The sequence below is a fragment of the Polyodon spathula genome, chromosome 10, assembly GCF_017654505.1.
Source record: "Polyodon spathula isolate WHYD16114869_AA chromosome 10, ASM1765450v1, whole genome shotgun sequence".
In the NCBI taxonomy this organism is placed as follows: Eukaryota; Metazoa; Chordata; class Actinopteri; order Acipenseriformes; family Polyodontidae; genus Polyodon; species Polyodon spathula.
This window is the reverse complement of record NC_054543.1, coordinates 29,299,205-29,537,784: the sequence shown is the minus strand read 5'-3', so window position 1 is coordinate 29,537,784 and position 238,580 is coordinate 29,299,205. Positions and strand designations below refer to the sequence as shown.

Below are 238,580 nucleotides of genomic sequence, written 5' to 3'. Positions count from 1 at the left end.
ACAAAAAATAATAAATAAAATAAAAAAAAAAAATGTTAGTGGTCCTGAAGAGAGAAATAGTAAACAATATGAGAATCATTTAACCTCTGTTAAGAACAATCTTCTCGTTATTACTCGGTTCATTCTGCTTCTGAGGCAACTGAAGGACCTCAATATTTTACGGCAGTGCTGGTTTAACTTGCAAGATATTGAAATGCCATTTTCACGCAACTCACACTTTTAGGCCCACTTTTGGCACACTGGGACCAAAATATTGAGATCTCACAAAAACAGAAAACAAACAAAAGGCATTTGTTGTGTTTTTAACATCAGGAGAAAAAAAAACAGACACATACAAACAAACTGGACCATGTGTAGAAAAATAAATGTCCACATCACATAACTTGTTACTTTCGATATTAAATCAGTAACGCTTGTTAACTGCTGAATTCCTAAAATATGACTGAAATAAATTTCTATACAATAAACGTCGGTAAAACCACTTGCTATTTTTTCTTACCAAAAATAATCATTTAGAAATCTGTTCTAGTTTGTGTAGTTTTTATATCTGCTGTCTATCCCGTCTCTATTCTGCTGTGAATGGCTGGGGGTCGCTGTCAGTCATCTCAGTGGTCCATCAGTAATGTAATTTCACCCTAACAGATCTCGCTGATTGAAGCAGTGCTAGAATGCTCTCATTTGCCAGCTACAGCGTGTCATTCAAAGCGCCTTTAGATATACGATGGCAGTTACTAGTTTGATTTGAAAATGGGGATGAAGAGAAAAACACTTTGAATATTGTGTACCCTTATCGACGGCTGAAATCTCCATGGCAGGACGAAGCAGGCCTGTCTGCCTTGTCTTCCAGTGACTGTCCCGCTGTGCTGAAGCAGGAGAGGGGGAGCTCAGACTCTGAATAACAAGTGCGAGTTAGTTCTGTTCAGCTATCTAATGTTTTGTTCTGTGTATATTATTTTTACTTGTACATGTATGCTATAAAGGTCTGTGTAATACACTTTTATATGCTGCATTTACAACGGTTTATTTAAGACCATTTTTAAATGTATAGCTCAGCTGTGACCAAACATTATTTCAGTTAGAATGTTGGTAACCATGGTTTTGTTGCATGTTAAATATGATAAAGGGGTTTCGCAGGCTAAAGGTCGGATAGTCATGGTTCCTGAATGTCCCCCCCCCCCCCCCCCCCCCCCCCGGGCCAAGGTTGAGGCACATTGCAAGGGCAACTATACCACAGCTCATTGCACAAGACTTACACTCATCAGTACTTTTTATTTTTTCAAGACATTTAATGATGAAAAAAAAAAAAAATCAGATCAGTGGGCTTGAGCAATTCAAACAAACCTGAAAAACCAAAGTTGTTAAGGCAAAAAGGTGTTTTATAAAATATGTTACAAAAGGACACGAATAGACTCCCAATTCTAATACTTTTTAGTCCATTCCAGGCCTGCAGTGTCCAAAAATATGTGTTAAAGAAACAATCTAAGTAATATGTCCATCACCAAGTATGGTTATTTGATGCACCAAAATCAATGCAGAATACATGCTGAGCTAATTTATTTTATTCTGTATGATCTCAATAAATACGCTCATTTAGCAGCAGGATCAACTGATGGGCAATGAATATGATATTCAAAACCTAATTATTTAAACCATTTTAAGTCAGGTTATATGTTAAATGATACGTTCAGTACAAATTAGGTAAACCATTTTAAGTCAGGTTATATCAATATACGACAACAGGTCATTTTTATATATATATATATATATATAATATATATATATATATATTATATTATATATATATATATAATATTCTATAATATATATATTATATTATATATATATAGATATATATATATATAATATATATATATTATATATTATATATATTATATGTTATATTATATATATATATATATATGATATACATATATCATCTATTAATATATATATATCTAGATATATATATATAAAAAAAATTTAAAATTATTTTTTTTAAATTGGCTGTGAAGATTTGGTCACGTTTCTTACAGTATATTTTTCCTTTAATACGACAGAACCATCCCCCAACCCTCATCTCTTAAAATAATAATAAAAACTGAAAATAGTGAATAACACGTACTCAAGTGTTAAAAATGTTCTATACATTTTTTTTTCCTGAAGTGCTTCACCACCCCCATTTTCCAAACTTGCATCAGCTCAGCTTTTCTGCCACGTTTTTCTGTGAATGGAATTCTGTGTAGGTCATGAAGAAAAGGGTAGTTCTGATTTCTTCGTTAGAAGAAGAAAGGGTGGAGCCTGTGCCCACCAGCCCCTCCCCATCCAGACAGCCCTGCCGTTCTGCTAACTTATAGTCCGCTGCTGTTTGAGTACTGTGTAGACGTCATCCACTTTACTCAGTCTTTCAAAGAAAGGGATGAGATCGAGCAGCTCTGTGTCGGACATGTCATCAAACCAGGAAACTACAGGCACCTACAGGGAACAAGGAAATTGCAAGAATGTAGTTTTTCTTTTTTTTTTATAGGAACAGTATAGGCAGAATACATGTTGCAGGAAAGTTTTTATAGATACAGATCACATGAAAGGTCTATATACTCATCTACACTGATGGAGGAAAATTTCGATTAATTGCTTATTAGTTTTATAAAAAAAAATTAATCATTACTTGATTCTCTTAATTGTGAAAGATCGGTAATTGTTGCATTACTGTACACGGAAGCACATCAGTCTCAAGCTGCTGTGTGCTGTCCATCGTGACAGTTACTGACAGCTATATAAAAGACACTGGCAAACATTCCTCACTGAAAGAGTAGGTTTCCTTTTTAATACTACTGAATATCTTTTAATTCAGTAGTTTTAAGTATCTTTTATGTATGCGTTTGTACAGATATTCAGATAAGCAACAGTCCAGTCACTCAAAAGTAATTTTCCGGTAGGTTTGTAAACGATGACACATCCCCATCCATTCCCCAGATTCTGGAACTTTAAATAATAGTTTCTATAGTACAGCAGAGCCAATCGTATCTGATCCATAATAATACCCGATATTAACCAATGGACTTCTGGCATGTGTTATTTACCAACTGAATGGAACAGATGGAAACTGATCAATGCACGTTTTTTTTTATGGGTCTAAAACAGAAAATTCAGCTCTTAGCTGAACAGAATGGATGAATTCTAGATTAGGAAAAAAAAAAAAAAAAATGCTGGTGCGTTTCAGAATTGAGTTTCCCGTCACATAAAAACTAACTTCCCTAACTAGAAAATTAATAACTATTGTACCATTAAAAAGCTGAAACAATACTTTTTTCTGACCTCTGAAGCTAGTTTCTGTGCACGTTTATTTAAACTCCATTTCCGTCTCAGGTTGTTTTGTAAAATTGCCATATGACTCATTACAATGCTTTGTTTTAGCACTTTGTTTGCAGTAAGTGTCACTGATTCTTTGTACAGTATATGTGCATTACCATACTGTGGAGTTTTAGACACGCTGCTGTTCCTGACATTGTTCATTTGTAATGCCCAGATGTTAATAAAGCTACTACAATGTAGTATAACAATTCCCTCCGAGATACAACCTTTTCACAAACCGATGGACCCCCGAGTGTGTCCTTACAAGTAGTGTTGCCGAGAAATTGCAGAATTTTTTTTATTTATTTATTTATTTTTTTTTAAATGGATGTCGTTTTTTTACTGATTTATACCCAATTTATGTCTTATCTTAGTCAATGTTTTCCTGTTACTATTTTCTAGGAAATACACTATTTCGATTAAAATGCTGTTTTATTTTGACTGCCATTGTAATAAGCAGCCCTACTCTGTGACAACGTATTTGCCCCGTCTGATTTTCTGTTTTTTTGCATATTTCAGACACTGAATGTTATCAGATTTTCAACCAAAATCTAATATTAGATAAAAAAGGACCCTGAGAGAACAAATAACACAACATTTTGATACTTATTTCATTTATTTATTAAAGAAAGTTATGCAACACCCAATGCCCCTGTGTGAAAAAGTAATCACCCCCTTAGACTCAATAACTGGTTACGCCACCTTTAGCAGCAATAACTGCAACCAAACACTTCCTCTAGTTATTGATCAGTCTCTCACAGCGCCGTGAAGGAATTTTGGCCAACTCCATGCAGAACTGCTTCAACTCAGTGACACTTGTGGCTTTTCAAGCATAAACTGCTAGTTTCAGGTCCTGCCACAATATCTCAATGGGGTTTAGGTCTGGACTTTGACTAGGCCATTCCAAAACTTTAAATTTCTTGTTCTTCAACCATTCTGATGTAGACTTGCTTGTGTGTTTCGGATCCTTGTCTTGCTGCATGACCCAGCTGCGCTTCAGCTTCAGCTCACGGATGAATAGTCTGACATTCTCCTGTCTCTTTGATACAGAGCAGAATTCATAGTTCCTTCAATGATGACAAGTCGTCCAGGTCCTGATGTAGCAAAGCATCCCCAAATGATGACACTACCACCACCATGCCTGACCGTTGGTATGAGATTCTTACTGTGGAACGCAGCGTTTGGTTTTCGCCAGACATAACGAGGCCCATGCTGGCCAAAAAGTTCCACTTTTGACTCATCTGTCCATTGTTCCAGAACTCTTGAGGATCATGTTGTTCTTAGTGAGCAGTGGTTTCTGCCTTGCTACTCTGCCATGAATCCCACTTTTGACCAGTGTCTTTCTGATAGTGGAGTCATGAACACTGACCTTAGCCAAGGCAAGAGAGGCCTGCTGATCCCTGGATGTTGTTCTAGGGTTCTTTTTGACTTCCTAGTTGATTTTACACCTTGCTCTTGGAGAGATTTTGGCAGGACGGCCACTCCTGGGAAGATTCACTACTGTCCCAAACTTTCTCCATTTGGACAATATGGCTCTGACTGTGGTTTGGTGGGGCCCCAGAGCCTTAGAAATGGCTTTGTAACCCTTTCCAGACTGATAGGCATCAACAGCTTTTTTTCCAGCGGTCTTCAGGAATTTTTTTTGATCGTGACATGATGTGCTTCTAAAACCTGTGTGCTGACAACTTCACTCTGATGGTAAGGGCCAAAGTTAGTCAAAGTTACACTGGGCAGGGCTGGCCCAAATCAGCCCTGCTTGTTAACCAAAGTATTCAAACAGCTGACCCTAATTATCCCTTTAATTGGATTGAGTTAACTAGGGTGGCAATAACTTTTTCACACCTGAAGATTGCATGTTTGATTACCTTGCAAACCAAACAAATGAAAGAAGCACTAAAGTGTGGTGTCATTTCTCTCAGACTCCCTCTATATACTACTACAACCCACAAAAAGATCTGATCAAATTCAATGTGAAAAATGTGCAAAAATGCAGAAAATCAGACAGGGGGCAAATACTTTTTCACAGCACTGTAGGTAGTGTTCTGCATTTCCGTTTTATTCTGAATTTTGTCGAAAAATGTAAGGATTTTTTTTTTTAACTGGATGTCTGTTTTTACTGATTTATACCAGATTTTTGTCTATTCGACATTTCCCCAGTACTATTTTCTAGGAAATATACAATATTTTGATAAAATACTGTTTTATTTTGACTCTGATGTTGCAGTAAGTAACTGCAGACTTTCAGACGTCAGAGGATTAAATAACGTTCAAACATGGTACTCTGTCACTTCATTATCACCTGATTATGTTGGCCAATCAAAGTCCGATTACTGTGGCAATTGCTGGACATAGTAACTACTGCTTTGATCAAAAAATAAACTGAAAAACTTAATTGCACAGCGTTGCAAATACTGTTGCATTGGAGGTACACATTCACACTTGACAATAAAAGAACATACTGAAAAATAAGCGACACATTAAAACTAAAACAATAATGTGAACTGAGAGACAAGCAATCCGTTTATGCGGCTTTTACACTTTAATAAGAGAGCACAGAATGACTGTGTTAATGAAATTGTCAGAGCGCTGTGCTTTGCTGGACAGCCACTGTTTATTGCAGAGAAGTATGTATTGGTGACTTTGCGCAACCATACTGTCCATCAGCTAAAACACTGCATAAGGCTGTCAATCTTAATCATAATATTTGATAACAGTGGTGATGCTTTAGTTGGTAAACTTATGGAACGCATTAATGGAAATGTCCAGTGTGATTTTTGACGCGTCTCCCGATGGCTTCCACTGCCCAGTTCTGTGAATTTTAATTTTAATTTTTTATTTTATATGATTACAAGTCGAATAAACCTGGCTTGGTTTGTGCTGATGTCATGTTCATACCTTCTGTAGATACTATTTCCGCCAGCACAGTGTTTGCGCAAATGTTTGCAAACTACCAGCTAGCTTGGGAAAATGTGGCTTCATCATATATACCAGGGACATTAAATTTAATGAGAAACCAGATTTTTCCCCCCCGATTTTTTAAAAACTGTGCTTTACCGATTTTATCCCTATTTTAATATATGTAAATAAACTATATATAAAAAAACTGAAATGCTGAACACTACTTATAAGGTATCATCACAATTAGATAAACAGTTTACATATGTAACAATGTGAGATACCAGACAGACTCCTCCATGCTTCTCCAGATGTAATGCTTTCAATAACCTGTGCAAAATATCGTTACCAAATATCAAGTGCTAAACTCGGTAAATAATAGTATGTATCATACATTAAATTAAGCAATTAGACACAAGTCACCAAGCTGTGGAGTAAGTTCTCAACACCAGTAACCCTGAAGTATTATAAAATCTCCCATTCTAAAAGACTTAATTGACCTGGGTTAAAAAAAAATGAAAAGAAAAATTAAATTAATGATGAGGCTAGAGTTCCAACCTGTGTGCTGTTGTCTAAAACAGCACTGCTTGGAATCTTGTTCAACCAATCAGGGTTCACCCAAGCCACTTTATGTCACTGGGTATACACAGCCTTGGTATGGTGTAGGGAAAGCCAGAGAAGAGAGAGAGTGATAGAGAGAGAGAATGAATAAAGAAAGTTACGCACGGCGTTGTCAGGGTGGAAGACATAAGAGGCTGGGGAATTGTCTATGATGATGCTCTTCTTGAGATCACGCCCCAGGCGGCTCAGGTCCTTGACGTAGTTGCCGCGGTGGAACACACATGACTCCCGGAACAACCGGCTACGGAATGCACCCCACTTATCCAGCAAATCAGATACCGGATCTGCATACTGTAGAGAGCAAGGGGAGAGAATGAGGGTTACAGGAACGGAAACTACAGTATCAAAGTACTGCACTTGCACCCAGCACAGGGACTTGTTTACTTGAAAGATTCATCTAATATTTATATTTGACTCCACTGTATATTTATTGTAGGGTGTAAAGTATGACAGCTGAAAGATATTCTTATTCTGGAATTCATTAAATTAAATCAAAAACTGAAAGGAGTGTTTGGACGCTGGTAAGTGGGGTCGGCGCTTGGACGCTGGTAAGCGGGGTCGGTGTTTTCAATGTTTTGGGGGAACACATTATTACAACTATGATATGAAATAGTAAAAGTAACTTGATTTCAATTACAAACACTTCGATTCGAAGAACATTGACAGTATTCCAAAATACTAGTAATAGTGTTTGTCACTGAAGTGTATTTTAGTATTTGTAAATGTAGTACTGTTGAGTGGTAGTTATGGTTATGGATGAACTATGATAGGAGGAACATTACAACTGTTCCCCAACCATACATACCATAACATGCAAAAACAGCATCTGTAATGCAAGCTAACGCATATAATTAACACCATACCATAACAAAGTTACCATGATCTACAGCATTTTAGTAACAAGTACCCATGTATACTGTTAAGTTTCATCTAAGCTGGACAGTTGATCCCAAACATGTAGGACTCAATAGCTCAACCAATCAGGGATGAGTACCAAGTCTCCATGACAACACCACATAACAGGTAGCAGAACTTGACTAATAAACAATATCAAGGTTTCATGACACTTGGCCTAATAGTTAGAAACATACAAGTAATTATTTGGGTACCTAATGCCAGTTTTCTGAGAAAAACAAGTAATTTTAATGGCATAAAACAAGCAAGAAACTATTCATCACAGTAACTGAACTGCTCATGCAGTTACTTGCTCATTTTAAACCACAAAATGTGTGTACATTTTAGCAACCGTTTACCTTCATAAATTTCGGTCAAGAAGCTATTAATTTAACACCACCTCCTAATATAAAATGTCATAGAAAATGTATGAAGTTTCTTACACAGTAATAATATTTAACGTAGAAATATTTTGGGAAAAACATTTAATCAATGTACTTTGTTGCACAAAACTAAAACTTACCTTGGCTAAACTGGCAGTGAACAGCACACACTCGAAGAGCTCACCCATGCGCTGTAAAAATTCATCCACATGGGGGCGCTTTAATACGTACACCTGAATTTGGAAAAAAAAATGAATTAATAAACAAACAAATAAATAAATAAAAATAAAACAGAGCAGAACTATGTTGATGCAAGGAGAATGTTAATTCCATTGTCACTGCCCCATGACAATCAGCTGTAGTTAACGGCCTGTAGACTTCATCTTCAAGCTACTAACTCTTCAAGGACGGTCATTAATCCCCAGGAAATGCCCGTGGCATTGAAAGTTCTTGCTTAAATCAGTCATATCCCAAATATGACCTATTTACTACCAATAAGGAACAAATAGGTAAGAAAGAAAATCTGGTCATATAAATTGGAGTATCAATGCACTTTTGTCACAAAAACATCTACATGATAGGACATTAATCCCTTCAGATGCCAAGATATTTGGCATGCAAAGTATGGGGGAAAACGGGAAAGAATTGCCTCAACTCCAGCTGTTCTCCTCTTATTCATCTGTCTCAACACATATTTTGCAAATGATTCCTACAAATATACAGATTCTTCAATAACTATGATAGATTAAGAGGGATATAATAATGACAAGTTTATTTTTGGTTGAGGGACAATGGTATACAACAGCACATAAAACAGTATAGAGGGATACAATTTGAACAGTACTGAAACTGAAAGACACTCACTGAATATAAAAATATCATGCACATTTACTCCACCCTGCTGAGCCTGTAGTTATCGGCCTGGTTCCTGTACCAAGTCGTCCAGAATAGGCTTTGCTGGATAGGACCAGCCTATCCTGGATTACTTGAAACAGGCACCAGCCTGAAACGCCAATAGGTCCTCAAGTTGCATGGGAAACAATGATGGTGGTTTCCATAAACATGAAAACAGTGAAAGGGTCCTTCAATTAAAATGAAGCCTCTGAAAGAGTAAAGCAGTTTGTAGTGCAGTGTTGCCCACCTGTAGCTCATTGTATAGTCCATGTCCAATGTTGTTGTTTTTTTTTCTTGTGGTACGATGTTCTTTTAGAAGTGGTAATAAAGATCTATTACCGTCACCCCCTTATAAAAAGGTACCAACTATTGCCACTTCGGCTACTTCTGTAGCAGTAAAGCCAGAAATCAGTGCTTAGTAGTACAGTTTATCAATGCTATTGCATTTGCTACTTGAGGCTCTTCAACAGTTAAACTATTTAAAGGTGTCACAGTGAGTAGTGCAGCAGTATTGGCCATTTAGTAAGATCCAAGTACTTAAGCCACAGTCTGCAGGAGCCAAGCTGCGAGTCAGGCCAATTTATTATTTCTCATGGCATTCACCTCTGGAGGCCTCTGGAGTTCAAAGCAGGTGAAGAAAAATACTACTGCCATTGTGGTCACAGCTTAGCTCCCAGTGGACATCAGTCCTCATTACAAAACTAACAAACATATTGGCAGAATTCAAGGGGGGGGGGGGTTGAGGTTGGCTATGAGGTGAAGCTCCCTTTGTACCTGTTAGTGCCACTGCTTGACTGCAGATGCTTCTGTTTAAAATAAATACAGCACTATCTAGCTAAAGTAAATCTTAAAAGAAGCAAGCAGGATAAACCTGGCTAGTATACACTGACCTGGACAGCAGAGCTAGTTTTCACATGCGTCTCAGAAAGGAAAGAGATTAATGCTTGGGCTGGACAGAGACTTGCAGGACAAATATGGTATATATGGTATACATCATCTCTACACAGCTCCATTTTGCACTTACCTGATGAACTGTTCCATCAATTTCAACAGGAATGATAAAATCAGCATTATTCACTGGCTGTCAAAGGTAAAAACAAAGCTGATTTAATATTTCAGGCCAAGGGGATTGTCTGTACCTAACTTTGATTAAATGGAGAGAACCAAACACAATTTTTCAAAAGTTCAATTTACTTGACAAAAGTCCTCAATGTGTTCTATGCCAAAAGTAAATCAGAACATATATGTCAGTAACATAAAATTAGAGCAACCAGTACCATGTAAAGTCATTCAAATGACTTACATCCACAGTTTATATGATATGAAGTACAACATACATAGGCATTGATGGACAGAGAGAGAGGCGCCTCCATGTATTCACACATTTGGTTACTCAAAAACCTGTGCTATACAATGTCCTTACCAAAGTACATTACAACTGCATATGCAGTTTTCCAGATATATGTAAAAGTGTATGTGTGTCACAAGGTCACCACCTCCACTAAATCATATGGGGATATGCATTCACTGCAAAGGATACCAACCTTGTGTGAGAAGTCATTACATCTATAGCAGCATGGAATTCACTTAGTGATATCATTTGAAATTCCCAATGTAGGTACTCACCTTAAATGAACTGTGGACTAGCGTTTCATCGAGGTCAATGAGCACACAGATCTTCCCCACATCTTGACTTTTTATTTGGGGAAGGAGGGGTTTCACTGCCTGCAGGTTAAACAAAAAAGTATGTCAGGAACATGCAAATCCCCCCCCCCCCCCCCCCCCCCCCAAGTACAAAACAGACAGAGTTTGAAATGCCACTTGCCTTACCTGCCACTAGAATCCCGTCCCTTTGGGTACTAGCTGGTGACCTTTGGACTCACTGTACTTAGTTGCATTGGCACTTTGGTTCTAAAACTCATGCAAAAGAAGGATTTTCTCCTTCGCTTTAAGTTAATAATCCAAACCAGATGGGACTGCACACTGTTCAGATTACCGATTTGTTCAGAGAATTTATCTTAATATGTACCATACTAACAATAATTGGTCAAGAGCCTAATGTTTTTTAAATTTCTCTTTTTCCTGAGATCGGTTCTGAATGTTGAATACCTTTTAAAAACGGTTATACCCATGTTTACCACAAGATGGCAGAAAGAACAGCAATCCAGTGCATCATTGCCAAGAATGGGCTGCGATTAGACCCACTTTCACTGAAGGCCCCATCCCCTCAACACAGTACTAAGGTCTACTTTCAACCCTAAAATTGAACCTGATGTCTCATATCAGATGACATTTGAAAAGATCAGTTTGTGTCTAAATGCAGGAAGACTACATTCTACTCAATAAACAGATTTGTTTTCATTCTACAGCTGAAAATGTATGCTCTGTTTTGCTCAATTACATTTCATGATGCACAGCAGACTTCAACGTAACATTAAAGCTTTAATGCAACTACAAAATGGAACACAGGAACAGTATTGATTAGAGTAAGCAGCTTCAAATGCCATTTATATTGGGGTTTTATTTTTTATTTTTATTTTTTTCATTTCCCCAGCTTATGTGATTTTGAGTGGTTCTGGTTTCCATCCAAATCCAAGGTTTTGAGCTTGTCTGGAGAATCCTAAGTGCCAGGACTCAACAGCCTTCCTCATTTCATTCAAATCATGTGACTGACGTTTCAACAAAACCAGCCCTAGCTTCTTATATCTATAAAGTAGGTGGGGCTGACAGAGCACTTAGAGGTCTGAAAATGACAGTAACAGAACAGTGGAGCAATAGAACCCAGAACTACTCTGAATTATTGCAAACACCAGAAGATTCCAAAAAGTGCTTGAACAAATTGACAGCATACAAACACTTTCAGAATTATCTTTAAAACTGAAAAACAAAAAGGAGGATTTCTCACCACACAATGTGTCTTAAAAGGGTCACGTGATCAGTAGGAGTCTACTTTAATAACACTTTGACCGCTAGTGATACAACAATGTGCAAACATTCAGCAATTCCCAGGGCTGCAATCTTTCACACAGCACACAAACAGCCATCACTAAGCCTACTTTTGAGACATTTCCATTTTCCTCCACCAGAAGGGGTGGTTTGCTGTTGGCTGGTATGTGCTCCGACTCATCAGGGCAGAAACAGCAGAAAAGGCTGTGGAAAAGACCTCTGCTTTGAGGCTTATTCTTCCTCTTCTTCAAGGAGGAAGAGGAGGCTGGACTCTGGGCATCTGTAAAGTAAAGACAACATTAATTTGTTTGGTTCAGTTTCTTAACTTACCAATGTAGTGCCAGCAACGATTCGCAAAGATATTTCCAGTAAATATTTGACTAGAATAAAAACATCATTTGTTTACATTTTTGTTTTGCGTGCTGCAGCAGGAAGTTGAGATCATAGTTTTGGTTCAGTGTGACAAAGTGGGATGTGTATCTGCACGCTGAAAACTTCCATCAACAAACTGGAATGCCAACAAGATTTAATGTAATGAAGCAGTGAAAAACTGAAGCTAGAAGAACGTACTGTACACAGTAAGATGTTTGTGGGATCCTGTAGCTTGCAAACCCAGGTGCAGCAAAGCAGAGAGGTGCAAAAGCATGTTTGAAGGATACAGTTAAAACAGCAGGAGTGGACATCAATATATGTCACTCATCTGATATTTCTTGATTGGGATCTACAGTACAGTTCCTCATCTATGTTAAATTATGCACCAATAGTTCCTAAGCATACATTTGTATCCATATCTTCAAACACTTAAAATCTTATGCAAATGGTTAACCCACAGGGAAATGCCACACTAACTAGAACCCCATATATTATATATACCTGTGCTACACAAAATGCAAAGACACATTTCCTGAGAGGAATGAAATAATTTTAGCAATATGAAAACTAGCATAACTAAATTCAATCCTTCCTGAAATAACAGGTCTTACTGGTTTTACACAGCTTAAAATGCATTTTTTTACAAATTATTTTAAGGAGGTCTGGGAACAACAGAATGTCATTGTGGTGGGGTGCCCCACCCCTGTGTGTATTTTGTGTTTTATGTTGTATGTGGTGTGTTATTATTGGTGTATATATACTGGTGCACAGAGTATAAATTGGGCTATGACTTATGGGTGATTTAAAATGTACATTTGTATTTAGGCATGGGGATTGCACAATCTCTTTACATGCAGATAAAATGTGTATTAGAATATGGGCACGGGGATTGCACAAATTAGTTCAAGTGTCGGGCTTCAAGTGAATGAGTAATTAGCAATTGAGTCCAGGCACAGCTGCATATATAGAGGCACGGATCACTCACTCTGCGTTGGCCTGTTCAGGGCGAAAGAATGGGAGAGAGGAGGAAGAAACATAAAATGAACAACAGTCGCTACTTGTACTAAAAATAGCTCAGCGTGGTACTACTTGTGGGTTAGTGTTTTGTTGGTCAGGTAGTTTTGGCCAACGTGTTGTTTTGTTTGTTCTGTGTTTTGTTTTGTATTTAAATCTTTTATTTATAAGAAAGCGGTTCAACAGCGCATTAACAAAACTGTTGTCTGTCTACTTCCTGGCCTGACGTCACCACGAACCTTTCTGTTCACATATGGTGTCAAAAAGTGCCTTCAATTAGCAGGCCAGGACCAGTACTGCGGGTGAATTATTTTTTTATTTTTATTTGTATTTATTTTTTTAATTGTTGTGTGTTTTTGGAAGTGGAGAAGATGGAGATAAAGAAAAGCGGGCCGGACAAGGGCATGGAAGAGCAACAGCGCCGGTTGGAAGCATTCAGAGTGTGGGGACTTGGGGTACATTTATGGAGAGTGCCCATGGGCAGACCCCTTCTTCAAAAAAGCCTATTTTGGCCAAGAGGTGGCCATGTGCAGAATGGCTACGCCTCATTGCTCTCCGGCCAACAACGGTGGATTCCCCCACCTTCGCACTGTTTCCTTCTCCCTCCCACCACAGCGAGACTGAGGCCTCAAGCTAGTGCATCATCTGTGGGGAGCAGGGGCACTTCCCTGACAACTGCCCCCTCCCACAGGTAAAGGAGGAAGAGGACCACCGGCCGGCCCCGAGGAAGAAGGGGAGGAACGTCCGTCCCCGGAAGGTGAAGAACTCACTGCAAGCTCCAGCGCCCATGAGGGAGGAGTCCGAGCGTCCAGTGTCTTCGAGGGAGATCTTGGACTGGCTGACGGACCCTAAGGGGAACTTTGAGGAGGCTCTCTCGATGGCGGTCGACCTGCTGTGGGCCAGAGATGGGGAGCAATGGGAAGCCTGGGAACAGTAGCACCACCCAGCATCCCTCTCAGACATCACAGCCATGGTAATCAACTACTTGGCCGCAGATATGGGAATGCCCCGACAGGTTCGATTTCCACCGGGAGGAGACACGCCTACTCCACCTCCACAGGTAGCAGGCACGTCCACACCAGTCTCCAGTGACTGAGGGAGAGCCGCACAAGCAACCAGTGACCGAGGATGCCAGCACAACGCCGCCCAGGGATGTTTGCCAGCAAAAATTGTCTTTCCGCTGCCAGCTGTACCATGAGAGGAGGACCTCGCTCCGCTGTCAGCATTTCCACTGGCAGCATTGCCGCTGCCAGGATCACCCCAGCTGGAGGAGCCAGCCTTGGCGTTGTCAGGAGTGCTACTGAGGACTCGGACTCTACGCCAGAAGACAATCACACAGTGGCCTCTGTGGTGTTAACTTTGTCAAGTTGTTGGTGAAGAAGTATATTGTGTTGTACTTGGACAGTACTGTATATATATATATATATATATATATATATATATATATATATATATAAAATTATAAATGGACATGTCATTAGGTGTTATGTTCTTATGTTCTGAACAGCAACTGTCATTTGAATTGCTTTTCTACATTGTCACATGACAAGCCAGGTACAGGCAGATTTAGAGAAAATGTACCTTAAACCCAGAACCACTCAAAATGATTGCAAATACCATAAATAGCAATATAAAAATAAAACAATTTAAATGACACAAAGTTACTTATTCTTAAAAGGGATCTATTCCTACTAAATATAATCAAATGACTATCTGAAAAGCTACAACGATGGCGTGTACATGCACAAGTCATGACAGTTTTCCTCACCACCTGTCTGCCGTACTTTTCTGGAAATGCTTTGCTATGCAGTTCTGAATTAGGAAAAAAAAAATAAAAAAATCATCGTACCAATGCAGATTACTCAATTCATAGCCATTTAGGGGAGGGGATATTGAAATGTCCGTGCCTGCTTACTAAGTAGGAAGAGAACGACTCCGAATATCATTAAAACAAGAGAAATTTATTCATGCGTTGTCATGCACATTCTCAATTACGCCGTGCATTAGCTAGTTGTTTGTCTGGTTACCTTTCCAACACAAGCACACACAATTAAATAAAATATAATTTCCACAAGTTGTACTACTTAGTATTTATATTTGTATGTGCGTGTTTGTGGAACATTTACATTTCATTAACACTAGAACCACCTTTTACAATACATGTTTTTATTTTATATATATATATATATATATATTGTAAACGATCCTTTCACTTTTCACGTTCGTTGCCCCTTTCAAAGTAGACCCAGGACACAGAAATGGAATTGATTTAAGTGCTGACGCGCACTTTTAATAAAGTGCAATCAAATAAATTAAACAAAACAAACAAACACCTAGCTCCTTCTTGGAGCACTAACGATACAGTCTGGAACCTAACTCAACCAGGACAGCTAAGATGTTTACCTGTAACCCAAACACACCTCACAAGGTTTAACACAGCACTTTACCTTGACTGCTTGGAAGCAGACCACACCTTCTGCCTCCCTACGCACAGCAGCCTGGAACAGACTGGCTGCCTCTCTTAAATACCCTGCACCTGGCTCCAATTTACAACTACCATCAGGTGCAGGGGATTACTAAACAATTAAACCATTACACAATTAAACCCCATAATACCCAAATGTGCATTCTCACAAGGTTTTTAGTAGGGAAGGATTTTAACCCCCTCCCTGGTACCTTACATATATATATATATATATATATATATATATATATATATATATATATTTATTTTTTTTTTTTTTTTTTTTTTTTTTTTTTTTTTTTTTTTACACACAAGCCTGTTAGCTCTGCTGACTTGAAGCCCATCAATAGTTAATTGTTGTAAAACATGTTCCATCCAGATCTCATTTTGAAGCTAGCCACAGCGCTTCAGCAGAAACATTTCAATCACAAAACTGCAAAGCTGAAGGGTGCAGCTCAACCTGGATTCTGTGCTGCGAGAGACACACATGCAAGAAATCATGTTACTTTCGTTTTAGATTTAAAACTACTTTTGTTTTTACAGTTATGTATGTGCATGTAACTGTTTACACACTAATTTCTTTTAAAATGTTTATTTTATTATAGCTTTTCATTTTCTTTTTTAAAGTAGTGCTTTATATGTTTTAGAAGTTAGAAAACACACAGGTATGAGTATAACAGTGGCAGTTCTAGTGTTGATGTGTAAATGTACAGGTGTGTGTGTGCACGCGAGTGTTGTTTGTATGGTCTTTCTGCTGGAGATTATATGAAATTAAGTCAGAAAAACTGGATCTGGACCGCTGAACCCTCGTGAGCCACAAACTCGATTCCTGCTCCAGTTTACATGGGTTTTTAATGTTATTTTTATAGTGAGAAAGCGATTGACCTGCCCTTAAAGTCGCCCTGCCAAAAGGACGCTCTTTTGCTGTTTCATGATGTATTCACGTGACAACATCACACAGTAATGACTGTAAAGTCTATTTTCAAAGTGCATGTAAACCAAGCCAATAAGAGATCAGCAGTAGCTAGGTGCAGCACTCAAAAGGGGTCTCTTCCTTTCATTTCTAATCTCTTTCATGAGAAGGTTGGGTAAAGAACCAAAAATTCAAGGAACACTTTCATCTTTGATCCGTCACTAAGATGACAATTAAGTTTTAAAATACCTCTGCATGAAACAAACATACTGGACATTATGCAGGGCATAATAAACTCCAGATCTTGTATGTAATGCACTAGGAATAGAAGCTTTAAATCACTGAAGTTCCAACATGCTTTCTTATCTGGAGTAAGAACTCCACTTGATGTTGTATTGAAACTGTATGAAAGGCTTAATAATCTCTCTGAAACTGAACATCCTGTTCAACAAAGAGCACCGAGGGACTGCAATGCATACAAACCAACATGGAGGCTGCTCTACAGTGTTGCACCTACAGGAAAAAAATGGACAAAACAGGCAGTAAAATATGGCATTGGCTTCAACTGAAATGGAATTAGTTACTTACACCTCTAATCTCATCCGAATGAGAAAATGGGCCCGGAAACTGAAGCACCCACGCAAAAAAATGTCGTTTGACCTAAAGTTAAGGACTCATGTTGTAAAAGAGTGAGACATAAACAAGAAAAAAGAAAAGCCAGTCTCAACATTTTCTGCCAAACTTCCCTTAACCAAAGAAACAGAGGCCCCTCTCCTCTCGCTCTCTCTGTTGGAACACTGCCATGTCACAGCCCCATAAGCCCTTGCAGCACAGCACCTTGCCAAACCAAAATAAGAACAGGAAATGCAAGGCAGTGAAGAAATGGCAGAGCAGAGATGATGGAGACCTACAGGCTCAATGAACCCTGATAGGGTGAGGCTTTTAAAGTGCAATACTGTAACTAGGGTTTCAAATCCCTCAATTATCTGCTGACTGCTTTCACTTACCCCCAACTTTAGCTTGCTTTCCTTGAGTTTTTTTTAAACTTGAGTATATACACTGTAAAGAGCAACCCTCTCTACTGTTGTTGCATAAGACTGTAGGATAGATTGTACAGGAAATACACAAACTCTGCTTGTGTCAAGTGGCTTTCAAACTGGAATAGATCTCCACAAATGAATTTCTGCAACTTTGACTGCCAAGACAGCATTAAATGTGATCTCTCTGGGCAGTCACCATTGCAGAATCTTTTCTATAAAATGCAGAACAAATATCTCCCCCAGTAATTCTTCATTGGTAGTAAATGGGTAACATTTGGGTTGCAGGTACACTTGAGGAACGTGTATCTTATTAAAATCTTGCGTAGTGAAGAGGAGAATTATCTATTTAGCAATAGGTGTAAACTGTGTAAACACAGTAGCGTACATGTTGCAGACAGGACATTCACAAGTGTTTGTGATGTTACTGCTATGGTACCTCTACTGTATTTCTGCAATAAACGTTTATGCCTGGCTCTGCATATTTTCAGAGAACTTATTTAGAACAGCTTTAACTGCAAACAATAAGAAAAACAATTAAAAAATAACGAAAAAGTGACAGCAATGTAAAAAGCAATGAAAAAAAAAAAAGTGTTTAAAGCCAGCGTGACTGTGGTGCAGTAGTGACTGTGCAGACCACAGAATGTGGATGCCTCGAGGTGTTCTGTAACACAAGCCTTAGTGCAGAACTGTCATTGCAAATTACGTACAAAAAGGCAGCAAGTAGAAATTATATTTAACCAAATGTATCAACAAACATGTAAACAGATCCTGGACATGCTTTGCTTGTGTAAAATGTTGATTTTGTGGCACTTTAGATGCAAGACTTCTGCCAGTGTGTGGGGTTTGTGGTCTGCAATCTAAACAGTATAGATGTCTTTAAGCAAAATTCATCTTTGACAAAACTTATGATTCTCAAAACTACACATGCAATTTGTAAACAAAGGTTGTCACTACTATACTATATGAGCAATATTTAAAATAAATAAATAATCTGAGAGCCATATTTGATCATAGGGATCAGAGGGAAGGTAACTATCCATTGGGCTCCTGACACTGGTCAGAAATAAAGATACTGTACACATTTCCAGCACATCAGCACAGTGCATTAACCGAGACAAGTTAGGCGTGTGTATATAGTGGAAAGCCATGGTTTTGAAAGTATCCTGTCCATATTGCGTTGTGGTTTTTTTGCTGTTTGTATATTTCAGATAAGCATCTAATTCATCAGCAACAGAAATGAGATGTTGTTTTGATGATAAATGCTAAATTTGCTTTAAATAAGACTAGTAAAGTATGAAAAGGGAAACACAACTACAATAAAGATAAATAATTACACAGTAACATTTGTCCTGTCAAATAAATGCCTTGCTACTTTGTGTTTTTTACCCAACGTTTTTGAATGGTAAAATGTACTGTACTCTATTTTTTAATATTATAAATTAAATGCACACCAATCATGGGTGTGTGTGTGGGAGGGGGGGGGGGGGTTTGCATATTTCATACTTAACTGAACTTCCTTGCAACTCCCCGCTATTCCTTAGGGTGATCAACTTGGGGGGAAGTTAGTACTGTGAAGTCTGAGGTGAGAAGATTCAGTCCTCTGCTGCAGGGAAGTTACCTTGATCATCATGCCCCTGTCAGCCTCAGTTTCCATGTGAGCATACTAGAGGGGTGGATCTTAAAGTACTTAAAACAAAACAGCACACAAATCCTGGGCAGATCAACGTATCCTGTCCGCACACTGTTTAGGTATTCTCTGACCAAGGTGGGCATTTTAAAAAATGTATAGATTCAAAATCTACAGATTTTTTCCATACAATATACAAAATGTCACGGTTGAGTATTTTCATTTTTGAAATCTAATACCGAGTAAACAAGGTTCAGAACTGGGGTTAAAAAGGGTAATAAACACCCTACCCCTGTTTGGTCATTATTTCTAGAATGAAGTACAGTACCATTGCTATTGCTCATTAAAATCATTAGCATATATCTGCAGATGACCTTCAATACGGTGACGAAGCTTATACTGGTCTTTCAGACTAAACCAAAGCACACTGTCATAACAAAGTGCATTCCCTCACTGCCCAACTGGGAGATGCACATCACCTTCATAAGTAAAGGCCATGAGCAAGATAAAACTGCAGTGTACGAAACTGAAGACATATGAAAGAAAAGGTTTAAAAGATTAAAAAATAATTTATTTTCAGTACTATTCAGGCAAAGGCCCTTCTTCAGCTGTTTAATTATTTATTTTTTTTTTTTTTGTTTTCTTTTTAAACAGCTGAAGGGCTTTTGCCCTAAATGTCCTACAAAATAAGATTTTTTTAAATCTTTTAAACCTTGTGTACATTTTTAAAAAACCTTTATTTTCATATGACAGATCTATCTATCGCTCTGTCTATCTATCTATCCATCCACACACACACACACACACACACACACATTTTATCTGAGCTGTTCATTTATATCTGATTCTGGATATTGTCTGGTAAACCAGCAGATTAAATTGATCTAAATTTAATACCAGGTCAGAACAACAACAACCTTAGACCACATTTTCAACTTCCTGTTGCATAATCTTATCTCATTTTTTTCTTTTTTTTTTTTAATTCACTTCTCATCTACTTTAGTGAGGAGAGGGGTGGGCCACCCCCAGTGGGGAACGGTTGTGTTTCTGTAATGGACACATTTAATTAATTAAATCAGTTAAACAAAAAGTGTTTAATGAGTTTCAGAATTAGCATTAATGAAGAAAAGTTGTACAATATAAGACTACTTATTGCAGAATGCTTCTGCTTGAGAAAGAGAACTTCAGTAAAATATGAATCTATCAATTCTTGGTATTTTGCTCTAATTACAAACCATTCTGCATTTAAATTATGACAGTTTGTGTTATCTGACATGCTTAAAGGCATCTTAAAAAAAAAAAAAAAAAACAACACTATTGGGAAAGTTCTTCATAAATTAGGATACAGTACATAAACTGCAGTTTGCGTATAAGCCTCAGAGGACTGTTTATTTCAAACACTAAGACATTCGGATAAAAATATTAAACTCTCATAATATTGTCCATAGGATGTAGGGCCACAAAGAGAAAGGTGTGGCCAATATGTGGATCATACTGTAAAAGATTTTCGGTGTATCTTGGGGTATATGTGAACAAGTACAAAACACAAGTATAAAACAGTTTTGGAGAGGGCTGATTGGATGTAACAAAAAATCCCTGAATAAGAACGCATAAATTCCGTTTCAAGTCCAGGCTGTTCCACTGCCGGACGTGGAGGGGAGTTCCCAAGGAACAGAGCGCACTTGGCCGAGCACCGCCCGGTGTGGGGAGGCCTTAGGTCGGCCAGGGTGTCCTCAGCTCACCTCGCATAGCGAACCCTGTAGACTGGCCGGACGCCTGCCAGAAAGAAAAGCGGATGACTGATGGCACACATTTCGGAGGACGTGTGTGATCATCTTCGTCTCTCCGATTCAGCGCAGGGGTTGCAGCAGTGTGCCAGGCTTAAAATTGGGCATTTCAAACTGGGGAGAAAATGGTGTAAAAAACAACTGCCAATTCCAAATTTAAAAAATTGAATGTATAAATTAAAACAAACAGTTAAATTAAATCCAAATCAGGGTTGTAGAATGCTCACCAAAGGATTTGGTTGGGAGCCGAAGATTACCCCCCAATCCCCCCCCCCCCGCGCAACCCGGCACAATATTTTCAATTTTCACTGGCATCAAAAGGAGACATTCTGCTACCCTGCTCCAAACAGCTGAGGACTCTAATACTTTATGTATCCTTAGTGTTCCGCATTTTTGTTTTTTTATCTTCAATTTTTTTTTAGAGTTTATTTTACATATATTAAAATAGAGATAAAATCAGTAAAAAATAGTTTAATTGAAACATCAGTAAAAATCAGGGGAAACAAATCTCAGTATACACACTGTACCTGTGGAATATGATGCGTAGCAGTTCTGGTTTTTGATTAATAAATGTCCCTGGCATGTATGATGAGCAGAATCTGTGCAAGTCGAAGCCACATTTTCCCCCCAAGTTAGCTGGTACTTTGCGAACGTTTGGGCAATCGCTGTGCTGACAAAAACAGTATCTACAGAAGGTATGAACATAACATCAGCACAAAACTAGCCATGTTTATTTACTTTGAAATCATAAAAATAAAAGAAAATTGACAAAACTGGGTGGTGCAAGCCATCGGGAGACGTGTCAGAAATCAAATTGGACATTTCCATCAGTGAGTTCCATTTTATTTTCTTAATTTTTTATTTAAACAAAGGCATCTTAGTAAACACTCCTACAGATCACTGAATCACCTTTTCAATAAAGGTGTTGCTATTTACAAAAATCCTGGCTGGTTTGTGCAGTTGGGGGTTACAGCCTGCAAGTGATTAAATAACTAAAAATGACTACCTACAATACTTCATGTCCTCACGTACACATGGTCTTCACTGAAGTTCCAATTTAAAGACAGTACATTTCACTGTAGCCCACGGGATGAAATTGTTAGCTAGGTGGCTATTTTAATTTTTTTTTTCAATTAGCAGTGGGAGAAAACCGTTTCAGCATGTACAGTTGAATCTGCCAGAGCTGATGGACGTTGAATTTACCAGGTGAAATCTGTAAGTCTACTAGTGCGGCATGTTCGACCAGAAACACAGGACAGGTGTAAGCTCACAGCCTCCGTTTTTAAGCAAAGGCTCTGCTACTGTATTTTTAAGCCTGACAATATCCTGCAATACAACCAAACCATGGTGAATGAAAAGCCAAGCTCTACGCTCTCATTCCTTACATGATTAAGCATGTCCCACGCGTATAACCAGCTCTATATTGTAGACATTGTGTAAAAAACTCTACTACTACTACTACTAATAATAATAATAATAATAACCCCTATCGTAGACTCTGATTAGAACTAAACTTTTGTGAACACTTAATGACACTGACTTCTGACACCACCAATGCAATCCCTCAGTCAGAAGTCCAAAAGAACCAGAACCTGCTGATCAAACTAAAGGCGAGGCACTCTTATTGCTAACTCTGTAATTTTACCTTTTTTGTTTTTGTCATGGGTGGAGGCGGTTAGAGGAATGCATTGTTAGTATTTGGGCTACTGTACAGTACAGCTGTTTTCATACAGCACCTGGAAGTGCTATCTTATATCAGGAAATCACAAAATAAAGGCTGTAGTTTAGTTTATTCCCTTTGTGCCCAAAGGGCAAGCACAGGTACATCTCTACCTGTTAAAAACTGTTATGTGCTATTGAATTTGTAATCAAGATTTATTTTGCGTATATTTTTTATTGTTTTTGTTTTTTTTGAGTGACCCAGTACAGTACTTCATGGTAGTATTTTGTGCTCCAACACATTTAAAAATCGTCTACCACTTTCACACACAAATGCAGCTACTGATCTGCCTCAGAGACGTTAAAAAAATTCTTTAAAATACCCATTCACACAGCACAAAATTGCACAGTCTATGCCGTTATAATACCGTCATAACCCTGTGAGTACAACTTTCAAACCTGTAAAATCAACAGATCATTTTCATGGTAACGGCAATGGAAACAAAACAAATAAATACGCAGAATAACGTGGATAAGCTACTTTAAAAAACAAAAAAGGAATGGTATATATATATATATATATCAATTTCTTATCTTTTAATGAATGCCGCTGGAGAACTGTACTATTAATAATATATATGCATGTGGAAAATTGAATTAAAATATATGTGGGGACGCATTATTAATATTATTTTCATTCAGCCGTCTGACACCAACAGCAATGTATTAAGTTCTAGCTGCTGCATATACTGTCAACAGCTACAAAAAATTGCAGATGCATTGTTTTTATATATCAGATTTTTTATATATATATATATATATATATATATATATATATATATATATATATATATATATATAATATAAAGCCTGTTGCTCGATTTGAGTTTCCTCTGAATTCGAGAAGTCGCCCGATCACATTAACTGGATTTGCGCTGGGCCTGTGCCCCAGATTCTGCTGCACAGTTCAAAGTGCTGCATGTGTTTGGTAGCTGTCACTATTGTAAAGCTAACAATTTCTTAACTTCTTCCAGTCTCCAATGACTTTCTCGTTCTTGATCAGCCACTGTGTATATGTAACACAGACGACACAAATACCCAACAAGCCCGATATACAGTCATATGGGATGTTGACTTTCAATCCACGCCCACTCTAGCGCTTGTAATCAAGATTTATTTTGATTATTTCAGAGTTAATACGCTTCAGTACCATCTCTGAACCACCTCTCAAGGTGGTTCAGAGACGGCATAAAAAGACGGCTCTGTGATGGTATAGGCAATTCACCAAAATGCAGCATCAGTGCCGGTTCTGAGCCGTTATAACTCATCTGTGTGAAAGGGGCTCATATAGCAAGTTCTTATCAGTCAATTTCTATTGGCGATTTCAAATTGGATGTAAAGTCTTTTGTTGTGGCTTTAGGTGTCATGGGCTAGTCGACGAAACACTGAGGATGGAAGGTGCCCACTTGAAGACCCCAGAGATGTACCCTACTTAGCTCAATCCAGACGGTTGTCATGCTGATGCGCTGGGGAGGCCACACTGTGGTTGATCCCCGGAGCCAGCATCGCAGCCGTTGTGTGTGCTGATGCGCCAGGGAGGCAAATAAGCTGATCCCTGGAGCCAGCATTACACTTCAGCCATTAACACCAGACAGAAGGATATCTACATCATTATATGGAAGGAAATGCACATGGATGGAGACACATATGGATCACATTAGTTTACTGTAAAGCTATGTCTTAGTTGGTGCTTATCTTGGCGAGAGCAGAGTTCAAATCAGCATGAAGTTTTAACATCTACTCTCGTGTAATGGAAATCATTACAACTGCTCCAAACCAGTCTCACTGTTTTCAATAGAGCTGCATGAAATAATGATCAATCTTGTAGCTGTATCGATTGAATACTGCATTAATACCTGTAAAAATAACAATATGCCACTCAAAGGCAAGTGTATGTATTTTTTATGATATTTATCTAAGTTAGGATAAGTATTAGTATTCTAGAACAACAGTGAGAACAATTTCTGAAATACCCAAGAGATAAAATACTAAACAATGCAGAACCTCCAGCTTGTGTTAAGTAACCCTCGGGTGGGGGGTGGGAACTGAATTGAAATATTTAAGCTAACAGTACGATGAATCATTGATGACCTCAATATGAATCTAGTAATTTTTGCAGCACTATTTTTAACTACACCATGCTTGCTTTGATTGTATTAGTTATGTGATCTTCATAATATTTTATAAAATAAAAAAAGCCTCTTAACTTTAAGTGAATTAAAGTGGCACACAGGAAGAAGCAAGGAAGCTAATTAATAAAATGAAAAGCACCACTAAAGGTAAAACAGTACAGCTGTGCCTGTAGGAAAACAACCCCAGACCACAATCTGACTGATAAAAAAATAAAATAAATAAATGCTTATGATGTTGTGTGGTCCCTACACCATACTGAGTGTCAAAATTTGTGTAACAATATTGTTTTATGCGACCAAAAAATGGTGGTTTAGTTAAACAGCCAAGAACAGCCTCTTTAATTGAATACCATGCTCCGTCGAACAAAACTAAACTCTTGAAAGACTACAGCCTCTTTACCTTTTACAGTTTGTTTTTTCAGAGACTGAGGCACTGTGATCTGCATTCCAAAAAAATTCTAAAACCTTTCTAAAAGTCTCTTGGTATTACATGCACCTGTAAATGCAATACGGTATTTTACTGTGTGGTAGGCAATATTCTGCACCAGTTATTCTGAAAAACCGACTCTGTTGGGTATGTCGCATACCGTCATCAGCAGATCTTACGAAGCATTGCAAAACACACTGTTCTTTTAGATTACTTAATATCTTTTAACCCCAGCTAAGTATGGAACAGTTCTTAGAGTATATGGTTGTATTTGCTTCTATTTACATCAATACAGGTGAAAGATTATGTAGAAGAAATACAGTACAGAATCTTTTTTGAGAAGAATGAAATTTGAATATAACGGTGTTTAAGAAAATCCTTCTCCGTCAGTGCCCTCAATTATGAAACTGACTGCCCCATTTACTTTTACAAGGACTCCTACTATATACCTACTCAGTACAGAATCCATATACCCTGCAACAAATCTAAAGTTAAGGGATTGTTGCTTAAAGAATAATTTCATAAATTGCATGTATAGTGCATTCATTATTTATGTCTCAAATGTGTAGTTTTAATTTACAATACTGCATTATTATATATCAGGGCCTACATTAAGGAAATTGCTTATTTGTTTGTTGGCCTTCTTTCCTGCCAGTAACCAATCAGCTGCCAGTAAGAGGCTTGACCTCAAATACATTGCTGATGTGACGCAAAGCAAGTCAAGCAAACCAAGAACCACATGTTTTAAAATGAAAATACGAAACAGGCTTGCAATGGCAGGTGTTTCTTTCAAAACTGCCCATTTGTGGCCTGCAGTACATACTAGGTAAATTATTGTGTTAACTGCAACCACTTTATAGATTTTACTCTTCAAACCCTGAGACAGCTCTGCTCCCTTCACTGACAAACACTTCAATGAAACTGACACAGCCCTGCATTTTCTTAATATCCAACCTCAATTTCGAAATAAAAAAAAATGAGAAAACATTTGTACCCGACTGTATCCGGAAACTTGAACTGTACATTTATCTACGATTTATTTATTTAAATTACTTCGCCTTTCTTTTAAAGTCAATATTTCAAACCATTAACAACCATGTTTCAGAATATTCCAACGATTAATGCATGAGGGAAAATGAATTTTCTGAATATTCTGAATAATGATGGCATACTAGTCTACATGTAAACATAAGCAGGAACTGTCAACTGTAGGGCAGAAATGTGAAACACTTATTAATGCTCTACAAGGATAGCTGACTAGCTTTACACACAATCTGCAAAAAAGTGTAATAAGAGTCACCACTATTAAGATTCCTTGTGAAACAAATACACTGTTGTATACAGAATAGCCTTTACCGGAGTGCCTATTACTACTGTAGTCTTTAAAGCCAGTAGAACTGCTCTTACCCATGTGACTTAAACTGATTTGTGAAAGGGAGATGCAGCATGACTAAACACATTTATTTTTTATATATATATCTACGTATATATACTATTATATATATAAATATATATATATATATATATATATATATATATATATATATATATATATATATATATATATATATGTATATCAGGGATGCTATTTGCCTAACAAATAAATCAATCATTGTAGGGACCACCCATTTGAACATTTGCAGTGTACATATTGCTGGTGTTTTCCACGGATCTGTACAGCCCCTGTGCAGCAGATTTCCTTTTTCTTAAGGAAGTAATATAGCATAAGCATATCAGTTAATAATTAACAAGTCTGTTTCACAGAGGGAGTTGCTTTGAGTGCCTGCTGTTGGTGAGTTTAAGAAAAGTAAATAAACTGGAAAGCCAACACAAAGGGAGCATCAGCCCTCCAAGTACTTCAATAAGGAACAATTTCAACACAACTCCTGTTCCCAATTTCTAAGACAGGCAGTACTAACACAATGTAGCAAAGGTGATGACACCATGACTGGGTCCTAGAGACTGTGAAACAACCCTAACATACAGACACATTAACCAGCTCATATTTACAATGACATTTAGGGCAGCAACAACATTATGCTCAACCCTTGCCGGGTTACAGTACATAAACAAAAGGGAAAGCATGTTACAATACTCGGTTTCCAACAATATTGTTCAGTTGTACACTAAAATTGTACTTCTTCCTGTCTGTTACAGCAACTACATTCTTCCATACTTAGAGAATTAGTTTCTGAAGGAAACCTTATTAACAAGTCATTAAAGATGTAGGAACCAAGCTTCCTCCCTCTAATACTGTATGTCACTTTCTTTAGCCAAATAGGTATGTTTTGCTATTACATGCAGCAGTAAAGGCCCCTTCACACCAGACACGATGGGACAAGCGAACGTGTCCTACCGCACCATGACAAAAAAAAAAAAATAATACTACATAATTCCAGCTATGACACAATCAGAGGAGAGTTGCCACTAGTGCAAAAGATAGTGTCGCAGCAAAGGTACCATTTTATCACAGGACAAACTGGATTGTGTCTGGTGTGTGGAAACCTTTAAGAAGGCAACCCACCAGAAACGATGTGATAAAATGAACTGAAGCTATACTTTTGATAAGTATCCTTCACACCAGGGTGACAGTGGAGTGACGCAAAACAAACAGGACTGAATCCTATTTTTTCTGCGATTTGTTGTGTGACAACTAGGGAATGAGCCAATCAGAGAACAGCTGCAATGCACGTGGTCCAGCAGGGTCAGCAGTATGCAGAAATTGATGGAGGAAAAAATAATACTTGCCGTTGAAATGATACCCAGAGCTTTATGACAAAGATCATCACAATTATAGAGATAAAAATTTAAAATATATGGGAACTGGATAAGTCTGGTATGTATGATTTATGGCCTACATGTTGAAATACCAAAGTCAGAGAAGACAATTTCCACATCATATTCATGAATATGTAAGTCTTAATCAGTTTTGTCAACAGCATTTTTTAATAGTTGTATAGATCTTTCAGTTTTCAAATCTGTCGCATAGCTTCCGTGTCGCTTCTGGCATGTATGTTCATGTTGCTCTAAACGTATCTTGTCGTCCAATGAAAACTCACATTGTGCCTGGTGTGTGGCATCCTCAACAGTAAGAGGATTTGTCTGAGTTACAAAGCTCTGTTAAACTCAGGAAACAGAACTGAAAGTATAAAATGGCTCTAGCATTTTTTTTTTTCTTGAGAACATCTGACAAAGTCAAAGCAGATATTTTCAACATGACATATAAATGAACCTTCTTTGAGCTATGGTGTGTCAGTTTTGTTTGATTTTACAAGATACAATCCCCAGGGGTCTTTTTTCAACAATCTCCCCTTAAGCGTGGCCCCGTCGCGGCTGGGCTGTATGGTGGAAAAAAGAGGTAATTCTGTAGGCCTGTTGCTTTATTTGTTGCTTGTAGTTAAATACGGAAAAGTGCAATATATTGGACAATCCTTACAGACAACAAACTTGAAGTCAAATGGAAACGTGAAAAATATTTTATCATTGACACATCCAGTGTTTAAAAGCATTGTGTCACTGGAATGAGAAATGCTTACTAGACACCACCTGTAATGGAACTTTGAGAAGATCATAGAATATAGCTGTGTACCAAATATACAGACAACCTATGTCAAAGCATGTGGTCTGTACCAGGGTTTAAAGCAATACTGCAGTTAAAGGGGTTATTGCTGCACAACACTGGTAAAGGAACCGAAGTATGAAAATCAAATACAACAACTGTGTGCCAGCACAAAACAGCAAGAAGGGTTTTTATAACCCTGCAAATATGAAGTCACCACCTCAAATGGTTTCTGAGATACAATGCTTTGACACTATGGCCTTAATTATAATGTGTCCTTGATAGTCCTACTGAGGTAGAGAATTAAAGAGATTGCTTAATAGATTACAAAATCAGAACTACAGTACCAGCTCAAGCAGCAAAGGGGGTACAAAAATATGCAAGGCATGCATCACACATGAAATATTTCCAAAAATTGGCACACTGTAAATGTAACAGTCAATACACCCTGTTTACAAATGTCTCTTTATACTGCAATTACCACCAGACAATATATTAATGGAGTTTCTTCTTTCTTGTACTCTAATACTGTATAATAAACCACGAGAATTACCGGTTGTGGTTCCTGTATTGTCTCTGATGCTATTCTACGCAAATGTAGAGTAAGTTACTGTATAATACTAATAACAATAACAAACTGTATGCTCGTCCGTGATACAAATAGTTAATAAAACCGTTTTATACATGCACTCTACTAAAAGCGCGCACATATATAAAACATGTAAATAATTATAAAATCAAAAAACAAAAACACTTTAAAATTAAAAGGCCTTAGGAAAAATACTGTAATGCACAGACCCCGCCCCTAGTTTACTTCCAAAGAAGGGAATTCAATTGCACTAGTACAAAAATTAAAAAGAAAAACTTTTACATTTGTATCAGCTTGTTTTGAACGAGAAACCACTGATCGATTATATGAATACGTTTAAAAGTGAAAACGCGGTTCACTAGCACCAAACTAACATAAGCAAGTGAAAGCGCGGGTCCGCTGCGCAACGTACGTGCAGAAGTGTCAAACATGCCTGCAACTTTTATAGCTTTTCTAAACTAAGAGCTTTGCACCATGAAAATATAACTAAAAAATAAATAAAATAAACATAGCATGAGTTGTGCACGATCGGCAGTAGCTTTTAGAAACACAGTCCACAAAAAAAAAAAAAATTAAAAAAAATTACAAGTGCAATTAAAAAACTCAGTTTTATCAGGTTAAAAAAAAAACCTTGTAAATCTTACCTTTTTCTTGCAATGGGGTATTGACCTCTTCATCTCTGCTAACCTGGGTGATTATGGACGTGAGGTGATTGTCCATTAGTTCAGAAATTCCTGTATAGCCTGTTGCTTCAAATATATATTACTGTACTGTAATTACCCCCCGACCTTTAACTCTGTAAATCCACTGTATGCATAAATGGTTTTTAGAAAATGACAACAAAAAATCTAAAAAGGAACAAAAAATGAAATAAAACTAAAACGGGGGAGTATCTTGTTAATAACTTTGTTACAACATGGAGTTCTCTCTGCTCTCAATTTCAAGATACAAACATGGAACTTGACGGTTTCAAGGCACCCCCTCTGTCTTAAAGCGGCGATGACATAATAACGACTTCCTAAAACTAAAGCGGCGACATTTTGGTCTGTATTGCGGGATAGTTTCAGGGCAGTATGCAATAACTTACAATATTGTCGTTTTTTTTAATACACTCGCGAACAACAATAAATGAAACACATGTGCGTGTGCGTGTGCGTGTGTGTGTATATATTGTAGCGGCGGGCTATAGAAACGGGGGCTAAACACAGTTTGACACCTTGCATTGAGTAGTATAGTGGGCATAGTGCTAACTGTGTACAGCTGGGATTGGGGGGTTAGCATGCTAATTAGGAATAACTTTAGCTGGCCAATGATCAAGCCTGGTTGGGCTATATTACGGCGCTCAGGGTCTATTCTGTTCTGTTTTGTTTGACTTGGGGATTGAACTGATAAAAGAGCAATAAACGGCACGTTTGGGTGTGTTTCAACCTCAATAAACAGTGCCTGCGTGCTTATTTCGCCGCCGTCGCTGCTGAATTAACCTCACGCTTGGAACCCACAGCACTCTCGATGTTACAAATATATATACACATACACACACATAAAACTAGATAAACATAGCATTAAAGAGTGTGACGCTATTAAGATCTGAAACTGTTTAGATAATTAAAATATACCCCTTTGTGTTGATGAGCAGGCCTAATCTCAGGTAAACCAACTAAATTGAAAGATGTATTGAAAAATATACTGAGAGGCAGTCAAGATGACCTGCAATGTATAATAATACACATAAAACCATTGCTTATTGTTGGCAAATGTATATGGGGTTTGAAGTCCCTATGTTCACTTGAGTTTCTCCCTAAGAGGTCATGTGCAATTATTATTATTATTATTATTATTAGTTTATTAGCAGACATCCTTATCTAGGGTGACTTACAGTTACAAAATATCATATTCCACATTCACATCAAGTATCGCAATCCATAGTTCACCTGTACAGCTCTGCCTACTCATGAAAAAAACAAGATTTATCACACATTTAATTTCTTCCCACTTTGAGGGCCTAGGTCTCTTATCTCTAAGGGGCCTTTCAACCCTAGTTCGTTTGGAGAGGATAACTCGCACTAGAGTTCAGTTAACACATAAATTCGGTTAATTTGTGCAAGTGTGAAACGCCAAAAATACTAGTTTCGTCCCAAAGAAGACGACTAGGGTTCACCTGAAAGGGTGGTCTCCGCTCGATTGAGCGGGACTGTAATGCGTTTCCTCCTCAAAGTTAGCAACTGTTAAAGCAAACGGTCATGAGTTTGTTTGTTTGTTTTTTTGATATACTGTTGTGCGCTTCAACTGATAAAAAAAACTCACTGACATTCAAACCGAAGCATGTGTCCCAAAATCAAAATCTGACATGTGTTATGCAGATTAGAATTGATAATCCCCACATGATTCCTTGCCTGTGCATATGCAGTTTTTCAAAGATCGGTGGACATGCAAGCGCAATATTTCTGTGGACTGCTCTTGTGTTGTGCTGCAGCTTGCAAGAAATACTGTTATTAACAATTAACGCCGCCATCGAATTAATGCCTCACTCAATACTAGCTTTTTAATAGACGCCACCCTCGAATGAATGCCGCTCTCAATAAATAAACGTACAGGTATTTTTTTCTACTCTGCTCAAAAAATAAAAAAATTAACGCGCAACTCTGGCTATGTAGATGTGATGCCCCTAAAGAGACTGCTGCCTCAGTCAACCGTGTAATACAAACTAATGTACACTCACCTGAGTAAGCACATTTTATTTGATAGTACAGTCCCGACAGACAACCCTAGATAAACTACTTACAGCACCCAGCAGTCCTTCGCGTCCCTTTTTCCCCCAGTAGAGTTCAGTGCCAACACAGCAATGGATAAAACAATGGCAAGAAAATATTTTAGTTTTAACAGAAATCAAACCTATATTTAGAGGTAATGATTGTCATTAAAAAAAACTGCATCACACTCAACTACCGTTCTCTCCCTCTCTCCCTCTCTCTCTCTCCTCTTCTTCTTGTGTCCCGCCCCATAGCAACCAATACACACTTCTGATTCGCTGGTACATTCCTCCCTAACCTCCCGACTCCGCTCTCGTTAACGGACAGTAAATGCACTGTACTCAAGACCCAAAAACACACGAGTATGTATAGTGCTGTAGATCAGAGACTCTCACGGCACCGCTTCTAAAATGCATTAAAATAAAATATTGCAGCGTTTGTAAAGCATAGTATTATTAATAAAGGCCACCCCCGTTTAAGGGCCGCAGTCATTTTGATCAATTTAAAACAAACACCGCGGCGCCAGATTGCAGTAATACGGTATTTAAATGTAACCCCACCGTCGCCACTCTGCCTGCACAGTACAGTAAAACAACAGCTAGCATTTATGCCTGGGCCTGATGTAAGAAATGTGGAATTAACACTTCTGATAGAACAAACTGGCTCTCTAAGGTGCGTAGAGATCCTGGGTGTAGCACCGAGATGGTGAAACCCGTTAAACCTCCTAATGGTAATCCCATAAACAACATAAATTGAGTAATAAAAGCAAGTGTCGAGCCCCTATCAAGTAATGCAAAAAAAACCAATTAAGAGGTAAATTAGTACAATTACCTAGAGAAACCTGGTCAACCTCCAATTCAACAACTTAAGCCCAAAATATTTAAATACTTTGATTGCAAATTACCTACAAGTGTAGAATAGTAAACGCACTATAGTAATTAAATTAAATAACCAGTTCACTTGCAGGTTTTTCACTATGCAATAATATCGTACATGGTACAGTTAATGAAGTTAAGCAGCTACTAAATGTAAAAGTAACCTTTCTCTCTAAAAGATTATATTCGCAAAGATTTGAATGGCGATTCAGAAAGCAAGGTTATCCAAATTATACCTTTAAAGATGTTATCTTAAAAAAGTTAAGCAGGCAACACAAAATACAGTTCACAACATTTTAAATGCAAAAACAGATAAACTATTTATTTAGATTTTCTTTCTTTTATTCTTTAATTATTTCTATTAACATGAATCAAATATCTAGCAAAGCAATTCAATACACATTAAACAAAATCACACAAATAATAATAAAAGCAATAATAATAAAAGAACAATGTCTTGTATCGGGCGGCGCGCATTGGCGCTCTGTTGGTACTGTAGCGAGGCAAACCCCACCAGATCAATAAAAAAAACAAGGAAACATTATTGACGATTTTGCATGCAGTAAATTGTAACGTATTTGATTACACAACAATGTACAGGTACAGCAGTGAAAAAGTATTTGCCCCGTATCTGATTTTCTGCATTTTTGCATCTTTTTGACACTGAATGTTATCAGATCTTCAACCAAAATCTAATATTAGACAAAAAGGGACCCTGAGTGAACAAATAACACAACATTGATACTGATTTCATTTATTTATTAAAGAAAGTTATGCAACACCCAATGCCCCTGTCTGAAAAAGTAATTGCCACCTTTAGCAGCAATAACTGCAACCAAACGCTCCCTGTAGTTATTGATCAGTCTCTCACAGCACCGTGTAGGAATTTTGGCCCACTCCTTCATGCAGCTCGGTGACATTTGTGGGTTTTCGAGCATAAACTGCTCGTTTCAGGTCCTGCCACAGCATCTCAATGGGGTTTAGGTCTGGACTTTGACTAGGCCATTCCAAAACTTTAAATTTCTTGTTCTTCAACCATTCTGATGTAGACTTGCTTGTGTGTTTCGAATCATTGTCTTGCTGCATGACCCAGCTGCACTTTAACTTCAGCACAGATGGCCTGACATTCTCCTGTAGAATTCTTTGATACAGAGCAGAATTCATGGTTCCTTCAATGATGGCAAGTCATCCAGATCCTGATGCAGCAAAGCATCCCCAAATCATGACACTATCACCACCATGCTTGATCTTTGATATGAGGTTCTTACTGTGGAATGCAGTGTTTGGTTTTCGCCAGACATAACGGGGCCCACTTTGGCCAAAAAGTTCCACTTCTGACTCATCTGTCCATAGAACATTTTTCCAGAACTATTGAGGATCATCCACGTGCTTTTTGGCAAACTTGAGATGAGCATTCATGTTCTTCTTAGTCAGCAGTGGTTTCCACCTTGCTACACTGCCATGAATTTCAATTTTGCCCAGTGTCTATCTGAGGATCCCCAGATCCTTAGAAATGGCTTTGTAACCCTTTCCAGACTGATAGACATCAACAACTTTTTTTTTTTTTTTTTTTTTTTTCCAGAGGTCTTCAGGAATTTCTTTTGATAATGGCACAATGTGCCTCTAGAACCTGTGTGCTGAAAACTTCACTCTGATGGTAAAGTTAGTCAGATTTATATTGGGCAGGGCTGGCCCAAATCAGGCCTGATTGTTAACCAAAGTATTCAAACAGCTGACCCTAATTATCCCTTTAATTGGGTTGAGTTAACTGGGGGGGGGGGGGGGGCAATAACTTTTTCACACCTGAAGATTGCATGTTTGATTACCTTGCACACCAAACAAATGAAAGAAGCACCAAACTTTTGTGTCATTTTTTCTCTCAGACTACCTCTATATACTATTACAACCCATGAAATGATCAGACCAAATCAATGTGAAAAATGTGCAAAAATGCAGAAAATCAGACAGGGGGCAAATACTTTTTCACGCACTGTACGTTTGTTCTTTACTATTAATTTCCACCACCGTGGAATGTTGTGGAGTTACCATTAGTGAATAAAAGTTTGAGCATCTTTCTACATATTACCTTTTTTCAACTTCATATGACGTTCCTTGTTTGTTTGAACTGTTTGCCTTTTTATTCAGTAAATCAGGAAAAGTCATTGTCAAGCTGAGCTACAAGATTTAAATAGGCTTCAGTTTTTTCCGTTTTTATTCTGAAATTTATTTAACACATCCCCTACAGTTAATTTTTTTGTCAGATCGATCAGTCATTCATAATAACTTAAAACTGAGAATTAAAGCTGTTGTAAAAGGGTGGAGGTCTAGTTATAAAGGCTGTAATGTATATCGAGGTGTATGCATATGTATATGCATGTACTGTAGTGTGCACGGGGGAAGGCAGCAGCAAGGCTGGTATGTGACGTAATCACACACAAAGACATAAGCCCGATATACACTCCTTGCAAAAAAGCCAGCTCTTTTTGTACAGCATTATTGCTGTTATGCTTTAATGCCAGAGGTCCCGGGTTCATGCCCGCCTTTCATCTATGTGTGGATTCCCTCGCCCTGTGTGATGCACCTGCCTGCGTTAACCGAGATCACTACATTGGTGTTTTACAAGGGATGACGTGGATGATTAAGAAGGAAGAGTCCATCTTCTCTCCCTGGCAGGCTGGGGTTCGTCGGCAGATCCAGAGGCTGACTGGGAGTCTCAAAATGAGGAGGAGGAGGCAGAGGCGATGGCAGAGGGGGCTAGCCCGAGGCATCGAGACGGCAGGAGTGGCGGCGTAAAGAGTCCACCGTTCGTTTGGCAGAGTGGACCGTGGGAAAAGGCTCTTCAACTCGCTGGGTGGTTAGCAGAGGATACCCTAGCCCTGAAGCACCAGTCAAACTGAAAAGAAGCAGAAGCTGTGGGCACGACTGGAATGCGACTTGTTAGAGAAATAAAAATTAATTTAGCTCTTGAAAACTTGCCTTGTGTTTTCCTTCTTGGCACCGCTACATTGGTGTCAGAAGTGAACGCAGGTACCCCGGCACACACAATGCAGACTGTAGCCTGGTGAGCAAGTCCGGGCAGACTTCAGGCTGGCAGGGGAGACTGTAGTGTGCACGGATGAAGGCAGCAGCAGGGCTTGTAGGTGACGTAATCACACACAAAGACATAAGCCTGATATATGCTCCTTGCAAAAGAGCTGGCTCTTCTGTGAATAAACAAAATAGTACTAATATCGCAAGCCTTGCATGGGCAGAACCCTGCATGTTTAGTAATGAACATCTGTCCGGGGTTCAGGCCAAAATAATAAAAGGTTCCTACTCCCTCACTTCTCAGTCATTCTCTCACTCTCACTCATTCCTGCTATCCTTTCTATCATATGCAGTCTCCTTTCTTTTCATGCAATTTAATTCTTTGCTCTTCAGTCTCGCTCTGGGTTTTTGCACTGCTTCACGCCTAAAGGCCTTCTGTTATGCCTCCCTCACTGTCCCTCAACACCAACCACTCGCTTTAAAGTCTGCATGTGTTCTCTATGAGAGGTTAAAGTAACAAAAAGTAAATAAAATGCAAACTCACCTGTTAACAAAAAAATTAATCTATTAACAACAAAACAGCATACCTTAAATCGAAATTCAATTTATGCAAGGGGGCGCAAGATTTGTATTTGAGCTGTGTGCTTTTGTTTCACAGTTTATTTAAATACATTTTATTTGAACTGTGCAAGCACAAAGTGTTAGTCATTCCCCTCAGCCTCACCCACTTCCATCGAGGAATTCAAGGCTTGCTCTTGCTGTCTGCCCACACGTTCACTCAATCACAGCTAACTTTAGTTGGAACCCAAAACTGACACTCAACAGATGACAAGTTCTGGGTGGGGGCTCCGAGCTTTATAGAAGGAATGGGCTGAAGTCAGTTACTTATTCCTGATTTAAGGGTTGAAGTTAGTTACTTATTCCCGATTTGAGGGCTGAAGTTAGTTACTTATTCTCACAGTTACGTATTGAATTTTAGCTCACATTCTAGGGGGGAAATCACATAGATAGTCTGGGTGTGCCATCTCAAGTGGGGTATAATTTCTCATCAACATAAAGTAGATTGCAGAGTGGCACAAGCAGGCATTCACATGCTATGCCATGAAATATACACACACCCTTTTTTCCTGTATATTAGTGCACATTGTGAGGGCTTTGCCACCTCAGTATAGTATAGTGCGAGGTGGCATGTACAGCACTGTTACCTGCTATTTTGTATGAAACATGTCTGCATATACTGTGCTTTGACTTTTAATATGCTGTGAATGTAGAAGCCTTTAGATGACATTTCATGCGATTAGATTGGCTCTTGTAATGCTGAAATTTGCATATTTCCTGATTACCTATTGTTCTCTATTCATTGCTTTTATTCCCCTTAACTCGAAAGCTACTTGTTTTTATGTACAGTGCTCCCTCGCTATAACGCGGGTATCGAGGGACACACAATATGAGCGTTATAACCAAAGAGCTTTATAAACAGGGGACGGGTGGGTGGCGCCGAGGGACACACAACAACACACATTTGACTAAAATACAAAATAACTCCCTGTCTTTAAAATATAACCTTCAGTGAATTACCCATGCATAAAGCACCATGTAATCAACGCTATATTTTTAACAAAAAAGGGAACATTCCCGCTCATGTATTATTTTAATTAGCAGTTTTTAAACTATAAATAGCCTGGCTAAATTGCGGTTGGCAGTTCAGTTCGAAGCGACAGACAAGCAAACCAAGTGAGAGAAGAAGAGCGGGTCGGGCAACAGAACGTTTGACCATTGTTCCTAGTCCAATTTCTGTGTTCTTGTGTATATTTTAGCCTTTTAGTCTTGTTCCCCTTTCTTATCAGGTTTTCTTACTGCAACACAACCTTTTAAGTCTTGATTTCAAGAGTGACCTTCGTACTGTTGATGGGTGGACAACGATACCTGAGCGTTCAGCCAGTTCTGTTGTCAACAGCACATATAACCCTGAACAAGACATGATAAACCAACAAACGTCGTTAAAATATAAAACAGTGCTTTTATAGCGTTACGATCTGTTCAGAAACTTATAAATAATGGCATTCTAACATTCTGAATCAGTTATTTTTTCTTCACACTTCATTCTGACTTGGTTTGTGTTGCTACTGTGCTTTTCAAAATGATTTTATTGGCATGTTATTTTTACTGTCTGTTGACTCTTGACCCAGAGTAAAGGCCGTTGCACACTGGATCTGATAACACATCTAAATTTAACGTGCGTCTAAACAGAAAAAAAAAAAAAAAAAAAAAAAAAAAAACTATCATGTGCATTCCTTACTGCACCTTGCACACTGAGTCCGTAATTGTCGTACGACGATGAAGTGTCAATTTTAGAATCGAAACAAGTTCAATTTGATCCGATATGATGTGCATTAAATAATACATTGACCAATGAAAAACAATTGAGAAGACACATGGATTCTTGCAGTTCCCTGAACAAAATGGAAAATCTAATTGTGTGTGTGTGTCACCAAACAAAATTACTTTATGATAAATCCAACAAAGATGACAAAGACTTTGAAAAAAAAGAAAACCTATGGAAGACATTGCCGCGGACTTGGGCATGAATGATATGTATTATAAAACATGAAATTATGAACTGATATAGGTTATTACAAGCATATACTTTTAATTTTAATTGTAGTCAAGGAAGTAAAGAAACAATGGCCTAACCTGGAGACACATATCAGAGAAAGAAGCGCCACAGGGCAACCAAGAGCAGTCAGTTCTTAACAGTCAGAAAAGAGGGGCAGACATGAACTTGGTAGCATTTCTGGCTCCATACACAGAGAGTAGTAGAAGGTCATTGTTGTAAGGTATTTTCGAAAGTTCATTGCTAGCTTCCCAACTTTTTATATATATATATTTATTATAGGAGCCAGTGTTTGAAAAATTAAATATTGGTCATATGGTTTCTGATGCTATGACAACTGTGTTGTGTAAGTAATATCATGTTTTTTTTTTTTTTGTTTTGTTTTGTTTTGTTTTGTTTTTTTTTTTTTTTAATTTATTTTATTTTTTTTATGCATTGCGTAACCATGTTATTGCAAATCTAGTAGAAGCATAATAATTAGAAAATGTTTTAACGTCCATCAACGTTTGTTGACCATAAGGTTTATACTACATTTAACATTTTTTTGTGTGTTCAGTTATGTACAGCGGAATTGTATACATTTTTTAATTAAAATACTGAAACTATGGTTATTTACTACAAAGCCTCCCACTGCACACCAGCTCTCTGAAGTACGACATTAACACGTCTAGTGTGCAATGGACTCACGACTTTTTTCGGATGACAGATGCTGCATGACGGAACGGGTACCGCGTGCAATGGCCTTAAGACGGTGTATACCTCTGTTGGGGACAGGTGGTACTGCAAGTGATTCCAGACGCATTACGCAGTAACAAACACATAACGTATGTTATTAAAAAATAATAATAATAATCAAAATACGGTCTCTTTTATTATCCAAAATCACTCGTAAATACATGATAAATATTGACGGAGATGGTATATTGTGATAACATAGCAATGATAAAACGTAATATTGTTTTTGTGTAATTTGTATCTGAGGGGACTTTTGCTAGCAAACAAAAGACATGGAAACAAAATAATCCACATTTAAGTTCCTAATATAACACAAAGACATAAACAACAAATTATTCCAATAGGGCAATACTGAACACATTATGATCACACACAGCGACATAAGCCCGTTATACGCTCATTGCAAAGAAACCGGGTCTTTTGTACAGCGGTATTGGCGCTATGCTTTAATGCGAGAGGGCCCAGGTTCACACTCGCTCTCCGCCTGTGTGTGGAGTGCCCCGCCCTGTGTGATGCTCCTGGCTGCGTTAACCGAGATAGCTACAATACATATAATACATGCATTTCTGTATCTAGAGAAGGGGTTCTCAACCTTTCTTGAATAACGCCCCCCTTAGCAAAGTTTTTCCAAAAAAATAGAGTGGTTAGAATCAGCAGCAAAAAATACTTTAAATTGTAAGGTACTAACTGTACCGCTGAAAAGTGTTTCAGTGTTGTCAAACACTTTCCCCACCTCTGTGCTACTCTCTGGGGTAATTGGCCTGTCTTTCACCCCTTACAGAACACTGCAGACAACCGGTTCAGGTCAGGACAGTGGGTCTTTGTAGGAATTCCCCTGCTACTACTGCTTATGCTGAACCACAGGACTCCACAGTCACCAGTGCTGTCAATCTGCCATCGTTCAAAGCAAGTGACGGACTGCAGAGCCTGCCAGAGTCTGCTTTTGACAGGATTGAAAATAAAGCACAAAAAAGCAGACACAGTTGCTTTCCCCCTTGTGCCACAGTGAACTGAATCCATACAGAAATCGAGCACAGACTGAATCAGACCAAGACAGGAAGTTCCAGACAATAATGGCACTCAAAGAGTCTAGACCCAGTGACAGTGACGTAGTGGCCCATTAAAAAAAAACTAGCACCTCCAAGCCAAACACTTTCCCAGAGACTTGCTAAAACCAATTCCTTTAACTTAAAACCCTGCCAAATGTTTTACAGCATTGCTAAGCCTCACTCTTTCTTCTTCAGAAACTGGGTTTGCCTGTGGTATTTAAACATGGTTTTATGTGTGGAAAAATAATCAGTAATTTTTCAAGGAAGATTACTTTTACTAAAGGTTTCACAGACTACGATTAGCATGAATCTTGACCTACCTCACTTATGCCTCGTTTCACAGACCTTGATTAGCAGTAGTCTTGGACTACCTGATGTTATTCTAGGTAATGTAAATCGAGATTACTGTTAATCTGGGTCTGTGAAACCAGCCAATAAAGGTAACATTATGTAGTCCAAGATTAGAGCCAATTGGGTCTAGGAAGCCATCAGTATAAGCCTAATACTTATCTACACTTGAATTTATTTTGAGTTATCATCAGTGACACAGAATTAAAGCCTAAAAAGGTTCTATTGAAGGTCAATGGGGGGGGGGGGGGGGGGGGGATTAAATTGCAGTCATTACAACAAAATACAGGAGTTTGAAAAAAAAAACTTTTTTCAGTTTAGGGTGTGCATATGGTAAACCAAAATATCATATCTCAAATTAGATTTCAAGATATCTTTAAATATTTCAGGATATCTTAATTATGTACGTGTTTTTTAAATTAATTGAAGTTATCTTTAAATGATTTGCAGATAACTAATTATGGTGCTTTTGAAGATATACATTAGAAAATAGATTTAGAGATATCGGCAAATCAATTTAAAATACCAATCTATTTAGTCTTGAACAAAGAAGACTATGTGGCGATCTAATTCAAGCATTCAAAACACTAAAAGGTATTGACAATGTTGACCCAAGGGACTTTATCGACCTGAAAAAAGAAACAAGGACCAGGGGTCACAAATAGAGATTAGATAAAGGGGCATTCAGAAGAGAAAATAGGAGGCACTTTTTTATACAAGGGTCTGGAACCAATTCCCTTGTAATGTTGTTAAAGCTGACACCCTGGGATCCTTCAAGAAGATATGAGATTGATGAGATTCTGGGATCAATAAGCTACTAACAACCAAACGAGCAAGATGGGCTGAATGGCCTTCTATTGTCTGTAAACATTCTTATGTTCTTTACATATATATGATCACATGATATGGATATGGCATATATGGCACCATGCACAGCCACAACAATGATTCAATTAATATCTATTAAATAAATATCTATTTCTTTCACTATGACTGCCTTATAACTTTAATATTATAGAAGACATTTCAGGGATTCAATTTAGAAGACAAATTCATCGGTCAGCCCATGTATACAAAATTATGTGCTATGCATGGCATGTTCCATTTTCGTATGTGTGCATGCTGTTATTATTATTATTATTATTATTATTATTATTATTATTATTATTATTATTTCTCTGGGGTACATAGTAGCACATCACACTGCACCAGTTAGAACATTAACAAACAAACCAATGTTAAAAACCAAAGCTACCAGGACTGGGGCACTAGGACTGCCTATTGAGATTATCACACATGGCTGAGGACGAGTAAATTGGCTCAGTGCATTTAATTTAATAAGTTTTCAATCTGCCAACACACGGACGAGGCAATTATTCAATGTAATAATGGACAGACAGACAGGCAAATAGTAACGTTGTTCTCGTTCACTATAATGTAGAGTCAATTATCCAAACTAACTGGGACCGATACTAGTTCACATAATCGGTTTGTATGGATAATCGAACAGGTATCAATAGCAATTACTGTACCTTTAACAATGTACAGCATACGGATAACCTACTGCAAGGTTTCTGCCAGTGTAACAGTGTAAGAATGAGTCCTTAAGTGAATATACACAAGTCCAGTCTTTCGGAAAGGCCTCAGTTTATTTTCCATCACATACTTTGTTACTTCCTCCTCACAATCGAGTACACAAACCACAGATAGCCAATGTATGCATAGTATTGTAGCAGTTCCCATATCCCTGTACAACTATTAACCCGCCATGCTGTACTTGCTCAACTCTCTTCTCATACACATGCACACATACTGCATCTCCTCCTTTGGGAAGTGGAGTTTGACCTCAGTCTCTCAAGCGCTCCAAACCTTAAAGGTGCAGAGCTTATATATATATATATATATATATATATATATATATATATATATATATATATATATATATATAATTGGCAATATACAAGTACTTAGTACACAAATACTTACTGATGATATATAGCTAGTAACGTATTCTATCACTGTAATTAAACGTACCATATACCAAACTTTGAAAATCAAAGAATACAGTTCAGTACAACTTTTAGCACATTGCATAACTTAGGTAACGTATTGAATCCTTAGCAATTTCTATATAACGTTGGTGTTTACTTAGTACACAAGTACTTACTGATGATATATAGCTAGTAACGTATTCTATCAAAGAATACCCCCCCCCCCCCCCCCCATTAAACTTACAACCCCCCCCCCCCCCCCCCCCCCAAAAAAAAAAAACAGTAAAATGTTTCTATACTTTGAACTTGTTGTTAAGGAACTAAAATGCGGTCTCGGACAGATGTAAATGTTTTGGCATTTACAAAAATAGCGTTGTTTAAATCTGTCCCCTTATTAACACCTGCACTTACGTTTGTTTTGTTAGGAACCATCACACAACGAGAGAATTGTTAAGTAGGCAGCGTGAAACTTGAGAATTTTTATTTTTTTTAAATGATGATGTTTAATCGGTAAGCTGCACAAATACAGGCAAATGAACAAAAAATAACAACAGAAAACGATGCGTCCTTCATGCAGTTTTCATAAAAAAAAAAAAAAAAAAAAAACACACATTCCACTTAATTGTAGAACTAAAGGTATACTGGATGTCTCCTCATGTGTCTTCTTTTCTCCTCTGTCATGTTGAGCAGTGTAAGCTGAAAGGTGTTATTATAATTGTATCATTAAAGCGAATTTCAAATCTCGTAGATTTAATTGTAGCGGCAGGGGTTGGTTGCGTAGTTATTAAGTGCAGCAGAGAAGCACATATAAGGAAACAAGGAAACATCATGAATACAAACAGAACCAGTTTCCTATACAATCCCAAAATCGGGATTAGGCAGCTACACCGCACGTAATTCGTCACGTGATTACAGGTGAGTTCGTTTGATTAGACAATACGGTTGATCAAAGATGGATAATTGACTCTCTATTGTATTTTCAATTTCTATTCTTGTTAAATTTACCCTTTCCCTTATATTATTAAATACATAAGGATTAACTCACATTGTACCGTTTTGTTTTCTTTTGAACTTGTATGAAGACAAAACATGTAGCATTTTTAATGTCTGTAAAATTCAATAAATTACGCCAGTGACTTAAAGGCCGATGTTTTTCGGAGTTTGTTTTTTTTAGTCTTAGTTTTTATGCCGATTTCAAAAATGTATTTTTCCAAGCGAGTTAAACTGGAAAATTCATTTCGGGATTTTTTTCATAGTTTTGTTTAGTTTCCCGTTGATGTAAAAGTATCCTACAAAAGTTTCTCACTAACTTTTTTTGGCAGTTATCTGCAAAGGGAAGCCTTGAAACAGCAGGGAAGAAAAATAAATGTAGGGAGTGTCTACAAAGTGCACGCTGTGAGAGATAAAGCAGGGACCATGTAAAAGTTCAATGTATTTACAAATATGTACGCAAGTCAATGGTATTACACAGCAAAATAATCAAGATATATATATATATTATATTAATATATATATATATATTATATATATATTATAAAATAAAATTTGTATTCTAATGCTGTAGTTTACGACTTCAGAAAAATGAAGTCTGAAGATTTTTTTTTTTTTTTTTTTTTTTTTTTAAACAGCCTTAAGTTTTGTAAACAAATGTAACAAGCAGGCTTAGACACGCTTAAAGGCGTTGTCCCAAAGGGACTTTTACTTTTGCTACATTTTTTAACTTCAGTACCATTTTAACAGCTCCCCTCACCATTGTACAGTTTAACTTTTCACATATAATATGTTTCTTCAGGTGACTGGAGAGCTGCCCTTGCTTCTATGTTGTTCCTCCCCTTATAGAGTCCCCTATAATTCCTTTGCGCCTCATAAAACATTCTCTGATTTTGAAAGTGATTTTAATACCTGCAGACCAATGGAGGATGTGGCCAAGTGGTCCCAGTTTTCCTGGATGGTTTCTATCTGGGATATCTAGGACTAGTATAGCACTCACTGCTGTGACCCCTTTGAAACACTGATAAATCTGTGAACCCCCTAGTAAAGTGCCCTGGTACCCCAGAAAAAAAAGTCCCCAGTCACTCATGGTCCAGCAAGTCAGATTCTACTGTGGTAAAGCAGTGCTTTTAGGAATTTGATGTTGGATAAAAACCATTGTTCATTGACAAAATAATGTATGCAGTACTGTTTTTTTCTTCCAAATTTTGTTCTAAAATGTTATTTTTCAAAAACATTCCAGCTTGTATTAAATGTTATTTAAATGGCATTTAATTCTTTATTTAAGTTGTTCATGGTAAAATGTGAAGATATGACTAAAACAAAAAAAAAGCATTTATCATGACAAATATTTTATTGTTATTATTAGTTTATTTGGCAGATACCTTTATCCAATGCGATTTACAGATGTTACTGGACAATACAAGGTTACAGTGCAAAAACAATATTTAAATACTGTGTAGTTTACAGTAAGTGCAAATACAACTAGAAGTATTCTGATTTAAAGACAATTTATTTTGGCCTAAATCCTATTTTGGTGAGGCAGCTGTCCCAAATATCTAGCCAGGGCAATGACAATTTGGGTGGGATTGGAGGGTCTGTTTTTAGCACTGCCATGCACATTTGAATGCGTTACCACGACTGGCCAGAAGGGGAAGTATTGGCTGCATCCAGTGTCCCATTATAAATGCACTTCCCTTCTGTGTACAGTATATCCAGCACTGAAGAAGGGAAAGGGCAGGAGTTGAAAAATATTGATATTATAATGTCCACCACTATTGTTAGCCTAATAGTAAATTACTCCTCTGTGGTAATTCATGGTAACAAATGTAAAATCCAACCATAATACTCCCTTGGTAGTGAGGAATGTTGGGATTTAATATAGGAACCTACAGCAGTACATGTTTCAGCTCTGTAGCACCAAAGAAGCAATATATTGGAAGGTTCCTATAGGTTATCAAAAAACAGCTTTGTCAAGGAACAGCTCTGGAAACAGTACAACACCATCTCACTGAGTCCCAGGCTTACATTACAGTTAAATTACAGTTTACAGCACTGCCATAGTGTGACATAATCTCCCTACCAACATGTAAGGGCACTGTATAACAGGAACAGTGTGCCCCGGACTGGATGGTTTGACAATTCGTTTCAGGGTCAGTCGGAAGTCGGCCATCCAAAAAGGGGGCGAAGCCACAATACTAGAAGTCGGCGCCTTACTGCAGTAGGTGATGTGTCATTCATGGATTGGAGAAGGCGTGATGGCACTCTCTATCGAAGGGGGCATGGCTGTAAGTATATCAGGGTGTGTGGCCAAGCTAAGCAAACCGGGAGCTGTCGCTGTTAAACCAGCATTCAACCCGGATTACAAACACTGCACCAGTCACACTTAACTGTGTATTCACCACCAGCGTGGGAGCACTGCATCCAACCTGGATTACAAACACTGCACCAGTCACACTTAAGTGTGTATTCACCACCAGAGCGGGAGCATCACATCCAACACAGATTACAAACACTGCACCAGTCACACTTAACTGTGTATTCACCACCAGCGTGGGAGCACTGCATCCAACCTGGATTACAAACACTGCACCAGTCACACTTAAGTGTGTATTCACCACCAGCACGGGAGCATCACATCCAACCCAGATTACAAACACTGCACAAAAAGACGCAGAGCCGGGCCTGGACATTGCCTTTGTGTGTTATTATTTCAGGACTGAAACCCTGTATTGTTTGGCTGTGCAATTACACATTGCTGTGTAGTTGCCAGCATTATTATTTAACTGTGCCAAACTGTGAAAATAAATTAAAGAAACTGTTTGGACCGTGGACACTGCCTCACCTCTACACCTGCTCACTGCAAGCCACTTTGCAACACATAGCTATACCATACTTTATTAAATAAGCATGTGCTATGCAATACCCCCCCACTCTCCACACACCACACACACACACACACACAACCTGCCTCTTGTGTCAAATCACCAGCCACCACTGTATCCTTTGTATAGGCCGGTTCTAAAAACTAAACTGTATGGTTTGTTGGAATCCTTTTCCGACAATTGGAGTGATCTGTTTGTCTGATGCTTCAAATCCAAACAAGCCTAGAACTGAAGCAAACTTAAGCAACACTACTGTTTATCACCCTGGTCGTGGCCTGTGCCCCCTGTATGAAGCCTGGATTCAGACTGGCTGCCTCTTGGGTCTGGGGGTCATTGATGTCAAGAGTACATCCTGGGTGAGGAGGGCCTGCCTTCTTGCACATCCAGGATATACACAGAGATATGAATTCAATGAAATACAGGTCTAGCCTGCTGGAATCCAGCAAAGCAAATATAAAGGGTAAGTCAAATTGAACTTTAGGTAATAATATAAAGCAACTGTATATATGACCAACATTTTAACACAGGCTGAAGGTTAAATGCCTGGTGACATTATAGCTCTTGTTCTTGTATTAAAATGCCAACTTGTTTTTATTAACTTTAATTGGCCTACAAGGACGTTTTGTGCATTTACTTACAGTACTCGAAATATGATGTCAAAACCGTGGAACGTCACATTTAGATTACTGTATCCAGCAGAAGGGAAAATTCATATTTTTTTATATGCTAATCAGTGCACAAAACAAGAAATCATACAGCCCATTAATGACTGGTACATTACTTTCTACACAGAGAAACCACGTTCACACTGTAATTTAGTACTCAGCCAAACTAACTAATAGTGGACCACTTGCTGCTCAAAACAGATGTAATCATTTCTGGATAGAAGAAGAAGTGACAGAAATAGATTAGAATCGCACACAGCACTGAAACCGCTATGGTTAGAATTGTAAATGATCTCCTTTTGAATGCTGATGATGGTGCTCTTTCAGTATTGTTTTTTTTTTTTAGATCTTACTGCCGCCTTTGATACTATTGACCACCGGATTATGCTGAAGTGTCTCGAAAATCTGGTGAATGTAAGGGGGCGGGTGGGGCTCTTGATTGGTTCTGCTCATATCTATCAGATTCTTATCAATACGTGTCCTATGCTGGTCATAATTCTATACATACTCACCTTATTCATGGAGTCCCACGGGGATCTGTCCTTGGTCCTCTTCTTTTTAACATTTATCTTCGAAAGAATGTGGTTCAGTTCCATTGTTATACAGATGATACACAGATCTATTTAAAAATGAATTTTAACACTGATACAGTCCTATCCATTTGTTTGGCAGATATTCAAACCTGGATGTCATTTATTTATTTATTTATTTATTGAATGCTAGTAAAACTGAGCTATTGGTTATTGGATCTAATACCCAGCATTACTGGGTTTTCATGCTCTTTTGGCATTTGCCTATTTTATTGTATTTTATTTATGTATCTACAGAATTTTTTAACTGATTGATGTTCATTGTGTTTTTGTAATGTTGATTTGTGTTTGATTGTTTTGTTATGTACAGCACCTTGAGACACCTAGGTGCTATAATAAATTAAAGTTCTTCTTCTTCTTCTTCTTCTTCTTCTTCTTCTTCTTCTTCCTTCTTATTATTATTATTATTATTATTATTATTATAGCAGTACCACAACAAAATCAGCAATAGCAACAAAGTGTATTCAGCTACTTCTAAGTCTGTAGGGCTCCACCAAAACACCAGTCAGAGCCATATTATCCAAATGGAGAAAATTTGGGACAGTAGTGAATCTTCCCAGGAGTGGCCGTCCTGCCAAAATCTCTCCAAGAGCAAGGGGTAAAATCGTCCAGGAAGTCACAAAGAATCCTAGAACAACATTCCAGGATCTGCAGGCCTCTCTCACCTTGGGTAAGATCAGTGTTCATGACTCCACCATCAGAAACACAATGGGCAAAAATGGGATTCATGGCAGAGTAGCAAGGCGGAAACCACTGCTCACTAAGAAGAACAGGAATGCTTGTCTCAAGTTTGCCAAAAAACACCTGGATGATCCTGAAGAGGTCTGGAACAATGTTCTATGGACAGATGAGTCAAAAGTGGAACTTTTTGGCCAACATGGGCCCTGTTATGTCTGGTGAAAACCAAACACTGCATTACACAGTAAGAACCTCATACCAACGGTCAAGCATGGTGGTGGTAGTGTCATGATTTGGGGATGCTTTGCTGCATCAGGACCTGGACAACTTGCCATCATTGAAGGAACCATGAATTCTGCTCTATATCAGAGAATTCTACAGGAGAATGTCAGGCCATCCGTCTGTGAGCTGAAGCTGAAGCGCAGCTGGGTCATGCAGCAAGACAATGATCCAAAACACACAAGCAAGTCTACATCAGAATGGTTGAAGAACAAGAAATTTAAAGTTTTGGAATGGCCTAGTCAAAGTTCAGACCTTTACCCCATTGAGATGTTGTGGGTGGACCTGAAACAAGCAGTTTATGCTCGAAAAGCCACAAATGTCACTGAGTTGAAGCAGTTCTGCATGAAGGAGAGGGCCAAAATTCCTCCACGGTGCTGTAAGAGAAGTACAGGAAGTGTTTGGTTGCAGTTATTGCTGCTAAAGGTGGCATAACCAATTATTGAGTCCAAAGGGGTGATTACTTTTTCACACAAGGGCATTGGGTGTTGAATAACTTTCTTTAATAAATACTTGAAATAAGTTTCAACATTTTGTGTTATTTGTTCACTCGGGTCCCTTTTATCTAATATTAGATTTTGGTTGAAGATTTGATAACATTAAGTGTCAAAAATATGCAAAAACGCAGAAAATCAGATGGGGCAAGTACTTTTTCACGGCACTGTATATCTCAATATTAAAGTACAACCATTAAAATAACAAGGACAACTTAAACATTAGCATTCCACCTCATTTCACTTTTTATTTTTATATTTGAACCTAGAAAATTAGAAAAACAAAACACAAAGGGATTTATTTGTATTCCTATTTCTTATGATTCAGATCAAGTTTGCTAGGCTCATGGTTATTTAATAAAAGGATGCACGTAATCTCGTCAGACATCAATGGTAATGGCCACCCGATTATTGTTGACAGTTGTTTAGCACAGTTTCCCCATGAGTGTTCATGTGAAAAACTGTCTTCTCCCTGCCTCGCCTCTTACAAATGCTTTCTCCAATTAGAATCTGTGAAACTGCTTCCATGCAAATGTAATTAAATATATTTAAAAAAACACTGCTAACTTTCTGAAATACAGCTGTTTATTCATTGTTGATGGTAAAGTAGCAAACAATTCAGGCTTGAAATCAAATTATTGTTAATGAATTCACTTTTAGCTCCAGGCAATGGATTGTTTCCATTAAATGATGATCCAATCTTCAGTTATCCTAGATGCATCCAAGCCTGGCAGACCTCCCTGCAGCAAAGAAAACTATACTGCAGTCATGGTGACCATGTACCTCGTCCCTGATTCACTCCTGGCTGATAAAGTAGAGATATGGTTGCTTTGGAGATGACTACGGCAAGGGTTAATGGTGCTCCACTAGCTGTGGTGGAGATTTGGAATTTGGCCTCCATTACATGGGCTGTGCTTTTTTTACTCCAACTGGGTTTGACCACTGGGACTTTCATATTTGAAAATATTTATTTATTATTTTTTTCTATATCAATTTCATCTCTATCTTATAAGAGTATGATCTCTGACTTGTATATATTTATTGCTATTGATAAAATAACAATAAGTTTTCTTGTATAATGTGTTTGCTCTGCTTTGGGAGTTACTTACTGGGACATATTTACTAAGGTTTTGGTGTAGTGCAAACTGGAACAGTCACTGTTAATGTTTCAAAACTGGTAAGAAAGCACTTGTATAATGCACGATTTTTTTTCAAGGTTGCAAACATTTTTAAATAGTTGAAAAGAATAGTGGTAAAAAAACCTGGAGTTCAAGGCATGATTAGTAAAACAGATACATAATAACAATCAATAATATATATATAAAAAAAAAAAAACATATAGAATGGAATAGACTAGATACTGTTGTTCCTTAAAACAATAAGAGAAGGTGGCACTGTATAAAGTTGCATGCATCTTAAATGTATTTTTGTGCCAAATTTGGTTTGAATGGTGGCAGCATTTAGATTGGCTATCATTTATCAATTAAATTGACACTCTAACCTTCCATCTAGGGTGACCAGATAGCAAGAGTGAAAAATCAGGACACACAGTGAGGCAAGGAAAGAAACCTTGTGAACTATTATTGCACAACGCAAGTGACACACCTTTCTTCTGTAGATAGGATTTTTTTATTCCTTCGCCTTCCATGTGCATTGCACTTAGGCAGAAACAAAAGCTTACGGAAATGTAATTTAAAAAATAAATAAATAAAATACTCCAAAGCTGTTAACTTTCCTGTTTACTGTGCAGATGACAATAATGTCAGTGCTGGCTTTTCTGTGACCTGCTGTACTGTGTGTAGCAGGTAGGACAAAGTCAGTGCTGCACTGTTTTGATTTAGGTTGCAAAAATCTAGTTTTCAGCATTAGATGTAAAATAATGAACAGCAAAGCAAAACAAGCCAAGTATATTTCGGCTGAGGATCGTGTCAACACATTTCCCAAATAAAATGTACTGTAATGTTTAAACGGGTTAGTGAAATGTCAGTGAAATCCTAATTATAATCCTAATCATAATTGGACGACTTGACCATTTTCCTTTTTTGCTTTTTAGTGACAGGCTCGTCAACAACACCAGCCATCATGACACTTCTCCAGTAAAACCAGACTCACAAATAACGCATACCGAATCATATGACTGCAGGTTAACGTAATTGGCTAGCCGCAATGCAAACAACTCACTCAAACAACACGCCCTAGAGTATGCTGTTGCACAGCAGTCACGCATATGAAATTTCCTAACAAGAAAATAAAAAGTTAACGTTTTATATCTGGGTTTTCAAGGTTTACTCAAAAAATTGGGACAAATGGCGTCCCGACAGTATCTCGATTGAGACGCGGGTCAAAGCCCCTAATATCGGGACGATCCTGATTTTATCAGGACATCTGGTCACCCTGCTTTCATAATATAATTTTGTTGTACAAATTTTGTTTGTATAAAGTATTTTGAAGTATAACCATAAAATGTAGTCATGAATTAAAGGATTAGTACACCAGGTGCTTTTTGCAGTTTGCTTAGTTTTTTTTTTCTTTATTCTGTTTCTCAGCTTTCATGCCGTGGATTCACACCAGAATTAGATGAACAATTCCACAAAATTGTAAAGATTCCAGATTCCTACAGAGTCAGATAAATTAATAAATAAACAAACCACTAAAAACAACATCTACAAACTACATTATATAGATTGTCGCTGCTGTCAATTTACAACAGAAATACTCTCATTCCACTTAAAATGATCATCAATAAAGTGAGGCCCATTCCCGGGTACAGTGCAAAGGTGCAACCGGCTTCTCCCTTTGCTGTTTCTCAATATTTACAGGTGTTTTGTATTTCCAGGGGAAGTAAAAACTACAGATTTGTAATAGATATCTCTAATCTTTGGAATATAGTGGACATTATTTTACAGCAGATGAATTAGCACAGAGTTGTCCTGCCTTCTTAACATGACCAGTGTGACAGAAAATAGAAAACATGAACTGTAAACATTTTCATAAAAAATTTGACGTATAAAATGAATGTTTTACCAAACTAAACATCAGTATTTATGTGCTTATTAAACATTTCACATGTTTAATTTGGTTGTATTTTGACCATATACTGACTCAAAGACTACCAATCGTCCTTGCAGTCTTTACAAACCTGTGAACAGTCTTGTATGGGATACTTCACCTGTAAATCAAGAGAGACGTTTTGAAGCTGAAAAAGCTGTAAATGAGTCATAGTTGGACAGCCCTTTCAAAATCATGAAAAGCTCACTGTAACAGCACTTAGCTTATTGCAGCCAAATACGATCATGTACAAATTCTTAAAAAGACTAGTATTGTCCGAATGCTTGCTCAGTGACTGTGCTCTTTAGCTCAAACATGAAGATTCCATGTCTTCTTTAGCCTTAGGGTCCTAGTTCCATGTTCTATTTTCTGGGAACGGGCCAGCAATTCCACGTTGTCCCGATCCATTCAGACTTCCATTACGTGTCCTTGTTTGTCCCCAATGTAATGTTTGGCACACTTAAGTTATTTAACTTGATGCATAATTACTATAAAATATCCAATGTTAAGAAAATGAAAAAGAAATAAAAAAATGTTGCAACACAAATAACTAACTTACAAAACGCATCAGTGATACTGCAGTATAAACATATTAGTAAAATTACTGTTACTACTTTTTTCTTCTTTTTTTTTTTTAACTTAAATGCTAATTTAAGTAATTCATGTATATCGAACATCTCCCTAAGCAACCTCATGAATGTATTTCACCTAAATTAGTAAATCAAACAATATGGCATTACTACAGCATTTTTTTAGAGTGCAAATTTAATTACTTTTGCATTTAACGTTCATTTTTGCACTTTCAGGGAGTCCAATGTTTTGCTTTTTTCAAGTTATAAAGATTTTCAGGGTCCTGTCTTTCACAGGATGGACTTTAAAATATATGTGTATCTGTACAATAGTGTTTATCTTGTACAAATTGGAATAAACACCAAATAAACTATAACTGGCATCCTTGGTATTCTTGTGTTTTACAAATATTTACACAATCATATCCTCTTTTTTTCTTACATAAAAACAGCAAAACTCAGTCTTTAAACTCTATGCTTCTCTCACTATGGGTAGCAGCCAAGCACTGGATCTTGGTCAGTATATATTTCATATCTCCATATATAAATATGAATTGTATCAATTATTTTCATTAATTCACAGTTACAGAAATGTATCATTAAAAATGAAGATTTGTTTAGAATTAGGTAACAATTGATAGGACTAACGTCACATTGTGGCGTCTCATTGTGACACAGCACAGAAATGGACAAGAGGATTAGCATAGAACTATATGAAGGAAACTGGCCAGGAAATAACAGGACAGGCCTCAGTCCCAGTCATTGTATACAGTGGTAGGAGATGGTTAAAAACAGTGTCTTATTGTCTTATTGTCACTGGTGAACAGAACTGGTCAATGCGATTGATTTTATAGCATGTGGGGCATTTGAAATGCTTAAGACAAATAATACAATAATGAAAATCTCATAATTTGTTGGCAGACAGGTACCCCATATATAGTCCCATGTAGATGTGATAGCACTTAAAGGGTACAAGAGGACCTTATTTTATTATGTTACACGTTCCCATGTGTTGCTACCACTGTTTATGTAAGGGATGTGTAGTTAAGGTAAAAAAGTGGTCAAAATGTAAAAAAAAAAAAAAATAATAATTAAAACAACACACACACCGTAAGTAAGCAGTTGTAGCATCACATGGGAATATGTAATACAATAAAATAAAAAGGTCCTTATGTACCCTTTAAAAGTAAACACAGCTTTAAAAACTATGCTGTCGATTTTAAATAATTAATGTAAACTGTGCAAAAAAGGAGGCCAGATTTCTGCTGAGCAAAGTCAGGTTGTAATAATGGATCACCACAGATTTTACTAGTGTCAAATACATATGTATCCTCTTATCCTCTTACTCTGGGAAGAATCATCAGTTTTAGCCCTGGCAACAGGTTTTTGGCCTGTTCCTTTCATTGGCTCTTCTTACGGTAGGGTAGATAACCCAAACCCTAAACCTAAATGAGAATACACAGAACATGATGGTGACTTATGACTATGTGAACCTTAAGTATTAACAATTTTGTTGTCCCATTACATGTACAGAAACAGAAAAAAAACACACTATCTGGCCACTCAGTACTTGTTTTTAACAAATAACCAATAGAGCTGAAAATAAATATATTGGCAGTTTCCATTGATTTAGTAGAGCTAAATTCACGTTCCTAAATTACACTTTACAATAAGTGGCAGGAATTCAAATGTTATTACATATAAAGTAAAATATTAATTCCTTTTGAATCCCAATAAAGTAATTACTGATTTATGGTGCCTTTCACTTATGAACATTACAAACTGCCAACTCGTATTTAAATGAATTGCCACTTACTTATTGTAAGGTGTGATCACCTTTAAGTTCAGCTACTACAAGCGATAATTTGTATTACTACTGCTTGAAAACAAATGAACTATTAGTAACACAATAAACAGCAATGTCACTAATAAAATGAAAACAAGCAGTAACAGATCCGTTAGTTCTCCTCTTTACATTGGGAATCCCAATTTCAGACTCATGGAAAGCTACTAATATATAAATTCACAGTTTGTGGTTTAGCACATGGTGTTAAAATGCCTTCTGCTCTTCAAAAGGTAGAAAAGAAAAAGTACATAAAGGGGCCTAGCTTTCGATCACACCGCCTTTATTACAAGGCAACCAATCAGTACAGCTAACTCGAAGTTATAACTCCAATGAAAAATGCAGGAAATAAATTGAAACGGGGTTTAGATAGGGATGAATCTATAACCCACACCTAACCACTGCACACTCCCTTCCCAACAGTTCATGAGGTGTACAGTTTGAATTCCATTTTTCTTTTCTTGCTTGTTTTCTGACGATGTGGCTGGTTTCGCTCGGCCAAAGATGGACACACAAACACACACACACACACTTCTGTTCCAGCCTGAGGGGACAGGCTGGTTGCGTCGGTCAGAGAGTCCTGGCCAATCGAGATGGAGAGTCCCGTTCATTCCTCTTGGAGAACCCCATAGTGCCTGCGTGGCATGGATGTTGTCACTGGGTCACGGGCGCAGCGGGCTGTGGGACACTATGATATGAACGCAGGAGGACTTTGTGCTTGGTGGCCACCTCTGATCTCCTGCGCTGGTGCTCCACCAGGAACTCCTTGAGTCTTGTGGTGGTGAAGGTGAGGGTCTGCCGGCGCAGTTTCATCAGGTAGGCATCTTGCAACCAGGAGTTGGCGAAGCAGTCTTTGATGGTCGGACGGGTCCTGGAACACAGGAGATTTTATTATATATGACATTGATGCACCATATGAAGTGCATGACATATCCTTCCTTGTATTCTTATATTATACACCATCATAGCCAGTGAGATCGCTCAGCTGCAGTAAATCATTTTTTTTACCACTATTTTCTAGAAAGTAATGGTTTACAGTATGCTTTATTTTAACTTCTTTATACAGCTATTATCAAAAGTTTTGCATCACCTAGAATTTTAGGAGTTAGATAATTTAAAAAGAAATAAAAAACAATTTAGATACCGGTATTTCATTTAAAATCATGTAATCAAAGAAACTGCAAAATTATATCAAAAAAGTCTACTGTAAGGCATAATAGTAGTACAGTATTTCATGTTACATTTTGAAATGTCACATTTTTCAAGTTTTTCATTAAGTATATAGAAAACTACAAAGCAATATGTAATTCAATATGTTAACGTAACATTATTTAGCAGGTTTCATTCGACTTTATGAATCAAAATATATTAATTCTGTAGGGTGATGCAAAACTTTTGGCCATAGCTGTACATTAAAATGTACAGTACATAATAAGCTACAGCTCAAGTGATGTATTAGTGTCACCAGAACCCTAAACATTGTCGGCTCATATTCATAAGTTTAAGTTATTTCTTGTTGATTCATTTATTGCTCTTTGACAAATTTAATTCTCTTGCTCAGCTCAAACTTGAAATCTGGAGGCCTGGTAGTAATGTTTTAATTTGATTGTTTTGTAGGTGTGTGGTCCAGTGGTTAAATAAACAGGCTTGTAACCAGCAGGTCCCCGGTTCAAATCCCAGCTCAGTCACTGACTCATTGTGTGACCCTGAGCAAGTCACTTAACCTCCTTGTGCTCAGTCTTTGGGGTGAGATGTTGTTGTAAGTGACTCTGTAGCTGATGCGTAGTTCACACACCCTAGTCTTGTATCTTGTAAAGCACTTTGTGATGGTGGTCCACTATGAAAGGTGGAAAATAATAAAAATTATTATTTAATATCTGATGTCAGACAGCTGAAAGTTTGACATCTTATTACCTATTGAGAAGATGCATGTTCAATGTTGTTAATGGCAAGTGGTGATGGGGGATTCCCCACAAACACTTTTCAATCCAGCCCTGCTGGTACCATCATTTAGAGAGTGAAGGAGCAATTCAGACTCCATGTTTATTCAATCATAATGTGGTCCACTGCGACACTTAGACGAAGAGCATTCTGTTAAGAATCCCCCGCCATTCGAGATGTCCCACTCACCAGGGGTAGGTACATAGGATCTTCTTGAGAAACTGAGAGGCACCTTGGGACACGTTAGGGTACAGCTTGGTGAGGTCAAACTTCCCTGCTTGGATTTTGTTCTCCATCTCCACAGGATCCGCTTCACTAAATGGAGACCTCCCACTCAGCCTGAAAAAGAAGATGCCTTTAGACAGTATACTCACAAACAGTTCCCCTACAATCAGACATAATGCAATAACTGAAATCGTCCACATGTCCACACTGACAAAAGATAATAAAACTTAGGATCAGCCCTCCATCGCACCATAGAGAACATTTTCTAAACAAGTTAACAGCCAATGATATATAAAACTATCAGTTCCCATTCAATTTGAAGATGGGCACCAAAACATCATTATGGGATTGTGGCAATGTTGCCCACCCCTATGTTGCCCATTTCTGTGTTGTATGTTGCGTGTTGTGTGTTAATGTTGGTGTATAGTCATTGGTACATAGGATGTAACATGGGTTACGAGCACGAGAGTTTAAAATGTATATTTGTATTTAGACTCAAGGATTGCACAGCACTTCACGTGCAGGTAAAATGTAATAATATGTGAGCATGGGGAATTGCACTTTTATTAATTTGCGTGTAGTTGTACCGGGACTCCAACTGAATGATTGGTTAGCAATCGAGTCTCGGTACAGCTGCATAAAAGCAACATGTTTTCACTCACTCGGGGTTGTGTGTTTGGTGAGTGGAGAATGGGAAAGGAAATGGAGGTAACAGTATAATAATAGTTAAATTAAATCATAATATCAGCTCACCCTGTTTGTCTGTATAGTCCATTTTGTTCGTATATTTATTTTGGCTAAAGTGCCGTGTCCTTATTTGTCTTGCAACCTTTTATTTTCTGCTCTGTTTAATTATTAAATGCTGCGTGCAACCAAGGGCTCAGATTCACCAAACTCCACATCTCTCTGTTTATTCTGTGTTGGTTCCTGGTTCTGGTCTGACATCACTCACTACAGCTGTCTTTGTGACATGTGGTGTCATCGTGGGATTACCAGCGCCTCTTAGACGCAGACCAGAGCGGGAACTGTACAGTGTTTGAGAGAGGAAAAAAAAATGAAAGGCTGGAGAGACTGCTGCACTAAGCTAGAGGAGCTCCTCAATGGTCTGGAGGACCAAGGCTGGTGCCTTGCCTGCGGGGTGTACGGGCACGTGGTGGCTGTCTGCCCCTTCCAAGCGGAGGAGGAGAACAAACTGGCCCAGGAGAAGGTGAGGAGAAGGAGCGGGAGAAGAAAGCTGCAGCAGCAACCGCAGTAACAGCAGGAGGAGGTTGGGGATGGCGGTTGGGAGGTTTTTTTTAAAGAACCTTGCGGTGGAGTTGTGCCCCTGCTATGGGGCGTATGAGCACATGTTGGCCATCTGCCCCATGCAATAGGAAGAGGAGGTACTAGCACCCAGATGGAGGAACCGCGAGAGTCCAGCGCCAGACGGGGGGGACGGCGAAAGTCCAGCGCCCAACAGGGGGACCACGAGAGTTCAGCGCCCACACGGGGGGACCGCGAGAGTCCAGTGTCCAGATGGTGGAATCACATGAATATAAAGCTTGGGAGGCAGATGGTCCCCTATCTGCCAGCAGAGGAAGAATGCCTGCTGGTTTTACCTCCACAGCCTGAGTGTGAGGAGCCCTAACGTCCTGCGCCTGAGTGGGAGGAGCCCGAACGTCCACCTCCGTCGCCGGGAGGCTACACGCCGCTCCCACCTCCGTCGCCAGGAGGCTACACGCCGCTCCCACCTCTGTTGCCAGGAAGCTACACGCTGCTCCCACCTCCGTCGCCTGGAGGCTACACGATATTCCCACCTCCACCGCTGTCACCGCCAGGAACAGAGCAGCAGGAGCTTTCTCTAACGCCACTGGCAGGAGCAGAGCAGCAGGAGCTGCCTCTGCCTCCACCGTCAGGAGCAGAGCAACAGGAGCTGCCTCTGCCTCCACCGCCAGGAGGAGCAGAACAGCAGGAGCTGCCACCTCCACCAGCAGAGGGTGAATGCCTGCTGGTTCCCCGTCCACCAGCAGAGGGTGAATGCTTGCTGGGTCCCTATCCACCAGCAGAGGGTGAATGTCTGCTGGGTCCCTTTCCATCAGCAGAGGGTGTATGCCTGCTGGGACCCTTTCCATCATGAGGAGAGCAGAGCTGCCTCTCCCTTCACCAGAAGGACCAGGACTGGATGCTGGTGGTCCTCAGCAGCCCTTGCACAGGCTGCAGAGGGAAGCACGGGAAAGAACCGCCTGGCCGCAGAGGCCGCTAATAGGGCCAAAGCCTGCACCCCAGCTTGTCCGCCCAAGGATGCCCGCCTCACTTCACCCAAGGATGCCTGCCTCGCTTCGCCCAAGGATGCCTGCCTGGCATCGCCTGGGGTTGCCTGCTGCTCCGCATCACCTGCGATTGCCTGCTGCTCCGCATCGCCTGCGGTTGCCTGCTGCTCCGCATTACCTGTGGAGCCACCGGTGGCAGGGTGCGAGGGAGAAGCGGAGCTCCCACTACCGCCTCTATGGCCAGGGGTTCCCCTCCCGAGTTCACGTTCCAAGGGTCCGCTGCTGCCTTCACCAGGGGCTGCCGGCTCTGCTTCGTCTAGGGTCACCGGAACTGCTTCGCCAGGGGTTGCCGTCATCTCTGCTTGGCCACAGGGGTCAGTGTGGCCAAAGCCCCACCAGAGGGATCTGCCGGCTATGAGGACGGGGGGTGGGGGGGTGGGGGGTTACATTATACCCGGTGTTGCACAGGATGCGGTGCTCGGTGAAAGTGGTGCTCGGTGCATGTGGTGCACATTACACCAGTGCTACACGGCGCATGCAGTGCCTGGTGCAAGCGGTGCACACCGTGCTCAGTGCACGTGGTGTGCACAGTATCTATTGCTGCACGGTAATTGGAGCACATGGTGCACGCAGTACTCGGTGCGCCTTAGACCCAGTGCTACACAACACTCGATGGACATGGGTTTCCCCCTGTGGACTCCACCATCGCAGCCTTGGTTAAGGCTCCACCGCTAAGAGATATGCCCAGGAAACCTGTGTGCCCGAACCTGCAGTGCAGGGTGACGGAGACACACGTCCGGAGGGCTTACGTGGTGGGAGCCCAGAGTACCCACTTGGCAAACACATCCAGTATACTTGTTGCGTACTTGGATGGGATTTTATGTGACGCCCCGCTCCCAGAGCCGGTGGCCACGGAGTTGCGATTATTATTGCATACGTTGATCCAGATCTCCGGCCTGCAGGGGAAGACCCTGGGCCACAGTCTGGCGGTCACGCACAGAGAGCTGTGGCTGTCGCAGACGCAGGTGCCTCCACTACAATGCATGCATACCTATCGGACGAAAGTGTAGCAGCTCTCCAGCACCACCTCTCCCTGTTTCGACAGGGATCGAGGGTGCCCCTTGTTTTGTGCCAGCAACTACTGGGTCTGATGGCAGCGGTATCAGCCATCGAGCTGGGTTTTTTGTACATGCGTCCGCTACAGGTGTGGCTCAATGCGTTCCGATTACATCCCAAATGTGACAGGCACCGTCAGCTGACAGTGTGTGTCGCGTGTACGGCGGCCCTGCGGTGGTGGAGGATTCTCTCTCACCTGCGCCAAGGAGTCGAAATGGAAGTGGTGTACAACCGCAAGGTGGTGACAGCGGACACCTCCAACTCAGGTTGGAGCGTGGTCTGCAAAGGCAGAAGAGTCAGCGGGCCTGGTCGGGCCATTAGACGTCCCTGCATGTCAATATGCTGGAGCTGCAGGTGGTGTTTCTTGCCCTCCAGCACTTCCTAACCGTGGTGTGGAACAAACATGTGCTGATCCGCACAGACAACACATTAGTGGAGGCGTATATGAACCACCAGGGTGGCCTTCCGTCCCCGGGGTTGCATCGCCTAGCCTTCAGGCTTCTGATTTGGGCACAACGGAACCTACTGTCCCTTCAATCGATGCATGTTCTGGGAGTGGAGAATTGGGCATCAAACCTCCTCTTGAGGGAGGGACTGCATTTGTCGGAGTGATGGCTCCACCCTCAGGTGGTGGAGCGCATTTGGGAATGGTTCGGGAATGTGGAGGTCAATCTCTTCGTCTCGGTAGAGACGACACACTGCGTCCCTCATATGCTGCTGTTCTTTTCTGCCTCACGACGGCTCTGGTACACGTTTCCCATAACGTTTCTCTTTCAGCGAACCAGGTTGACGGTAGGTAAACTAACGTTTGGTTTGATTCGTCGCACAGAGACCTAGGTTGAATTTCCTTGATACTATAAAAACTCATAATGGAATTCAAACTTAAAGGTATGCATCCTCTATATTTTTTTGAGATACTACATTTTTACTTGAAATTACCAGTCATTTAGCAAAATTAGTGATTGGTTCCATATAGGCTACCTTTGCCAAAAATCTGGAACCTAGTAGCTGTCATCGAGTAAGAATCAGTAACTGATATCTGTTTATGGAATCGGAGACTTGCTAATGACCCATGAGGCTCTAACTAACACAATACTGTAGTGGTGTTAGAATATATCATTATGTGTCTCATAGAGACAAAGCAAACGCATAAGAATGCCAGCAAATGTAAGCAAACACCGGAGTGATTACATCCCAAAAAATGAACGAAATAAAGCGATTTCTTTAACAACACTTTCTCCCGCTCAGCCAACTCCCACCAAAACACCAAAAATGTAAATCAAAAGAAATGCACACACAATTTTATGTACTCGCTGATGTATCACAAATCCTGTAATGAATATTATCTACCAATGCAGAAGAGTAAAATTAAATTATACAGTCAAGTACAGGAGCTGTATTCACTAGAAGCACTGACCTGCAGTCCATTCCCTCTGCTCTACTGAGGAAGCCATATGGTTGTAGCTCTTTAAATACTTACATGACAAACGTCAGGACACCTAGACCCCAGATATCCGCTGGTGGGCCAATCACATCCCCTTTTACCATTTCAGGAGCTTGGAGAGGAATAGGTATAAAGAGAGGTAGAGGGAGAAAGAGAAGGAGTGATGTGTGGAAAGACAGAGACAGAAGGGAAGATGTTAGAAGAGATAAGGAGGGGAGAGAGAAAAGGAGAAGAGATGAATCCTTAGAAATATATACACAGAGAAGGGTTAGTTATAAAGTGCCACACAAACTATCCTCTTTTCTAAAACAATACAATGGTAAGACAATTAAAATGCATTGGTTCCATACTCAGGGTCAATAATAACACAAGGGTACTATATCTGCAATGGTATGAGTCATTGGCAAATAACCCAATGACAACAGGACTAATACAGAACAAACTTGGGTTGAAGTTTGTATTTACTGTAAACAGCAGCAGTGGGACTGATACTGGTAAATTGTATTTTGTAGGTATGTGGACAAAGTTGAATCCTGAATGCTGAACCATACCGCATTTGAGGAATTTGGCCCTTAAGTCAAGTTTTTCAAGGCCAGATAAAAAATGTTTAATTGGATATAAACTTAAAATTGTGTTTAAAATTGTACAACAGCCTTGTGTTAGATAGTGTTAATACATAATTTTTATGCTAGAGTGTAAAGCAGCCTTGAACGCAGGGAGACAACGATACATTGCATTTAGAGACAGCGTGACAGCAGATCACCCTAGATTGCAAGTGGGGCAACAGTACAGCTCTTCAAAATGAAAAAAAGATTTGGTTATGTTCCTAAATTCACAGCTGAATATCAGGAGTTCAATAGGGCTGAAGTTACTGTTTGGCCTGCACTAACCATCGTTAAGAAGAGGACTACTGAGTTTCAAAGAGGGGAATTATATAGCTGTAATAACAGGGCACTAACTCTTTTTGTCACCGTTGACATCCATCATCTTTTAAAAGCACCATTAGCTCAGTGCTGAAATCCAACAGTAGTAAAGGAACAGTTTGTTGGATTCCATTATTGAGTTTACGATTAATTTAACGATTTAACAAATGTTCTGGTGACATTTAATGCCGCATTTAGGAACACAGATGACCATTGTAAGCATGTACACAATTGGCTGGAAACTAAAAAGTACTAATTCAACATTTGTTGATTGTGCCAAGTCCAGGAACCAACACTGAAAGTAAAACTATCAGTCAGAAAACCTTTGACATTGATAAATCATTTAATAAAGAAATACATAATATACTCAAATAAGCTTTGCTGGTAATCATAAATAAGGCTACGATTTTGGCACTGATTTTTAGTACATTTCACTGGCGAGTTAAGGAAAAAAAACAATAATTCACTGAAAGGTCATGGAAAGGTCACCAAATAATGTAGCTTTAGCTACACCAGCATAAACAAGAGCTTTTAAATAGCACACCAAAACCAATAATATAGAGACTGTTGCTTTCGACCGCTGACAAGTTTAAATGTTACTTTAGAGTACAACATTTAGTTAAAGGTCCCTTCACACCAATGTAACATTCCTTTTTTGTTTGTTTGTTTTTCAAATACTGTACGATGCAGCTTTCACACTGTCTGCGTAGCAAAACAGACAAGGTCTGAAATAAACTGTGTTCCTATTTCTGTGTGCGCGTCCGGCGGTTTTTATTACTGTGTTTAAAATTAAATGGTATATTTTTTTTCTTCAATAATGAAAATGACACGTTTAAATTGGTTGTTTTTGAGTATTCTACAGAGCACTGCCCTTTAAAAATAAAAGCAAACAAAAAAACAGAGTTGAAAAGTCAAATCACACAGGCAAGCACTGTGTCCAAGAAACAGGGCATCACAAAGATCAGAAAAAAGAATACAAAACAGATAAACCTCTTGTTTTATCTACAGTTTGCAGGAAATAAAAACAAAGCTGTCCAACAGCAGTCTGAAGTATTTTGTTTAGCAATGTTTAGTTTTACAGAAAGTGAGGATTTATTTTCAACAGACTACTTGGGGACACTACATTGTATGAAACAAAGTTTCAAGAAATAAAATATTTTTTGAAGATGCAAGCCCACTTTTTGTTTAAAAAAAATAAACTAACAAGAGCTGCAGGCTGTGTATGTGAAGATCACAACGAGAGTTTACAGTAAGATATGATCTGTGTTTATTTACATGCTTGCTCACTCAGTTACAAAATACAAATCTCATTCGCTGAGCTACATAGCTACATGTAAATGCTGCATGCATACACAAGCAAACAATTTGCAGATACTCACAGGCTTGTATTTTCAGTGCATGACATACTCCATTTTTAAAGGAAATAAATGAAGTGCCTAACAAATGTGTTTTACATCCATTTCATCCAAGATTTCACTTTTGTTGAAATTCACAATTTTCATGATTTCCATGACAAAATCGTAGACTTAATCATAAATCAAATAAAAAAACAAACAAACATAATAAATTAGGTAGCTGGTGTCTCTGAGTTAAGGTGAAACTAGTTGGCAGCTTATATATCATTTGTAAACGTTTAATTATTATTACTCACACATGTACTCAAGGGTCCCAGTGCGGCAGCCCAGCTGCTTCAGGAACAGGGGGTTGAAGGTCTGGGAGCTGCCAAAGTCAATGATCTTCACCACGTTCATGTAGGTGACAATGATGTTGTCTGGCTTAATATCCAGGTGCAGGATGCGTCGGCCGTGGAGGTATTCCAAACCCTGCAGGATCTGCACGATGTAACCCACCACGTCATCCTCAGAGTATCGGAATCTGACAGACCAGAGAAGGATTGCAGTAATACCAACAGACACTTCAATTCTAAGAGACCACAGACTACGAGAATGTGAACCAGTGGCGGCTCGTCATAAGTAAAATTTGTAAAAGTAAAAAAAAAAAGCTTACCAAGGTCTTGCTTACCAAGTCATGCTTTCCAAGGTCTACTGTATTGCTATTGACTAGTGACTAGTGACTAGTGTAGCCTCAAAATGGGTGGGATTCTGTGTGTCTTCAACCTGCAATCACCCTCTGTCTGTCAAGTGTTAATGTACTTGTATTGGCTACATGATGCAAGTTTGCGGCTAGGCTCTGCCACTCATAATTAGATTTCATTTTGACGTATCTGTTGCCAGGTAGGCTACGGTTCACGAGTGGTTACTTGCTTAACTTTTGATTTCTCACTTTTAATTAAGGAAAAAATAAAAATAAAAAATAACAATAAAGGTCCAAAGCCCAACAGGCAGGACCAAAACTGCGAGTATTCTCTGTTTGGTTTTTCAAACTGGCTCTTCATTTTCCCACTGTGGGCTACAGTGATTTACAAAATCTTCCACAGGCTGTAAAAATATTTTTTCTACAAATTATATCACTCAAGATTCATCAATCAAGTAAGTCCACAATGTTTTTGTTATGTTCTGTTGCTTGCCTTATGTGCTGCTTATACTATATTACTGTACATTTCTTATTAAATTACAAAGTACCTTTTGAAATCTGCAATGTTTTATTGAGTTTTCATTGAGAATTAAAAAATATATACACACACTGCTGTGCAAAAGTCTTAGACATTTTTCTACTGTTATGTATTATGAGCATCAACAATTTACTCAGTCTCCACTATTACAACAACCTTGACTTGCATAAAGAAGGAAAAACATTGAGTGAAATAGCTCTCATCACCCAATTTTCAAAGTGTGGTATCTGAAGCACAATCAACAAGTACAGAGAAACATCATCTGTAATTGACAAACCCAGGACAGGAAGACCCAAAAATTAGATTTTACAACAGAACTGTATATTGTTGAGGATAAAACATAATTTAGCTATTTTACTATTACCCTAGTTATGAAGGTGTTTTTATTTTAATATGCAGTCTCCAGCAGTGGAGGCTCCTTAGAGGAGGCAAGGGAGGCACAGCCTCCTCAACTTTTCAAAGGAATATACATATACAGATAGATAGATACATAGATATATTCAACATTCCTAAATTAACAGCAATGCGCTGCTGAGAAACATGTGCTTACAGTACGAGCAGTGGCAGATGGTGTTCTGGTCCTGGAGGCACTTTTTTTTTTTTTTTTTTTTTAACAAAGGGAGGTTAGCCTCCCTTCTCCCATTAAACACAGTGTTAGCAGTGGCAGATCGTGTGATATGAGCACAAGTTTTAATTGGAGGACACCAGAGTTTTTTTTTGTTTGTTTTTTTTTTACCAGAGGAGGCTTTGCCTCCGATGACAAATTCATGTCTGTCTGACACACTCCCACAGCACTCCCACTAGTAGATCAAGTGATCTGAGCACTGGTTTTAATTGCTGTAAATAGTTGTATCATCTGCAGTTAATGTAGGAGTGATTGAAATTGCTTAGTTTAGTTTTGCATTGCATCAGTGGTAAGAAACAAACTATATGCTGTTATTGCTTTATTTTGGTGCTTGTCTTGTGAAGGGGTCAAAGGTCAAATGCAGGATAACACAGTTGATTGGCTGATTAAGACTCCATTTGCCAGGCTAGATTATATTGAAAAACTCAAGCTAAAATCTGAATGGAAGCCATAACCAAAAATTAAAATAGCTAATAACAGGCAACTTTATTTGGCAGTAGAGCATTACATTTGAGATTACATATTTGAAGGGGAGATGTGAAACTTTGATTGTCACACATTCTAAAGTATAGGGCAGGGATTCTTTTTAAAAACGATACTAAAAAATACTTTTACAACTGGAAGATCCTCAGCTAAAAGGCGTAGAAATGAAAAATTAGTTGCAAGTAAGTCAGTTAGTTCCCTGTTGTAGGTATTTTTTTGTTTTACCGTAATGACTGAATACAATTCAATAAAAAAGCACTCTTACTCCAATGCACACGAACTCAAACCAAATTTAAAAAATAGACACCTGCGCTAGATTTACACTTTTGTGCTGTTTGCTGCGCCTGTGGTGCACATAAATTCATTTAAATAAACCTAATTCCATTTTTTAAAACGGTAAAAACTGAAATCACAGAATTCTGACAGTGCCCTAACTGTTATTTATGAACCTGTTTTTGCTTGAATTCACTGTCAATGTTAATTTGTGATGTTAATGCTGAAAATCATGTTAGAAATCATGTTAAAAATCCCCATTTCTGTAATGCTAACAATATTGAATACTAAAAAAAACAACTTTGTTTAAATGTTCAATATTATTGCAAATGTTATCCCTTTACAAGAGATTACTGATTACCTTAGAATGCAATGGGTAAAGCAAAAAAAATGAGATACTATATCCCTCCCCGTGACATGCTTAACTGTATTAGAATTAGTATGTTAAATACACTACATATCCTTTTATTACAAGTGTTTCCTGCATAATGCTATATGCATAATGCTATTTCGTATTGCTTCCATGACCTGAAAACTGAACTTTGAGATGGCAATAGTAACAGAAGCCCCCAGCCTGCCTCACCTGTCTATGAGACTGTAGAGCAGCTCCTTGCCGGTGCAGGACTCTGAGATGAGGACCAGGTATCGTGGGGTGACGTAGGCCTCGTGCAGAGCCATGACCTTGTCGTGGTGGAGGGACTTGAGGATCTCGTACTCCTGTAGCACGGCCTGCTTGCTCTCTGGCTCGTAGGGGATGATTTTAGCCACAAACTGCTTGCCAGTGGCGTTCTCTTTGCACTCTCTGATCACGCCGAACCTCCCCCTGACGTGAACAATAAAATTAATAAAAATATATCAATATTTTTATAAGTCTATTGGAAGAACCGTGATACTGAAGATTGTACAGTTTGTACTAATCTGAAAGCTCAATTGTTTTTATTATTGTGTTAACAGTGAAATAAACAAGTCGTATTAAAACGTTTAAAGTTTTTGACTTGCAGGTAAGCAAGTATTGTAATATTTTAAATCCTAACAAAGGAACACTGAAATTGTTAAGAAATAAGTTCCTACTGTAATCTCCAATTGGCTGTATGCTACACAAGCCATCCAACCTTTTTGGCTAAAAGAGATGTACCGATTACCTGGAAGTTCTCATAGAGCCTTTAAAAAAAACAATATCACTAATCGAAAAGTTTAGTTTATTAAAAACCTGACTAAATAACTGCGGACACTGCTTCAGCAGTTTTTTTTTTTTTTTTTTTTTTTACTCATTAAACAACTTGCATGTTTAAATATAAAAATCAATATTGCTGCATTTTGATTGTACTGGCTCATGCCAGAAGATTGCACTTGCAGTCTTCCCAAACTATAAATCTTAAATGGGATACCCAAAAGAAGCTATACTGTCGAGTTCAAAAGCCATCAGTTGGACAGTCATGCTATACATTAAAAATAAGGGTGGGCAGAATTTAGTGGCTAGTGACAAACCATTCGATTAAACAACTTCCACTTTGATGTGACCAAGTAAAAGTCTGTTTTTTTACATACATACTCTGGAGAACACCCTTCCCCTGGTGCCATATACAAAGTTTTCAGAGAGCATGCCTGTATCCTTGCTGCTTACCTGGCTCTCTCATCCATAAAGGTGTAGGGTTTTTGTGGCACGCCTTGGCGTAATGCGGTAGTGCCACTCTCCAGCAATTTGGTAGATGGCGTCACTCTTCCTGTGGGGGTCAAACGTGTCGGAGAGGAGACCCCCTCTCCCACCGGGCTCAGGCTTGTCACCAGCTCCACAGATGGGGTGAGAAACGACAACGGTGAAGGGGTTACTCGAGTCTGGGTCTTTGGCGCATACATGGGCACGGAAGAGATTGGTTTGCCAGTGACAAGGGTAGAGGGGACCAATGGAGATGGGGAGATGGGAGGGAATGGAGAGATGGAAGTGACCAGGTTGACTGGCGTGGGTGGTTTGGGAAAGATAGCAGGTCGGGGAGCTTGGGTTGTGGGTAGGGTTTCATTTTCTGTGGATGACCGAGAGGGACGTGCGACATAAGATGATGTAGTGGCAGTGGTGGTGAGGGTGGTCTTGGTAGGGATGGGTGTTGGGGTGGTAGAGGGGGTGATTTGGACAACTGCTGGTTTGGATAGCGATGTGGAATTTGTGAGTGTTTTGGAAGAAGGGGCTTGAAATGGTGGTATTGTTACAGATGTAGTCACAACTGGAGGAGAGGTGGAGAGGATGGCTTTAGGAGCAGCAGGAGGAAGAGCTTTGGAGGTTTCTGTAAAGCAAGTCAAGCAATTTGTTTAGTTGAGAATTGGCTGGACTTTTTGTTCCTTTAGGCTCTGTAACATCCCTACAGTATTCTGTTCTCAAAGTAGAGGTTGCAAAAGAAACACACAAATCAAAAGTATAAAGAGTGTAATGATATTTTTGTATAATGACTTATAGGTCTGAAATTTGCTCAATCAAACAAAGTAGTTACAAGCAAGGATGTGCATCAATAATTTCTGCTCAGTCATGTGGGTCAATAATATGTGCTTGCTAATTAAGACACATAATTACAATATGGAGTTTTGTAGCAGATTTGGTAGAGTGACATTAAACTCTGTTATACTGTTTTACAAAAAAAAAATTGCTCCTGTTTATAATGTAGCATGGCATTCAAAAACTTAATAAACTATGGTACGCTGTGGTAAATGCATAGTATAGCCATGGGAAAACCATGGGGAAACATGCATACTCACAGTAGAAAAGGGCAGTTAAAACCAATGGAAAACCATGTATATTTTAATGTAGACAGGGTTGCAAAGTGGACAGAGTAGTACAAAGAAATGGGAGTGAAATTGAAAGGATGCATATACTAAAACTCCCTTTGTTGCTAGAACTCAAAATATGGCTACCCACAAAATAATACATTTAACAAATGTCTGTTTTTATGATTATTATTAAACAGCTCAAGGGACTTTACAGTCAGAATATGGGGATCTCTTCTTATTGCTGTTCTTACAATGCTGTAGACTGCGAAAGGGAAGGTACCTGGCGATTCGAGGGTCACACTCTCTGAAGAGTTGCTGTAGGATCCCTGTCCTGCCTTGTTGACGCATGCCACTCGGAACTTATAGGTGCCGTCCATCGGTAAATCTGTGACATTGTAGTAACAGTCTGTCACTCCTGTAGCCACTATGAGCCAGTTGGGGTCGCCTTGGCAAAAATAAAAATAGTTAAAGCAGGAGACTGTATTTATGTTTGTAACTTGAAAGTACAGGCAGTCATGTGTTTAACATTTGATACTACACATGTAGATGTTTCAATGGCCAACTGGTACAGTGACTTCACAATAACAGAATTCAGAGCAGGTGACAGAAACAGGAATGCGTTTAATCCATAAAACAAAAACAGATGACTTAATTAACCTAGCATCATAAGTACTTGGTTAATTACGTGTGAGATAAACAGAAACATTGTTCATCGTGGGTAACTCAAAAATAATCAATGTGTGAGTACTTTGTCTTTTAATCTTTATGTCTTCACTCACTCACTGATTATTTTTGTGTTCCTCATTTAGAACCATTGTATATTCTTTCTATATTTGTAGTGCAGGCACAAGTTGTGCGTATCTGGAATACACAATTTCAGAAAGCTTGAAAAGAAGATGATTATCTATTAACCCCTTTCCTGACCGACATCAAAAAGACGTCAAGCACAAGATTCTAGCTATTTTTTCTCTGGAAAAAGCAGAGAAAACCTTTCAATGCCCAAGTGAGACCGATAGCAGCCGAGAGAAGCCGAAAAAAAAAAAAGTGTTGGATGTGAGCAATACACATAGAAGCTTCACCACAGACATAACACCGACATTAACAAACAAGATAGCTGCTTCCGTATCCAGCGCTCAAAGAATATCAAGGCCATTTGCAGAGCTTTTTGAGATGTTATAGTAATAAAATATTGACTTGGATCGCATTATTGAGGAGTTTAGTGATAAAATGAGTGATCAGGAGAGGATTTATCAGTATGTATGACTATGAAGAGGTATTTGATAAATACAGCAAACAAGGGGTGGGGCAGGGCTGGAGATGCAGTACTGAGTGTCATGTTGATATGCAGTGCCTTTTAAACCTGTTTTACTTTGAATAAAATTACTTTTAAACAGTGTGTGTAAAATAAACAACGTGTGTGAAAATAAATTGGATATGACGCGCCTGACAGGCGCTGAATAAATGGAGTTAAAGGAACCAGATATATAGAATATTGTATAGGGTTCTATACAAGGCTGCTCTGGCCTTAAATTGGTGAAAATCAGCAGGTAGCCTACACTTAAACAGTACAACTAATTCTACTGTCATTTCCATCTCATATAATCCATCTGATACAAACTATGGGAAACAAAGCAATTTTAGATAATTGTGTCAAATCAATATCTGGATCTACTACATATGATAATTATCTAAGAAGCAGGCCCCCCTGAGTGCTTTCAAATGGTCTCCAGTAGCATATACAGCAAATAATAAAGGGAAGTTTGAAACATTTTAGTTGACAGTTACCCTCTGTTTTCCTCTCCAGCGAATAGGTACATGGTGCCTGGGTATCGGATGGCTTCCACAACACCAGGGCTGTGTTCTTGTACCTCTGGGGTATCTCAGGTGTTCCTGGGCGACCTGGGACTTCTGAGAAAAATAATACACATAAAAAAAATGTTAAAAATCACAGAGGACTGACTCATAACCATTTTTTAGACACTTTCGTGGGTCCACTCACTAGCCAGGGAGAGAGTGCAAGAGCTGGTGGCAGATGCCAGTGGATTGGTAGCCACGCACTCATATAGCCCAGCGTCCTTTTTGTATGCCTTCAGGATCATGAGGAGCTGCCGTCCATCGGCACACGAGACAATGTTTATCCTCGAGTCAATCTCCACCTGCTTCTTGTCTGGGAACAAAACAAAGAGACACTCAGCAGTGAGCAACAGCTCCAAGAAACCAAGAATAATGTCTCATTGTTTGTCACATTTTAAAGCTTTTAATGAGGATTATCTCAACCTTCTCCTCCTCATTCCTTTTATTTTTTTATACTTACTCACTTACTAATATTAATATAGAGTGGCACAGTATATTTCAGTTAATAGGTGGCACTGATGTGCTGCAAATAATTGCGATACCCATTACTCAGACAAAAAAATTCAAGACCACAGTCACTCTACCCAGGAGCGGTCGTCCTACCAAAATCTCCAAGAACAAACCGGAAAATCATTATATTCCTGTATGAATCTCTAATACATCCATCAGATAAGTCAATTTAGTCCTTATTTCACACGCTGAATTTCTTGAAATGCCACCTTTATACGCACTTACACTGCAGAATTATATAGGTCTTGGAAAGATACTGCAGCAGCAATCTAGCAGCCTAAAGAAATGATCAACAAACTAGTTGTCTCCTATACAGGGTTCTCCTTAGGAATTCTGTATAGCTGGGTGGCAGAGCATTATAGCCGGGGCGCACAACACCAAAATAAAATTGCCTTACCATAAATAAATAATAAGGCAAAGAATTTGAATTAATAATAAGACACTGAATAATGAATAATAACCCACCCTAATTCATACCCAGGCTGCACTGCTCCATTTCCCCCCTGATCCTTTGCAATCTTTTTTGTGTTTCTGGCAGAGTTTGCATATCTTGCTGTAAAGAAACATTTCCATTTTCTTCCCCCATATAACACCATACCCACTTATTTTCTACAATTTACTTTTTTTTCATCATCCATTTTCGGTTTGGCAATTTCTAATTCAGTCACTATTTTTGCTTAAAAAATAAATCAGTTATTTTTTTAGCAGTCACTTTAATGTTTCGGCCACTCGAAGTGCTTAAAATGGAAAACCCACCCCTTCAGCTCTCTGATTGGTTACATGTAGTGACAAGACATAACACAGCAACACAGCTGTCATGTGGTTTCAAGGTTTTTTTTTCACCCAGCGCGTGCAAGTGATCTAGTCTGCTAGCAGCGCAATCAATCCTTATCGTTAAAGGCACGGTAGCATTTGCAAGACTGGAGGTTCTGGGTTTTTCAGCAGGACAGCCACTTGGCCTATTGTCCCCCCCAGCTGAAGACGTCTGGAGAGAACCCTGCTGTAACTGTGGCCCCTTAGCTTTCAGTATCAAAGTGAGGTGGCATTTACTGGTAGACATTACCTTTCATCCATACGATGTTAGGGTTAGGGCTGCCAGCCGGTAGACAGCACAGTGTGACAGGATCTCCCTCCAGCAACACATGGTCATGCAGCTTGATGTGGAACACAGGAGGGAAGTCTAGAAAGGTGGAGAAAGAATTGTGTGTGTGTGAGAGAGGTAATAGGTCAAGGGAAGGAGGAGGGACACAAGTTATAGCCATATAACTACAGTGCCGAGAAAAAGTTTGTGAACCCCAATGATAATTATGGAAATTCCATAGTTTTTTCTTACATTTTCAATAGGGTTTATATTAACTAATTCCATGTCTTTTGAAACAAAATGCATAAATTAGACAAACAATGAGTAATTAAGATTCAGGGTATGTGAAAAAGTAAGTGAACCCTGGTTTTATCAGCTCAATTAAGGGGATAATTAGAATCAGGTGTTTAGATAATTAGGTAGATCTTCAGGGGTGAGTTTGGGAGGCCCCACCCTATACAAAGATCAGAAACTTTGTGAGTTTGGTTTGGTGTGGACACCTTTGTGCAGTACGGTGCTAGTTTTCATTAACTACGAATTTATTGATGCTCATCAGTCTAGAAAGGGTTACAAAACCATTTCTAAGGATTTGGGGCTCCACCAATCCACAGTCAGACAGAAAGTCTACAAATGGAAAAAGTTCAAGACCACAGTCACTCTACCCAGGAGCGGTCGTCCTACCAAAATCTCTTCAAGGACAAACTGTAAAATCATCAAGGAAGTCATAAAGAACCTCAGAGTAACATCCAAGGATCTGCAGGCCACTCTCGCCATGGCTAATGTGAGTGTTCAAGAATGGTGTTCATGGAAGGATAGCCAGGAGGAAAACACTGCTCTCTAAAAAGAACACTGCTGCCCGTCTGAAGTTCACCAAAGAGCACATAGGTGATCCACAAGACTTCTGGAACAATGTTCTCTGGACAGACGAGTCAAAGGTAGAACTTTTTGGCCTCAACAAGAAACGTTATGTTTGGCGAAAACCAAACACTGTGTTCGAACAGAAGAACCTCATCCCAACCGTCAAGCATGGTGGTGGGAGTGTGATGGTTTGGGGCTGTTTTACTGCCTCAGGACCTGGACGGCTTGCCATCATTGACACAACCATGAATTCTGCATTGTATCAGAAGATTTTAGAGGAGAATGTCAGGCCATCCGTCTGTGAGCTAAAGCTGAACTGAAAGTGGGTCATGCAGCAAGACAATGATCCTAAACATACAAGCGGATCTACAAAAGAATGGCTGCAGAAGAAGAAATTCCATGTTTTAGAATGGCCTAGTCAAAGTCCGGACCTAAACCCCATCGAAACGTTGTGGACCTGAAGCGAGCTGTTCATGCAAGGAAGCCATCAAATGTCACCGAGTTGAAGCAGTTTTGTAAGGAGGAATGGGACAAAATTCCTCAAAACCGATGTGAGACACTGACCAACAGTTACAGGAAACTCTTAGTTGAAGTCATTGCTGCTCAAGGGGTTGCCACCAGTAACTGAATCAACAGGTTCACCTATTTTTTTACATATGGATATTGAATGTTGAATCATTTGTGGATAAATAAATGTTGAAAAAGTCGTCATCATGTGTTTGTGTCATGCTTAATCAGGTTATCTTTATCTATTATTAGGACTTAGATTAAGATCTAATAACATTTTAGGTTTGAAATATGTGAAATATGTGAAAATTCTAAGGGGTTCACAAACATTTTCTCTGCACTGTATATAGTATATGCCCATTAACATGTATTTTTCAGAACAAAACTTTTCACTTCAAATTGTGCGGTTCTGCTGGTTCAAGTTGGTCCTGCTTGAAAGTGTAATGGCGGGAGGTTCTAATATATTGGCCATTTCTGTATTATTACAAAAAAAACTAAAAAAAGGTGACCAGGTACCTGATGTAAGGCGAGAATACTGCCTTCTTTCCAAGATGCCGTTCTCTTTGGTTATGGCAGAAGGGATGTTGGGTTGGGACACACCCTTATCCCTCTTGCCTCTGGATAGACCCCATCGGTCCCACCTGGATCTGCGCTCACTCTCGGACGAGGCTGGGAAGAAACAGATCATCACCATCATTTTATTTACTCTTTGTAATAATAAGGCTAGAACAGAAGGAGCAATCTCACTGGCTAACATGTGTTTCAACCTGTGCAGATATGTGACTATACAAGCATATCTTGAAACTTTTAGAATATTTCTGCCTGATTTACATGACAATCATTTCACTTTGGAGAGAGTGGGGTAAGGTAGGGGGGAACCATTCTATAAGCAAAATAACAACAATAACATGGTCCAAAATCGGCAGGCCTAGGCTATTTAACAACACCCCAAGGAGAGTGGATATTAGATAATATTTGAACACCATGTTGTGTGTTATTGCTTTCTGAAACTACTGGTTCAGTAGTCCTCAACACTGTGCCCAAGTTTTCCCTGGACCAGATCATTGGAGACCAGATAACTGGAATTACAATCTGCACTACTTTCCAGTGCTTTAAATCTAATACATTGTGAGATGTATTAGCAGAAAGGGACATCCATAACTTCCTTACTTTTGATGGCCGTCTCAGACTGGACACTGGATTCCGACTGCAGGGACTCTGAGGAGGGGGCAGAAGAAATTTGGCTAGCAAGCTGGTTTTGTGGGACCCCCATCCTTTTGAGATTGGTTCCCTCAGAGCTGGACCTATGGAGCAAAGAAATCAAGGGTGTCCTCTTCTCCAACTTTGCCTCCTTAGCCTCTGCCTTCCTCTCCTCAGAGTGACTGCGGATCCTCATGGAAATCCCAGCCACCGTGGACTCAATCTTCTTGCGCATTGCCAGAACAGGAGACTCATTTGGCTTCTTGGCTTCTCTGATCTCTGGCTCTTGTTTCAGAGCCCCAGGTTCCATCCTCACCATCTCCACCTCCTTTTCCTTCTCCTTGGTGCTGCTACGACCTAGCGTCCATGAAAGCCTTCTCCTCGGAGCTGGACTTTCTTCTTGAGGATTCACTTCCTTCCTTTCTGCTGAGGGGGTCCTCTTCAAACGGAGAGAGAGCCTCCTCATGAAGCTAGTATCCTTCCCTGCTTCCCTTAGGTCCTGCACCGATCTGGCCCTCTCTTCCATCTTCTTGGGTTCCTCAGGCTTGAACATTTCCAATGGAGCACCTACGGGTCCTGGGCGATAGATTTCCTCCCCTGATGTGGGAGGAAGAACAAGAGACTTCTCTTCAGACTTGGACCTGGTGAGGAGCTTGAGCCCACGAGTAAGGGAGGACTCCCGCTTTTTGAACTTCGCCTCAAAGACTTCTTCAGATGCGATGTCCTCGATGATAGGGGGTGTTTTTTTATCTGGGGTTGGCTGTCGTAAACTTTTAGGTGGACTGGGTTCTTTGTCAGTAGATGCTACTCGGGCAAAAACAGCAGGGTGAGCAATTGCTCTGGACTCAGGCTTGGCATTGTGGGCCTCTTGAGTTGGAGCTAAAATGGTTTGCATGGTTTCAGAATAGGCAGAGGACCGGGGGCCAGGCAGTGAAAATGAAACATGAGTGGTTGGTGAGGGTGATGCTCGTGCAGAGACGTCATATTGTGGAGCTTTTGCTGGCACGGATAAAGGTGTCACCGTGTCAGAGTTTATGATTATTATCTCTGGTGGTTTCTTTACTGTCAGCGATTTCACTTTTTTTGGCTCTGCTTTAACTGAAACAACAGCTTCTTGTTCTTTTTTCTCTTCCACTATGTTGGTGGCTTCCAATTTAAGTACAGGTTTCCTTTCAGGCACCTTTTCAGGTTCTGTAACCACAGTGACTTTCTCTGACATACCTTTTGCCTCATCTGTGTAACCTGCCACTTTCTCAGCCTTGCCAACCTTCTCCTCTGCTGACACACTCACTGGTTTTTCCAATACTACTTTCACCTCCTCAGGCTTGCTTATATTCTCTGTTGCGTTTGCTTTATCTTCAAAGGACCCATCTGCTTTCTTCAAATTGCTTACCTTCTCTGTTCCCCTCTGTACCTCCTGTTTTTCAAAATCTGGGGTAGGAGGTTTTGAAGAGATTTCCCTGGGGGTGGCTGGCCGAGACTCCAGCTTTGTCTGTTCAGTGAGTGCTGACATCGATTTGCACTCCTGTAGCCTGCGTCCCTCTATTTGAGCCAATGGGATCTCTAAGGGAGCACCAGAGCGCCGGTGGAGAGGGATAGGTTCACTGTCTCCCTGGCTAAAGGAGGCACACTTGATTAGTACCTTGGTGTTTGAACACTCTTCTTTGGGGGTGTCACTAGAAGCTGCCCTAGCAAGAGGAGGGTTTGGGCCTAATCGGGGTGGGCGGGTATAGCGCTCCAGAGAAGCAGTGCGTTTTTTGGGATCCTCCCCTGCAATGCCAAGGGTCTCCAGTAGTGGTCCTCGTAGGCCACTCATTTTGCTGTCCACAGATCCTCCCCTCAGTAGTCTCTGTCTCATCAGTTGTAGTTTCAGGGCATAATCTTCCTGGCTCAATTTACGACGTTCATCTAGAGCTCCTGGGCTTGGACTCCTCCTAGGGAGCTCCATCGAGACAGCTTTTTTTAGGCCATTCTTTGGCTCCTCCATTTGACCCTCTGCAGCCCCCTCTTCTTGGGTAATATGGAGTAGCAGGGCACTGTCAGCAGAGCTCCCTCTCCTAAATTCCCCTCTCTTCGAGCCTCCACCTGCTTTATCTGACTCCACACTTGAACCCTTGTGGAGGGCTCTCTTTGGCTTCTCTGGCCTCTTTCGTGCCTCAGTGCTTTCTTCATCTGAAGATAGGTTGTCATCTTCTTGTGTTGACCTCTTTCTGGACCTGCCTCTCCCTGTCAATTCGCCACTCTCTTTCCCAGAGGGGGTTGGTTCACATTCCATAGGTACTGCCCCCTCTGCTTCAAGCCCCACCCCTTCCAGAGTTCCATTGGGCCTTCCCATCATCTCATCATCAGTTGGAATCTCATTGAGAGACATTCTGGAGCCCGAAAACTCCATGGTCAGAGGCATGGGGATAAATGGAAGCTCATCAATGTCTTCAGAGTCTGAAGACGACGAGGGCGGAGGGGAACCTTCCTTAAGGTGCCTGGGGACAGCGATGGAGAGGTGGATGGAAGAATCATCCAAGAGCTCAGGAATGGACCTCATCACCATCTTGGATTTGTAGTTAATAAGCGAGCGCTAGAAAATATATCAGGAGCAATACTTATTAATATAGTAAAGGTAGACAGGATAAACAAGTCTTTCAGGTTGATGGCATCGACCAACTGGTTTGTTTTACAGAAATAATTTCTAAAAAACACATAACAAATACATGAAACATAAATCTGGGATACAGCTTGCTGGTGAAAAGAAAGATAGTGTAAGATGGAAAATACATTATGTTCCATTGTGTTTAAGTAAATGTGTATGTCGTACTGTAGTACATTAAAAGACAAAACTTTATATGGAAAGTCTTTATCAATTTGTGTATGTACAGTATGTATACATGTATGTTATATTTCTACTACATGTGCCACTGCAATGCACAGTAGGCAAACTGTGGACAGTTGAACCTTGTACATTTCTTACTGTTTTAAATAAAGATATATACATGTTAATATCCTCAAAGTTCCTTACCTGCCACTTTCTGCGAGACAGGAACAGTTTCAGGGGTTCTGTGCTGATATTCTTGCCCTTTGCCAAAGTCTAGGAGACAAAATGTTATTCAAACTACAAAATAAACCACAGCCTTAAGAGTAAGTAGATTCAGGTTATTATTATTATTATTATTATTATTATTATTATTATTATTATTATTATTATTATTATTATTATTATTTTTTTTTTTTATTTTTTTTTACTGTTCCATTAGCTTTTACGCTTGCTATTATTCTCGATGGTTGTAATTGAAATTCACTGAATAATGTGTTTTTTTATTTATTGATAAGTGCTTTAAGCTGATATCAGGAGCTCGTTTTTAGCTCCAGTTCCTTTCATAAATATACAACTTAAGCTAAATCAGCCAGCACTTCTTTATAGAAGTAAAAGCTAGTCAGCTAGTGCTTTTGCCACTTTGCAAACAAGTCCATTTAGTTTGCTGGTAACACACTGATATGCACTAGAATGTTCTGGAGCTGCTTAATTAATATAAAGGCACTTTATACCTACATTACGTATGTCTATGGCAGTCTATCAGAACTAAAACTGCCTGTTGAACGCTCCTGGGGTGTGTTCAACAGGCAGAACGCTCCAGAGCTTTATGTGGTGCTTTCTATTCAACGACCTGCACGCCGTGAGCGCTTTGTAATGTTAGCTAGCATTCTGAGGAGCTTACTTGGTGGGAGTTTCAAAATGGCGGAAGTACAATACCAGTGCAGAAATTGTGGTGCAATTTCCCCACATACTGGACTTTTTGATCAACATAGCTGCGTGCATTCTTTTTTGTAAAATATATATATATATATATATATATATATATATATATATATATATATATATATATATATATATATATATATAATATATATAAGTATATTCCTTATATATTCTTAACTGCATTTAAAAAGAAAAATAAAGGATGAATAGTGTTGTGTTAAAAGTGCACTGTATGCAACACTGTTTTTTTATTTTTATACTTTTGCTGTTTCTGCAAGATCAGGTTTCACAGTGTGTCCCGGCTGAAAAAGCACAGCAGTATAGGCTACACCGAAAACTTTAAACGTTTTTTTCGTGGCAGAAAGGAAACGCTAGAATAAGACAACTTTACTAAAATTAGGTACTTTTGCAGTGTTACATTTCTATCTAACCTAGCACACATTAGAAACAAAATGATATATGTACTAAAAGACATAAGGAGAGAAAAAAACAAACAGTAAATTGTAAGACTTTGTAGAGGTAGGGAGAAGACAGATGTAGGAGCTCATGGAAATGCAAAGGGTTGCAAAACAAAGAAACTAACTGCTAAAGTCATTCACAGATGTATTCAAAGAATCATTAAAGAAATCATTTCTTTGGAAAGTTTTTATTTCTTTAATTTGTTGTATAAAAATGTTTCTGGGTTGAATAATTGTTGAAAAAATTAATTGTTCTATTTTTTATTTTGCTGTACAACAACACTTACATACAACAGAATCATCTTAATGGCAAGTGTAACCTGCACTGTAACTACCTGTAAATAAAACATGCGATACAAAAATCTCAGTACTGAGAAACAATGCTCTGAATGTAGTTTTCAATCCGTTCAGGTCTTTTGCATGTGTTTCAATTCACTGCTGCTAAAGCCATGGTGTTGGATCTCGATGCAAGTACAAAAGAGCCATTAAACAGCACATTTTCTGCACAATATATCATAAATTCAGCCAAAAACAATGGTAGTGCTGTATTTTCCGCCATCTTGAAAGTTCTCTCCCCATAGCACAACTTTCAATAAGAGCTAACTTATGTTACGTAGCGCCAATGAGAGTGCTCTGCCTATTGAGCACAGCCTTGGACTCCATATCAAAGCACCTTAATACTCAAGACTCAATATTACAACAACAGTATCACAAGGTGCTGTACTAGGGTGATAAGGTCAAATGAAATGGATTTAAAGTTTTAAATTATGCACACAGAATTCACTTTACACAGAATCAATGAGCGCTTCCCCTCACTGCTCTCTGAACACACATCAACACACACCAAGGCCTAAATATCCATTGCAGTTTATCCAGTTTATCTAAACCCAAGGCTCTAGACACCTCCACTGTGATTTAAAGTTAACTGGGACTAGAGTGAGTTGTACTGTTAAATGAATGCTGAGCTGTGTTACATTAAACATGTAGTATTACTGTTAGAAAACAATACAAAATATGGGTATCGAAACCAGCTACATTAAAAAAAAAGAACTCAGTACCTCAGTATGGAGTTTTAGTTGATCCTTCACATTTTAAGAATAAAATTGGTAGGGCTTGTTCTATGATTCACATAATTAACAAAGTGGAGAAATAAACCTGTGCTAATGTTCTCTGACTTACCTTAAACCAAGGGTGACGAAGACATTCATTCGCATCTGGTCTCCTGCAAATATGAAGATCACAGTTATAAGAATCTATTTTTGACCTGGAAAGAGTGCCTTTGTTTTTAATAGCTTTCTTTACTAAAAAAAATTGCATTGTGACCCATTTTCAACCTTTTATATTGCAATCATATGGAATGTTGTGTGTTACCTTTGATTTAGTAGCTATGCATCTTTAAAATAACAAATCTATCATCTTCTATAATTTCACCATCCATCCCTTAAGAACTTGTTCAAACTACATTCTAAATGCCACACTAGTCCAGCTCGAACACTAGTTTACAAGACCCTAAAAATCTTCCTTCTGAAGATAGCTGTGGGCAGCGCCTTTAGGGCTAAAAAACCGTTAAGAAAAATAACAACAGTACATCCAAACTCCCCCACCCCCCAGACACACAACAATTTATAATTCCTAATATTTTAACAACCACTGAAGTTGTATCCTAAAATATGTTAAATAAACAATGACAGTGGAGAACAAGCTCTCTAGAAATAAACTTACAGTCTGTCAGCAACCAGGACCTTAATGACAAATCCCCTGGCTTCACGGCTGAGATCAGCAAACATCTTCTCCTCGAACGCCACATTGTAGTTCCTGATATTCAACACAGTGGTCCTGTCATTTTCCCCCACAAACGGAGAAACCCCAGTGAGGCTGTCAGGGGGTGAGCAGAGAGAATTGTGTAAGACAAGTTCACTTTCACACTCATAATGGATTCTTCACAGTGAGAAGATATTTCCCCAGTCTTTTGCTGGCAAGTGTACTGATCTTCAGTCCAAGTGAGGAATTTGTCTGCTCTCTTTAAAGCTTTCTTCCAAACTGTTTTTGACAGTCCCAGGCGCTCTGATCTAACACTGTCTCAATGTTTTCTTTGAAATATACTTAAAAAGATATAAAGCTAACAAAATTATTCCAGTAGATCTTACCTATTTCCTATATTAAAGACACACATATTATACGGTAAACCTGTATTTTATATTTTTATGTTATATTTTGGAGGAATTATTGAATAAAAAATTAGACAACCCTCATACATTGAAGACTGAAAGGAATGCCATATGTCCTAATAAACTTGCTATGACTCACCAACAGTTCTTTATAAAAAGAGTAGACTGCACCTCAGGTCATAATAGCTTAGATATTTACAACAGACACAGCCCAGCTAGTAGCAAATATCTCCATAGATTGGCAATAGACTTACCATAGGTATGTTATAACTCCAACAGGCCTGGAGGGAAGCGAATAGAGAAAAAAAAAAATCTGAGATTGTCTTATTTATTATCAACTAAAAACAAAATAAAAAATTAGGAGTGGATGCAATGAAACAATACAAGAGTTGGAAAATAATGGTGCAATACGATATGGACAATAACATAGATATAGAAGGAATACCTATGGCTGACTTTAACAAGTTAAATGTTTCATAAGGAAAACATGGAAAAATTAAAAGCTAGGTAGTTTGGTACCAGATGTCAGTAGCCTTGGAGATTGGGGTTTGGTTTACAATCTCCGGGGCAATGAATTCCGGAGTTCCGTATTTGCAGTACTGTGCCTCATCAGGAGTAAGCTCAGCTGAATTCCCAAAATCACACAGTCGGATCTGCTCATTGCTGGAGTCTGCCATCAGGATGTTTTCAGGCTTTGGAAACACAAACAATAATTTAGTATGTTAGCTAGTAATACTGTATTAACATTGTCCCATAGCTATTCAAGTAGTTAACATCATAGCTGTTCAGAAACTAGACAATACAAGTTAAACCATGAGCATACTATTCATACTGAACATGTTCATGTTTTTATCTGTCATCTGGACTAATCTGAAAGTGTTTTTACTGTGGTATGGTAAAATCATAGCAAAGTGTCGAAAAGCATAGTTAAAGTATTGGAGAAGCAGATAAGCATGGTAAATCATTGTAAAAACTATAGTTAATCACATAGTAAAGCACAATAAATGCATAGAATATAATCGATTCTATTAGAAGTAAAACAAAATCAAGGAGATTTTGAATATGGACTCTATTAGCCCTGTTAAGGACTGTGGATCGTTCTCAGAAATCAATCCACAATCAATGAGTGTCCACATCACTAGGTTGCAGTCTATATTTGTTTGCCTACCTTAATATCCAGGTGAATAATATTATTCAGGTGTAGATAGCTGATTCCCTCAAAGAGCTGTCTCATGTATGATCGGATCTGGAAGAATACCATTTGCAGTTAGAGGTAACATATGTTCTATGCATGTACGTTCTTTACGGTATACCCTGAAGTTTCATGATCTCTTGAAATCTGCAGCCATACCATCTCGGAAGCTGTTCTCTGTTGATTTCAGAAGTTAAGCAAGGTTGGGCTTGGCCAGTCCTTGGATGATGGTCCTCCAATCAAAATCAGGCACTCTTTCTACTAAGCCAGCATTCAACCAGTGCTGCATCAAGGTGCTAAAGGGGCACTGTGCTATCTTTCAAATGAAGACATTAAAGTCCCTCAACCACACCACAGAGATGTATTTAACAAACTACAGAACATATAACACAACAAGAAAAACTCCCTAAAACAGAATTTAAAGTGATCTTTCCTGCAGCTAAATTGGTTCTTGCTTATTTTATACAATTAATATTGTTGTATTCCTATCAGAAAATTGTTCTTGGCACTTTTTTGAAGAAGAGCAAGGTTTGCAAGCCCCAAGTTCTGCCTAAAGCAGGTAAATACAATGCTGTCCTTCTTTGATTACAGTAATACAGTATGAGTCTCAAGTTGTTCTCCCATGTTCCCCATTAAATGAGAACCTGGTTCCAGTCAGTCTTACTGGGTTAAACAAATACTCCAGTTCAAGTGACCTTACCTCAGACTCCAATACTGAAGATTTCTTGGTGGCTCTCTCCAGAAGTTCCTCCTGACAGCTATACATCACAGTTAAGGAAGATTTCACTGAAACAAAACACCCTCAACACATACTAATAACAAAATTAACATTCTAATTTCTCACATATCTTAAACCTCACACATTGGCTGCGTCCTGATTTGCAGCAAGGTTGTTCATACCTGTAGTTACAGAAGTGCATTCTGTGTGAGAATGCATGCGTGTGTGTTTGTTTTTGTAAGCGTATTAATAATATACTCTGGTTTACAAAAAAAAATAAATAAATTTGAAGCCTCTGATGGTTTGTGGTTCCTGAATCCTGACCTTTTTTTTTTTTTTTTTTTACTAAATATCTTTGAACAGATAATTATCCCCTCTTCTAAATAAATAACTATTTTTTGAGCAATAGTACTGTATTCTCATTTACTACCATTGAAGAATAAGAAGTGCCTCTAGATATATTTACTGTATATAAATGGGCATTCCTCCACTATATTCTAGTCACCAGGACATGCATTGCCAACTGGGTTTAATAATATGCAACTACAGCCCTGGAGCATTTACTCATGTGCACCAATACTTGCTTGAGGATAATGTGGTATAAGAACAGAAGATGTGTGGTAAACTGACCATTTACTGAGCAAACTTTAATTAGGATCTATTAATTTTTGCCTCTAGTTCAAAAAGGACACAGCTCAGTGATGATGATCACTCCATTCTTCTTCTCGAAGGCATCGTGGAAATACAAGATCCTCTCGTGGTCCAGCTGGGACACGATGTTCAGCTCCCTGAGGGCTGAGGCCTTGCTCTTCGCTCGCCGCGAGATGAACTTCGCTGCATACTCTATCTTCCCGCTTTTCTCAGTCACACGCTTCACGTATGAGAAGGCACCCCTGAAAAACGAGTCACCAGGTGAAAAGGCAGCAAGAGGGTTTTGAATCATGTCTGACGTTATAGACAAATTATCCATTGCATTTTATAAGTAAAAAATGGCATCCCTTATACAAGGTCATCATACAACAAAGGTAACACACTATTTCCTAGCCTCGTATGAGGCCATCATGCATTTGTGTCTTCCATGTATCCCCACATAAAGACCAGAAGAGAGTTTTTGTTTATGTCCTCATATAAGGTCGTCATGCATGAAATGGTTAAACAAGTAGACTCCAATTGCATCATACTTATTTAGCACTATTTAACTGAATTTATCTAGCAGTTGTTTTTCATACAGTCATTGGCATGTAGAGTAAAAATGTATGATGCTCTACAATGGGCAAAACGTATCCAAAACACAACCGGCAACATTTTTTGTGAAAAACTAACAAAACTAGTAAAAAGTAAAGCTGAATAAAAATTTAGGACTCAGGTGTCTGCTTGTTTGTTACAATAGAAAGTGTTAGATTTACTTTTTCACCAAAAGTTGTGCAAACGAGATTGGTTTAAAAATACCCTGACAAATCTGTACCAGATGTTTAAGCAGCTACATCTAAACCGTGATTTGAACATCAAGATGGAACTTGAATGGTCATTATTCCACACAGTTTGAAGAGCGAGGAGCCGGGAAATTAAAATATATGCTTATTTATTCAGTCCACATTCTCATGACTGTGACATTTCACTGTAATAAAACTTTAAAGTTTGTCTCAAGACAAGGAGTGTTTCTACCTGAGAGTTAAAATGGAGGAATGGTAATCTACACAGCAAGAAGCAGATAAGGCAACAGTAGAACTAAACAGACCATTTTCAATAACACTGGCAATAGACCATATGATATTGTCCTTGAGGAAAAAATACAGGTACAGTTTTAAGTTTTAAACAAAGCTGATTGCTAGCAGTATCCTTATCCAGACTCCTTACCCCAGGGCCAAAACAATGTGAGAATGGGTCAATGGTGTAAAAAAGGCATCACACTTAATTTTTTCAATAAATTAATTTTTACTCAGCAAAAATGAATAAGGAACAATTTATGACTATTTGGAAGCCTCTGAATTAAGATTAACATTTGTTCCTCAGGCTATAATAACAATTTGTTGTAAAGAACTTTGAGAGGAAGTACTGAAGCTTCAAAGGCCATTTCAATAGTTTTCTCTTACATTCCCCCGAATGTTTTTTGACGTTTGCGATCATTCTGGGATGTTCTGCTGCTCTTACTCTAAATCTCCCTTCATCTGGCTTGCAGCACGGCAGGGCTGGTCATATCGTCACATAATTTGAATGAAGTGAGGTGCAGGTACTTGGGATATCTAGCTCAAAGCAAGCTCCAAGACAGGACAAGGGAGATTTAGAGAAAGACCATGATAAGTCAATATTGGAGCAACAGAACCCAAAACTAAAACTAAAAACATCATAAAATAACAATGGAATTATAAAAATAAATCAATAAATAAACAAACCAAACGTAAACCAATACATGGACAGAGAAGGTTTTAATGAATAATAAAAAGCATTGTTCTTTTGTTTTATAAAAGAGCATGAGAAATGGCTAGGATTGTTGCATTTACATTATTACAGCCTGCTGGGTCATTACAAGTAAAAACACTCTGTCTCATTCTATTCTGCAGTGACTCACCTTCCAATCTCCTTGTGCACATCATAGTAATCAGTCAGTCTGCGCATCTTTCGAAGCATAGTCTCTTCATCTTCCATCGGCTCCTCTTTTTCCATTTTAACTGCAGTGGCAACAGATGAAAGATTAGGAAATTCTTACTTTCTCAAGATATATACACTGCATGGCCACTTTCATAGATGTGGCCTCCTGGTATGCCCTTGATCATTTGATTATTCTGGAAAGTCAAACTTGATCATTCTGTAAAGGCTGTAGCTTCCTTAAGCATCTTTAGATAAAGTCTACCCATCAGTGCTGTACTTGCACCCTAACGGTGATGGCTACTTTCAAGATAATACACCCATCCATCCACTGTTCAGTGGTTTGAGGAACATGACAGAGACTTCAGGCATCTTCAATGACCAGCCCAATCCTCATATTTCAATCCAATTGATCTTGTTTTGGTTAAAAGACGCATTTGTCATCATGTGTCTACCTTTCTGCACCAATTGCATGAAATATTAACTGAATGAGTGAATATCATTCAAGACACCTTCCAACACCTTGTGGAATCCAGGCCACATCATGGCTGCCATATTAGGTCAGAGGTCACTGGCGAATGTCATGTTAGGTGTTTATATAATTCAACAGAGAATGCCAAATTACAAAAATGTTCTAAATACAACAACTAATCCAAACTGCCAGTGCTGTTACTTCTTTATAGGGACACCATCTACTTTTTTATGTGCTGAGAGAAGCAAGATTTTTCAATATATTGTAAGGTCAACCAAAGCTCAGCATACCTGTAGTTGTGTACAAGATTTCAATGGTATTGGTTGCAATTTCATTCACCTTGGTTTGTCATCAGAAACATCAAAGAACTATTGACTAGCCAAAAAAGGCTAATCCACTATTTCATTCAGTGTTTGAATTATGCAGATGGAATTCTAGACTGATTAACCTACCACTTACTGTATAGTACATGTTACAAGCTAATGTGGATTATCAAAGTAAAATGCTCCCAATGCACAGTGTAACAAGGGAATGAGTGTATCACACAAGGCTGCCTGTTACACTCTTCCCTCTTAAATCTGCGAGATCCGGGCTGCCGCACCAATGTAACGAAGCAGAACCTGGGTGCAACAGGCAACCGCGCACACAGCAAAAGAGCCAGGCTCACCTGCATTCATGGTTAGAGCTTTAACCCTCATCTTATCTCACCAACACGAGTCAAGACAGTGTATTACACAACACTGCAATAGCAGTTTAGGCACAACTTATACAACCAGGTATGGCTAAAAGGAAAACCATGCAATAGTGCTGCCAAAAACAGACAAAGGCTCCAGTCATGCGTGGTTCTGACAGGCACCTTGAGAGCTTCCCCTCACAGCTACTGGTTTGACCATAACACTCCTACTGGGCCTCTCCCAGGCCGAAATTTCAAATTGTGTTGAATTGTGCGCTTGTTTTGTGATTTACACAAATGCTCACTTGTGGCTCATTTGAACCCGGGCGTCAAGATGTGAAAGGCGAGAAAGGTTATCTAAAGGCTTAACTTCCTAACTTCTTTAACCCATAACACAATAAGCATTGGCTAATTCAAGCCCATCAAATAACACTAAGGACCTGTTACCATGGTGACTGCTTGGAAAAGGGGAGTAAATAAAGACACTTACTCTGGTGTACAGTGAGCTCTGCCTTGCAGGACACAGACCCCACCAGGTTCTTGGCAGTGCAGGTGTACACTCCCGAGTCTTCCTCCAGAGGGCTGAGAATCACCAGGGAGCATTCATTGTCATCATACACAAAGGTGAAGTGGCTGCTCTCAGACAGGAGGATGTCATTCTGAATGCAAAGGCACACATAGCAGGGAGTAAATACATCGTCCATATAAAAGTGAGTATACTATACACTTTCTGTACCCTACTTTACTAACATTTGCAATGTTTTTATTGTGACATGTCACAGCACACTTTTATAAATGTTATATGTATGTTTTTTTTTTTTTTTTTTTTTATAAAACTGATACCAAACTCTGTATGAGTTAATTAGGCATTGATTTAAAAATTGTATATCGCTATCGTGCACGTATTTTGATATCGATAATATTGAAGTCTTCCAAAGCACAGAAATATATAATAACACAATTGCAATATGAAACATATATACGATAACAGATATTTACATAAGAAAAGCAATAACTTACTTTAACTTAGCTTTGCTTCACAATACACATGGAGAAAAAACAAGGTCTTGTTATATTGTTTTACTATTCCATGTCATCATCAGCCACCTCAAGTAATTTAATCTTCTCTACATATAAATGCATAACACATCTAAAAGTATTAAGTATGGTGTCACGCTGAATGTTACATTATTTTGAGATGTGTTTTTATGTTTTAAAAGTACATATCATGTATAATACCAAAAGCTTACATTTTAAAAATACAAATAAGTATAAGAAATCACATGGAAAAATTGCAATGAACCATTGACGCATGCACATATCTCAAAATAATCCCAATCATGCTTAATGCAGCATGCAAATAGCATTTGGAACATTGTACGCACATTCTGAATAGAAGAAATATATAACAAACAAACATAATAAACAAGAAAATTGGCTTATATATATATATATATATATATATATATATATATATATATATATATATATATATATATATATATATATATATATATAAAAGCCAATTTTCTTGTTTATTATGTTTGTTTGTGTTAAGTTTGTTTTTAGGTATGTATCTCTTTAAGAAAAAGACAAGCCTGCTTTATCACATTTTGAACACAGGATAGTTTCTGGTAAGGGATTGGCCAGTGAGAGGAAACAGGTGAAGAAGTGGGAGAAGAGCATACAAAAGAGGGTACACAGGTTATGGATTTGTTGTTTTTTTTTATTTGTAGCTATTGAATGTGTGAAATACATTTGTTAATCGGGTTCTTAGAAAAAGAAAAGCGCCAGTCAATGGAATAAAATGGTTAAATAACACTATGTGTGACGTTTGCCTACGAGACAAACAAGGATTGGTATGCATAGGCCAGGGTTTGTTGTATCTTAATATAAAATAAACCTGCTTATACTGTGTTTGTATTTTTAGCAGTATTAGCAATAAAAAGTATGAATCTGTGAGTGTTTGTGAATTTTTTTAAACCCCACGTATCGCGATATGGAAATTATTATCAATATCGAATTATTGGTATCGTATCAAAATATCAATATTGTTGCCCACCGCTACGTCATACTATTGTGATGTCAGAGGTAAACAGTTAAGAAGTAAAAACAAGTAGTTTCAAGACTCAGGATTCCATGATTATTGACGTATTTTCTGCTCGGCCTGAATTAATTCAGGCCAGCCTGCATACACCTAGTTTCCATAGTCAAGCCAACTCGAGTGCACTCAAGTGCTCCCAGGTTAGCCTGAATTCTGTACTCTGATTTAAATTTTCCCAATATCATAATACAGTCTGCAGTGAATTTTCTGGAATAGTATCCATTGTCGTGTGTGGTGATAACAATGTTACAATGTCAATAAAGATGATACAGTAATCTGGTTACCTGGTTACTATCTGGCCACCTCTCACAATAACATGAGTGACACTTGTCCAGCTCACATAATAATTAGAGAAACTCAGGAAACCATGGAATCCCTCAAGATTCACGCTAACCTGGGGGCACTTGAGTGATATTAAGTGGTAAAACGAGGTATTAGTAGTGCTCACTGCTGCTGCTACTGACTTTGTTCAAGTAGTTTCATATTTATTTCACATTTTAATAGTGTTGCTTTCCCTTACATTTGTATGATATTTATAATTATTCTAAGTAGTGCTCACTGCTTCTACCATTGATTTTTTTCATATGACCTGGGAGAATGATTTGAGTTTTTTTTTTTTTTTTTTTTTTTTATCATTTGAAGCTACTTGTTAGCGTGAACTTTGTTTTGGTTATTCTGAAAAAAGGGAAAACTTTGCACTTGTATAAACAGAACTAACATTAGGAGACTAATATAATACCAGACAGGACCAACAGTAAAATACAGCAATACAGGCACAAGTGGAACAAATCGTACAAGTCGTAGCCCTGGATTCGGTAGCACATTGACACTTATATGGTGCCACGGAAATGTGATGGATTAGCAGTCTATATTGGTTCCCTTGTGATACAACTGATATACTAGCAACTTTTGTGCCTTTGTACAGAGCAATTGCCATTGCAATACCACTGCATTGCTATTAAAGATCATTTGTTAAAGGGTAAATGTGTGGGTGCATTAGCAGTAGAATTAGATATTTACTTTATTCACAGGGTCTGAAACAGACCACACAGCTGGAAACTACAGCAAGTCAGCAATTCTAATTCAGTTAAAAGAAAATCCAGGTGGGTTAAAAAGAATGAAACAAACGTCAGAGCAGCGGAAACACAGGGTTTGGATGGAACTCAGAGGCTGTCAAGAAGGAGTAATAACTGGCGGGATCTGCAGGATGAAAAGACTCCTAATGAAATTGTAAAACAAATTAGCAGAGACAGATTGAACAGTGGGAGCACTGCACTGAAAAGACGGATGGTTACAATCAGCAATCGACGCTGCTAGAGGAGAAGAGTGAAAGAGGACAAGAACCAGAAAGGGTTAGAGTCTGAATGTGAGATAGGTGACAACTTGCTGTTAGCAAGATAGAATTGATAACCCAATACCCGGGGGTCTGCCTTTAGCCTTTTTGACACTTACATCAATATATTAATTTAAGAAGAAGACCCAATAAGATGGGATACAGCTTTGAAAGAAGGATGCTATGCAATTTATATTCCTGTAATGATTATTAAGACATTCTGATATTCACAGAGTATTATGTAAGAATTCCATAATTATTAATAATTAATAATATATAGCTATTGAATATAATAGCATGCGTTTTCATAAAAAATTCATAAAAGATTTTCTATAGACATATATATATATATATATATATATATATATATATATATATATATATATATATATATATATATATATATATATTTTATATTTTGGGATAATTAACCACTAACAAATGCTTTACTGACATGGTTATTGACATACTACCATTTGCAATTTTTTTCAAGTATTGCAAGTATTCAGTAACTTTTGTTAAAAGAGGTCCAAAAGAGGTATTTACTAATGCCTTTAACACTCCTTAATAACCCTTTAAGATATGATTTGCATTTGCACCAAGGAGAGGCAACCTTTAATGATAAGTTAAGAGAACATGTTTTTAATATTTAAAGACATAAAAAAAAGCTATTAAACTGCCATCACTGAGTCATATGGGTTCCCATAGAAAATTCTGCTATTTTGTCCTGTTAAGGTTAATTTGCTTCAGAAATTAAAGCTCACAGCAGTGTTTGCTTGTTTCAGTCATACAAGATGCATGTGGCTCATTTTGCTACACAGTACACTCCTTGGTTAATGTATACCATTTGCCATTATTATTATTATTATTATTATTATTATTATTATTATTATTATTATTATTATTATTATTATTATTATTATTTTTCAACAGCACACAAAACACATTAAACATACCCCATATCCTTCTTCCAAAAAATAGGAAACAATCACATCTTTAAAACTTTTAACCATTAACTACTGAGATGAAAAGACATCAGCATTAAGAATTACTTTTTGTTAGGCCTAGATTTTAAAGCAGACTATTTGTCATAACAAGACGTTTGAGAAAATTGATAAATAAAACATTTTTGAGACTGTAATACTTTGAATTGCGTCTCCTTAAATATTTCAAATTTAACAGTATTCAAAATAGTTTTTTTAAAGCTGTTTCCTAAAATTAAAGGTCTTTGTAATTGACTGACTTTGACTGACTGAATTGAAAACATTCAATTATTAGAAATAGCTTGCATATAAGGGCTGTCAACTGTTTGTTTTTGTTGTAAAAATGGTTTAAAAAGTTTAAACAGACAAACACACGTAACACATAACATACCTTGTACCACATGATGTCTGGAACGGGTTTCCCATTAACCACCACAGCAAAACGAGACGTCTCTCCTGTGTTCACATCTATATCCTCCATGATGGATTCAAAAGTAGGGGCCGCTGGAATGAGATTGGAATGCATGCTTTGAGCTTGCATCATCCTCAGGGCAAAGTTACATCAGGCTTATTAAAAAACAAGGTGGGTCTGTGTAGCAATGTTGCCCCGCCCCTGTGTATTTCTGTGTTGTATGTTACGTGTTCTGTGTTAATGTTGGTGTATAGTCATTGGTACACGGGATATAAATGGGTCTGTGTAACACAAGTGTTTAAAATGTATATTTATATTTAGGCACAAGGATTTCACAGCACTTCACGTGCAGGTAAAATATAATATGTGAGCATGGGGAATTGCACTTTTTATTAATTCACGTGCAGTTGTACCGAGACTCCAATTGAATGATTGATTAGCAGTCGAGTCTCGGTACAGCTGCATAAAAGCAGCATGTTTTCACTCACTCGGGGTTGTGTGTTCCGTGAGTGTAGAACGTGTGTGCAGAGGCGAAAGTAAAATAATAGTTTTTTAGTTTATATAATATTTATAAAAGTAAATAATAATATCAGCTCAAAGTGTTTGTCTGTGTAGTCCGTTTTGTTTGTACATTTATTTTGGCTAAAGTGCCGTGTCCTGTGTTTTGTTTGTCTTTCAACCTTTTATTTTCTGTTTGTTCATTTATTAAAGACACAACCAAGTGCTCAACTTCCCCAAACTCCATTACATGGTGCCTCGCCTGCCTGAAGTAAGGGCTCTTCCCTGACATATGCTCCTATGAAGACCCTCTTTTTGTCCAGGCCTTTGATCAGGAGTGAGTGAATCCACCTAAAGGCTGTAACTTCATCATAGGCAGACCAGGATACCTGCCAAAGAAGGGAAGGGTGGTGCTTCGCCTGGGCCGAGCCCGGGCACTCCACCATGTGTAGCATCGTGCACGGGTCCCATCTACTACCGGGCCGAAGAGGAAAAACTGGAGGAGTGGCTGTCGCAGGAAAAAGGGGAAGAAGGAGGGCCAAGTTCCAGTGCCCACAAAGGGGAAGCCCCGCTAGCTCCAGAGCCACTGTTTCTAATATCCTTGAGGGAGATATGAGACAGGCTGGTGGACCCTGACGGAAGCATAAGGAAGGACCTCCCGTGGGCGATTTACCTGCTGTGGGGCTGAGATGAGGAGCTGTGGGAAGCCTGGCAACAGTAACACCACCCAGTGTCCCTCCCAGTCATTGCAGACATGGTAGTGTAACAAAGTGCCCGCCCCTGTGTATATTATCTGTTATGTGTTGCATGTGGTGTGTTTAAATGTTGGTGTATAGACATTGGTACACGGGATATAAACGGGTCTGTGTAACACAAATGTTTAAAAAATGTATATGTGTATTTAGGCACAAGGATTGCACAGCACTTCACATGCAAGTAAAATGTAGTAATATGTGAGCACGGGGAATTGCACTTTTTAATTCACGTGCTGGGATTCAAGTGAATAATTAATTGGTAATTGAATCCCAGCACAACAGTATATATAGATGCACGTTGTCACATACTCGCGTTTGGGTGTTCGGGAGTGGAGAATGGGAGATAGAGATAGAGATAGAGATAGAGATAGAGATAGAGATAGAGAAGTGTAAATATAGATTTCAATTGTTTGTGTAGCGTTCGTCCACTCTGTGTTTTGTCCGTGTCTATTCGTTTTGTTTGTCTGTTTATTTTGGCGCGAAGTGCCGTGTCCTGTCTTTTGTTTGTTAAACCCTTTTATTTTACAATAAACCGGCGCCAGCCAGCGCCATCATCATTTCATTTCATCCGTCCTGTGTTTTGTGTATTTCATTCCTTTTCCTGGTTCTGACGCCGCCCACTTCGGCCGTCTCTGTGACAGGTAGACACGGGGATGCCGCTACCAGCGTTGCCAAGAGCAGCATTTCCACTGCAAGGATTGCCCAGGCTGGAGAAGCCAGCTTGTGCACTGTCTGCATTTCCGCTGACAGCATTGCCACTGGCAACATTGCCGCCCATGGGTCCATTGATGTCTCCACTTCTGGCCCAGGATCATGACCAAGACTGTTGGTTTTTTAAGGGGGTAGGTTGCCTTTAAGGCCATATTTGCTACACAAAAGGAGGGAGAAATGTGACGGGGTAAATCCTGCCTCTGTGTGTATATTATGTTTGTACTATTATTATTATTTGAATGTATTGTTTATGTGTGTAAAAACACGTTATTTTATTGTTATTTCGTTTTCAGCATGAATGGGGTTAAACTTCTCCATCCATGCTAAACTCGTGCATAATGTGAGAGACTCCAGATTTGATCAATATTACTAATTTGGAGACAGTCACATGTATAAAAACATGCAGCTTTGGCTGATCGAGGTTGGTGTGTTCAGGAGCGGAATGGGAGTCGTGAGTAGGCAAGAAACTTAAAGTGAACCCTAATATAAACAATTTCTACACATGCTGGGTATAAACCAGCGAGATGCTTGTTTGTTCCGTGTCTGATTTGTCAGTTTATTTTGGCAACTGTGCTGTTTTGTTTTGTAAAGTGTTTTGTTTTGTTTAAACCTTTTATTTATTATTAAACAAGCAAAAGTGCTTTCATACCCTGCAGTACTGACTGTATGTCCATTCTCTTCCGGGTCAGACATTACCACCAGCCATCCTGGTCACAGGCACTCATACATGTTTCCTCTCTAATTTAGCTTGTCCCCATGTAACTCTTCTGTGTCTTACTTCTTACTAATGTATTTCAAACATCCACTAGGGACAGACAGTTGCAGGGGGACAGGTTAATCGTTACAATCTGGTCTACCAGATGCAGAAAATACATGTTTGAGAGCCTGTTTGAAGCCATAGGGATGATGTTAGCTTCTAAGTTTTAAAAAGTCACCAGAAAATGATATATCATTACTCAAAATAAGTAGAAGAATTGTTGAGATACCTTACCAAGTTGCTCTTTAAGGAAAGCACTCCAACGTATAGTAAATGTATGAGGATTGGAAATTGCCCACATTAGACTGGCCAAACTGTACATGCCTAGGAAAGATCCTCACCTGCAATTTCAAGTGAAAATGCACAGCTATCGCTGCCGTAGTGGTTACTGGCAGTGCAGGTGAGCTCTCCCACATCACTGCTCCTAATCCGCATTATCCTCAATGAGTGCTGGTCATCATCAGGCATGCTCATCTCAAACAGACCTGGCGTGTTTACCAAGATACTGTCATTCCTACAACAACAGGGTGTTACTGTTAAAAATACAGGTTTTAAGTCAATTGGCTATTTTATACTGCTGTTATGCAGAAAATATTCACCGCACCAACTTATCTTGTTTTAGTACTTGCATTATTTTGATCAACAGGGAATTTTTATGTCAGAGAACATTTACAAGTTAACAACAATAATAATAATAATAATAATAATAATAATAATAATAATAATATATAATAATAATAATAATATACGAGGGAAGATGATTCTAAGTAAAATACAACTGCATTTTCCACTTTCCCTTAAGATGAAAATGGCAGAAAATGATTATATGTCATAAGCTATCATAGTATGTCCACAATAAACTAGAACACTACCAAGCACCTAAAAACTAGCCTATTATATTTTACTGTAATAACTAGCGTAATATATCATTTAAAGAGATAGACACATGAGTGTAAGAAACAATGGCTTCCATTTCTGGCCCCCTAGTGTTAATCCAGCACTGAGTATCACCATCATAATTAATGGATTAAGTACTTAGTCACAGGTTCAGCTGGTTCAATAATGAAGGCCGTGGTTGCAATAAAGGCCTGGTCTGGAGGGTGCCTGCCCCTAGTATGTGGAGGTAATTGAAGGAGAGCTACCTCCTCCATGTAATCCCTGCGAGCACATGATTCAGGCTGATGGTAATGCAGACTGGCTGGTTCTCTATTAGATAAACCACGTCCGGTTTGTCTAGGATAACTGGTGCCTCCTCCAGGTAGGGGCCTGCAGGTACAGAGCAGAAGGTCAGTTCAGGGAAGTTATCACATAATTAAACCTTTAGACAAAATCAAATATGACTGTTTAAATAGCTACAGAATTCTCTGTTTTAACTGGTTCAAGTCATTTTCAACATTTTCTTCTGTAAAATGAACTATATAATTTAAAATTAGAGATGTATCTTTAAGGTCACCTCAGCAATAAATAAATAAATAAATTTTAAAAACCTGCTCACAACTAAGGCAACTTTTCTAGCATCCTCATTTGCTCCCACTGATGGCAATTTAAAGTCACCTTCAATATGAAGCCATAACAAAGGCCGCCATTAGTTGTTGCTTAATTACCTCTAAAAAGACCAACTCATTGTAAACTAGCAAACCCTCTGAAAACATGGAAAGAAACATGATATGAATTACTTGCACATTCAATTTAGAAGACACAGTAAATTAGAACAGCTTGCATATGTCTATGACAAATGTTTTTAATATGCACCGTCAGTGGAAAGGCCTCTCCCTTTATTAAGGCCACATTTTGTTAGTCCCTTGGTCGCCCTAATAGTAAGGTTTCATAGTAATGCTATATCTTGAGCCCATTTTGGGCAATCAAAAGGTAAAACTAACAGTCAGCAAGAATTGTGTGATTAAACTGTGCATTGCTGTGCAGTGCTCCAAATTTCTTTTAGTACATAATTTTGTAAAAAAAATAAAATAAAATGTAAAAAGTAAAGCCAGACAGATAAATAACTTTCTTAATATAATAAGTTCCTAGTGTTGCTGGATTTAAAACATTATGTGTATGCATAGAAATGTTAAGCAACCCAACCACTTGTGGACCATGGAATTCACAAAGAACACACAAACATCTGCTGTGGTCAATAGAAAAACGGCAGAGGCAACTGGTCCAGAAAAATGTGTAAGAAATACTATGAATGAGGCAGAGCTCAAGCATGAGGTCTGTATGCAATTTCAACTGTGAAGTAATGTGTGTCTGTTGACCAGAGTTGCCACTGGCAGCTTCATTAAAATGGCATGGGCCTTGGATACAGTAACCCTGACTTGTCATGATTGCAAGTGATGAAGAGGCTTGTGGTTGCACACAGAATGCTCACCTCTATCGACCAGCTGTACTAGTTCTGTAGCTGGAGAAGGTTTGCTGTGGGCCTTGGGGGTAGATGACAGCACCCTGAAGGCATAAAGAACCCCCTTGGAGAGACTGTGAACTGTGTATGAAGTTTTCTTCAAGTTGGAGACTATTGTGCTCCACTGGTTCGTCCCTACCGCTTGCTGTTGGATGGTGTACGTCAGTGAGCTGGCATCTGAGACAATGAAAGCAAATACCGTTAGAGCAAAAAAGTGCTACTGTAGTTCCAGGGATAGGACTAAGTCTTTACAGCAATTGAGCTCAGTCATGTGGTACTGCAGTTAAAGCAATCTGTACTGGGATTAGCTACACCTTTAAATAATCTTGAATTAATACATGAAAGCCCACAGACTGGTACCTATGCTGGCATCCAGTTTCTTTGGTTTCTTCCACCGCAGGGTGACAGTTTTGCCTGTTATTGCTTCCACTACAGGTGGCCCATCTGGGGGGTCTGGCAGGACATCTGGAAACAACACAGAGCAGCTCAGATAATGCACTGGGGTCTCCTATACAAACGCTCATATAAGTTCTCAAGCACATGCTCTCATTCTGTCTTTGTTAATTGTTTTAACTTGCATAAAGCAGCACTGAAGTACCATTGTCATTTATTGGAATAAATGAGCCGGCTTTCTTGTTCAACTTGGAGGGAATCCAAATTCATTCACACTGGTTTCATGAACAGCTTCCTGAATATCTGAATAAATGTATACATTCTTATTCTTTGATATACATAACATTTGCAATTGCATTTTTTTTAAAACAAAGATAACAATAAGAATATCAATTATTATCTGCAGTTGCAGTAACAGTAGTACTAGTTGCAGTAATAGGAATTATTAATAGTAGTATTAGTGGTAGTAATAGGAGTGACAGTAGTAGTATTAGTTGTAGTAATTGGAGTGACAGTAGTAGTATTAGTTGTAGTAATTGGAGTGACAGTAGTAGTATTAGTTGTAGTAATTGGAGTGACAGTAGTAGTATTAGTTGTAGTAATTGGAGTGACAGTAGTAGTATTAGTTGTAGTAATAGGAGTGACAGTAGTAGTATTAGTGGTAGTAATAGGAGTGACAGTAGTAGTATTAGTGGTATTAATGGGAGTGACAGTAGTAGTATTAGTGGTAGTAATTGGAGTGACAGTAGTAGTATTAGTTGTAGTAATAGGAGTGACAGTAGTAGTATTAGTTGTAGTAATTGGAGTGACAGTAGTAGTATTAGTGGTATTAATGGGAGTGACAGTAGTAGTATTAGTGGTAGTAATTGGAGTGACAGTAGTAGTATTAGTGGTAGTAATATGAGTGACAGTAGTAGTATTAGTTGTAGTAATTGGAGTGACAGTAGTAGTATTAGTTGTAGTAATAGGAGTGACAGTAGTAGTATTAGTTGTAGTAATAGGAGTGACAGTAGTAGTATTAGTTGTAGTAATTGGAGTGACAGTAGTAGTATTAGTTGTAGTAATATGAGTGACAGTAGTAGTATTAGTTGTAGTAATAGGAGTGACAGTAGTAGTATTAGTTGTAGTAATAGTCAAATTCATAGTTGTAGTAATAGTAATTGCAGTAGTCAAAGTAGTCATAGTATTAACAGTTTAGTTTAGGGGTATATTATAAATACTCAATACTACACATTAAATGTGTAATACATGTGTAATAAATTACCAATATTAGACAGGTATTAATTATAATAACAAGATGTAACAACAGTTGAAAAAATAAGGCATTTATAAGAACCATTACAACCCTTTTAATTATTAATACAGTCTGTAGACTAGTGAAGTATCAATGCATGTTATTGTAATAAACTGGTATCCCTGGTTCATCATCATAATAAACCATTGACAGTTATAGCTGCTTTATGAAAGCACTTAATAACCTTGTATTTAATAACCCTGAAATTAATAATAATCAATTTAAATGATACATTCTGGCATATGCAGCCTGCATATAGATTCAGTGAAAACCAGGCTGAAATCATTGAGACGCAATTGTCAGGATTTTCAAAAGATAAATGATAACTCCAGTGTTAATCAAGAGATCGGTATGTACCATTGATTTTGGCGTTTTCAAACAGCCATTGTGTTTATTTCGTTATTAAATAATCGTCCTAATGTGATTTCCAAAATTCTGTTGATATAAGAAATAATGTTAATATCTTAATCTTGCGACTATTTCTTTTGTTTGCATGGGAATTTAAAAGCAAATCTGTGTTGTCATTATTTATCAGGAGTTAATATGCACTTGGAAAAAGTGGATTTTAATTAATGAAAGAGTATATAACTCACCTTGAAACATCATTTAACAGACGACGTCTGTGATGCCAACGATACAGAGAGAGAGTGTACAGGACCAAGCAATTTACAGACAACCTCGATAATTCAATATTTGTAGTTACGAAAGTATTTTTTCGGTTTTCTATACTTGTGGTTATGAATGAGATTTATTAACTTTTATGTTAACCATTTGTAACCTCACGGAATGTTTTTTATATTGCTAAAGTGATTACCGTTGTTTGCAATCAGCGTAATGTTGCTACCAATAAATTATCAATGCAACTGTAGCCTATTTGAATTCTGCATACGTACTTTATATGGCAGCTGATATTTGTATATTCTGAATTATACAACTGGAATCTTGGTATAGAAAACGTCATATTAAATATTAAAATAAAGTTTTCTTAGGTGATTGCAGATTTGCAATGCGTCCTTGGCTTTTAATAGCTGTGTCTTATCCACACAAGAGCGAAGAACAGATGTCAAGGACACATAGCGATGCACTAGGAATGTGATCGAGATCGTTGACATGGATTTTGCCTAAACATATTTGATAATGTTATCAGACTCCCCATACACTTTATGTACAATGTACACATTCTCTGTCACAAGTTTCTACACATACAAAATGTTCTCATAATACTGGAAGTGTTCAGTGGCTACTTCTAATCATGTTGAGTTTACTTATTGCATTGGCAGGCTAAGAGTAATAGAGAAAATTCATGATTATAAGAATTCAGCAAACAATTAAATATAAAGAAATTGTGTACTGGGTTAGGGAGTTTTATCGTAATTTTAAAAGCTTAATAAATATATAATGAAGTGTTACAGTACATGCATGGTATACATGTATAATAACTAAGAACAAATACCAATGGCACTTGAAACGTATGTATTTATAGCCTACAATAACTCATACTAAAATACATACAAAAGTAGATGTCATCATAACAAAAAAAATTCCAACTAATATACAAAGATGGCTTAAGTTTTTTTTTTTCTTTTTCTTTTAATTGCAAAATGCACATTAAGAGTTACCAAAAATAGCAAAAAATATAGCAAATTGTGGCAAAATCTCCGCCCTCATGAGGGTAAATTACTAATGGGTTTTAATTATTATTATTATTTGTTATTAATCTGTGCCATCAGATCATTGTAAATCATCATTTTATATGTGAAGTGTTCTAAATAAATGTACATTCTGCATGACAAATTGTACAATTTTATATGAAGTTTACAAATTATTTTTTATTTCATGTATACTGGTAGTTTCCGTAACAGCGAATTATGCTTCCATTCATTTTTTTTTTTATCTTGTTAACAGATATTTTGAATTCCCCTTATCTAGTAATTGAGACAGGAAGTGATGTAAGTGATCTGCGAAAATTAAGCTTTTTAACGAGAAATGGGTTCATTAACAACCTCATCGACTCAATTTCAAAGCATTAATGGATTGATTTAATTAACACGTTTCTTTTGAAAATCACTTGCTACTAAAGCACTCGTTACTATACCACAATTTTGATATAATAACACTTTGGTTTTTGAAAATCCTGTCTAATATTTCTAAGAACAACAAATGTACAATAACCTTGTACGAGAACAGACTCGTTATCCAAAGGGCTAGGTTAACAATGAATGCACTTACCTGTCACGTACAAATGAGCATAGCATGTGGCCTTCCCGACCTTGTTTGAAATGACACTTTTATAGACGCCTCTGTGAGCATGTGTGACTGAGCGGATAACCAAGCTATGAATGTCTCTATCTGCATGGGAAAAAAGCGTTGGAGACGGAGAGTGTTAGTGCCGGGAGAGGGGCAGTTTACCCACATTAACAGCAATGACAGGAGGGGAACGGTACACTATAGTAGCACCCATTTAAACACTTGCTTTTCATATTAGCTGTCACTAGCTTACTCAGGTGGAAGAGAATCATAGGTACCCTATCCTCTAAAAGAAAGTACTGGTACAGAATTGATAAAGAGATGCCATTTTACGTTAAGACACAACAATCATTAGTATAAATCTATCAAAATATTTTATAAATCTTAAATATAAGCTATGGTGCTGTATTAAACTATTCATAATATTTGAGATTAATAAAAAAAATAGGATCCTTTCTAATGTTTTAGACATTTTTATTTACTTAATTACGTTAAAGGTACTGGCACTGTTATATTTTTGATTTGCACATATATCATTTTTGCTTTTAGGTACATGAAAAATATTCATACATTGACAGAAAGTTAGATAGAAAATCTAAACATTCCGCTCACACTGAGTCATCTTCCTGTCATCAGCGCTGTCAATCTTCTGGCCGTTGTGGAACCAGGTGATGGTGGGGTAGGGCAGGCCCGCCACCTTGCACTTGAGAACAGCCTCCTTGCCCTCAACCACGTCCATGTCGTGGAGTGGTTTAACAAAGTCCGGCATGGTGAACCGCTCCACCTCGCTCTCGGGAACCTCCGGCTCCTCAGGGATCGAAGGCATCTTCTCCAGCTTTGCACTGCCAGTAAAAGTTAACACAGCAAGACTGCAGTTACAGGATATGCTAAAAGCACTTTTATTTGCATCCATTGGGAAACACTTGTTGTATTTGTGTAATTAATCACTTTCACACACTTTGATAAATTAATTTAATGATACGACCCCTTTGTATTTTGTGAAGAAAAACTATTTTTCAATGAAATGGATATAACTCATTGTAATGCACAACTGGCTTTAGGAAACATTTCAATAGATGCCTATAGTGCCCATGTGGCAGGGGTCTGGGTTGAAGAAGCCATGGCGTAATTACTGCAGCCACACCATCGGAAATCTAAATCAAGTGGAGATTACGGTTTTGTTCTGCGATGTATCAACTAAATTAACAACTGAACAAGTGTGTGGTTGTGACAGAGATCGAATGACGCTTGATGTTAGATCTCCTTCCCAACCGGTGAGGGCACTAGAAAGAAGGAACAGAGTAACCTTAAACAAATGGCAAGACAATTTATTCCGAAGGGTAAGTGGAAGTCGGCCGTTTAGGAAAGGGGCGGAGCTACGGCACCCAAGCTCACTGACCCGGACGGTAAACGGCGTGGCATCTGAGGATTGGAGGAGCAGATGCATTCGTTAACCTAGGGGTCATGGGCAAGGGTATGAATAGGGGGGGCGTGGGTTTGTGATCTGTTCCTTTGCATAAGGTTAAGCCAAATAACCAAGAAGGAGCCTGTCTTGTGTATACAAAAAACCGTGAGTGTTCTGCTTGTCTGTGTATTAACACTGTTTGTCTTGTGTGTCGTTTCTCACCAAGAATACTGAGCACGATCCGGAGCTGCAGCCGCAGGCCAGCATAAAACCCGGATATCACCACTCACCTTTTACACTACAGGAACTGTCTTTTGCACCACGAGCACAAAATTATACACTGTCGGAACTGTGACTGTGTTTTGTGTTTTGTGTGGGTGAAAGAACTGGACTTTGAGTTATGGGTCAAACCCGTGGGATTATAATCAGAAGTGATACACGCCGCTGTACCACTTCCAACATTATTATTATTTGCAGGTTTGCTATAAGGCTCTGGACATTGAATTAATTTAATAAACACCCTTGCACCTGTATATCATCGTCTGTGTCATTTATCCACTCTGCACTGCACTCACCTGCACGTATTCACCACTTTGCCACAGTGGTTCACTGGTTTTATCCCTTAATAACTGAAAATACAAGATCCTCTCCAGGGTTTGCTGGTGAATTAATGTCCATTTTTTGACATCCCCTGCCTAGTGGGGTTTGTTTGTCTTTTTTTACAGCAATAATATCGAGATCAACTATTTTACAAAACTCATCTCTCCAACTTGACTGGAGCTTTCTTGGTCCCCACACATTAGTTTCCATGACCGTTTATTTAAACCAGAATTCTAAAATGGGTAAGAAACAGTATTATAGCCAGGGTGTCAGGGACTTTCTTCTCAGCTTTGTCTCACTGCATTGACCAATAATAGGGCAGAAAGACAGTAGTATCTGAAGTTCATACTAACCCTTATGGATATGAGAGATTTCTTACATTTGTAAGGAGATAGCTGGGCGAGGCTCCTGCACATATAGCTCAGCTGAGCACTCAGTCTCTCCATGGCTGTTCTTGGCTATAACGGTGTAGAAGCCTTCATTCTCATTGCTGACATGGGAGATAATTAAATAGTGGAGCCCCTTGTCCTTCAGGATATGGATATTCTCACTTTCTTCAACCACTTGATCTGTGAGAGAAAGCAGAAACACAGGAGTATACTTCATGCTATAGCCGTATTGCACTTTTCTGTGTGGCAGTTCAAATGTTTTGTGTTTTATCAACACTTTGGTGTTTTAATGCTCATTTTTGTTTTATTGTTGAACTCCTGGACAAAGATACAGCTTTATTGGAGTACTATCTTCTCTACTGATTTTCGGTAAACTTTAATAAAATACATTTCCTACTTAAACGCAGTTGCTCTTCAAGGGGGGGGGGGTGGAAAGAGGAGGGGAGGATGCAAAGCCTGCTCACCGAAGTGACTCCAGGTGACCTGTGGAGGAGGTGTCCCGCTGACTTTGCAGCCGAATCGAGCTGTGCGACCCTCGATCACCTCCAGGACATCCAACTTCCTGGTGAAGAGAGGCTCGATTGAGGGAATGACTTTGAGATTGGCGCTGGAGGTCAACTCCTCTGTGAGGGCGAGAGAACTGGGATCAGATACTACAGTACAGTATGGCCCTGCTTTAGTTAGTTCAAAAATCTATTCACAATTTATAAGAAAGGTATAATACAAGTAATAAAAAAGTATAATATAATATGACCTGATCTAATTTGCTACACATTACTAAAGTAACATCTTTAACCCAATTTCAATAATGTGATCCTTGGAGTTGATAACAATAATGGTGTTTGCTGAACACTTAGTTGGCCTATTTAATTAGTTCATAAATAGGGTACTGCAGTATACTGCCTAACCATTAACACAAAAATCAAAATATGTATTAATACTTTAGTAAGCTAACTACAAAAGAGTTCCTTATAAAATCAAAACTATTTTATGATACAGCATGTATAATCCTATGCCAAATATATTCATAATGTATTCTTTGCTATATGTCTTAAACACATTAGAACATAAAAAAGTTTGGGAATGAGAAACGACCATTTGGTCCAACAAGGCTCATCCCTTTTAGCACACCATGCTCCCAGACTAGGGCAATCTGATTTAATAGGACCGAATCAAGTCGTTTTCCTAAATGTGCCCAATGTTTTAGATTCTATTGTGCCACCTGGTAGAATATACAGTGCTCCCCCTTTATAAAGTGTCCCTTTATACTGTGAAACAGGTTAAAAGGCAATACGGTCATGGCTCCCGTTTGCCCCATAATGCCATTACTCTAACACTAGTATTCTCGTTATAAGGCAGAACACAAATAGCAGCGTCTCTTAACTATGGCTCCCGACTACAGCGTTATAAAGGGGGAGCACTGTACCTTGATTTATGTCTTGGTGGTTTTTATTTTAGTTTGGACAATGGCTAATTTATTTTTGGATTAATTATTTGTATCTTTTATAAATGTATTACAAATGCATTCACCAGTACAAGTAATACACAATCTGAAATTAATCCTGAAAATTATACACACTGCGTGACACCAAGTCTAGTGATTTGTGCCTGGGATTCTTGTGCTTCTGTATTTCATTAGTTGTTAACTGTGGTTCATTTGCTGTGTTTTTTTTTATGGGTTATAAACATCACAGATCAACTGTGCCAATCAGATTCAGAGTAGAGCAGTCATTATCCTACAGAATATGCCTGCTAAAGCTAACAGAACTTAAGAGTCTTGAAATTCGCTTTATAGATCAACATAAACTTGAAACATCATAAGCGATACAGGCCAAGTGGTAATGTTAATCAGGGTTTTATTTCCTCTCTGCCATCCACTTTAAGAGAATTCCAAACCTCATTATACTGCAATAACAGCACAATTCAGTTTGGATAAAGAAAATGTCAAAACGTCTCCCATTCCCTGCACAGCCTGAATGGTTGATTCTGTTGAAGTCCAAAGCACTTATCAGATAATAACTAATGCTACAGGATACATCAAGGTTACATGGAGACAACTCTTTCCCTTACTAGTATAAAAACCTAAATATCAAGCCACATATGCGCCCTCTAGCCCCCTCACACCTTGCTTCCACAGCGAAAGCATGTTGGGGAGTTTTACTCACCTTTGGCAGTGCTCAGTTTGCAGGTGTACGTGCCGCTGTCATCTTCATGCACCGAGTTCAGAAGCAGTTTGCATCTCCTGCCGTCGAAATGCATCTTGCAGTTGAGCAGGGCTGGCTGAACCAGTTTGTCATTGGAAAGCCAGTCTACGTCGACATCCAGGGGCCCAGAGATAAAGCACTCAAAGACCGCCATCTCACCTGCCTTCACCGTCACATCTCGCATCTGCCTCAATATCACCAGGCTTGGCTCCATGGGAGGGGCTGAGGGGAGGGGTTGCACAAAGTCACAGATTGCTAAGGAAGGCGCTGGCCTTTTTGTTTGGTTTAAAAAGATGATTCACCAGGTTAGCCTGAACTGAGAGGCCCCAGGACATCACCTATGCTGGAGATGGCCTGTTATACACTGGAACTGGAAGGAATCATTTCAACAGTGACATTGTTGGGATGTTCATATGTGGAATCTCAAGAGAATAATCCCTCTTTTATTTAACTTAAAGAGACGTATTTTAGGACATGGGAGTGCATGAGAGACAAGAATGATTTCACTAGCTATAACCCCTTTATTGTATTTTTGTGAACATATTTGGTTATTATAGCCGCCATGTAACAGCTGTCTTCTCAATAAGCTGAACAGTCATTTGTTATTTTGTTAATCGGCCCATATGCATAGTTCTAATGCTGTAGTTAAACAGCTTAGCAGTACTACATGGAAAAGTAGTGGTCCACATGAGGTGCTTCTCATTGTTCTCAATTGGTCTGTGGTTTCAAACCCTGTCGGCTGTGTTTATGAGGGGTAATGTTCTCTTCTGAGGTGTCGAAGCACCCAAAACTGTCTGGCTTTCATTGTGCAAGATGCTGCTGGCATCAAATGAATCATTCAGCAGTGGAGGAAGATAAGACATTTAGTTTATGACTCTTTTTAAAGGCATTCTTTGTCAGTGGGGAAGTTTGTGAGTAGAAACCAAGTAAATGCATAGACAGAATGATATTATGATTCACTCTGACGCTACACAGATGTCAATAGGGTAAATTGCTTCAACTGTACTCGCCACCTTCACACCAGACAGATTCCTCAAGTTAAAAAGCTGCTAACCAAATCCTTCAGATTGATTTCTTACTCTTTATGTACTTGTGACAGAGATTGAATGATTCTTGGTGTTAGATCTCCTTCACGACCTATGATTGGGGCGCTGTGTAAAGGGAACAGAGTACCCTGGACTAAATGGCATGACAATTAATTCCTGGAGTTAGGTGGAAGTCAGCCATCTAGAAAAGGGGCGGAGCTACGGTACCCAAACTCAATGACCCGGTAGGGAAATGGCGTGGCCCTCGTTGCCCTCGTTAATCTAAGGGTCATGAGGGAGGATATATAAGTATAAGGGGTCGTAGTGTAAGTGATCTGTTCCTTGGTAAATGGTTAGATACAACCTACAAGGAGCCTATGTTATTTGCTGTGAACCGTGAGTTTTGTCTTGTGTGTTTAGTGTACGTTGTAAATGTTTGTCAGTCTGTCTTTAAACTAGACTGCCAGAAACACGATCCTGAGCTGTAGCACAAGCCAGCATCAACTCGGACATCACTTTCACCCCTGCATTCGCAAAGAATTGTATTGCAGCACTGGCACTTATTCACTGTCACTAAAAACTGTGTTTGTGTTCTGTGTTTAGTGTTGGTGTACGACAACTGGACTTTTTGGCTGCGGGTCAAACCCAGGGATTACAAATACCGAGAGATACACACCGCTGTATCACTCCAACATTATTATTTACAGGTGTTCGCCATAAAAGGCTCTGGACATTGCTAATCAAATCAATAAACACCCTTGCACCTGGAAATCATTGCCTGTCTATTTTGTATCCACTCTGCACTGCACTCACCTGTATTCACTTTCCACTTTGCCACAGTACTGTGTTAGCAAAATTATCAGTGAACCATCTTTTCTTGTGCTTGATTATTTAACTTTATTAATCTTGTTTACATAAATTAAATGTTAAATTAAATGTTTCTTCCTGGTAACCCAGAACATCATGTGCTGTGTGGCAGATTTACTCCAGGGATCTAGTTACTACAATCAGATCAAGAGATTGTACAGTAAGAATGATTCTGATGGTCCCATCCTGAGTAAAACTGTGTTATTTTAAGTGTCCATCAGATAATATTATATTACTTCACATTTTGTTTCTACAAGTAGAGTTTTGGGGTTTGGTAAATTTGTTAAAAAATATAAAAAATAAAAAGGTGCCAATGACAACCTCCACTAAAGAGCGTTAAGAATCTAGTCCTACATCATACATTAAGCAGAAATTAACCTAAATTGGACAACTGTTTTGATGAAACGCTTTTGTCAATGACCACTAACTGGCACTCTAATTATATAAATTGTTCCTTTTTATTACTAATGGAGATTTGTATACAGCTCAACAAATTTGAAAAGATATGACATTGACACTCACACACAGACACCAGGTTTTATACACTGATGTAATAGAGCTAGCTGAGACATTTGAGTCTTCTTTAGTATTATGTACAGCAAGCTGTGATATTGCTGACCTACCGATTATTATAAGAACGGCATTTTTATGAATAATGGACAACACTTTGCTTGTTCCAAAAGGCACAAGCCATAAAACAGAAGACAGCATTTAAACCATTTAAACAAGCAGGTGGACATCATAATTAAAGTAGGTTTGTAAGTGTGTGCAAATCAATTCATGCAAGCCCTAATGATGAGTTTCCAAATGCAATTAAGAGAGGGTGAACATTTCAATTGCTTACTCAGCCACATTGCAGAAGAAATGTGCTGCAAGGTTAATGAAATTTCCTTCCCTATTTAAATACATCTCTTTCACACAAATAGGTTTCACTGTAGTTGTACCAGCCTGACACTGCACTAGAACAGTTAATTGTGGTTAGAAACAGGTGCAACACAGTCAAGTACAATATTACATTAGTCACAGCTTTGTTAACCCTCTTGTTTTGTACCCAAGACTGAGCAGTTCATTTTGAGGTAACTATTTGTTGGTCTGTCTGTTTCAAAATCAGTACAAATCGTTTTGCTATAAATCTACTAAGGATTTCTATCTGTACCCTGAAATTAGCCTGTAAGAGTAGATCTTCCTATATCTGGTAACAGTTTGCTATACTATTTGTGCTTGTTTTGTTTGAGGTCGCTTTCTCTTCAGGACAGGGCAGGGTCAATGTGCTGCCAGCCTCGTTCTCTGGGGTCAAGCCACCAACCCTTCCTACAGCTGTGGAGCCCAACAAACCATGTCACACATCGTCGATGACTGCCCACTGACTACCCCAAGTTCCCTGGTGGACTGCCGGCTTTGCACCTTGCTGATGATGATGCCGTTCAATGGCATGGCACGACATGCATACGATAGAAGAAGAATGCTGGGGTTGTCCAATCTTTTGGTTTGAAATCTTTAGCAGACCATCTTCCTTTTCAGAAACCATATATATGGAAATACTAGTAGGCATGGGGCCTTGACAGTTGTGTTTCAAGATCCATAATTCTGAACAATCCACTGCACAGCCATATTCTGTCATCCTCTGGTGCAACAGCCCCACTTTCTTATTGACAGATACTTAATTTTGGTAACTGTGCAAAGCAGGCAATAGTCTATTGCAAATAGGTCTAAGTGTAAACGGATAATAATGTGAGGAATGTTAAAGTCATGGTGGCTATATAACATCCTGGAGTTCAATTTATTGTGTTCGAAATAAAGTCAGAAAGAAAAACAAGCTAAGTCTTCTCAGGACTCTCAAAAGAATGTCAAGAATGAGAGTCAGGCAGAGAGAGCTCTGTGTGTGTGTGTGTGTGGGGGGGGGGGGGGGGGGGGGCTGGCGAGGGGGCATTGCTTACTTCCCCTGTATACAGAAAACAGAAAACGCAGTCAGCAAGCTCAAGGTTATACTGCAGCACACAAACACACACAGGCACACGCACAATGGGAGATTGATGTTGATTTGTACAATTCCTTCCAAATACACCTGTGAGCACAAGTTACAAACAGTTACAAATCTGGAATGAAATAATTTCTGTATGTATATCAAGTGACAGTAAATTGGTCATAAGCAGCCATGGGAAAATAAGGTAGACTAGAACAATCAAGGTAAGCCACTGAATGTTAATGACTTGCTGGATTGATTTGAACATTTTTGTTTGCCTTCATAATAGTGGTGGAACTAAGCATGCACTATGACAGATTATTTTATCAAAGCATTACCCCCAAATACTGAAAACAACTGCCCAACCGGCAAATAACAGATCTATGAGCTAAATAAGGTGTAAGCACACATTTGTGTGATTTGCCATGTTAGGCAAACACTCTTAAAGTTTTGTCTTTAAACAGTATTTCCTCTGTTGTTTTCTACTTTTTTGGGGATCTCGACTATTTATAGTGATCCAATGTGCTTCGTTATGCAAATAACGAAATGCAGTGAGCATTAAATCCCAGACTGCTGTGTATGGAGGCAGTGCAGAAGAATGTCAAATAATTGTACTATTAGGGATTTTAAAATGGAAGTCTGGTTGTATCTGATACTTTTATTAAATACTGCATACGCATTCATACACACATACAGCTCATATGAAAAACATGCACAAGCCAATATAAACATTTTTGGTCGATGCCAAGCTTTAAGGGTCAAGCCATGTGTCCAGCGTGTGTCCGAATACAAGAGTGACCCCCGACAACAGCTGCAGGGGAGGCTCAACACAGTTCCCCAAGCAAAATGTACAGTGCATGGTCAGTCATTTTGTCAGACGTAGGATTACAAGACTTACTAGAAACTAGTTTTGAAATAAATGACCTGAGCATATGTTTAGGTTAAGGTCGCTTCCAAACAAAATTTGTAGTGACCGGCTAAGTCCAGTGCAACACATTTCCAGTGAAACCTGTGTGCTGGGTAGTTTCTATAAATAATAATATCACAGCCACCTGCTTTGCTTGACATGAGTGGAGTGGACATTTAAATGTGGATTTTTTTCCACTCATCTACACACCATATTCCACACTGTTAAGGGAAAAAAAAAGTTTTTATTGAGAAAAAAATTATGTAATAAAAATAAAAAACTGAAAGATCATAATTGGATAAGTCTCCACCCCCCTGAGTTAATATTTGGTCGAAGCAGCTTTGGCAGCAATTACAGCTGTGAGTCTGTTGGGATAGGTCTCTACCAACTTTGCACACCCAGATTTGAAAATATTTGACCATTCTTCAAGTTCCTTGGGTAGCGTTGATGGACGGCAATCTTCAAGTCATGCCACAAATTTTCGATTGTATTTAGGATAGGGGCTCTGACTGGGCCACAGACATTTACCTTTTTGTTCCTTAGCCACTCCAATGTAGCTTTGGCTGTGTGCTTTGGGTCGTTGTCATGCTGAAAGGTGAACTTCCATCTCAGTTTCAGCTTTCTTGCAGAGGGCAAGTTTTCCTCAAGGACTTCTCTGTACTTTGCTCTATTCATTTTTCATTCTATCCTGGCAAGTGCTCACTCCCTGTCAATGAGAAACATCCCCATAACATGATGTTGTCACCACCATTCTTCACAGTAGGGATGGTGTTCTTTGGGTGATGCGCGGTGTTGGGTTTGCACCAAACATAAAGCTTTGCATTTAGGCCAAAAAGTTCCAGTTTAGTTTTGTCAGACCACAAAACTTTTTGCTACAGAATCCCCTGAGTGTTTTTTTCTATGCTTCAAACAGGATTCAAGGTGGGCTTTCTTGAGTAATGTTTTCCTTTTTGCCACACTAACATACAGGCCAGATTTGTGGAGTACTTGGGATATTGTTCTCACATGCACACTTTGACCAGTCTTGGCCATACAAGTCTGTAGCTGTTGCAAAGTTGTCATTGGCCTCTTGGTAGCCTCTCTGATCAGTCTCTGTCTTGCTTGGTCATCCAGTTTGGAAGCACTGCCTGATCTAGGCAGGGTCTTGGTGGTGCCATACACCTTCTACTTCTTAATAATCATCTTGACCATGCTGTAAGGGATATTCAAGGCCTTTGATATTTTTTTATACCCATCCCCTGATCTGTGTCTTTCAACAACTTTGTCCCAGAGTTCTTTTGAAAGTGCCTTGGAGCTCATGGTTGAGTCTTTGCTTTGAAATGCACTACCCAGCAGAGGGAACCTACAGGAACTGCTGCATTTATCCTGAAATCAGGTGAATCACTACAATGTAACACAGGTGGAGGCCACTTAACTTGGTGTGTGATTTTGAAGGCAATTGGTTACACCTGAGCTAATTTAGGATTGCTATTACAAGGGGGGTAGACACCTATCTAACCAAGCTATTTCAGTTTTTATTTTTAATTAATTTTCTACACATTTCTAGAATATTTTTTTTCAGTTGGAAGTTGTGGGGTAGGATATGCAGATAAATGGAAACTGTAGAAAAAAAAACTATTTTAATGCATTTTAATTCCAGGCTATAAGGCAACAAAAGGTGAATATTTTGAAAGGGGATATAGACTTTCTATAGGCACTGTATGTAGAGCCAGTATTTATTTTACAGTTTAAGGCAGGTGGTTTCAAAATGATGACCAAAAACCTTCTTAAACCTATAAACATTGTCCTGATTCTGGTGAAAAAAAGTAAGAAAAGGGCAAACTAGGGATTTTAAGGACATAACTCGCATCATTTAATTTTATGAAACACAACAGATCATATATTCTATGTATCATGTACTCAAGTCTAACACAAAATATGCATTTATTTTTAAATGAATTTTGTTCATTGAAATATCGTTCAAACTTGTTAATTTTGCAATGGGCTGCAGAGTAACTCAAGTTGATAACTTTCCATTTATTTCATGAAGGTAATAAATACTGAGATGTCAATCACATCCAGCACTTGCCTTGTTTGACTTTTAGCTAATAAGAAAGACCCGTAGGTCCTTGTTGAAATGAAAGCTTACTATATATATATATATATATTTTTTTTTTTTTTTTTTTACAAAAGTTATGGGTTTTTTTTTTTTGGGGGGGGGGGGTTACATTTTATAGGATATGATAGTACTATCATACAAAAGTTAGTTTTTAATTATAGATAAAGAATGTGTTAAACTTAAATTCAAGGGTGGAAGAGTTAAATATTTTAACTTTTTTATAATATTTTAATATAAAGTTAATATTTTAACTTTTTCATAACTAACAATTCCTATGATGATTCAACGAAGAGACTGTACAAAAAGAATGCCCCAAAGGCTAAGTGAATTATTCAGAATTTTATGCAATTCTCAAAGTAAAACACACTGACTGTACTGTGTGTATTTACTGAAGTGAAAATGAATGTTGAGTGTTTGACTCACTATTTCATCTAATAAGGGCTTTGCTATACACTGTGTGGTCTAGTTTGCATCTATGTATAATGCCCAACGTCATTACAATAATAAATAATACTCCCATTGCAGTGCAGTCCATTCCAGATTCTACTGACCCTCATTAACACAAGTTTAACAAGTAGTTATTAACATACTGTGGCAGGGCAAAAGCCCTAAATGTAAAGTGTGTGTGTGTGTGTGTGTATATATATATATATATATATATATATATATATATATATATATATATATATATATATATATATAATATATATATATATAATATATGGGTGGTTAAAATCCTTCCTGACATAATACATGCGAGAATGTGGCTGAAGCCTTAATTGAATGATTAATGGTTAATTAGGCTCCAACCACATGGTATTTAAGGAACTGAGAATCCTTTATTTGGGGAGGGGTGTTTGAGAGGTGTGCTGGTGAGTGTGCTTATACAGTGTTTTGGAGAACTTAATCAGTGAAGGCAATTGCCTAGCCTAACAGCCCGATTGTCTTGTTTAACCTTTTATTTTGGCCACCATGCCTCTGTTTGTTTGTTCCAGTGTTTTGTTTGATTCTATTAAGCGCAAGCAGACGCACTTTAACTGCAGTTTGTAGCCTCAGTCACATTTTTGACGCTATACTGTTACACATACATTGCCTGCCACGGCTGTGAATGCAGAATGCTATGATGAAAAGTAGATCCCTGTGACCTATATACAGACAACGTATGTCCCTGTACAAATATATCTGTGATGTACTGATGGACAGATGAATAGGCTTATATCCCGAGATTCATATACTGTACTTTCAATAGCTTGTAGTAAAGAATGAGGTAATCCTGTTTCAGAATAACAGCATTATCAGTTCTCTATGTATTCAGCTTTGTCTAAATGTCTTAAAGTGCAGCAATGACATGTAATGATTTCATTCCATGGTATTTTCAGTATATCTGGGATCACATTGTACTGGAATTTAAGGGCAAGAGCAAAAGCAAAGGAACATTTTCTTCTGGGAATAACAACACCCTAATACAGTGCACCCTCTATTTTGATATCTGACTTAGTGAAGGACCCTACCTACTGTATACCTTTTTAATGCCTATTTTTGCAATGTCAAATATATTGGACACTGGGCAGCAAATGGTTAAACTGTAAAGTAGAGTACATGACAATTAACATGGCCTAATGAGGGTGCACTATAATAGCAGGAAACAATTTAGGTGCCGGAATGAGTCGTTAATTTTGTTCCAGGTATTTCCTTGCTAGTTCTCATAAAACTACTTTATCCCTCTTTGATAATTTACTTTAAAATAGGACCTTAAAATGTTAACATGAGATAGAAAAATGAAGCAATGCTGAGTTTACAGAGGTGTAATGAGGGACAGTTGCAAATGATGATGTGGGACTGAGGCCTGCCAACAAAACGTGAAATACATATTCATATAATAAAATAAAATAAACGACTGAGGTAACACTGAATAGAATGGAGGGATGCCCCTTTCAAACATATTTCAAACAATGGGAATGCCCTTACCTTTGAGCTCCAATTTTCCCTCACATTGCTTCATTCCATGTTCGTTAATTGCTTTGCAGGTATAAACTCCAGCATCCGACTTTTCGGCTGCAGTGATTTTCAGCTCAAAGGAGCCGCCCTCTGATTCAGTCACACAGTGACGACTGTCAGTCTTTATTGTCTGTCTGTTCTTAAGCCTGGAGGCAGAGAAATACTGGTATAGATATTATTTTGGCCACCTATATTGTTCTGAACCCCACCTTACTTTATACGTAGAGCTTCCTTGTTATAAGGCCGCCTTTTATGCTGTGGAATTTGTTATAAAGTATTATGACCCCCTAAATAGCAGTCTCTTAAATTAGTATTAAATTAGTATTAGAATATCAGTCATGGCACAAAATGTAAAGGCTAGCCTGAATCTGGCGAGTGAGACTTTAAGGTGGTATATAGTTTGGGATCAGCGTAATGGTGTGTGGGTAGCTGAAACCTGGACTGGCTGGGGGCATGTCTCACAGGTGTATCAAGGCTAATAATAAATAAATCCCCAGTTTGTTTAAGCTTGCATGGCCATGTTGCCCCATGTCTCCTCAATCCCAATGCTACACTTATCTTTAATTTCCAAATACACAGGGACCCTATTTTGAAGCAAGTACGCAAAGCCTTTGTGATAGACATCAGAAACATCAGAAAAACTGAAGGAAGCCCTACCAGTAAATCATGGGTTTGGGTTCTCCTTGAATTCGAACTGACAGGCTGACATCCTGACCTTCTATCACTGCTTGATCACTCAGGGATACCTGTCAAAAGTAACAAACATGTTAGTTCAATAAACATCTATCCAAGATTGTACTCTAGAGGCCCTGCTGTCTAGTTTCCTTATGAGTAGGGTTCTTAGTTTCAGTGTTTATTTCTGACATACGGAAGCATTCACTTTTTAAAGTTAAGCATTTATTTTGAGTCAATTAGGGTTCTTTGTTGAAAATCACATTAAATACCTGTTAATTGTGCAAGATAGTGGTAGAGACGAATGAATGTGAAAACAACACACAGTTACTTAATCTTATTGTAATATTCTCAGAAAATCCTCAACAAATATAAGGACCCCTTCCTTGACAACATCTATTGTATTAAAACTGTGAATTGTAATAAAGCTGTGTCTGCGTGATATTGCTGCACTTGTGGGACACACTGCTCAAGAAAAAATAGCATCTTCTTCTATTAGGGACAGCAAGATATTTATTGGTCAAGAGGTCTGGGTTAGGTAAATCACCTCAAAAGAGGGTGGCTCTTTGAAGCGTGTTTCAATGATACTCTTAGGTTCTGAGGCGTCTGGAATCCTCATGGTGTCGGGCTCCCGGAACGATGGAACTCTAAACTCAGCTTCCTCCAGCGGGCTGAGGTACTCCTCGTCAGAAGTGATGGGGCTACTGAAGTCCAGGGGGACACTCAGGGTGGTCCGCTGCTCCTGGGAAGGATCTGATGGTGGACAAAGCGAGACGTTAAGTAAGGGGCGTCCAACCGAGGGGCTGCAGGCCAAGCATTCACCAAAACAGTTCTTGATTTGCCCCGGAAACTCTTCAGAATAATTCACTTGGTTTCGATTTGCAGTACTGTTAACGTCCACACCATAATACAGGGCTACATTTGGAAAGCTATTTACTCTAAATGATCATTAGCATGATATTTGTCTGAAAGAAAAAAAAAAAACACAATTTACAATTCTAAAATGAATAAGAAACAACTTCAGCATGCTCACAAGCACCACAATAAAATAGCTGAGATGACATTTTGGAGTAAATAGCATTGAGAATCTAGAAGAGGGTCACCAGATCACATTAAATGTTTATAGCAAACTCTTGTTAGTTAGTCTAATCTGATCTGGTTTGTAATCCAAGCCTTGCTTTCATGATAAGGTGTATGCTTAAAGCAGTTGTAGAAACCAAACTTAAATATCGCAATTCACTACTACGACTACTGTGGTATTATGCCTTTTTTTCCCCGAATGGCTCAGGATGCAAATATAGCCTTCATCCATATATATATATATATATATATATTATATAATATATATATACAGGTATAATATATATATATATATATATATATATATATATGTATGTGTGTGTGTGTGTGTGTGTGTGTGTGTCTGTATGTATATACACAGCTCTGGAAAAAATTAAGAGACCACTGCAAAATTATCAGTTTCGCTGTGTGGAAGGGTGGTGGGTAATTCACTGACACAGGAGACAGACAGGTGAATTTGGCAACACCGCACAGGTGCCCAGTTTTATTTCGGGCTGCTATTTTTTCTTTTGTCCCGCAGATGATGCTGTGGGTCCATGGTCTGATTTACCGAGAGATGGTACACAATACCGGCACCCTTGCAGGTGCTTTGAAACAATAATTCAAAACAGAAGGCACAAAGAAACAGGGAAAATAAAACAGTAACAAAACTACAAAGAAAAGGTGCTGCCCTTGACAGCTATATCCCAGTCGCTGCTACCCGTGCGACCTGGATCGCCGTCCTACACTGCCGGCTAACTAGCCTGCTCTTTTACAATGCTTCGAGGTCTGCCCAAGGGTTCCCCGCTCTCATTGTCTCGCTGTGAGACTCTTTCTTTTTCTCCCAGCTGATTCCCGGTCCTGGACCAGCGCTTCCGCACTCTCGGCGCGTTTTAACAGGGCAGACCTGAGGAAACAGCGGAGCATTATTTTATAGGGCCAAAAATCTCCCAAGACTCGCCTCTCAGCCATTCAGAGAGGGGGAAAGTCCACACACCCACTTTCCCACCTCCCCATGTCACTGCCATGACTCACAGGTGGTTGTTGGACGACTGCCGCCCTCTTCCTGCAGCCCTGTGAACACGCCAGCAGAGTCAGCACAGATCTCCTCCTGCTACACTCTGGTTTTACTATTTATAGGTATGTGTTTGGGTAAAATGAACATTTTTGTTTTATTCTATAAACTACTGACAACATTTCTCCCAAATTCCAAATAAAAATATTGTCATTTAGAGCATTTATTTGCAGAAAATGACAACTGGTCAAAATAACAAAAAAGATGCAGTGTTGTCAGATCTCGAATAATGCAAAGAGAATAAGTTCAGATTCATTTTTAAATACTAATGTTTGAACTTAAGAAGAGTTCAGAAATCAATATTTGGTGGAATAACCCTGATTTTCAAGCACAGCTTTCATGCGTCTTGGCAAGCTCTCCACCAGTCTTTCACATTGATGTTGGGTGACTTTATGCCACTCCTGGCGCAAAAATTCAAGCAGCTCAGCTTTGTTTGATGGCTTGTGACCATCCATCTTCCTCTTGATCACATTCCAGAGGTTTTCAATGGGGTTCAGGTCTGGAGATTGGGCTGGCCATGACAGGGTCTTGATCTGGTGGTCCTCCATCCACACCTTGATTGACCTGGCTGTGTGGCATGGAGCATTGTCCTGCTGGAAAAACCAATCCTCAGAGTTGGGGAACATTGTCAGAGCAGAAGGAAGCAAGTTTTCTTCCAGGACAACCTTGTACTTGGCTTGATTCATGCGCCCTTCACAAAGACAAATCTGCCCGATTCCAGCCTTGCTGAAGCACCCCCAGATGAGTCCAATTTTCAGCTTTGCCCAACACCTGGTCATCTAATGGTTAGACAGAGACCTGGAGAGACCTACAAGCCACAGTGTCTCATACCCACTGTGAAATGTGGTGGAGGATCAGTGATGATCTGGGGGTGCTTCAGCAAGGCTGGAATCGGGCAGCTTTGGCATGAATCAAGCCAAGTCAGTGTTATTCCACCAAATACTGATTTCTGAACTAAGTCAAACATTAGTATTGTGTTGTTTAAAAATGAATCTGAACTTATTTTCTTTTCATTATTCGAGATCTGACAACACTGCATCTTTTTTGTTATTTTGACCAGTTGTCATTTTCTGCAAATAAATGCTCTAAATGACAATATTTTTATTTGGAATTTGGGAGAAATGTTGTCAGTAGTTTATAGAATAAAACAAAAATGTTCATTTTACCCAAACACATACCTATAAATAGTAAAACCAGAAAAACTGATAATTTTGCAGGGGTCTCTTAATTTTTTCCAGAGCTGTATATATATGGATGAAGGCTATATTTGCATCCTGAGCCAATGAAAAAAAGGCATAATACCACAGTAGTGACGTCAAAAAGGGACAATTCCTCTAAAGGAAAATATACTTGAACTTTGACCCATTCGACTCATCGAGACCATTGTGTCATTTTGAATCACTTGACAACACCCACAGTACATTAGTGTTGATTAATGATCAGCAAAATGTGAATATATTAAAATAAATAAATAAATAAATGTAATGCTGGTACATTCATATCTCAGAGAAACTGAAGAGGAACAGGAAATTAAAACAAGGTAAAGGCAATCATCCAAATAAAACTGAAGCACTAATGGATAACGACATAGACAGTCTGTACAGCACTGAAACACTATGTTTTTTGTTTTTTGTTTTTTTTAAATATATATATATATATATATATATATATATATATATATATATATATATATATATATATATATATATATATATATGTGTGTGTGTGTGTGTGTATATATATATATATATATATATATATATATATATATATATATATATATATATATATATATATATACTAACAAGTAACACAAAATAAACACAATTAACAAGTTAATAAGCTAGTTGTTAATTTTAAACTAAAAAAGTACCCTTTAAATTGTGACCAAATGGATAAACCACAAGTATTTCAGATTTATGAATTCTCCTGCAAGATCGGTTGTAATGACCACTGATATTCAGTCACAGGGAAGCTACAATACTTTCCAATAAACCGCAGATTTACAGGCTCCAAATTAATAAAGCACTTATTTCAGTGGCACCAAATATTCAGATAAAAGAAACAATTCAATGTTTATACATTTGAAGAAGCGAGGCATTGGCATGAGGCAAAAACAAAAATACAAAATTAAATGTAAATGAAATACATTATATATATATATGTGTGTGTGTGTGTGTGTGTGTGTTAATCAAATCAAATCTTTGATCTGTTGATCTCCCTTCATCCTGAAGGTAAAATGTTTTTTTTTTTTTCTGTTCTACTTATTATGTACATATAAATAATAACACATTTATATAATACAATTTTACAAAAATAATAAAAATTAGGAGCAATTACTACATGACATTGTCCCATGATAACATATAATCTCTTCTTTTATTAGCTCAGAAGATCTTTGGTGCTATTCCTAAAACACACAGCTGTCAAAACATCAGCAGAACTCAATTTGCATCCATTAGCCTTTAGCCAACTCACAGTATCTAACAGAATCCCAAATCATAATAACAGTTTCGTTTGCCCAGAGCAAACAGAAATCTTGCAGTATTCCCTGTTTAAAATCCAGTAAAAAAAAAATCAAATAAATAAAAAAGCTAAAAACTCATCAAAGATCTTTTGATAAGAGTTTGTGCTTTCCAGTGCCTACAACCAACCCCATATCTCAGCTTTTTATCAAGCAGGTCAAACTAAAGCAACATGTTGGCAGTAAAGAATTCTATTGGACAATAAAACTTACTCAGTCTTTGTCGGTCAGAACCACAGGTTGGTACCAGTAGCAGGCTGATTTTATGAGGGGAATCACAGCAGCACTTATATTTACTTGTCTGTTTTCATATCGGTATCCCTCCAAGATCCTGCTAAGAGATTACAGTCCGGAGACTCCCTCTCCTTCACCCTCCAACTGCAGACACACAGACATTTTCTGTTCTAGACTATTTTTAAACAAGTAACTGTGTCTACAACAATGCACTCCATTCCTTCTTTGTTCTCGCTCTCTCAACTCCTTTATTGCTCTTCTCTCCCTCCCACTTATGAACTAATCTCTGCTTTAAAGGTGCAGTCTCTAAGGTTTAAAATATATTTTCCAGCACTGTACCATTTCCACTGCTCCCTTATTGTGCAGTGTTAAAGGTACTATGTAAATGTATCGTTATGGGTTTTGATTTCAGGATTCAAAAAGAAACTCTATTGTAGGATATGTATTAATATTAAAACAAACATTTTGACTAGAAGTTGCACAATAGAATAAGCCATGCTGGTCCATATATGAGGAGTATAACAAAGGTTTTCTTTTTGTAGGAGTCTGATGTGACCTTTCCTTAAATTCAGTTTTCACGTCTCATCTGAAGACACCTTTGCAATGTATTTGATATACTGTATATATTCTGCAGATCCAATAAAACGGCCTCACCTTGTACTTGAAGATCCTGAGAAAGACATCAAGAAAGTATTTTATATCTACAATGTCGTAATGTTTAAATGTGTGCCTGTTCAACTCACAGCAGACCTCTAGTAATAATAACCCCACTCAACACAACAGACCTGTTAACTGGCCCTCGTCTCGGCTATCCCTCATTATAATTTCAGCAGGAATTACTCACATGCACTATACATTTAGTTGATTATGGTAGGGTTGTTATTTTGCAAAGGTACAGTTAGTATCCTATCATGTGCATTCTGTGTAATTCCCCATTGTGATTTCTACTTATACCACCATTTGCCATGCTTAATAACTATTTAAAAAAAAAATCAGAAAAGGCTCCTCAAAGCTGATTAGTGCACAATTAAATGCTTATATGCTTCCTAGATAAAATCTGTGAGTCTGTAATTAAGTACTATTTACCATTTTTGTGTATAGCACAAAAAAGAAATACTGTCAGAACCGAAAAAATACAAAACAAACATTGCCATTCTGTAAAACAATTCTGCCTACACTGTGGAAGTGAAAAGTGGTTTGTGTAGTCAACCTGGCTATTGTAAAAGTTAAAAACACAGATAAATGTTTCAGTTGTAGTCATTTAAACTTTTTAATTTTATTTTCGAAGCATACAATTACAAGTTGTTACTACTGTAGAATTTAGAAAGAAAAAAAAAAACTATACCAAAATGACCAAAAAATAAACACTGAAAAAAATAGGAACCCTGCATTACAGTATTTAAATGTTTCAGAATCAGAACTGACAATAATGTAGGACTGCAATGTCAGGTCATAAAAACGAATACGCTTTCATACATGAAAAACAAATATAAGGCCTGAGTGCCAAGTCATGGATCACCTCCCTCGGATATAAAACAGACTCTAATAATTGCAGAGAACAAAGGCTGCTATAAATATGCTGAGCCTCCAGTGCCCTTATAAGGTAAAGCATCCTTTCTCTCTGGCTGTGTCCACAAGTATAAAATCCCAAGGAATATTTGAGAAACTTTCAAAATACTTATATTACTTTCGTTCTTAGATATTGAGATTTCTCGAATCTAAACACAAAATCCCCAAAATTAAGTTATACCCCCTTAAGCAATTAATATACTTTCCTAAAATGAAAGAACACCATTATCCTACTTCAGTATTAACCACAGACCTAGCGATGACACAGTCCTTGGCGGTGTTCTAATACTCTATTATTTAAGAACACCCCTTACAAACAAGTTGTGGAAATACCACTGAACTACCTATATATTGCTCTGGAGAAATGCAGGATGAACCATTATCAAACATCATTACCAGCAATAGTTTGGAAACCAATTTCGCACAGTGGTCCTGATACTGTAGCCCACAGGTACAGTTGTGTTGCACTGGATGGCCACCGCTTATTGGTTCAAGCTATCGGAATGTAAAAATAGGAAATATCACCACTGCCATTTAAACAATGGATTATACATTATAGCTGCCTGTAATTGTGCTGGCTATTGAGAGCATGCAGGATCCTGTGGGGGGTTGGGGGTTGATGGAAACCCTGTTTGGATCTGCCTGTCAATCATGGTGTTGACAAAGAGGGTGTGTTACTTAGCCCCCTTTGATTGGTTGAGGGACGGGTCTTTGGTTATCCCTTGTAGGATACAACCTAGCAGAGGCTCTAGCAGATGGATAAGAATACCCCAGAGACTGAACGTACACAGAGAAAGAAATGAGGCTGCATGTTTCTGACGCAGCAGCAGGAGGCAGTCGACAGCCGAAATATAGTTACTACTGGCCCCAAACTGGTAACATACATACAGTGCTTTGCAAAATTATTCAGACCCTCTCAGAGTTTTCACATTGTGTTGCTGGAACAGGGAGAGATCTGTGCTGACTCTGCTGGCGTGTTCACGGGCTGCAGGAAGAGGGCGGCAGTCGTCCAACAACCGCCTGTGAGTCATGGCAGTGACACGGGGAGGTGGGAAAGTGGGTGTGTAGACTTTCCCCCTCTCTGAATGGCTGAGAGGCGCGTCTTGGGAGATTGTTAGCCCTATAAATTAACGCTCCGTTGTTTCCTCAGGTCTGCCCCACTTAGACGCACCGAGAGTGCGGAAGCTCTGATCCAGGACCGGGAATCAGGCGAAACAAAGAGAGTTTCATAGCGAGACAGAGAGAATGGGGAACCCTTGGGCAGACCCCGGCGTATTGTGACAGAACAGGCTAGTTAGCCTACAGAGTAGGACGGTGATCCGGGTCGTGCGGGTAGCGACGACCGGGATAATGCTGCCGAGTGCAGCACCTTTTATTTGTAGTTTTATTACTGTTTTATTTTCCATTGTTCTTTTCGCCTTCTGTTTTCATTATTATTTCTTTGAACACCTGCGAGTGCACTTGCTGTTCACGTACCAGCTGTGGTATTTCCGTGGTGCTGTCTATCATCGTTGATAGGCAGCCCACGGTCAACAGTGCCCTCTGCCGGAAAAGCAAGAACTGTTTGAAAATAAAACTGGGCACCTGTGTGGTGTTTTCAAGTACACCTGTCTGTCTCCTAGTCAGTGAATTACCCACACCCCTTCCACAGTTGCTTTAAAGCTTGCAGTCATGACACTTTGAAGTAGGAATTAATGTGTTATATCACACACCCCAAGCAAAAACAAAAAAAAAAAGAAGTAAATAGATAATAAATATTAATGGAAAAGTCATGACTGCATAAGTATTCAAACCCTTTGCTGTGGCAAACCTAAATTAATTCAGGTGCAAAATTACCTTAACAAGTCACACAATTAGTTGAATGGCCTCTGTCTGTGTGAAATATTAGTGGTTCTCATGATTTCATTATAAAACACCTGTCTCTGTGAGGTTCCTTGGTCAGGTAGTGAATTTCAAGCAAAGACTCGACCATTAAGACCAATATGCTTTCAAAGCAAGTCAGGGATAAAGTCATTGAAAAGCACAGATCAGGAGAAGGGTACAAAAATATATAGAAGTCTCAATATTCCTGTGAGCACAATCTACTCAATCATCAAGAAATGGAAGGTGCCACCCAGACACAGCCTAGATCAGGCCGTCCCTCCAAACTGAGCAGCTGGGCAAGGAGGAAACTGGTGAGGGATGCCACTGTGAGGCCAACGACAACTTTGAAAGAGCTACAGAGTTCAATGGCTGATGGGAGTGTATGTGTATCAATCAACAATATCCAGAACAATAAGCCATCTCAAAGCTCCATGGAGTTTGCAACAAAGCACCTGAGTGATCCTACAAAAATGTGGCAAAAGGTGTTATGGTCAGAGGAGACCAAATTAGAACTTTTTGGTCTACATGCCAAGCGTTACGTTCAACACCATCCCTACAGTCATGCATGGTGGTGGCAGCATCGTGCTATGGAAGTGCTTCTCCTCAGCAGGGACTGGAAAGCTTGTTAGGATTGAAGGTAAAATGGATGGAGCAAAGTACAGGCAAATACTAGGGGAAAACCTGTTCCAGTGTGACTTGAAAATGGGGCAAAAATTCACCTTTCAGCAGGACAATGATCCAAAGAACAAGGCTAGTTACACTGGAGTGGTTTAAGAATAAGAAAGTGAATGTCCTTGAGTGGCACAGTCAAAGTCCTGACTTGAATCATATTGAGAATCTGTGGAAAGACTGAAAAACTGCTGTCCATAAGCAATCCTCAAGCAACTTGAGAGAGCTTGAGAAAATCAGTCAAGAAGAATGGGCACAAATTGCACCAGTCAGTGTGCTAAGTTGGTAGAGACTTACCCAAAAAGACTTGTGGCTCTAATTGCTGCCAAAGGTGCTTCCACCAAATAGTTGACAGGTCTGCATACTTATGAAATCAACATATTTCAGTTTTTTCTCTTTGGTTTTTGCTGACATACACTGTAACTTATCTTACCCTTAGAAGTATTCAGTTTGAGCATTCAAGTTTTGAATAAAATATTAAGTTTAAAAAAAAATGTGTATGCATCTGTGACAGGTTGACAAGTGGTGATGTCAGGCCAGAATGCAGGAAGCAAAACAAAGGCAACGTACTGCAGGGCAAAAAGACGCTTGTGCCATAGTGGGAGGTCCTTCACCCCCCATTCCCTTCATGGCTGGCAGCTCCCTCTTCGGGGTCACCTGCCACCGTTTCTCCTGCCGCGAAAGTGCGGCTGGGGGAGCTGGTTTCTTGACCTCCCCCCTTCTTCATGGCGGGCAGATCCCCTCTATGGGGCTCCAGCCACAGTATTTCCTGCTGCCAGGTAGGACTGGCAGCGACCCCAGGCGAAGCGGAGCATGCAGCGACCACAGGAGAAGCAGAGCCCTCAGCGACTCTAGACAAAGCAGAGCCCTCAGCAACTCCAGGCGAAGCAGAGCCCTCAGTGACCCCAGGCGAAGCAGGACCAGCAGGAACCCTAGGAGAAGCAAAGGAGACACAGGCAGCCCCAGGCAATGCGGGACCTTCAGTGCCCCAAGCCGAAGCGGGAACCTCAGTAACCCCAGGCCAAGCGGTACCTTCAGCAACCCAAGGCCAAGCGGGACCTTCAGCAACCCCAGGCCAAGCGGGACCTTCAGCAACTCCAGGCGAAGCGGGACCTTCAGCAACTCCAGGCGAAGCAGGACCTTCAGCAAATCCAGGTGAAGAGGGACCTTCAGCAACTCCAGGCGAAGTGGGACCTTCAGCAACTCCAGGCAAAGTGGGACCTTCAGCAATTCCAGGTGAAGCGGCACCTTCAGCAACCCTAGAGGATAAAAAGGAGACACAGGCAGCCCCAGGCGGTGCGGAGCAGCAGGCAGCCCCAGGCGATCCAGATGTGGCATCCCTTAGTGGAGTGGGTGTCGCATCCCTGAGCGAAGCGAGCGTGGCATCCTTGGGTGGTGCAAGGCAGGCATTCCCAGGCGATGGTGAACTGGAATCTCCAGGCGATGGCGAACTTGCATCCCCAGGCAATGGCGAACTGGCATCCCCAGGCGATGCACGACAGGGCAGCAGCGGTCTCTCGAGAGGCAAAGGTGGCAGTGGACCCTCGGGAGGTGATGGCGGGAGGGGAGCCCCTGGCCACGAAGGCGGCAGCCGGAGCCCCACTCCTCCCAATGGTGGTGATGGAGGTAGCTCCTGCTCCTCTCCTCTTGATGGCAAAGGTGGCAGGGGCTCCTCCCCTTCTGGTTGCGAGGGCAGCAGGGGCTCCTCTCCTTCTGGCTGCGAAGGCGGCAGGGGCTCTTCCCCTTCTGGCTGTGACAGCGGCAGGGGTTCCTCCCCTTTTGGCTGTGACAGTGGTGGAGGCGGGACTAGCAGGTACTCTTCCCCTGCATGTGCCGGCTGTGGCTGTGCCTCAACCCTCTTGGGTGTTGGCTGGTCTCAGAACCACTCTGGCCACATCCCCAACCAGGCCCCGGTTCCAGGCCTCCTTATACTGGGGGTCTCCACAGGGGCAGTCCTCCCTGACATGCCCAAACTCGCCACAGGAGCCGCAGATAGGAGCCCCTCCTTCCTTCACTGATCCTGCTTAGCTGCCCAGTCCTGGGGTCCAAATGGTGTTGGATCCCGGGACCACCACCTCTCGGGCTGCTGCTGTTGCCTCTGCTGCTACTGCCGCTTCTGTTGCTTTTGCATCTCTACCTCCCCATCATCGTCTTCCTCACTCTACAAGTAAAAAATAAATTAAAAAAAGAAAAAAAACTGTAGTACCTGCACACCTCTCAAAGAGAGGGTTTCTACTCGAGGTACTTCTTGATGCCAAAAAAGGACAGCGGCCATTGCCCCATCCTAGACCTAAGACACCTCAACGTTCTTGAGGGAGAGGAGGTTCCAGAAGGTCACACACCACCACATCCTCCAGGCTGTCCGGCCGGGAACTAAAGGACGTGTATTTTTATGTTCCTATCTGTCCAGCGCACAGGAAATATCTCTACTCAGGGTGATGAATTACCTGGACGACTGGGTTGATTTGTTCCCAGTCCAAGGAGGGGACCATCGCCCACACAGCGATTGTGACAGAGCATCTGTTGAGGCTGGGTCATCCTCAACGATGCGAAAAGCCAATTAATACCGGTGCAGAGTATGGACTACTTGGGTCTCCGGCTGGATTTCATCATGATGCAAGCCTACATGTTGGATGACAGAGTAGCTGCCATTTTCAATTGTCTGGCCCTGTTTGAACTAGGGTCCTCAGTGCAATTGGTGTTGTGCCAAAAATTACTGGGTCTGATGGCTGCAGCTTCGTCATCCATCCAACTGGGGTTGCTTCACGTGTGCCCACTCCAAGCATGGCTCAATGCCTTTCAGCTACACCCCAAGCACGACAGACACTGTTGGCTGCAGTGTCTCGCCTATGTTGGAAAGAGCTATGCCGGTGGAGGCAAGCCCCTCACCTTAGCGAAGGCGTAAGAATGGGAGTGATATTCAATCGTCAAGTGGTTACGACAGACGCATCCATCTCTGGTTTTGGGGGGGGGGGGGGGGGGGGGGCGTTCTTGGAAGGCAGAGGAGTCTGCAGATCCTGGTTGGGTTGCTGGACATCCCTGCACATAGACGCGCTAGAGCTGAAAGTGGTTCATTTCGCACTGCAGCACTTCCTCCCTGTGCTTCACAACCTTGTCTGCATGGACAATCAGTAGCTGCATATAGTGTCAGTAGCTGCATATGTGAAACACCAGGGAGGGCTTTGGTCCCTTGGGTTACACCGCATAGCTTTTCGGCTACTGATCTGGGTACAGAGATATAGTATATTTAGATATAGCAGTTTTTTCTCTAGTAATTTAGACTCACGCCTCGCCTCTGACACTCCTGGAGCGCAGAAAGCTTTTGGTTTTAATACAGGTGACCATCTTCCGGTTAGCAACAATTAATCAATTAATTAACTCGGGAGATGGTCACCTTCTGCACAAGGTTTTTAAATAAATAAACAAAACAGAAACACACAACTTTTCGCTGTCCGCACAAACACAATATATAATAATAATAATAATAATAATAATAATAAATAATAATAATAATAATAATAATAAATAAATAATACATACATAAATTAATACATACATAAATATTAAAAACACACAAGGGGTGGGCACCCCGTCACAGTACCATTAGGTTGCTGCATTGTCTTTGACTATCATTTTGTAATGGATGCTCTTCTTCCCAATTTCTGCTTACCTAATATTATGGTTTATTATGGTTTAACCTAATTTAGGAAGCCACAAGACATGCCAATGTGTTGTTGTGAATGTAAGCTGCATTGCTAGGTGGTTTGACATTCATAAGGCAAAGCTGAGTGCCGGAATCCCTTTAAATGTGGTATATAATAACAGCGCACACCTTGAAGTTTTAAGAAGAAAAACCTGAACAGCCCGAGAAACTAATAGTTTAGTAATGAGGCAAAAACAGACCAAATCAGTACACTGTTATCTAACATGATTAGTTAGAATCAAAGACAACTGTTCATCATTTCTAATGAGTTTAATCGCAACTAGGTGAGAGTTTGAGATGCTGTTACAATGTCAGAAAGCATGCACATATACCATACTCCCATCTGGGACTGTCGTCCCAGAAGGGATAATAAAGCACATGATAGCTAATCAAAGTTGCTGGTACAGCTCATTTAGTTTAATTAAAATCTTCATAGAGACTGTGGGAGATTAAATCAGACTAGGATATATTTAATTGCTTGCATTATTAATGTCTTTGAGTGTTCAGATAATTATATTTTATTCCAAGTCGTTATTATACCTTAATTATTTTTATTGCAATTCTTGCAAGTTTAAAGCTATTTTTTGTTCTTGTTATTCCTAAGTTAGTAAATTAAGAAAAATTGAACAGAGGAATATACATTTATTAAACATGAATAATAAATTGCTTTTTGTCCCATACTGAAAAGCAGCTCAATCTGTCAAAAATAAGACATCCACAAAAAAGGCTCCAAGAGCCAAATAATCCCAAATTTTAAACCCCATTTAAAAAAAAAAAAAAAAATTAAAAAGTGTGTGAAGTTCTTTCTCTGAGCCCCCTTTCTTTAAAGGTATTTTCTTGTATTTAATATTTCAATTTGGAATATGACAATATTTCAAAAACTATAAAGTAAATGTTAATGCGAATTCCTGGTATGACTTAACTTCCTGTACTGTAGCTGTTTTTTGTTTTTTTTTGGGGAGGGGTTTCATCTACGCAAGCAAAGAGCCAACACAAAACAGAGGGACCAGTGTTAATGCTGCTAATGCCAATAGAAGGCAATACAATTGACTTTTGACATAAACAATAACTTACCTTACATTAAGATCCCTTGTTTGCCAGAGGCAATTGTAAATTAGTAATACTGAATGAAATTAACAGTGAAAATATTGTCTATATAGCTGTGTGTGTGTGTGTGTGTGTGTGTGTGTGTGTGTGTGTCTATATATATATATATATATATATATATATATATATATATAATATATTTGTTATATTACCTTATTTTGGAAACTTTGTTGCTAATTAAATGAAAATCCTTTATGTTGAAATATTAAGGATTCTCCCAGTCTCAGCAGGAATGAGCTTGTGTGTGAGAGAGACCAGGGCTGACAGGAAAATGCTGTTTATATAAAAAATTGTCCGGAGAGAGGCTTACTATGATAAAAGGCTCATAAAAACAAATTGCGTGGAGATAAATCATAACCAACAAGGGCACTCACTACTAAGAATTTCAAAAATCTAAAATCTGTTAGGCTGTGCGATGAATAGAATACCAATGGATAGCTGTCTCATAGAAGATGTCCCTATGTTTCATCATAAGAGATCTGCTCCTTCTAAAACCAAACTCCTTAATCGTATTTAAATGTCACCCTTTCTTTATTCATGCTAGCATCCACTTAACTGTCTTTATTATCCTACTCCTGGCTGCACACCAATCCTTTGACATGCTCACCCACCTGATTTAACTGTCAAAGTGGCGCTACAGGAAGCCTTGCCCACTTCGTTGACAGCGCTAACACAGTACTGTCCGGCATCGCCAGCTTTCACCCACTTTATCAGCAGGGTGTGCCTCTCTCCTTCCACTTTAACCAGATGGGTAGGACTGCTCCTTACAGGGATGTTGCCATGTTTCCAAGTTGCTGGGGGAAAAAAGTGATAGTGGGTTTGAGATGATCAGTGGTTAAGGGAACTGCACCACATGAAGTTGTTGGTTGTGGGTGGTGGGAAACCTAACCAAGGCTTTTGTCAGATGCCTGTTTTTATTTTTCCCAGCTATGAATGGCTAATGCACAATATGGCTTGACATTCACATAAACACGAAATGTGTTTGTTTTTTTAAGCCCTATATTGAACCCAGCCCATACGCAATCAGCAAAAATAATTGAATAATTACAACCAAGAACTTTGATAACTTTGAGAAGACATCCTAGTAGGATACTGTGAACAGGTTGGCTTGTGTGGTGAAGTCAGGCCAGCAAGTAGTAGTACACCCAGACAGCAATGAGATAAATGAATGCGCTGATGCACAAGTTTAATTATAAATAAAACATTTAAACAAAACAAAACACTTCACAAAACAAAAGGCACAATGGACAAAATAAACAGACAAGCAAATCACTAACAACGAACCCCAAAACAAACATCCTGCTGGTAGTTGCAACACTAGCAGCAATCGTTTTTACTTTTAGTTTAGTTTTCCCAACTCTCTCCCATTCTCTCCACACTGAACACCCAACCCTGTGTGCGTGAAACACTGACTCTTTTAAGCAGCTATGCCGAGACTCAATTTGCTAATCAATCATTCAATTAAATCTCGGCACAGTCTGCACATGAACTACTTTGCGACATACCCGTGCCCAAATACTAATACACATTTTATCTGCATGTGGAGTGATTGTGCAATCCCTGTGTCTAAACACAAATATACATTTTAAATCACCCATGCTGGGCACCCCACCACAGATATCAACAACAGGAAGGAAAGGCTAGAGACTCTGATAGTTATTACATTTTTAATTGTTTTACTGTTAACATTTAACCTATTTATTTTAGCAAAACTCATGCTAAATATTATAAAAATGCATCTAAAAATTGTGCATCGGTGTGTTTGGGTGATTTAATCATGAATCACTTGTGTATCACTTGTGAATTTATAACATCAGCAGCACCTCATTACAAACAGTAACCTTGTAATTCACTGCAGCCCATTTATTGATATACACAATATATAATATATTGACAAACACTAAAACTGAGCCAATATGGGGAAAAAAGTCATAAGCAATGCTGGGTCATGAAGTCATAACATATTTGAGTCATCCTAGAAGTTTCCATAGGAATTATTAGAGTAATTGAGCAGCTGTGTGGAAAAGGAAAGTGAGAAGCACACAGGAGTAACTTGCCTTCTGGGAGTGGATTGCCAGTGATGACACATTTGAGCAGCGCCTCTGTGCCAGCCTGTGCAACTATGTCCTGTAGAGGAACCTCAAACACAGGGGACTCCAATGGATCTTCTCCTGCTGACATGTACGAATCATCCGAGGACTCTGCCAAGTAGAAAAATAAAAATTCTGGTTATAGAGTGCATTTTACGGGCTGTGCGGAAATCATGAAATTAGCCCACTACCACGATTTTTTCAATATTCTTAAGAAATAAAAATAAATTTCAGAATTATTATTTGTATTTCATACAAAAAAATATCACATTAAATAAACTTACGGCTCTGCTGTGTGACTGCGTGCACTACTCTCCATGCACATAGTGCTGTGCAGTGTTTATGTCATGTGACTATATGCAATCTAGGTGAGAAATTTAAATACTGCACACTGTAAACAAGAAAATTGATGTCTCTGAAAAGGCTAAAAATGTGTCTGCAGCAGATCGCATAAAGCAGTATCCAGCAGGAGTTTTACACAGCGATGGGTAAGCTCTTCAGTACATCCTGCAACATTACTGTAGATCAGTACTGAAAATCATCTGTTTCAAGATTCAAGTATTCACTGAAGATTCAAGTATTCAACGAACGAGAAAGGCATAAAACCAGAGCAGTTCCACACTTGCTTTACTTGCAAAGAAACAACAAACAGTGACTTCCATGTTCCAAAAGTCCAGGGAAAACTGGGAAGCACGAAACACATTAAATTTTGACTTGACAGAATCGCTTGTTTGAGAAAATATCTCTCTTGAAAAACTGGACGTCCAAAAGTTACATAAATTCTTCAGACTGAATGTAGCAAATGGTGGAGTGATCCCTTCATCACCCAGCTGAGACATGAATACTTACCTAAAGCTGCTGAGTATCACAAACAGGAGATTATGGAATTGATAAAACAGTCTGGTTGCTTGTCAGTGGTCACTGACGAGTCGACTGATGCCCAAGATCAGTATGGGTGTTATACATTTTATTTGCCTTACAAGATCTAAATGTTGAACATGCATCTGATGTAGAACTAAAAGCTGTCCTTGCAGATATACTTTACCTACAAGCTGTTAATTACAACACCGTTTCAAAAGTTATTGTAAAGTGCTTGAATAGCAATTTTCATAGGGCCTTAAGTATAATATAAGTAATGAAGAAATAACTTGCTGTTTACCACGTAAATAAGGGGTAGCATGGTTAGCTTTCACTTGTAGGACATATACATTATCAGGTAGCCAATAGACTTCATATTTTCAATGTAATGAAAACAGTAACCCTCATTTTTGACCTATTGCCTAATATGGCTGCAATATAGTGATCATGCGACATCTTGGTGAAATTTCAGCACTGTCAAAGCCTCATATCTAAGAGACCATTTGAGATTATGACGTCATGTCTGCAGGGTTATGTAAACATAACACACTGTCTGCTAAAGTAGTCAGTGACATTGAAAATGACCACTGACCCAATACGGCTGACATATTGGTACTTTCTTGGTTTCTTCATTATAACTAACATACTTTCACATATTAGTAGTACATAGCTATATTCTATGATTCTAACAGTGAAAATCCATTAGCAGTGTTAACATTTGGCTTTGTTAAAATTCCTGCTGAAATGGAGTTGATACAAAATGAATGAAAGGTCCCATTTTTATTTTTGTTCTATACATCCCTTTCACCAAAAGGCAATTTAGTCTTTCACTAAAATAATATAAAGACAAGACTTACCTAACTCCATATCTGGAGATATTGGACGAGTTTTACAACCCTTCCCTCTTCTCTTCTGGGTCTTTCCTTCCTTCGCCACACTGGATTTCTTCTTCGTGTCAGCCTCCAGACCAACGCTTCCACCACCTGCCTCCGCCTCTACCACAATCCGGGGTAGCATGGCTGGCCTTGGAGCTGGCTGTGAAAGGCTCTCCTCAACTTCCATCTTCTCCTTCATTTTCTCTGGCAAGGGGCCGGGGGAGGGGAATTGTGTTAACCTGGAAACCATTGGAGGAGCTTGTGTTGGTAGTTCTTGAATCTGGGCAGCTTCTTTGGGGGCTTGTGTAGGTTTGGAAACCATTGCAGGAGCTTGTGTGGGCACCTGCGGGAGCCGTACGGCTTCTTTCTGAACCAATGGACTAGAAGGTTTTTGCACAATCCGCTGTACTGGAAGCTGTGTTGTCTTGGTCTCCTCTACTTCCACTCGAAGGTGCTGTGGTACTGTTCGCTCTTCCCTCTTCTTCTGCACTGCTTTCACTGGGACCAATCCCTTGGGTAACTCTTTGCGGGGAGTGATTCCACTTGGCTCTCTAGTCACAGAGGGACGATTGGTTAAATCAGAATGTGACTTTTTTTCGAACATATCCCCTTCTTGCGATTGGTTGACTGTTGCTAGGCCCCTCACTAAAGGTTTCATAGAGCTCAGCTGTTGCTGCTGCTGTTGAAGCTGTTGTTGTTGTAGTTGTTCCTGTTTCTGTAGTTGCTGTTGCTGCTGCTGCTGGATCCTCTCTCTGTCTTGCAGCTTCTGAAGAACCTCAGGTGGAATTGGCTCCAACTTTTTTATAGGTGATCTCCCGCTCCTATGTGAGATCTGCTCTGTGGAGAAGGATTTGCTTAAATTGGGCTTGCCTACCACTTTCTTGATGCGCTGGAGCTCTTCGGTGAACTTGTTCTCAATGTCTTGGATCTTGTGACTGTAGCAAGGTTTTTCATCAAAAGAAGAAGCCTTCTTCTTAAATATTGACCTCCGCTGAGCTGCTTCAGCCCTGAGTGCCTCCCTCAGATCTTCCCTGGAGCTCTCTCGGGAGATTTCCGTCCTGCTCTTCTCATCGTCTGACTGATCAAAGGAGCGCGTCCGGTGGAACCCGGCCCAAGAGCATCCCGAGATGGAACCCTCATGCTGGTCAATACTGCGCCGCCTTTCCTCAAAGTAGCGCACCTTCTCAAAGATCTTAGAGCTCGCCCGGGCCAGCTTGGGGGAGGGCCGGAGTGTTAAGTCCTTCCGGGAGTATTCGCTCAGTGGTGTCTGTGGACGGGAATCCTGGGTGCCGGTTTGGGACAGTGCGGAGGATTTAGGCTGCTTGATCTTGTCCTCAAATTCTGAAGGCACTATATCCAGGTACTCAACAGGGGTCACGATTTTCTTGCGGGGGGTCAAGGGGGTGGCTGGGGCTGACCCAGAGCGGCTGGGTATGGGATTGGAGCTAGATAATTTGCCAATTTTGGGAGAGGGAAGTGGAAGAACTTGGGATTGGGAAGAGGGGTATCTTAGGGACCCAAGGTCCCATTTCTGCTCCAGCTCAGTGGCTTGGCAGCCATAGTCTTCCCTCAAAACGTCTCCACAAAGGCTCCTGAAAGAAGGTGATTAAGGGAAACTTTCTGTTAGCTCTGAGGTCTGGGTGGTGGTGGAGCCCAGTTGTTGGGAAGAGGACAGGAAGCCAGTGGTTAAGAAGCACAAGCTTGGTGCTGAAAGTAGGTTGGCCTACTAATTAAAGACCATGCTGGCTGAACAAGTAAAGCCAGAGGAAGGGAAATTACCTTTTGTGAGAAATGAGGGCTGGGGGGCAGACTATTATAATTGTCAGAGTAGGGCTGGGAGTTAGTGTCCGAGTTTTATGAGGGTGGGGCTGTTTGTTAGTTAGGACTGGGAGTTGGTTCTTTTAAGTTGGTTGGGAGGAAGTGGTGCAAATTGATTAAAAGCGTTAAGGGTTGAACCATGAGAACTGAAGGCTAAAATGCTGGCTGGTCTAGCATTTAAAGCTGTAGGCACATCAGTTAAAATTGTTAGACAGGAGGCTGTGCAGCAAGTGGTCTGGTAGGCTGGCTTTTAGTTGAGAGGCATGGTATGTTACTATCCTTTTTTACAAGGAACTAACATTTAAAACTGTTTTTAGGACATTTGCCATACTGTGGGAATATCTGCAGTTCTGTTTACAACCACAAAGATAACTCACTGCCACACAGCTAAAATTATCCAATATCTACCGTGTAGGTTGGCAGAGGGAGATCTGAGGCCTGATATTTGGTATTGTGCTTGATTAAAAAAAATAATTATCCTAATCCTTCCAACATAACTGGACTGGTCCTGAATTAGGCCAGGATTCCACCAGAAAGCTAGCTCATTACTAGTTTACTGTATGAACAGTACAATCAAGGCAGTGCTGAAACACAAAAGGCATGCAAGAACCTACAGGCATGCTGTATTAACAAGCTTTCTGAGGGGCAAATCAAAATTGTCTAAAAAAAAGGCCTTGAGAACATGATATAAAATTGTGTCTTTGAATATTTTTTTAGGTATTGTTTGAATTAAGAAGATTCTTGTCTTTCTTTCTTTCACTCCAAGTAACAATTATTTAGATCTAAGGACTTTTATCTCTCAGTAGTGCTTTCCACTGATTCTCAGTATGTTTACCAAAATTGAACAAACAAACAAACAAAAAAAATTGTTGCACTACAACATATTACTTATTTTCATAGAATCATAGATAGCTGGATAAAACACAAAGCTTCTATATTAAAACATAAATGGCAATAATACTTAGCTGGATGCACTCTTAGGGGAATTCACTTTGAGAGAGACAATGCCCCCTAGAGTCTACGCATTTTCATTGTTGTAAAAGTCCCTCATCTTTAACTTGTGCTAAACACATCCCTGTGCTATGCCTGACTTGATAAATATCCCTGTTTTAATGGTTGCAAAACCCTTTCTTTTCACAGACATTATATTCTCTATCTATCCTTTTTCAGGGTGTTTTAATTCATAATCCTGAGCTGTCCTTGAACCTGTGAAATGACAGATGGGGGGGGGGCTTTATTCTATTCCAGACCTTCATCTTTCACTGGCATTAAAATAACCTGTTTCTGCCTTTGCTAGGCCTGTCTCATAAACAGACATATGTTTTTGGTTATGAGTCACATTTAACACAAACATTTTAATACATAAATAAATAAATAAATAAAAACACCATGCAAAAAGAAACTTACATAGTTCAACATGCAGAAAAGTTTACCACCCTCAGTCTACAGCATGCAGAACAATCAATGGTAAACCAAAGGGGTCGATGACACCACACACACCAATTGAAAATACAAAATGGTATTGAATAAATGGTTATGTGGAAAAACTGATTTCTTATCTTTTTATGAGGACAGGGTCTTATTCAAAAAGCATTAGCATGTGGTCTAAATGCATCAGAGTCCTATTTATTTCCAGACATGCTATCCCTTTATGAATAATTTACATGTACACTTTACAATATGTGGCAGATACCATATGAAAAAGGGATGGAATAAACCTATTCTTATGATTAAGCAGGGATTGCTTGGAATTCAAAGGAAAATATTGTTGTTTAAACAGTATGTCCTCGAATTTGAATTCCCACCACTTATTATAAAGGGTATGGAGTATATGACAAGATACCAATCCAATAAATACTATGCCTTCACCGGCCCTAATGATTTTACTTTAGAATAAAACCTTTTTAGTCCAACAGACAAACACATTCTCACTTTATTTTTCTATTCCATCTATGCTATATTGAGTATGTGTTCAAAACCCTGGAGCAACATAGAGCAATAAGAGCCAATGGTGTCATTAAGGGACCATTGAAACCTGGCCAGCAGGGGAAGCAGACCTCTCTTCTCATGAACAACAGAAAACACAATTATAAAAAGCACTACTACGCTGTAGACAGAGAAACGTTTGTCTAGTGGACTTTGGCAACATTTTGGTATGTTTTATTCCAAGTTATGGATGAATGTGTGACATTCAGTTTGTATTTCCTTGTGTCTGGTCTTAATAAGGTATACAGTAGCTCAATACCTTTTGTTTTTCCTTACACTGGTGTGTGTGCCAGAACTGAAATTATCAGGGAATGAACGGTAAAGAAAGGAGGTCAAAGGAAAGTGTGAACTCAAAATAACAGGAAGAGAAATAACTGAAAAACCGGGAGGATGATCAATTTCTATACTAAAACGACACCCTTCAGTCTGTTGGCTCGATTTAAATAAATGCTAAAAACACTGAACCGGAAGATCGTATGCATAATAATTCAGAAGGCGGCTGATTAAATTTCACATTTTGTCATTAAAGAAAAAACAATTAACTATTAATCTTTTTCCAGCATGATGAACAATATTAATTTCCAAGAGCCTTTCTGTCACCAACTGAGATTTCAACCCTTAAATTACTGTGAAGAATAAGACTTGCATACATATTCTAATGGTAACCACTGAACCTTAATATATGAGTAACTTCTTTTTTTCAATGGTAAAATGGTACTGATAAATGGTATTATAGAGAAAAAAAATAATATTGGCAATACCTAGGCTTGCTACTTTTCGATTTTAAATGGGTAAAGCTCGTTAAACTGTGAATTCCCCAAAAATATGAGTTTGACTGAAATAAATTTACATAGGACAAACATCAGTAAAACCACTCGCTATCAGTCATCTCAGTGGTCCCTTAGTAGGTTACTGTAGTTTCACTGTAAATCATTTCACGCTGTTGTGACAGATCTCGTTGGCTGAAGCAGTGCTGAATTCTCTCACTCGTTTAAATGACTGTCAATCATCAAGACCTGTACCGACTGTGCACTTTCATTTGCCAGCTACAGCGCCTGTCATTCAAAGCACCTACTTTGAAATTAGCGGGTTAAGGTGTAGGTTAGCTGTTGCTATAAGTATATATTCACAGGCTAGTTTGATTTGAAAATAGGGCGCAAGAGAAAAAAACATTTAATGAGTATTGTGCACAATACCCTGACCGACGGCTGAAGTCTCAATATGAAGCAGGCCTGTCTGCCTTGTCTTCCAGTGACTCTGAGTCTGGCTGTGCTGAAGCAGGAGAGGGGGAGCTCAGATTGATTAATAAGTGCAAGTTAGTTCTTATTTAATGTTTTGTTAAACAATCTCGTAACAATCAGATGGTTTTGTTGCATGGTGAACATGATAAAGGAGTTTTGCTAAATGAGACGTTTCTCAATTGCATAAAAAGTCTGTTTTAGTATAAACGTCAATTTTACCTGTTCTCTTCTTAAATTGAAAAATAAAGATAGAAAAAAGGTAAATTCTTTCTAAAAAAAACATTGATGTTACGCGTCGATTTCGCTAAAAAATAAAATTTGAATAGAAGCAAGCCTAGTAATACCATTAACTACCATACAGAGTAGTCTTTTGAAACAATGGTATAATGGTATATTAAATGGTAAGCAGATATGGTACTGAATGGAATGGGTTCCTATACCACTGTGCTACTGCCATACTGCTGTTTGAAACTGTTTTAATCCTTTATTAAATCAGCATTGCAAAAGTGATATAATTATTTGTGATGGGTGGATTATTGTAGATTCCAATATTTTAACAGTTTTGTTCTGCCCTGTGGAATAACATTCTATTAGATATGGCACATGTTGTGCTAGCAAACAACTTCTCATCCTCAGAAATTTTAAATGTTCTTATTTAAAACACGTATACCTTTCAGTTTACCACTACCAATCATTAAGCTATTCACTAAACATTTAAACCAAACAGTAGCTAATTAAGTACATGTGCTTCCTTATACTTAAACAGTTTTAGTTTATTGTTTCTAAATGTACAGTTTAAATGAAATGTTAGTGTATGATTTTTATTGTGTGACTTGGCCCCTGGAATGGAACACTGAGAATTTGGCACAGCAAAGCTGAAACTGTACAATTCAGTAGACATGCTTACAGATAATTCTAAATGTGGACCACTTACTACAGTTGGTAATAGATTCAATGAAATATATTTGCTTCACACAGAACCGTCACTGTACTTCACTGTACTAACCAAAGTGGGGACGTTACTTCATTGACAACAAAGATTGGCACGTTCCAAGTACACTGTAAGCACTGTGTACTGACATTTAGCTAGAGTGTAAATAGTATCCACATATTAAATGGCATTGCCATCTTCCCCATGAGGCTTTAAGTTAATAGTCGAATAAAGTTAAATGAAATTGTGCTTCTGTAAAATGTAAGCCGGTTTAGAGATTTTTAAGCTTTAAAAAAATTATAAATAGAAAGTGAGTTTTAACAAAACAAAGAAGTGATTTTACAGTTTAGCGTTTGTAGGGAGAAAGGCAAAATGAAGGATGGGAGGATAAGGATTCAATATAGACGTGCACAGTGGACCCTGGCTATAGCACTGGAGTGTAGATTCTGTTATTTTGTGCTTTACAGTTGAGGTACAGAGAGAGAGAGAGAGAGAAGGATTGAAACAGGAGGTACAGAGAGAGGGAATTGCCCAGTCGCCCATCAATCAAAGGGATCATTACCCCTGTATAAGCATTTTCTTTTTTTGATTGGTATAGTCCATAAATGAAATGTCTCTCTCTGCCTAACACAAATGGACATGGAAGTCTAGGTAGATAGCCATTTCTAACTAGGAATCCGGAAGATATCATTACTGCAGTTTCAAATGGATCATATTCACTGTACCTTCTGTTCAATAGTCATGTTATTATTTCACTTTTCTATCCCTCTCCACCGGCCCCTGATGGCCAGACCCATTTCAAAAGGTGAAAATCATAAATATATTAAACAAATGAATGTATTACAAGGGAGTGTTATAGCAAGGGTGCACTGTAGCTTAGCGTTCGGCTTTTTTAAATGTTATTTTACTTACAGGGGTATAGAAAAAGTCCTCCCTCTATAGAGACTGAAAGTGCTACCGTAGTAATCACTAGCTAAAGACAGACTTTCCTCGGACCCCCAGACTGGCCGGGACAGATTGGAGCGGGACGCCCGAATCAGAGGCTCGACCCCTAGGTGCCTGATCTGGATGTCGGGCGGCTCCTGCCCGTTAGCTTGCCTGGAAGGCTTGGAGAAAGCATCCTTCTGCGTGGAAACAGTGACTCCCGAACCCATGCCAGACAGATCCTTCTCCACCACAGTGTTCTGGCTTCCTGCCCAGCTACCCGCCCTCGACCCAGTCCAACCTGAAGTGGCCGTTGTTTCAGGGGTGGCATCCTTTATCCAGTCCGAATTGCCTACAAACAAGAATACATGTTTGTGATTAAGTAGATAGAAAATGTCCATTATACATATCATTAAAACAAATATATGCTATCGTAGCATAGAGGTTCCCACCTATCCCCATTTATTCACACCCAAAACACACAGGAAGGAGCTTCAATTACCTTTTAAAACAGTTTTTGTTCCCTGACCGTTTTATCATTCTGAGTGTCGTAGCTTGAATATAAAGCTTTACTGTTTTTTCTCTGTGCAAGCTGGGTAAAGTAGTTTGTAATGTTTTGAATTACACAGGGTCAACATCAATGGAACTTTCAGAATCTTTTCAGTCCTAGTTCTGTACGGAGGGAAGACGTCTACATGGCTAACACTAGCGTCTCTTTGGTTTATCGTACACTTTCATTTCAGAATTTGACTCCCTCAGTGACATTATTTTGTTCTTTGCATGTTGAGCTTCTGCATTTTTTGTTTCAGATTTTTTTTTTTTTTAACTTAGTCACATCAATTGAATTAGTGTTATTGTAGTTTTCATTGTACTAGTCAGAACAAACCTTGATGACACAATGCCTGTCCAAAGCGCTTTATGCGGTTTCATACGCCATACAGTGCATAATGTAAAAGAAGACCAAAAATCATAACAACTGCAAATTGCAATTGCAAATATCATAAAATGTATTGCTTTTTTTAAAATAACAGATATTTATTTAAAACAAGTATTTTCATTTTAAAACATGACCTGTTTACAAGCCACGTACTTCCTGAGTCATTTTACCTGGAGAGTGAAATTGCCCCCCCACCCCCTCACTGTCTTCTTTCCTGTTAATAACCAATCAGCTGCTTTCCCTATTGACTGACATGCTTTCAGCCAGTTCCATGCTTTGACCCAGAAGACACTGCAGAGGAAGTGCAAGTGCAAACAGAAAACCCAAGAACAATAAGACCTTCATTTAACTTAATACACGTCCGCTAAATGTGTTTCTTTCAAGACTGCACATTTCAGATCTACTGTATATAGCTAATGGAAATCTCTGAGCAGTTACAATTGTGAGTACTGTGTGTTTTTTGTTTTATGCCAGGTAAACAGAGTAGCTATCCTCCAAGCCAATCAGGGCCCTTCATAAATGTGTATTTAGAGCTGCTTTTGAAAAAAAGTTCCTGTGTCCTAGGTCTACTTTTAATGGGGCAACGAGCCGTGGAGAATGAGCCGGTTTACAATATAGACACACACACACACACACACACACACACACACACACACACACACACACACACACACACACACACACACACACACACACACACACACACACACACACACACACACACACACACACACACACACACACACACACACACACACACACACACACACTCAACCTTGGTTAACTCGACTGGTGGATAACGCGACACCTTGGTCCCGAATTTGTTTTTTGAATGATGAGCTTCTGCAATTTTTATATATATTAGATGTTGTACCAAGTTTGTACTGTATACTGTAAGTGATTCATTCAATGCATTTCTTTCAACAGTTTTCATAAGGACATTTAGCTTGTAAGTGGCTCAAGTGCACCTGTGGTTAATGCGACACCTTGGATGTCAACATTGAATGGCATTCTTGCGGGGTGCTGAGTTAACCAAGGTTTACTGTATATGTAGGATGCATGGGAGGCAGTGTGGTCCAGTGGTTAAAGTCCAGGGCTTGGAACCAGAAGGTCACTGGTTCAGATCTCACCTCTACCACTGACTGATTCACTGTGTTATCCTGAGCAAGTTACTTATCCTCCTTGTGCTCCATACTGCGGATGAGATGTTAAATCAGTGTCTTACTGTAAGTGACTTTGCATATAATGCCCAGTTCAGAGCCTACCTCTGTGAAGCGCTTTGTGATGGCGGTCCACTATGAAAGGGCTATATAAAAATAAAGATATTATTATAGGAATATCCTTGACCAAGAATGTCTGTCGAGTTAAGCAAAGATGTCAAGTTATCGACCAGTCAAGTTAACTGAGGTTGACTGTATATACAGTAATCCGTTGTGTATCCACCCGTCACATATCCACCCTAACCATTTATTCGTCATGATCAACCTCTTCAGCAACGTCAGTTTATTATTGAACTGAGAAGATTAGTTTAGCGATTGTAGATCTTACCAAAGTTTTTGTACATTGTGTTGAATGTGCTCCGTGCACTACCACTGCTGGTAGTGTCACTTGAGCTGTTCAGTGTGTTGATATGTAGATAAATCCTGATCGCCTGCGGGGTGTATCAACTTCAACCTCCATCTCGATCTCCTGGCTGTAACTCAGCAACAAATGCACGCCTCGACTTGGCAGACAGCTACTCTGTCAAAAGCATCAATACCCTGTATCTTTCGAAACAAGGGATTTAGGGGACAATAATTGTGTGAATATAGTATCGTTACAGTTGTGTATAATGGTATCTAAAACAGGATTCATTTATCTGACTTTTTACATATCCACCCTTTCTCTGGTCCCACTGCAGTCAGGTATATATATATATATATATTTTTTTTCCTCAGACAGATTTATATAAGTTAATATATCGTGTGTAGGGTAACTCTTATTATATAAGAGATGTCACCTTGAGGACCTTGAAGAAAAGCTTTGAGCAAATAATGGCTCTTCTATTATGAGACACCCTTCATATGATATAAACTTATTATAAATCCAAAACTCATTATTTCTATCGTGATTTATAATTCACAGTATAGAAATGATTACACCGTGTAACAATTATTATTTTTTTTGTTCCTGGGTAGTAAGTGTTATTTCCTAATTGCTTATGCCTCAAAAGTATAGAAAATGGCAATTATTCCCCACAAACTTTGTTTTTGTGACCAGGACAGTGATATTTCAAAATATCACTATTTCCAATGGGAAAACGGGCAAATGTGTGTCTTTTCATTTTACTGTAAATACAGTATAATCGTAAATCTCGAAAAACTACTCACTTCTAAATCCTTTGTAGTCATTTTTGTATTACTTTAGTATAAACACATGTTAATTTGGATTCATATGTTGTTTTTTTCAGACTTTATGTGAACGAAAAGACACACATTTTCTTGTTTTCCCATTGGAAATAGTGATATTTTGAAATATCACTGTCCTGGTCACAAAAGCAAAGTTTGTGGGGAATAATTGCCATTTTCTATACTTTTGAGGCATAAGCAATTAGGAAATAACACTTACTACCCAGGAACAAAAATTGTGTTACATAGCGTTACCTTTTCAACACTGTTCTCAGAAAGATGCAGTACACGACCCACTCGATATATCACGTGTGTCGAGGTCCAATATCAATCTGCTATATATCAAGGGCTGTGATATAGCGAGAGACCCATAGAAAAACAAATAGGCTAACAAATACTGTACAACCACTCCCTTGTTTTATCGGGGGCGCCAGAGTCCAGTATAAATCCTCTACGCAACCAGTTTTTTCTAATTTTTTTGTATAAAATGCAGCACATTGTTTTAATTCGTACTGCGGAGGGTAATTGCTTCTCATCAACTTAAGTCTCCAATTAACTTCATGAGTCTTCTCAAATGCACTAACCCGCCGCACTGAAAGAATCCATTCCCAACAAGCTTGTTGCTAGGGAGCTAACGTCACATCCCTGTGGCTTTTGCTAGTGCATTGCTGCCACAAGTGAACACCTCGCTGGCTAAAATAAAAACCACTTCAGCAAGTAGATATTTAATTTGCTTTGTGTTATTGTGCAATGCGTTTGGTAATATTATAACAGTATAATATTAATGCTTTGTTTTGTTTTGTACATTTTATAGCATAACCTATGGAAACTATGTTAATGAATTCCTAAAGAAATGGTTGCAGTTGTCCTTGTAGTTATATGTAGGAACTACAAGAAACTACATCAAGTTAAAAGCTGATGGCTCATGTACAAAAAGTGCTTGAGAGCAGCTGTGTATGGGTAGCAAATACTATAGTTATCATACCACAGCATAGGGTTTACTTTTTTTTTATGTCAGCACTGTGCTATTATCTCATTTATATGATTAATATGGAAACGTGTCAACTACATATTTAATAAACTTTGATGTAAATTGGTTTTGATGAAATTGCAACAGAAAAATTCATTCCAATTACCTGTAGGCTCTCTGTGAACAGCCTGGTCCTGAGGAGCACGGGGTCCTTCTTTTGTTGCCATGCGTATCTGATGCTCAGCTGTCTCGTCTTCTGTGGTCTCTGAGTCTGAGGAAAGGAAAAGGCAGTTTTAATAAATGTGAGGAAACGTAATATAAAATTCTATTGATAGTGAATGGATAGGATAGATTACAGGACATTCTTTGACTGTTTAAAGCTACCTTTTTTAGGTAAACTGTAGTCCATAATGATGCTCTGAAGCTATATATACTGTAATATATATATATATATATATATATATATATATATATATGAGTTGAGCACATATATCTCAATAATGCCATTTCAATAGCATTTGCATTCTTGTTAGCTTAACACACATACCACATACTATGGCTATAACATTACAATGTGCAAGCAGTTTATGGTATACTCATTTCAAATGACCTTAAAAATAATGTCCATAGTTCAAATTCAAAGTGAATTGGACAGTATTGTACTCTTCTTATTCTGCATTTCTTTGGCCACGAACTAGAAAGGTATGGAGACTTACTGCTCCCTTACCTCATAAGTGCAACATTCTTTTATGGTGACAGAGTAGCTAAGGCATGTTTAAGTGGCAATGAGGCTCACATTTCCTGTGCTTGTATTGCTATCCTTGCACTGTGGATTAACAGAAAGGCCTATGTGTAATCTTCCAAATCTGGCACCTTTTTGGAGAACCAAAATTAATCTCCAAAATGATAAATGAAATACAAAATGTGTTAAAAGAGAATCAGGAAAACAAAGAAATGAGAAAGTACTGTGAGCTACAAAGGGAAAGAAAGAGGAGGGCAAAGTTTTGGAGGAACAAGTGAATGTCGATTAGAGTAGACCATTTCATTACCATAACTGTGCTTCCTGCAGGAGCGGAAAACTTCGCTTCCATAGTGGCAGCAAGAAAAAGCAAACAAGAGAGCACCGTTACTATAGTATCCAGAGTTCATGACAAACATGGTAAATCAGACTCACGCCGACCCTCATTATGGAACTGCTGCCCTGGCATCTTGGATAAAGGATTGCTGTATTGCACTTTACACCATTAAAGCCTGCTCTAACACTGCTCTAATTACAATTCTCTCATTAAAAGCCTGTGTAAAAATGATGTTGTCTTTTGATAGATACCAAAGACTTAATCTATATGATTCTGTATAGGTTTATTAAACCTCAGCTTTCATATACATGTAATACAAGAATGAAGACTGATTCCTGACCCTGTATCATGAGATATTGACTGTAGGCTAAGAAAGACAGAGAGGCAGCAAGGTACTGAGGTACATTATGTCATGAATCAGCTACAGGCAGAAGGCTAGATTCCAGTTATATATTGGTACAGAATTTTTTTGTTAGTAAGTGCCTATACATATTTGAGGTGCATTTTCAGGCTGGTAGTTGCTGTTCACTAATAATTTTAAACTGACAGGCTTAACATTCGGGCCTTCCTGATGGTGAACAACTAAACAGTTCACAAGGAAGCAAAACTACATAATTGTGGGTGCATTATACACTAATTCTTGCCTCCAGAGTTACAGCAATTCAGTCTGCATTGAGAGCTTAAATGAGTGTCCACATACACGTATTCAGTATGAGGCCTTACAAACAAATACAACCTAGAGTGCCAATGTGTATCATTCTTTAAAATACTATCCCAAGCAAATACTAGTAACTATTATGTAAACACTTAGGCCCAGATTTATAAAAAGACTGCACATGTTTTACTACTGTATAACAGGCGCTGAGGGTTCGAATTCTTGGATGGGATTTATAAAACACACACAATGGCATAAACATGCAATTAATACGTGATTTGCAGGGGCAATGTCTCTGTGCACTTTAGCCCTTGATGCATATGTAATTCTGGGGTGTTTCTGAATGAAACCGCTAAAATTGGGAGGGGATTTTGCAAATAAGATCTATTAAATATTCTGTCTAATTTATTAAATCTGCCGATAATTGCTGGCCTTGTATTTGCGGGATTACTTTAGGAACTCTGAAAAGCAGGCGTTACTTTGCCGTAGTAAGACAGTAGATTATATAAAAGGCAAGGTGATGTGGGAGATTTGAAAGCAGCAAGGAGACATCATTTTCAAGGACAAAGAAACATTTAATAACATTTTGCAAAGACCTCATTTTTTAACCCTTCTGATCAAGTCAGTTTATAAATTACGGTTTATAATACTGGTACTGTATTGTTTTGCAAACTCCAATTTTCAATAGATGTTTCATAGCTTACAAGAGAAAAAAGAAAGTCTGCAAATAGAGGATATAGAATCCATGTAAAAAAAGGTTCTTAGAAGCACCTAAAAAGGTCTCCTCACAGAGGCAAAGCAAGGTTCTAATGAAAGCCTTTACTTCTTAGAGTATAGGCAATAGAACGGTTGAGGAGGTTAAGAAGGAAAGATATTCCAAGGTGCACGAAAGAAAAAGTCTCATATACAATGAGGGCTCATCCTCCACTGTTATTTTAGTAATGCCAACAGAGTTTATTTTTTTGTAATATGGCATTCTGGTATTTCACAGTACTGGTAGTATTGTTAGATTCGAGTGGGACAAATGACGCAGTTAGTTTGTAGCTAGAGCAAATACAGTTTTTCGACCATATGTACCATATAGATATGGTTTAAAATCATACATAGAGTAAGACATACAGACAAACATAAGAAATAGGAGAGTTGTAACTGCATAAGTCTTTAAGAAGATATAACTCATAATTAAACTGAAGACTGTTCGTATGCAGCTGTATTGTTGTTGAAGATACTGCTGTACAACAATGGAAAGATTACACCGTGTAACAATTTATTTTTTTTTGTTCCTGGGTAGTAAGTGTTATTTGCTAATTGCTTATGCCTCAAAAGTATAGAAAATGGCTATTATTCCCCACAAACTTTGCTTTTGTGACCAGGACAGTGATATTTCAAAATATCACTATTTCCAGTGGGAAAACAGGCAAATGTGTGTCTTTTCATTTTACTGTAAATACAGTATAATCGTAAATCTCAAAAAACTACTCACTTCTAAATCTTTTGTAGTCATTTTTGTATTACTTTAGTATAAATACATGTTAATTTGGATTCATATGTTGTTTTTTTCGGACTTTATGTGAACGAAAAGACACACATTTGCCCGTTTTCCCATTGGAAATAATGATATTTTGAAATATCACTGTCCTGGTCACAAAAGCAAAGTTTGTGGGGAATAATAGCCATTTTCTATACTTTTGAGGCATAAGCAATTAGCAAATAACATTTACTACCCAGGAAAACAAATTGTGTTACATAGTGTTATCTACCCATTTGACTTCCATGGATGTATGTAAATAAAACTTATTGTTTCTGAAGTTTGAAAAGTCTATATGCCTGGAATTATTCTATACAAAATAAGAAGCTAAACTAATATGCAAAGCACAGTAACTATAAGTATAAGTAATGTATAAGTAACCTAGACTACAAACTCTGAAGTGGTACATTTGTTTATTAAGAAGCCACCGCACATTCAATATTTTATTCATTTGTCCTGGTGATGTATTTTGAGTTTGTAACACATCTTTAGGTGTTACAAGTACTGCTTGTACCAAAATCTCCAATTCCATGTTGGTAAGTTTCAGTTTTCGCTTCTGAGCATCCTCTCACCATGGCTAGTACCAGGCTGAGGTCTTTGTGTGCCATTCATTTTCTTTTGTAATGTGTAGCCTACACAAGCAGGGTTGACCCAAACCCGTTATTTATTGTGAGATGTGTGTAATTCTCCATTGCTAATTACAGTGATGGGTATTTAAATTGGTTGATTGCGGAATTGCCTGCTTTACCTAATTAGTCTTATAAAATAGGTCATTATTTTGACGATGAGTGCGGCCGTACTGAACACGCACATTACATTGCTTTTTGGGGTCGATTTTCCCCTTTATAAATTTGGGCCTTATTAAATAAATGTCATGTGTAAATATTACAAGGTACACTACAAGAGTGATAATTTTTTTGCAAATGATTGTTTACATTACTAAAACAAAAAATGCAATATCTTTTTTTCACACAAAATAAAATGCTCACAAACAGATTCAATAAAAGTCTCTGTAGCAACAGAAGATGAAGTGATCAATCAACATTGTTTTTAATCAATTAACTTATGCCATGAATTAAACAAAAAATAAATCAAAGACCAGCCATAGCCCTGTAAACCCTCATCTAGCAGACAAAAACTTTTTCATTACGACTCCTCCAGAGCTAGCTGTACCTTATCTAGCAAAGCCTTTTCCCATCACCTTGTGCCCCTCTGTGTGAGATCGACATTCTTTGATGAGATGACACAGACTAAGAAATGTCTTTCTATTGATTTCAGCCTCATTCTTTTTTAAGCTAACATGACACTCTTATATCAGAGCTTCTTTGCTGGCTCTCTGAAAGCTACGTGTACTTATGCATTGCATATACAGCTCTGGCCAAAAGTGTTGCATCACCTACAATTTTAGGACTGAAACATAAACACAATCTACATGAACATAATTTAGATATTTGATTTAACATCATGTAATCAAATAAACTGCAAAATGATATTGCAAAAGCCATAACAGTAGTACAGTATTTCATGTTAGATTTTTCAATTTTTGTCATTTTTATGTTAAGTATATGGAAAACTACAAAGTGGTATGTAATTCACTATGTTAGTGTAACATTATTCAGCAGGTTTCATTCGACTTTATGAAACAAAATTTGTTAATTCTCTAGGGTAATGCAAAACTTTTGGCCATAGCTACATGACTAGAATATTCATTACCCTCCAAGTCTCTGTATCCATTTAAATGAATGTTGTGGGTTTTATTATAACTCATGCATGGTAAGTGTTTTGGACAAGAATGCATTTAAAGTGAAAAATCCCTTCTGCTATACTGTAGTCTCACTTCGCAGTTTGTTTGACTTTAGTCACAAAACATTATAGGACTGTTTTTGAAGCATGCTTATAAACATTCTCTTAGGTGAAACACTGCTTTGAAAAAGAAGACTAAGACAAGATAAACTCAGCCTAAAAGGTTTTGTGAACTGCAGGCTTGATCAAATTAAACTAGGCTTTAAAAAAACATGATATGAAACAGTCCTTAAAGTTTGTGGAATAGTTTCCTTTGCACAGAGTAGTGGCTTGACTACAGTAATTCCTTTTCTGTCAAAAGCCTTATTCTTAATATTACTGTTTCAAAGAACAAGCAGGTTTCCTCATTTGCATAACAACTTGCCTTTCTGACCCTTGATTATTATTTTATCATTATAAAAGTGAACAGGTAGACACCACAGTATTTCTTACAGCATGCAGTGGTGCCAGCAAATAACACCCTGTGGTTTCAGGGACTCAGTAACTACTGTACCGGTTTTCACATACTTTTACAAGCTGTTAATTGCTTCTCATTCAATGACAACACATTTTATTTTACCCTAAGTCAAAAGTAAAAATAAACAATACTTGAATGCTGTCTACTTCTGACCAACCTCAAAAATGCTTAATTGTATTTAGAACTACATACCATCTAGACTAAGAACTTTATGTCCTCTGCAGTGTTTGAACATTTTATCAAAATCAAGCTGTACTTCATGCAACTCAGTGCAATAATACTGAAATTAGTAAATGGTGTCAACCACTGTAAACATAATTTCTTTAACTGGGTACTTGCCAATGGTTTCTGCACCTACACAATACCTATTATACAAGTAAATGACCTTTCCTGATGTTTTTACATTGTACCACCATAGCATAGGACATTTCTGTGTAATTACACACGTATTCCACCAGTTGTTACTGTGTCAGAGTAGTTACAGTTATTACCATGTTATTGCATTGTTTCATAGCCCTCTAATCTAAAGTGCTACCGGATTTAGTTGAGTGTTTTTAAGTAATTTATAAGGCTGCTCAACATTAATGCATATGCATTATGTGCTAACACCAATCAATAAAGCTGTTTGTATTTAAGTCTCAGCATCCATTCAAATGAATACAAAGATTCAGGAGGAAAGACCCTGACACTTCACCATTTCAAAAGGTATAACTGAGTTCCACATGCAATACAAACATTTAAACAAATAGCATATAGCAAGTTTTTTTTTTTTTTTCTCAAAGACATGAAAAATTAGTAAATAGAATTAAAATAAAATAAAACACAACTACATACATATCTTTTCAAAGAATAGCCACCATTTATTGCAAAGCAAAAGATACAGAATTAATAAAAATGAAAAGAAGCTACCACTTTGAAGGAGAGTGAACCAATGCTTTACTCTTAGCATGTTCTTATCTTCTATTATCTTTATTAACATTAATATCAGCCCTCTTATTGTGCTGATAATCTTTAGTAGCATGTTAGATGGCAGGGTATGAACATTCATGCAAATATATTGTAATAACTGTGTAACAACCAATGGTTCCAGATGTAACTGCATGCTAACACCATGGCATTGACGGTTACATAGGCCAAGTAATTACACACTTTTACATGTATAGTTACCATGTAAGACAGGAGCAATTGGTAGTTACCAGTTTTTACCATGTTATTAAACGGTTAAGTAGAGTATGCACTGTAATTTAAAGTGCTACTTCACTCTTTAAGACATAATTTACTTAAAATACATTTATTAATTGAATTGACTTAATTAGGTGGGAAATTTGTGTTCAGATACCATAATTAAAATAAATACCTTATTTCCATATTCCAAATTGGAATACAGACTACAAGTAAAGAAACCAAGAAAAAAAAATGCAGTGATAATATTACAAGAGCTAAACAGGGGTAAGAAAATTGATGTTGGTTAGCACTCCTTCAAATGGGGTAGCATATGGTTCATGGATTGAAGGGAAAGGGGGCTGTGTTGATATTTATAAACCCAAACACACCATGGGTAAACCTTCCAAAGGTTCGAGTGGAGTGTCCTGTTTTCTGAAAGATAAAGGAGAGAGATGTTAGTGACTATAAAGCAGGGCGTGTTGTGCATACTTGATTTCTACATTCTCTCTTAGGTGCTTGTGTTCAGCACAGACCTGTCATTTACTGAACGATACTCCCTCTTCATCCTTACTTATACCCCAAAAATATCATAAGTAAAGCATTGCTAAAACAACATACAATGTCTTCATTTGTTCTTACTTTTAAGGCTTAGAAAATAAGATACTTTGACAAAACATGTATATATCTGACTTCTAATTAATCTGCTATTTGCATAAATACCTATAACGTTGCGCTGGAAATCAGTTCATGTTTTTAAAGAAATACACAGTAGCTGTGGCTAATTTATTTCTAACCCTGAATCTCTCAACAAAGAGTAAGGTCACATTGTTTTGCAGACAAAGGGTAAGAGGTACTACAAGTTTCAGTTGAGTGATGTACAATACTGCAGAGTGCTTGCATTCTGAATCCTGTAGTTACACTTTGTTTAAAGAGCCTTTCTTCATTAATTAAATAAGTGTTGTTATTAATGAAGCCATTCACATCTATTTCTAAAATGGTTGCAGCTAACAAACTGAGTCGATAAATCTTACCCGGCCTGTATTTCCATTCACTTTTTTTTGTCTGAAACATGCAGTTTTGAAAAAAAAAAAAAATTTTCGTTTGTTTAATACATAACTAACTCCGCCTATTATACATACACATTTATAGTGTAATAAACACATTATAGTATGAGTAACTTAACTGTGTTTCAATTGTGTAAATGTTATGCTGTATATTAAATTAAATTACAACTTTGACCTTTGGCCTCAAACCTGTGTCGCCAAGAGGATTTTGACGGTCAGTAAATATTGTTGCTGTAATTGGCTTTATTTACTGGTTAATTGGGATAGTAATGTGGTATGGGCTGTCCCTTTACAGTTACAAAACTCAAACAGATTACAAATTACAAATAGTATTACTCAATGTTCAGATAGTTGTTTTCTTTGTTATGAAATGTTAGTGAGGAAAACCTACCCCACACTTCACCTCCAACCTCACCTAACTGTAGATGTTACAGTTTAGGAAAACAAAAGTATTTTTTTTAAATTGTCATTTTTCATTCATTTTTTAAAAAATGTTTTTGAGGATACTTTAAAGTTAATAATGGTTCTTTATATGTAACCATTACATTTCTTTTAAAGATTTATAGTGACTTTATTTCTGTTTAAAACTGTCTTAACGGTTATCTGGTTGCACCAGCCAATAAAACCCAGAACGGTTTCTGGAATTGGTTGGTTTTTCTTTTTTTTAAATACACAGAGAGAGGCACCTTCAAAACCCAGCCTTCTGTGTAATGCAGCCCCCAGTGTTCAGTCTCTTGTGACTGGTTTCATTGCATCATTATAAAACACATATTATACTGTAGTTTTTTGGGTTTTTTTTATGTTGCGTTGATAACCAAAGATCTTCTAGAAAACGAATCTTCAAATGCAAAATGCGAGTAGAAATTCTCACAAATATATATAGTGACAGATTGCCCTCTGGTGACAAGTTTTTTCTTCTTCAAATAAATACTTTTAGACACAGAATGCCACGAAATGCCATAGCATGTGTTTATTATTTGCAGCAAAAGAAAAATAAACAAAACAAAACCTAACCCGATCTCGGGCCCTAGCTTTCCTACCTAATAACAAGGCAGGCTAAGCCTGTTACCTCATCACCGAAACCAAATCGCAATCCAAATACCATTCCAATAGCTCATTGTCCCATTTATTTCCACAATATTCACAATAACCAGCTTACTCTCCAACTCTCCCAACCAAACTCCTACTATCACCCAAACCCTTTTAAACTTAACTAATTAACCCATTAATTACTCTATTGACTAAACCTGGAGTTGGTCCTGACTCCAGTAACCTCTACTGGGTTCTAATGCCCCCCACTGTATGGTCTCTACTAAACACAACATATTTATTTTAAACCAGGCTTAATTACATCTAGTTTCCCTTATTTAACACAGTATTATCAATTAATTAACCCATCTTTAGTGTTAATCTCAAAACCATTACATTATTTAGTTTCTTTGTTTACCACCCAGTTGATATACATTCTCCTTTCCTAACCAAACCTGGGAAAGGATTGGTTTGGAAGTGGATATATATATATATATATATATATATATATATATATATATATATATATATATATATATTCTATATATATATCAAGATTTACTGATCGAAATGACTGAAAAAAAAACAACTTGTTGTTGTGTATCACAACGATTAGGAAAACTGTGTCTCTCCACCTGCTTTGACACAGAGAGGTTTATAAACCCTAGAGGAATCAAGCTGTGCATACTGTAAGTGTAGTACCCATGACAACAACATGCAAACTGAACATTTCTAAAACATTAAAAAATAATAATGCCTCAGATAGAAAACAAATGGAAGTAAAATATTGGAATGCATTAGATCATATTTTGTATATAATGTATATAATGTATTGTTTAGCCATTCTATTCAATAAAGCTATCTATGTACTCTAAAACATATTCTCTCATTTTTTATATATATATTAGTGTACATCAGACTATAGACAATAAATATATTTGTTTAGAAGATATTTAAATATATAACCTGAATATGTTATTATTCCTTTAGATGAATTTACTTGAATACAGGAAAATGGGTATTTTATGTTGTAGACAATCTGAAAGCTATACAATCTCTTTTTTGGCATTTACAATAAGCAAAACTAGTTATTACCATTTTCTGACAAATGACTTAACCTTTGACTTAAATTTCCATCAATCTTATTATCAGTTTGCCCTGTGATCTACACTTCGCTTCTCTGTCAGTCTCTCTGGTTATCAAGATCCAATTACTTCCCTTCCTCGCCATCTCTCTCCCATTCTCTGTCTTTCGGGTAAGAAATCCATAGCTTTGATCGTCAACTCTTATCACAAGGTGAATGTCCTCAGAATGTCAAAATATTTTTTGATGCATTACACATTTGGTTTGCATTACACGAATATTGGATTTACCAGGTTTCTGGTTTTGTGAGACACTGTTTCTTGTACTTGTCTATCCAGATATCAATCTGGCTAGAAAAATATACTAATGATGTCTGCCTGTTTTTATACTTAAACAGAACTTGATTATTTCCTAGATTCCACAATAGGAGATACGATTATTAGACTGCAGAGACATTCTCAAAGCAAAAACTGTTTCAACTGATTGTGTACCTGATTATACCATAGAGACTTTTGTCAGAGAATATTTATCCTATTCCCTATATATTCATTTGTTTGTCTACCCAAAATAACCTGCTAGAAAAAGATAAGGGTGACGGGACGTGTAATCAATAAAGCTTTGAATATATTTCATAGGAAAAAATAGAGAATGTACAAAAATCTAAAACTACAGTAGAAGCAATGGATTCTGAGACGCAGGGAAGGGAGATCCTTTTAGAAGCAAGACTGAGATTCTAGAACTCCGAGTTAATGACATAGCAACAAGAGTGGAGAGAAAACTGATTAAAAGGGGGCGTCGAAGAGCCCAGTTGTGAAAGACTGTGATGTCAGTAACATCAAGCTTGTTTTTCCACAGCTTGAGGTGCTATGTTTATTTTGTGCAGTCAAATGAGGGATCCATGCTTCTTAGTTGTCTGTTTTTTAACCAGAGTTGTTTCCGGAGGGGTGTTTTGGAGTCTACAGACCCTGCAAATGGGACCTCATAAAACATTCTGTAGTCTGTTTAATCTAAACAGGGCCAAAAGCTGTTAATGAAATCTTTCAATTATGTTTGTTTTCCCATATTTTTACAGAGGAAATTACCAAAGATTGTATTAAGTACATAACACTGTAGATCTGACACTGTTGAGATACATTATAAGGGAAAGGGTGGTGGCCGCACACTATGACATCTTAGTGATGCCACTGTTTCCAACATTTCCAGGTTGTGGAATAATAATACATGTTCACATTTTAAATACAGGTATATCCACAATTCTGATATTGGTGGCATCTATTTTTGTGAAGGTGTTTTGTGAAGGTTTGTCTTGCGCATATATATATCATATATATATATATATATATATATATATATATATATATATATATATATATATATATATATATATACAAAAAAAACAAACAACATGGTTGAGCTTTATATGGTACTAAAAAATAGGGAAAGCATGAATTTCCTCCCAAGGGCTCCCCACCCCTGGGCTAATTTGGTGATCCTAAAGGAACTTGAAGGCTAACGGTGGTCCTCTTGACAAATTGTTTTCTAAACACATTAGTTTTACTTTACTTACCCTGCAGACAGCTGTCCAGACAGCTCATTTGTGTAGGTTGGGAACTGAAACTAAACTAAAACTGTAGCCAGAAACACCATTTGGAAGAGGTTATCCCTAGTACTAATTGGGTTATGTGAATTAAAAAGAGACAGCATCGAACAGACTTAGCTCTTCCATACCGCTTACACCCCGCTATTGTGTGTATTAAATAACACAGATGCTTAATAATACGGAGGATGGGTGGGGCACCAGAATATTCTACTGCCACTTTTAACAAATTACGCTCCTCACATGTGTCATAAATTTTGTTTTTCTAAAGAGGTTATGCAAAACTAAACAATAAATATGAACTACATTAATAAAGGCACACTGACAAAAAATGTTGTTAAAAAAAAAAAAATTCAAACAACTGTAAATTCTTACCTGAAATCGTTTCTTCGCCCAAATTTTTTTCATGGCGACGACACGTTCAGATTCTGTTTCAGCAGCAGCCAAACCAAACTCACGTTTACAAGGTGGGAGGTTCTCTTTCGCAGCTGGATCCTATTCGGGATTTCTTACATGAACCTTTTTGCAACCGGTCCCTTAGCTCAGGGACCGTAAACAAAACCTTCCTTTCTTTATGTATTCACTGTAAGAACAAGTGCCGAAATCTTCAAGTTCAAAACAATAAAGCATAAAACCACACAAAACCAGTTTTAGTATACAGGATGGAAAAAAAAAAACCCTGAAACTGGTGCTATTTTCCTCCTACAGCCAACAGCGAAAGCTTCTTTACAAAAAAACAAGCTTCAGCACTTGATTAAATCTCCTGGCTCGTAACAAAATATATTCCAGAGAGATAGCTGTATCATTAGGTTGGAAGCCACAGCAAAAGCTTAATCGTAGTTGGGGGAGGGGGGGGGGAGCAAAAGATATAAGCTTTAACAGATGACAAATAAATCTCCAGTCCAAGAAGCCTCACACATTACCAGACAACATCAAAACAAAGCATTTTAATAACCCTTCCTTCCGAAGGCAACAACAAATGAATCAGCACCCCCCCCCCCCCCCCCCCAGCCTATGATGAAAAACAGCAGTTTTAAATTCTCTTCTCCAAAGACGCTGTGTCTCTCCCAGCAGCGAGAAGATGATTACAGAGTCTGCAACAGAGCCCCTTCACCTAAAGCCATCAGTTATGAATTCTAGATCAACTGCTGTGACGTCCTGGATCAATACTGCTGTTGATCCTACTGCTTTTTATTTTCTCTCTCTCTCTCTCTCATGCACCGCCTCCCTCCCCCTTTCTTTTTCTACCACCCCCTCTCCCTCTCTCCATCTCATTTCTTTTCGTCTCTTTCCTCCCTACTGCACTCTTCTCGCTTTCATTCTGTTTGTCCTGTTGTCATTCCTTCCTCATCTTTGCTTTTTCTTTTCTCAAAGTACGAAAACAATTCAAACTCTGAACACAAACCAGGTATTTATTTAATAGAGATATGAATACAGGCCATTTATGCAGGTTGTGTCATCAAAATAAATAAATAAAGATACAAATATGTAGCAGTGTTTTGGTGGTCTGGGAATGTGCATACTGTACCTTAAACCCACTGCAAAACTATCCAGTGTCCTCTGGCGCACATCTAAGAGAGGAATATATAGTAGGGCTTAAACACCCAATAAAATTAATTCAGATGGTGTTTTAGACTCTAACAGTCACATATCCCTTTTAATTGTGCCATTTCCCTATAGATCTCTATGCTAATTTGTTTTAATTTGGGAATACGTATATCTACATTTACCTAATATTTAATTTTTGACATCTTTGATATTCTATTTCAGTATGTGTGTGTTCTGTATGATTATGTACTGCAATTTCAGCATAAATTGCTTCTGAAAAGTGAAGTATGGGAGTATATAAGCATTACACTTTGCACTAAATCTCATAGATAAAAAACTGAAACGTGTGCAACACTGATGTGCCTCCCCACCAAAAAAAACTGCCTCTAAGAATTTTTTGAGAAGCGTTTTGTGCTGTTTAATAGTTATTGAGCACTGCAAATAATGATCTAAGCAGAAACTACAGAGAATCTTGCAGAACACACAAAACAGAAAACTAAATCTATATCAGGCAACCAGTGTGCAACTCTGAAAAAACCTTTGCAAAACTACTATAAGCAGATCACAGCATACTATGTAACAACAACAGAAGGGATTTAAATACAATTGTACCCGATATGATAGCAAAGAAAAACAGAGATTGTTTTTTGTTTTGTATTATCTTGCTTTGTTGTTCAGAATAAAATCAGCAAATGCAGCAGACTGTAAAGGCAAGCAGTTTTAACATTTAATCCACCATGAACAATATGAAGAATTGCATTACAGTTCACCAATAACCTAGCATTACACACAAATATCAATACAACAAATATTGCTGTTTTAATATGTAACTCAAATATAGTACTAGCAATTGCATTGATTCAATTGCTGCTGTAAGTGTATTTACAGTCTATTACACACGTACAACGCATTGTAATAATGAAAAGCATAAGAAAACATTGTAGTGTTCTGTATGATATATTGTGCCAGCATTTCAATACTGTTCTGCAGCTTAATTATTTAGTACCATCAAATAAGTGTTTGTGGCAGGCTGGTGAGTGGATAGAGGCCCAGAGACAGTCTGGAGTTCAAAAAATAACTATTTTATTATAAACACAAAAATGAAAGGGCACAAGGGCCAAAACAAAGCAATTTAAACACAAAATAAAGCAAAAATACACTCACAAAAATAAAGGTTTCCAGGCTGGGCAATGCCTTCACTGGATTCAAAACATTTAAAAATAAAAAATAAAAAAAAAAAAAAAAAAAAAAAAAAAAAAAAAAAAAAAAAAAAAAAAAAAATCACAAACCCCCAAAACACCAACCTGCTTCCTCAGCTCCCTCTTCCTAAATGAAAAGCAGAGGCCTCCTTTTATGTCAGGTGGCTGGGCACTGATTGATCGTTAATTAACCTAATCAACTAATCAACCCCAGCCACCTGAACACAATGAACCAAGGCAGGTAGGGGAATTTAACCCCATCCCTGCCAATTTCTAAAGAGCAGAGCTGTGTTCTGCCACAGTGATGTTAACAGGCATTGCCTTCAGTAGATTTTGATACTGGAAATGTTATTACTTATGTAGAGTGTTTATTTTCAAAATCAATAACCAACAACTGTAAATTAAAATATACAATGTCAAGAATACAATTGTATGTCTAGGTAATATATATATATATATATATATATATATATATATATATGTGTGTGTGTGTGTGTGTGTGTGTGTGTGTGTGTGTGTGTGTTCTATGATTTTCATATGATACTAAAAGTTCCTACAGTTTATGTCTATGGAACTGTATGTGTGTGATGACATTTACACACAATACTACAGGACCAAATGGAAAATAAATTATACTGGTGTACCCTTTTATTTAATATGGGAAAAAAGGTAATCAGATACCTTTAAATGTTGTAATATATTTAACAAATTATGTTCTTGTTTCAATGGGTGTACAGTTGTTGGTGATACAACATTATGACGTAAATTTATATATATATATAATATATATATATATCATATATATCTATATATATTCTATATGGATATATATATTATCACCTCTTGTTTTATTGCTTCGCAGTTGTGGGAGCTGTCAGTCATATTCTTACCTCCATTACATTTACTGGGTCGTGTATCTGGGGACAAAAGAACCAAAGCAAATTCTACACTGCGTTCCAGTGCTCACTTCCTGATGATCAAACCTCCAGATCGGAGTCAGTGCTTTTCTTACAACCCAGGCGCTAATTGAGATGTCAATGCCATAGATTTTAAAATAGCTTTCTTAAAAGTGTACCGCTCTGTAAAACAAAGTGCAGTAAAAAATGGAAATAGGATTCCAAAAGCTGTACAGAATGCATTTTTTTTTTAATTAACCAGTATACAAACCAAAATCTTCTGTTTCTGTTAAATCTGAGAGTACTTACAAATAAGCAGTAAGGCACAACAGGACGTGGGATATACTCTAATATCCACACTCCCTGGGTGCGTTATAAGTCACGAGGCGAACGTGACTTGCAAATCTATTTAAACATGACAAATTTCAAGTATCCAAACTATAACCTAAAAATACATTTAGAAAATCTGATTTTAAAAGCATTTATTACCTGGAGATAATGGACCCTGTCTTTCATGAAGGTTATTATAACTGCATCAAATAATAATACTTAAATATAGAAATTTTTTCTAATATGGAACAACAGAAAATTTAACAATAGAATGAATGTAAGATTTTATAATTCTAAAATGTTCCAATACTAATAATTATACCCAATTTATATACCCAATTTATATTGTTATGATAAACCATGGTAAAGTGCATATTGCAAACGGAGAGTAGCATACTTATTTTGTATACCCCCGATTTATATATTTTATAAAAGACACATTCCCTGGTTCAACACTGTCTCACTACATTGTACAAATGGGCCCCTGGCAATGATGTGGGTTATGCAAGAACAGTTCTGTAAAAGCCATACTGCTGCTAAACACTTCAGTGATGGAGTTGGGGTGGGGGTTGGAAGATTCCACCACTGATCATTGCAAGCATATGGAATTCCGCTTCACCATGGCAGCGCTTATAGGCTCCAAGTTTTGTCCCAAGAAACCTGCTTAAAGAAATGAGCTGCCAGCATGCTGCAAAAACCCCAAATGGCTCAATTTATCAGGCATTGGAGAAATAAAAGCAGGGACCCTGCCACCCAGCTAACACAGACTGTGTACAAGAATGACATCACCCTGTCTGTGCTTACACTGGAGAAAAGTAATCAAGCCCCTTCTTACAGCAATTGGGTTGCTGGCAGCAAAGTGATGCTATAATGGCATACAAGCAACAAAATTAATTATTCCATGAAAGGATATGTTCCTAATAAAGAATTAAGAAATGAAAAACAATTTTGCCCCACATTGAATCCAATATATTAATGTTTGTGCAAAGGTATCTAGTTAGTGACTGATCAATATAGCAATTGATTTGAACACAAGCGATTACCAACAGTGGTACTGAAGTCAAAAAGGGTCCTTTCATTTTAAACCTCTTGCTGAAGAAGTTGGATAAGGAACAAATAATTAAACTGTTTATTTTTTTTTTTTACTGCTGCACCCTATTGTTAAGCCCTCTGCTTCATAGATCAGTCACTTCAGGATTTCATGCAGGACAAAATTGCTTTCAGTTAATGTTTTTTTTAAAGACTTAATAGGAATCCTATCCGTAACCTGCAATGACAATCACTTGCACTACAATGGCATTAGTTCTGTTCAAAGGGTTCATACTTAGCCAAATTGCTAGTACAGATGTATATCAATGGTACAAACCGATAAACTATTCCAAATCAACAATGAGGTTTTGAAATGGGTTTTGATGCGCCTCTCAAACTGCAAAAAAAAAAAAAAAAATGTAAAACTATAAAAGCAACATACTGCTCTGTGTGGAATAGTTGTCTCTTATAGAAGACCTAGTCGCTGTGTGGTCCTGCAATAGCAATATTACAGAAACTAGTCTCAATGCCGGTGGAGGCTTGCTGCAGTGACAGTATTGTAAAAGCAATGAGACTAGTTATACCTGACAGAAACTAAACCTCAGGGCACCTGATACTGCATTAAAACAGTAGTACACTATAAGAACAGGGTTATATCAATATGCTACTGTCACAGACTGCAATGTTCATATTAAAAGATCTATAAAAACTGACACCAACAAAGCTAAATGTAGTAAGGTCTAGGTACTGTGTAAAAATGTATTTGGAAAGAGGTAGATATGTAGGTGGACAGACTGATACTGTATATATACTGATATAGCTATAAATATGGTTATAGATGCTTTCTGCTGGGACTGGGAAGCCAGAGCCCTCAGCACTCTGTGCACATGAAGCTTTTTCACACACATACAGGCTCTGTTTATGGGACTCCTTTTACCCACATTAAAATTAAACGGCATGCTGCTGACACAGTGAAATGCAATTCTAACTGACAAGCCTGTCTGTCTGTCTGTCTCTCTCTCTCTCTCTCCCTCCCTCCCATTGGACCAAGTTCTAAGGCAAATGCAAATTTTCATAGAACAACTCCAGTACCCAATAATGTTTACTCCTCAACCTGAAACCCCCAATTTCTAGTTGCCAAGGTGCAATGAGTGGAACTTTTAGGTTTCCTCCCTAACCCAACGGTAGCACAAAGGCCAGTGCAAAGATCAACATGAACAGGCTTTGACCTTGTTCTGTACTAGTGTTGGTTCGAACTGAACAAAACATTTCACAGGCAATAAAAACAATTGATATCATTGTCTACAAGCATGCAACCTTTCACAGATATTAAATAGATTTTTGCATGCCGTTAAAGTGTCTGGATCTGTAAAGAAACAGAATGTAAAAATAACTAGATTTCAGCAACAAGTTTGGTCCTCTATGTCGGTGGTTCTCAAACTAGGGGGCACAATCCCCTAGGACTGTATTACAGCACACATCTTAACCTAGGCTATACTGTATAATGGGCAGATACTTTATTTGGGCTTCACTGCTTATTTTGATTGGCTTGCCAATAATACTTCCACCTATCAGTGTTGAATACAGTGTTCATAGTGATCTTGCCCTCTGTCATATTGGTATACAGAACAGATTAAAGAAGTGCTGGACAAGAGAAATAATGTATCATATCAAAGTGGATACGAGAATGGCAGTGCTGAAGCCAATTTGCTTGAAAACATTAAAAGTAGACCGGACATTTCCATTAATGGATTTAAAAAATGTGGAATTGATGATGTGATCAGAAACCCAGAGGCACTGTAAACTGCCTGCTACTGTAGTAGGGCTGTTGGAATGGTTGATTGTTATTGTCGATACATTGTAGATCCAACTATTAATGCAGGCATCGCAATGTCCAGAAACAAAACAAAATGTTTTGCACCATATAAAACTGAAAACCGAGCTTGCTAGTCTATTAACCAGTTTGAAATGATTTCGAAGCAAATAAAAACATTTTCGTTTCGACTTTATTGTTAAAGATTTCACACATAGCAATACCGCCCTACAATTACTGCATGGTAGTACTGTAATCGTTCCACTGTGTAATGTTGTGAACCATAGTTTTAAAACTGAGACACAGCAAATGCTTATCATAAAAGTTTCCTGGTAAATGTTCGTGGAATTAAAAGTAGAAATGCAAAACTGTGTTTTGGTTTTTTTTGTGAATGTTCTGTGCAAAATGTACCCGCCAAATTTAATACCAGCCTAAATTTCCTGTTATACGGTATATATTAACTTAAAACAAATCTTTATGCCGATTCCTCCAGGCATGTCAAAGTTTGTAGATAGATAGTGCTGTAAATCTGACTGGTGCCTTTTAAGCTTGCATTTGTTTGGATGAAGTCAGCTGCCATCTGGTAATGTTTGTTGTTTATCAGCTTACTGTGTAGTAAGCGTTGGTCACAATCGGTAAACTGCAGTGTTAAGTTTGCTCTTATTACAATGGATCGTGGCTGGTTCGTGCAAAAAAAAAAAAAAACAGCAGTGACAAAGCGAAGCCGCTTTTTTTACCAGTCTATGTACGTGTGCGTGTTGGGAGGGGGGTGGGGGTGTCAAGTACCACAGACAAGAGGAAGGGTGGCGAAGCCCAAAAAGTATGAGAACCACTGCTATATGTAGTTTGTAAGTAGTTTTATTAACAAGACTGAACCGCAAAGGTGATAAGGTTTTTGTTCGATATTGAAAGACATGTTGCTCCAAAGAAAAAAATATAAAACAGGAATATGACCGACATTTACATTCTTAATTGTTATACATGTTTTCCATCAAAAACTAAAAAAATATTTTTCCAATTACATTGAATTTTATTGACTACAACGATGTAATGCACGTAAAGTCTTTTATCATCAGATATCACAAGTCTCAAAATGTTGTCTAATCCTTTTCTATATTACTTCATGTGTCACCCGTCACCACTGCTTCATTCTCAGTGCCTCTGGGGAAATGATGTGGGCTTTTTTTAGAACCTTTTGCTCATGGTGAGAACAATCTGAAACCTTTTTCATGAAAAATAAAAAGTGCTACGTAGGTTATACCAATTAAATATGGTAAATCAGTTTGTGTTTTTAAACCCTGTGTCTGCTGGTTTTCATTCCAACAGAGCTCTCAATTTCTTAACTAGACACTTAATTGAACTGATAATTGGCTTAATTGACCTTTTTACTTGTTTTCAGCTCTTAATTTCAAAGATTTTACTGAGTTACAGTTCATATAAGGAAATCAGTCAATTGAAATAAATTCATTAGGCCCTAATCTATGGATTTCACATGACTGGAAATACAGACATGCATCTGTTGGTCACAGATACCTTAAAAAAAAAAAAAAAAAGGTAGGGACGTGGATTAGAAAACCAGTCAGTATCTGGTGTGATCACCATTTGCTTCATGCAGCCCGACACATCTCCTTCGCATAGAGTTGATCAGGCTGTTGACTGTGGCCTGTGTCCCACTCCTCTTCAGTGGCTGTACGAAGTTGCTGGATATTGGCGGGAACTGGAACACGCTGTCGTACATGTCGATCCAGAGCATCCATAACATGCTCAATGGAAGACATGTCTGGTGATTATGAAGGCCATGGAAGAACTGGGACATTTTCAGCTTCCAGGAATTGTGTACAGATCCTTGTGTGTGTGCGATATGGGGCTGTGCATTATCATGCTGAAATATTTGGTGATGGCAGAGGATGAATGGCACGACAGTGGGCCTCAGGATCTCGTCACGGTATCGCTGTGCATTCAAAATGCCATCGATAAAACGCAGTTGTGTTCGTTGTCCGTAGCTTATGCCTGCCCATACCATAACCGCAACGCCACCACGGGGCACTCTGTTCACAACGTTGACATCAGCAAACCGCTGCCCACATGACGCCATATACGCTGTCTGCCATCTGCCCGGTACAGTTGAAACCAGGATTCATCCATGAAGAGCAGATTTCTCCAGCATGCCAGTGGCCATCGAAGGTGAGCATTTGCCCACTGAAGTTGGTTACGATGCCGAACTGCAGTCAGGTCAAGACCCTGGTGAGGACAACGAGCAAGCCTGAATACCAAATGGAATGTGCACATAAGTGGAAAGAAGTAGAGCAAGCTGTGAAAAAAGCAAGGGCGTCATCATCTCCAGGGCCTAATGGAGTTCTGTACAAAGTGTAAAAAAGTGCTTCTGGAGTTCTACGAATCCTATGAAAATTGATGAAAGTTACATCGGAAAAACAGGTTGTACCAAAAGCATGGTGCTGAGCAGGAGGAGTCTTTTTACCAAAAGAAAAAGTCCTACAAGCATCAGTCAGTTTCGCCTTATTTCCCTATTAAACGTAGAAGGCAAGATTTTTTTCAGCATTATTGTAAAGAGATTGTCAACCTACCTATTAAAGAACTGTTTCATTGAAACTTCAGTACAAAAAGCAGGCATTCCAGGTTTCCCAGGATGCTTATAACACATCAGTGTAATCTGACAACAAATTCAATCAGCTAAAAAGGAGAGGAAGGCACTCCATGTGACATTCCTGGATTTGGCTAATGTATATAGTTCAGGGCCACATGAACTTCTTTGGAAAGTATTTGATTTTTTCAGTGTACCGATGACAATAACAAATTTAGTGAAAGCTTACTTTGGAGATTTGCAATTTAGTTTTTCAACTTCTGAATTCAGCACTACAGAAGTTGGAATAATGGCAGGATGTACCATTTCGCCACTGGCTTTTACCATGGCAATGGAAGTAATGATTAGGGCATCAAAATGGGTAGTGGGAGGAGAGCACTTGGCTTCTGGAATGCGACTACCACCAATTTGAGCATACATGGATGGCATGACAACCACGACTACAACAGTAGCCTGCACTAATTGGTTATTGGACAAATTAACCAATGACATTGAATGGGCATGAATGTAATTCAAGCCCACTAAATCAAGAAGCATCTCTAATTAAAGGAAAAGGTTCTTGTGATGAATTCTGTAACTCAAGGTTTGTTGCCCCTTTAATTCAGGACCCAGGACACAGAAATTGATTGATAAACAGAAACAGAAATAAACAAAACAAACACCTAGCTCTTTCCTGAGCTCTAACTACTACACACAGGAACCTCACTAACACAGGACAGCTAAGCTGTTTACCTGTAACACACTCTGACAAAACAGAACCCACAAAAAAAACTACCTTTTTGTTTTGGTTGAAATCACCATCAACCAGGCTCTTCTCACACCAGCAGCTGAGAACAGTCTGGCTGCTTTCTTTAAATACCCTGCACCTGGCTCTAATTTACAACGACAGCCAGGTGCAGGTGATAATTAACAATTAAACAATTATGATAATCGATGATCACTCCTGACATCAGTATACTCCCCAGGGTCTTAAAGCCTTCATATATCCTTTCTAACATAATACATTATTTTACAATTTGTTTACTACCCAGTTGGTTTATGTTGTCTTCACATTTTATTATTTTAGTTTTCTTTGAAAACATCACCACAACCGTTACCCAGATGGAGTGTGCTTTCCTTACAGCAACCGCCTCTCAGCTGACCAATTTTGCTCCGGAATGTACACTTTTTTTTACATTAACCCTTTGCAGTCCATTTATTCAGCGCCTGTCAGGCACGTCAGGTCCAATTTATTTTCACACGCGCCGTTTATTTTACACGTGCTGTTTAATTTTTTTTTTCTTTTCCCCAGAGTAAAACTGGTTTAAAGAGCATTGCAATGCTAAGTGACATCAGTACTGTATCTCCAGCCAAGCCCCACCCCATGTTCCCTGTATTTTTCACATATCTCTTTATAGATGTGCATACTGATAAATCCTCTCCTGATCACTCGTTTTAACACCAAATTCCTCAATAATGCGATAAAAGTCATTATTTTATTACTATAACATCTCTTTGAGCTCTGGATGCAGAAGCAGCTCCCTCCTTTGTTTATGTCTGCTTGTCTCTGTATGGTGCAGCTGCTAGGGCAATTGCTCACACATTCCCTTTTTTTTCGGTTTCATTCGGCTCCTATCGGTCTCACTTGGCCATTGAATGGTTCTCTCTGCTTTTTCCGGAGAAAAAACGACTAGAGACCTGTGCTTTACATCTTTTCAATGATGTCGGACAGGGTCCAACATTGGACCGAAAAGGGAAAATTGTAATGTCAGACATAGTCCGACATAGAACAGCAAAGGATTAATGTTGAGGCAATGCCAACAGTGTCCAAGAAGCCAGTGAAAAGTCTTGGGAGATGGTACAGTGGGGATCTAAAGGACACAGTTTGTGTGGGAGAAGTTAGACATCAAGCAGTGGAAGGGTTGAAGAGCATAGACAGCAGCACTTTACCGGGCAAACTGAAACTCTGGTGCTTTCAGTTTGGTCTACTGCCAAAGAAGAGGGGGGTCTCAGTTCAGCTCCTCCTACATGGCACAAGGCAACCCCAGCTTAATGGAGGAAGCTAGTGGTCAATGAGGTACAAAAGCAGGAGGAGAGGTTCAGGTGTGTAAAGGCCATGTCCCAGGCCAAGCAGGGAGAATGGATGAGATGGGAGAGTGTGGAACAACACAAGATCGGCTGGCAAGACCTACGGACAATGGAACAGAGCAGGATCAATTTCCTCATCAGATCAACATGATGTTCTCCCTCTGGGTGGGTGAGGATCCCTCATGTCCTTTGTCATCATCACCTGCAACATTAAGGCACATTTTGACAGGATGTAAGGTGGGTCTTAGCCAAGGACTTTTTACTTGGTGCCATGACCAGGTGCTGTGATGTTTGGCCTTAGTATTGGAAGACAAGCGTAATCTGACCAATAAGTTGTTCACCAGTTCCATCAAAGCATTACATACAAAAGATAACATTCCTCCATCCTGGAGAGCAACCACCAAGAAACGGTGTTAAACTCAAGCCTCGCCCAGGACAACTAGAGACTGGAAAATGCTGGCAGATGTTGGTCATCGGCATATTTTTCCACCTGAGATTGCCACCACTAACCTTCGACCAGACATTGTCTTGTAGTCTGGATCAGCACGCCATCTGGTAGAGTTAACAGTGCCATAGGAGGACACTGTGGATGAGGCATATGAGAGGAAGAAACTTATACTCAACTAGCTGCTGAAGCGGAACAGCAAGGATGGAGAGTCCGGGTTTACCCAGTGGAGGTGGGCTGTCGAGGATTTGTGGCAAACTCTACAACCCGGTTTCTCAGAGATGTCGGGTTCAATGGCCAAGAGTTGCGTCGCACAGTAAAGAACTTATCTGAAGCAGCAGAGCAGAGGAGCAACTGACTGTGGTTGAGATGGAAAGATTCTTGCTAGGGATCTCAAGCATAATAGAAAGAAAGCAACGCTGATGTATGGGTAAGTAAGCTGGGCTGAGTTGAGTGGGGGGTGGAGGGGGTGGAGTGGGGTGATGCTGGGACGCCAGAATCACTATCGAGCCCTCTTGAGGTGTCATGGCCTAGTCAACGAAACACCAAGGATTTGAAGACCCCAGTGATGTACCCTATTTAGCTCAATTAAGGTAGCTGTCATGCTGATGCGCTGGGAGACCGCATTGAGGTTGATCCCCTAAACCAGAATCTCAGCCATTGTGTGTGCTGATCTGTTGGGGAGGCAAAATAAGCAGATCCCTGGAGCCAGCATTACACTTCAGCCATCAAAACCAGGCAGAAGGATATCTACATCATCAGATGGAAAGAAACGCAAATGGATGGAGATGCAAATGGATCACATTAATTTTCTAATGTGAACACAAAGGATATGATTGATTCAGCACCTGTGAACCTCTTCGGAGCCATCTATAGCCCCACACCGACCGCGCTACATGTCTGCACTGATTCACTCGGCACCAACCTCTCGCCACCGACTGCGCTGTACTGTCGCTAATCTGGAGCCACGACAGCTTTGGTACAGCTTTCCCATTCGGTAATGGTTGTCATTCGAATTGTCCCCAACTGACGTCTGCTTTTTGAAAAAAAAATGGTGACGTGCTACTGTGAGGACGTCCCTCTTCAACAGGCGGTGGGAGGGACTTCCCCTTCACAGCAAGGCCCTGATAGGGCAGCTTTTTTATATAGGATCAGTGATGGACGGTCAGAGAGGCTCTTCCTGTTCGGTAATGGTTGTCATTCTCTTTCAGGGAACCAGGGTTATGGTAATAATCTAACGTTACTTCTACGTACAATGGAGCTTTTTTAATACTTATGTCTTCAAATTTGATGTAAGCAGGCAACAACACCACATAAGTGGGCACTAGTACCACCCAAGCAACCTATGTTTTGAAATTCAGTTTGCTGTGAAATAAAAAAAAAAATTAAAAATGCTGAACAGCACATTTTCCATTGAATGCTTCCAGCACATCAATTGAAGTCTCCTTGGCACTAGAGGGAGCTATTCTTTAGTAAATCCAATTCCTGATGACACATAACAGATAAAAAAACTCTCACATTACTGGTTGTTTTCTCCTCTTGCAGCCTGAATGCATCTTCTTATTGTTGAGTATCCCTGCCTACTGCAGAAAACACAAACGTATCCTGCATTAAAACAGCAAAACTATTATAGCTTCTCTAAATTTAAATTCTGAAACTCAAGTACCTGTACTGCTATTTTTACACTGTTATTGTCCCATTGCCTAGCAGCTCATTATACAGGCAACACTTTCTAACTATGAAAAATCAAGGCTGTAAAAAAAAAAAAAAACACACAATGGCTGCATTTTTTAGGCAATTGCAAAATTTCCCCTTAGGTGACAAGTAAGACCTTGATTGTGTGATATGCATTATATAACAATCTCAGTGACTTTTGCAGGCCTCAGGCAATCATGTATCTGTACAAGCAAACAGTAGTATAAGTTCAAAGGCAGGTCCTACTTGTTCATATTGCTTATTTTACATTAGAAGACTGTCAGAATGTCTGAAAATAGCAATCCCATTAATTCTCTAGAAATGCCAACAAAAATATGTATACATGAAATAGACTAAACACAGGTAAGCAGTTTTAAATATGTTTTTTATATATAATATGAAGGACGACTTTGGCCAGACTACTATTAATCCTCAGGAAATCACCTGGACTTCAATTGTTATATATCTTAGGTGGAGGTTCAATTAGGAAGAAGGACAAAGATTCAATGGCAGATATGTGGGAATATTTTGACTTGGCCGTTTTTGTGCAACATAAGGATTACCCCTTATAGAACTAATTTAAATTGGAGTACTAATCCTTCTCTTTCAGGACCCGAGTACTTATATACCAGTGTTACACCATACAGACTAAAATTAGGCATGAGCTCTGTTGAGTTGCATGACCTGCAGCTAAACAACGTCAGAGGTGAGCTGAAAGCCTTCTCTACATCGGTTTGCTGTTTATTCAGGGAGTGAGAAGCAACGACAACTGTGCTCCAGATTCAACTGGGGAATCCCCAACAATGCATTTACTGAGAAGAATCCCTTCAAGGGAAAGAATGTGACACACCAGCTGATCTCAGAGCTTGTCTACCTGAAGGCATCAATGTACAAAAGATATTTGCACAGGTTGCTCATCCATGATTTGATGACACAGCTCAGCCCTTTGTGACAGCAGACAAATACCGTATTACAATAACACTCTGAATGCACAGTAAAGCCAGGGGGATTACCCAAAACGTTATTGTGGTTTACATACAGCATTATTGTATCACCCTGTGGCTCTATTTATTTGTATATTTTCTGGTGGGCTTGCTGTACTACAAAAGTACATGAAAATACCATTCAGGACTACTAATGGTATAGTCCTATTTAATTACCCATTAGGGGACTACTCCAGCTGTCGAGTGATAGCTGGAGAAAAAAAAATTCTATTTAGCACCCTCAAAAAGATGGTGCTAACGAAGATGGGCAATTAACAAATTTAACAAAAAGGACTGCAAATTAAATGTTCAGTTGTAAAACAGATCTAGAATAGATGGTACAGAGCATACTATTTAGAGCCCACTGGTCAACAAAGGTCATCATGTCACTACTGGACTTCGCATGGGTATGCTCTAAATTAACCCGGGACCAGGCCAGTGCCCTGAACATGGCTCCACAATCAAAATGACCCTCCCTGGTGATCTTGCGCTTCCTGGTCTTGTAAATGGCTAGTTTAGAAAGAGCCAGGAGCAGATTCACCAGGAGCTCTCTCTTCTTAGTGGAGCTATAAACAGCCCAAAAATCAAGGGGAGCCTCAGGAGAGTCCCATGCCTTCAGCTGGATCAGCAGGACCGGAGAACGAGGCCGGCTCTCCGATCCTAAGGACCCCCTCGGGATACCTGACACAGTCTGGGTGCATAGCTGCTTTCCATTCCTGGATCGCTCAGCGGGCCATTCTGATGGTCCCCTGAGCCACCCTAGTAACCAGAGACTCGGGAGTCAGCCACTCTGAGCATTCATGATCCAGGAGATCCCAGACTATGGTCACTTTGGCTGAGATCAACAGTCTCTGCACCGGGGTGCAGCAGGTAATGAACGCCTGATCTTATGTTCATTACGTGAGTCTGCCAACAGCTTTAGCCATTAGTATTAGTTGTAGTGGCTGTATCTGTGATGTGGACTCCTGTCCTTTAGAATATGGGATGAGACCTATAAGCACTGATTGGAGAGCTAGCAAACAAATAATTGCATCAGACACAAATTATGTAATAGCTATGTCTGAAGCGAAAGCCATATTCTTACATTTTATTTGCATTAGCCACTGGTACCCCTTTTTTTCCCCACTGAGTAGTAGCTTTTGGTTCTTTCTTTGCTTGAATTTGCAGGCAAAGCTATAGATGTAAAAGTTATAGCTACAGTACTTCCTGGTACCGAATCCCTTCGTATAATTCAAACTCATTCCAATGACTACCAGGATGTAGTCTACCTACATTGTTGTATTTGAAATACAGTACTATCACAAAGACAGCAGGAGTGGGGGACATCACACCAGAAACAGGAACCAGGAAATAAACAGAGAGAGAGAGGTGGAGTTTGGTGGGCGGGCACTTTGCCACAAGTACACACAGCCACAGTTTATTTCTTACTTAACACAGTTTATTTCTTACTTGTTTAATTCTATTTGTTTTGACATACATATATATATATATATATATATATATATATATATATATATATATATATATATATATATATATATACACACACACACACACACACACACACACACACACACACACACACACACATGGCAGGGAGGGGGTTAATAGCTTCCCTGCCTAAAAACATGTGCAAATGCACATTGATTTAATTTAAGTATATTTATGTTAATTGTCTGTGTGAGGCGAGAGTGTATTAAATGGAATGTCCAGACAGTAATTTATGTGTACAGAAATAAAATAATTTATTTTTATTTTCTATACACAACAAAAGGATTAAATAACAAACAAAAAACAAAATGGTGTGAGGGAAGGAGTGCAGGGGTGAAATCCAAAACAAACTGATGACTCGTCTTTAATTTGTCTTCGTGGTGACCATAAACAAAAAAAAGACAAAAGAAATGTTAGTATTTCAAAAATCCCGCTGCACAAAACCAGACTCTCCCTCCACCCGTTACTCCTCCTACTTTACTTTCGGACCAACCCCGAACACAGTAGTACGTTCCCTTTAGTATGTAATGTCCCGCCTCTGTAGTCAGTGGAACACCAATCCCCAACCGACACGTGTCCTTATCCTTCACTTGACTCCAGTGGCTGGAATTTACATACTCGTACTTCCGCCCCTCACCAAGGTGCCGCCCCTCAAAAAGATGACTTTTGCCATGGTCACGAGATCTTGGTAAGGGAAGTCCCGAGTTGGTTTGATGCCATCTACTGTCGGGAGGCTGAATCACAGACCGAAACCCCTTTGACTCATCACATATCCCACCCCTCAGAGTGGAGCCGAAGGAACACTCGGAAACCTCTAACCCTTCCCTTTTACCTCCCTCCCGGGAAAAAAAATCAGCATTTTGATGTAACTTACCCGCACGATACCTTATTTGAAAGGCGAAGGGTTGGAGCGCCAGGTACCACCGCGTAATCCTAGCGTTTGAATCCTTCATCGTGTCTAACCACTTTAAAGAAGCGTGATCTGTGATGAGTACAAAGGGTCGTCCCAGAAGATAGTATTTTAAAGATTCCACTGCCCATTTCACTGCCAGGCATTCTTTCTCCACTACCGAATACCTCTGTTCTCTGGGCAGTAACTTCCGACTGATGTATAGTATCGGGTGTTCTATACCATCTCTCTCCTGGGACAGAACCGCCCCCAGACCAGTCTGCGATGCATCTGTCTGCAGGACGAACTCTCGGCTGAAATCCGGGCTTATTAATGCTGGGGCCTGACTCAAATTAGTTTTAATAGATTCAAAGGCTGTCTGACACTCTGCACTCCACTTAATTTTATTTGGAGCGTTCTTTTTAGTGAGATCAGTGAGAGGGGCGGCTATAGTGGAAAAGTGTGGAATAAAGCGGCGGTAATAACCAGCCAACCCTAACAGTGATCTCACCTGGGTTTTCGTGGTAGGTACCGGTGAATCCAACAAAGCCTGGACTTTTGAAACCAACGGTTTCACTCTACCCTTACCCATTATGAAACCTAAATATTTAGTTTCTTCTTTTCCAATAGCGCACTTTGCCATGTTCGCTGTGAGCCCCGCCCTCCTCAGAGACTGTAAGACGGCTTCTAATCTAGTCAAATGTTCTCTCCAGGAAGAACTATAAATGACTACATCATCGATATACGCAGCTGCATACTCTCGATGAGGTTGTAAAACCCTGTCCATTAGTCTCTGAAAAGTAGCAGGCGCTCCATGAAGTCCGAACGGCATAGTACAAAATTGAAAAAGACCCTCTGGGGTTGAAAATGCCGTTTTCTCACGAGAGGCTTTCGTTAATGGAATTTGCCAATATCCTTTCGTCAGATCCAGAGTTGAAATAAACCGAGCTTGCCCCAGTTTGTCTAAGAGTTCATCTACTCGAGGCATGGGATATGCATCAAACTTGGAGATAGCATTCACCCTCCTAAAATCGATACATAATCGTAGTGACCCATCTGGCTTGTCTATTGGTACTATTGGGCTACACCACTCACTTCGGGAAGGTTCAATTACCCCAAGTTTCAACATACACTCCACCTCCCTTCGAACAGAATCTCTCCGACTCTCTGGAATGCGATACGGTCTCTGTCTAACTCTTAGACCTGGCGGAGTGATAATAGCATGTTCGATCAAATGCGTTCTTCCAGGCACGTTAGAAAACACATCACTGAACATTTTAATTAGATTGCTTACCTCTTCACGCTGATCAGGAGTTAATTGTTCCCCCATCGGGACCTCAATTGCTGACTCTGACTCAATTGAGGGTCCAAAATCCTCTCCCTCCTGTACAGGAGATATAAAATGGACTTCCCGTTCTTTCCACGGTTTCAGGAGATTAACATGATAAATTTGACTTTCTTTCCGACGCCCAGGCTGTCGGATCTCATAATTGACTTTACCAATTGCTCGAATAACCTGAAAGGGACCCTGCCATTTAGCAAACAACTTAGATTCCGATGAGGGCAACAATAACAACACTTTGTCTCCAGGTCGAAAGTTCCGAATTCTTGCATTTTTATTGTAGCTTTGTTGCTGCTTCTGCTGTGCCGCTTTGAGATTGTCATGTGCCAATCGACCGACTAATTCTAAGCGATCGCGTAACTGCAACACGTATTTTACTACATTTTTAGACTCCTTTGACTGTTCTTCCCAGCCTTCTCTTATGAGATCCAAGATACCCCGCGGCTGCCGACCGTACAAGAGCTCAAACGGGGAAAACCCCGTTGAGGATTGTGGTACCTCGCGAACTGCAAAGAGCAAGTAGGGAAGCAGTTTAGCCCAATTGCGTTTTTCTTGATCTACAAAGCGGCGCAACATATTTTTCAAAGTCTGATTAAATCGTTCAACAAGCCCATCCGTTTGTGGATGAAAAACTGAGGTTCTAATTGAACGAATTTTCAATAATTTATATAGTTGCTGAATACAGTCTGACATAAAATTAGTGCCCTGATCAGTGAGAATTTCTTTCGGGATTCCCACCCTAGAGAATATTTTTACCAATTCATTCGCTACAGCTATTGCATTCATAGAGCGTAAGGGAACAGCTTCTGGATATCTCGTTGCGTAGTCCACTACTACTAAAATATACCGATATCCTGACTCTGTTCCCTCCAGAGGGCCTACTAAATCTACACCAATCCTTTCAAACGGTACCCCAATAATTGGAAGTGGAACCAGAGGTGCGGGGCGAACTGACTTAGGGGCAGCTAATTGACATTCAGGACACTCCGATACATACTTCCGCACCAGACCATAAACCCCAGGCCAAAAAAACCGGGCCAGAATTCGTTCCTGAGTCTTTTCAGTTCCCAAATGACCTGAAAATGGAATGTCATGCGCCAATCTCATGATTTCTGACTGAAAAGGCCTAGGAACCAATAACTGTTTTACGAGCTGTCCCGTCCCGGGAGCCCGGGTTATTCTATATAATAAGTGCCCAGATACAGAAAAATGCGGAAATACCACCGGTTGTCCTTCCTGCATATCCTTCCCCTCGATATATCTAACCCGTTTCCAAGCATACTGTAACGTGGGATCATTTTGTTGTTCATATCCCAAGTCAATATCTCGGTCCCAATGGTTAGGTACACAGAGAGGAGTGTCTTTTATTACATGACCTTCCACCTCAGTAACCTCGCAGCCCCGGTTACACTGAATACCTACTCCCTTTCCTTGCCGTTTCAGCGATTGGTTTACTTTTGTGTCAGACCCCTCCCCTTGTCGTCTCAGAGTTCCCTCATATTTTTCCACCCGACGCTCTCTTTTTGTTTTTCTTGGGCGGATTTTAGGGTTAAACAGGTCGGATTGCAACGGAAAAATCTCGCCAATTGTTTTCTCCTGTTGCTTTAATTGTCCCCTGGTAGAAACTAAGACCATTTCCCGACCTAAAATACGATCAAAAAACGGCCAGTCTCTTCCCAGGAGAACAGGGTATGGTAAACATTGCGCTACAGCCACTTTAACGCAAGCTGAATAATCACCTACAATAAGTCTAACTTTAGTGGTGGGATAAACCCGAGTTTCTCCATGAATACAGGAGATAGCCACTTTACCCTGTGGCTCCCAGGCTACCCCATCCAAGAGAGCTTGCCGAATCAATGTTTGTGCACACCCAGAGTCCGCAAATGCGTAAGTACTCTTTCCCCCGACCTGTACTCTTAACTGATAAGGGCCCTCCCGACATTCCCCAGTGTTCCTACCTGTTACTGCTGACCAGGATCTTGTCGCCAGGTCCACCTTTATTACTGGACAATTCCTGGCAATGTGTCCAGGCTCATTACATTGGTAGCACACTTGGTTAGGAGGCATCAACGGAGTTAATCTGTCCTGCGAGTCCGCGACCGGCAGGTTAGGGGGATTCTCTCTCGCCCAGGATGGGGCTAACCTCGACCTCCATGGTCTGAAGGTCCGGTTACCCCCTCTGGGCTTCATTGGTTGGTTGGTCCGAGTTAGTTTAGGGGCAGGAGTGGGGTCTGACCCGGCACCTTCGTTTGCGTCTTCGTAGGCCTCCGCCAGGAGGAGGGCATCCTCGAGAGTGGTAGGTCTATTCCTCTTAATCCACTCTCGATTCCCTGGCGGTAGTATAGACGCAAACTGTTCTATAACTATTTTCTGCACCAGTTCTTGGGGTGTATGTTCTTCTGGCCGCAGCCACCGGGTGCACTGATCTAAAAGATATTGTCCCGCAACCCGGGGCCGCATCCCCTTGGACAGCTGGTATTCCCGAAAACGGCGCCGGTATGTTTCCTCCGTGATCCCGAGGCGTGAGAGAATGGCTTCTTTAACTTTAACATAGTCCCCTGCATTCGTGGCCGTCAGGGCTCGATACGCTGCCTGAGCTTCCCCTGTCAGGCAGGGTGCCAATTTCATGGCCCAGTGTTCCCTAGGCCACTCTGCAGCCTCTGCCACTCTCTCAAACGTAATCAAGAAAGCCTCGGGATCATCTTCCGAGGTCATCTTCTGAAGATTAGGCTGAGCTGCAAACATCCGGGCAACCGCTCTCTCTGATGTTGATATTGATAGTTTTTCTACCAGCTGTCCCAAGAACTGGGCGAGCTGTTCCAGGTGCCGTGTCTCTCTCTCCTCTCGCTTCTCCTCCTGCTCCCTAAACATTGTCAAAACTGTAGCTGGATCCATTTTCACTTCTGACACCACGTGTGAGGCGAGAGTGTATTAAATGGAATGTCCAGACAGTAATTTATGTGTACAGAAATAAAATAATTTATTTTTATTTTCTATACACAACAAAAGGATTAAATAACAAACAAAAAAACAAAATGGTGTGAGGGAAGGAGTGCAGGGGTGAAATCCAAAACAAACTGATGACTCGTCTTTAATTTGTCTTCGTGGTGACCATAAACAAAAAAAAGACAAAAGAAATGTTAGAATTTCAAAAATCCCGCTGCACAAAACCAGTCTCTCCCTTCACCCGTTACTCCTCCTACTTTATTTTTCGGACCAACCCCGAACACAGTAGTACGTTCCCTTTAGTATGTAATGTCCCGCCTCTGTAGTCAGTGGAACACCAATCCCCAACCGACACGTGTCCTTATCCTTCACTTGACTCCAGTGGCTGGAATTTACATACTCGTACTTCCGCCCCTCACCAAGGTGCCGCCCCTCAAAAGATGACTTTTGCCATGGTCACGAGATCTTGGTAAGGGAAGTCCCGAGTTGGTTTGATGCCATCTACTGTCGGGAGGCTGAATCACAGACCGAAACCCCTTTGACTCATCACAGTCTGATTATTAGTTATCCCCTGCACCTGGTGTTTATTGTAAATTAGAGCCAGGTGCAGGGTATTTAAGGGAAGCAGCCAGTCTGGTCAGGGCTGTGTGTGAAAAAGCCCCCTTGAAGGTGTGCTCAAGTAAAGGAAATAAGGAAAGGTAGTGTAAAAACCTTCTGATGTATGGAGCTGTGTGTTTTTGGTTGTTTATTTTGTGTTACAGGTAAACAGCTTATCAAAAATATGTTATTAAAAATAGCATGTAAGCGCTTTAAAAACTTCTATTGCTGTGTACTGGGTCCTGTTTTAAAGGGGCAATGAACCGTAGTGAATTGCTCGTTACAATATATATATATATATATATATATATATATATATTGATATATATATATATATATATATATATCTATCTATCTATCTATATTAATTCATTAATTAAAGGATTGGGCTAAATTAAATAAATAAAATGGTAATGTCAAGGGGCAAACATCTGAAATTCGTTTTTAAAATGCATTGCTCTATTACACAGAACTGTCAACTCAACTGTCATGAATGGAAGTATGATAAGCTATATAATGGGCACAATGGGGAGGGGGGCACCCCAGTAGTTGGATTTCCAGCCACATATGCGGCCGTCAATATGAACCAGTTTGAGAACCACAGTTAAAGGCTAAAACCATTACAGAAATAATGCACTTCTAAATGTCAAGGCTGGCTGGCTGCGTGTCAGTATCAGCATGCACACACCACTATTCTTTTAAATACTCATTGTTATTAACATGCTTTGTCGAATTACATCTATTTTGGTAGCTCGTATTTCAGTCGCTGCTTTTGTTGTATAATTAGAATATTACATGGTCTACTGAGCTCGATATGGGGAAAAAAATAGCAAAGTCAGAATGGCAGTTCTGATATAATCTATACAATCATTACCTGTCTGGGTTTGTTCTGAATGACTGACCTTTAGATTAACAGGACATGTATTGAGTATAGGAATCTATAGTGCTCTATTTGAAATAGCTAGATAGTCCTGAAATAAACAACAAACAAGATACTCAACACAAACAGACAGGGTCTTGCTAATGTTTCTCATGCCAATAACAGAGTTAAGAAAAGTGATTTTAGCCCATTTACGTGTGCAAAGTATTTATGATTATTTAAATGCCATCACCAATAACATCTGTTCATTCATATGTTTTACCTAACACCGCGCTGAGTATGATAACCAAATGGTAGATATTCAAAAATACTTGACATTTTCATATTGCAACATCTCCAATAACTATCTACTTGACTTTGTGGGAGTTTCCATGTGTGGCTATTTACACATGAAGTGGCGATGCATGTTTGGGAGAACAGCTCGGCAGAATCAGGTTTGTTGCCAAAAATAACAGCCACGGAGTGGGATAGGGTAAATCTCATTTTACCCATGAGCATGACATAAAACATGAGAAATCCACACCCATTTTCACACTGAAGCCTGCATTTGAAAATGTCTACTGCTCCCAATCGAGACAGATGGTTTTCAGCCATGGTGATCTGCCATAGCTGGGTTGGACAGTTTAATTGCATACCTCCAGTTTAATTTTCTTTTTTCTTTAATGAATAAGCAGTGTGATAAATTATTTTAAATATTATTCACTACTAATGATATGCCACCCCACCAGTGGGCATTTGAAAAACAATTTGGGCAAGAGCAGTACAACATATTATTAAACAACCAGGCACAAGGCATTTATTTATTTATGGCATTTTATACAAAAGTATCGCAAAGCACTGTACAGTACATCCCAATGTCACCCCTCCACCGAAGAATTTAAGTTCTGTAAGACTTTTCAGAGACTTTATGTGGGTTTAAACAATCAAACCATTCCAGGTATCGTCTTCAACAAGGCAACTTTAATCAGGGACCAGCTTGTTAATGTTATTTAAAGTCTCTAATTATTTCAACTTCTACCCCTTGCTTAAACATTTAAATATAACCTATAAATGTTCTAGTTATTTGTCTACTTCATGACTGCTTATTTTATTACAGTGTAACAAGTAGAGTTGTGTGGCACTGCCATTACAGATCATGTCTTGTGTCAGTGTGATAAGATGACGTTAAAAGCACACTCTGCTCTTTTGCATTATGGTTTACCCTCCATTCACATGGGGGCATTGAATGCCCAATTGATTTTTATGCTGCATTATATTTTTTGATATGTGTAGATAATGGCGAATAACAATTTTTTATTATGTCTATGTCCTTTCTGTTTAGGGTTTTATTTCAACATTGTATCAACGTGCGATACAATAAGTAGGCAGCAAAAGTGATAGGACAGAGACAGTTCAAAAGGCGAAAAGCTGCAATAAAGGAGAAAAAAGATGCTCAATCAATGTTTTTGCCTTACAAGCACATTTCCCCTGCCCAATGAAATGTCAAGGTTTGTAAACTAGCTGCTGCCACATCTTTAAAAAAAAAAAAAAAAAAAAAAAAAAAACTTTCAGATGTACTCTCCTATAACTAAAACATTTAATCAAATATAGATAGGAAACTAGTGCTTCTACTAGTTCTCTAGCAAGGAAATTGTCTGGTTTTGTAACACTGGGCTCTACACATCAAAGTGTCGGTGTTTAGAACTGTAAAATCTTCTCCGACGATTCCTTGTTTACACCTTTTCCTGAAATCATGAGTGATTCATCAAACTTGCAGTTCGAAAATTCAACAGTCGTAAAGCCTTTTCTTTCAGATTTCCATGCAGAAATTAAAATAGGGGTTAACTATGGACCGCCTACGAGATAGGACAATCCGAAGAAAAAGGGAGCAAAGTCGATTCACAAATTGTGGATTAAGGCGAAAAAGACGCACTAAACAATAGTGAAGCATGAACCGATTGCAAGAGACATCATTACTGGTAAAGTTTGCTGCAACAATCTGCAAGGTTAAATTATGATGCTGATGGTCAGTGAACCACAAATATTACAGATTCACTATTTTACTATATCCAACATGTGTCTTTGAAGACTGTTTAATTTGAGTCAGGGTAGATGTTGTTATTGCCCGTTTCCTGTTAAATTGTTGCAGTTTTTCAGGAGAAAAGAAAACACTTAATCTGCATCAGATTCCACCACCCTAATATTGAAGTTTTGTGACATATCAAAACATAGACACTATATGTGCCCACACAACGTGCAGTGTAACACCTTCAAATTTTTGCCTAGTCCCCCTCAGCTCCCTCATCGGAGAGCCTGGTGCCACCACTGCTACAAACAATTTGCTACAAAATGTGCTTGATATCCTTGAACCATTTCCTCTTCAAATAAATGCTAAATATCGCAATGAGCAAGTGTGGCAATGTTGCCCCGCCCTGTGTGTATTTCAGTGTTGATGTTGTGTGTTAATGTTGGTGTATAGTCATTGGTACATGTGATATAAATGGGCTTGTGAAACACGAGTTGTTTAAAATGTATGTTTGTATATAGGCACGAGGATTGCACAGCACTTCATGTGCAGGTAAAATGTAATAATATACAAGCATGGGGAATTGCACTTCACTAATTCACGTGCAGTCGTACCGAGACTCCAGTTGAATGATTGATTAGCAATCGAGTCTCAGTACAGCTGCATAAAGCAGCATCTTTTCACTCACTCTGGATTATGTGTTCAGTGAGTGGAGAGCAGGTGTGGAGAGAAGAGAATTAAAAACACAAGTAAAAGTAAATGCATGATTTTCACTCACCGTGTTTGTCTGTTCGTCTGCTGTGTTAGTGTCTATTTCGTTTAGTGTTAATTCATTTTCTTTGTCTGTTTATTTTGGCCTCAGGTGCCGTGTCCTGTTTTGGTGTGCTGTTTTTGTTTAAATCTTTTGTTTATTATTATTATTTAATAAAACACTGAGCGTCCCTGTGTCTCAGTTTCACCTGCTACTTCCTGAGTCTATTTTTGGTCTGACATCACCACTGCAAGGCATCCTGGTCACAGCAACTCATCCCACAAGTGCAGTGGGGTATCTCAAATTATTCATTCTCTAGGAATGCAATACAACTAGGGGGGGGGGGCAGGTATTGCCTATTGAGGGACACAATGAAAAAATGCCCTACCCAGTCAATTCCCTATTTTTATATTTAATATGCACCCTCCTTGCTGAAGAGTAGTATATGCTTTAAATTAATTACAAATACAAGTATTCCAAGACCACACTATGCATATAAGGCTGTTATGTAATTCCATCTCGGGTTTTGGTGACATTGATACATTGTATAGTATATATTTCTAAGTGTACTGATTTTAAGAAAAATAACCCTTTTAATTAAAAAATTGATATAAAAAACATCCCTAATTGTACCTTAACAGTCTCAAATAAATGTCCTTTAATTTTAACAGTCTCAGCAGGTTGGTTTGTGGTGACGACAGGCCAGGAAATAGGCAGACAATAGTTGTGGGAATGAAATCGCTGTTAGGTTGGTATTTTATAAGTAAAAGATTCAAACACAAAACAAAACACAGAACAAACAAAATGACATGTTGTTCAAAACAACAAGACAAATAAAACAGTTGCAAATCAATTTTGTATTTTTTTCTCCTCCTCTCTGCCATTCTTTCACCCTGAACACACCAACCCCGAGTGAGTGATGCGTGCCTCTATATATACAGCTGTGCCAGGACTCAATTGCTAATTAATCATTCACTTGAATCCCGGCACATGAACTAATTTGTGCCCACATACTAATACATATGTTATCTGCACGTAAAGTGATTGTGCAATCCCTGTGCCTAAACATAAATATACTGTTTATTATTATTGTTACTGGTCACCAGACCTGGATACAAAAATACAAATATACCCCTTTTCCAAACCGGATTAAATCTTATTGTGTCTGTTTCATTACCGCACTGCATCACCCCTGCACCTGCATCCACTAGCCTCTAAAGGCATAAGCAAAAACAAACTTACTATAACCTGAGTCCTCTGAGAAAGCTAAAGCCTTGTTAACAATTAAACCATAAGGTCCCCGCTGAGCTTTAAAAAATATGACTGAAAAAATGTATCCTTTTCTGGTCCTATTTTTAACTTCTTAAGACTGCCTGATCTTTTTCTTCTTGTTCTTCTGATATGGTATCTATCCCCCCAGGACCTTCTCTCCTACTTGTTCATCTGAGAACAAGTAATCCAGATGGTCTATTTCTGGCAGTACACATGCCTGGTCTTTAACTGGCACTGAAGTTTACAGACAAGCCTGCAACTTGCCAACAGACATCAATACACAGAAACAAAACTACTTTGAATGACAAACCTACAACATGCAATTCTGAGAAACTGCACTGGGCAATACACAGGTGAACAGAATCCCTGCATGTAAATATATGTTCTAGCAGAGAAAGGTTCTGGACAAAAACAACAAAAAAAACACCTTCCATAGCACTGTCAATGGGGTGCTGGGACAACATGGCAATATGGTATTTTAATTGTTTGAGGGAAATGTATCTCAAACAGATATGGTCATGTTTGCCACCAAAATATCATGCCCATATTGATTGAAAAGTGAGCTACAACTTTTACATACTATGGAATACATGTCAAGCATGGCATTTTATTAATAAATGAATCAGTCATGCGAAGGCCAGCCAATTAACAGAAAAGTGTATGATACATATAGCTGTCTTAAAACCTGTATGATGCAAAGATGCAAGACAATTTACAGATAGAAAAGTAGCGAAACGACAGTTCCCAGACTTGTTCAATTTGTTCCCCTTCCTAATAAATAGACCAGCCATTTATTGTTAACATTTAACTAATATTCCCAGTAGGTGATCCATTCTGAAAGCTTTGAATGAGCTATGACCATTCTATGGGTTAATAGCTGCCAAAAAATCTTAATTATATATTAACTCTGTATGGAAAATGATTAAAAATAAATAAATAAATAAAATCACTAAATAAATGAGAAGTCAATGTCAAAAATCAAACCATCAATCAATTCACCATCTGTCTAATCTTATCAGATCTCAAAAAGGAAGCAAGCTTAGGCCTGGCCAGGCTGAGAACTCCATGGAAATTCAAGGTCTTGAAGTGGAGGGAACTCCTCCCTCTAACACCTCAAGAAATGCCCCAGTAAGGTGTTACAAAAGAGGGCACTGAGCTAGAAAGGGTGCCGCCCCTTGGATAAAACATTACACTAAGATCCTGTCTACACTGAAGGTCCCTTTAGAAACAGAGTATGGCTGTTAACCTCAAGGTCATGCATAAAAGGTCAATACAATCCTGGTCTAGCTAAATTCCATCAACCATGATTCTCAAAACAGAATTTCCCATTCCCTCTCCCTTGTTCCCCAGGTAACCACTGTAAATGAGAACATGTTCAATAAAAAAATATATATATCAATTGGATATAAAGCACAAAGAACCTACAGTAGCTGCTGTTTTGGACTGTTAGGTTAATTCTCCTACCAGGCTCTAATCGGTTTATTTATTTATTGCTGCTTTGGGGTGACTTGCTGGGGCACTGATTTAAGATTTCAACTGTTCGGTCTCATTAAATCGAGTTAGAATATATAAGGATTATTAAAAGGATTTGGTAAGTATGGGTGCCACATGATACACACAACTCGCACTATTAAAAAAAAATTTAAAAAGAAATAAAACTGAATTCGAGTAATTGTAACAAAAACCACTCTGAAAATGTAACGTAAAGCTACTTATTCTAACATTTTCAGCACTTGGGTTTTAAATAGAGATTGACAGATATTTTCAGATATAAATCAGTTATGCCACACAAGTTACAAACGAGAAATAAAGACAGCATTTGTTTTACATTTACTATATTGTCTAATTAAACTAAAATTAAACGAAGACCAAAACACATTTGCTGTGTTTAAAATTTGTATAAGATTTTTCTGTGTGCAAAACTGCATATGAACTTTTGTTCAACTTTCCAGTTAACAAAATTGTGTTAGGAGTTTACAAAAAACAATTTAAACACTTTGAAGAGTGTTGAGTGATAAATCTTAATTTAAAAAACAACTGGGTGTAGCCTATGTAGAACAACAAAAAGCTCAAGCTTTGGATAAAACTGTTACCACATCCGTTCTTATAATCAGTTTTCAGAACATTTCTGCAGTAAATGTCCACTAATACTTCCAAAAACTTAAGGTACAATTTCAGTAAGTCTTTCAACACTAAGGAGTTACACTACCCTAGGATAATTAAATAAACAGTATCTATACTGGAAAAAAATGAAAACAGCCATAGATATACATATAGTATATTAGATAATAATATATTTATATAGCACCTTTCATAGTGGACCACCATCAAAAAGCACTATACAGAGGTAGGCTGTGAACTGTGTATTTTAAGTCACTTCCAGTAGGACACTGATTTAACATCTCATCCAGAGGATGGAGCACAAGGAAGTTAAGTGATTTGCATAGGGTCACACAGTCAGTCAGTGGCAGAGGTGGGATTTAAACCAGTGACTTTCTGGTTACAAGCTATGAACTTTAACCACTGGACCACACTGCCTCCTTAAGTCAGTTTATTGCTATGTTATTTTCCTAGACCTGTATATAGGTCTCCAGTGTTAAAATAGTTCAAACATGAAATAGATTTACATGATTTGCCTACATCGTTAAACGGCTATCTAGCGGTGAAATGCATTACACACATATTGGTTACAAATCTGATTAGCTACTTATGTAAACAAATGTAAATATATAAAAAGCACCAAAACACGAACCTGATCAAATCAAACTCATGAAAGTAAACTGATGTATATGAATTCTTACCGCTGTGTCTGGTTCATTTATTTATCTACATTATGAAGACATAACTCTCTAGACACCCGTGAGCTGAATTTTTCATTATTTAGTAGACGCTTTTATCCAAAACAACTTACAGAAAATTAAACAATATAAAAGGTGTATAAATAACAGGGATTAAAAATGCAAAAACAAAAACATATACAAAATAAATTTAAATAAAGGAAAATACATAGGAATTTACAAATAGATTGACTAAGTGGGATTTGAGAAGACGGCGGAAAGCAGTAAGATTGAACAGTCGTGAGGTTAACCGGTAGCTGGTTCCACCACAGGAGGACAAGGGAAGAGAACAAGTCGGCCAGTAGAGGATGATGGAGAGGGCGAGAGGGAATATAAGGAGACACGAGGGATTGGAGTTAGGAAGGGGCAGTATGATGAATTTTAGCCCAGGTTCATTCTCACCCCTAGGGTAAGTCTCATGATGTGGTGAGAAGTAGCCTAAACTAAAACTCGCAGGGGGTGAGAATTAGTCTAGGTTAGTCAGGGCTGAGCATTAGGCTGTCACACCTGTCATGTAATTTTGAGTGTTCTCTCGTTGGTGATTAATGATGATGTTACAAATTACATTGACAAATTATGAGAGAGAAAAAAAAATACTTCTCTCTCTCTTGCTAGCCTGTAATTATAATTAACAACAAAGTTGTATGCAGTGACAGTGCAGATTAGGCAAAGCCGTGTTGATTGTACGAGTATCACCTGGATTGTGCTAGTTACCTACACAATCCGGGCAATGAGCTTAAAAAACAGTGAGGTGGCAAAGCCCTGCCCAAGCCTTATGGCAGAACCTCCCCTGCTAAGGTCACAAGGGTGCTTTCAATATCTTAATTCACCACTAGGGTGTTATAACTGCTGCAACGTGAAGGTAATATTAGTTAACTTTGGTATTTCATACACAAACCATGTTGATTTTAAAACCTACTCAGTTAAGACAGAAATTGACAAATACGCTTCCCATCAAGATTGACGAATTTTATAAATACATAAAATTTTTGACTAAAATGGGGAAAAAAAATAATAACATTGGGATAATGAACCTTGTTTTTTGTAACGGGATGCAAATTACAGGAAATATTAAATAAAACCACAATGTTACAAAAACTAGGCGCAAAAAACTCACCGACTAATTTTGGACTAAAAAGCCTTTTATTCTTTAATAAGTAAACATTTTTTTCAAAACCTATAATATACGTTATAGAAAACTGAATGTTTATTGTTTTTCTTTTCAACAAAACCAGGCCCTCTGACTTGTACAAACTGATACTATTGCAAATTACTGTCTTTGTATTTAGGGAACTGAAATAGAGATTCAGCCCTCAACACAGCACAGTTGTAGTGTATAATCTTTCTTAAAATAGTGTATTCTAAGCTGATAGTGATCATACACTGCACTGTCTTCACACGCTAGCAACAGAAAACATGTGTCAGCAATGCAGCAAGTGCATCTGAATTGAATTGAATTGAAGTGCACATTTTCATGGTGTGCTTGGTCTACTATCAATTCACTCCAAAGATTTGATAAATTAATTAATTTTGTTTCATTCTTCAGTAGATTTATGAATCAGGGTGTAAATAAAAATATCAAAACAATCATTAAGGAGGCTGTATGGACCAGTTGTTAAAAAAATGGGCTTATAACCAGCAGGTCCCTGGTTCAAATCCCAGCTCAGCCACTGACTTGTTGTGTGACCCTGAGCAAGTCACTTAACCTTCTTGTGCTTTGTCTTTTAGGTGAGATGTTGTTGTAAGTGACTTTACAGCTGATGCATAGTTCACACACCCTAGTCTCATGTCTTTTAAAGTGCTTTGTGGTGGTGGTCCACTCTTAAAGGCGCTATATAAAAATTATTATGTTGAAAAGAAAGTTTCAGTAATACATATAGAGCAGGAGACAACAATGGCAAGTCATGTGTTTGTGTAAAGGGCGTTCATTAACACTTTAATAGCTGGTTATTCTGGTTCAAGAAAAGTCAATTTAAAGTCCCTTTGCTGTAAAATTCTAGAGTTAATTGTTTGTTACACTCTTAAACAAGAATGTCAGTAACATATATCCCCCACTGAATTAGAGCTAGTGAGATGAAAAAATCAATTTATCATCATTAACTGCTTAATTCTTTACAGGGTCATGGTGAGCCAGAACCTAACCCAGCAGATACAGGACAACACTGTGGATGCCAGTCCATTACAGGGCAGCATACACACAGAGGCCAATTTAGAATGACCAGTCCAACTGAACAGCATCTCTTTGGAAAGAAACTGGAGTACCTGGTGAAAACCCACTCACACACAGGGAGAACATGCAAATTCCACACAGACAGACCCCTAGACTGGAATTGAACCCAGGACCCTGGCACTACAAGGCAGCAGCACTAACCACCATGCCACCCATACTTGATCAATAGTAGGTACACAATAGTGTGTAATGAACAGTTTAATGGAAATTGGTTAAGTGGTATTTAAGACCAATATACTGTATGACATTAGGTAAGCAAATGAGGTGTTAGTACCATGGTAAAGTATATTAAAATGATTTACAATATGTGGAATAACTGCTTAGGTTCTGAAGATACATGTAAATGTAAGAGTGGCGTACAGGGATGTATATCCCTGCAATCTGATACTCCTGATAACTAAATAATATTAATACCAAGCTTCACCACAACTTAAAAGCAGTTTTCCAGAGCTGCTGCACTATATATCCATTACAGAGGATTTCATCACTATACAGGCTTGGTGGTCCAGTGGTTACAGAAAAAGGGTTGATACTAGGATGTCCCTGGTTCCAATCCCCACTCAGCCAGTGACTAACTGTGGGTGACCCTGAGCAAGTCACTTAACCTCCTTGTGCTCTATCCTTCAGACGAAACATAAAAACAAGGCTCTATTTTAAGTGACTGCAGCAGTTGCTGATGCATAGTTCACCCCTAGTCTGTAAGTCGCCTTGGATAAAAGCATTTGCTAAAATGACAAATTAGTACTACTACTACTACTAGTAATAATAATAATAACAATAGACCCCCCTGTGGGGTATAATTTCTGTAAGCCACCTGTAGATATTTTATAATACCTGCTGGGTAATAGGAAAACGAGAAAACATTTGTTACAAATTTCCAACTCTTGCTGGAATTATCAACAGCACAGTGAATCAAGTATTTTAAAGCCACTAATTAAACAGAACATATAAAGCATGTTTGAAATATGAATCCTTTGCCCTTATGAAAGAAAGACCAGCTTAAGAGACGTATCCTGCATTTCAACCAACACAGCCCTTCCATGTGCCCCATAGTGACAAATGTAATCTACAGTGGCCATTCCACAATCCAAGAGTCAGTAAAACACAAAAAAGGTGAACTAAATGACAATGCTGTATTATTTTGTTTTTCATCAATTCTTTCAAACTAATCAATAAAGCTATCAATGAAGCCAGCAGCAACAACCTTTTTCTGAGTTCTTACTAAAAGAGTATGGTAATAGGCCTTGTCCCTTTACAAAAGTGATCCTATATTTAGCAATGATGTCTTTCAGTGTAACAGGAGAGCTTGTGGCCTGTCAACATGCCATAAATCTGAGGCCTGGCACATTCCTGAGTATAAATAACCAGGGGGGAGATGGAGGTTGGGGGGTTGGAGAGGGATTGAGGGGGGAAAGGGAACCACACTGAGTGATGGGACAGCTGTAGCACTGGGCTGGTTCAGTGCAAGGAATTGAAACATGTAGCTTTGCCTTACATATGGGAAAGAGGCAGAAGGGCAAATGACGAAGAGGAGGGGCAGAAAAGAGAAATAGGAAAAAAGATGGAAGAGCGATATAGGAACTGAAGGACATTATTATTTTTGAAGGAAACTGACCGTAAAACTATGTGGCAACTGCATGAAAGCTATACTTGCACGGTAAATTATCAAACAGTCTTGCTCATTCAAAAACAAACCAAGCTGAAGTGGACTGCACCTAAATTAATGGTTTCAAGACTAGTGCAATGTCAGTCAGCACAAAACAAGCAGCACAACAAAAACAAGGAAATCATCGGGTATGCACTGTTTGTATTTTCCACTGAAATGCTCGAACAGGCACCTCACCAGTATTTAAGTTTTCCTAGTACATATCAGCCAATTTAGCATGATCATCTTTATTTTAGTTGTAAAACCAGAGCTTGCATTCAACATACAGTAAAGCCAATCTGAGAACACATGCTGTCTGTTTGTGTATGCCTGGCTGCAACCCTGAGTAACAACAGTGACATCCAGGATACAAGAACAAACAAAAGCATCACTCTACACCTGCACTTTATATTATAGCCCAATTCCCAACGTCAGTCCATTTGGAGGCAAAGACGCAATTTAAAAGGAGTGTGCTGCACTTGCTTATCAGTTAAGAAAGAGGCCAAAAGTATTTAGTAGCTGGACTAGTTTTTTGGGATATTTACTTGTTAAATAGAAAATTAAATGAAGATAACTTGAATTAGTGATTTAAGTACAATTAGTGATTTAAGTACAATATTTTTTTTTATTATTTTTTTAAAATAACATTGATATTAGGTATTAATTAGGTATTTAGTATTTAAGCAGCTCTCTGAATAATGCTCGCTTTTTAAAAAAAATCAATATTGGTTGAGTCCACCTTTTCATCATGTTTACTTATGTCTCTGAAGCAAAAAAACCTGAACAGTGTAGGCTTTTATGAAACTGACATTTTCTAGATGTACTGGTTACACTATTTCTAATATCAAAAAGTGAATATATATACATAGCAAGTCAGTAAGAGTGGACAGCCAACAGTAAACACATTTAGCGCTGTATGTGGTAGACACTCTGAAGTGTAATTTGCACTACTTGTGTTACAAAACGAGTATAACAACCTGTACACTTGCTTGTTGTTATGATAGTTTCTCATTTAGTCTGAACTACTCACATGACACCGACCCACACTCTTCCACATACACAGGAGTGAAGGTTTATGTCCCGTGGGAACTTATGAGGAGGACTTGGTTAGGGTGGGGTTTGATAATTTAGCACCAATAGGCTCTCTGGTGTTAAAATTTCAAAACCGTTTAGTACCGTTTTTTTAAATTGTAACCCCTGTGAAGACCTACTTTATAAAATGTTCAAGAAGGACTGATCTCTTATTTAGTGGTTCCAATACAATATCTACAGTGACCACCATTTTCTCTTTCCAATGATGATCCACCATTTTATCAGATCCTTCTCAGGATCATACTATTAGTAATGTATACTGTAACAATAAAATAAAAAAAAGACATATTTCATTTTAGATCATCTGTATTAAGACTTTAAAATAGACCAGCTATTGCTTAGTTACTGTATAAATGTATTTTTCAACATAATTATTGATTTTATTATAATTTTACTACCCCACCTTTAAGAGAATCTATGTTCTGAACTTGTTCTGAGCTATCTAAATAAAAGTCCTCTGAATCATGTTTGTTATCAACGCAATTCAACAATGGCGATGCAATAAAAATAAATAAATAAATAAACAAATTATGATGTTCAAAACTAATTGAACATTTTAGTGGTGAGAAGTGAAATGACGTTGGGAGAAACCTCCTTGATAATTAAGGACCCTGGAAGTAAGGATAAAAATATATCACAATAATGATTGTGTAGACTTGTATTTTAAAAAAGACACTGACAGTATTGAAAATGTTATCAGGTATTCTGGAAATGAAGGATTCTGTTTTTGCAACCACAGTTACAGCAAGTTTCAATATCCACAGTTCATCACTTTCTGGTGTTCAGTTATGCCAAAAACAACATAAGGTGAAGTGCCATGCTAAATAAAACTGAATTAAAAAAAAGAGAGATTTAAAAATAACTCTTTAGTGTCACTTGAAAAATCGCTCAAGCTATTTATAAGGCAAGCATCAGGGGAAATATTCATGGCTGACAAAATATATTGCATGTAGTAGTACTACTTAATGCAGAGACTATAGTGTGCAATATTCAACACAATTGGGCTCCAGTATAGAGTACTGAATAATTGCCACTGTAGTTTTTTTTTGTTTTGTTTTGTTTTGTTTTTTTTAATGTTTCTATGTAATCCCAACACCATACATACAATATAGGTCCCACTGATTTAATAGGAATAGGGTCATATTGGAGAAGACCAACTTACACATGCAATTTTGCAGTATCTAAGAAACACAGTTAAAAGGGGTGCTAATCAAGGTTTTAAAATCTATTTTTGACCTCAAAGTATTACAACTTCTCTTCTGTTAAAGATCTTTTGGGCATTTCATTCTTCCATTTTGAAAATTCAAATATTGGAAAGGCAACACCATAACTAAATTGCTTCCTGGCACCTAATCACTTCATTTGCTGTAGATGTGAAACCCACTCCATTGGTTTTCCTGAAAAATCACCTGACCCACAGCAATCGGTTACAGTGCTGCTAATAACTTTCTAGTTGAAATATCTGCATATCCTGGATTAGCATAAAAGATCAAAAAGATTCTTATCACAATAAAAAGAGTCCAGTAATGTAAATAAAGCTAATAAAAAGGGATTTAAAGTAATGGCTAGAATTTCTTTAAGGAAGTATTTTATTTACCATCCCCCAGGTCCATTACTGCTAGTACACCGCTGGTCCGGGCCTCTCCTAATGGATTGGTCGCTATGCAGGTGTAGAGCCCGGCGTCACTGAGCTTGCAGTCCCTGATCCACAGCCCTCCGTATTCCTGGTTATCCATGGCCAGTTGTCTTTTATTGTGGTACCAGTGGAGGGCCGGCTGTGGCTCTCCTGATACGGCTACCTTCAGTCGGATATCGCACCCAGTTCCCACAGCAGCATTCTTCATTTTTCTGATAAACAGTGGTGCAGTTTTGTAAGGATACTCTCCGGAGCCCCACAGCTCTTGCAATGCCGGATCCACAAGCACTTTGGCACGTTTTGATGGAATTTTAGGACTAGGGGGTGCCGCACCTATCCTATCGTATGCTGCCTCTTCCCCAGGCTTCTTAATGGACATTTTAACTTGTGCTTTGCGCATGGCTGGTGTGTGTGTGTGTGTGTGTGTGTGTGTGTGTGTGTGTGTGTGTTTTTAATGCAAGTCTTCAATTCCTTAACAAAGATTAACTGGTATCTGTTATAGTAAATTAATCTTTCTCCTTCAGAAAGATCTGCTTCTGTTTTTTCTAACTCTTGAAATTTTGTTCCATATTTGGATTTTTTAGTTTTTCCTAAATTTTGATGTTTCTTTGTAAATCAACGACAAATTCAGCAGCATACCAAATATTTTATGTTGTTTCTTTCTCTTTTCTACTTAAACATAAAATCAAAAGAATGTTCTGGTATTCCAAACGTTTGGGTTTTTTTTTGGTTTTTTTTCTAACCCGTTGCCAGATTTTTCTTTCTGTGAAATTAGCATTTGTTCCAGATTTTACTTCTGCCAATCAAATCGATCTGCATACCAATTACATATACCTTTAAATTTGTTTTAATAGAATATATATATATATATATATATATATATATATATATATATATATATATATATATATATATATATATATATATATATATATATATATTGCAAAACTATTTCACACCTTTAAAAGCAAACTTTTACATGAAATCTGACCTCAAGCACACAGGCAATGTGACAAGAAAAATAAACCCAGCGGAGTTGGATTCTTTAAACATCAACTCAGCCAGATGTTTTTGGAATACCTTGTTAAATCACTGGAAAGTCCAATTAGAGTAATTAAAAGGAAAGAAACAAAACAAAAATATGTAATCTTTAGCAAGTTAAGTAGATCCAAGCCTGTCACTGGCAAAGCAGTGTTGATAGTATTTTTAGTTCAAGTCCATCAGGATCATGTTGCATTGCAGCTTTCCTGCTCTTTGCCTTTTAAGAGCGAATGTGTGTGCTTTTCCCCCTTCTGTCCAGCTCTTCAAGGTCTTCAGGGGAGAGGGGGAGAGTCCAGTGGTGCCTTTATTACGGTTTCAGACTGTTTTACTGTTTTCTTTTTCTTCTTTTCTTTGTAAAAAGTTGGTGCCCTGCTTTCCTGTGGTGCCCCCTCTCTCTCGCTCTCACTGCTGAATCCCTTAGGAGGCAATTGCTGAGCCCCCTAAGCCTTGAAGTGACAGCTGCTCACTGATGGGTCTCAATCTTGGGACTGTGAACCCCTTCAGTGCCCTTCCCATCCTACCCTATCCTTATCAACCATCCAACCAACCAGCTCAGAGCTGTGTGTAAGAGAAGAGGGGGGGGGGGGGGGGGGGGGGGGGTACACAGTGTTCTAATTTCACTTGTCAAATGATAGAAGCCAACCAGGAGAATTCAAAGTTAAACTGAACAGTATCAGGTGCAGCCTGTCACAGTGTCCAACTCTGTTATTTTAATCCCCTGGGTGTTAATGCAACCCACCTGATCACTTGGGTGTAAAGCCAGCACAGGCAGCGTGGACACTGATTTATAATGTCACAATTCTACCAGCCTGGGGTTCGTTAATGCATGATAATACAAATATAAATATAATACAGTATAAAAGGGGCCTTTTTTATTGATCCAAAGCAGTAGCTCTCAGTAGACCTGTAGGAGCAATAATGCCGGTAGCATTCAGGGAAGGCACAGGTGGACTATCCACTGTGCAGAATGTTTATTAATGCATTAAGTAGTTTAGTTTGCTTTTTTTTTCCATTATTCCTTTTTATGCATTGAGGGATTACATTTGTTGTTAGTTTGGCTAGGGTTTTATTGATTAACGTTAGGGAAGACGCAATTCAGATATTTCAATTTGCCTTAAGTTTAGAGAAAGAGAAATGGTTGTTATATTATGCATCCAGTTTATAGATACTATAGGAGCATGGATGCTCCTGGAGCCATTTTCCGCAGACAAATCAGTTAGCCGAATTAACAGCAGCAGCAATGTAAGACTGTTTAGAAGGACTTTGCATGTATACAATTTTTCGTTTCACTGTTTTCTAATTTTGAATTCAAGACAAACCACATTCCATACCAGCTTGATTTAGTGTGCATCAGAGTGTCGTACTAACAAAATGAATGCACTGTTTGCCATCATTTTAACATGTACAGGTTGTAAAATAAGCATTCCTTATTCATTTTACAGTCATGTCTGCAGTAAATACAAAATGTGTAATTTACAAGCATGTGCATTCTATGACAAACTGACTGAAATTATCTCCTGCCTGTAAGTTCAGCATCTGTGTGAAGTAAACTCTCCATCACCCTCTTTTTAGACATTCCTTCCAGACACAGAACTGGCCCAATGTCTAGGTCAGTGACATCCAAGACAAGGAGCCTAATGGAAGGGGACATGTAGTTATTGTGAGGGTCATTTTTCAGGCAATGAACAGTGTCCTCACAATAGGAAGTCCAGTTGAGTCTTTACAGTAGAAACACTAATTCCAGTTGTCCTGATTGTTATAGATGCAGTGGCATCTAAGTTAATATATATGTTTGTATACAGTGTATCATGGTTTAATTTTGTGTCAGTACCTCATGTTTTTCTATACTGCAGTAAAATACTTGTATTGGCCATTTCTAATATCTGCATTTTTCAATTAACACCAGTTTTTTTTTTTTTTTTAATTTTGAATTGGTAATTCATTTCTCGTTTTCTCCCCAATTTGAAAGCCCAATTATAATTTTTTTATTTCAACCTGGCTCACCGCTGCCTCCCCACGCTGACTCGGGTGAGACGAAGATGGACACACACGTCCTCCGAAACATATGCTGGCAGCTGGCAGCTTCTTTTCACTCTGCAGACCCACCATGCAGCCACACCTCAGGGCTACATTGTCGGAGGACCACGCAGCTCTGGACAACTTACAGGCCGACCCGCAGGCGCCCGGTCTATAGAGGTCACTGGTGCGTGGTGAGCCGAGGACAACCTGGCCGTTATATATATATAACATGCTTTGTCCACTTGATTTATTTTGTTTTAATAAAGGTGCAATTTTACCAGGATTTCAAATCAGAAATCAGAATTGAAATTGCTTGTATAATTGCAGAGCTGTACAGGGTTTTGTAATGCATGTATTTTACAAAAAAGAGTATATATATATATATTAGACAGAAAAGAGATGTATTCCTCTACAAGGACCTGGCTCTGCCGCACCCGCTATTGAGTTGACGCTGCTGGGCTGTCTTGGCCTGCCCACTCGGTGTGTGTGGCCTTAAAAAAAAAAAAAAAATTAAAAAAACTTAACCTTCAGCTTCTGCTGTGTGTGGCAGTGAAAAATAGACTTGCAGTTTTTTTTTTTTAAAAGTGCTTCCTCCACTGGGTCTGGTTCAGCCCACTGTAGAATAGACTTGCATACATTGACCCATCCACCTCGGTGCGTTGGGTCTTAAATTTCTCTGTATACTGTCTGAATGCTGTGCTCCACTCTGTTATAAGCTACGCACTGCCTAAGTTGTGTGACTGCATGCGGTCCAGACTAGACACTCAATCCAGTAACCTCGGTGCTTACGCCCCTGGTACTCGGTGCCCTCGGCGCCCTTGGTGCCATAGAGCTTTGGTGCTTCGACACCCTTGGTGCTTAGACACTCCCTGTATCGGTGCCTTCGGTACCTTAGAGCCTCAGCGCCCTCGGTGCATCGGCGCTCAAAAGCTCCCTGTATGATACCTTCAGTGCTTCAGTGCCCTAGAGCCTTGGTGCTTGGACGCTCCGCTCTTCGGTATTCACGGTACCAGGACCTTGGTGCATCGGTGCTTAGGAAACCCTCAGATGCTCCCTGCAGTGCTTTGCCCCGACACAGAGATTTCGAAGTTCCACCTTTGCATGGCCTGTGGAGGGATGCTTCTCCCACAGGACAAACACCTCCTGTGTGTCAGGCACCTGGGAATGCAGCACGCCTCCTCTGTCTTGGGAGATGAGACATTCTGCTCAATCTGCGTAGCTTCCCAACCTCGGACCCTGGGCTGGAGGCTCGCAGAGTTTACAGGAGCAGCTTCCTCAGCCAGCTCAGCCCCATCCTCCACCTGCCCGCGAGCCTTTCACAGAGCATTCCCTGCTCAAGCAAGGAGAAACAGGACGCGATTTCGCAGCTTCCTAGGATGGGGACTCTTTGGCACAGCAGGAGACAGAGGTCCAGGAGATAACCCAGGAGATGGGCCCCAGCTCTGACGTTGCCTCAGAGGCTGGTGTTACCTCTCCCTTGAGCTCAGTTCGGGTGCTTATGGAGCAAGCCTGGTAGTCTTCCTGGCACCGACTGGACTCTGGGCACAGTGTCTCCAAACATGCAGTCCCACTGGCCTCCTTCTAAAGGGTGCTCGGAGGTTACGTCCTCCTAGAAAGGACATCCTCACAAATGGAGTCTAGACGTGCTATTGGAGGCTCTCACTATTGAGCAGTTTGAGCCTATACATTCCATAAGAATTGAAATCTCTCTGTATGAAGATAGCCTTTTTGCCATCACCTCCACTAAGTGGGTTAGTGAGCTGCAGGCTCCGTCAGTGCACAGCTCCTGTATGCGCGTTTGAGATGATGGAAACAGGGTGTCGTTACGAATGCACCCCACTTTCCTCCCTAAAGTGGTTACGGCTTTCCACTTGAATCAGTCAGTGGAACTGGAGGCTTTCCATCCCCCCCATTTTGCTTTGGAGGAGGATCGGAGATTGAATTCCCTCTGCCTGGTTCAAACATTGAGATGTTATGTGGATAGGACGAGAGTGCTGTGTCAGTCTGACCAGCTCTTCGTCTGTCACGGTGAAAGGACCCTGGGTCAAGCCCTCTATAAACAGTGACTGTCCCACTGGATTGTGGACAAAGTTTCAACTGCAAATACTAATGCTGGCCTACCCCCACCTGGGAGAGTGGCTACATCATGGGTCCTCTTTAGAGGTGCCTCACTGACTGATATTTGTACTGCGGCTAGCTGGGCTTGTCCGCATGCATTCACCAGGTTCTACCAACTCAATGTGTTAGATCCCTCTACACCTTCATTAGGCAATAATGCCTTCATTAGGCATTAAAATCATACCATAAGCTTTAAATGTTTTTCCCCCTTTCATTGGCTGAAAAGTGGTTTGCTCAAAACGGCTTGCTCGTGAGCATGCAACAGATGTCACATGCACATACCGTGATCACCAGGGATGCTAGTTTTCTGCAATTAAAATAAAACGCTAAAATTGAGCCCCAACTGTCACATTATAAGATAAACAAACAGTACTATTGAATAACAGTTAACACAGGAAACATTTATTGGTACTTTTTTAAAATCTAAGGATGTTACAAGCTCACCCAATCACTAATATAAACAAACTTACCATTTTACTTTAACATTACAAATACTTCTGTGTAATAATAATAATAATAATAATAAAAACTATAAATAGCATTCTTACCAGTTTATCTCCGATCTCCATTTTTGTTATCTGGATAGCTATTGCCACACTCCTTGACATGATCTTAGGGGTGACTTTTATTGTTTTGTGCATGTTTAAGAAGCTTGTTCAGTCGTAACAACGCACTGGATACTGAAGTAAACTGCAGCTATGTTTCTTTCAGCATGAATGTGACACTGATCTCCTTGTTCATCCTTGATCTCTATACACCAGAATCAGTTTTATTTAACAAGTATGTTTACATAAATTTAAAGCAAAATTGCCTGTATTGATGATTATATATGATAAATGTATTGATGTGGTTATCAAACAAACCAAAAACATCCTTGTATATCTTTTGCTCAGGCTCGTGAAAAAAAAAAGAGAGAGAAAGTAGAGAGAAAAGCGAATCGGAGCTGAGAAGCAGGAACCCTGTCTTAAAGTATTTTGTAAGTGATGTAAATAAAGAGAAAAACAAGGTACTTTCAGAAAGAGAAAGGTCATCGACCCACTGAATGCAATCTACAAAATTAAACTGCAAACCGCTTTGGGGAAAATATGCATCTCCATTATATTAGGATCTTTTGCACACTGCCTGTGACTATTGCTGAGGGAAAAAGAGCTTGCAAAGTAAACTTTCGATCATCAGAAATGTTCTCAAATATACAGGTAGGAATAGTTTATTATTAGAGTATAATAATAATAATAATAATAATAATAATAATAATAATAATAATAATAATAATTTTTTTTGTGGTATGTTAAAAATGCAGGTATTGGCTACACTGTAAAAACAACTAAACAGTTTCTACAACACTTTCGGAATACCTTAATGACATTTAGCATTTATTATCTAAACGCATTGGTGTTCTAGGGGGAAAAAAACACTCAATAAGCCTAAGAAAAGAATTTAAGAACGGAAGTAATTGAAATATGTATATATTTAACCATGGAGGTTGCATGTTAATGATATCCCTTTTAAAATGTTAAAATTAGTAAATGTTTGATTATTTCTCAAAGTAAAGCACACACAACATATTACAATAAACTAGTTGGACATTATGAAAACATATCGTATGTTCTGAATCTGAACAGCGAGTTTTATTTTTAAACAGTGTGTTTTAACTGATAAATATCTAAGAAGACTTCAACCGTGTACAATAGCAAGCAGTTAAGCTACTGTCTGTAACTGCTTGTATCTGCTTAAGAAAAACGTGGGCTGTTTTTGCTTCTTTGACATTGGCTATTAATCATAGGGGAATAAGTACATACAAAACATGAATGTAAATAGTTTAGAAATGAATTATTCAAATAGCTTTACTGTACTTGAATCAAGATGAAGATATGTCTTTGTTCATGGGTGACAAGCGAGGTTTTGTTAAAATACAAAGAAAATACATTATAAAATGAGAAGGTTGTTTACAAGATAAAATGTGTCAATGTGCGTTAGCTGAATTGAGAGAGGGCCCTTCTCAAAGGATTTGTAGGCAGGATCGAGGACGTCTTTCGGCAGCTCTGGCATAAAATGCTCAGTAAATACCTGATCTGGCAGCCATATCCCAAAATTATTCTTGTTGGTCGTCTTCTTTCAGGAAACCAGGGTTATATCCGTAACCCTACTGTTTCTTATTCTTTAATAGGTGTTTTTATTATTATTATTATTAGCAGAAATTTTACTATGGCTATTTGAAGTACAAGGCTTTTAACACATGCTCTCAAAAGTTCATGTTTTAAACCTCTTATTTTAGGTAATCTATTGTATTATGTTTTTTAGTGGTGCACAGTTTCTCTAAGCCATACTGTATATTAACTGAATTAATTACTATCCCTTCTTTTCAATACAGTAACCTCACAATAAGGCCCTTTTGTAATTGTGCAATTTAACATGATTTTCTTATGCTTCAAAAATTTACTTACTGTTTGAAGTACACAAAAAACACTCACACATACACATATAAATAAATAAATAAATAAATAGATATAAAATCTGTGTTTTAAGACTTGTATGGTTTACTACACTTTGTTATTTTAGGTAAACTGCAGTACATTTATAAGGGATGGCCTAGGAAGAGAGTTTAAAACATGCACAACACAGAAACAAGGCCTCCAGACAGTATTACCTTACCGTGTAGGGGGCAAGTTGGCATAACACTGAAATCTGACAGTCCTGCTGTCTAAACAGAAAGCTGTCGCCCTCTAGTGGCATTTAGACTCATTACAATGATAATCTGCAGTGCACTAGTGTTGGAAGGCGAAGATCATACTATTAACACAAGAACTCCCCACGCAATGCGGCAAATAAATAAATCATTGATTGTAAAATGTTCTAGACTTCTTATTTCCTCTCTTTTTAAACAGTCCCCTGTACAAACTTTTCATGAATCTGTGTATCACTAACTAAAATAAAAAGACGCACAACTCTGGCTAGGTACATGTGACGACCCCATACAGACTGCAGTATCAAATCCACAATGTAATACAGACTAATGTGCACACACTTTAGTAAGCAAACTGTACTATGGTACAGTCCCGACATACAACCCAGGATTAACGATTTACAGCACAGCAGTCCTTCACGTCCCTTGTTTTTCTAGTTCAGTGCCAACACAGCAGGGGATATAACAAGGGCTGTCTGTTTACCTCGTCCTCAGCTTGGATGGTGAAAACTTAACTCAGGAATTTAAGAGCTTTGCCGGTCACTCTAACGCGCTGCCCGAAAGCTGGCCGAAGGTATCTTCTCTAGGGGTTTAGTTGTTTTGATTTTTATTCAATTGGAATTTTACTTGCTTACAATCTATGTGAAGATTTATTTTACAGAGAAATTACAAACAAGCAGGTAAATTACAGTAAGAAAAATTATTATATATATATATATATATATATATATATATATATATATATATATATATATATATATATACACACACACACACACACACACACACAAGGTACAATTATGTACAGTTTTGCTACTGAATGAGGGTCCTCAGATGCATCTGAGATCTGAGAAATGATGAGAATTAGACCATTTTTACACTCACAGGTTAAATTATGGTCGCTTGGAATGTTTTATGAATTGCAACGAAAACGTAAACTAGTTCTGCTAATGACCTGTGGGTGTCTCCATTAACACTAGAATGTGTCCAAATATCAAATACTTTGTTGGTAAATACCATTAAATTTATTTTTTCTTTTTTTGTTTAAGGTTTCTTACGTGAAATATAGTACATAAAGTCACATTCTGTCACATGAAACGTTTCTCCCCAAAAAATAAATTCTTACTACACACAAAAAAGGAATTAAGTCCCCCCTACAAACTTTAGTGTGCATAAATTATAGTGGGCATATATATATATATATATATATATATATATATATATATATATATATATATATATATATATATATAGTGGCTCTCAAAAGTATTCACCCCCCCTTTGACTTTTCCACATTTTATTGTGTTACAACATGGAATCAAAATGGATTTAATTAGGAATTTTTGCCACTGATCAACACAAAAAAGTCCATAATGTCAAAGTGAAAAATAAAATCTACAAATTGTTCTAAATTAATTACAAATATAAAACAGAAAATAATTGATTGTATAAGTATTCACTCCCATTGCTATGACACACCTAAATAAGCTCTGGTACAGCCAATTGTCTTTAGAAGTCACATAATTAGTTGAATGGAGCCCACCTGTGTGCAATTAAGGTGTTTCACATGATTTCAGGTTAAATACATCTGTCTCTGAGAGATCCCACAGTTGGTTAGTACATTTCCTAACAAAAATTATATCATGAAGACGAAGGAACATTCAAAGCAAATCCGGACTAAGGTTCTTCAAAAGCTCCAATCAGGGGTAGGATATAAGAACATTTTCAAGGTTTTGAATATCCCCCGGAGCACAGTAAAGTCCATTATTAAGAAATGGAGAGAAAATGGCACAACTGTGAATCTGTCTAGAACAGGCAGTCCTCAAAAACTGAGTATCCGGGCGAGAAGGACACTAGTCAAGGAGGCCACCAAGAGGACTATGGCAACTCTAAAGGAGTTACAGTCTTCCAAGGCTGACCTGGGAGACACTGTGCATATGGTAACAATAGTCCGGGTGCTTCACAAAACTGGCCTTTATGGGAGAGTGGCAAAAAGAAAGCCATTGTTGAAAAAAACTGACATCAAATCCCGGCTAAAGTTTGCCAGATGACATGTGGGAGACTCGTAGATCAAGTGGAAGAAGATTCTATGGTCTGATGAGACCAAAATAGAGCTTTTGGGCATCAACACTAAGCACTATGTTTGGTGCAAGCCTAACACCACATATCATCCTGAGAACACCATTCTTACAGTGAAGCATGGTGGTGGCAGCATCATGCTATTGTGATGGTTCTCTGGGTCAGGGCCTGAAAAGCTTGTGAAGATAGAAGGCAAAATGGATGCAGTAAAGTACAGAGAAATCCTGGAAGAAAACCTGCTGAAGTATGCAAGACACCTGGGACTTGGGAGATGATTCATCTTCCAGCAGAACAGTGACCCCAAACATTCAGCCAAAGCTACACTGGAGTGACGCATGTAAAAGTGGCAAGAACTTCACACATCTTGTCCTGTTTAAAAACTTAACTGTACATTATACCCTAACTTCAAAGCGCATGTATTTACTTGTTGAAAAGCACCTTTGATTCCTCTTGTATTCTTAATCTTGGAAAACTATGAGAAATGAACAGGAATTAAGAGATTTATATTTAAAGAGGGTTTATTAAAAAGCCAAAGCCTTGCAGACTATGTTTAATAATTGAAACAATTCTAAAAGACCTCACTACATCAGTATAACACTAATGGAGATGTCACTGTCAAGCCTTCTGTTGTTCATTTAAACTCAGCAAACCGTACCAAGTATAACAGTGACATACACCACCACCATAGCTGAAAATTCTTAATTAGAGCAATCAGCATGGCAAAAAAGCTGAATGCCATGACTCATCTACAGCATATACTGAACAGTATAGATTAACAAATGGCTATGAATAGTTTATCCAACCCACCCCCTTTAATTATCATTAGGACTGGCTGACAGTGTGGTAGTGTGATTAGATCAGGGGGCTGAGAAAAATGCTGTGTCTTGAAACCACATTAAAAGTATTTTAAATCTGAGCTGAAAGCCAAAACATTTTGTTTATCACAGACCAGACTGTCTAACTCTTTAGTATGCTGGCCTTCAAGGTCAAATGGCAGCAGCTTTTGAAAAACATTTGAATTGTTCTAAATTGTAAAAGAAACATTTCCTTATCAAGTGGAGGTGCCAAGGTTGCACCTGTGTTCACATGCCTTTCTTTCCTTTCTGTTCAGTTGCCATTCCTGTGATTGCCAGGCACCCAGTAAGTTAGAGAAAGGGCCTATGCAGAACCATATTGGGACAAGCAGTACGGTTTTCCTATTGATTATAGTGATAAATTACATGTGTGACATTTATAAAAACATGTTTACATGCACATCTTTTTTGGGTTGGATTCTTGCCCAAGGGAGCAGTTGGAAACTGATTGTCTCTCTAGGCTGAGTTCAGATAAAAACAGGCCTTGTTGTTTTGCTAACAATATAAAACAGACATATTAAACTAAAAAACACATTGAAATGGTTCTGCAATCTTATGGGAAACCAGGTGCATGGGTAGCAGGCAGTAGTTTCTAAGCCTCTTTCTACTTTTAAAAGCTGGGTCATGGCAGGGGTCCAGTTTGTTTTATTGCAGTCCCTGGCCTAGACACCTGCAATAGGGTTCATAATTATTCAGTAAAGACGCAAAACTGCAGTTGCAACAAAACTATTCAGTTAGTTCCCCTTCAAAATACTTTTTTTTTTAAATTATTATTTTTTTTTTTTTTTTTTCTGCCAGTGTTAATTAGGTATAGTTAAAGGGTTATCGATTATTATTAGATTGGTTTAGTCTCTATGATACAAAACAATTATCGATTATCCTATTAGGCAGTAATTGTGTTTCTCAGTTATCTAAAGCTAAAAAGTGTGGGTGGGTTAAGTGCTGCTTAATCAAACTGGGCATCAAAAAATTTCTCCTTCAGTTCCCCTTCTGTCGTGGGAGAGAACAGTGATATGGTTACTTTAAAAAGCCAACATGTGAAAAGCAGGCACCAGCATAAAAATATTTCATGAGAAAAAAAGAACGACCACTAGGGAGAAAGTTGCAATTACTGAGAGTTACCATAACAACAAGTTAACAAAAAGGGTAGCGCTAAAGGCGGCTTGTCAAATTAAATTTATAATCAATTAAACAACTAGTGAAAAGGCCGGAATTAGCCTTGCTATTTATAAGGCATGTTTAAATTTGATGGTGTACTACAGCAAGGAAATAAGATAGTGCTACTACAGCATGAGAGGGGGGCTTTATTTTTGCACAATTTAACTATTAGGGCAACTATCCAAATAATGTTTGGTGCCACTGTATACTTTTTAGAATTACACAAGTAGTCCTGCAATAAGTTATGGCATCAGAGGCTACTGTGGGTAGTTGACTATAGATTAGTCAAACAGTGGCAACACACCCCTGATGTAAAACGTAATGTTATCCTGTATGTCAGCTTATAACACTTACCCTAAAAATAAAAGATGCAAGATATGCAGAAATTCTTATAGTACAAATAGTTTGTCAAATAATTTTATTAGTTTCTTTTAGTACCTACAGAGCGATAGGTAGGCTGTATACTTACTCAAATCATCTTCGTGACTTGTAAAGCCTGGTTCCTGGTTTCTATAGTTGTGTGACGATAAGCAGGTGGCAGTTCACTGAAGCCGTGGCAGAACCCTATTGGTTGCTCTGGGGAGTGGTCTTGGTTATTACATTAACTGCAGGATTACCCCGAGTCAGTGATCTTCAATAGCAGTGCAATGGTTCTGTACAGAGGCAATTGTAGCACATAGTACCATTACACAGTACTGCAACAGCTTCTGAAAATGTCCATACTGTTGTACTATTCTGCTAATGGCTCAAACCATTTTAGCACTGTAATTGTAGCAAACAAAATAATTCCATAGCCACTTTAAATTTTCATTAGCTACAAAGATCTCAAAATGCGCATCTTTGAAAGAAGAACATAGCAGCATGGCTTGTAAAAAGAAATTAATTTAACCTGGTGTAGTATGAGCTAGTACCACATTAAATTGAAAATACAAGTTTGCTATCACATGTGTTTCTTTCAAAACTGCACATCTGAACCCTTTGTAATGAATAGATGTGGATGGCAGAGAGGTTTTAGAGAACTATATTGTTGGTTACAATTACTTTAAACACAAGTATCCCTTAGTACAGTGAGTATGTATGGCACAGGACAATTTAAAACAACGTCTTACAAATACTATGTATTTCCATTAGTTAAGGCATTTGTTACATGATCAAATGCTGTGCTGTTTAATATGTTTATGCATGTATTATACCTACAATGTCATGGTCAGAACATAATAGGTGGTGTAGTGGATTTAAAAATGCCCAGCCTAGCCATCTTTCACATCAGTTTCTATTTACTAAGCTGTAAAAAAATGGATGCTAAGTGGGAAAAATTACATTAACTTTTGCACAAGTAGCCTACATAGGATGCAGACTGACAATTCTGTTAAATAATTTTTTACATTCACTGATAATCTACCTTAAAGCAAACCTAGCCCTGTAAAAAAAATGCACTTTTGATTACAAAAAAAAGTAATCTTGAAAAGAGTGCTTGAATGAAACTACTGTAATCTTAGACATATTGTTATAACAAGAACACCAGGGCAAACCATTTTTTCTTTGGACTGAAAAAAACCCACAAAAAAAAAACACAACCCTGAAAAATGAAAACATTCTACAGATCATTAAAAGAAATATATGGCTGCAGACAGTATTCATACAGCAGAGACAGCTGTGTCACCAAGAAGGTGTGAACTCCATGTGAATGTTGGGAGGGGGCATGGTCAGAACAAGCCTGCAGTGATAACAGGGTATACTAACTGAGGAACTGGAAACACAGCTTCTCAGAGCCTTGTAAACCAGAAGTCACGGTAAAGCAACGACTCAACCCAGAACATCAAAGTGAATGAAAAAAATCTACTGAGCTACCTACAAACCTGCACATTTGATTAAAACAACAAATCAAAGTAAACTTGCATTCCTAGAAGAATCACTAAAGAGCCCTCCAATGAAAGAAGACTGAATTGAGTTTATTGATTACCAGGAAGACCATCACCCTCAATACCTCTGAAGCCTGGTTGTCCATTAAAAAGCCCAGCTTATTCACAATGCTCCTGTCTGCCCCATTGCTGCTTGTGACTCTCTGTGTTCCACTGTGGACCCAAGCATGCGGACCCAATGATGAGGACCCCCCCACGAGTGTTGTACTCGGGTGGTTCAAACATCGACTGCTGGAGAGCTTGGGACTGGAGGAGCCACCCAGTGCACTGCCTCACCACCAGCCAAGACACAGACTGGGGCTTACCCAGCACACAGCCTCCACTCGATTAGGCAGGTCAGCGTGGACAAAGAGAAGATCTCAGCTGGACACCTCACAGGTCATCCTGTTCCCCAGTACTGGTCAGTCTATAGACAACTGCTTTTGAGACCTTAAGTTTTAATATACATTGTATACAGTACAATAGTTCCATTGTGTAGAATACAAAACTTTGTCACCTTCTCTCTATTAAGATGAACTGTTTTTTGCTGCAGTAGTATACTATATTTATACAGTAGAACCTCAGTTACAAACACCTTGGGAATGGAGGTTGTTCATAACTCTGAAAATGAGTTTTCAGCGGCTTTACTAAATGTGTACACCTATTAGCTTTACCCCTCAATCTGGTGAATACGAGGAAATAGCAAAGTAATGCAACACTCAGACAGATTATTCAGTAGTTTAAAACTGCACAATGTAACATTTAACACCAATTTGTGTATGTTATCTAAATTGTTAGAATGTTTGTTTTTCTTTTAGAATTAGTTTACTGTTTTTACATTACCTTAGCTACAGAACTATAGATATTAACCTACGGCAATGGTGAATTATTTTAGGACCAATTTGGGGTAAACTTAAATAAGTCAGTCAGTTTTTGTCAACTTTAAAAGCAAATCAACCCTTACTTATGCATTTAACGGTGGATGAATATGGAATACCCTATCCTAACATTTCACAGTCTAATTAACCCAAATCTTAGACAACTTAATTTTAACTTGGATAAGGTAGTCCAAAATTAGTGTGAATCAGGATGTGAAACCACCCCCTGTAAGTTTCACATACAATTACTCACTTGGCTAAGGATCTCCTTATCTATATAATGTGCACACATTGAAACCATGCAATTGACATTCAAATAATGATTATGCATTAATTGTGTGAACAGGGTATAGCTACCCCTGGGGGCTGTAAAAATTGAACCAAACTCAAATCCTGATCTTTTTATAAAGTTAAGAACGTCCCTGTGGTCTTACAACATACAGGTATCAGGTACGGGGTCTTCATGTAGATATTAAGCTTTTTCACGTGCAAGTAATTAAAAGTTTGTTTGATTCTGGTATGCCAGAGAAGACATTTTAACCTCACGGTATATAAATGCAACAGGCTAGTGCCAGCATTAGCGGTGCTGAACTGTGTGTTCGTTACTGAATTGAGTTATATTTATCCAAGAAGGGGGGTTTCCTTCCAATGCTATGTTGAAAGTATCAGCTTTAAATAGGATTCCTTTAAAACCTTCTCAGTATGATAAGCCATCCTTTGGAATCAGCAAGCCACATTGTTTTACATTTCTTCAATACTTTTTCTTAAGCTATAACATAGTGTGAAGATGACATTATTAAACACATACTACTGAAAGGAGCACAGTATTAGCATGAAAGCAATCTGTTACACTTTACCAAATTCAGTTTTTAAAACAAAATTCAGGTAACAGGTTTGAAAGATCACCATAAGACCTAGAATCATATTGTGCCATACAGTTCATTGTTAAAAGATAATTTTAAAAAAAGGATAATAACAAAATAGATAAATGTATTCATGTCCATGTTCCTGCAACAGTGATATAGATTCAGTCTGCGGAGCAGGTACTGTATTGGGATCCTATCTGAAACATACAACTCCTGCTGGTGCACATAGGACTATTACCAGCTTCTTGAATTAATCTACAGTGCAGGACAAATAAGCATATATCCAATTCAAAATGAAAGCCCAAAAAATAAATGTACAGAAAAAAAAAAAGCAAGTAGTAATATATAGCATTCATTTGTATATTGGGGAAAAAAAGAAAACACACACACCCCTCTGCACAAACAATCCTGACCTGTATCACTTCTTTCCTCAGATTCCACTTGTGTTTTCAGTTCTGACCTCCCCCCAACAGAGGGAGCTGGCCACTTTAACTACTACTTTCAGCCCTCTGGATACACACTGGAGCACATGGTCACCTTGGCTCACTTCTGGTTCTACTCTGGAGGAAATGTGACAGAACTGCAGGAAGGAAACACATCGGCCCCGGTCTTCATTCTCACCTCTCACCAGCAGTTAGACGAGGCAGCAAAACACCCAGAAAAGAGATCTCCAGATGGGTGGTATGTCTACCACATCAAGAGGCCTATCTATCCCCTTCTGTCAGATGGGCCTTTCGTTCTCCAAGTGCGTTGTCTGGATTGCGGCTGCCACTCTGAGCCCGAAAAGACCCCCTTCCTTCAGTTCCACATGCAACCAAAAAGCCCAGAGCGATCAAGGAGGTCCTCTGTTCCATGGTCTCCTTCTGCCATTGACCTCCTGCAAAGACCATCCCAAGAGCAGCCCATATACAATGACTGCCACCGCAGGGCACTCAATATCTCCTTTGAGGAACTGGGCTGGGACAATTGGATCGTCCATCCAAGGGCATTCACTTTCCACTACTGCCATGGAAATTGCTCCAGCAGGGAACGAATGACCACCTTCCTTGGGATCAAGCAGTGCTGTGCTCCCGTGCCGGGTACCATGAAGTCTCTTAAATTTCGTACAACCTCCGACAGTGGATATTCTTTCAAGTACGAAACACTTCCCAATATGATTGCAGAGGAGTGCTCCTGTATTTAGCAGGAGCTTTGGGTGCCATCACTGATCTGGGACTACCTTTACATTATGTAGAAAATCTATTGACATGCCATGCCTGACTTTCTAATGCCCACTATTGCTATAAAGTTGAATCATGTACTTTACCCAAATGTCAGATTTTACAGCTATGGACAAGTTTTGCATCACCTAAAATTAAATTAACAATTTTTATTTATCATGTGAAACTACAAACTGATATCGCAAGTGTCTAATGGAAGCTATAATAATAGTACAGTATTTCTTGTTAGATTTCAAAAGGTCACATTTTTCAATTTGTCAGTTTCTCGTTAAGTATACGGAAAACTACAAAGCATTATGCAATTCAGTACGTTAACATAACTTTATTTTAAACTAAGGTTTCATTTGACTTTAAGCAGCAAAATTAGTTCATGCTATAGAGTGATGCAAACCGTTTGGCCATAGTTGTAGATTATAACAGAAGACTGGGTGCATTAAAGTTAGACTAACTGAAAACTTCATGTTCAGAAACACCAACATAATTCAGCTTTGAAATGTATTTGGTTTTGGGGTAGATTTAAAATAAATTAATATTAAAAGTATTAAATACTACTCCTATGTTTAATCCATTTCCCTTCCTTATATTAGCTTAGGAACAAACAACTTGGTGCCGGGCTGAAATTAGTTACCCTAACCAACACAACTTTTTCTTCTTTAAAGTCTGGTTTGACACCATTTTATTCACATCCCCCAAAAAAGTATCAAATAAGGGGCTCCCAAACATGTCTTCTCTCCAAGCACAGCAGACACAGAGTGTAACCAATCAGCTGGCCACTGTAACACTGCCTCTGGTGGAGAGAGCATAAACTGCATTTGTTCCATGAGGCATGTTTTAACGAGGGGCAGTGTGGTGCAGGGGCACATGTTAATGGTTACACTGTAGAGCAGGGGTCTCCAACTCTGGTCCTGGATCTTCACTTCTGCCAGGCTCTTACTTATTTGCACCAATTGTAACGACAAACAATTGGTTTCCAACTTTTAGCTTAGTTTTTGTGTGTTAACTGTTCAAGTAGAAAAACAAAATTAGTACTTCTGTATACCACATTAACTGTGTGTTAAAAGTTAAATTGTCACAAACATGCTTAACTCTATACACCAGATCTATAATACAAAGCATAGCTGTCAAAATGTATTGAATAAATACAAACAATCCCTTTTCAGTGCTACACTTGCCCTTTTCAAAGCTCATTGGAACAGGTGAGGGTGACAGTGCTGGAAATGGATGTAATGTTCTGAAGTTATTAGATTTTTTCATATTCATAAATCAATGTTGTCGTCATTATCAGCCACCCTCCCAAACACATTTTGTTTTCATTCTGTATAGATGTTTAAATATATTCTTCTAGCAAGAAAGAATAAGGACAATGTCTATATACATGTAATGGATGTTAACAAGCACATGCATTAAAACAAATACACAATACTATAAATCTGACTAATCATTTGCTAACCAGTCTCAATGTTTAAAAGATGTTGGGTACAATAAATAGTGTTTCCTTTTTCATGCAAAGCCCCCACAAAAAAAAAAAAAAAAAAAAAAAAAAAAAAAAAAAAAAAAAAGCATGGATCAAGGCCATGGTGTATATTTAAATGATCAGATTGGTTTACTATACACCTCAATGCAGCAAGAGTGGTCACTTATTAGTCATCTGTTAACCTGGATCATGCAGCTCATTAAAATAATTTTTTTCCACAAATCATTCTAAAGTGAGTAACTTACAGTAACCATTAGCTAATATGTGACCAATGTCGTAGTGCTTCAACTACTGTACATAAAATGATGTCAATCACATAGCCAGCATGCTCTGCAGCTTAAACTGCTCCCCTCGTCTGTCATCCCTGGTCTCCCTTTTATTTTACGTACAGAATCTTTTGCTTCTTTGTGTTAATTTAGGATATGCAAATAATTAAAACAGATAGCTACATATAAACTGAAACCAGTTATAAGTAACTGGTGCCTATAGGAGGCAAGACACAGTAAAGCCCTGGCTACCATTTAACATATACCTTAAGCAGATGCCTTGCATTTGATTAGCCTGTACCCATCAGGACAAGCCACCGGTGGATTGTGTTACAGCATTTTGGGCACTGGCAATCAACCATTTATTTTTACTAGTTGATTAAATCTAGAGTGATTCCTTACTGCTGTAAAAATCCAGCTCTGGCTTATCCTGGTGAATCAAGTATTGTTTAGACATTGGCAAAAATTTCTCAAAGCTACCACCAAAAGATGTCTAATTCAAATGTTGGAGTCCTTAGGAGAAGCGACAATTGCAGTATGAAGTGTGAGAAAATAAAAAAGAAGAAGAGAAACACTCCTTGACAGAGTAGATGAAATAAAGGAGACAATTCACACTGGAGTGCAAACACTTATTTTTTCATTAAATTCTGAAATACAAGAACAATGTAGAAAAAAAATACCACATATAAAAAAAGTAACAGTCACAAAATGAGTCCTATAGCAGTCTTAATTCTGTCAGATTCCTTCATTAGAGGAAACAGTAATTGGTTTAGGCATTAAAAATGGAAGAATTCTCTTTTTGCTAACTTATGAAAACAAAAGGAAAGAACAGATTTGTTTTCCTGCCTGAATACAAGACCTATATAACCAGGTTTCAAAAAACTGGTATAGTTGGTTAAGGCTGAAAGACCACAAAAATCAAGTGGTTTGCACTGTCTATTTTTGGGGATCTCTCTAAAGTCACTGTCCAATGAAAGTTATTTAGCAAAGTTTTACACTTTAAAGCCAAGTGTGTATTACCATCAAAACTTTACATTGGAAACAGTGATCTGGCTAACATGTGGAACAGTTTACTTTGAATTAAAAGGTATAAATAATGCAAGTATAAAATGCTTCCGAGTGCAGTAGTTTGATCCCAGAGATGTTAAACAATTGAGCAAAGACCACACACCCCTGAATGATTAACTCTTAACGAGACTGCTGAAATAATGAAATGCAATCAACACACATTATACAATTGGAACTCCCAATGAGTAATATTTACCAAATTTACTACACATGCAAACCAAACTTGAAACTAGAAGGGTTGAAAAAACAAAGCACAATTACTGTGAAAGAAGCAATAATAATAAAAAAAGTATACAAGTCTTGCATCATGTTTATTTAAAAACTCTGCTTTGAATTATGTAAAGGGGGTTAATAATGCACAATTTTAGGTCTTATTGAAACCAATACATATTCTGCTTATGATTCCAAATAACTAGAAACGTGACAAGACTTGAGGGTCTTCCAGTGGGATGATCCTGAGAAATTGTAGTTTAAAAATAAATTCACAGAAAGAGGTCAAGAAGTACACAATTTTACAGCACAAAAAAAGCCAGTACCGAGAAGTCTTTATAGATAAATCAGCATTCAAGTTGAGGACATTACAGTCTTTCAAACAAAATATGTCAAACATGATTATAAAAGAAACAGGACTAAAGTAAATAGTAGGAAACAAACAAAGCAAAAAGAACCAGGTTATCCCAGGTTTCTGAAACTTGGACAAGGCATTATAAAAGCTTTTGTGCCATCACAGCATTTGGGGTGGGAAAACAAGCATTTGGTATACTGTGCAGCCTATTTTTTGCTCTTCCAAGTAAGGTAATAAGTTTGCCGTTACAAAACTTGTTACCTGGAAATTTTGTTTTATAAAGCAAATTGCAATGTTCTCTCCATAGGTATGCAGGGCTCTTGCCTCTCCTAATCACTTGAACTCCATCCCACAGCCAGAGCAGTGGTACCTATCCAAGTGCATCTCTTCCAACTCAAGTTCATATCTGAAGTAAAAAAAAAAATAGAAAAACCCCACCTTGCACAGCAAAATTGCTTGACAAAACAGAAACTCACCTAACCATGCTACGAAGTATCGTGGGCCGGGTTTGATCGAACAGAAGCAAAGGGATTTTGTACTTTGTGGTTAACCTCACTTTTACACAACTGCTTTTATAAAAATATAAGCGAGAGCTGCCTTTATTATTGGCACGCTGATTATTTGGGGTTTTTTTTGGAATGACTTGAATGTAAACAAAGACATTAAATGACGTGTAACAGTGTTCAGCACAACATTTCTAACAATTTTAATGGGCCACATCATGAAATGTGGCATAAATCTGTTGAAGCACTAATTCCAGCTTGGGTGTGCATTTGTGGGGGCGGGGGGTCCTGCCCCATCAACTCTTAACATTCTCCTCTACTGGTCTAAGCAACACTGAAAATTGTCTTTAAATCAACCCCCACAAACAAGTCTGCATATGCAAAAGATTCCTATGTCAATTCTATCACTAATTCCAGTTACTGATTTTTGTAGTCGGCTCCAATGACTACATGCAGCAATGCTCGCATGCAGGATTCCAGTATTTAAACAATTCAGGCTACGATTCCTGCAAACAAACAAAAAAAAAAAAAAAGTTAGTAAGTACACAAAATTAGCCAGTCACCTTTGGAAACACTTATTGAACAAGACAATCTGTGACGTTACTAGCAAAGCCACAGATATTCTTATTACACAGAATAAAATCACATTGGTTCAGAATTTGTCTTCAATTTCTAGGAAATGCAGGGCTCCTCTTGCTGGTACACAACAGTCCTATACTTGGCTAATATGATAAATACAATGAAAGGAGGAGCATATGCATGGCTTCATGGATAAAAGCCAATAAAACTACAGTGAAATTCTTAACTCGCCTCCTTTTCCGCAGGCACCTCCCCCCTTCTCCTGCGCAAAGTTCAGTCGGTTCTGCTCAGCTGCAGTGCCATTGGACTCTGGGCTGCTGCTGCGTGATGGGCTGTTGGTGTCCATCTGGAAAGCCAGGTCTAGATGCTCCTGGGCCATCTTCAGGTGCCGTCGCAGACTCTCCAGCTCCCTGGAGGAAGGCTCATCCCCAAAGGAGTCCCTGCCAGAGTCGGCCAGGTTATCCCTGTATCCTTGCTTGATGCCATTTGACGTCTTGCCCTTGGTGTCCTTCTTGAGGGCCGTGTGATAACCTGGTGGAGCTGAAGGCCGGCACCTAGAAATTGGAGACTTTGTATCCATGTTAATCGCTTGGTTTTTGGGTTTCTTGCTGAGGATGTCCCGAATGCCACCAATGCCCAGGTGAAACATTTCAAGGATATCCATAACAAGACAAAGCGCACTCACCACATACATGATGAGAAGGAAGATGGTCTTTTCTGTAGGTCTTGAGACAAAGCAATCCACAGTGTGGGGACAAGGGCTACGACTGCAGACATAGGAAGGCATCACTTCAAAGCCATATAGGATATACTGGCCAAAGAGGAAGCTCACCTCAAAGACTGAGCGAGCTAGCAGCTGCAGAACATACACCTTCATCAGCCCATCCTGCTTAATCCTCCGTCTCCCGTCATGCTGCTGCTTCTTTTCCACCTTTTCCTCCTTTTCCAGCTCAATGTCCTCAAAGATCATGGGATCTTCTTCACCGTTATCCTCGGCTTCCTCGTAATCCCTGTTCGCCCCCCTCTGGATCACTGGCATCCTTTTCTTGCTCCTTGGATTATAGTCCTCATCAGCACTCCTTGCAATCTTATGCATGGCAAAGCCCAGGTACATGATGGAGGGTGTAGAGATCAAGATTATCTGGAAGATCCAGAAACGCACATGGGAGAGTGGGGCAAATGCATCATAGCATACGTTCTCGCAACCAGGCTGCTGCGTATTGCAGACAAACTTGCTCTGTTCATCATAGTAGATGGACTCCCCTCCGACAGCAGTCAGTACGATGCGGAAGACTATAAGGATGGTAAACCAGATCTTTCCCACAAAGGTTGAGTGGTTGTGGATCTCCTCCAGCAAACGTGTCAAGAAGCTCCAACTCATGGTGTCACTGCTGTAGGGGGGCTCTCAGCACTACAATAGAAAGTAAAATAAGTTTAGCAGTGTACAGGAATGTGTTATTGTGCTCACTGGCACCCCAATTAACTGTGTACCCCTATGCTTTGGCCCACTTAGAGGTTTAATATTACATGACTGTCCAATCTAATGTCACTCCTAACCCCTCAATTAACCCACAATAACCATTTGTTATCCACAGGCGACACCAATACCCCTTCTCCATGGGATATCAGACCTGTGAGTGCTCAGTACGGTACGGGTATGGGCGATTCTCCACTTGCTAATTTGGCGAGCCAAGCGAGAAACAAATAGTGAAACTCCGGCCAAGACACCTTGATCTTGCCTGCAAGCCAAGCCGGGCCAGGGGTTGGGATAATTATTTTCATCATTAAGTGGCATCTGCCCATTACACCAAGACTAACAAACATGCAGGGCAGAGAGTGTGATGAAAGAGAAGTACGGCTTTGGGACGCTGAGGAAGCGCAGACTGTCATGCATCAGAAGTGAAAACGCTTATGCCTGAAATTTGACGATGTGAAGCAAATGGGTATAAAATCATGGGTACGGCACACTTAACTCGCCCACTCCCATAATTCTACCAAACATCACCCTTTACCTTTATTATATTAATGTAAACACAAAATAACTGCTTTAAAAAATACAGTAAAACAATACAGCTGTACCATACATACAACTACGGCTCTCTGCGCTCACGCAGAGCCCCCCCCCCCCCGCCTCATAAATGCTTAAAAAACAGGACATCTTTGGCAAATCATTTTTAAAACCTTCGTTGGGCCCCCTCCCTCCCCCTTAGCAGAACGGAACTTTAAGGTTGATCTAAAAATCAGTCAAGTGCGGATTATAAAGAAATATATTCACAAAATATAGCAACACAAGATACATCTGTACCGTTTGTCTATTTTTGAACACCATTTGTCTGTGCAGCTTTTGGCAAACAGTTAATTAACAATAACTGTTTCGTTGTGCACAAAGTCAGTAGCACGGCTCTGCTCTGCAGTGGAACAACCTAGGCTCCCCATAACCGCATAGCGAGGGCTCAATATGGCCCTGGAGCGGTCGTACAGTGGAAAGAGGCATTATATAACACATTGAACTTCCACGTTTTATTGCAATATGACCAACATCACCACAGCTACTTTAGTCCACCAAATGTTTCTTCAAATGATGGATGCCATTTTAGTTGGTATGACAAGTACCTTAAGCTTCATTGTATCCGATTACACATGATAAAAAAAAAAAGTAGATCAGGACCACGGTACGCATCGAGACCCTAGAACAGGGTAAAGTCTCAAAGATTAGTGGTCCTACATGGATAGAACTAGGAGTAGAGCAACAGTAGGTCAGAAATACTTATGACCCTTAACAGGTAAGCTACTGTTTAGAAAACACATTAAGTGGCTGGACAAAAAACTGATACTATACAGTACATCCTATTTTAAATCCCTTACAATAGAGCCCTTTAATCCAAATCACCTCATGGAAAGCAGGCCTACTGTATGGTTTAGAGGACTTGCAGCACTGGATTTGTGAAAGGACACTTGACAGGAAAGGGGAAAAAAAATTATCCTCTGGCCTGAAACAGCCCAAGCCTTCCTGCCCCCTTAAGGCTTTTCATTCACATCAATGCCCTCTGACCTGCTCACAGAGTTTACTTCCCAGTGCCCCAAAACAAGCCTGCTAGACAAAAACGTACCATTATGTCGAAGGGGAAAAAAAAAAAAAAAAAAAAAAGGCCTCATCCTGACCATAACGACTTCAGGGATATTCATCTGTTTACATAGTTACCAAAATTTCAGGTTAGGAGAAACATGGCACCTACTTTTACCCTTACAGAGAAAAGCATAGCTGGGACCAGCACGTTAGGTCAGCTCAGCCACCAACAATAACTTAACTCCTCATTTGTATGTTAAACTGTGTCCTCCCACCACCACCCAGGCAAACTGTGTTAATCTGAGCTGAAAAAACCCAATGCTTTGTTACAGGTATTCCTCATAGAAATTGCACTAGCTAGTTTAAAAAAAAGGTAAAGGATATAACCATGCCACTGGATGGCAGTATAACCCAAGAGACGATCTTCAAAATGATAAAATTGGTTGCATGCCTGGGGCACCTACTCGTCTGTCTGAAGAAACACCAACATTTAAATGTAGCAATACAACGTCGAACACTTCATTTTTGTAATAACTTGCCTTTATTCCTGAAACTAAGGCAGCTGTGTTATTTCTGTGCTGTACAATAACAGTTTAAGTAAATTAAGAATTGTAGTTAACCATCTCAGTCTTTTAAACTTTGGTTTTAGGAAAAAAAAAAAAGGTAAAAGAAATGAAAAGAGCCATGCAAGTCTAATGGCAGTAATAATGCTGCCACTGCATCTTAAACATGGTTATTAAAATGACCAATTGATTGTGTTTACTGTTAAATAAAAACAAAATCCTACTATTCTTCTAGCATTTTGTCCTTTGGACAAGAAGCTTTTCAAAAATTTGCACCCCCCTGCACTAGACTGTCTCTTAAACACACATGACATTAAGTAGAATATATAATTAGATTTAAAAAAAAAAAAATAAAACCACACGTTTCAGACATTGCAAAGTAATCCTTACAATACTGTAGGAAGCTACTAGTTACTGGAGTAGCAAGCCACTTTAACTACAGACAATCAGGCTTGCATGAATTGAGTGACAAGCATAAAATTAGAATAAAAGTAAATCAAGGAATCCCTTTAATTTGTGAAAAACTAATTTTTATATGCTACCAATAACTTTGAGAACTGATTAAATATAAAAATTATCCTGTTAATTGCACGATGAGAATTTATCTTATGCCTTACCTACAGTTTTTTTTGTTCCCGCCCCCACCAATGAACCAGTTTATGCTGCCAAAGTTTACAGCTACTCCACAGTGGTTCAGCGACAGATAGCGAGAACGGTCACAAAAAACACAGGTTAGGGCAATAATTCTGTCATACCTGACTGCCAAAGTTCGAGAATATAACATGCATGTCAAAAGGGAGCCACAGCACCTGACCTCCCTGCAAACGGTAATGATAATTACGACAAGACACTTTCCCCTTATTGGGTGAACCCAGGTGACTCACAAGTCAAAGCTTTTTCAAGTTCTTTCAAGCAACGCTGGCAAGAAAACACAAGGCACAATTTCTACATTCCAACAGATTTTAAAAATTCAAACTGCAGGGGAAAGACAACTGCTGTTTGTGTAGTTTCCTTTAAGTGCCTGAAAATAAAAAGAAGGATGTTCCTCATACTGTAGCCAAAAACTTGGTGAAATTGCCAACTGCCAACCTGGAAGTATTGCAATTCCAGTAACCCTGCACATTTTTCTTTAATCCACAAATCTCAGGAGACAAGCTGTAACAAGTTTCTGTAGCCAGCATTTGCAGCAAAATACAGTACTTTAATTCTCATTGGAAATATAGCAGGTGTGGGAAAACATTTTAGGAAGTGAAAACAAACACTATACAGTAGCTTCAATCACATAACAAAACAAGACTCCTTAAAAAAAAAATTTAAAAACACACAACGGGGCAAACTTAAGAAAGCTGGCCACTTTGCATTCACTATACTGAAGCTTAAAAGGAGGTGGCTCCAAATGGGCAATAAACTGGGACCTGTTAATTACCTGCTCAACATGGACACCATTTCTCACAGAAGGGCTCCATTGCTGAGAGAACAGTAAAACTAAATACTTTCATAGGGCGTACAAGCTACCTGCCTTTATGCACATTAGTACGTTTAAATATTATAGATTGTACACATCTGGAGGGAAAGACGACATGTATAAGTACAAATTCAAAAAAGAGAACTTTGACTTAGAACTGGTCATTAAAATGACCAAGAAAAAGAACTGATTCAGTCACAGGACAGGCTGCAGAAGCAACAGGATTCGCTGTGTAATGCAGCTGCAACTGCTTTTGGCTTAATTTTTTAGTGTTGAAATGCATTGGATTTAGACCTTTATTTAACTTTGAAACTTTGTTAACATGATAAAGTACTCTGTACTTTTGCTTTAGGCCTCCAACTAGATAAACCTAAAGTCTGGCCTCAGGACAAAGCCACTTACCATCAAAAGCTTTGCTTGCATTTAACTCGCTTTACAAAAAGTTATGACTCGGGAGTCTTTCCACTACATATAAAAAATGATAAAATGGGCACTGTAGCCAGGATAATCTGCAGTCCACAATCAATCACCATTTCTAACCAATAGCCACTTCACCAACCGAAACAAGATGGTGTTCATATAAGATTATCCATAAGGGTGCTCCACTGGCGATATTCACACACAACTTACAGTATTATTCATATAAAACTGGCACAATAGACCAGGGTTGGGACAGAAGAGGGACTTCTGCTTGCCCAAAAAGGTGGTTAAGAGTACATGACAGCCCTTGGTGAAGTAGTCTTAAGTTTACTGATCCCCTTCGACAAGCACCAGTTTTATAGCACAATGTAGTACTAATTTATTGGAAACACAGACTGGTATACTTCTCCAATAAAATTAGCCAACACTGGTCAGCATAGCTGTTCACAGAACCACAAATGCCCAATTTAGATCCCCTATCTTGTTTAACAGTTGAGAAAAGGCATTTAAAAGGAGTTGTAAAACAGAGTCCCTGATTTAAGGAAAACATTGGGTTGGGATGAGCATATAACTGAAACGATATGGAGGAAAACATGTTTGTTAAATTTGCAACATGTCAGATGGGGAAAGGAGATAGCATCATCATGATAAGATACTACAGAGCTGACAAAGTAATCATGTGCTCTGTAAAACAGGATTAACAAACTGTTGAAGTTATCCTACAACAAAACCCTCCTAAGGAATGCATTAACTGTGCTGGGGGAGTAGTGGAGACATTGAGAGAATTACATTTAAATCAAGCAGAACACAATGCTGTTAATCAATTGTGCCTCCCACACTAGCAACTCAGGGGTGACAGCTTAGTCAAGAAGGTTCAAAAGTGGTTAGCTTTTAAGTATTGTACATCAGCTCTCAACAGCATACACATATACACCTGTATTAAGGGCTCAAGTTACAATAGTTCTACCCAATTCTTAGTTCACACAGGTCATGTTTTTCTTGTTACGATGCACAAGGCCTTGGTTCAAATCCTTGTCAGGAGTGAGGCTTTTGGAGGACTCATTACAAAAGGATGCACAAGTCCAGGCAGACATTAAAACCAGACAGGCGTGGGAATTAGAGGCTCGTTTTCCTTAACACACCCATGTTTCATTATTTGGTTATGCACATTATCCAAACCTGCGAAATCAAAAAAAAGGGGATGGAGAGCAAATATAGCTTTTGACCATCACACACTCCAAATAAAATAGTGCTGGTGCTTTCAGCACACAATTGTTCTCTTTACTTTGTTTCGTGTCTCGCTCTCACATACCTCCACCACATCCAGCAAAAGCTGCAAGGTTTTTAAACATGTGACCATCTCTGAATTAATACATGTACCAATCCAGAGATGGTGACATTCCAGTAAGACAAAGACACTAATTTTTAAACTCCAAAAAACACATTTAAACCCAATACGCATTTATAAGCAGGGCTTTGCCCTGCCCCCTCTAGTTATGTGCAGGGATTTTCCTCCGCCCTGCCACATGGGTATATGCATTCTTTTTATAAAGTATTACCAACTATTTGGGCTCTCCAGAAACAGTTTGCTCAGAGCAAGGGGGAGACGAGTGGGTACAGGTGCAATGAAAGACATTAACGAGAGTCTGAGAAGGAAATAGGACTGTGTGATGAACAGACACCACAGTACTTAAAGGATGGACATGCAAACAAACAGAAACAGGAAGGAAAAAACCAAGAGGGGAAAGAAATCTGAACATTTGGCAGGAAACAGGAGCAGCTATTTACCAAGAGTGGGCAGGCAGACAGACAGATGAGGACAAGAAAAAAAAAGGAGGGGTTGGGGAGAATCAACTGTCCAAATGTTCAGTTAGAGAATTGAGAACCTGCTTGCCGCCAAATCAAATTCAGACCATTTAAACCAAAAGGCAGCATTGAAAGGCAGGGTTGATGCAGGGGCAGGCCATGAAGGAATTGTAGGGGGGGTGGGATCTACAGCTATGGCCAAACATCTGGCAACACCTTACAGAATTAACTGATTTTCTGAAGTCAAATGAAACCTGCAGAATGATGTTACGTTAACATATTGAATTACATACCGCTTTGTAGTTTTCCATATGCTTACAAAAAACTGGCAAACTGAAAAATGTGAAATTTTGAAGTCCAACATGAAATACTCTGGTAGACTTCTGCAATATCTTTTAGTTTCTTTGACCATGCAACGTTAAAAGATCTAAATTGTTATTTTTTTTTTTCAAACCAAAAATTCTTGGCGATGCAAAACTTCTGGCCACAGCTGTAGAGGAATGGTATTCCCTCTATAACAATGTAAACACCTTGCTGACTGGTCAAGTCACTTCACTGCCTTCCTGTCTGCCCCAGATGCTTCAGTGTAATGGCGGGCATTTAATTTTTTTGGTCCAAACCTTGTAGATCCAGATGGATGGTGTCTAACAGGCTTACAAGAAAACTACTCAGACAAAACACACTGCCAAACTGACGATGACCCTCCCTGGACACCGATATGACTCCTTTATTGAGCACTAATGTGCTGTAGGACTGCAAATGTTTCACTTTACAGGATATTAGCTATTCTTAAGAAAAATAATTAAAAAAAAAAACACATGTCCCATTTCAAATCTAATTTGTCCAACCCATATTAAATATTGACTGGCTTGTTTGCTGTAACACAAGTTTCTAAACTAATAAAAGCAGCCCCACACATTAACTCCACATGGCTCAAATCAAACAGTTCAAACCCCTCCTTGCCAGAGTAGACATTCCTGTATGCACATGCAAAAACGCAAGGCTAATACCACATGCTCCATTCACTTACACTAACAAAAAAACTGAATCAACCGATTAATGGCTCTCTAGATAACAAAATTTAACATATGTAAAACAGGGAATATACATCCTAGTCAGGGGATAATGTAGCAGTAATTGCAGTCCAACCAATCAATGCCCCTGCTTAAATCGAAGTTGTCACAGGTTCAGTTAAACTAAAAGGCAGGGATTATTTGCCTCTGTTGGTTGTGCCCAAAGAGGTATATTTTGAGATCTGCCCTAGGATATGGAAACGAGAGGGAGTACTATTCATCTGTTGATGTCAGGCCAAAAGTTTCAGCTTTTTAAAAAGGTTTGAGCTGGTTACAGCAATTTCTCTACATCCCTTCTCCCATTAACATGTCATTATCACTAGACAAGCCATTTAACAAAAGCATTTAAGCAGATCTGTGCCGATGTGGGAGTATACTCCTAAATCGGTGTCTAAGAATATTTGCAAGACTATCAATCTCTAAATATTTAGAGTGTACAGCACATGTTTAGGTGGATTAACAATTTTTATTCCCACCAGAAACAACTGGCTTTATTGGATTCTAGATTGAGAAGATAAAAGTACAACCTCAACTAGTTTCAGAAAGGACCAGTAGGTTCAAACGACCAATATAATTGTGGATACACCAACAAATTACCTATGTATTTAAAAGTTAAAAAAACCTACACTTAAAATATCCCTGCATGTATTTTTGTAGGGACGATTTATATATATATATATAGATATATATATATATATATATATATATATCTCTATATATATATATATATATCATATTATATATTATACACATATACACTTTTACAGAATCACCGTTTCCAATTGAACCCACATTGTCCGCAAACAGGCGTTAGTAGCGGTACCTAATGGACGATTTAAAATAAAAGGAAAAATTTGTAAAAAATATATATAATTAAGTAACCCACAATAAAAATGATTTACGTATTCTGGTGTTAAAAAGTATCAGATTAGGTGTTGCGAGTTCTTAAAAAAAAATTTAAAAAAAGGGGAGGCTACTGAAAACTTAAATAGAGTGCAAGCAATGTGTATTGTTGCTACGCAGACCATCGGGAACAAACATCATCATTATTAACTTATTTTCTTCTACAAAAAGTACTCTAATGGTGAATAGGGTAGTACATAACATTGTTTTATTTACTCGACGTCTGTAGTACCATATCTCAAAACGAGTTTCGCAAAACAGCAATTTAATACTCAAATTCTAGTACAATCTTTTCTACCAAGCTTCGCGATAACACTTCATATTGCGTGATATAAATTAACATTACCTAGATATTCAATAGATATGCAATTGCATATTTAATTAATAAATTAAATAATATTAAATTAACATTACCTAGATATTCAATAGATATGCAATTGCATATTTAATTAATAAATTAATAATATTAATTTAAATATGTATTTAATAAATATGCAATAGCTGGTTTCTCGCTAAATGTTAACCAAATGACGACTGAAAATGTAATTTGCATATCATTTGGATATCCATTTATTAATATTACGTTGTTACCACTGAAAATATGTAATCATTTCCCATTTTTTACATGTCCTTATTGTAAACACAGTTAATCCGACTTAAACGTTAACGGAAAGCAACAAGGAATAACTGAACGTAAATTTAATATGCAATTGCATATCTTAAATATTAATTTAGTATTAAAGTAAGATGCAATTGTATATCTATTTAATATTAATTTATGCCACGCAATACAAATAGTTACCAACTTCTCTTCTGTCATGTTACTTTGAATAATGAAAACACGAAAGAAAAAAAAATTATAGAAGTCATCTATTTCGTTTCTACGAAAAAAAAAGTGATTTTCCACTAAAAATACCCCAGACACTATTTGCGGTATTTCACAACATTAAATAACGCAAAATAATTCCTCCAGAAATAGCGTTTATTTTCAGGTTACCAGTTCAAACTATCAGCAGAAAATCTGTACCAAAAATAAAACAAAAGGACAAAACACATGGGCACTCAAAATGCCCCACCATGTTGATTCATGACTATTTCAAATAGTTGTATAAAACCACGTTTTTCTCAACTTTAATAGGTGAAGTAAAACATTTCCCTTACCCCTCTCACTACACAGTGCTCTCCTGCCAGGGCAGCAAAAGTTCGGTAGTTTTTCTTGTTTATGTACCTTTCTTGTTATTAAGAGCAACTTCTGCACCTCACCAAAAGCGCGAAAATATGTCCACCAGCCACATATTAAAATGGGATAATAAAAAGCATACTCGAATTCAAAAACAGAGTGCACGTAAAAGCAATTAGATCAGTACTTACCTTTAAAACGAAATTATAACTCTTGCTGCCAACTGTGTAGCTAATTTCTCCGAATGTATCCAGCACACTGCTTCTTTTACTGTCCCTGCTCAAATGAAACAAAAAGACTCCTCTTTAACCCGTTTGAGTTTGGACCATATTACCTCCCCCGTCCTTCAGTCGGGTTCTTAAATCCAGGACAGGACAAAGGAAATCTCCCAAAATCCTTCTTTCCTCCTCCCCCTGTCTCCCACTCCACCCCCCAAAAAGGGGCCCAATTTCTCCACGCCGCCAAATTGCCTAATGTTGATGATGATGATTTCAACTTCCAATGCATTTTAGAATAGACTAGCACCCCTCACCCTCACACATTTATAAATAATAACCACCCGTCCTACTGTCGTGATTTTATGTACGCATTTGATGACCACGGGACTATATATAACAAAATGGGTAACAACGGTTTAGTTTACCACAGAAGCACGATATCTGTTATGATAAAGAATGAATCACAATTTGTACTGTTTCACAACATGTTAGTCCTAAAACTAAAAAAAGTTTAAAAAAGTTAACCACTGACCATCCCAGCACGGTTCTAACATTTTCATTTGTTTTTAATTTCTTTTTTACACATAAAGGGTACCATTATTTTACAATCATTTTCTCCACAATTTTAAAATGCTTTGTTTTGTATGATAAAAACTAATTTACATTTGTTTCAAAATATTATCTTCCAATAGCTCTATGACTCAAGAAAAAGTATTCAAATCACCAATCTAGTAAATCAATATACTGTTGTTTGTTTTGCCTATACTGTGCCCGTCTGGGCAGGCAAAGGAGAAATTATTCAATATGATCAAAACACGCTTGTTATCTAAACAGCAAGTTGCATGTCACTTGACACGTAGCATAGGTTACTAGAACTGGCTGATGGACAAGTAACATTTTGGCTATAGATCCTCTGATAGTATCATCTGTTAAATTATTGGTGATTTTCATTATGGGGATGATGGTTGTCAATGAAAAAAAATATACCAAGCCTTAATAGATAACCACGGTAGTTTCAAATTTAACCTAGCCTCTTCCATGCTAGGTTATGTTTTTTTATGTTTTAACTGCTTTGCCCAACTTCTATTTACTTCTAGTATGTGTGTGTGGCAAAGTGGTTGATTGTGTGAAGGTATAGGTGCTATCCTTCATTGTGCTTGATCACATGAGTAGGGCGTGGTCTCTGACAAGATCAAATGAATGCTGCAGCAGGTAGTATCGTAAAGAGCAAATAGCCCATTTGATGTCCAGACACTCCTTTTCGACTACGGAGCAGTTGCGCTCCCAAGGTAGCATCTTTTTGCTGTGATACAATATCAGGTGTTCTACTCCGTCTACCTTTTGACACCAGACTGCACCCAAACCCACGTCCAACGCATTGGTGTGGAAGATGAATCTCTTGGAGAAATCCGGTGTGATAAAAGTGGGGGCCTGGCAAAGTTTACGCTTAATAGTATCAAACACCCCATGACATTCAGCTGACCATTTAATCAAATTTGGAGCACTCTTTTTGTTGAGTTCGACTAAAGGGTAAACAACTGTGGCATACTCGAGGATAAAACAGCGGTAATAATCGAATACTCCCAGTAGTGATCTCACCTGAGTCTTGGTTTTGGGGATCATTGCATCAACTCAAGCCTGGATTTTGGTGACCACAAGTCTCGCACTTCCATTTCCCATTAAAAATCCCAAATATTGAGTCTCTGTTTTGGTAAACAGACATTTTCTCAAGTTGGCTGTTAGCTGGGCTGCCCTTACAGACTGAAGGACGGCTGTAATCCTATCCAAATGCTCTCGCTAGGTGGCGCTGTAACCACATCATTAATATACGCTGCCATATATTCACGATGTGGCATAAAACCTGGTCCATCAGTCTCTGAAAGGCAGTGGGCTCACCATGTAGCCCAAGCAGCATGGTTTTGAAATGAAACAGAACTTCTGCTGTTGAAAATGCATTTTTCTCTCTAGAAGGGGATCTGCCAGTATCCCTCTGTCAAGTCCAGAGTCAAGATAAACTTCGCCTTTCCCAGTCTTTCTAAAAGTTTGTCGATCCGAGGCATAGGGTACTCATCGAACTTGGCAACAGCATTTACCTTCCAGAAGTCTACACAGAAGCGATTGGTGCCATCTTTCTTGGCCACTATGACGATTGAACCACTCACTCCTAGAAGGTTCAATCACCCCAAGTTCAAGCATGTCCCATACCTCTTTACAAATACCACTTCGTCGACTTTCTGGTATCCGGTAAGGTCTGTCTCATACCTTGACCCCTGGTGGAGAGATAATGTCATATTCAACTAAGTTAGTTCTGCCAGGCAAGTAGGAAAAAACATCACTGAACTCCTCAATAAGCTTAAGCAGCTCCCTTTGCTGATCTGGAACCAATTGTTCCCCCATCAAAATGCTTTTAGTGAAAGGGGTCTCTGGACAGGGACCTAAATCATCCTCTATATTGCCTGGGACTATAAATAAGGCCGCCCTTGCCTGTCAGGGCTTTAATAAATTTGCATGATAAACTTCACATTCATTACGACGATCAGGCTGTCTAATTTCATAATTCACCTTTCCTTTAGCCCAAATCACTTCACATGGCCCCTGCCATTTAGCACATAATTTCAAATCTGAGGCGGGAAGCACTAGCATTACCTTGTCTCCTGGTCTAAAGGTTCAAATTAGCGCATTTTTATTGTAATGCTGCTGTTGTAGGTACTGAGCCGATTTGAGGTTGTCCTGGGCCAAACAAGTGACCAGATCCAGGCAATCTCTTAGTAGGAGCACATGCTTCACTACATTTTTGGATGAGCTTTTGTGCTCCTTCCACCCCTCTCTCAACAGATCGAGGATGCCGTGAGGCTGTCGATCATACAAGAGCTCTTGGGGGGGGGACCCTGTCGAACTCTGCAACACCTCCCTCACTGCAAAAAGGAGGTAGGGAAAAAGCAATGCCCAATGTTTCTGCTCTTGCGTTATTAACCGTCTCAGCATCGACTTCAGGGTCTGATTAAAGCGTTCCACCAAACTGTCCATCTGTGGATGATAGCTGATGTCCTGATGGAACATTTTTTAATATTTTATCCACCTGCTGTAGCGTGTTAGACAGAAAGTTGGTCCCATGATCAGTCAACATCTCCTTGAGGATCCCTACTCTAGCCATAATCTGCACTAATTCTGTTGCTATCGCAGCAGCACTAGTGGACCTCAGTGGAACTGCCTCTGGGTATCGCATTGCATAATCTACCACTACTAATATATGCATATACCCGGAGACAGAAGGTAGCAAAGGGCCCACTATGTCCATTGCAATGCATTCAAAAGGAGTGGAGATAATCGGTGGTGGAACCAAAAGGGCGGGGCGCACTCAACCTGACACTATTCGTTGGCAGTCTGGGCATGTGGCTACATATTTCGACACATCAGTATGTAGACCTACCCAATAGAATCAAGCGAATATCCACTCCCTTGTCTTGTCAGCTCCGAGGTGCCCCGCAAAAGGAATATCATGCACCAGCCTCATAGCCTCGGGCTGACAAGATGGGAGAACCAATAATTGTGTTACAGGCTGTCCTGTGCCTGCAGCTAGGTTTACCCTATACAGTAATTGCCCCTTGATACTGAAGTGTGGATATACTAGTGCCATCAACATAATTACCTTTAATAGACCGGACCTGCCCCCAAGTGTGCACTAGTGACGGGTCATTATGTTGGCCCTACACTATGTCCACGCTTGAGTACCACATGTCCGGTATATTGAGAGGGATGGGAGAAGCATCTGCCCTAGATGGCTCAGTAACCTCGCCCTCTCAGTCACACTGCATTCCGACTACTTTTGACTGGTATTTGTTACTACCCAAGTGTTCTCCCACCAGACCCCAGCCTTGTCTTAATGATGCACCCTCCCATTTTGTAGTCCATCTCTCTTTATTAGTTTTTCTAGGACAGAAAATGGGGGAAAACATTTCAGCTTGAAAAGGAAACATTTCACCAATTCGTTCCTTTTCTTTTTTTTCTGCCATGTTCACATGTGTGGTTGAGACTGCCATTAATTTAACCAGTTCTTTATAGTTTGGCCAGTCTTGACCCAGAAATATCGGGTGTGGTATTCTTTCCACCACCTCAACTGCTAGGTGGCATTTTACCTGTCCTACCGATAAATATACTTTTAGGGTGGAATATGTCGCCATATCTCCATGGACTCAGGAGATCGCACCTGGCCTCGTGGCTGGCACGACACACCGTTCAAGAGAGCTGCTTTAATCAAGATCTGCTCAAACCTGGTGTCCACTAATGCGTGGGTTGTCACCTTGCCTAAAAATGCATTCACAATACAAGGCACCTCCTGACCATTTTCCCTGTGCTTACCCACTCCAGATGCCCAACTGCATGCTGCCACGTCACACTCCATTGCGGATGAGCATGACCTGGCCTGGTGCCCCTGCTGGTTGCATCTAAAAAAGATAGGGGAGGATGAGGGAACACTGGTTAATTTAATGTCTCGTTGCTGGTATGGCAACGAGGCCGGGGTAGCAACTTTACCCCTGCTGGGAGCCAACCTTAACCTCTAAGAGGTCTCAGTCTTGGTGTTGTAGGTGGAGCAGAGAGGGGAGGTGGTGTGCAGCTGCTCCGGTGGACGGGAGCTGTGTCGAGGTTGATATGGCCTGAGACCAACGAGTCCTCGAAATCCTCCGCCAGCTTTATTGCTGCTTCCAGGGTGGCGGGGTTGTGGCGTCGTATCTATACCTGGGTTTTGGTGAAGATCACATGGCAGAATTGCTCCACTGTTATGGCTTCGCCCATTTGCAGACCCATTTTCTGGGCGGGGCAGTGTGATAATTTTGATTCATTACTACATTTGCTTGAACCACACTTACATAATAACAAAAAATGTTGACATAGAACAGTCAATAGGGTTTCACGACTAGAGATAAGCAGAACAAATTAATCAGTCACCTGAAAAAAGCCTATCGGCACAAAAGTGTGTGAACAGATGGCAGGTGTTTATTTAAAAAATAATAATAATCCAGCACCAGTGTATACTGTATTCAGAAGTACGATTCCCAGTCAACACTTAAGCTAAATCATGCTATTTTGTTTAAATGCACTTCAGTTAGAACAGACTTTTAGTGGAGTTAAAGATACAAGATCAAATGTAATCAACAGACACTGATGAGAAATCCAGTTTGTTCACTTTTTTTTTGTTTTTATAAAAGTAAGTTGTTCCATTTGTTTTTGGAAATTTCTAAATAACTGACATGTTAGAAAAAATAAAACAAATAAATAAATAAAAAGATTTGACTAGCAAGTTTGAAATGATATGATACTATCAACACAGCTTATTTATGAATGACTTGTGAGTATATGTGTGGCAGGCAGAATATGGTACCGTAAATACAGACCCATCATTATTGCCTCAGCAGATGTAGAGCAAAAAGAAAATGAAAAAATGCATTCTTGCTGGTCAACTTGTGCAGCTGCAAAAAGCCACATTGTCAGATCATTTCTGGTGTATGGCATTGCTCACCAAGATATGGGAGTCTTCACATTGAGCAAGGATTATTGGCATCAAATACAGTCAGATAAGTGCATTCTTGTTATGTTTTCTGAACACAGGGTGAATATCATAATGTGCACAAAACTGTTCAGGGTTATTTCGGTAGAGGTTCAAAATGAAGATAAAGAAGGAAGCACCTGCTGCAAAGTCCTGCTGTACTAAAGTATTGCCTATTCTTTTTAAACTACCTAACAGCGAACAAGCAATACAATTAAGCAGAGCTTTGCTCACACTGATATGAACTGACCATATCGTTCTACTTTTTATATCGTTAGCACTTCAGTTTAGTACAAGTGATTTAGTGTATAATGTAGGCGTATGCGGAGGCTGTCACTACAACTGTCTGACAGTGTGCCATACGTATATCTTTTACATGCATCTAGAGAAGTGCTTATTCAAATGTATGAATAGAACATTATTTTCACGTATCTGATATCTCTAATTTTGTAGTTGGCCTAACAGTTGTGATTGGATTGGATGTAGCTGACATGCTTGTTACCATTATAATTTACCTGAAGCATTCCAAATCGATGATAAACAGGTTATAAATTTTTTTTTTTACAGAAAACATGCATTACTTTATCTATTTTTAATGATACAAAAGACTATATTTTATATATGTACTGCATACTGTAATTGGATCATGTTCAAAAGGTAAGGTGTTACAGATATCAAATTTAAATAATTTAAAAGTTTGTTCATTTTAATAGTAAAATAAAAAAAAGTAATTATCACAATTATCATCACCCATGCATTCGGTTGCATATAACTTCTTTTTTTTATTTCAGGGAAAATACGTTTTAAATGAATAATTCTACACATACCTTCAAAGTAAAGGTTGGCATTGAATTTCTGCCAAGAAGCATTACATAATCATTTTTAAAAATCGCATGTCCAATATGGGCAGACTAGTTAATAATTGTCGGTTCCTTCTAAAGCAGACACCTGCAAGCTGCAGGCATGCGCAGTTATGAAGCTATTACACTTTCAGGGTATTTGGCTCGAAGGAAAGCATAACATGAGAAAACACGTTTTTAAGTATATGGTACAAGTGTGGGAGAGGGTGAATAGTCACGCCTGCTTTTTCAGCATGTGGGTGTAAACAGGTACTTACCGGTACGGAAATGGCTTTTGTCTGGTTGTGTTTATTTATTTTATTATTCAAATTATTATTAAGTGACACGTTGTTGTAAATGTTTTGTTTTACCAGTGTGTTTTACCAATTCACACCAAGGGAAAGCTTTTGTCTCGAAAGCAAATGCATTAAAAAAAAAAAAAAAAAAAAAAAAAAAAAAACTGCTATTGCCCCGTTTAAACGTCCGGCGTGTTTTCCATATGAAAATGAATGTGTTCAAAATCTCAACAAACCGTGGTATTTGAGTAGTGTTACAGTTGAATGATAAAGTCACAATTTGTAGAATTTTAATATTTCGTTTATTAGGGGCGTGTTGCCTCATAGTTTACAACTACGAAAACAGCAATTGCTTGCCTATTTTTTAAAATCCTTTTTACAAGCTTTCAGTCTGAGAAATTAAATTGAAGACAGTAATGTTTAACGAAGGTGATGAGGACTGGAAAACAGACCCAGATGATATTAATACCGTGGCAGAGAGAGATTTGAGATGTTGGTAGATGTGTGTTTGAAAGGTATTACTGTACAGTACAGTACTGTAATTGTGTTTACTTTTCATTCTACACAGCTAAAACTACTGAAATAATAATTTAAACCTTTTGTGTACATGAAAAAAATGTTTTTTTTTTTAATGTATTATTCATTTTAAATATATATATATATATATATATATATATATATATATATATATATATATATATATATATATATATATATCATATAGTAGATAGTCGGAAAAAGTGGTGGATTACCTAATTCCGGAGGGTATTCTAATAAAGCATTTTGCCATAAAACGGTAGAAGGTCTTCTTCTTGGGAAGAAGTTTAATATTTTCTTTTTCCAAGCTAAAGGTCGTTACCTTGACAATGCAGTCTGATACACAGACCATTTGACGGTTTTTTTCTTATCTATATATATATATATAATTATATATATATATATATATAATATATATATATAGATCTATATATATATATATATATATAATGTGTGTGTGTGTGTGTAAAAATTCTGTGGTAGTGGAGGGTAATCTCTGGGTTTGGTGTCTTTCTGGTATTTAATTTGCTGCATGCAGTCAGATTACTTCCAGCTTTGTTTACTACATCGCTGTCGCACAGACTCCCTGTTCACATCTCTAAACATCTGTTTTTAAATAGTTCTAGAGTAGTAGAAAAGCCAATCAAATAAACGCTATATGAGCACATTGTGATAAGTACTCACCTATGAGTTAGATTTTGATGACTTACATTATAGAATGTGTATACTATGTTGCATCACAGGAAGACAAGCAATTCATAAAATATACCTACAATATTTAAGTACTTGTATTATTAACATACTTAAAGTAAAGATAATGTTCCATGGCGTATATTCAGAATCATAAAAGGTTTAGTAGATGATCAACTAATTTGTCTTTCACTGTAATATCTCACCTTCAGACCTGTCTAAATACATACAGAACTATCTGGTGATAAGAAAGGTGCCTGATCAATTGCCCCAACCCAGCAAGGAAGGACAAATATCCAAAAGATTCAGCACCTCCTCCAGTAAGAATATGACGTCGAGAAAGAGGTGGTAAAGGTGGTAAAAACCTACTAAGTCTTGGAAAGAGGTCAGCCCTCTATTGGTACCTCACAGTCCGAGATTAGGCCAAACCCATTCTACAGAGTCCTGTAGGCCCTCTACCTGTGGTCCAGCAACCATGTGCAACCAGACTCCAGAAGATAAGCTCAAAGAACATACCCAGCCCTACTGTGAATGTCCTCATTGTGGTGAGGACAGTGTGACCACAGAAAAGTGTGATGCTTCTCTGCTGGAGTAGCATCAGGTGGATAGCAAAGACCTGAAGAGATGTTCCACCTCTATTGAGAAATATGAAGAGTTCCCCCAAAGGAAGCTGAACTCCCTATGTCAGCCTTACCCACTGAACCAAAATCCTTGTAAACCAAACAGTGTAGCCTGCTTTAAAGCAGAGCATGCAGGAAACTGTGATGGAGAGTGCTTTGTCTGGCAAGGGCACCAGCATATGCCCGTGGAAGCCAGTTTTAGGAGAAATGAAAGCAATGGCCATGGAAGACAAAGGAATCAGCTAGCAAGGAGGACCAAGAAGAATATTGAGGCCCAGAAGTGGGTTGAGATCATTTCTAGGAGGAACTGCACACGAGTTCTCCAGAGATACATGGCCTAGCCCAATACCAAGATGTCACACTGAGAGAGAGGGTCAGAGGCAAACATGCACTTGCAAGGCCTGTTGGAGCCTCAACAGACAGCAAGACAGAGAGAGCAGTTACCCCAGTTCGAAGTGTGGCTACAAAGACTGCGAGACTCCTAGAGTGAGCAGAAGCTGGGCCAATGTCAGGTCTGCGACTAAGCAAGACCATGGATTTCCTAAGGCAAAGGTTAGGCAAGGCCACAATATTATAAGACAAAGGATATCCCATTATAATATTAAGTTGACTAATGTGTACCATGGCAAAAGCACAATGAAAGCTTAGTTAAATATCTGGTCAAGGTATGGTAAAAGTATGGCAAAAGCATAAGTAACTAGAAAACAACCTTGCAAACCTACTTTTCTATGGGGGTTGTTGTCTATTTGACTATGTGGTCCTTTCTCAGTGTAAAACAGTATGAATTTCCTGTATTGTATTGCAGAACCGTAAAACTGATACTCTTCACTTACACACACATAGTTTAAACACCATTGTTATGACATAAAAAAACATGTATGGCAGTAACATACACCCCTGCTACAGCTGTAAATACAGTACTTTACCATAACCCTTGGCAACAGTATTTATGTAAAAATGATTGCCAGACATCTTACTCTTTACCCAGAAGGCTGATACTCTCCATAAATAGTCCAAGTTTTTCCAAGTTTCATCACAATGTTTTCTCTATTTTAAATGTAACATATACGGACAGATGTAGGTACAGACCTTTTGCAAGGGTTAATTAAGATTTAATGGAATATGTGCTAGTCTTTAAAAAAAACGTTCTATCAAATGTATTAAAAAGTCACTTAACCAGTTCATAGATATGTCAAATAAATATTCTGTGGCTTAGCAACAGCAGATCAAGGGAAAGTATGGTTACCATCTTGCTCATGTACTTTTGCTACATGCTAAGTTTCATTTCAGTAACTTTTTGCTCAGTGAACTGAACCTTAAAATGTTACTGTGCTCATAGCTGAAAGCAGTAGATGCTTTGTGTCGGATTATAGTAAATATTTACATAAAGCAAATTCCTGTTGTAAATAATGATATTGTGAAACATATAAAAACATAATATATATATATATATATTATATATATCCTATATATATATATATATATATATATATATTATATAAAATTTTATTTACGGTTAATTCCGAAAAATACAAAGAACACGTACAAAAGTTTTAAATTATTGTATGAAATGCCAATTAAGGCTTTTATGTGTTCTTGTGCATTTCAAAAACATACCACATCTAATATAAAAAATATAATTGGGATGCTGTTATAATACCAGTGTATTTACTTAGAATAAATCCTAGCAGTAGATTTGTATAAACCATGCTTATAGAATAGCCTATAAAATATACACGAAATTAGAGAATTACTTTCATAGGCAAAATAAATAAGACTACAATCACAAGGAATTGTTCATTTTGTAATTGATTGATTTGAATCTGAAAACAACTGGGCTGGAATGAATCATTGCTTCTGAATCTATGCACCGATTCCAGCTCAACATGACATAGATTTGGGAATGGAATCTCGAACAGGTAGCTTGAATCTGATGAGATTGTCTATATACATGTAAATGTGTAGCACCTAGAACTGGAAACAGTGGAAACAGATGTGTCTTGTCCAGGTTTGTCTGATTTGTTGCAATTGCATGACCCACTTGCTACGAGACTTGTCACATGATATGCCAGGTGAAGATTTTTCTTAGCAGTCTGTGTATTAAACTACATTAGCGAGACTCAGATAATGAGACCGGTCCAGTGTTATTGTGCAGTTGGACCTTTTTAGAGAGCTTGGTTTTTCCAGACCATTTCGTAACACTTTGTTTACTTTTTATTGTTAGAGCAGTGAAGCCCCAAGACCAGCTACTTCCGTAATAGACTAGTTGAGGGTCCCTACACCCCAGTGCTTGTGCTGTAACTGCTCCAGGAGGACCCAGCACTGCCACACCCCACAGGAGCCCAAGAAGCGAAGCAAGAGGCCTCCCTGGCAGGCCTCACAAGAGAGGCTGGGTCTGGCTTTCCTGAACACTGAGGACCTGGACAGCTGGCTGCGAGGGAAGAGGGAGTTAGTGGACAGGCAGCAGCTGGCTTGGAGGTTCAGCAACATAAATCTGGGAAGAGGGAGCTCCAATTACTACCATTCTTCTGCAGAGTGAGCCAATGGAACATGCTTTGTTGGTGTATTCTTCTCAAGATACAATATAAGCCTGTTTAGTGCTGTCACTTGACCAGTTAATTGCAACCAAGATACAAGAAAACACAGTATGGCCTGCTGAGTGGCTAACCAATTGATTAAAAAGGATTCACACTTAAGTAAAAAATTTTGCACACCCATGGTATCACAATAATATTAACGAAAACACACTCGCAATTCACTGAAGTCCATTTGTACCATATCAGGACCAGTGTGCAACACAGTTTAACTTGCAGTGCCTGTTCCCTTTTATCATTATGGCGTAAATGTGAAATGCCTGACAAGGTTATTCCTTAGTTGAAAAGGTTATTTGAATTGTCTCCTTCGGGTTCTAAAACTATAGTGAACCCTGAATGACCATTTAAACAGCTGATTCTACCATTCAAGCTGCTTCTGTGATTCATTTGTATTGTTAAATAGCTCACTGGAGTGAGTCTTATCTTGTGGATTAATTCAGAATGAATCATTCATAGAACAATTAGTCAGTTTAATACAAATGCTTTATTAAACTTCAGTGTCAGCATGCAATACATGACACAGGCTTTAATGTGCATATTTGCCCATTTCAGAGACAAGGGAACATCTAACAAAGGTCTCCATAAAAAGATTTTTTATAGCCTGTGGTTACATCATTCTTCAACAATTCTTTCTTTCTGTAACTGTTTTCCAGACCAGCTTGGTACCCTTTCATGCCTTTTCTTGATCCTTCTAATATACACACAAATACCCCGCTAGTAAGATATTTTACTACAAGAGGTTACAAGACATAGGAAGAGTACAAGACACTGACAACCTCCGTATACCAGACCCAAATAAGGAATGTGTCCTTATCAATAACATTCCACGGGGTTGCCTTTAGACTGAAACTTACAAAATTCAAATAGAAGAAAAGAAAATTCACAGACAAAGCATAGCAACACATAAAATAGAAACATCATTATACAAACAACACCTTGTCTTGTAACAATATTGATACAAAATATGGGGACAGTTAAACCAGACTACAGCAAATGCAGTTTTTACTATAGCTATATCAAAATCTGAATGCAGCTTTAACCAATGGAAAGCATTGTCTCACCACAGTTGTTTGATATAAAGGAAGCTTATTGCCACCTTGATTACTGGTGAAAACGTGGCTAAATGTTTTGCTTCCTGTCTTGGGAGATGCTCGGAAGTTATTGTTATTAAAGGTTTTTCCTCTTTTGCACTCTCACTTGAATGGGAGAGTCCCTCGGGTCTGTCTTCTAGGATCTTCTTGTTTCCTATTTTTGTGAATGAATGATCACCGTTCCTGAAAAACAACTAAAGACGAAATTGAAATGAAATGGGACTTTGTAGTGGGACAGCTGGTGAAATGTGTAACTGTTAATAACTGTACTATAATCAGCAGTAAACGTTTACATCTATATAAAAGTACAGATGTTTACAGCATTATTGTTTACAGTTGTCAGTCCCAACCCTTGCAAGATAATGAGACTTCATGTGTAAACAATATAAACATAAAATGTCTTTACCAGGTTAGGGTTAGGGTTAGGCTGTAATTCCATCTCAGGGGTTTGATGACATTATGCCTTATACATGAATATTTACAGTGAAGTTACTGATGCTAGATATGGTTTTAGCTAGGACCTGCTTGTAAATGTTTAAACCACCTTGCTTGTTTCCTGCAATCTGTACAGTGCCAACATTGATTCATAATAATGAACTGTAAAGGGCCTACCAACATGCTGCACAGATGTTGTGCTGTCAATAAGCAAAGAACAAAAACATCTATAACACAACGATAATGGACCAGTGATAATCCTTCTAATGTAAATAAGTATTATATTCTTTGGTTAAACTTTACTGAGAAAGCTATAGTTTTTAAATGTCTGCTAGTACTAGTATCATAATTATTATCTTATAATCATTTTACTTAGATAATATGTTTTTACACAGACTTTCAATTGCGGTTTCGTCCTAACCAGTGTGTAATTGATTAAATCTGTGTGCTCTTTCCCAGCAATTTGTTTTGTTCTGCATTTCATTTTTGTTACGGTTCCCCTTCTGGGGATTTCTAGTGGATCTGGTTAATGAGACTCGACACATTTGGTTTGCATTTGGAATACTGCGAACCCTTCCATTTGTTTTAAGGGTGTCAGTCTTTTAATTCAGTGTCCTTTTAAGCAGCATGGTAAGCAAGAGCATGAATATTATTTGTTAATCAACATAATATTCTAAATTGTATTCTAGTTTGATTGAAGAGTGTTTATTGTTCTAAAACTCTGTGAATAAGGCCTAATTTACTGGATGGATTTAGGGCCTCCTGAGATGCATTTGTTCATGTTTTTTTTTTTTTCTCTCCACTAATGAGATTTAGTTTTAGTGTTTTAAATTACTCAGCACAAATTACTACTAAACAACTCATGGCAAACACAAATGCAAATTGACTTATTATAAAAGACCTATCACAGAAGATGTACAAGGGGTAAATAAAGACCTAGAACTAAAAGTGAATGAATCTTGGTCAACAAATCTCCCTCCCCATCTGTGAGGGTGCTTATAACAGGAACAGTGTGCACCGTACTGGATGGTTTGGCAGTTCATTCCAGGGTCAGTCAGAAGCCAGCCATCCAGGAAGTGGTGGAGTCATAATACCAGAAGTCATCGCCTTAATACGGTAGGCGATGTGTCAGTCGTGGATTGTGGGATACGTGATTGCACGCAATACCAAAGGGGGCATGACTGAGGGTATATAAGGGGATGTGACAAAGTGATCTGTTCCTTTGTTATGGTTTTACAAAAGAACCAAGAAGGAGTAAAAGCGAACCATGAGTTGACATGCTGGGTTCTGTCTATCTAATAATTGTTACTTGTTTGTTATTGTTAGACGGCTAATCACCAGGATCTGTTGCTACAAGACCAGCTCTATACCCAGACAACACTTCACCACTGTTCACCATTCACTGTACTTCACCTCGTACACTAATAAGCACTCTCTGGACTTGTGACCATGTTTGTGTTTCGTGTTGTTTGTTTATTATTTCGGGACTGCTACCCTTGGTATTACCTGTGCGATACACATCGTTGTGTAGAGCCAGGTACTTATTATTTAAGAGTTGTGAGCCCGCAACGCAGCCACATAAAGGAGCTGTTTCACTGAACTTTCACTGTCTTGTGTGTGTTATTCCTGAGCACTGCACCATCTACACAAGCACACTGCAAATCTACCTGTTCACACCCACACACCCCCACACCCCCACATATATATATATATATATATATATATATATATATATATATATATATATATATATATATATATATA

The 238,580-nt window shown here is 38.7% G+C and overlaps 4 protein-coding genes across 7 annotated transcripts; 1 reads left to right on the top strand and 3 right to left on the bottom strand.

The window, feature by feature from the left end:
* Positions 1-2,265: 2,265 nt before the first annotated feature.
* Positions 2,266-30,596, bottom strand: LOC121322069 (carboxy-terminal domain RNA polymerase II polypeptide A small phosphatase 1-like). Its single transcript, XM_041261564.1, has 7 exons — positions 30,272-30,596; positions 12,095-12,264; positions 10,665-10,763; positions 10,063-10,119; positions 8,285-8,377; positions 6,973-7,158; positions 2,266-2,472 (listed from the first exon to the last, which is right to left on the bottom strand). The coding sequence occupies exons 1-7, from the start codon at positions 30,345-30,347 to the stop codon at positions 2,344-2,346; spliced, it is 810 nt and encodes a 269-aa protein (XP_041117498.1). The 5' UTR covers positions 30,348-30,596; the 3' UTR covers positions 2,266-2,343.
* Positions 30,597-52,984: 22,388 nt separating this feature from the next.
* On the bottom strand, positions 52,985-193,026 carry LOC121322068 (striated muscle preferentially expressed protein kinase-like). 4 transcript variants are annotated; one of them, XM_041261559.1, is made up of 43 exons: positions 192,164-193,025; positions 151,599-151,641; positions 145,576-145,610; positions 144,693-144,797; positions 140,407-140,584; positions 133,315-134,924; positions 131,567-131,710; positions 130,121-130,303; positions 116,254-116,459; positions 115,692-115,780; positions 115,005-115,180; positions 106,138-106,398; positions 104,437-104,595; positions 103,963-104,152; positions 102,191-102,420; positions 101,561-101,680; positions 98,005-98,109; positions 97,615-97,821; positions 96,389-96,512; positions 95,588-95,760; positions 92,505-92,617; positions 88,184-88,352; positions 86,532-86,631; positions 84,655-84,855; positions 83,945-84,002; positions 83,221-83,298; positions 82,572-82,744; positions 82,307-82,333; positions 81,607-81,759; positions 81,064-81,106; positions 78,689-78,757; positions 75,646-78,250; positions 74,992-75,144; positions 73,093-73,209; positions 71,665-71,832; positions 71,451-71,573; positions 69,946-70,110; positions 68,533-69,187; positions 67,492-67,731; positions 64,607-64,830; positions 62,069-62,144; positions 57,188-57,337; positions 52,985-55,928 (listed from the first exon to the last, which is right to left on the bottom strand). In XM_041261559.1, the coding sequence occupies exons 1-43, from the start codon at positions 192,600-192,602 to the stop codon at positions 55,712-55,714; spliced, it is 10,854 nt and encodes a 3,617-aa protein (XP_041117493.1). In that variant the 5' UTR covers positions 192,603-193,025; the 3' UTR covers positions 52,985-55,711. The 4 variants fall into 4 exon arrangements, with proteins under 4 accessions (XP_041117493.1, XP_041117496.1, XP_041117495.1 ...); XM_041261562.1 differs by lacking the exon at positions 145,576-145,610 and adding an exon at positions 56,853-56,894 and having other exon boundaries at positions 192,164-192,181; XM_041261561.1 differs by lacking the exons at positions 145,576-145,610; positions 192,164-193,025 and adding exons at positions 56,853-56,894; positions 156,358-156,792.
* Positions 193,027-206,184: 13,158 nt separating this feature from the next.
* On the top strand, positions 206,185-208,982 carry LOC121321932 (inhibin alpha chain-like). Its single transcript, XM_041261322.1, has 2 exons — positions 206,185-206,476; positions 208,234-208,982. Exons 1-2 carry the CDS (start codon positions 206,185-206,187, stop codon positions 208,980-208,982), a joined length of 1,041 nt encoding a protein of 346 aa, XP_041117256.1.
* Positions 208,983-211,379: 2,397 nt separating this feature from the next.
* On the bottom strand, positions 211,380-224,574 carry LOC121322323 (gap junction gamma-1 protein-like). Its single transcript, XM_041262136.1, has 3 exons — positions 224,143-224,574; positions 213,706-214,885; positions 211,380-213,401 (listed from the first exon to the last, which is right to left on the bottom strand). The coding sequence occupies exons 2-3, from the start codon at positions 214,853-214,855 to the stop codon at positions 213,388-213,390; spliced, it is 1,164 nt and encodes a 387-aa protein (XP_041118070.1). The 5' UTR covers positions 214,856-214,885; positions 224,143-224,574; the 3' UTR covers positions 211,380-213,387.
* Between the last annotated feature and the right edge of the window lie 14,006 nt (positions 224,575-238,580).

Coding starts and splice junctions, on each gene's coding strand:
- LOC121321932 (XM_041261322.1), top strand. CDS start 206,185: ATGCTCCTGTCTGCCCCATTGCTGCTTGTGACTCTCTGTGTTCCACTG. Junction 206,477..208,233: donor CATCCTGTTCCCCAGTACTG/GTCAGTCTATAG, acceptor TTCTTTCCTCAG/ATTCCACTTGTGTTTTCAGT.
- LOC121322069 (XM_041261564.1), bottom strand. CDS start 30,347: ATGGACAATCACCTCACGTCCATAATCACCCAGGTTAGCAGAGATGAA. Junction 7,159..8,284: donor TCACTGCCAGTTTAGCCAAG/GTAAGTTTTAGT, acceptor TGCTCTCTACAG/TATGCAGATCCGGTATCTGA. Junction 2,473..6,972: donor TCTTCCACCCTGACAACGCC/GTGCGTAACTTT, acceptor TGTTCCCTGTAG/GTGCCTGTAGTTTCCTGGTT.
- LOC121322068 (XM_041261559.1), bottom strand. CDS start 192,602: ATGCGCAAAGCACAAGTTAAAATGTCCATTAAGAAGCCTGGGGAAGAG. Junction 95,761..96,388: donor GCAGGGATTACATGGAGGAG/GTAGCTCTCCTT, acceptor CTGTTGTTGTAG/GAATGACAGTATCTTGGTAA. Junction 81,107..81,606: donor GTCCTGGTTGCTGACAGACT/GTAAGTTTATTT, acceptor TCATATTTGCAG/GAGACCAGATGCGAATGAAT.
- LOC121322323 (XM_041262136.1), bottom strand. CDS start 214,855: ATGAGTTGGAGCTTCTTGACACGTTTGCTGGAGGAGATCCACAACCAC.